We start from the raw sequence: 285,768 nt of genomic DNA, 5'->3' as shown, positions 1-285,768 counted from the left end.
AACTATATTATTATTATCCATAATATAATAACATGTTATATAATCATATATAATATAATATAATATAGGTTGTATTAACAAATATAATCTAATAATATCATCCTGGTAAATAATGTAAAGTGGGATTTTTGAGACTAATTAGAATTTTTATATTTTTAATTCCTAGACTGATTTGCTTAATTATGTTGGCCTTATTCATCATTTGATATGTAATCGAGTCACCCAAAACTTCAGGAATGGGCAAAGCAAGACAAAAATTAAGCCCAGTATTTCCATAGAAATCACTATGGATATGAAAACATTTGTGAAGAATTAGAGAATTCTACCTCCTTTTTTATGCTTTATCATTATTTTCTTTAAGGGCTCAGAATTTAAGGATCTATTATTCCTTTATACAAATAAATGCAAATAGCAATAAGTGATGATGCCCTAAAAGGATGTTGTTATTGTTTAAAGCTGCTTTGTTCCACAGTCTACATTCTCTCTTTCTTCTCTCCACCAGGTGGAAGTAAAGCACTTTGTACCAAGTCTTGTTACACAGCTCCTCCTAGTCATTGTGGTATTCACGTGGGTTAGGAGGGAAAAGATAAACACCTTACTCAAGAATATGAAATGTTCCTTCAGCTGGATTTTACAGCATCATATTTTAATCATTTAGCTGAGGATAATAAAAACAATAGATTGGATAAGGTTCCTTTCCACAAATCTTTTAATTCAACTGAGGTAAACACAGACCCATTATCAGAAATAATATATGAAATCTTTGTAATAGCTGGAAGAACTGCACAGGGCAAAAGTCAACTACCAAAATAACATCCAGATATTTTAAAGTGTATTTAAAATTAATCAATGGAAATAAACCTTTGGCATCCTGGGCACATTGGTTTTATGTAAACTGTGAGAATTGTCCTTTATAACTTGATTAAGGTGAGTCAATCTTATTTTCCAGGTGCAACATTATACTGCAAGTCAGTCAATACAATAATTTGTCATTTTAACTATAATGGAAAAGTATGAAAAATTAGCTAAGATTGGAGAAGGGTCTTATGGAGTTGTATTCAAATGCAGAAACAAAACCTCTGGACAAATAGTAGCTATTAAAAAATTTGTGGAATCTGAAGATGATCCTGTTGTCAAGAGAATAGCACTAAGAGAAATACGTATGTTGAAGGTACGTTAACTGTATATATGTATATCTAAAATATCATGGTATTGGGTGAAATATGCATGCTAAAGTTACAAAAAAAGAAAATGTAATTTCCCCCCATTGGACTTAGATTCCTTTGTATCAGCAGCTTTGGGAAATAAGCTGATCATCACTTTGGACTTTGGCTGCTCTGATGTTTATCTGGTATGTGTGAATACAGCTTACAGCTGTAGATTGTCATATTGAAGCACTTCCATTCTGGTTGGTAAATATCCACACGCCCAGTGTTTACATGCCCTCTCCCTCCCTGGACAGCCCTCCCCAATTTTCCCCCTACCAACCAGCAACTAGAAGAGCACCTTTTGGCACACAGGGTCCCATAGGACTGTACCAGTGCCATGGTAAGTGTCAACATTGATTGGTCCCTGCCTGCACTGCACTGGTGCTCAGACATATTGAGTTGCCCCAGCGATGTATACATTTTTTTCATAAAGGTTTTTGTTATCATTATTTTTACTCTGATAGGATTTGACACTTGAGATTCTTAAGTTCTCACTGTAAATTTTTTCTTATCCTAAAGATACACTTTCAGAACTATAAGGGATCTTAGAGATGCTTCTCATGTAGCATCCTTATTTTCTTGCAGAAGAAACTGAGGCCTAGGGCAGTACTTCTCAAAATTAACGTGCATAGGGATCCTCTGGGGATCTTGTTAAAATGCAGATTCTGAGTTGAGAAGTCTGTGGTGGGCTTGAGATTCTGCATCTCTAACAAGCTTCCAGATAGCACCAAAGCTGCTGGTTCGTGGGGCACACATTAAGTAACAAGACCCTGTGATTTCCTCAGGAACACACAGCCAACTTTCACTTTTGATGTGTCAGTCATCGGTTTTTAGAAAAAAACCAGAATTTCATTTTCTAAAGCGGGATAATAATTATCATATTATCTCTCCTTTTCAAATATTATGTGCTGCAGGTTTTCTCAACTAATTCATTCTAGTGTTTTGTTTAAAATATAATTTGATATACACAGAGTTTTCAAGAAAACATCATGATAAAAAACGGTTCACTGTTACCTCTTTGCCAGCAGAGGGTGCTGGTCAGCCAGCCAGCTCTGGAGTCATTGCTACAAAGCGGGTCTGAACCAGGCAGTGTTGTTTTCCAATAAAAATGCTTTTATCCCTCAGCCTCTGCCTCTCAAGACTTCAAATAAAGTTAATGCCCAGGCAGTACCTTCTGGGTTACAAGTGCCCCAGTTTGAGAATGAGCTTTAAGGTAAAAAGTAGGCAGATTTCAACTCCACTTGGTCTCTGGTGATAGCTCTGAGAAAGTACCTCTTTGATGCTTTGGCTATGTTGCACCCATGCATGCTCTGGACCCAGTCCTTCCATAGTAAATCCACCTTATTTCCTCACATACTTTAGTACTAATATTTGATTTGCCTTCCTGCCTTAACTACCTGTTTTAGTTTAGGCAAATTGCTGTTTTTTGGGCTAATTTAATTTCATCTAGGAGATATAAATTGCTGACCTACCCCAAAACAGGAGATTTAGTCAGGGTAAACGTAGCCTTTGCATCGAGCTACAGCATTTGTGAATCACTTCCTCCACTGGTGGGGATGCTGCCTCACTTCCATACTGTGGTTTTGCTGCAGTACAAGCATCTGGCTTACCTGTGTGACCTGTCTCTGTCACTCTGCCATTCTTTTAGGCAGTGGAGCACATAGAAAGCAAATTGGTTTGGTGTCTGGGCATATTTTTTAATGTATAATGAATTCTCATTTCCCAGACTGTTGAGCAGCAGGAGCACAGTTGTAGGGTGATTTTTTTTTTTTTTTTTTTTTTTTTTGGTCAAGCCAGACTTACAGATACTGAGGTGGAGACATGCAGTATAAGTTCCTGTACCTAAGACTCTCTACTGGGCCTGCAAAGTACTTATTGAGCTTCTACTATATACAAAACTCTGTGTTCTCTCTTTACTTATCTTTATGAATAAATGATACAGGGTTTGGAAAGTTGATTTGCCTACTATATTGGGGAAACAACAAGGAAGATGAGTTATAACTAGGAGTGATCATATATCCTGGTTTGCCCAAGAGTCCTGGTTTATAGCTTTTGTCCCAGTGTCCTGTCTGATCCGTGTCTCCTTTCAAAAGTGTGCTAGTGTATATGCTAAATTACATGGTCACCCTCACTATAGGCAGGGTGACCATATGTGCTGGTTTGCCTGGGATAGTCCTGGCTTATACTGTAACACTGGTTCAGATGATAAATTATATAGTCACTCTAGTGATGGATTATCTTACTTCATCAGCATTTTTCCTTTGGTTTACAAATAGTAAACAGAGGCTGCCTTGTGAAATGCTTCAGTTTGGGAATAAAATTTAACACATAAAACATCTAGCAACAACAGAATCAAAAAGAGCTGAAAATGTAATAAATAAATTTAAAACACAGATTAACTATGGGGACTCCTAGAATAGGCAGTTTAACCAGATTTGAGAGTTGGGATATAGTATTTCTGAGAACCATTATTAGAATCCAGACTGAGTTTAAATCCAGCAGACATTTACATTAAATCCATGGCAGTGTGTTAGCTAAATGGGTATTGATGAGTTTTGTAGTCTTTTGCTCAATAATTCCACTTCCTCAATTTTTTATTCAGGTTATTTTATGACTTGGATATTTAGATTTTCCATAAAATACATAAAGTACATTTGTTTTAGCGCTTGTATTCTAAGTTGTATACTTTATTCAAGCAGTTTAGTTACCATCTATTATAGGTGCATTAGATGAATTCTTAAATTTTTTCCACCTTTAAGTTTCTATGATTCTTGCTAAGAGCAGTTTCTCTTGTAACTGTAATAAAATTCTCCACAAGAGATACACACAGAATGAAAAGCAAGGCCTTCTGTTCTTAAAGTTGTAAAGGGTCTGGGGAGAAACTATTACTAGAAACAGATCACTAAACTTTGTGTTTCAATTCCTTTGCAGCAATTAAAACACCCAAACCTTGTGAACCTCATTGAGGTGTTCAAGAGGAAAAGGAAAATGCATTTAGTTTTTGAATACTGTGATCATACACTTTTAAATGAACTGGAAAGAAACCCAAATGGGTAAGTAATCTAGAAACTGACGGATTGTATGGCCAGTTCTCAGTTTCATTATATGAGGAATTAACTATGGCAAATTGCAAATCCCAGCCAGTTTCTCTTTCTACCCAAGTACATCTGGCTACCCCTCTCCAGTCTCTTAGGATGTGCTCAAAGGGTTAATGCATATTAACCTAGAGGAAATATAATTAGGAAGACAAATCTACTGTAGATATAAATCACAATGCATTTTGAGGCTAAATTATTATTTGAGGCTAAATTATTATTATCTGAATTCAAGGAGTGAACCATGGTTAAATATTAGGAAATCTATTCATATAATTCACTAATAAGTGAAAGGATCAAAAATACATATGATCGATAAAACTTGATATGTTGATAAATTCAACATCCTTTCCTGATTATTAAAAAAGAAAAAAAACCTTAGCAACTAGGAGTCAAAGAATACTTTCTTAACAAACACGTACAACCCACTTCAGATCAACAGCCAATTTTATACTCAATATAAAACACTAAAGGAGCTTCCATTAAAGTGAGAAATAAGACAAGGATGTCAGTTGTCACCACTATAATGTCACATTGTTCTGAGAGCACTAACCAATGTAATGTAATAACAAAAACAGAAAATATATAGCTTTTGGAAATGAGATAAGATTGTCATTATTTGCATGATATTATTATTCTATAAAATCTAAGAAAATCACCTAAAGATTTATTTAAACTGATGAAATTCATATAGGGACCTCTAGAGCACTACAAATTCCACGTACAAAATTTAATTCAATAATGGAAATATTCAATATTGTAAAGATATTGCCTTCCTAGTTTATTTATTTATTGCACAAAAATGTAATCAGAATACCAATAGAGTTTTTTTTGAAACTTGAAAAATTACTAAAACAAGAAATTTTTAAAAACAAGGAAAAAGGGACCTTGAACTGCCAATTATTATATCACGGTAGTTTTAGAGATACCATTTGACAAAGAAGAACCGTGAACAAAACTAGAAAAGAAATGGCAATTATTTGCCAAAATGAATAAATTTTATATCTACATATGCAGATTTTGCAAATAAAGTGTTTAAAAAGATTAAAGAAAATATATTCGCTCAAAAAACATTTAGTGAGTGCCTGCCATGCACCCGGCTCGGTGCTAAGAACACAGCAGTGACAAGAACACAGAGTGAACAAAACGGACAAAGACAGTAGCCTCACCTTGTAGAGCTCACATTGCAGTGGACATGAAAAAGCAAAGCATTGCAAAAGAGGGGAACAGGGACCCATACGATTATAAAAACATGGTTATCCTCCCTATTAATCACAGAAATTAAAAAATTTTAAATTAGGTCCCACGTTTCACCTATTTGGTGAAGAGTTTTCAAGAATCAGTGTATTGTCAAACAGGGAATCGGTCCTTACTTATAGCTCGACAGAGTGAAATTAAGGAGAGCAGTTTTGAAAATATGAATGAAAAATTTTTAGACTGTGTTCATCCTTTGGCCAAAAAATTCCATTTAGTGAAATCTGTCATAAGAAAACAATCAGATGGGGGAAAATCTATACATATAAATGTTCAACACCTCATTATTTATAGCAAAAAAAAATGGGATGATCTAATTTTCTAATAGTGAATAATTGGTTATGTGTGTTTTGATATATCCCTACAATGGTACAATATGCCTGCAGCCCATTAGAAAGCATGCCGTAGAAGAGTAGTTAATGTCCTGAGGAAATGTTCACTAGATGGCACGTGAAAAAATGAGGTAACATAGTAGGATGTTAAGTGTAATTAAAATTTATTTTGAATTTTCCCAATATCCTGAGTGCACATATATTACTTTTAAAATAAAAATTAATATAAAAAGCTGTTAAAATGATGTGTTAATTCATAGTTCAACTTTATTGTGAGCTAAATAGGATTTTGTACATTGACTTAGAAGACAGATATGTTCAGCCTTCATATAAATTAATTTGTAAATTAACATACATTTTAATAAAGTTAGAAATTTATGCTTACTTCATGTATTGTTCAAGGCCCTGAAAATAAAACATACAATACATACACCAGTTTAATTGACCTGAACATCCTTCTCTTCCCTATATACACCCTAAGCCTTTCCTGCCTGTAGGACTTAGCTCGTGCTCCTTCTTTAACTTAGAATGTTCTAACCTTTTCCACTTTCCCTATTTGTCTTAATCTTTAAAATGTGAAATCCCGAGTATTCTTAACATCTCTCAGTTTCCTTCATCTGGGTGGAATCGCTTCCTTCCTTTGAATCCCCTTAGGATTTTATCTTTTTCCTGTTACGGTACTTGGTATTTACTACCTTATATGTTTTTATATGCATACTCTCTCTCACCAGATGATAAGTTTTTTAAGTGCATAATTCATATCTAATTCATCTTAATAGCTCCATCAGGACCTAGCATTCTTTCAGTCACCACTTAAAAATATTTAACTGAGCATTTACAATGGTGCAGAGGATACAAAGATATAATGGCACAATCCTGCCCTCAAGAAGATTAAAATCCGAAGCTTAAAATCTGCCAGTTAGTTCAGTTGGTGAGAGCATTGTGCTGATAACACCAAGCAAGGTCCAAGGTTTGGTCCCTGTACTGGCCAGCCAACAACAAAAGAAGCTTAAAGTCTAATGAAGCAACAGATACTCAAAGTAACAGTTTCAAATGGTCATGTTGATTGGGTTAATGTTGATGCAAAGAGTACACAAGAGAAGTACCTCCAACATCTATTGGCCCTGGGGAATCGGGAAGATTCTGCAGAGAAGGTGGCATTTGGGCTGAGACTTTGAAAAAGGGATAGAGTTTGCTAGATGAACAACCTTGGAGAAATAAATGCACAGACACTAGAAAGAGAGAGGCATGTTCAGGCACATCCTGTGTTAAATACGTATTTAGCAGCCCCAGGGGTCTCTAACCTACCCTACTTTTTACTCGTTGTTATACAAGAGAAATGAGTCCTACTGGTGCAAGAAGCAAGGGGTTCTTTAGGTAACCATTGAAATCCCTGATTTCCTAACTGTGCCTTGAACAAAGATATTAAAACTCTGAACCTGTTCTTTTTTTCTTCAATTTCTCCAGTTACGTTAGGAGCAGCTAGTCCACCCCATATTCTTTTATTACTTATGTTCCCCATATTGTTCCATCCCATTTAGTTCACCAAAGCTTTGCCTTGGATAGGCATTTTATTCCAGATGACCATAGGTGATAATTTAAATAATTGTTTTATCACTGAGTGCCCATCCACCAGTATCCCAGCCAATGGTAGGTAGATCCTCCTGCCTTTAGACCCAATTAAATTAGATAGCCAATCCCAGATTCCCAAGGCCTTGAATTTGTTCCCCACATCCACTTCTGGTACTTTATTCTGTATTGGTCAGGATTCAACCACAGAATTTCTCCAGCTAGTTTAAGCAGAAAGGAACTTATTATGGGGTGTTAGTGTATAAAATTTCTGAGAGTACCAGAGAAATAAGCTTAGTTGAGCACCTGTTAGATACCCTCTACTGTTCTACATGCTGGGGCTACAATAATGGACAAGATAAAGTCCTCGCCCTTGTGGAAATTACATTCTGGTGTAGTCTAACAATAAAAGTGAAAGGAATAAAATTCAGCACCAGTTAAAGGATGAGACACAAACGCAAGGCAGCTCGCCGGAAGGTTTTTTTATTCAGCGGGCACATCTGCTTTTATAGGGTTAGAAGAGAGCTGATAGGTTTGCTGAGGACATGAGGCGTTCGGGGATTGGATGGATTGCGTTGCTAAGGGGCCAGGAGCAGGGAGCCTGTGCTGATTGGCGTGCGATTCGCGCCAGCAGGAAGGTATTGTGGCACCGGCGGGAAGGAGAAAGCGGAAGAGAAGGGTAGCCAGCGCCATGATGGGGTGCGGCCAAAAGGGTTCTCATACAACCTAATATTCCTCCCTTTTTGTTTTGTTAGGAAAAGGGCGACGTTTCTCTTTCTGGCTACTTCCTGCTGGTAGGGAGCGTCGTTTGGGAAGGGGTTGGAGTGCAAGGGGGGAATATGGTCAGGAGACCCCATAATATGGTGGAATATAAAAGAACCTCCTGGGGGGGGGTGAAATGGATGAAAGTTCCCTGCAGCCATAAGTCGATAATCTGTTGAGTCCACTCCTGATGTGTAAAACCCGGGTGTAGTAGCCAGGCGTCGGAGGAAAGGGCATCTAGGAAGGCGATCCATCGCGTCCTGTATGTTTCATCAGCATGTGGTGAGGCATTTCCGAGAAGAGGCGGAGGGTTCATCAGTAGCTAGGAGCTGGTAGTTTCTAAGTAAAAGCTGGTTAAAAGTCTGGTTAGAAATTTTGCCCACTTGAGTTTGTAAAAACTCGAGTATACAAGGTAAAAAAAAGGCATACCAGAAGGATTACAGAGAGGGGGCCAAGGATGGGCCAAACCCAGGTTAGGAGAGGGTTGGACATTAGAGAGGAGAATGGGCTGGAGTCGGGTGGGGCACGCAGGCTGGTAGCTAGTTCAGTGAGTTTAATGATGTTATTTTCTACCACACCCGATTCGTTAATATAATAACAACATTCTTCTCTTAGGAAGAGGCAGGTGCCACCTTTTTCCGCTGTGAGCAGATCAAGGGCTCTCCTGTTCTGGAGGGTTACTTGGGCCAAAGAAGTTATTTGTTTTTGTAGGGAGGTTAGAGATTCTGCCATGGATGCGAGGGCCCTTTCTAACCTGGATTTAATATCTTCGACAGCCCACAGAGAGTGGCCCAGGGCTCCTCCCGAGAGGCCGGCACTGGCGATGGAAATGGTTAAAGACACACCAACCAAGATAGGGAGGAAAGCCGCTCTTTTCTGTCGGTCTGGGGGATTAAGAAGATGAAACATTTCTGAGCTGGTGTATAGGGTGAGCTGGGGAACAACAGCTACGAGAAGGCAAGGAGAAGTTATGTTGGGGAGGAAAGTGGTGATAAGGGTTCCATTGCACCAAAAAAAAGGTTCCAGGCGATGCATGAGTGGTATTTGTGAGGTTAAGACTGTATTGGCAAAAGGGGTCGTTGAAAGATTTGGAAATAGTGGGGCCACAAAGGCATGTTCTAGGGAGGAGGGTGTGGTTGCCATCCTCAGGCTCCCACAAAGGAACATTGGGTAGGGGTGAAGAGGGCAGTGGGGCCTGGGAAGGGTTTGGACAAAGGAGTGAGTCGGTGTTGTTGACTGGGACAGCGGCAAGCAGGGGGCGAGCCAAGGAGGCGCACAAAAAACAATTTCTGGGGGAAATGGATGGAACAGTCTGGTTTAAAAAGCACAGGGTATCGGAGATGATCTGTAACCAAGTACATATAGGGGAGCCCGGGACATGAAGGGAAGGGGCATCTTCTAAAGAGGATATGATGTTCTGTTCATGATGTTTTATGTCTGAAGAGGAACATACTCACGGGATATTTCAAAAGTTCCGCAGGGGTGTGAAGCATAGCCATTACAGTAAACAGAAGCAAGGACCCTGGTAGCCCATCGGCTCTCCCATGGGTCCTGGATGGTTAAATAACACTGTCATTTGCCGTCACACTGAAAAAGTCTCCTACCAGTAGGCTGTCCCATATACCCTAACCCCCAGTGGATCTTACATGACCCATACGGACAGCCGCCATAGGTGTCAGGCCACCAGCGGCAGTAATCGCAGGTTTGATCAAAGAGGAAGCAAAGGTAAGGGCGATTGGCTTGTTTAACTAACTTGGAATTGGAAGGAGTGATAGTGACTGCCTTGGAGCAACCTTTGATGGAGCAGTCCGCAGTAGCGGCCAAATGGGTGACTTTGGTGTTTGTTGTGTGTGTGTATGATTCTCCCACCTTAAATCTCCATACGTAAGACAGAGAAGAAGAGGAACTTTGAGGAAGTATAAAGAGAAAGAGGAGGAGGATGTTAAAAGTGTTAAGAATACTACGAGGGAACATCCTTGTGATCGAGGGGAGGAAGAGCAGGAATGCGGGAAAATCGCAATTTCAGGGGATTAGATGGGTCCGGAGTACAAGAATAAGAGGGAGAAGGAGTAGATGGAGGGGAGTCTTCTGAGATATCCTGGACGCCAGTGGGGACGAGGTTCCGGGTGTCTGGTTTTAATCTAGAAATGTGAATCCAGGGAGTAAAACGGTTACCAGGTAAAGAGAGTTTGGTGGCTGTAGGGGTGCAAAGAATAACTGGGTAGGGGCCCTCCCACTTGGGCGTGAGAGGTCCTTTTTCTTCCGGGGAGTTGTAATATACTAGTTGTCCAGGGTGGAGAGGTAAGAAGTTTTGAGAGGAAGCAGGGTCAGGAAGAAGCCAATCTTGAAATTTCCAAAGTTCAGAGCAGAGATAGAAAAGGAGAGGTAAATTGAGGTCTGGCGGTATTGGACCCTGTGAAGGAGTGAGTCCTGGAGGTAAGAGGGGACGCCCATACATTATTTCAAAAGGAGACAACAGAGAGGGTTTTTTTGGAAGAGCCCTTATCCTGAGTAAGGCCAATGGGAGTAGCTGAGCCCAGTCCAGGTGTAGTTCTAAGGATAATGTTGTTAAAATATTTTTAAGAGTTCTGTTGGATCTCTCTACCTTTCCAGAAGCCTGGGGACCATAGGGACAGTGTAAGTGCCACTGAAAAGAGAGAGCTTGGGAAACTTTCTGGGTAATCTGAGAAATAAACTCAGGACCATTGTCTGACTGTAATGAAGTGGGCATTCCAAACCTAGGGATAATCTGAGAGAGAAGGATGGATGCCACTGTAATAGCCCTTTTATTAGATGTGGGGAAGGCCTCTACCCATCCAGAGAAGGTATCTACGAACACTAGGAGATATCTGGTGCGTCGTACAGGCGGCACGTCAGTGACATACACCTGCCAATCAGCTGCAGGTGTGTGACCTCTGGCCTGGTGGGAGGGGAAAGGTTGAGGTTTTAAAGGAGTGTTGGGGTTAGAGCGCTGGCAGACTTCACAAGTAAGGGAAATTTCCTGTAGGAGGGCTTTATCTAAAGGGGTGAGTGTAAAGAAAGTTTGTAAAAAGCTTGTTTAAGTTTGGGGCTAGTGTGGAAGAGAGCATGTAGAAGCTGGAACAGGGCCGTATTGTCTGCGGGGCGTATGTCAGTGAGGAAGGCTAAAAGGCGAGCAGGTTTATGTTCGGGATTCATGGCCGCTGTTCGTGCAGCCACGTTGGCCCTGGAATTGCCCTGTGTGATAGGGAAGTTGTCTTTCTGATGAGACTTGCAGTGAACTACCCCTAGCCGGCCGGGCAGACGAGAGGCCTCTATAAGCTTGGTGATAAGGGATGAATTAGTGATTGAGTTTCCTTTTGTGGTGAGTAGGCCCCGTTCCCTCCACACAGCAGCATGGGACAACAGGATGTGGAAAACATATTTGGAGTCAGTGTAAAGCATGAGGGATTTACCTTGGGCTACAATACAGGCTCTTGTAACTGCTATAAGCTCAGCCTGGTGGTTGGTGGTGCCTGGGGGTAGGGGTTTGGCTTCTATGATTTCAGTGAGAGAGGTTACGGCATATCCTGCATAATGGGCGAGTCCTGTCTGAAAGAACTACCATCCATAAACCAAATGTAATCGGGATGAGAGAGAGGTCCTTCTGAAATAGAGGAGTGACAGGGCAGGAAGTTTTCTAGGGCCTCCAGGCAATCATGGGAACGGGTGCCTATACCTGAAGGACAAGGTATGGGAAGTCAAGTGGCAGGATTTAAGGGGGGGCACGGAAGAAAGGTGATGTCAGGGTTTTCGAGGAAGGAGGTGAGAAGGGACAAAGCCCTGGACGGAGGGAAGGATTGAAGTCCCTTGTATGTCAGGAGATCCTTTAAGTGGTGGGGGAAAGGATAGTTAATGGTGCCCCGGAAGTTAATTTGTATGCCTCATTTGTAAGAGCTGTCGGCGGCTAGGGCCCTTATGCAGGGTGCCCATCCACGGACAGCGGGATCTAACTGCTTAGAAAGGTATGTTACGGGAGCAAAGGTGGGTCCATAATTTTGTCCCAACACCCCAAGTGCCTGTCTGCCCTTCTCATGGATGTACAGGAAGAAAGGTTTAGAGAGATCAGGGAGATAAAGTGCCGGCGCCTGTACAAGGGTCTGTCGCAATTTTAAAAAGGGATGGCGGGGGGAGGAGAGTAGGGGTTCATCAGGGGGACCCTTAGTTAGGTTATACAGAGGCCTGGCCAGGAGGGAATAATTTGGGACCCAGGCTCTGAAGTATCCAGCTAATCCCCAAAGTGACAATATTTCAGCCTTTGTTTGGGGAATGGGAAGGTCCATGAGAAGTTGTTTTCTGTTAAGCATAATTGACTTTTTCCCTGGGGAAAGGAGAAAGCCAAGGTAGGTTACCATTGACTGAGAAATTTGGGCTTTATGTCGGGAGACCCCATATCCTTTATTAGCTAAGTGACTTAATAGGTGAGCGGTATCTGTTTGAGATTGCTCCCATGAGACGCTGCGCAAGAGGTCATTTACATACTGAAGAAGCATGGAATCGGGGTGGTTGGCATAAAAATCAGTGAGATCCTGGGCTAAAACCTGGCCAAAGATGTGAGGACTGTCCCGAAATCCCTGTGGGAGAACAGTCCAGGTAAATTGTTGGGAGTGTCGGGTGAGAGGATCAGTCCAAGTGAAAGCAAAAATATCTTGAGAGCTTGGCGCTAGAGGTATAAAGAAAGCATCCTTTAAATCCAAAACCGAAAAATGGGTTGTGGTGGCTGGTATGTTAGAAAGGAGGGTATAGACATTGGGCACTAAGGAATGGATAGGGATGACTGAGGAGTTAATGAGGCGCAAATCCTGCACCAAGTGATAGGTCCCATTAGGTTTTTTTACAGCTAGTATAGGGGTGTTGAAAGGAGAGTGAGTGGGCCGGAGATGGCCCTTTTTTTGTACATCCTGAATGATGGGGCAAAGGCCAAGAAAGGCTGTGGTGGTCAGGAGATACTGGGCCTGGCATATAAACTTAGTGGGGTCCTTAAGCCTAATGTGTATTGAAGAACACTTTGCAGTGGAGGGGCTTGACGTGTCCCAGACAACTGTGTTGACAGGCTCAGTTAATGTTGGAAAAGGAGGCTGTGAGGCCATGAGTCCGAGTCGTCGGCCAGGAGTGCTATAAAAAACTGTGTGGTAGGCGAGGCACGGGAGTGATGCTGATCGTAACCCTGAGAAGGGAGAGAAGGAGTGTGAGAAGGGTGTGGAAACATCTTGCATGGTGTGTGTTAATAGGGGGCTTTTATGAGGGAAAATCTGTTTACCTCCTACCCCAACAATAGGAGAGGTGGAAGGTGTAGTTGGGCCCCAGAACTCCCTCAAGACCGAAAAAGTGGCTCTAGTGTCTAAGAGGAAGGAAATGGGGCGCCCATCCACCACAAGCCACACCCTGGGTTCCTGTGTCGTGATGGTCATGGTTGGGAACAGAGACCCAAGGCCCCATCAATCTTCTCCTGCTAGTCCCAACAGGTCGGGCTTAGATTGTGGGGTAATTGGCCCCTCTCCCCTTCAGGTGGCAGGGCAATCAGATCCCCAATGGCCCCTTTTGTGGCATTTGGGACAGGGAGTGGTTGGAGGCCGAGGAGAGGGGCAGGCTTTTGCCCAATGTCCCTCTTTTCTGCATTTAAAGCAGGTTCCAGGGGGCGGCTTATGGGTTTGTGGGTGCCTGGGTTGCGGCTGTCCTTGGATTATTTGTGCAAGCATCTGAAAATTTGCCTGATCAGCTCTCTGCTTGCGGCATTCCTTTTCCTCCTCTCTGTTATGAAAAACCTTAAAAGCCACCGTAAGAATTTCAGTCTGAGGAGTAGCGGGCCCCTGCTCTAGCTTCTTTAATTTAGCCCTAATGTCAGGGTAGCTCTGGGCTAGGAAATAGGTCATTAAAACATGACAACCATCTGGGGTTTCTGGGTCTAGATTGGTATATTGTTGAAAGGCCTTGGTTAACCTGTCTAAAAATTCGGAAGGGGTTTCTTCCTTTTTCTGTATTACTTCCTGCACCTTTTGGAAATTTACAACTTTTCGAGCAGCCCGTTTGAGGCCGGCTACAAGGCAGGAAGCAAAAACATCACGGGAATTTATGCCAATAGGGGTGTTATAATCCCATTGGGGATCCTGTTCTGGATCCGCATTCGGACCTGTAGGATGGTTAGGATTAGTCCTGTGTGTTTCGTCTGCATGGGCTCGGGCCAATTCCCATACATGCCTTTGCTCCTCAGGAAGGAGAGTGTTAGCTATCAACATGTATATGTCATGGTGTGTGAGACTGTAAACCTGCAGGATCCACTGAAACTCCCTAACATAGGTGGTGGGGTCAGTGGTAAAGGAGCCCAGTTTCTTCTCTAATTGTGTGAGATCAGAGATGGAAAAAGGTACATGAACTCTGATTACCCCTTCTGGGCCAGCCACCTCTTGAAGAGGTGCAATAGTGGGAGGGACCGGAGGGAGCCCCTGTGATCTAGTCTGTGGAGGGGTTTTGTGGGAGGAGGGGAAACGGGGGGCATGAAGAACAAAGATGGGGATTTTGTCTGAGGAGGCAAAAGGTCTCAATATAGGGGATCTCTTTCCACTTTTTGACGCGCTGGCAGTAGTTAAAAAGGTTGTGAAGGAGGTCTGGTTCTAGGGATCCCTCAAAAGGCCAATGGTTTTGGTTGTCCAGGGGGTACTGGGGCCAATCTTGAGTGCAAAATCTGATCAATAGCTTTGGCTTAATATCTGGTATAAGGGAGAGTACAGTAAGGTTTCTGAGTAAGCATTTGAGGGCAAGGCTTCCGGAAGGGATGAGGAGGCTCCCATTGTGAAGTGGACAGAGATAAGGAAATCAGAGAAAAAGAGAAAATGAGGAAATGAATCCCCGGGCCAGAAGTGGTCAGCAAAATCCAGGAGGCGTCCCCCGAGGAGTCTGTGAGCCACAGAGGTTCTATAGGAACTGGATTAGGAGGAGAGTGAGGGTCATCATCCACACTTCAAGCTCCCAGGAGGCACAGTGCCGGAGGCCACGAGGAACCTAGTACTAGGATTTTTGGAACTCATTTTAACGTCCAGAGAGAGAGAGAGAGAGAGAGAGAAGCAGAAAGGAGCCTCCACCCTGAACCCTCACACTCAAAGGGTCCTGGAGAGAAGGGAGTGGATAGCTGGAGGGTCCGTCATGACCGTAAAGGCCCATCAGGGTCTAGTTGGTTGATAACTGCTCCGCTGTAGCCCAGAGGAGGGTGGCAGCCTTATAAGGGAGACTTACCTAAGGGTGGAAGCGGTGGTGAGTGCGAAGAGCCAGTGCCCGAAAAGGTGGACGAGGGCAAGCCACCTTGGTTGAGATGGAGATGGGGTCCACAGTGGACAATCCCGTCCTGGGTTTTGGCACCAATGAAAGGAATAAAATTCAGCACCAGTTAAAGGATGAGACACAAACGCAAGGCAGCTCGCCAGAGAAGGTTTTTTTATTCAGCAGGCACATCTGCTTTTATAGGGTTAGAAGAGAGCTGATAGGTTTGCTGAGGACACGGGGCATTCGGGGATTGGATGGATTGCATTGCTAAGGGGTCAGGAGCAGGTAGCCTGTGCTGATTGGCGTGCGATTCACGCTGGCAGGAAGGTATTGTGGCGCCGGCGGGAAGGAGAAAGCGGAAGAGAAGGGTAGCCAGTGCATGATGGGGCATGGCCGAAAGGGTTCTCATATGACCTAATAAAAAGAGTTATAAGTCTTTGAAGAAAAGCACAATGAGGAGTTAGAGAATGCCTAAGGAGGTATATTAGTTAGGATTCTCCAGAGAAATGGAATCAATAGGATATACAGAGATGTTTATCAGAGGAGATTGATTGTGGGAATTGGTTCGTGTGATTTTGGAGGCAGAGAAGTCCCACAATCTGCCATCTGCAAGCTGGAGAATCAGGAAAGCCCATGGTCTAATTCAGTCCAAGTCTGAAGGAAGTCTGTAGGCCCAAAAACTAGGGGATAGGGGCCAGGCACTGCTGGTGAAAGTCCCAAAATCTGAAGGTTTGAAAAGCAGGAGCTCCAATGTCCAAGGGAGGGATGGATGTCCCACCTCAAGGAGGGCAAGAGAGGATTCAGCCTTCCTCTGCCTTTTTGTTCTATCCAGCCCTCAACAGATTGGACAATGCCTGCCCTCACCAATGTGGGCAGATCTCCCTTATTCAGTCTACTGCTTTAAATACTAAGTCTCTCCAGAAACACCCTTACAGACACACCCAGAAAGGTTATCAGCTATCTGGGCATCACTTAACCCAGTCAAATTGACACATAAAATTACCTGTTATGAAAGGGGAATAGAAGAAACAGTAATCACAAGGACTTGGAGGTGTCAGCAAGTCTGGTGTGTTCAGGGAATAGCAGAAACTAATGGGCTGGTGTGGGGTGTCTGTGGGGATGAGCTAAGAGATAAGGTTGGGGGGCTTAATAGAGTGAAATCATTAAAAGCCAGGTAGGCCATGGTAACAAGGTTGGATTTTAATCTAGGATAACAAGGGTTTACCGAGAAGGACTCAGTTCTCAAGTTTCTCATATTAAGTTTTATAACAAACTAAAACAAAGCTCATAAGAGTTGTAAGTCTCTGAAGAAAAGCACAATGAGGAGTTAGAGAATGTTAGAAGTCAGAGTGGCTAAGAGCAGTCCCTGAGCAGTCCCGTCTCTATTCCCTGATCGTGTTACTCTTATTCTGTCCATTCTGTCTTGAGATGGGATGTCACATTTTTGCTTTAAGGGCTTCATTTATTACTTTTAATATTTGTTTTTACACTCACCCAAAGTATAATATCTGAACATTGAGTATCAATTGATTTCTACTGAAGGTTTTATTTCACTCCAAAAGGCTTTGAAAAATGCTGCCTGGGGCTGAATACTTTCATAATGCTCTAGCTTTCTGGACTGAGCCCTGCGTGAATCTGTATTCTCTTTGATAACTGTCTTCTCTTTATAAGATCAGTGGTATTTGTTTGTAGTTGTTATTTTGTATTGAAGTTGTTTTGCCTGTGATAGAACCTGCCTTCTTGGAATCTGAGCTAACTGAACAGAGCCATGACTCTTGCTGTGAGACGCCTTTATATATATCCCTCTTTCACAGTAACAGCTCAAAACTTTCCTATGAAGTTGCTTCATGCCTGATTGCATAGTATTCACACTAATAATCAGGGTTCTACCCATTTCTGAACCCTAGTCCTGCCTCGTTTCCCAGCTGCTGCACTTATTCTCCTGCACCTGTGGTCTCGTAGCTACCTTCACCCCCCACCACCAGCACCTAAATCTAAGTCACCAAATCTCACCTGGATCATTAAATTAGCCTCCTAATAATCTCCCTGTATCTACTTTGCTGCAGAAATCCATTCTCCGTATTATGTCGTTTCTTTGCTTGATCCTTTTCAATGGCTTTGAATTTAGAGTAAAATGCAAATTCTTTACCAGGATCTAAAAGGCCCTTCATGGTTTGGCCCCTGCCAGCTTCCCAGTGGCTTCACTCCCGCGTCAGCCACGCTGGCCTCCTGATGGTCTTCTCCATGCGCCCAGTTCCTTCTTACCTCGGGGCCTCTTCTGTCTTTGTATAGTGGTCTCAGCCCTAGCTACTGGCCTCATGTGATCTCAAACCCTCATCTCCTAACCCAGGTGGGTGTTTATGGGATAGATTTCTCAATAAATGTATGGGATATTATTCCATTTTTACGCATAAGGAGAACTGAAGGCACAGACATCTTAAACAGCTGGTATTTGAACCCTCGCAGTCTGTCTCATAGTGCTCAAAATGTCTATACTATTTTTTCTGACTCAAAAAAATTTAAACAATGTTGTCTCGAGTTTGGCTCTCAATAAAGGGAAGAAGATAAAGTTATATCAGAATTCAGTGCAAGAAATAGAAATAGACATTTCAAGTGGAAAGGGATTTAATACTGAGAATTAGGTGGTTTCACAATATTAAGAATTAGAGCTGGAGTCAAAGTGTTGCGACTGGACCACTGGTATCGGGGGCACGCCACCATAGTTGTGATCCGAGTTCAGGAAACTGCTCTGAGAAAAATACCTCCCTGCATTGGTTGCTGTTTCTCTGCATATACTTCAGTGTCATGTGGTCGGTCATATCTTGTAGCTAGTGCCATAACTGAGTCACACTAAGTCATCCCACTGTCCTGTTAAACCAGCCACATCTGCATAAGTCAGTTTTCAAAAAGTGACCTAAATATATGATTAAATATTCAAATATGACAAAATATTAAATCTGAGTGATGGATATGTTTGAAGTATTACATAATTGTATATTTTTAAATTTAAAAATGCTTACAGTAGACATTTAGTAAAAGAAACCCTTGTATATCAGATTTTTTTAAATATGAAACAACCACCTCATCTCCATCAACAGGGTTGAAAGACAAACAGCACACTGAGAAAAATATTTGCAGCATATGTAACAGACTCTGATATACACTGAGTCTGTATAAATCGATAAGAAAAGAGGAAACAGACAATCAAAAGAATCATTAAAGGCCTTGAAATGGAAATACACAAAAGAAGAAATATAGTATTCAATAATCATGTGAAAACTGATAATCACTAAAAGTTAATTAAATGCAAATAACCAAAATGAGATATCTTATTATTTTAACCACAGATTGGCAAACATAACATTGGCAAAACCAAATGCTGGCAAGACAATGAAAAGATAGGGACTTTTATGCACAGATGTTTGGTGGGAGTATAAATGGGTATAACCTTTCTCAAAGAGGGTGGTTTGGCAGTGTGTAAATGCGAACGCATCATCATGGGACAGTGATGTGAGTGATGGAAGGACGCCAATGGAAAAGTTAAAGGGAATGTAATTGCTATAATTTGTAGAGATGGTTACATAAAGTAGAATACTCCCAGACAGAATACAAGTTTCCCAGACCCCCTGTTCCCCAGCAGAAAATGCATCTGTCCAGTATTGATACTTTCCAGTATTTCCTATGCAGAGTGATGATTTTGCCAGGAACAAAAAGCTCACAGCCTCCCATTGCTGTACGACCTTTATTGTCCCCGGCCTCCTCTTTGGCTGTAAACCTGCCTGCTAACCAGGTGCAAAGAATTATTACAAAATGACTCCAGCACATGCTTGAGTGTTTACCACCAACATGAACCAGATGAATTGAAGGTCCATCTTCCAAATATACCTTTTTTTCCTGCAAAACCAGGTCTTAGGTCTACGTGAAGTTCATCCCTGCAAGATCAAAATTTAACGTGTGCCTACTATTGGCCCTAGAAATCCCACTTCTAGAACTTAACTTAAGAAGATAACTGCAATAAGATGGATGATTATGGATGCTTATTGAAGTGTTTTTAGAAATAAAAATTGGCTGAATTTAACTGCTTATCCATGGGGACTAAGTAAATTATGATACATCCATATAATGAGATCCTCTAAGCCACTAAAATATGTTAGTATTTGTGCCTCTATGCATTAAATGTTTCCGAAAAAGACGGGGGGGTGGACGGTTGGGTTGCAGAGGATAAATGGGGGGCTAGGCAGGTGTCAGAAAGAAGACTTCATCGATATACTTTTATACTTTTTAAACTTTGAACCATATGAATGTATTTATTTAAGATTAAAGTTAAAAATTAAATGCAGAGAGAAATGGAGATGCCTGAAGAAACAGCCACCAGAAGTCACAGCAATTACTTGGGGTAGCAAGATTTGAGTCAACACTTTTTACTCCTTTACTTTTCTATATTGCTTTAATTTTCATGATAAGCATGTATCATTTTACATATGTAAAAATTTCAAACTACAAAAGAAAATTACATAACTATAATGAAAAGAGAGTAAAGCAATTTTCATTCAAGTATTTTTTAAAAAACGTTTCCAGGACCCCTCTGCACCGTGTTCTCTGGCCATGAGCCCTGCCCATTCCACCTCTGCCCCCAGCCCTTGCTTCTGAAACTCCATCCTAAGAGTTCTCATTTATTTTTTCATGTTTTTCCTCAGCATTACTGATGGAGTGATCAAAAGTGTATTATGGCAAACACTACAAGCGCTTAATTTCTGTCATAAACATAACGTAAGTAATATATTTTAATGTATTTATTAATTTCTTCCTAATGGCTCTTTTCTTCTAAATAGGCCAGGGGTCTATTTAAAATAAAGCTAAAGATGGAGGAAAGTAAGAACCAGAGGAGCAAAACAAAAGAAAGTTTCAGAATATGGAAAAAGCGATGCATTATTCATGGCCCTTTTCCAATTCCTGTAAGCATCATATTACTAATTCCTCATGAACTAAAAGTATCTTAAACAATGTTTCCATTTACAGTTCTAGTGATTTCTATGATTATTTTTAAATTGGGTTAAAATAATTTTTCAGGATATCAGTAGTGTGATTCACAGCAGCACATGGTTTTGTTTTGCTCTTAAGTCTCTTAAGTCTTTTATTCTGTGACTGTGCCCCCTTCCCCCACCTTTTTTTTTTTTTTTTTAATTTCCCATGCCATTGACTTTTTAGAGTCCTAGTTCTCAAACTTGAGCATGCATCACACTAGGCCCCAGCCTCAGAATTTCTGATTTAATAGGTCTGGGGTAGGGCCTGAGAATTTGCATTTCTGACATTTTCCCAGATGATACTGAAGCTGCTGGTCCAAGAACCACACTTTGAATACTACCGTGTCATAGAAATAATTTTGGCTGATTGCTTCCTGCATGTAATTTAACTTATTCTTTCACCTGCATTTCCTGTAACTTGGTTTTTATGTCTAGAGGCTTGCTGGTATTCTGGTTCAGTTTTTTAAGGCAGTATTTCCTGTATGGTGCTGTACACTTCTGACTGCATCACCATCGTGAGGCAAGTGGTTTCTGGTAACCCCACTTCTGATCATGCTAAAAATTGATTAGTGGGCTCAGAAGGAATAAATTTGATCTCCTCTATCATCAATTTCCCCATCAACCTTCTTAGCCAAGAGTTTTAGCATCCAGTGAGAATTTTTGCCTGCATCAAGTACCCCAATAAGGTAAAAGATGGTAATTTTCTAATTCCATTATTTCCTCTGCATTTATTAATTGGATTTGTGTGGAAAAGAACTTACCCTCATGCACTCTGGCTACTGTAAAATAAGTAAGATAAATATGCGATGATTTCCTTTATTTGTCAATACTCAGAGTGATAAGTTGGTATCTTAGCAACCTCCAAAAGTAAACCATGATAGAGGCATTTTGGGGGGTGGGGCAATATTATAAACATGGATTTTATGTATTTGATGTTTTCAGTCCTTTGCAGTCATTATTCTCTCTGATGCTCAAATTATCCCATCTTAGGCCAATGGGAGTTTCTTCAAGTTAGGTCTTGGGTACTTTTGCTAATGATAGCTTTTTTAAAATACCTGTAGACATTTTGAGTTGGTGACTAGACAGAGAGAAGGCTGAGATGATGCTAGAGACTACCATCTGGTCAGTTTTGATGCTAGCAGAACGTCTACCAACTTCATCTAGGATGAAAAGAAAGTACAAGGTGATGGAACTAATAGTTAGGGGAAGCTTTCTTTAGTCTTAAGAAAGCCAGTGAAGTTTTTATTAGAATAAGTCAAAAGCTTTTATTTTCCACTAATATAGAGTGATATTGCTCACAAAATACAGAAACCTGTTTTTCACAACTTCCGAAAGCAAAATGTGCTTTCAGATACTTAATAAAATGATGCTAACTTGAATCCATGTCTCTGTTGCTTTCCACCATGCTATAGGAGGTATCAAAGTTCCCGTGGGTATTTAGAATGGTTTTTAAATATTATTGTATACCATAAGTGTTTCTACTTTATCCCTATATAACCAGATACTTTCCTGTGTACTAGATTATAAGCTTGGATGCAATGTCTATGGCTGATTTGTCTTTGTATCTCTTCAATGCCTAGCATAGATCTTTTTATATGAGTTGCTCAGTAAATGTTTCCTGAATACCTGGACGGATGGATGGATGAATGGATGAATGAGTAAATGAATCAGTCAACCTACCTGCCTACCTGATTGTGACTCACTCTTTCCAGTGGACGCTGACATCATTGTAGCTCAGTGCAACTGCCATCATTTCTCTGCTTGGAACAATGTGTTCTATATCTTAAGCTTTAAAATACTGAAAACTTAACCACTGGTAATCTATGACCTCTATTATAATGGATAATTTTTCAGACAAACTTCTGTCCTCCAAGATGGAAATGACTTTTGAACTCTGGTTATCTCATTTTCTTATGCTATGGTAAGCCTTTGTGCATCTACTTTTTATTTCAGTTATTAGCTAAAATGCATGCAAAGGAAAAAAATCTAAGTTATATAAAAACTGGTACAAACATACATCTAAAACCTTTGTACTCTCCTTATTTTCAAAGGAACACTCATGATACTCTCAAAGACTAGAAAAGCCAATCGGACCCAATGGTGTTGCTGAAGACACAGCTTCCAACCTGTGGGGACCGTGTGCACCTTATTATCTCCAGAATCATGATCCTAAGCAAGACAATGAAGGTTACAGTAGTAAGGGGTTAATTAAGGCCTTGCTACTCAAAATGTGGTTCATAGAGATCATGCAGGAACTTGTTAGAAATGCAGAAACTCAGGCTCACTCCAGGTCTGATGAATGAGAATCTGCATTTTTAACAAGATCTCCAGGTGACTGATGTGCACATTAAATTTTGAGAAGCACTGGACATAAGAAAATATCTACACATTTTGTTCTATTTTACTATATAATATCGCTAGAGTTAGGTAACTAAAGTGATCCATTTGATGTATTGATTAGAGAAAAAGAACTTCCTCTCAAAATGGCAAACCTATGGTGATTTCTGAGCTATGAGTGTGTCAGGCTGCGGCATCCTTCAGCATCTTGATGATATTAATGTTCTGGTTGTCAAGGGTGGGTCTCTTTTCTCTCATGGTTGTACGAGTACGCATTCCTAATTCTCAAAGAGAACAAACTTCTGAGATAATAGAGAATGATTTATTGTTTAATTGGGCCATATAAAAACCAATTTCTGGTGGACGTTTCCAGAGATGATTCTTAAAAGGCAGGTTTGAAATAACAGGGATACCTTTCTCGCTGGCTTGTGAGCCAATAAAAATGAGATTGTACATCAGCCACAATAATCCCACCTGAGCAATGTTTGCTAAGAGTGGTGTATGAAACCCCAGTTTATTAAAATTCTTCTGTTACAGAGACTTGCATGTGTCTTGTTCTTTGATGGAAAATAAGGTGATTGTGAGAGGCTTGCAGAGACTTTGCACTGAGTGTGGCTTTGCAGCGGAGAAAATAAACGCTTGTTTGTCGAAGTGTTTCCGTCCTCCAGGCTGTTTTAAGGTTCCAGTTATTCTTACTCCCTTTTTTGTTTCTTCAAAAATCCTTTTCCTCTTTATCAGTAGCTTCTCTTACATGAAGCTATGCCAATAAATTTTTCTGTTTCTTTGAGACATATCAATATTTCAATTGCCTTCCTATTTTCTGGTTGAAAAGTAAGTGCTGTAAATTTCACGTGGGTTTGCATTAGATCCAAAAAAATATTTAAATAGGCCAATAGACAATGTAAGTCCATTTACTTTTTAATACCACACATAGTCTGGAAATTTTAGAATTTGATGCAAACTCATTTGAGGGACATAATCTGTTCTAATTAAATCACCAACGATTATAAGTGAGTACTACTAATTCAGAGTGCAAGTTTCATAAATGTATTGCTTAAAAGGTAAGAAATCAAACTATGTTGGTTTATATTCCAACACCATATTTTTAAATTGATATCAAAGGCCTGAGGACTTTTGAGAGGCCTAAAAAATTTCTTCTAAATGCTGGTCATAGAAATTATGAAACCATGACTGTAATTGAGATCAAATATGAACAAGCTTCTGTTACCCATGCCATTTTTGTGGTCTAAAATGAATTTAGGGTTCAACTTTTTCTCTTCCTAGACGGCTATTATAGAGGCAAAGAAATTTATTTGAGGAATCAATTGACAGGAATACTTAAGGGGACCAACAGCACGGCAGAGAGTCAGGCAAAAGGAGTTGATTATTGTGACACTCAATCACTGACACTCTGTCACTGGCCACCTGCAATCACAGGATTGTTGCGAGGACGAAAGAATTTATGTGAAAGTGCTTTGAAAAGTACAGAGCTCTATGTGAGGGCCGAGTTGTAGCTCAGTATTGTTTTTATCCATTTTCTTTTTGGGGGAGGGGTAGATAAGCTGGAAGGATGAAGTTCGGAGGAGCAGGGCCTGAGTGGTTTTCTCATGGCTCCTCAATTACCTGGAAAACCATTTCTGGAATTGCGTGAACTTGCCCAGCCTGCCTTCCCCCGTGCCCCCAGCATAGCCCTCTCCTGTCTGGCAAGGAGCAGCTGCTTCCTTCGGGTCATTAGAATGATGCAGCACATCATAAGGTCGCTACATATAAAATAATAATGGGGCTTCTTCAAGGTGACAGTGCATCATGTGGGGTCCTGCTCTCCCAGGTGGGACTCCGAGAGCATCGTGTGGACGTCAGAGGGTTGTTAATCACTCCAGGTTAGCTCAGTGTTGAGGAAATCCAAGTGATACTCATCCCTTATGCTGAATGCTTTGGAATCTCTGATAGGTAGGTGACTCCACATCCCTGCTTGCCCAGGACAGTTCTGGTTGGCACCTGCTGTCCTGGCATCATTGTGTATAGGGCGCCCTTGCACACTTGAAAGTATCCTCTTTTGGACAGTAAATAATATGGTCACTCTAATTATAAGTGTTTGTTTTTTATCATTTAAATGTTTTTCCATTTCTCAAATCTGCAATAGTTATTCAATCTGAATTGCGATTCTCGAATGGCAGCAATTTTATAATTTCTTCAATAACTAGCAACATTTTGTTTTTTTTTCTTTTGGTATCACAAGATTTACAAGTGAAAAAATGTCAATTTAAATTCTTTTAGAAAAGTGAAGAAAACCCTTATTTGGTTTTTTAAATTTTACTTATTTGTTTATTTTAATTGATACATTGTAATTGTACAATGGTGTTTTGATAAATTTATGTTGTATAATGATTGAATTAGGGTGGTTGGTGTATCCATCACCTCAGGCTTTTATCATTTCTTTCTGGTGAAAACATTGAAAAGCCTCTGCTCTGGCTACTATGTACTGTAGAAAACCTAACTGTGAACCATAGTCACCCAACTATAAACTTGTTTGTTTTTATCTCCCAGGCTATGTTTATCCATCATTTAAACTAGTAGTTAATGTTTATTCTTTGTCATTTTGATGGCTCAGAAAAATAATCAAATATTATCTTACAGTGTATTCACAGAGATGTAAAACCTGAAAATATTCTAATAACTAAACAAGGAATAATCAAGATCTGTGACTTTGGGTTTGCACGAATTCTGAGTAAGTAGCAGTTTTTTACTAACTTTATCCAATTCAGATTATGATAAACTGAGATAGGTTAAATTCTTACTTTAGATATTGAATGTATACTAAATGTCATATTGTTATTATTCGTAAAGCCTTTAGCCTTTTAGTCAGTACATTAGTTTGCACTTCAACTCCACTCCATTCAGCTAGGATTTACTGAACATCACCTTTGTGTGCTTTGCCCCATAGGAGAGGAAAAGAATTATAAGATGCATTTCTGCTCTTCATGCACTTAGAATCCAAAGTAAAAGAAACAAAGGAATAATGCAAGATGATTGGCAATAAAGTACTAAAGTGAAGGTGCAGTTGTTTCCCTGGAGGGAGATATTAATGTGGGTGAGAATAGCTGAAAAAAAACTTCGTGGAGCTAGAGAGACTAAGAGAGTAAATTGAAAATTAGAGAGAGCGGATTCAGAGACAGTGCTAAGAAAAAGGAAATCATTCCAGGCAGTGAGGAACTGAAGGAAAAGAGAGACCAGTAATTGTTTCTCCCCGAATCTAGAACTTTGCAGCAGGCAAAAACATGTATTAACAACATACACCTTGCATTGTGGGTGTGTACATAATCAGTCTCCTGCTCGCACCCAAACACAGGTGACCTCACAATGCACTTGGAAGGGTCGGGCAAAACCAAAAAACAGGTAACAAGGTTTTCTGAGGTTGCTGTGCTTTGTGGTGTAAGATAATCAGACCCTAATGATAATTGGTCCCTGTGCCATATGGCTGAAAAGAGAAATAGACAAACACCAGAAGACTATTGAGCTATGAACTCTGTACATAGTACTATGGTGCATCCATATTAGGCAGCCATTAGAAGTGATGTTTACAGAGTTTTCAGTGGTATTGGAAAATGTTTAAGATGTGGTAAGTGGAAAAGGAAAGCTAAAACTTGTGTATACAGTAGAATCACAACTATACATAGGAAATACATAGAAAAACTAACTGAAATACGTAGAAAAACTAACTGAAATACCTATGACTCTGAACTTAGGAAATTAAGTGGAATATAGTCACCCAATATTTCCTATAGATGCAATGTCATAGCTTTGGTTTCTTTTCCTAGAAATCCACTTTGTACTAAAAAAATACCTAATTTAGTCACAAAAACAAATGAAAGAACCTACGTATATATGCCATTACAAACATTAAGAACATAAAAGAAACATTTCATATAAAAGTTACTTCATAGGGCCGAGCCCGTGGCGCACTTGGTAGAGTGCTGCGCTGGGAGCGCGGCAACGCTCCCGGCCGCGGGTTCGGATCCCATATAGGAATGGCCAGTGCGCTCACTGGCTGAGTGCTGGTCACGAAAAAGACCAAAAAATAAATAAATAAATAAAAGTTACTTCATAAATGTTCCTTTTGGGGATTTTTCTTCATGGGCAGGGAAGGTTTCTTAAACTTGCATTTCTCCTAAAATATGAATATTTTTTATTTTTTTCATAAATACGCATTCTTACTTTTCTACAGAGTCTTCCTGTAGCAAACGTAATCTTAGAACTGAGTTCAATATTAGGGTCATCTGTCTCAGAAATTTTGACTGCATGAATATGTTCAAAAACCTCTGAATGGTAAACTACTGTGGCAATTCCAATAATGATATCTTCCTCCATGTTATAAATGAAGTGGTAGTACAAGACGCTGCCAACTAGTGAGAACTGGCAAAAACCTCTGCAAGTTGTGAGCTCAGGCACTGTTTACAGCCAAGCTGTTTTAAGTACTGGTTTGGGTCCTTGCAGGGGGAGGGGAAGAGTCATTCTTGGTTATTTATAATGAGAAAGGCAAAGGAGGGGGCTCAGTGGACTTAACCACATAAAAACTTAAGCTCCTACTGGATAATCCACATGCAAAAGAGTGAAGTTGGACTTTTACCTTACACCATATAAAAAAATTCACTCAAAATGAACCAGTGACCTAAATGTAAGAGATAAAGCTATAAACGTAGGGGAAGGGCTTCATGACTTTGGATTTGACAGTGATTTCTTGGATGTGACATCAAAAGCACAAGAAATAAAATAAAAGATAGATAAATTGGACTTCAAAATAAAAAACTTTTGTGCATTAAAGAACACTATAAATAGAGTGAAAAGGCAACCAACCCATGGAAAGGAAGAAAATATTTGCATTTATATCTGGTAAGGAACTAATGTCCAGAATGTATAAAGAACTCCTATAATTCAACAACAAAAAAAAATGGGCAGAAGACTTGATAGACATTTCTTTAAAGAAGATACACAAATGGCCAATAAGCACATGAAAAGATGCTCGCCATCACTAATTGTTCAGGAAATGCAAATCAAAACCACAGTGAGATACCACTTCACACCCATTTATAAACACACACACATCGCTTCTCGGCCTTTTGGCTAAGATCAAGTTTAGTATCTGTTCTTATCAGTTTAATATCTGATACGTCCTCTATAAACACACACACACACACACACAGCAACAAGATAGCAAGTGTTAGAGAAGGTGTGGAGAAAGTGGAACCCTCTTGCATTGCTAGTAGGAATGTAAGATGGTGCAGCTGCTTGGAAAACAGTATGGCGATTCCTCAAAAAATTAAACATAGAATTACTGTATGATCCAGCAATTCCCCTTCTAGGTGTATACCCAAAGAATTGAAAGCAGGGACTTGAAGATATTTGCACACCAATGTTCATGACAGCACTGTTCACAATAGCCAAAAGGTGGAAACAACCTACATGTCCTTCAGGGCTGAGCGGATGAACAAAATGTGGTATATACGTATAATGGAGTATTATTCAACCTTTAAAAAAGAGTAAAATTCTTCTGAGACATGCTACAACATGGATGAACGTTGAAAACATTATGCTAAGTGCAATAAGCCAGACACAAAAGACAAATGCTGTATGGTTTCACTTATATGAGGTACCTAGAACAGTCCAGTTCATGGAGACACAGAAAAGAGTAGTGGTTCTCAGGGCCTGGAGAGGGAGAGAAGGGCAGTTATTGTTTAATGGGTGCAGAGTGTCTGTTTGAGCTGATGAAAAAGTTCTGTAGATGGAAAGTGGTGATGGTTGCACAACACTGTGAATGCACGTAATACCACTGAACTGTGTACTTAAAAATGATTAAAATGGTAAATTTCATGCCATGTATACTTTACCACAAAAAACTTGAGCTCCTCCTATATATAATGTAGATGTATATACATACAGAGATAATAAAAATTTACTTTTAAATAATACATTAGATAATGTAAATAGATAATAAAAATTTTATTTAAGGCAAATAATCAAGGGAGAGAATACTTCAAAATTGATAATAGGTTGATGTAAAAGAGCTTATGTAAATTGACAAGAAAACACACTAAAGCTCTGAGTAGAAAAATTAGCAAGATTCTAACAGTTCACAGAAAAAGAAAAGGCTAATAAACATGAAATAATCTTTCTCCTCACTGATACCAAGATATATGCACACTGAAATACCACTCTTCACCAGAGAAGCTGGCAGAGATGTTTCAAACAATAACTACTCCAAGCTCACAAGATTATTTTTAGTGGGAACACAGTTTGGAACAAATTCCTTGAGAAAGCTGTTTGTTAATATGTATCAAAAACTATTTAAAGTGCCTTTTGAACCTTTAATTCTACTCTCAGGAATCTCTCCTAACCCAAGGTACTACCCCCAAAATAATACAACATAATGTCATTGGAGAACAAATTATTACTGAGAAAAAATTCAAGGGAACCTGACTATTCAGAAATAAGTAAATAGCTAAAGAATTTAGCTGATTTCATAGCATACATTAAAATTTACATTTTTAAAGAATTTTCATGACATGAGAAAATGCTCCAGTTCACAATGTGGAGGCAAGGGAAAAAGAATAGAAAACTACACAGGCTGGCCCCAGTTATACTCCCATGTGTGTGTCTGGGTGTGTGATGTTAAGAAAAGACTGGAAGGAAGGGAAATGCACCAAAACGTTAACATGGTTTCTCTCTGGATGGTGGGTGATTTTTATTTTCTTTATGCTTTTTTCTATTTTCCAAGTTTTCAACAAAGAACATAAATTGCTTCTTAACTTTTTTAGCCAATGGTCATACCTCTCAATCTAATAATTCTACTTATAGAAATGTATCCCAAAGAAATATTCCTAAATATAGAAAAAGCTTTGTGCAGAGATTTTCAATCTGGTGTCGTTTATAGTGGCAAAATATTGGAAAATTTGGGAAAGGTAAAGTAAATCATGGCATATGCGCTTGGTAAACTGTTATGCAGCCATCAAACTCAAGTTTAGGAAAAGTTTGTCATAACATGGTAAATGTATAGAATTAAATGAAACACATCAGAACACAAAATTATATATACAATATGATCAAAAGTACTCAAAAATTTTGCTTAAAAAAGGAAAAAGACTTGAATGAAATACACCAAAAGTTAACACAAGGTATCTTTGGGTGGTAAAGCTTGGATTTATTTTTATTCTTTCTGATATTGTGTTTTTCATATTCTCTGTACTGAGCACATATGACTTTTACAATAGAAAAATGTTCCAAAATAGTAAATAGCGACTTAACCTGTGAGTATTAAGAATTGTCAGTGGTGGTTGTTTTCTTTCTTATTCTCCATTTTCCAAATTTCCTTAGTGGCATTTATTAATTTTTACTATTTTAAAGTTGGCCTAACTTTATAAAAGAGCAGCAGGGAGGTAAAGGTCCGTTTCCTTTTCCTGCTCTTATGAGGACTGTTCTTTGGTGAGAGCTGCAGCCCCTGTCCTCCGAGCAGCTTTTGTGGCAGGGTCGTGCAGGCCACCTGAGTCTTTCCGGGGGAGAATTGCCCACTCATTGCCTCAGCCTGCAGCCGGGCTGGTTACCTGTTGTTCTTCCTCTGTCATGCATTTGCACAGTTCCTACAGGAACACATATGACTCTTGGCAGTTACAGGCCATGAAATCATCTTACCAAGCTGCCTTCAGCCTCAAGGGAGGAAACTGGGGTTCCTGGTCGTTGAGGTTCATGTGGCAATTGTGAGATTGGCTTCCACTCACTTGGGAGGCAGGTGCCTTGGCACCCAGCAGTCCACACCCATGGCAGGAGGGCAGGGCTGGTCAGTGAGGTTACACCCAGCTCTCCATCCTCTGCCTGTCACACACCACATATGACTCGTACTACAGGGGTCAAATTTGTGGTCTTTGCCACAGTGAGTCCTAAGTAACAAATTTGGATAAAAAAATGAATGCATTGGTTTTCTAGGGGTGCCATTACAAATTACCATAAGCTATGGGGCTGAAAGCAACAGGAGTTTATTCTCTCACAGTTCTGGAGGCCAGATGTTCAAAATCAAAGTGTCAGCAGGGCCATGCTTTCTCTGAAGGCTCTAAGGGAGGATCTATGCCTCTCTCCTAGCTTATGATGCTTGCAGGAAAACTGGCATTCCGTGGCTGGCAGCTGTGTCACTCCAGTGTCTGCCTCCAACATCATATGATGTTTTCCCTCTGTGCCTCTGTGCCCTATATGGTCTTCTTGTAAGGACACCAATCATAGGATTTAGGATCTACCCTAATCTAGTATGAACTCATCTTTACTCGATTACATCTGCAAAGACCCTATTTCCAAATAAGGTCACATGCACAGGTACCAGGGTTTAGGACTTCAGTCTATCTTGATGGAGGACACAATTCAACCCATAACAAGCAGCATGCTGATAATAATGTGGAAACAAACAGTAGTTGGTTGAGACTTGAGTTACGCTACAGAAACTCTGATCTCCCTACCCCACTTCTGTGTGGGATGGTGTAGATCTTAACTAGCTCAGGTGCCTTTGAAAGGTGAATTTATTATCTGAGTGGACAGCTTGTTTACTCAATTAGCACCTCACTGCCCTAACTGCTAGGAGTGTCTTGGCCTCCAAGAGTTATTAAAGTTTGCCTGAATGTCTGTCCTGTCCTTGGAGGTAGTTCACTTTTTGGGAGAATATGACTCACCTGATCCAATTGGTGTATTTGCAGTTCCAGGAGATGCCTACACTGATTACGTTGCTACAAGATGGTACCGAGCCCCTGAACTTCTTGTGGGAGATACCCAGTATGGTTCTTCAGTCGACATCTGGGCTATTGGTTGTGTTTTTGCAGAGCTCCTGACAGGCCAGCCACTCTGGCCTGGAAAATCAGATGTGGACCAACTTTATCTGATAATCAGAACACTGGGTATGAATTGCATTGTATGTATTAGAGAGTTGCTAAATTGTTACAGTATTCATATGTTATTATAATGAAAAACAAGAGATTTATTGCTTCTCCAAAGTTCTACTCAGGTTGGTGGTTCTGGGTTAGAGCCAAAGCCTGGTCCTATTCTCCATATGTAGAGCCATAACTCCACTCAGTGAGTTTTCAGATGCCTTTCCAAGAAAAGCCAATTAGCCATGGAATAAACTATATACATTTACTATCCATATCAGGCTGAGATAGGGATAAGGATATGACTCAGCTGCCTAGAGCTTAATCTAACAGATGTCTGATTAAATGAAATTTTGTCCACTGTAAAAGAGGTCTCTCCCCTTTGCTCTGGAGGAGGGAACAGCAAATTTTTTCTGCAGAAGGCCAGATGAGAAATATTTTCAGTTTTGCAGGCTACACAGTCTCTGTTGCAACTCCTCAACTCTGCTGTTGTACAAAACCAGCCATACGCAATATGAGGGTACTCCAAAAAGTTCATGGAAAGATTCAAATTTTCTTTTAATTCTATTTTTCCACAAACTTTTTCTTTTTCTTTTCTTTTTTTTTTTTTTTTTTCTTTTTTGGCAGCTGGCCAGTACAGCGATCCAATCCACAAACTTTTAAAAGTACCCTCATGTGTAAATGAATGAATGTAGCTGTGTTCCAATAAAACTTTCTTTATGGGCACTGAAATATTAATTCTTGTGGTTTTCACATGTCACAAAATATTATTCTTTTGATTTTTTTAAAATCTACTTAAAAATGTAACAATCATTCTTAGATCAAAGGCTGTACGAAAACAAGCACTAGGCCACTTGTGGCCTGCAAGCTATAGTTTGCAGACCCCTGCCCTAAAGCTTTAGGATCTAATTCTACTTCCTGATCAGGAGTGGCTGCCAACATTTAAAATAATATTAGCATGTCTCCTTTGTATAGTACTTAAGACTATAGGAATTACTTTCATACACATCATCTTTTCAGTCTTAAGAAAAACCTGTTAAGAAAGTTATACTGTTTTTAATTGTGCCTGTTTTATAAAGAGGAAACTGAGGCTCAGGGAGCTGTCATGATTGGCCTAAAGTCATACAGCCAGTTAAGTGCAGACTAGGAATGGCACTAGAGGGGTTTCTTTCCTGACCATTCACCATGGGTCAGCATCCTTGCAGTTGTTGTCTACCTCCACCTGGTTGGAAGAAAATATAACCCAAAAGGTTAGCCTCAGCTACACGCCAGCAGCATAGATGCTAAGAGAGTGATATCTCTACACACAAGGTGGGTATTTATTAATTCGGTCCCATAGAATCTCCTGGCAGCATGGCTGCTGGACAATTCCCTGTTTGGTTCTGATACTTGTTTTGGAGAATCCTGAACATTGTATCATTACAACGTTTTTGTATCATTACAGGTCACACTTTAAGTGTTATATTGCTTGCTTGATTGATTTCCTAACAGGATTCTGGAAATTTACATTGGACAGACCTGAGTTTGAGTCTTGGTTCTGCCACTTAATGTGTTATCTTGGACAAGTTATTAAACCTCTTTGAGCCTCATTTTTCTCATTGGTACAGAGGAGATTAACATTAGCAACTATCGTTGTGCGATTGTTCTGAGATTAGGTGAGACAGTTTGAGTAAGGCCCTTAGCACCGTTTTCTCACCTTGGCTTCTGATGGAGACTGAATGGCTGAGATTTGTGTGGGAGACGGCCTTACCCGAGAAGGCCGGCTTTTGCAGGGACCCATTCCTCCCATATGTGGAGGGAACAGTCAGGCACAGTGTTTCTTTCATACCTGAGCATCAGGAGTTAACCTTCCAAATACCGTATTATTTTTTACCAAATTTATCATGAGTTATGTGGTTTTTATTTTACAGGAAAACTAATCCCAAGACATCAATCTATCTTTAAAAGTAACCAGTTTTTCCACGGTATCAGTATACCTGAACCAGAAGACATGGTAAACTGCTCTATTTGGGATATTTTATTATTTGTGTTGCACTTTCTTTAAAGAGCTAGTTGTTTCTTTTTTAATATTTGTGCTTTTGGCTTCCATTTTCTTTATGACGTACTGACACAGATTGAAGAAGTTATATAGAAACTACATAAATCTGAGCCAGGAGAATGCTTTAAAAGTTTACCTGCCCTATCTATTCAAAGACTAATGTAATGTTAAATTTAAAGTGAAAGTATATGTAGATTCTTAAGTAAATACCTTGATACTATTGGCCAAAGGACTAGGATAACTTTCCCGGAAATAATATTTTCATGAACAGTATGTTCAGTAGTCTTCTTTATTTTGAAAAAATGCATTCTCTTAATTTTTTTCCAGCTTGTAAAACAAAGCACCAATCAATAAAAACCTTTTTTTCTAAAACTTATATTTTTCACATGGAAGATCGTTCTACAAAATGATCCTCATTGTACTCACTAAACTCTAAATCACAGTGATTGTCTCTGTACTCTTGCTATGGCCTTTGCCTTTATTGGGAAGTGTATCAATGACTACTTGACCCTCTTACTCTCTGTAGACATTGATTTCCTGTCCGTGTTACCTACGTTCAGGCTACGGTCTTTAAAATTCCATGTGGTCTAGAGCCTGTCTATAGAAAGAAAGGACTGTTAGGAGAGACATGTGTCCACACTCAAGCTGTATTGGAGCCAGAGTGATGCAGGGATGGGGATCAGTTTCAGAAACCAGATAATGGACAATCTGAGTTTCAAGTGGGCCCAACTATCTCCAGAACCCTCTTTATTTTGCATCAATTATTTCATATAATACCTTGATTTATATACTGGTTTTCTTTTTTCAGTTTTTTGTTTAAAACCTTTAACAAATACAATACAAGGTCAAAGGATGAATTATAAGGTTAAGGTCAATGGTTACAAGAGAATATTTATATAGATGTATTTAATTTAGAGAATAAAATACCACAAACTCACATGTCGCTGTCCAGCTAAGGAAGTAGAACATTGCCATTATCTTTGAAGATTCCCCATTCCCTTCCCTCCCCACTATTCTGAATTTTGTGTTTTTCATTCTGTTGATTGGTGTAGTGCTCTTAAATGTGTAGTTCAGCTTATTTTCATGAATGCTCAAAGCACCATTATAAGAAGATCAAGCACAGATGTTATAGCTCTGTTGTAGGATTTCAAATAGGGACATTTGTGACCCACATTTACCCAGGATCAATTGCAAGATATCATGAAATTTAGAAAATAACTCCAGTTTTATGTCTTCCAGATCTTTGCATTATCTTTACAGTATAAAATTATGTAAAAACATGACTTAAAAAAATATTTTTAAAAGAATTATCTAACCAGCGAGGGGGTCTTTCTCCAAAGTGTTCTTATTACTAATATATTAAAAAACATACATTGCACTGTGGTTATGAAACATTGAAATTCCTTTCTTTGTTTTTCAGGAAACTCTAGAGGAAAAATTCTTAGCTGTTCATTCTGTGGCTTTGAATTTCATGAAGGTATTTAAGAATCAACTATAATTGTTATTGACTGGCAATTATAATAATTGAAGCTGGTAATTCTGGGAGGAGTAGACAGTGGGGCAAATAACGCCAAAGTAGGATGTAGTCATTGAAAATGATAAGGAACTGTAAAATAATTATAATTAAAGGGATATCTGTAGTTTAAGCAGTAATAGTTCTAATGTATTCATTAAAATTAGTAGAAGATGAGGCAAAGTCAGAGCCATGCAGACATGAGACCTAGCCTGCACATCAAGAAAGGTGGTCAAACACAGGACAAATTTGAATAAAAAGCAGAAGAAATGAATGACTAGTCTGTCACTCACGCTTGACCAACTGAGGCCACATGAGAAGATGTGATCCTGATACTGAAAAAGTCCTTTGGGGGATGGGTATACGGATACAGGAGAGGATATCTACCTTTAACAATCAATTAAGTTCTATCTGTAGTGGTGGTTTTCAAATGTGGCTACTTATCAGAATGACCTGGGAGATTTTTGAAAATACAGATTCCAGTATCTAGCCTTAGATTCACAGAAGCAGAATTTTCATGTGTGGGACCTTAGAATTTGTATCTTTAAACATCTTCTTAGATGATTATGGTAAACAGCTCAGTTTGGGACTCATCTGATCGAGACAGTGGGGCCATTTGGATGACCTGCAGTCAACTTTATAGACCTGCCTTTGTGCTAGTCACTGCTGTGGTGCTATCCTGGATTGCTTTAGTCTGAGTCCTTCTGAGACTCAGAGCCTGATACCTCTGAGCTCTCAGACTCCCCTTACCGCTGCTCCACCTGACCTTAGCTGCCATCTACCCTGTCTCACTGCTGTGACCTGCCTTCATCCTACACTCTGCAGGTTCTGTCCTAGAAGCCCAATTTCCTGACCTTGTTCTTGACAGGTTGTTCTGACACACCTGTAGTTTAGTAAAACCCTCATGGCAGAGGAGAGGTATCAAGCACTGCAAGCCCAGCCCCTTCTCAGGTGGAAGCCAGAACCTTCCTGTGATTACTCCTCCATCTGACCTAGGAGGACACTCCTTGGAAGGCAACTCCAGGGCACAAAAACCCCAAGGTATAGGACAAGCTCCCTGTCCTCATCTCCAAAGATGAAGCACCCTGTTAGCTTGCCCAAGATTCTTGATGAAGCTAGATTTGTTACTTAGATATTTGATTTAGACCCATAAGTATTGACCTGAGACCCAAGAATTCTCTAAGTGCACCAAGGACTCTGCTTTTCCACACCCTATATCCTAGACTCCTGCCCCATGTTAGAAGAAAGAAGACTTTCCTTAATTAATTACAATTGAGACATCTCAGACAACAAATAAGTACTGATTACCACAACAGGTAGTTATCCCATGGGACCGGGTCCTAACCTGTGCAGGGAACTGCTCACTTTGGTGAAGTGTTGGCTGACGACGGTGCCAGGGATAGGGGTGGCATGCAGAGGCCAATCTGTGGCAAGTCTTTTGTATTCTCTTCATTAGGTCTGAATGAGACCATGAGCACAACACTTATTATTTATTAGTCACTTGTCTCCATAGTCAAGACCATCTTATCACTACATCAGTTTACTCTGGTCATCAAGAAAAAGATTATAGACTATTAGGGATATTATTAGGGGGCTTTCTCTGAAATTTGAAGCTTAAGGAAAGGATCCTGACTTGGGCTTTGCAGTTCCAATTTCTCATCTCCCATCTTCAAGACTTTTTCCAGGTTAGAAGCACTTCTATCAGGAAGCACCTCTGAGAATTCATCAGCTTCTTGATGTACAAAGAGTTGTTAATCCAAGCAGGCAAGGATTCAGACTCAACTCCACCCGATTCATCTCCATGCTCCTAAAATTAATCAAATATGACATCATTCCAGCCCAAACCCCATGGAGTAGCCCGTCTTAGCAGACTCTCCTTAGAATCAAAAATGCTCTTTAAAGTAAAAACACACATCCCCATACCAGCCCGCCACCAAGATAAAAATAAAAACTTGTAGGTATTTAATGATGGACTAGATTTCAACAGATTGAAAGCCCCTATAAAAATATGTATGAATTCAAGATATATTTGAAAGTAAAACTGATAGGACTTAATTATGATTCATACCTGGGGAGTGAAGTCAGGAGGGTGGCGGGATGAAGTGACTGTCAGTTTCCCAGGTGTTGGCAGGTCCGTGCTTTCTCTGAAGACCTTGCCTCTTCCAGCGCTGGCAGCCACAGACATTCCTTGGCTGTGGCAGCACAACTGCAGTCCTTGCCTTCATCCCATGGTGTTCTCTCTGTGTGTCCGTCTTTATTGTCTTCCCTCTTCTTATAAGGACACCAATCGTAACTGGATTAGGGGTCCATCCTACTCCATCATGACCTCATTTTAACTTAACTAATCACTCAGCAAAGACTTATTTCCAAATGAAGTCACGTTCTGAGGTATGGGAAATTAGGACTTCAACATTGTTGGGGGTGGGGGATATAATTCAGCACATAACAGTGCCCTTGAGACTCCACAGAGTTAAGTAGGGAATTGCATTTGTGGGTCTGGAGTTCAGAGGAGAGGTCTGGGATCAAATTGCAGATGTGGAAATCTCTGGCAAACCTCGATGACTGAAGCCATGGGCATCAGTGAGATCAGCTCGAAACTGAGAACAGATACGAAAAAGGGAAGGCTGGGGTTGAGCCTTGAGGAACGCCATCCAACCGTTGTGGAGAAAGAGGAAAACTAGCAAAGGCTGGTTTGAAAAGGAGTGGCCAGACGGTAGGAGGAAGAAAATTGAGGTATCAGAGAAGCCAATGAGAGTTTCAAGAGGGTGGACGTGGTCAATAGTGTCTACTGCTATTGAGACAAGAACTCACAATACCTTCTGGGTTTAAAAACATGGAAGTAGAGGTCATAGACGTTAAGGGGAATGATGGAAGCAGAAGGCAGATGAAGTGACGAAGAGATAGAGACTGTCACAGTTTGTATTCAAAATAGTCTTTCTCTCCTGTTATAAGGTTTGAGGAGACTGCTTCCTGGTAGCAGCTGGAGTTACTATATGGCATGGATTATTAGGGGGTGATCTGCTTGGAGCAGGCAGTGGATGTGGAGGGCCGCGTGAGTCTGGTTATGCTGAGCAAGGCTGTTTCTTGAAGAACAGGCCTAATCAGATACTGCTCCGAGGGGCAGGTGATTCTTAAGGGCAGGCAGCATTCTCAAGGATTTCAGAGGTCTGAGGTCAGCTGGGGGTAACAGATAAAACCTGGCAGCCCATGGCTGCACAGCCTCTGCCAATGCTATTGTCTGGACACTTGAACGCTTCAAAACAACATCTGTCTTCGTCCGTTTTCTGCTGCTATAACAGAATACCTGAGACTGAGTAATTTATAAAGAGAAGAGATTTATTTTGCTTACAGTTCTGCTGGCTGGAAAGTCCAAGATTGGGCAGTTGCATCTGTCAAGGGCCTTTAGGCTGCTTCCACTCATGGTGGAAAATGGAAAGGAAGTGGGCACGTGCATAGGTTTCACATGGTCAGAGAGGAAGCAAGAGAGAAGAACAAGGAAGCCAGATTCTTTTTAACAGCTGCTCTTCTGGGAACTAATCCATTCCTCCAAGAGCAAGAACTCGCCCACCCCCACAGGAGGGCATTAATCTGTTCATGAAAGATCCACCCCCATAACCTAAACACCTCCCAACACTGCCACATGGGGGATCAAATTTCAGCATGGGTGTTGGTGGGGACAAACTACATCCAAACCATAGCAGTGATGTTGATAAGCCTTATTTCTCTGTTATGGACACAAGGCAAGAATGTTCACATCATCTGTAAGCTGCTCCAATTCTTTATGGATCATAATCTGTGTTTGTAGATGGGAAAATCGCCATGCTCTGGCCAGAGAGTATCAGGGCTTCTCAGGGAAAACTTCTTTGTGTCAGGACTACCACTGGCCCCTCTGCTGTCATAGTCCTCCCCACTCTCAGAAGCAGGACTAGAGGCTTCTAACGACCTTGAATATAGACGGTCATAATGCCACCTTTTCTGTTTCACCCCATCTTAGGTTTTTTCTCGTTACGGAGGTTCACACTTCCTCAGCCATCTCCTTAAACCAGTGGTTCTCAAACTTGAGCCTGTGGGCATCAGAATCACCCAGAGGGCTTGTTGAACACAGATTGGTGGGCCCCATCCCCCATGCTTTTGATTAGACAGGTGTGGGGTAGTGCCCAAGCATTTGCATTTCTCGCCAGTTCCCGCGTAAAGCTGACGTTGCTCGTCCAGGGACTACAGTCTGAAGATGCCTACAAGTGATTTGCTTTCACTAGTGATGAGAAGATGTCATTAGTGAAAACATCTGATCTATGTATAACCCCTTCCATAGACATTGAATGGTCATCCATTCTACCCTCAAAAGACTTCGAAGTGGCAAAAGAGCAATTCTAGCTATTAACACATTCTAAGTACTCGATAACATACAAATTTGAAGATTTTCTAAATTCATACTTGTCAAGTTATTATTTGGAGTTTTTAGGCATAGTAACAAAATAAGCCTCTCTCTTAATATCATCTTTGCTTTTCTCTTCCAAAGGGGTGTCTGAAGATGAATCCAGATGACAGATTAACCTGTGCCCAACTCCTGGAGAGCTCCTACTTTGATTCTTTTCAAGAGGACCAAATTAAAAGAAAAGCACGTACTGAGGGAAGAAACAGAAGACGTCAGCAGGTACTTATGTTGGAAAGTTAAAGTGAAAATAAAAAATTTAAAAATAAATAAAAATAAAAAATAAATGTCATTAGCTTAAAAAAAGTTAAAGTGCTTTAAAAATTATTCTTTTTTCTTCTTTCATTTTTCTACTTTTCTTTGTACTGGTTTAGTTGTACTTGTTTATCTTAATAAATACTGGTGACTGATGTAATAAAACCATAGACTATGAAAATACCCTGCTTGTTGCAAAATCTTATTCCAATAACACTTGAATCAAATTATTGCACAACTCTTGCTACACTGATTAGATATACCCACCCACCAGATCATGTACCCAAAATAGAACAACTTGATAGAATAAAACCCTGACTACAATAGGACTGAGTTTTGCCAGCATTACAGAGAAATCTTGGTACCGTTCTATAACCTCCAGATGTACAATAAAGGAAACTGGATTATTCCATCTTTTCACCCATGGCAGGCACCTAAATCTGCCTTTCCTAGGCTTTTCTTCGAAACCAAGGACAAGCTCTGCCAGATGCAAAAGGATGAAATCCAGACATCTGGGAACCAAATCCTATCCTAAAATAGGCCATTATTGCAGACCAATATGGTAACTATTATGACAAGTATAGGTGACTATCCTTCACTTGGTTCCAGAAAACCTTGAAGTTAAAACATAAACTCCATGGAAGTAGGTTTGTTCGGGTTTGGGTGTTTTTTCCCACCTTGTAAACCTAGCTCCTAAGAACAATATCTGACGTATAGAAGTTACTTAATAAATATCATTCAAATAAATAGATAGATGAAACGTTACTTATTAATAAACAAAGATGGTAATTTTCACTTTATTCAAGGCTGACAATAGTCACATTTTGCATTTGCTTAATCTTCTGCCATAATCTACTTTTTAGTCATTTATCTCCTCATTAGCATGTCTTCCAGAAAGAAAGAAAGCGATCTTTTTTTGTCTGACCTTTTGATAGTTCAAATAGAAATGAACTATTGGGAGAGAAAGATCAGACTAATCAATAAGATAAAATGTTAAATTATTTGTGTATCCAAAATCTCTGGGTATCCAAAATTTTATTACATGGGCCACTTTTCCTTTTACTGTTTAGTGTTTGCAAGCCAAGCACAATGCAACTTACACTTAAATAACAAAAAGCTTTGGGTTTGTTCAAATAAGTCTGAGGCTGCATTCTGAAATGCAGTGTGAATTGTGTATAAAAGAGTACTGGTTCCTAAAAAACATCTCACCAGATTTCACGCTATTGGCCTGGGAGGGTGAACAGTGTCACTGCCGCACCTTGCCTCTTGGTCCCCCTGATTCACTTTCTACTTGGGGATCTATCACTGCCCTTGCCTGGAAGGGGGTTGGGGATGCTGCTCACCCTTTATGTCTCCAGTTCACAGCTGTGCTAGCCTTTTCTTCAAAGCCTGTAGCCCAGCAGGTACAGATGAGGGAATTTGCAGGCCTTCCAAAAGACCCAGGGACACGAAAAGGAGAAGAAACACAAAGAGCAGCATGCACCTAGATAATCTCATTTACAGAGATGATGTCATCTTCTCGGTCCTTAGTAACCTGCATCCCATCCACCTGTGTGTGGTCGGCCCTTACAGCAGCCACCATGAGACCATGCCCACACAGCTGCCGCCTCCAGGTGAGGTCCCCAGAGAGCAAGGCCCAGAGTAGCACAGAGATGCCTTTCAAATTCTGGTTTTGTTTTTGAGGACACACCTCTTTCCTAGATATTTTCTCAGTTCAGAAAATAAACTAAAAATTACAGACACTTCTTTTCATTTGGTGGGGTTTCACTTTGTGAGTTCAAATTTCTCCCTGGATCCCAGCCCCTAGGTCTGTGAGTGGATGATGAACAATTTCCTTAAGACTAAATAGTGTTTGACATTGACAGTAAATAGGTTTTAAGCCTTTGCTATTCTGCCAATATCCTAGCTGTTAGAAATTTGAGGTAGGTAGAATGTATACTCCTGGAATTGTTTCATAGCTGGTGAGCGTGTATCTTTTAAACACTGAATAGATACTCAGAAATAAGTGTATTAAAGTAAATAATACCATGAGACTCCTAGAACAGATAATGAACCTAATTTTCAAATAGCAATGGATTACAATTTTTGGAAAAGTAACCCTGCTTAATTTTAAAATTGATGTCTTTTGACATCTTTGTACCATGTGTACCCTTTTTGTTTTACCACCTTTAAATCAAACTGTACAAGAGAATTGTTTTCAATTTACTTTCTTATTTTTGTCTTGTTCTGCTATTAGAATCAACTGTTGCCTCTCATACCAGGAAGCCACATCTCCCCCACACCTGATGGAAGAAAACAAGTCCTCCAGTTAAAATTTGATCATCTTCCAAACATTTAGGAAAATGTTCTTTGAAGTGCAAAGTAATTTAATATATACACATTTTTGTACAGGCGAGATAGGAATTCTCAGTGTTTCAAATGCAAATGAGCCATATGAAAATTAAGATGCCTTCTAGAATTGTTTTGCTCTGATCATTGCTGATTCCTTTTCCCGTGCTTTTTACATGCCAACTTTATCTTTTAGAACATTTTCTTTAAATGTTATAAAGCCTGAAACTGCACATATGGAGGAGACATTTTCAATTTCATCAGAGCAGCCCCTCCTGAGGCAAATTATATTGAGAATTTGTGGGCTTATACGTTGACTTATGAAAAAGATTTACGTACATCATCTTGCTATAGCTGACCACGTAATATCTAAAAGCAATATCAGATAGCCTGCCTTGTTTTGTTTGTGTAAGGAAATGCCATTATATGCTTGCATTTTAATTCACTCTTATTGTAACCGGGTCTGCTGAGTAATGCTGGTATTTTATTCTGTGTTTTCACATAGGTGTAGGAAGGGAACCTTGAAAAGTTGTCTGGGGTTATCCCTTCATTCCAGGGCAGACTCTACTTTCTCTGTCTCGTAGGACATTGACTATGCTATTTTTAAAGCTATCTAGAGAAAATGCCATACAAATTTCATACATAGCAAATAGTGGACAAACAGCAAGGAATCACCATCCTCATGACAATGCCCTCAGATAATTGGCTACTGACTCTAATGCTGTCCTTTGCAATGGTTCCTTATCCTTTTCTTCTCCTGGCTAAATCATCTCAGTTCCTAAGCCAGTCCTCCTGGGTGAACTATTTAGACAACATCTAAATAGTTAATTGCCAATACTCTTCTCCAGCGATTTGCTTCCACAGCCTCTATAAACTTGTGAAGCCCTAAACTAGCAAGTGCATCATAATCAGCTTGGGTTTGTCTTTGAGTTAATTTCATGCTGTGTGTCTTACAAAAAAACGAAGCAAACAAAATACATCTCAATAAGTGAGCCGAATTTACATTGGGATATTTTCCCAAGTGAACTTGACATACATACATACATACTATACACACACATATGTATAAACATACTTATAAATTTTGAAGCATCGTAGTAGATGCCTTTTATCCTGGACATCTAAACATGAAGCAGAGTGTCTGAAAGTACTGTTAGTTTGCTAACAAGGAACTCATGTAAGATAATAGCACGGGGCTGTCACTGTCTGGCAAAAAGACACAAAACAGTGATGTTCCTATCCATAAAAACTAAGGGTTCTTCATTAACTCTTTTATGCTTCTGGATCTGTCATGCTTACCTGAACGTTGTCAAATTTTACAAATCCACGTTATTCCAGAAATTCTTTGTGTCTGGCACCAAGAGTTAAGCATATATTGTTATTAAGGAAGCACAGTAACACCTAATGTTCATCTCTAAAAGTATGTTGCACTTAGAAACAGAGCTATGTAAACTTCCAGAGAATCTCATTCAGTTATTTGGGAGCATCTATTTACTAAAGAATTATGGCATCTAAACAATAGTTCCTTGCTCTCTGGAAGGACTTTTTAAGTGTGCTTATTTGACCATTTAATATTCTTAGTGTGAATATAAGCTGTTAGGATCTTCTTATTTTCATCTTGTTATCTAGAGTGTGACTTCAGATTTGTATGTTTCTTGCATTTTTAATACGATGTACCACAGGTGCAAGGAAAATGAGAAAAGATAAAAGGCAACTTCGCAGAAAGATTTCTTTTTAGCTTTCATAGTTTTTTTTCATTTAAGCCTTCTTATTACCACTCATGCTGTTCCAGCTCTTCTAAATGTGTGTGTTTGTGCTCGTATTATATTATGTATATATAATATGCACACACACATATGCACAGGTGCAGAAAATAAGACAGCACTTGACTCCATTACCCATTTTGCTTGCAATCACACTTCAGACAACAATAGAGTTTTTTGGCAGGAGTTGGTGGGGTAACTGTTCCCTCATTTAATTCAAATTAGCATTTCTCTTCCTCGTTTTTTCCTCAGACAAATCTATCACTTAGGTACCACTAGGGAAGGGAGAGGAGAAAGCATCTAATACTTGGAAAAATGTTGTGATGCAGTCATATTACCACGAGGAAAAATGATCTTGTGATGGCATTTGCCTGTTAATTGTCCTTGGGCGACGAGGCCCCATAGCATTGCTGCTGCCTGTATTGCTCGGGACACCATCTCAAGCTTTCTGTTTCAAGGGGATCTCTTACCTCTGTGCTACACAAGTTCCTTCACACTTAGCCTCCTGGAAGACAGTTGCACTTCAGCATCTAGTCCCCAAATTAAGTAGTTGTGCCACGGCTCTTCACAGAAGCCCACTTGATTCTGTAACCATGCGTCTCCTTTAGCCTCTTGTACAGTTTCTGGTTCAACTGGCTCTTGTCTCACCCATGCCATCTTTTGGGGCTTTTAATTCATTCATATAGCTCTTTCCTGATGCTGTCCAAATGCTCCACCATTGTGGTGAATGATGCCACCCGAATACTTCTGTGCTCTTCATGACCTATTCCCACCATGGTTTCCTCAGACTTTCCATACACGAGTAGCTGAGTCTCCAAACAGTTGTTTTTGTTTGTTTTTGTTGTCGTTTGCTTTGCAGAGAATTTTACAGACTGTTAAAAATGCAGATTTACTCATTCTTAGAGCTCCCTAGAAAAGGACATTTAATTAGAATTCTCTCAGCCCTGGAAGCCTGTGTGCTTTGACCCTGTCTTTGGTCTCTACTTTGGTCCTGGTGATATTTGAATGGCATTGTTCCAAATTGCCCCAACCATGAAACTCTTTTTGGAAGTCATTTTTTGAAGATTATTTTAACTAGACTGAATCATTAAAAAGATGTGTTCAAGAGGCTTTTGAATCCTTGGGATTAGAGAGATGTTTGAGTAAAAGGTAAAAACAAAGCTCTCAGGGAAGGAAGAATTGAAGCACAAAGTATATTTCTTTTCTTCTAAGTTAGGTATATTACTGCTCATCATTTCTCTTCCAGATTTCCAAAACTATTAAGACATAAAAAAATTAAGTTATTTTGGAAAAAAATTAATTCCAAAGATGTTTTATGCTCCTTTAGCTTACTTGTCACAGGAATACAATTTTTCAAAAAGGTGGCACTTTCTTAGTCATTTGTCATCACCAGTGATTTCCAGTCCTGGTTTTGGAACAATTTGAGTGGCACAGAATTTCTCCAAAAAAAAATTTTTTTTTTTAATTTACAGCATACCATCAGAAAGGAAATGATACTAAAATTCCACAAAACAGTAATATCTTGAAAAAACTGGGGAGTCAGTGTAAAATATTAGCTTAATCACAAATATACAGATTTTTAATGCATATACTTAGAACATAAGGAAAAATGCCACTAACAAGTTAATGTTCTGGGATGTATGTTTGTTTTTTATTAATATCATTAACTTAACGACTTCATTTTTGTTTTAGTAGAAGACTAAAGTCTTTAAGAGTGGTAGTTAGAGAATAATAGATTCTTTGATCTGGGATTTAGGACAACTGGGTTCTAGGCCAGCTTGTAACTCTCTGTGTAGCCTTAGCACAGCATGTAACTTTTCTGTGCATTTGTTTTCTCATTTGTAAAATAAGAAGATAGATTAGCTAGATGATTTCTAAGGCTCCCCTCCAGCTCTAAACTTCCGTGATTCTCTGTAGTACATAGTGTTTGTGTCCTAGACATATCTCCCACCAGAGGAGGCTTTCATTAACAATATCAAGATAAAATTTTGGTGTTTATGATTTAGCCAGGAGCCAGGAGATATCTTTTTGTCTCTCATCCCTCTCTTGCTTTCTTTCTTTCACACTCACACACATACACACACGACTATACCCTACTAGTTCTATCAAGTCAGTAGTTTACAGGCAACCGTCTAACAGAGGTTACATTTTACAAACAAAAGTGGATTTTGAAGCTAATTATCCCGAGATTTTTAATTAATGTAAGTAAAACAGGTGTGTTTTTAAAATGCAAAGTAATATGTAATCATTCTTTGATGGTTTAATCTAACTCTAATTAGCTTGGAAATGACACATATGCTGGGAAATATTAAGATATCCATCAAGGCAAAGAACACTTAATTTTTAGTAGTTTCAGTAAAGGATAACTTAATGGAATTCTATAAATATATCTGAATTATACATATTTTATATTTCAGCAGCAGAGACTCAGGCTCAGTCACCTTTTTTATTTACGCCCATAATTTACTCAAGCTGAGAATTGGGAATCCTATTCCACAGGCATGTAAATGATTTGTATTTTTAAAATTAACGTTTTCCTTTTCTGTTGTGAACACTACTCGTGGACTATCTCAATTATTGTCACATTGAAGATGCTGTGTGTCTACTTATGATTTTAGAACATATTTGTATAGAAACTGGCCTATTTCAAGTCACTTGAAATTGTAGCTATATGTTAATTAGCATTTGATAATCAGCATAATGGTATTTAAACTACTAGAAACAATTCACTACAAAGCAGTTTTAGTTGTATTATGTTAAATATACATAATATTAAGGTATTTTGAAAAAATTTAGCTTAAGATATGTAGAAAACCCACATATGAGATTAAATACTGTGGGTACTTTATATTTATATATATAACTAACCTGAATATGTTCTTTAGCTTATTTTAAGAAAAGTTAGAAATATTTCTGTCTCCTAATTTCTGTTCAACTCAGCAATTAGTCCATTGTCTAATAATTTGTATTTAAGTGAGGAAACTGTCATCTTCATATGTAAATGCCACAATTTGTTATTTAATTTCCTATTGGTTGGAATATCTGAACAGCTGATATTGAAGACTATTCTTTTTTGTGCCTTGGGTTGGGAAATTTTGCAAATGGAAAAACTAGCAAAATATTCCAGTCCCACTAGCTAGATGCTTATCCATGAGAATATCTTCACAATTTTACTTTGAGGCTGTAAGATCCTTTGTCTTTCAATTTATCAGAATATTTCTCTGACCCTTTACAACACTTAAGCTAAAGCATATGGAATTGTCTTGCATCTTCCATTCCAGGCTATCACAGTAGTTTCTGCTCTGGGTTTAAAAAGGTGAAAAGAGCTCAAGAGACCAAACTCAGACTCATGATCAAAAGAGAGAAAAACAATTAGTAAAATAATGAATGAGGGGCCGACCCCGTGGCGCACTCGGGAGAGTGGGGCGCTGGGAGCGCAGCAGTGCTCCCCCAGTGGGTTTGGATCCTATATAAGGATGGCCGGTGCGCTCAGGCTGAGCGCGGTGCGGCCGGTCGCAAAAATGACAAAAAAATAATAATAACAATAATGAATGAGGTCACTATTTAAATATACTTCAATTCTTTTTTTTTTTTTTTTTTTTTTGAACTAATATTTCTGATTTTGTTATTTTTAATGGTGCCTGTGTTTGGAAGAGTATAGTAGATTGTTTCCAACGATGACTGCAACAGTTTCTCCTATCCCTTGTGCTTTTTGCAATGAGATTTTGCCACTCCCTTTATCAAGAGGTGAAGTCTCCTCCCTCCCTCCCCACCTTAAATTCAGGCTGGTCTTGTGACTTCCTGAGGCACTTCGGATGCAGCCAAGTGCCATTTCTGGGCCTAGCCCTAGAAAGCCCTGGTACCTTCTGCTTCCTCTCTCTGGGAAAGTCACCCACCATGTTGCAAAGGAGCTAAGGCTGGACTACTAAGACACCATGTGGAGAGAAAGAGACCACCAGAGGAGCACCAAGGGCCAAAAACGTGAAGTGAAGCTGTCCTGGACCTTCCAACTCAGCGCAGCCACCACCCGGATGTGCATTCCCAACCAGCACCAAGTAGAACTGGATAACTGCCCAGCTGAGCCCAGTCAACCCCCAGGATTGGGAGAAATAATAAATCATTGTTGTTTTAAGCCACTAAGTTTTGGGATGATTTGTAATGCAGCAATAGATAACTGAAACAGTATGTTTTTAAATTGCATACCATGGCAGTTGAGAGCATGTTCTCAAAAAATACGCACATTTAAAGTAATGCATAACGTCTGATGTTATTTAACCTAGAACTCTGAAGCACATTCTTGGAAATCTGAAATTCATGCCTGCTACCCATTGACCTCTACCTTTGGTGGCTGGCCGATATGAGGATCCAAACCCTTGACCTTGTTGTTATGAGGCTGCACTCTAACCAACTGAACTAACCAGCCAGCCTTGGCCTCTATCTTTGGATCTTATTTATCTTAGCCAAGGTTGCTGTTCTTCTGAGGGGGACATCATCTTCTCATAAAATATGTGTAACCACCGTGTGGGGGAATCTAAAGCACTGTAATGACGAAATGGTCCAGATACTGTATTTTGCCAAATATATGAGCATATTCATGCTAGAAATTTGCTCAATTTCTTCACAGAGGCCTAAAAGGAAACTTCCTTCGTTTTGTAAAAATATCCATGTCTTAGTTAGCTGGATAAATGCCAGACTGTTAGTTTTCTACCTTTTGCCCAAAAAACAGCAGTCAATTTGGGTCCTGAGGGGTGTTTTTTAACCAGTGCTGCCCACTCTTCCTCCCTTTCACCAGACATAGTGAGCGTCTTCTGTGCTCTGAGGAAAAGTTTAGTCTCATTGCTCGAGAAGGGCTTCGCCTCCTAACGAAAAGGTCTCTGGCAGATCTGAGTATCCAGGATGACTGGTGCCACCGTCTTCCCACACTTTCCCCCTTCCTCTTCCAACTGGATATGCATCCAACTAGAGCTCCGGTGTTGGCTTTGCCGCTTACAGGTCATGACCTTTGGTCATCGGTGTCTTCAACTCTAAAACGAGAGTAATGATACCTACCCTCTAGAGGTTTTTAAAAATATTAAATGAAACAATTATATTAATATGCTTTGCAATATAAAAGGCCATTTGGTTATTATTCTTATCACCTTCTAGAATTTTTTGATTATATTAACTTCTGCAGTTAACATTAGGTCCCTTGAAAGAAATCTATAGAACTTTCTTTAATGCAATAGCCGTCATGTCCTCTCCCAAAGAAGTGTGAGACCTCATCCTATCCAACTGCTCAGGTCTTCCATTTGGTGGCTTTTGCATTCCTAACATGAAAAGGTTCTCATCTTCCAGCAAACAAAAATGTCAAGCTATTCTTTTTACACCTGTTTAGTTTACTGTTTGAAAACCTTTGGTTATTGATTGGCAAACACTATCACTTGAACAAAATCAGCCCTCAATGGAATACACAGCCACCAGGAGGAAATGGCCTAATGGGGTTAACCAGAAAGAAACAAATTAAGACCTCACCAGAAAAAGAAGACACCAGCATGAACATTATGAGATAAATAAGACCACGATTCCAAGAGACTTCCTGAGGGATTGGAGTGATCATAGATAGAAGGGTTGGCTGAAGAGATATCACTAAATTTTGAAGAAAAGGCAAAGTACAGGAGTTCACAAAACAAATTTAATATTATGTCCATTAGACCATCCAGAGCCATTAGCTATAATAAACAGCTCAACTAGAGAATGAGTAAGAAATCTGGGCAGAGACATGCGTTTTAACTTAAGCTGTTTACTCTGGTGACTGAATCATGTGTAATTTATATTCCTGGGGCAGTGAAGAAGTTCTGTGAGTGAGAAGAAAAATTCAGTCCTAATCTTTGAGAAATATTTGCAGTGAGAGAAAAATGGAAAGAAGAGGAGCCATCAGAAGTACCAGCTAGAAAGAATACGTGCTTGTTACTTGTCCTGAAGAAGTCCCCATCAAGATGTCCTTTCTGTCATTCATTCCCTCCTCTTTCCTAATTACCCTCCCCTCTAGCAAACAGCTTTTCTTTGACTCCATATCCTGTGTCATCCTTCACCAAGCACTCCACTCTCTGCTCTGACAGACACCTGCTCCATTTTCCAGTTTCCTTCCTCCTGGATTTGCTAATCTCTTACTACCTGCAATTTTCAAATCAGAGAAGATCACCCTGTGTTTAATCTTGTCTAATGTAAGAACTCCCAGTAAACACCAGCACTATCTTATGTAAGCTAAATTTGAAAACAATCTTAGATTGAATTCAAATAAATCCCTTCAATATATTTTAAATATTGGCATCTCTATGGATGCAGTACATCCTCTTATTCCTTTAATGTAATTCCATTTAGGGGAAAAAAAAATTCCTAACCAAAATTGAGTCCATCAAATCTTCCCTCTAAATTATGGGTTCTTAGCCAAATTGGCTTCAAGGGATTTATTGCAAATCCCCTCTTACATTTCCAAATCCAGTTTCCATGTGTAACCCAGGGCCACTGCTTCCCCCAAACTCCAGAGAGCTCTGCTAGGTTAATGCCATGACAGCTCACAATACTTCCAACCTAGAAAAAAAGGATCTCTTCCCCTTACCCTGCTTCTTACCAGCTTGCTTTTCCCTTCATGGTTGAGCCCTTAATCACTGAAATTGAGCAAGACCATAACTAATTCTGACCTACTGGCTGACTGGCCTAGAAGAGATAAGAATCCCTTCCTCATTCTGCCTTAAGTTTCTAACATTTAAAAATTCATCTGGGTTCTGAAGTAATCCCACTGAAAAGGTTAGGGAGATTAAGTACTAATTTGAATTTTTATGTGAATTTGTTTTAAAGGAATAGCTTTCCCAGGAGCTGTTTGTTATCAATATGCTGAGAAAGTGGAGGTGTGTGCTGGGGCGGGTAGGACTGTGGGTAGCCAGAGGGCAACATGGAGGCATTGGGTCTTTCTTTAGGGATTGGGAATGTAGAGCACCATAAGGTATGAAAACTGGAGATGGAAACTGCGTATAGATAACTTTGTCTGTTTTGAAAACTTACTAATGCCAGCCTTAGCCACCTTTTCTTCCAAAGAAATCCATCAGAGCAGTGTGGGAAGTGGAAAACCCCTTGGCTGGGTTCTAGAGCCAACTCTGCTACTAACTGCACAAATTGGGCATGTTCCCTTCGCTCGCTGGCCCCTCGGTCTGCAATAAGGAATAGTGAAGCTAGATGATTTTAAGGATCCTTCCAGCTAAGACATTTTATGAAATGCCATAAACAGCTATCATCTACCTACTGTCCTGTTTCTGTGTCCTCTTCCACCCTCCTTCTCAGGTCTGTTGCAGACTGAATGGAGAGGCGGGGACAGAGAGAGAGCCTAGCTAGGGATCATGCTCTATCTGCTTCTCAGGGAAACAAGTCCTGCATCTCTGCACCTTCCTGATCTACTCTGAGATCTCCATTCTCTAACCTGTCTGCTGTGGAGAGCTAGCTGCACAGTAGCACATGCAAAATCCTAGGGGTGTGGTTGCTTTGCAAGAAAAAGCCCAGCTTCACATTTTTTAAGCAAATCAAAGATATGTAAGAGGTATAAGATGTTTTATGTTATTCAACACTGGGCTTGGTTTTTTTGTTGTTGCTGTTCTTTTATTTTGCCTTAGTAAGCACTTTAAACTCCTTGTTGCCATAGATGATGGCACACCATAAATAGATGAGCTGGCTGCCACTCTGAAGAGAAAGAATACCACTCCTGTCCAGTAAGTGCACAACAAGCCCTTTGATCAATAAAATTGACAAAGAAGTATATGCATGGGGGAGAAAATAGCTATTAAATACAAGTGAAATTGAAACTTCAATTTTCAAATTGCACAATTCATAAGGATTAAAGTAAATCTTTGGCCAGGATCCCAAAAAGTTTCCATCTAGCAACATTACCAGGAGATTTTGCAGTGTGTAAAAATCCCAGACTATTATTTACAGTATTTTGGATTTTATCTCAACATGCTGACCACCATACTGTATCCAGAGAGATGCCAATCTTTAAAATATATTGTAGGGATTTATTTGAATTCAATCTAAGATTATTTTCAAATTTATTTTATTTAAGATAGTGATGATGTTTTTCAGAGAGTTCTTATTTATCTTGTACAAACTTGCACAGCTTTTTTTTTTTTAAACTTTTTTTTTTAACCTTAAGGAAATAATGACCAATGCAGTTTAATACTTTGGGGAATTTGATAGGATAAAAGCTAGGAAGAAACATTAAATAGTTGTAGAAATCTCAAGCTTTATATAGTAAAAAGAAGTGAAATATTTTAAGTCAATACTCAACTATAAAGCAGCTATCATATCAAAATATGTCATTAATGCATTATGGAGGCAAATTATGGCTTTTTCAATTCACTTTAATTTCACCAACTTATGCAAGTATTATATATTTACATATATGTACTATTTTTATTTTTAATTGACAAATAAAAATTGTATATATTTATCATGTATAACATGTTGCTTTGAAATATGTATACATTGTAGCATGGCTAAATTGAGCCAGCTAACATAGTCATTACCTCACATACTTATCATTTTTTTGTGGTGATAACACTTACAATCTCTCAGCAGTTTTCAAGAATACACTAAATTGTTATAAACTATAGTCGTCATGTTATATAATAGATTTCTTGAACTTACTCCTCCTACCTAATTGAAATCTTGTATCCTTTGACCAGCATCTCTCCAACATATATGTATTACCACCACTTTTCTGATGGCCTTTAAATTCTTGGTAGATTAACTGGTCCAAGGGAACTAAATTGCTTTAAGCCCTTATCAGATGCCGAGCATTGTACTGGATATTTTATATATACTCTCTCCTGTACTCTCCCAGACAACATAGAAAGTAGGTATTGTTATCCATATTTTATAAATGAGGAATCTCAGGTTCAGAGTGGTAGCCAGAAAGTAGCAGAGCCAGCTTTAAAAATTTCAGAAAACTTCCACCAAATTTTTCACTTATTTTTGTATTTAAAGTTGGTTGGCATTAACTGTCTAAAGCCAAGTCCCTTGCTTCGGGGCATTTTCAATTTGCATTCAACTCTTACATCCTAATATTTGTGATTTCTCTAATACCGACCTTAATTAAAATAACTATGTAAAAACACTGTGTCCCTTGATAAATGGTTAGCCCCAAACTATAAAAAAGTGTTTGATCTCTTTTCATGATTATCTCATATCTTCATATTTGTGTATGAAGTCATCTGCATATTCCTTGTCTGTATGTGCAAGGCCTGACTCTAACCAAAGCTGATGGTGTTAAAACTGTCATGAAATGTAAACAATCATATGAATGCTGCATAAAAAGATAGAATTTAAATCAGGGAGTCCTTCATGAGATGGCACCAAAGTTCTGATTTTACAGATAAGGAAACCAAGGCCTTGAAAAAGTTAATGGGCCCCAAAAACGTTGAACATAGATGAAGTAAGTGGTCAAAACCATACTTGTTTATTTAACTGTTTATATCTCTTCATCACCTTATTTGATCATGGGTTTTGAGGCAGCTTTTATGTACAATAAGTATAAAATAAAATGGAAAAATAATTTTGAAAAGCAAGGATAATGAAAATGTTCAAAAATAGTGGTAATGGTTGCTCAATCTATATATACTTTTCAAAAACCCACTGAATTGTATACTTTACAGGGTGAATTTTATGGTATCTGAATTAAGTCTTAATAAAACTTATTTTTTAAAAGCATGGCTATATTTATTTTATTTTTAATACAATAGATGATAAAACCAGAGAATGATGACTTCTCTCCTCTCAAGTCTATATTAGAATATTACCAGCGAATTGACCCCCATCACATTAGCTTCAGGAATTAAGAGCATTGACCTGTTACCTCCATTTCTCTATTGTAGAGTATTGGGCCATATTTCAAAACCCCTACTGGGGTTGAGAAATTATTCTCAAATAAGACTGGCATGTATTTCCAAACAGAATATATGTTTTCCCATTAGAAATTCTCAGTAAACTAGAAACCATAAACTGAAGTTTTTGTTGATTTTTATTAAATATGAAGTTAAATCTGTTGTCATTTATGTATAGAAGCATATATTTCAAGCAAAATGCTTCAAGATTAGTACACAGAACTTGATCTAGGAATTCCCTTTCTTCAAATTTATCAGAGAATATCATAGAATATGATACTCAGAAAAAGGTTTGAGAAGAGATATTCATTACAGCATTATCATTATTCATAATAACAAAAAAGGTAGAAATAAACCTAACTGCCCCAAAACAGGAGAATTTTAGGGTATGGTAAAATATTGTGCAAACCTTTAAAAGTTGTGGTTTTAATTTATTTTAAAATCTATATTTTTTTGGATTACAGAAATAATAGCAATATATGCATTGTAAAAAAATTAAAACCTCCAAATATTTTTCCACAGTGCCCCCTCTTAAGAGACAACCAAAATCAAATGATTGGTGAACATTTTATATGATCGTTTTCATAATACTGTTTTGCAGCTTGCTTTTGTATTTTGAAAATTCTCTATGAAGGTCATGGTAAAAATAGTATTGGGCTTTTTTAATTCCAAAAATAATATAGGTTTTTTTGTAGGCAATCTGGAAAATACAGATAAACTCAAATAAGAAAATAGGAAGTCACTCATGATCTCACTATCCTGAGACAATAACTGCTGCTGTTTAGATTATATATAAATATATTTTTTTAAACGATCTTTTTCTGTGTGTTCATGTATGTATGCACTATACTGGCCATAATTTTTGTAACTGCCCTTTGTTGTTTAAATGTATTGTGAACATTTTAAACATTTCATTAAATGCTCAACTACAAAATTGTTTTTTGGCTATCCAAAACCATAATTCATATATTGGCATTCAGTTGTACCAGATTTTGCTTTTAAAATGGATGCCCTGAACATCTGCATGGATAATTCCTTGTATGTGTATACTGTACAATATTTTCATCTGGATAAACAGCTAGAAATGGAATTACTGAGTCAGATTGTTTGAAACATTTTTATGCTTATGATACTTATTGCCAAGACACTCTTCAGAAAGGGTTTTGCAAGTTCTCTTCCCAGCAGCAGTAATTGATAGTGGTCATTTTCCATACTTTCAGCACTGCCAGATGTTATTAATCTGGGGACTAATTTTTATTTTTTCTCTTATTGAAAAAAATGATAAAGGTTTATTATAGAAAACTTACAATGTACAAATAAGCAAAGAGAAGAAAATAAAAATCACTACTGATACCATCAATCACTGATTTTCTCTCTGTATATACTCATATACATATGTATTTAATTTGCACAAATTAAATCATGTGAGTAATAAATAACAGCTAATTATATACATTATTATTACTATGTGCAGGGCTGGCTGGTTATTTCAGTTGGTTAGAGTGTGGTCCTGATAACACCAAAGCCCAGGGTTCGATCCCTGTACTGGCCAGCTACAAAAATAATAATAATAATAATTACTATGTGCTTTTGGTTTGAATTGAATTATCTCATTGAATCTTTACACCCCTATATAGTAGGAGTATTACTGGTATTTTATATCTCCATTTTTTTAAAGGAAAGCTAAGTATAGAAATTAAGAAACTTACCCTAGGTAGATAGCTGATATGTGGCAGAGCTGAGATTAAACTGTTTATTTTTAGAGTCCCTGTTCTTATATTCAGTAGGAACCCCTAGAGGGGGCTCTATTTCCTGTCACTGGGGACGGTCAGCCTTGCTAAAATCATAGGTAATCTCCTGACTCCTTTTACTTAAACAAGAGGATGTATTACTTTTAATTAAAAGGATATTCTTATATACAAATGATAGAATAAGTAAATAAATGGGGAAAGGGAGGAGAGAAGGGACAAATCCTCCTTATAGAAGAATTCCAAATAATATATGTAGATACTATTCCCTCCAAGAGATGGAGCTCCGTTCTCCTTCCCCTTGGGTATGGGTTGGCCTTAACGACTCTCTCCCAAAGAATAGATTACAGAAAGGGAAAAAAATAGGGAATTTATAGTGGAGAAACCTGGCAGATCTCACCTTAATCATGTGATCCAGGTTAACATCACCAGTGATAAATCATACTGATGTCACGTACCTCAACCTGGTGTGATGAAGAGGAAACGTCACCTCTGGTATTCTTCCCACAACTCATAACCCTGCATAATCATGAGAAAAGAACGTCAGACAAACCCTTGCTGAGGAACAGTCTACAAAATATCTGACCAGTACTCCTCGCAACTGTCAAGGTCATGAAAAACAAAGAAAGACCAAGCAACTCTCATAGATAAGAGGAGGCTGAGAAGACACGGTGAAGAAATGCAATGTGGGATCCCGGACTGGAATCTAAAACAGGAAAAGGACATTTGCGGAAAAACACGGCAAAATCCAAATAAAATCTGGAGTTTAGTTAATAATGATGGACTAGTGTTGGTCTCTGTACCATGATAACGTATTACCATTAGGTGAAACTAATAAGGGATTATCAGCATTATCTTTGTAACTTTTCTGTAAATCTAGAATTATTTTAAAATAAAAAGCTTGTTTAGAAAAAGGATACTTGTTTCAATATGAACATCAGTTGTGGATAGCAGAGATAAGGTTCAAGCTACAGCAGAATTTCACACCATCGGGGTCTGAACAGTCTCGTCTCTTCTTGTCATTGCTTCCTGGTGAGGGTCCAGCATCCAGCCAGAATGATTCCAATGGAGAACTCGGATGGGGCAGGGGGACTGACCTCCACCTCCTGATCCCAAGACTCTAACTAGTTTTTCTACTAGGGTGGGTTTTATAATTTCTGCAGGACTGAAAGCCCTCTAGTATTGGTTAGTCCATGCCTCTGATATGTTTCTAATTCTAATTATTAGCAAGCGAATAAGGAGGTGATTCAGTCCATTCCCTGTTTGTCCTCAAGCATGGAAAGGAAAAGTGCATTAAGATCACCAAGTACCCAGAGAACAATATAACCCTGTGTGTTATCTTTTGCTGAACTATCTCCCCAATATTTCCTTAGACCCTGAACCAGCGCTGTTTCTCTGGTTACAAAGGACAACTCACTAGGACAAACGGCACAGTGAATGTGTCATTCCAGGAATTTGAAATGGCAAACGCCAAGATTTTGTGTGAATGTGTGTATGTGTGTCCTAAGCATTCTAAAGAGACTGCTTACAGACTTGTAGAATAGTGTAGCTCTTAACCACTTTGTAATCTGCTGCTTTATTTTTTTCACTTAATAAATTATGAACACCTATCCATGTTACTAAATATTCTTCTAAAATCTTCCACAAATGTGATCGTTTCAAAATGGCTAGATAAATTAAGGGACACACATCAAAGGAATGCTCTGGGATCGTTTAGAAGGATGAGGTAGATCTCCATGTGCTCATACTGAACAATCCCCAAGAAGTAAAGCCAAGGGCAGAGGAATATGTATAATATACTACCATATACACAAAAGAGAATATAGATCTAGATATACAGATGGAGAGAATGTCTCTGGAAGGATTGAAAAGGTAACTGGTATGAACTTCAAGGAGGGAACTTTGTGGCTGGAGGATATGGGTAGAGAAAGCTTCATCTTTTACTGAATAGCCTTTTGTATCCTTTTAAATTTTGTAAGACATTCATTCATATTTATTTTAAAGGGTTAATTTTTAAAAATAACATCATAGTTAATGCCTGTCTGGTATATACATTAGGCCGTTTCCAATGATCTCTATTATATATGACTACATGCCACGTCTTTGTAGCTAAATCTTTGCTTACACTAATTTCCTTCAAATAAATTACTGCAAATAAAATTGCTAGGTCAAAAGGTGGGAACATTTTTAGGATTTTTGATATGTTTTGCTAAATTCTCCAGAAGCTAATGAACTTACACCCCCACCACCATGTTTCCCTATACCCTCACTGACAGTAAAGAGGGCTTTTTTCTTTTCAATTTGGTAGGATAGAAATACAATGGAACATCTTTTTTGGGAAGGGGGAGTTTCATGAGGAGCACATGGATGGTAAGCTTTCCGAGTCCTTGCATATATGAGTATATCTTTATAGTTTTGTCTGTTACAGATTTTAAAGTCCAGAATAAATTTCTTTCACAACATTGAAGACAAGGCTCCATTACCTTCTAAGACCTGGGATTGCTGAGCTTGCGTCTGACATTGTAAGACTTGGATCCTTTTATAAATGACCAGATTTCTTTCTTTCCCTCTGGAAGCTTCTAGAGTTTGGACTTTGTGTTAGTTGGGTTTCACTAGGTTATACTGCATAACTACCTCAAAAATCTTAGTAATTTTCAACCACAAATATTTATTTCCTGCTCATGTTACAGCTGTGGCTTTGCTGCTGCTGCTCTGCTCCGAGCTGCGGTTAGAGAACAGGTTCATGTATCTTGACAATTCAGAGACCCAAGCTAAAGGAGCAGCTCCTATAGGGGATATGCCTTCTCATGGCAGAGGGCACAAGAATAAAAGACCCAGTGGAAATTTGCAGTGGCTCTAGAATGTTCTGTTCAGGAGTGGTGTATGTCATGTCTGCTCACTGGTTTCCAAAGCAAATTAACGGGCCAAACCCAAGAGAAGTCCACCTCCAGAGAAGGAGGGAGTGAATGTCTCTTGTTGGAGTTCTAAATTTTTCGATAGGAAGTATTTAGCCATGAATTCAGTGCCTTAATTTTCACAAAAATTTTACTCATATAAAGCAATTTGCGGGTAGTAGTCTCTACTAAAGATTGAAAGAAAATAAGTAGAGGCAGGGTACTTATAGCAATGGCACAAAAAACTTCAAATATGAATTTTGACATTGATGGGTACAGAAGTCCTTTGATTCCCCGACCACAGGGTCTTTCTGCTCCCTCTTCACCCCATGTAACAACCATACATCTTGCTGTCCTCTGTCTCCTCTCTGTCCTCCTATCTCACCTCCTCACCCCTCACTCTCTTCAGTTCTTGGAATTTTGGGAATGATATTCTGGAACTTGCACAGGAAGTGGTTGACCTGACAGAAGAAGATTAAACATGCCTGTTTCAGTTATCTTTGGCTGCCTCACAAACCACCCCAGAACTTAGTGGCTGAAAACAACAGCCATTTTATTATCTCTCCGAATTCTGTGGTTAGCGGGAGCCCAGCAGGACGATTGTTTCTGCTGGTCTCATCTGGGGTATCTCATGCTGCTGCCGTCAGATAATGGTGGGGCCGAGACATCCAAGACGGCTTCACTCACGTGTGTGGCAAGGTGGAGGGGTACCGAGGCAGCTGGGCCTCTCTCTCCACCCCTGTTATCTCAGGGCCTCTCTCTCTCCATGTGGTCTCTCCACGTAGTCCCTCCTGCGGGGTAACAGGACTTCTTGCATGTTTGCTCAGGGCTCCCCAATGTGCCAAGGCAGAGGCTGCCAAGCCTTCTTTAAGCCTAGGCCCAGATTGTGCAAGGCGTCACTTCTGCCATTTTCTGTGGGTAATGTGAGGCCCTGCAGCAGGGACTACACAGAAGCATAAATAACAGGAGAAAGGCTGCCTTGGGCCATCGTTGGAGAAAGATGCCACTGTGCTCTAAGGACAGCTAATGGTATTCATGCTTTTGATAACCGTACTTATAAAGTAGTGATAATAGTTAATATTCACCACTGGCATTATTAAATTTCAAGTATTGATATTAAACTAAATCCTTTTTATCACTTTGTTTATTAATTGAGGATTTTGATTTTTGATATCTCTCATTCCCACCTTCCTTCATTTCCAAATAGATACAGCATTATTTAGTTTCTCTGTTGGATACTCTATACCTTTAAATAATAGATCGACTTTTTTTTTTAGCCAATCAACTATATTTAGTTCATAAGGTGGGAGATATTATCACACCTAGCTGTCTCATGATCTCTTCTATCCCCCTTTTTACTTGCTAACTTCTGTCTGCTGTGATCTACGTCATTGAGGTTTATAATATTTATAGCGTTCTGTAATTACACTTGTTTTTTATGCTTCTCTATAGATTGATTCTAAAAGTTCAAAAACAATGAGCCTACTTTTCATTATTATTTTTCCTCTAACAAATCTTTCTGAGACTTGCTACGAGACAAGTATAGTCTAGGTACTGTGGATACAGGATTAACAGGACACACAGCTCCTCCATCATTGGGAAGCTTACAGTCTCACTAGAAAAAGAGACAATCAACTAGAAAGCAAATAAATGCAAAATAAGACTGCGAGTAAGTGCAGTAAAGACAAATCAAGCAAGGAATAGAGATAAAGATGGCAGAGGTGGGGGTGAGTTTAGACAGGGCATCAGGCAATGCCTTTTGACAAAGTGACATTTGATTTTGAGAGAGGTGGTGGTCGCACAACATTGTGAATACTCTAAATGTCACTGAATTATACACTTTAAACTGATTAGTTGTATGTAATATGAATTTCAGGTGTATGTAGTGTGAATTTCAAGAAGCAAAGGAAAAATGGTCACACTTGAACAGAACTCTGAATGAAGGAGAAGCTTTGTGGCTGTCTGAGTGAGGAATGTTCCAGGTCGAGGAAGAGCAAGTGGAAAAGCTTAGAGGCAGGAACAAGCCTGGTGTGCCTAAAGGATGGCAACGAGGCCAGGGTGCCTGCAGCAGAAAGCCCAGGGGGGAGGACGGCCACCGACGTTAGGAAGGCAGCTGCGGGCCAGTCACCTATGGCCTTTGTGGACCACCGTGGGGACTTGGACGTGGAACAAGATGATGAGCCCTTCAAAACCCCTGCAGCTGCTTCCTTGGCCCTGACTCTGCTGGCCACTTCCTCAGTCCCAAATCTGTTGGCCACTGCCTTGGTCACCTCCAATAAATGGGTTTTCTCAATGAAGAAAGGAAGGGGAGGGAAAAGAAGAGAAGGTGAAGGGAAAGTTTGTGGCAATTTTAATCCACCACACCTGCTGCAGAGAGGGTGGAAGGTATAAAGGTGTACCTTCACCTTCCCAGGAGTACCGTGGATCACTATAGTATTATTCACTGTGTATCTGAGCAGAATTGTATAATCACAGCTCCTTTTCTCTAAGTCTGCATGTCAAAAAGAGTCTTTTCCTCTCATTTGATTCATGGTTTAGGTATGTACAGAATTTGGAACTGAAAATACTTTTCTCTCATAATTTTGAAGGAATTGCTCCATGATATTCTAGCATCCAGTCATGCTGAGAAGACATTTGAGGTCAATGTGATTCTCATTTCTTTATAGATGATGGGGTTTTGCTTCAGTTGTAGTTCGTTTTCCCCATTCACCCAAAGCTTCTAGATGCTTCTCTTTATCCTTAGTCTTCAGAACTTTTACAATGCTGAATCTCGTAGACTTGTTTCCTTCCTTCCCTCCTCCCTTCCTTCCTTTCTCTCTTCTTTTATTTCTTCCTTTCTTCCTTCATGTACTTCAGTGCTAGAAAATGTTTATATTATTTCTTTTATAACGGTCTTTCCTCTGTTTTCTCTCATGACATTTATGAGTCAGGTGTTGGGTCACTTGGATTGATCCTCTGAGTATCTAAACCTTTCTGTCATATCTTTCATCTCTTTTGCTTTCCTCTAAGGATTTGTTTCTATAATGGTATCTTCATCTCTGTTTTGAGTTTTCCTCATAAATCTGCCTATGTGAACAAAGCTTGTATACTGACTGCTTCCCCGGGGTAAGCAGAGGAGGGACTGTCTAGAGTTCCTAAATGTCCAAATGCGGGGCTTTGTTCCATTACTATAAAATCATTTCATTTCTTTCCAGCAAACTCTCTGTTTTGTGCCGGGGGTTGAGTTGGGGGAATAAACACCGGCTGCCGGGTGTTGTGCACACACAGTGTGGGGAGGAAGGTGGCTGTGGCTGGTTCTTGCACGTGCAGATCTGAATTCATACCCCTGCTTTCAGCTCCCTGCCCTCCTTCCCCTTTGTACCTCACTTTTGCACATCATATGTCCTAGGTTCTTCAGCACATATCAGCTTTCTCCCGAGCTTTATTCCTTCTTCCAAGCTGCAGGTCTCTCCACATTTCATCATTGGTTAACCTCTCCTCAGCCACTCGCCATCTTTCACAGACCTGTTGAGGTCTCTCAACTGCAGTGGCTCCCCCTCCAGTTCTCTTTGTCATTACGGGTTTCTTTGAAGCTACTTAAGCTACTGGAATCGATCACTATCTCTGTTTAGAAAGCGCAACCTCATATAAAAGAGAAAAGGGGGACATATCCAGTATTCAAGAAACCATTTTCTTCCTCTCCGAGTTCCTTTCTTGACCCATAAATAGCATCTACGATCTTTTGAGAATGTTGGGAATGAGCTTCCAGCCTTTCTTCCACCGGGCTCAGCCACTCTTTTCCTGAAGAAGAGCAAGTTATCTGAAAAGGTGATGATGAAAAGGTCAGGGAAAAGGTCTGACGTGTGGCTGGACCCCTTCTTCTCTTTCTCGGATTAGTTTATCCTCAGCAGGCCTGATCTTCTCTCCTTCTGGGGGATGCTCAGCTGCTGCAGGAGGCAGGCTTGCTATTGTTCAGGGTGGGGAAGTTCACCTCAGGGTGAAAAATAGTAGGAAAACTAATTCTGGCCAGTTAGCTCAGTTGGTTAGAGGACAGCCTTATAACACCAAGGTCACGGGTTTGGATCCCCATGATGGCCGGCCACCAAAAAAAAAAAAAATTAAAAAATGAAACCTAATTCTGATCACAGGTCAAGCTACATTCCCTGAACTAGGTTTATAGTGGTATAAATAAAACATTTTCGTGAGAATAAGGCTACAATAAATTCTATCTGCACTGTTTAAATACTATATACAACCTTAAGTAGCCACAGTGTGGTTCAAGAGATGAATTCTTAAAACAAGTACCTGCTACTCATCTGATAAATTCCAGATACATCAATTAAAGTGGTGACTAAAATACCACAATTCTGGTTTAAAAATATGATTACCTAAAATTCTGTTTTGAAGAGTAGATAAAAGTTATTGCACCTACTTTAGAATTTTCTCAGCATAGACTCTAGATAAAGAATTCTAGATGCAAAGGTCCAAAAACTCTAGACTATTTCTAATAAGCCCACACAGAACTAGGCATATACTACTCTTGGCAGATTGTTTCTTCCTGATTTTTGTTGTTTATTTTGAAAGATTGCTGGAAAAATACACTACACTTGATTATTTTCACCAACCTAGTCCAGAATGGAACAACCAAAGTTAGGATGACTTTGAAAATACAGAAGTTAAATTATAATTAAAGTTAGACTTTTTAGAACTGTGTTGTCTAATATAGTAGCCACTGACCTCATGTGAACCCTTGAAATATAGCTGGTCCAAATAAAGTGTGCCTTTCAGATCCTGTTACCAGCCAGCTGCCAAAATAATAATAATAATAATAATAAAATGTGCTTAAGAGTAAAATATACACTGGATTTCAAAGACTTATGAAAAAAGAGAATGCAAAATATCTCAATAATTTTTTGTCAATTAGATTCTGATAAAATAATATTTTGGATATACTAGATTTAAAAAAGTTTTAAGCATGAGCTCCTAATATACCTATATTAACTTATGAATTACACACATATACCACTAAGGTGAAACATGATGTACATTAGAAAATATTAATTTTAGTTACTATTGGTACAAAAATTTTGCTGCTACTAAAAATAGTAATATAATTAGTAAGACAAAAATAATTGAATATGTCATAATTGAAATTTTTGATTTAGCACTTTGCAATGAAATGATCTGGTTCCATGTTCAGTTTTTTTCAACATACTTTTTTTTTCCATTGCTGTGTACATATTTGTGAGGTACAGTCTGTAGTTTCAATACATGCATATACTGTACCTTGATTCACTTAGAATAGATAGCATAGCTTTGTACCCATTAATCCACCACTTCTCCTCGTCCCCACGTCCCCCCTCCTCTCCAGGTCTCTGGTACTATTATTCTACTGTCTACTTCTATAAGAACCACTTTTTTTTTTAGATCCCACATATGAGTGAGATCATGCAATGTTTGTCTTTTTGTACCTGGCTTACTTCATAATGGTCTCCAGTAACATAATGGTCTCCAGTTCCATCAATGTTGCTGCAAATGACAGGATTTCATTTTTTTTTATAGCTGAATAGTATTCCATTTTGTATGTATACCACTATTTTTAAATCCATTCATCCATTGATGGACATTTAGTCTGATTTCATCTCTTGGCTATTGTGAATAGTGTTGCATTGAACATGAATGTGAAGGTGTCTCCAGCATATTATTTATACTTAAATTTATATTTATATTTATGTTTCATTTACATTTATTCAGTATATAAGTGAAAAAGATTTCATTTTCATTGCTAGGTCATAAGGTAGTTCAATTTTTAGTTCTCTGAGGAACCTCCATACTGTTATCCACAATGGCTGTACCAATTTATATTCGCCACCAAAAATGTAGGAAGAGTTCCCTTTTCTTGGCATTCTCACCAGCATTTGTTATCTTCACTTTTTGGTAATATCCATTCTAACTGGAGCAAGATGCTATATCTCATTGTGGTTTTTATTTGCATTTCCCTGATGATTGGTGATGTTGAACATTTTTTCATGTGCCTTTTGGCCATTTGTATGTCTTCTTTTGAGAAATGTCTGTTCAGGTACTATGCCTATTTTTTAATTGGGATATTTGGGGTTTTTTTACTGTTGAGTTCTTTAAGTTCCTTATATATTCTAGATATTAGGCCCTTGCCTAATGTGTAGTTTGCAAACACTTTCCCTCACTCTGTGGGTTATTCATTGATCATGTCTTTTGCTGTGCAGAAGCTTTTCAGTTTGATGTAGTCCCATTTGTCTATTTTTGTTTTAGTTGCCTGTGCCTTTGTAGCCTTGTTTACAAAGGCACTGCGCACTCCCATTTCATGTAGCATTTCCCCAGGTCTTAAATTTAGATCTTTAATCCATTTTGAGTTTATTTTTGTATATGGTGAGAGATAGGAGTCTACTTTCTATCTTCTGCATGCAGATATTCAGTTTTCCCAGCACCGTTTATTAAAGAAGCTGTCCTCTCCCCAGTGTATATTTTTGACAGCTTTACCAAAAACCGCTTGTTTAAAAATGTATGGGTTTATTTCTGTGCTCTCTATTTTGTTCCATTGGTCAGTTTTTCTGTTTTTATGCCAGTACCATGCTGTTTTTGTTGCTATAGCTTTTCAGTATATCTTGAAGTCAGGTAGTGTGATGCCTGTAACTTCGTTCTTTTTGTTTAAGATTGCTTTGGCCATATGTGATTTCATACAAATTTTAAGATCATTTATTCTATGTCTGTAAAGAATGTCACTGGTATTTCAATTGGAATTACATTAAACTGTGATTGCTTTGGGTAATATGGATATTTTGATGATATTAATTATTCCAGTCCATGAACAAGGACTTAACATTTCTTTACATCTTCAATTTCTTTCACCAATATTTTATAGTTTTTCTTTCACTTCCTTGGTTAAATTTACTCCTAAATATTTCATTTTTTGGTATCTATTGTGAATGGGGTCGCTATTTCTCAATATTTGTGTCTTTATGTTGCTGTCTGGGCATCTGCTGAGAGGCTACCTCTTCCAGATTTTATAAATGTTCTTTGGTGGAGTTAGACCTTCCATGCTCAGTGTAAGAACTTTGCCTCTGGTCTGTGGTTTTTTCATTCTGTGATGTATTAATAGCTACAACTAACATTTAAATGCTGCACTAGAACTTATTTGCTGTGCTGTGGTTAATTCCCAGATTGGGGAAACTTCCTATAGGGATTGGAACTTGAATTCTGTGCTTAAGCTAAACTACTGCCTTATTGTTGTTTCTTAGACTGGGAAAAACTTTTTGTGTGGACTGAATTTTACTTGTCAGCCCATTGGTCACTTCTGAGTCATGCAGAGTCACCACAGATGCAACTGGCTGTGTGGAAATTCCAGCCAGGAACTGAGTCTTTCCTACAAACTGTCCCTACCCACCCCCTGCAGTTCTGTTGCACTGACCAGTCTTCATTGTGTGGCACCTGTGCCGATTGGGAGGCAGGTCAGCTGCCTATGCTGCTCCCTGATACACCTCTGGTAAATCAGCCCCTCCCCTTGGCAGTACAAACATTTTCTATGGGGCAGACTGCATGAGTTCTGATGAAGACTCTCCGGCCTCTGGGTGAATCCTTCCTCCTGCTGTCCCTCTCTCCTATGTGGGTGCAGGGGAAGCTTGCAAGCAGCTTTGCTGGCCTGGGAAATGGGATGGTGCACCTAGGAATGTTTGGTTTTGGGGGAGTTTTTTTTTTGTTTTTTGTCAGAAGTCATAGCACCCTTCTCCCCTGCAGACTCCACATAGCTTCATGCAAGGGGTGCTGTTGCAGCTTTGCCATTTCCAGGTAGCTGCTCTTTGTGCTGTGCTATACTAGCCTGGGAAACTGCTAGAGGTGGGTCTGATCAATGTGGTCCCTCCTCCAGTTTGCCTCAGCTTTGCATGCCTTCACAGACTCAGCAGATCTCTCTGTCTCTTCCTACAAGTTCCAGTAATTACAGGATGGCAGTTTTTGTGTTTTAATAATTGTAAGTTGATCTCTTGAAGGGTGGAGCAAGGAGCAATCATCTATTCCACCATCTTGGTGACATCACTCCAACATATTCTTTTAAAGGCTGTCAAAGCTAAAAAAAAAAAAAAAAAAAAAAAGCTTCAAAAAGATATATAGAAATGTATCACTGGCTAAGCTTACTAAATTATAACATTCATTTTTTAATCCTATCTAACAATTATGTGTTTTGTTGAAATTTGGTTAGTAAAGTTTTCTATTTTTCCTAAGGTCAATCAGTTGTTCTCACAAATTAATTGGAAGTTGTCCAATTCTTATATCTTTAACAAGTGCATTTAAAATGAAACTCTTCATTTGGAAGATTTGTAAACATGTTAGAAAAATGTTTCCAAGTTTTTTGTGTGTGCAGATATACAGAGGTTTTGTTGTTTGGTTTTTTAAAAAGATATGATTATATCAAAATGAGGAGATGGTTTTCTAAAGATTTTGGAAAGGATACGCCCCACATTCCCTACTATATTGCAAATTATTTTAAATATTCCACTAAATCCACTTTGTAGGCTCACCTGGACTACAGTATTTCACAAATACTCCAATATGCTGAAAGCCAAATAATAAATGGGAGACCCACTCTCAAACCATCCATGTTATAGAACCCCCTCTCTCAGATGGGGCTCAGTGAGTGTGCCAGTATTGGTCTGTATATTAAACATTCAAATGCTTCATTTCTTTCTTAGTTTCCAGATTTAAAAAATGCATAGAAGTTGTGTATCCACACTGGGAGCATGCTTCTCTCTTTGGAGATGCCTGTTCCAGACCAGTGAGTCTCAAAAACTAGTTGGACTTTCTGGATCACAGCAAATGGGAAAAATATGGACAATAAAATAAGTTTCCTAATGCTAAATTAATTCAAAAGGTTCTCTTTTATTTAAGAATTATTCTTTTTTTTTTTTAGTTGAAGTGTCTTTTTATTATAAAATGATAGTGTTAGGACATGGTAGTTTTAATTAAGTCCTTTCTTGGCAACAACAACAACAAAATAATAATAAGTTGATCACTCTAAAATATTTTAAAATTGAACTCCTCCATGAAAATAAAAAAAAATTGAAATTTACTGTTCTTGATTATCCAATATTTTAAATCTCTCTTGCAGGGTTATCAGAGAAGTGGGGGGGGGGCAGGAATTAAGAAAATAAAAGTGTGGGAAGATGCCCAACATCATTAGTCATTAGGGAAATGCAAATCAAAAGCACAAGGAGATGCTGCTTCACACACATTAGAATAGCTATATTAAAAAAATAGAAAATAATAAGTGTTGGATAGGATGTGGAAAATTGGAATTCTCATGCATTGCTGGTGGGAATGTAAAATGGTGCAGCTGCTGTGGAAAAGTTTGTTGATTCCTCAAAAGTTAAACATAGAATTACCATATGATCCAGCAATTGCACTTCCAGGTTTATACCCAAAAGAATTGAAAGCAGAGATTCAAACAGATACTTGTATACCAGTGTGTGCTTGTATACAAGAGACAAAAGGTAGAAAGAACACAAATGTTCATCAACAGATGGATGGATAACAAAATGTGGTAAATGTATACAGAGGGATATTATTCAACCTTACAAAGGAAGGAAATTCTGATGCATGCAATGACCTGGATGAACTTCTGAAAACATGCTAAATGAAAGAAGCCAGATACAAAAGTACAAATATTGTGTGATTCCATTTATATGAGATACTACATAGAATAGTCAAATTTACAGAGAAAGTAGAATAGTGGTTACCAGGAGCTGGGAAGAAGGGGGATGGGAAGTTATTGTTTAATGGACACAGAGTTTTAGTTTGGGGTGATGAAAATTTTCTGGAAATGGAAAATAATGATGATTGCACAACATTGTGAATGAATTTAATGCCACTGAATTGTACGCTTGAAAATGGTTAAATGATATATTTTATGTATATTTTGCTACAATTTTAAAAAAGCAGAAAGGGAACAAACTTGTTACATGCAACAACACACATGAGAGATTTGCCATCTCATAGAAATTACATTGAGTGAAATAATCCAAAAACAAAGAGTGCATGATTCCATATAAGTTCAAAATAGGTATATCTATTAAATAAAATTTATAGGAGGCCATTGATTTGGACTGAGCTCCTGCACTAGACCCAACAGACCAAATCAAAATGGAGTCATTCATGCTAAAATTTATGTCACCAAACCGAAACTAAGTTGTTTATCTCACTTTCCAAGAAATCAGGAGAGAGAGAGAAAATAGCCAAACAGCATGATAAGGAAGTTCCATCTATTTTAATCCTAAAAGGAAAGTAACTTTGAAACGACTAATACACTTTTTGTTCCCTGTTTCTGCTTTCTTCAGCTCTTTTCTGCCTATAAACTCCTCTGCTCAACTCTTTGGAACACCTCTTCTAAATTTGTAGAGGAGATACTCTCCCAATTCATAAACCACAAATAAAAGCTAATTAGATCGTTTAACTAAATTTGTTGTAATTTTGTCTTTTGACAATGTCTAACTCACAGTGATAGTGGGTGCCTGCTGAGGCTGCTTAGGCTGGAATGAGTAAGAATAATTGGAAAGGGGAACAAGGGAACTATCTCAAGTGATGAAAATATTCTGTATCTTGATTAAGATGGTGGTTACAATCGGTGGTGTACACAATGGCCAAACTCATGGAATTGTAAACCCAGTATCTGTGCATTGTATTCTATGTAAAGTATATGTCAATTTAAAACAAAACAGACCAAACAATATGATGAAAAATGTAAAACCAAAGAAAAATTGTTAATTAACAATAAATGAAGATTGAAAAATAGAGGTCCAGAACATTACAAAACAAAGTGGCACAATAAAATACTGCTTCAAGAATTTAGGTTTTTCTGAGTAGCCAGAGCTCATCTCTTCACAGCTCATTGGATATCAGCATGAAAAATCCACAACTCTCAGGAAGAGCTTAAAATACTTTTTCACTGTTTCTTGTTTTTTGTTTGTCTTAGCTATTAATATAAGTTAACATTCATCAGGAAAGAAACTGAACGGGAAAAGACCTTTAATTTCCTCAAATCCAAAGTATTGCTTTCTCAAGCACAAGTGGTCTTTGAAAAGTTCATGGAAAGATTCATATTATCTTTTAATTCCTTTTTTCCACTAACTTTTTGAAGTACCTTCATTTTTTTTTTTTTTTGGTATAACTATTTTTCTTTTCCTTTTTTTTTTATTATTATTTTTTTTAACTTTTATTTTGTCAATATACATTGTGGTTGATTATTGTTGCCCCTTACCAAAACCTCCCTCCCTCCTCCCTCTCCTCCCTTCCCCCCAACAATGTCCTTTCTGTTTGCTTGTCGTATCAACTTCAAGTAATTGTGGTTGTTATATCTTCTCCCCCCCCCGTGTGTGTGTGTGTGTGTGTGTGTGTGTGTGTGTGTGTGAATTTATATATTAATTTTTAGCTCCCACCAATAAGTGAGAACATGTGGTATTTCTCTTTCTGTGCCTGACTCGTTTCACTTAATATAATTCTCTCGAGGTCCATCCATGTTGTTGCAAATGGCAGTATTTCATTCGTTTTTATAGCTGAGTAGTATTCCATTGTGTAGATTTACCACATTTTCCGTATCCACTCATCTGATGATGGACATTTGGGGTACCCTCATACATACCTTATGTTCTATGTATTCTTGAGAATTTCCTGATTTTAGAAAAATATTCCCCTACATACTACTTTTACTCTGCAGCGTTCTATTCAGTGAGGTTTTAATTTTGAGAAAAACAAATTAGGTCAAAAAAATATTCTGCTTTGTTTTCTGCTGAAAAAGGCCCAAACAATAGATTAAATCCTCAATGCAAATTAAATGTAAATCCCAACCAAACCTTCTCGGAACCACAATGAACAGAGCCTGAGGAAGTAGGGCAGCCAGGGCTGCAGGGAGGTCAAAAAATCCCTTCCCCATCTTTAGCTACCAAGTACAAAATCATATTTTAGCAGAAGCTGACAATGACAGTTTCCAGGAAGGGCTGATTGGAGGTGGCTGCCAAGAACAGTCACCTCCTAGGAATTCTAGCACCTTCTCCCCTATCCCCCTCCCCAACAGGTGGCTGGGCTTTTGTAATACTTAGCTAAACAGCCAGAGAAAAATCGTGTGTTTAATTTTGGAGAAAGGGCCTGCTGTTTTATATGATTATTTTCAATTAGCTATTTTCTGAGGTTTGATTACATTTGGAAATAATTGCATCTTGGGAACTATTTCAGAATTTCAGATTGTAAACCTAGGGCTGCCTCAGGAATTCGGGGATGGCTTGTCACCCTGTGACCAATTGCCAGTCCTAAAACAAGCATCCTTTGTCTACAGAAGAGGTTGTAGCCATGCAAATTTTTCTAGTTCTTCTCTGCCTGGAAAGAGAATCCCATCTGGCCAGCTTCCCTTATTTCTCTCTTTTCTTGTATGAGATATGTAAAACGCAAATGCATGAGGCAGCAGAGCAGCAGATATGTCACCCAAATACTGCAGATAAAATTGAAACATGACAGGAAGTTAAAATTTGCCCTTGAGAAAAAGCATGTAAAAGACACTTTATTTGCATAATGATATTATTCATTTTTAATAAATCCAGGATGGGAAGTGAAATAATTATGGGTGAAAAAAGAAAGTTGCCAGTTTGAAAAATTCAGTCATAAATAAACTGTAAGAGAACTAGGACCTAGAATACTTAAAACTGGATTGTGAACTCATTGTTTTGTAAATACAAAACCTAAGACTTTTTATATTTTAAGATGCTATGGCTAATTCATTTCTGTTTATCACTTTGCAATTTACAAAGCACTTTCACACCCTTCATACTATCTAATACTCATGGCAATCTGTGAGGTAGATAGGGCAGCTATTAATAGACCTGTTTTATAAATGAAGACATTGAAGCTCAAGACAGTTTTGCCCAAAGTCATACATGAGCTTTAGTTGAAAACCACATGCAGGTCTTGACATTTAAAACTCCTGGGCTCTTTCCACACTGTCCCACTGTTTCTGTTCTCTTCCTGAAAATATTATTAAACTAAATAAGTTAATTATAGAGCAAACTCCTTAGTTAATTATATTTACTAGTACAAATTTAGAAAGGCATTATAGTGTGGTGGTGAAGACCACAGAATGTGAAACCACTGCTTAGATGTATGATCTGGACTAAGCTATTAAACATTTCTATGCCTCAGTTTACTAATCTATAACAGAGGAATAATAAAAGCCCTTACTTCATAGGGGGTTTGAAAGCAATAAATGAGTTAATGATATATGTTAAGCTCTTGGTACAGTGCATGTCTCAAAGTATTCATTTAATAGGTGCAAGGTATTATTGTCTTTGCAAATGAATTTTTATGTTTAGGCTACTTTGATAAACATTAAGTTATCTTAAGTAGCTATATATGTATTGTATTTCATCAATCCTAAAACTATACAAATTAAAAGATTGAAACCAAATATTTAATTTCACTAACTATAGTTAGCTCTTGCCAATTATGAATAAGTATCTCTGTTATGTGATTAGAGATTAGAGTTCAGAGTCAAATTATTTAACCTGAGGTCATAACAAAATACTGCAATTTACACCAATCTTGAATCATCCTAATCTTAAGAGTCACATGGACTTCAGTATAATTGTGAATAGCCTTTTACCTACATTTATTATGTAGAATATTATTTAGATAGCAAGTCCCCTCAGAGAAATATTAAGCAGCAGACTATGTTCTTGCCCTCAAGATACAAGGCAAATACACAGCCAAAAAGCACCAAGTCTTCTTGCATCACACGGCAAGGATGCTTTCAATGACTCCTGGCACTGGGTAGAAAGAACTCAGAAAAAGCTTGAAGGGGAATCCATCAGGTAAGTGAGGGACTAGTTAAGAATCGGAAAGAATGGTGGACAAGAATTAGCACACTGAATTTCCAAAGTCTATGAATCCATAGTAACAAAGAGGAGGGGGAGAAGAAGAAAGGTAGGGCAAAACAAAGGAAAGCTTTTCTGTATAGAAGAATGCCAGCTAATAAATGTTCAACAGATGCTGGAAATTCACCATTTTGCAACTCTAGTGTTATACTTAGTTCAAGCAAGAATTATCTAAATCAGTGGTTCTCAAATGTCCCTGTGCATCAGAATCACCTGGAGGCTTGTTAAAACACAGATTGCTGGATGCCACCCCCAGAGTTTCCAATTCAGCAGGTCTGGGGTGGGGCCCAAGAATCTGCTCTTCTTTCTTCTTCTTCTTTTTTTTTTTTTTTTGGCAGCTGGCTGGTACAGAGATCAAACCCTGGACCTTGGTGTTATCAGCACCACTGTCTAACCAAGTAAGCTAACTGGCCAGCCCAAGAATCTGCCTTTCTAGTAAGCTCCCAGATGATGCCAGTTCTAGGACCACTGATTTAAACAATCAGGTTATGGATGGGTGTTGAGGAACAGGACAGTCACATGAACAAGGGTTTTTCAAAATAAACATTTAGAAGAAAAAAAAAAAAGAATCAAAGTGAATCAGAGTGGTAGAAATTACCAACACCTCTTTCTGACAAAGTTCATATACTGCTCATTTCATTACTGGGTTCTAGAATCTGAAGAGGACAGATCTCCTTTGAAATGCCAGGCAAGATCACATCTAAACATTAAGAACACTTTAGGACTTAAGGTTCTAATTTTGTTTCTACTATTAGCACTTGCTTAACCTCAGGTAGGTACTTGACTTTTCTTTAGGCTCTATCTCTTATAAAAAATAAGGGTCTCGAACTAACTGTTTTCCATGGGCCTAATGGCAGAGAGTTACAAAGCCTGAAGAAATCAGGCTGGAAAAAATTACTACATCCTGCAGCTTTGAAATCAGAAAATAGCAATACAGAGACACCGTCTCCAGTGAAGACTATTTTTATAACATTGCATCCGAGATTTCATTTTCTAAGAAAGATGCTTGTCTGAGCAATATAGATTTTAAAAGAACATGAAAGATAAATGTTCTAAGACAAATTGAAAAAATCAATGTTCCTGCAGCCACTCTGCTTTATATGGGGACTAGGAATCACTTTAATCTGCTGAAATAAATTAATTCAGTTCTTTTGAACTGAGTATTACATTCTTGCTAGATGTAAAACCACAAACTGCTTTTGTAAAGTCCTTTGTGTGATAAAGAGGTAGATTAAGGGAGATCTTATCAGAAAATACATGTTTCTTTGCTATGTACTGTCAGTAAAAAGCAGCTAGTTTACACTCAATGCAATTTACACACGTCCCAGGCCTCTCTCCTTTACAGACTCCCTGTGCCAATCTTGAGGTGGTTTTGAGGAATAAATGCAGTTGGAGATACAATGGGCATAATTTGAAGGGTGCCTCAAAGATCTCCTGCTCCCAGCCCCTGCCTTTTTTACATAAATCACATCACTAAGGATCCTCTTGGCCAGGAGAGGGCAGGTCATCTTCATGGGCACGCATGAGGGAAGGGCGGCTCCATAAAGGAAAGTTCTCATTGGAAGAAGGGGAAAGGACACCGGATAAGCAAAAATACGGGTTACAGGTCTGCATTTGGTTCAGTGAAATGAGAGTCTCTGAGGAAATAGAAGTTCTGACTTAGGCAAGTGAGGGGCTTGGGAAGCAGGACTTGGGTAAGAAATAGGGAGATACATACAATAAAAATTTTTTTAATTAAAAAACAAACAGAGAGATAAATCATAGAGGCAGCCAGGTGGGCGGTATGGAGGGGGTAAAGCTCTGTGCAGTCTGAAGGCCCAGCCTGTCTGTCGGCTGGGGGAGGAGAGGATGACCCAAAGAAACAGAGTCTACTTTCATTTTGCCTTATGTTGCATGTGGATTATAAGTATCAATTTCAGCAAAACTGATAAGGCTGGTATTATGCACTTGTGGGCTAACCATTGTCATATATTTTTATCCCATGCCACCCCCTCCCCCTACTTTCCACTCTTCTACCCCCGTGGGATACCCTTCTGTCACTCTCTGCCATAGCAGCGGGTTGCAGAGCCTGGAAAGGAGGGCAGAGAGATGAAGCCCAGAAGGGCTGTGATTTCATCTTCTTGCTCCACACTATCCAGCTCCTCAGCTCTAATCTCCAAGAGCCCTTGGAATTCTCTGGTAGTCTCCAGCTCTAGATGGGATGCTGCTTTGAGACCTAAAACCAAAGTCAGATGTGCCAGATTGAGAACCCAGAGGGGAAAGTGCATCCAGCCTTTGGCCCATTTGCATTCCATGATAATTACATGCAACAGAAACACATAATTAAGGACACTCCAAAGTGCACGCAAATATACAGACTTATTTGGCTTTAAGAAAATGTCCTGAAATTTTATAATTTAAAAGATTTGTAAAATTGTAGAAAATGCCTTTTTTCTGTTGTTGTTCTGATGGTGTTAACTTAGCATGGGTTTCATTTTTGTGCGATTCAGTGCTGTTCTTATTTTTTAGAGTGCCCAAATATAGAGTGGTACATGCTTATATCACAAACTCAGAAATATGTTTTTGGTTTCATAAACTTATGTCAAGGATCCATTTTTCTAGTACCAGGTGTTAAAGGTAAGAGTTGAAGAGTGACTAATGATCCTACTTCCCTCCTAAAAACAAAATGCTGAAGAACAAGAATGGGATCGAGCAAGGGGACCTTTTCAAGTCACTGCCTGCCATCAGCCCCAGCTGGACCTGACAATAGCCTTACATACCGGGGTCCTTCAGGAGATTAAAAAACAAAGCTGTGGCAACTTTCCTCTCTTGCACAGTCTCGTTTTTCAAAAAGATAAATCTGAAACAGCCGTGTACATACAGTTCTTGATGTGAAAAGCCCCTGGGACGGAGTGAAGCAAGCGCTGAACTTGGAGTCAGCTGGCAGCTTTGCACTGGGTGATATAGGGCAGTGTGCTTAAACTAACAGAGCTTCAGTTTTCACCTCCAAAAAATGGGATATTAACACCTGCCTCATAAACTGAAATGTAAGTAAGGTACCTGAGATGTGGGAGATGCCCCCAAACTGTTTTCTTTCCCCACAGCCAAACCATTCTTTGAGAGAGGCAGCATGGGGTGATAGAGCATGGTCTTTGGGATAAGAATGAAAGAGAAGGTGATGGCAGGATGAGGGAGCTCCGGGTTGATAGTTTTGATTTTCTCAATGAAGTAAAAGTCAAGGTCAGGAGCAAAAGGCAGATAGAAATGGGTCGGGAAAACAAGGTGTAAGGAAAGAGAAAAAGGTGTAAATCAGATGTTCTGAAGATTGATATGTAAGTTTACCAGAGATTCAGTAGATTGCTGGGTGATATTGATTGCCCTTTTGAGGCTTGTGGTCAGGAAATTAAGGTGACACCAAGCTGTGCAAATTTGTGGTTCTCTGTCGGTGCAGATGCAGAACTAGTGGATGGTTGGGGTTATCTGAGGCTGGACTTTTCTCAAGGCAAGTGTGGTAAAAGGAGACAGGCAAGGAAATGAAAAGTATTTTCAAGGGAAAGTGGTAATCGTGGAATTTAAGCTAAATAAGGAGAGAAAAAAAGACAGCAAGGAGATTTCCCTGAAAATAAAGGGAGTAGTATGGATATTCCTTCCACCTCTGGCATAAAGTATGTTATCTTCCCTGTTAGAAGACAGAAGCAATTAAGACCAATTTTGTTTTACAATAATAATGATTTATCTCCATCACATTAGCAAACTAAACCCAGAAGTTTATTAACAGAATAATACCAAGTGAGCATGGACAGTTTATTATAGGAATACATGAGCACGTAAATATTACATCAAAAGATGAAAGAATAACCAAATGATCATATCGTTAGATACTGTTATCAGTTATCTACTGCTGTGTAAGGACCCATCTCAAAACTTTGTAGCATAAAGAAGCCAATCCATTATGCTCGTGGATTTTGTGGGTTAGTACCCAGAACAGCAGGGACAATTTATCTCTTCTCTACGATGTCCAGAGCCTCAGTGGGAAAGACTAAAAGTCTGGAGTGACTTGATGGCTGAGGGATAGAATCATCTGGTGGTATCCTCAATCACTTGTTTGGCACTTGATGCTGGCTCTTGGTTGGGACCTCAGCTGGGAACTGACACATGTCCTCTCCAGGTGCTTTCTCCATGGATTAATCTAAACTTTCTCATAGCATGGCTGATAGGTTCCAAGAGTGAGCGTCCCAAGAGAAGAAGATGGAAGTGCATGGCATTTTTATGACTCAACCTCAGAAGTAACATAGTATCACTTCTATTATACTCTATTTGTTCAGGCAGTCACAAAGATCTCAGGTTCAAGGAGAGAGGATATAGACCCCATCGATCTGTATTGATCAGAGTTCAACAAACAGAACCAATAGTATATATAAGTAGGTGTGTGTGTATGTGTAAGTGTGTGTGTGTGTGTGTATGCACAGAGAGAGAGAGAGAGAAGGGGATTTATTATGGAAATTGGCTCATGAAATTATGGAGGTCAAGAAGTCCCACAATACACCACCTGCAAGCTGTAGAACCAGGGAAGCCAGTGGTATAATTCAGCCTGAGTCCAGAAGTCAGAGAACTAGGGGAGCTAATGATGCAACTCTCAGTCTGAGCCCAAAGACCTGAGAACCTAGGCTGTCCCTGGTTTAAGTCCTATATTCTAAAGGCTCCAGAACCTGGAGTTCTGATGTCCAAGGGCAGGAAAAGAAGGGTGTCACAGTTCCAGGAGAGCAAATTTGCCTTGCTTCTGCCTTTTTGTTCTACAATTTGGGCCCTCAATGGATTGGATGGTGTCCACCCACATTAGGTGAGGGTGGATTCTCCTTAGCACACTAGTTCAAATATCAGTCTCTACCAGGAACACTCTCACAGGCATACCAAGACATGTTTTACCAGCTATCTGGGTTTCCCTAACCCAGTCAGGTTGGTACCTAAAATTAACCATCACTAGTCCACCACTTGTCAACTTGACACCCATATGCATCTCCTTAAACCATACTTAATCTCCAGATAAAGACAATAGCAAGGTCATAGTTCCACCTAACATGATACAACTAACCAGCATACAACCAAAAATGCACTCATTCCTTCCCCAGAAAAAGAGGTAAAGTCCTTAAGTGGTATTTACCGATATCCCATAACTTAAATAGGATGATGTAAAATTAAGAATACTTAAATACTAATATAAAGTCAATAAATCTTATGTTACATGATAAAGGAATAAGAGAGGAAAGAAAACAAAGATATTTGCTTAATATATGTACATAAACACACAAATGTATTAAAAAAATAGGGAAGAAATACTTATGACAATCACAGTCCTCATTTCTATAACTGGTCACATAATTGCAGCTGGTATTCATTTTATTTTATTTTATTTCTGCAGTTTTTTGGGTTTTTTAAAAATTTTATTTTATTGTATCAATATACCATGTGGTTGATTATTGTGGCCAATTACCTAAACCTCCCTCCCCCCTTTCTCTCTCCCCCCACAACAACCTCGTATCTGTTCGCTTGTTGTAACAACTACAAAGAACTGTGATTGTTGTGTCTTCTCCCCCTCCAGTTTATTTGTGTATTTATTTATTTATTTTTAGCTCCCACAAATAAGTGAGAACATGTGATATTTCTTTCTGTGCCTGACTCATTTCACTTAATATAATTCTCTCTAGGTCCATCCATGTTGTTGCAAATGGCAGTATTTCATTCTTTTTTATAGCAGAGTAGTATTCCATTGTAGATATACTACAGTTTCCTTATCCACTCATCTGATGGTGGACATTGGGCTGGTTCCAACTCTTAGCTATTGTAAAGAGTGCTGCAATGAACATTGGAGAACAGGTATACCTTTGACTTGATGATTTCCATTCCTCTGGGTATATTCCCAGCAGTGGGATACCTGGGTCATATGGTAGATCTATCTGCAATTGTTTGAGGAACCTCCATACCATTTTCCATAGAGGCTGCACTGTTTTTCAGTCCCACCAACAATGTAAGAGTGTTTCTTTTTCTCTGCAACCTCACCAGCATTTATCATTCACAGTCTTTTGGATATTAGCTATCCTAAATGGGGTGAGATGGTATCTCAGTGTGGTTTTGATTTGCATTTCCTGAATGCTGAGTGATGTTGAGCATTTTTTCATGTGTCTGTTGGCCATTCATATATCTTCCTTCGAGAAATGCCTATTTAGCTCCTTTGCCCATTTTTTAATTAGGTTACTTGTTTTTTTGTTGTAAAGTTGTTTCAGTTCCTGCAGCTGGTACTTATAATTACCTTCTTCCTTTACCCATTCTGTATTCTCCTTCCCTTCAGTAAGCACCTCTGCTGGTTGAGGTTCTTTACCTGGTGTGGTGACCCAAATCTTCATTCCTGAAGGGTCTGGGCCATTTGTAATCCTGCCTGGCTTGGGTTGTTGTAGTTTCCTACTGACCTGAATCTCAGGGCCTGGTAATACTAAAAGACACCCCAAGGGAGCTCCTGTATTACAGACATACTCTTCCTTAACAACACTGTGGAATAGTAGTTCATTTTGGTAGTCCAGATCAATCACCCCAGCTGACACCATAACTCCCTTCTTGGTCTGTTAACTCAGAGTCATGAGGCACTCCAAGTGGCCAAGTGACGGTCTTAACTTCCAGTTCTATGAAATTATTGTTGCGTCTCTAGATGGAAGCATTCTTCCCCATGGAACTAATACCTCTAGGCCAGCAGAGCATAAATTGCAGGAAGAGGAGGGAAAATTTTTGCTAGTAGGTCACTAGGGGTAATGATGAGTGGTGCCACCCCCATTCTCACCCCTTGATTCCCTGACTCATGAATTTTTGCTATGAGAGAAACAGTTCCATATATTGGATGCTGATTTAGAGCATATACAGCCTTCTGGAGAACCTTGCCTCAGCCCTGCAAGGTATTATTATTAACTGGTGAAGTAACTGAGTCTTCAAAAGGCCATTCTACCATTCTATCAAGCAAGCTGCTTCAGGATGGCAGGGAACATTGCAAGATGAGTGAATCCATGAGCATGAGCCCATTGCTGCACTTCTTTGGCTGTGAAATGAGTTCCTCGGTCAGAAGTAATGCTGTGTGGAATATCGTGACAGTGGATAAGACATTCTGTAAGTCCACAGATGGTAGTTTTGAATACCATGTCAAGCATATGGGACAGGAGATATTGTTGTGGCCATATTAAAAAATATAATCTGCTACTGAAAAATTGTTTAATAAAATTTAGCAGCCCTTTCTTCTTTAAAGCTCTTAGGTCAAAAGAAATAGAATGGATATATGAGTATACACAAAATACAGTCACATGCCACATAATGACATTCCAGTCAACAACAGACTGCATATACAACAGTGGTCCCATGAGATTATAATGGCTGTAACATAGAGCCTAGCTGTATAGTAGACTATACCATCTAGGTTTGTGTAAGTACACTGTACAATGTTTGCACAATGAAGAAATCTAATGACACATTTCTCAAAATGTATTTTAGTCATTAGGTGACACATGACTGTAATTGAAAGCAGTCTCCAAGAGATATTTGTTCATAGCACCACCATTCACAATAGCCAAAAGGTGGAAGCAACCCAAGTGTCCATCAACATTGAACAGCTAAACAAAATGTGGTATATACATACAATGGAATTATTATTCAGCCTTAAAAAGTAAGGAAATTCTGACACATGCTACAACATAGATGAACTTTGAGGACATTACACTAAGTGAAATAAACCAGACATTAAAAGACAAATACTGTGTGATTCTAATTCTATGAGCTAATTGGAGTAGTCAAATTCATAAAGACAGAAAGTAGAATGATGCTTACCAGGGGCTCGTGGGGAAGAGAAGGGGAAATGAACTGGTGGTGTTTAATGGGTACAGAGCTTCAGTTTTGTAAGATGGAAAAAAAGAGTTCTGGAAATTGAACTTGATATGGATATACTTACCACTACTGAATTGTACACTTAAAAATGTTAAGATGATAAATTTTATGTTAAGTGCATTTTATCACAATTTTTTGAAAAATAAAGAGAAGAAAACTTTCTAGATATGCTAAAAAATGCTGTGGCAGATATCGTACATTGGCATGCTCTAGAATGAATGCACGACAGAAGCTAAAAAAATATATTTTCCAGATTATCTTGTGGCTAGGGCTCAAGATGTGATTTGGATCCTACCAAACAGAAGCACTCATGTGAGACTTTGATTTGGAACTGAGTCATGTAGAGAGACAGGTGGTGTGAAGAGCATCTGCTTTGTTGGTGTAGACTGTGGCAGAGGTGGAATGGTCTGGAGCCAGCCATTGTAGCAGTAGCTTATTAATTTGGCAGATGACTTTTTGACTCAGCAGCTTTCAACATCATTGATGGCTGCATTCCTAATTTTGGTCAAGGCATAGTGGTTATAGGGTCCAAGACTTGCTCCTGAATCCTCAGCCTAGGTCCTACTCCTCCCACCTTTACAAAAATGTTGCAGGCAAAATCATCATGATTTGCATAAAAAATGATTGTATTCATAGAAAATCAGAGACTATATTTTAGAAAGAAAACTGCTGGAACTAATGAAAGAGTTAGATAAGGTAGCCAGATTTAAGCCAAATATAAAAAAACCCAAACAAACAAAAACAATGCTTTTTCTCTAACCCAGCAATAATCAGGAAGAAATGTAATTAAAAAATGTCATTCCAAAAAATAACAAAAGTTGACACCAACAAGAAATAAACATAAGAAATGTGCTAGACCTGTTAGGCACACAGGTTCCATTTCAGCCCTTTTTCCTGTATCACCTTCAGCATATGTTCCACATTCTTCTAACTAAATCAATAAACTAAAAGGAATATCATAACAAGTTTCTTCATGAGAACTGTCCCTGCTGAAGACTCAGTAATAAGAAAATCTATTTTTGTCTCATCAGCCGAGCAAATTAAAATTCAACTCTTCTTTGGCCGTTACTGTTTTCCATCCCAAGGTCTTGTTGTTTTTGCTTTAACTTTTACATTAGAGTTAAGAAAACAGAAACTATATATCCCATAAATTAAGGCAAACTTTTTCATTTTTAGACAAAGGGGGTTAAGAGAAAAACAATTCTGGAGCAGCAATGTTTCTGCCTCAGGGAGAGAAACCTTTAATATAATCCTTATGAAACTGTGTTCCTGGCATTCTCTTCATAAATCATGCATGTATAAGTAATTTTCAAAAATTTAGGGAAATAAGCTGTTGTAGAAAGGATGATGGGATATGTTATTTTCTTTTTGTATTTGTCTTCTTTCTCTTTCTTTTTTTTAGAGCTGCTGGTAGTTGGCCAAAAAATGAAGAGGGTATCTCAGTCAGAAGCAGCCAAAGAAGAATAGGTCTAATGAAAAATGGATGATTGATCTATATTTATCATAAATAAACTCTGTTCAAGAAACATAGTCAATTTTAGGGTAAACTGCAAGCTCTTTACTTATAGATTCAGAGCCAAATCAATTTCTGCTCATATTCTGAAAAAGGCATCAGTTTGGAAAGTTATGGATATATTTCCATAATCAATGAACTGGAGGTATTTATATGGATGTATCATGATTACAAATATCAGTTGATATCCTATAAAACAATACACACATACAAATGTATCAATGGGTCCTCTGGGAAGCAGAGGCTGAGATGGGGTCAAGAATGCAAAAGGCTTATTGAGGAGTAACATCTGTGAAAGGAACAAGGAGGAAGCAGAACTGGGCAGCGGAGCCCTCAGACCACAATGCAGGCCTGCCAAATACTCAACTAGACCAATGGGGAGCTTTGGAGCAATGACTGCCCATTAAAGGAGTACTGCATTATGTGGAAATGGCCAACCTCTTGTTCCACCATCTTGCTGAGTCATTGATTGGGGGCACCCCAAGAAAAGTATGACCTTGGCTCAAAAGCTGACAGAGACTTGAAGGAGTTAGCAGCTGGAGGCTGGCAGCTAATTGCACAACCCTTGCAGCTGGGGAAGGAGTCTTTCCATGAAGGGAAATCTGAGCTACACAGCATCTCCATGTCTGCCACAAGTTAGCATCAGGGTTACAAAACAAATGCGTTGCTTCCTTGCAATTTCTTATTTTTAAACCAATAATCAACATCAGTTTTTAAGAAATGTCAACTGACCAGTTGAGCTGTCTGGTTCTACGATTTGCTTTATATACATGGAAGAAAAAACGGCATTTTTTAGGTCATGTCTGTTTATCTAATAAAAGCCAGAGTAACTATTAATCTGTCAGATCACCTGAACTCTCAGTGGGCTAACAGTTCTGATATGCAAAGGATTGACAACAGATTTATTGTGGCGTTAATTCATCTGTTGTAATAAAGCTAAAATGCTTCACAGAATAAACATGGAATAAGACAATAATATAAAAAATGATCACTTGTTCCATATAGTTCAGAAGGTATTACCACTCCAAGGCATGAGGTATGACTTCAGAGAAACTCAAGACAATATTTTTAGAGTCTTTATAGATACAAATACACTAGGAATAGTCTCTATTAGGTAACTAAAATTTCCTGCCTTGGCTTATTGCTACAATACCACTGCTAATAAGCATTGGAAAATACATTATGAATATTAAACAATTATATTTACAAACAAGCTCTCCAGTTTGTCAATATCTGTGAAAATTGCAAATGTACTTTCTCATTAACCCAGCAATCCCTCTTCAGAGAATTCATCCTCAGATACACTTGAATACAAGCAAACTAATTTTACTTATTACAGCAATGTTTGTAATCAAAGATTAGGAAAACACCAAATGTCTTTCAAAAGGGGATTGATAAAACTAATTATTGTATATCCTTACAGTAGAATTCTATGTAATTACAAAAATATGAGAGTGCTCTCTATGTATAACTTTGGAGAGATTTTGAAGATATATTGTTAAGTATAGAAAAAGGTGCAGGACAGTGTTTGTTATAATTTATTAATAAAAATGGGAATGTAAAAATATATATTTTTAGACCTGATACATGATAAATATAAAAAAATCAATTTTTATTTCTATACTCTACCAATGAACAATCATAAAAAGATAGCAAGGGCCGAGCCCATGGCGCACTCGGGAGAGTGCGGCGCGCTGGGAGCGCAGCGGCGCTCCCGCCGCGGGTTTGGATCCTATATAGGAATGGCAGGTGCGCTCACTGGCTGAGTACCGGTCACGAAAAAGACATAAATAAATAAATAAATAAATAAATAAAATGATAGCAAGAAAACAACCATTTATAATAGTATCAAAAAGAATAAAATAGGAATACATTTAAAAAAAGAAGTACAAAACTTTTACTGTATTTAGATCCCCATACCAGGCTAGCCACCAAAAAATAAAAATAAAAAAAGAGAGATAAAAATTTTACTGTAAAAATTATAAAACGTTGAACGAAATCAAAGACTATATAAACAGAAAGACAGCCCATGTTTATGGACCAGAAGACTTAATATTGTTAAAAAAGCAATACTCAGGCTGGCAGGATAACTCAGTCAGTTAGGGCACAGTGTTTTAATGCCAAGGTCAAGGGGTCAGATCCCTGTACCAGCCGGCTGCCCACCCACACCCAAAAAGGCAATACTCACCAAATTGTTATACAGATTCAGTGTAATCTCTATCAAAAGCTCAGCTGCTTTTTTTGCAGAAGTTGATAAACTGATCGTAAAATTCATACAGAATTTTAAGGGACTCAGAATAGACAAAACAATCTTGAAAAAGAATGAAGTTCGAAACTTACTACAAGCTATAGCAATCAAGACAATGCAGTGCTGTCATAAGGATAGATATATAGATCAATGGAATAAAATTGGGAGTCCAGTAATGAATCCTGACATTTATGGCCAGTTAATTTTCAATAATGATGCCAAGATGTTTCAATGGAAAAAGAATAGTCTTTTCAACAAATGATGCTGGGACAACTGTATATCTATGTGCAAAGGATATAGTTGGACCTCTTCCTCACACTATACACAGAAGTTAACTCAGAATGGATCATAGACCTAAACATAGGAGCTGAAACTACAAAAGTCTTGGAAGACAATAAGGGGGCAAATCTTCATGACCTTGGGTTAGGCAAAGCCTTCTTAGATGTGACACCTAAAGCACAAGCAACAACAAAAAATAGATAAATTAGATTTTATCAAAATTAAAGACTTGTTCTTTGAAGAACACCATCAAGAAAGTACAAAGATTTTGATTTCTTCTATTAGGCCAATTAAAAAAGAAAAGAAAAGAAAGAAAATAAAAAACCCACAGAATGGGAAAATATTTGCAAATTATGTATCTAATAAGGGAACTGTATCCAGAATATATAGAAAACACTTAAATTTAATGATAGAAAGATAAATAAACCAACTAAAGGATGGGCAAAGGGTCTGAACAGACATTTCTCCAAAGAAGATATACAAATGACCAACAAGCACATGAAAAAATATTCAACATCATTAGCCATCAGTAAAATGAAAATCAAAACCACAATGACATATCATTTTATACTTATTAGGATGACTATAATAAAAAAAAAAACTGTCACCTCTCCCTCAGGGTGACTGAGGTGGAGACGCAAAGGATTACTCAAAGCCCATTTTTCCTGAGCAATGAGAGGCCAGAAGGGGTTAAATCCCAGGAGATGACTTTTTCAAGAGAGAAGGAATTCCTGGGAAATGACCAGGAATCAGGGATTTTCTCTGTTTTTTATTGTCCAGGCAAAAAGTTACAGAAAAGAACACAGGTGGTTAATCAGCCATAGTGAAAACATAAACAAACTGGCTACATAACAATTTTCATTAAAGCAGGTGCAACTTAAAAACAGTTTAAGCAATTTACCATCAAAGGTGTCATAAAACTAAGCTATGTGACATATAAAAGAACCACTGAGATAATTGTTATGGCAACACTTAGTTCCTTAGGAAACTTAGAGAAGCAGTTGAAGGTGAAATATGAAACCAGCTGCTAATTGGCAGAGTAGCCATGAAGCTTTCAGTACACATATTTTCCCATAATTAGGTTTAGCTGCACCAAGGGCATCTGCCCTTAGAGCACACACTTATGCTGTGTTACAATTCTCATATCCCAAGCAGAGACTTTTTAGTCCTGTGAAAGTTTTCTGGTTTTTCCCAAGCTTAGCATTTCTATGTGCAATACTAAAAGGTTAGGTTATTCCTCAAACTACAAGGCTTTGGCCTTGCTAAAACTACGGGGCTGTGGCCCCACTATGCTACAGCCTAAACTAAAGGGCTTTGGCCCTTCTAACAGCTAAGGACTGTTGTCATACTAAGATAAAGATCCTACTAAGCTACAGACTGATCTAAGGATTGTGGTCCTTCTAATCTAAGGGCTGTGGCCCTACTAAGCTAAAGGTTAAGGCCCTGTGAAATACATGCACTTTATTAATGCTAGTACCCTTTACAAAAACAGATAATAACAAGTGTTAGTAAGGATATGGAGAAATTGTAACCCTCATACATTGCTAGTTGAAATGTAAAATTATGCTGTCACTTTAGAAAACAGTCTGGCAGTTTTCAAAAGGTTAAACATGGGGTTACCATTAAAGCCCCAGCAATTCCACTCCTAGATACATACCCTGGAGAAATGAAACATATGTCTACACACAAAAACGTGTACATAAAAAACTTGTACTTGAATCATATCATGTCCACCTGATGTGATACACTCAGAAGGATATAACATCACTTATGTACTGCTCCTGCTAAAAATGCAAAACCTGAATCTAATCATGGGAAAACTTCAGACAAACCCAAATTGAAGGACATTATTTTAAAAAGTGGCCTTTTATCTTAAGAAATAATACAATAAAAGACAGAGAAAGACTGAAGAACTGTTCCATATTAAAGGAGACTAAAGAGACATGAAAACTAAATGTAATATATACTCCTGCATTGGATCCTAGACCAGGAAAAACAACCTATATAAAGAAATTGTTGGGACAATTGGTGAAATTTGAACAAGGAATGTCTGTAGATTAGAGGGTGGTATTGTATCAATTAGCTTTCTGATTTAATGATTTTACTATAGCTATGTAAGTGAAAGTCCTTGTTCTTAGGAAGTGCATACAGACTCACAGAAGTGTTTGGGGTAAAGAGAGATGATGTGTGCAAGTTACTGTTATGTGATTCAGGAAAAAAGTTACGTACACATTTATGTATATATAGATATATATATAAAAAACATATTTAATATATTTATTTATTTATTTATTTATAAAAGACAAAGAGAGGAAATGATAAGGCAAAAGTGGCAAAATGTTAAAAATGGTGAATCTGAGAGAAAGGTACACGGGAGTTTTTGTACTGTTTTTGAAACTTTGTTAAAAAATTATATTTGTGTTTGCTTGTGTTTGCACTGAGAAACTGCAGGAATGTATACAAAACTAATAAAAATCATTACCTGTTCAGGAATAGAGTAGAACCACTATAGCTGGTGTACAAGGTGAAAGAGACTCTTTACAAATCACATGAATATATTACTTATTTGAAATTTTAAACGCCAATTAAAAAAAATTAACCTTTATGTATCTTTGAATTACATATCATGTTTCTTAATATTCAGCTATTGAACTCCTTATGTAGTGGGTACTTAATAAATATCGCTGACTGACTGATGAGGTTACTTCTTCTGGACATAAATTACACAACTTGATATGATAGATATTAAATCATTTACTTGAGGCAACAAAGAGCAGTAAAGGACTTGATTTGGCTGACCTGTGTTCAAATCAAAATGTAGTTCTTATTTTCAGTTTGCAGTTGCCTGTCTAACCCTCCGTATCTGAGATTGAGAAGCCTTTGAAACGTCAGCCTTTGTTGCTGGGTGGGGGGAAGGAGAAAAGGGAAACTGGCAGTTGATATGAATACTTCATATGGTTTGTCTTTAAACTGTTGTCTACTTGTATTTACTTCCAGCCTCTTCCAACTCTGATCTATAATTAAGAGCAGGAAGATTTTTTTTTTTTATTTCTTAAGCGTGTTTTAGAGATTGTCTCGTAGTCATGTTCAGAATTATCAGTGAATCCACTTTGCCCCATACATTGGCTCATTGTAGCCATTACCACTCCTTTGTATGTGGTGTTTGTAATTTATTATACATTCAAAAAGAATATCTACTACTCAGGTTAGAAATAGAACATTAGCAGAATCTCAGCAGACCCTTATGTAAAACCTCCCCAATCGCAAATACTGTTCTACACTATTTTTATATGATTAACAATATATCTTAAAGATCTCTTCATATCTGTACATCCTTCTATAACTACCATTATGATTTGGCATTAACTTAATATTTTTGTTATAATTTTACCACTTATGTATATATTCAATAAAAATATTAGTTTTCTAATGCTGTGTAACACATAAGAACACATATTTACTATCTCACAATTTCTGTAAATCAAGAATTTAGAAATAGTTTATGTAGGTGGTTCTGGCTCAGGATCTCTGAAGAGATTGCAGTCAAGATATTAACTGGGTTTCTGTCATCTGAGGGCTTGACTGGGGCTGGAAGATCTATTTCCAGGATGGTTAATTCACAAGGCCAATGGCAGGGGGCCTCAGTTTTCTTCCACCTGGGCTTCTCTATAGGGTTGCGTAAGTGACCTGACAACATGGTAGTGGGCCTCCCCAAGAATGAGGGATCCAATAGAGAGGCTAAAGTCACAATGTCTTTGAAGACTTAACCTTAGAACTCACACACATAACTTCTGCAAAATTGTATTTTGCAGATTGCCTATTAATAGAATTATTGATTCAATATGGGAGTGGTGCAAGGCTCATTGGGCCATGTTGGATTCCATAATATATAACACACAATTTAGTTCTGCTTTGTTTTTTGAACTTTAAAAAACTAACCATGTAGTGGGTAGTTTCTGTGTCTTACTCAGTGTTATATTTTTAAGATTCACATATGTTGACATATATAGCTGTAGTTTACTCCTTTTTGCTGCTCTATAGTATTCCACAATTTATTTTTTCATTCTACTGTTTATGCTATTACAAACAATGCAGTGAGGAATTTTCTGGTCCAAATGTGAAAGGGCTTCTTTGGGATATATATGCTATGGGAATATATCGTATGCTGCTTTATATAAGGACTTGCCCATGTTTACCTTTTAAGAAAAGACAAATAGTTGTCTAAAGTGGTTGTACTCATTTATTTTTCCATTACCAGTAGATAAGAATTTCAGTTGCTTTATATTCTTGCAAAAGCTTAGTATTGTTCCATTTTTAAATTTTTGCCAATTCAATGGCCACAAATAATATTCCATTGTGATTTTAACTTGCATTTCCCTAATTACTAATGAGATGAACATATAATCATCATTTCCTCCAAGTAAACTACCTGTTCTAGATACGAATTATTTTTTGGTTATAAGAGTTGCAACTATTTGCTCCTAGTAATGTTTTCTCCTTTCACTTTCTTTATGGTTTATTTTGATTTACAGAAGTTCTTAATTTCAATGAAGTAAACTTTACCAAAATTTTCCTTGATGGTTTTTTTTTTTTTCTTTTTTTGGTCTTATTAAGAAGCTACTTTGAGCTCATAAAGATATTCTTTATTTTCTTCTCATAGTTTCTATAATTTTGCTTTTTGCATTTAAGTCATTAATCCAATGGAATTGTTTGTGTAGGGTGAGTTAGGGATATAATTTCATTTTTTCTATACATATTTATCAATTGTCCATATTTCATTTATTGAGCAGTATATCCTTTCCCCACTCATCTGTAATGTCTGCTGTATCATAAATCGGGTTTCTATACATTTGGTCCTCTATTGATCCATTGGTTTGTGCATCTGTTCCTATGTTGATACCACATTGTTTTAATTAATTACTCTAGCTATGTAATCAGTCTTCATACCTGGTAAGTCAAGTTCCCTTACCTTCTTCTTTTATAGGAGAATTAGCTTTTTGCTCTTCCATATACATTTTAGAATCTGTTTATCAAGTCCCACGACAACTTGAAATCAACTGAAAAGAGACTTTTGCAAAAAACTCGATCCTGTAGGGATCCTGAAAAAGAAGTGTGAGGAATGGTTCCATTATCTTGGAGAACCTTTCATCATCTCTTATAACTGCATTTACCCTGCTCCCCACCATCTTTACAAAGGGGGGATGGGAGTGTGAGAGAGAGGGAAGGATAGAAGGAGGGACTCAAAATATTAACTAAAGGTGAGTAAAAGATCCAGCGGTCTTCTCAGTTACTGTTTTCTCTGGTGTATTTTCTGGGGACATACTATCTGGAGAAGTGGATTACTATTTTTTAAGCTAGAGATTGTGAAGAAAGACAGGGTGAGGAAAAGAATGAAAGGTGGACATGCTCTGGAAGGTCCTTTTGGGGATGGTTGAAATTGCTGTTGCTGATGCCTGTTCAGCCCTGAAGTTCAAGGGAAGGAATCCTTTATGGGGGCTGAGAAAGACTTTAGAGAGAAGGTGGCATTTGATCTGGGTGCGCACAGCGTGGGTGAGAGCTCCACTGTGAGCGTGTACCTGGGAGCAGGGTGGGCTGTGGCAGGCGGGATTGGAGACAAAAGGTTGCGGGTATTCCAGGCACACGGAACAGTACACACAGGAAACAGGCATAAGTGATAGGTTTGTAAAAGGCAAGAGTAGTTCCTTTTGAGCGGGAGATAAAGCTGGAAAGATAAGTAGTGGCCCGATTGTGCAAGGCCATGAATACCAGGTTAAGGACTTTGGACTTTATCCTGGGACGCCAGTGGAAGCTCTTGAACAGAAGAGTAAGCAGCTGCATCCGAAGTTTAACTCAGGAAGATAGTTGTGGCTGCAGCGAGGCAGAAAACCGGGGGGCCAGGTCCTGCCCAGCGGCGCGAGGAATAGCGTCGACCGCCGCACTTCCACCTGCAGGGGGCACACCTACGGCCGAACGCCCTCCCCGCCCCCTTCCTGGCCATCCCAGTTCTGACGCACCGCGCTCGGAACTCAGCTAGCCCGCCTGGATGCAACTCCTCGAGCTTCGGCTAGTCCTCCTGGGTGCGCCCCCGTGCGTCACGTCCGCTGTGGCGCGAGGCTCGTTAGAGCTGAGGAGGGGCACGAAAGGAAGCTTCTGCGCCTGCGCCACGGAGCAACAGTCGGCGATTAAAGGGGAAGGGCGCCGGGTACTTTTGTGTCTGCATTTGCACGCTTTTTAGTTCGGCCTGACTGTCTCCTGTTGCTAGATGCCCATAGGTGTTTTGTTTTGTTCCAAGAGATATATGCAAACAGTACAGAGGGGCTCCAGTGTTCCTTGACCTTAGTGATTCCGACCCCGGCACTCTCTCTAGGTCGCTCAGCTGATAATCTGCCAGTGTCTTCACTGCAGTTCCCCTCTAGCTGCTTGCTTCCAGTCTGCAGCCAAAACTTCCATGCTAATGAAAACCTGCCCTGGCCGCTAAGCATGCCCAGCCCAGGCTTTGTAATCCATCTTTCTAGGGCTTCATTCCCTGTGCAGTCAAATCAGATTCAAAATTAAAAGGGTCCTTGAAGTTCAACAAGCCCAACATCTTAACCCTCCCCAACATCCCCAGTGAGTGAATGCACGATTTTTACTTGCACAGCTCCGAAGATCGCCTCTTTCCTGGTGACAACTTTTATTATGTAGTCTTCCTGAAAGTTTCCTCCATGCAACTTTAATTCCTTCAAAAATATTTATTGCCACCTACTGTGTGCAGGCACCATAGGTCCTGGAGATACGATGATGAATTAGACACACAAGATTGTTGATCTCTTGAAGTTTATTACATTCTAGTGGGGGGAGACCAACAACCAAAAATATAGGACTGATTCAATGCTATCAAGGAAATAAAAAGGACTTATGATAGAAGCATACAGGTGGGAACTACTTCGAGTGATCAGAGGTCTCTTGGAGGTGGTGATGTTTATAACCAGCCAGGAGAACAGCCAGGAGTTCCAGGCTGAGAGAAGAATAAAGTCTCTGCGGCAGGGAAGAGGTTGGTGTTTTCTAGGAATAGACAGAAGATCAGTGTGACTGGAGTGTGATAAGCCACAGTTGAGAATGGTGAGAAAACGTTGAGAGTGTGAACAAGAGCCAGATGTTCGGCTTTGTGGGCTATAGTAAGAAGTTTGAAATGTATTCTAAGAGTAATGGGAGACCAAGGAATAGTTTGTGGCAGAAGCTTGATCTTGGTTTAATTATTTAGAACCACACAAACCGATCCTTTTTCTTTTTCATAGCTCTTTAAATATTTGAAGATGTCTGACATGTTCTCTAAGACCTGTTCTCATGCTTCCAACCCTCTCCAAACTATGTTTCCTCTTCTCCTTCTTACCCAGAAGAGCTACAGATGGATTTCAAAATGTCATTCTGAACATTTTGAAAATGTGGGGAATTTAAAAAATGTAAATGATGTGTGTATATTTTTAAAGGAAATAATCCAATACTTTTTATCAGATTCTCAAAGAGGTTCTATAAAGATTAAGAACCACTGCTTAAATATTTCTCATCTGTGTGATCCTGGTATTGTTCTTCAGAACAGCAGGACACAATGTCAACTTCAACCCCCGGATAGTTCTCTAAGCTGTTTTCTCATCTATGAAATGAAAACAATAGGGTTGCTATGAGGATTAAATGAGATGATATTCAAAAATGTTTAATGATAAACCATGAGGTGTCTGCCACAAAGTGGTACTAATTATAAACAAACATCTTGCATCCTGGGATGGAGGGACAATTTATAGATACTGCTGTTTTAGCATTCCAACGAACATTTACTAAGCGCCTATTTTTGCAGAGCTCCTAGTGAAAAAGATCTGCCTTCCAGGAATTTATTACCTAGTCGAAAGAACAGAAAGATACAAAAAGATACAAAACACGATAGACTAAATGCCCTTAGAGGGGCATAAGTAAAGAGCTCTGGGATCTGGGAGCTGCAGAAGAGGTCTCAATTTAAGTGCTTATTGGAGTTCATATTTGAAGTGGGTTTGAAAGATGAACAGATTGACTCTAAAAACACATGCACACAAAATCAATACTACACGTACATATCTTATTCTTGATGATGTGAAAAGACTGATTGGAAACACTGTAATCAATTCTACTACCCGACAAATATCGAGCAGTAGGTTTCGTGAAAGAGAACCTATCTTTTGTCCAGTCTGTTTACTATACATTGCATGCTCTGGGCAGTCCTTATCTTCATGTTCGGGAACAAAGTACACACGTACACACACACACACACACATACCCCTTCCCGAAACCAAAGGCCCTGGAGAGGGGTGGGGTCCCTCACGGCCCGACCACACAATGGGGGCCTCTTTACCGTAGCTCGCACCTCCCCGAGACCCCTCCCAGCCCCCACTCTGCAGGGTTCGACTTCTGTGTGCCCTTCCGTTCCTCCCTTGCAGCCCCCAGGAGCGCAGCCCCAGCCCCAGCCCGCCCGGGTGCCCTCCCTCTTCTCGTGCTTCCCTCCTCCTTCTCGGGGAGCCGGAAAACCCGGAGCGAACCGGCCCAGCCCGGCGGCGCATGCTCAGTGGCTAGCAGGTTCAGTTCGCTACTAGGAAGCTCCAGCGCTGCACCGGCGGCGGCGGCCGCGGCGGCACCTCGGGGCAGCCAGATTCCCCAGCAACGACCTCGGGTCCTTCCCCTCCCCAGCTAGACCCCGGCCCCAGCTCCGCCCCAGCCGGGGGCTCTCGCGGTTCGGAGTCCCAGCTGCGCGGAGCGGGCGCCGCGGCCGGAGCGTCCCCCCGCACGTCCTCTCCCAGCCGCCAGCTCCGCCGCGGGGCCAGGCCCGGCCCCAGAGTGCAGCCTCGGCAGTCGGGCGGCGGCCGCGGCGGAGGGCAGCCCCGGGCGGCGCCGGAGGGCCGGGGAGGGGCGGGGGCCTGGCCCCGGGGCGGCGGTGCGGGATGCCGCCGCCGCCGCCTCCGGGCTGCGTTCGCTATCCGCCGCTGGTGCCGGTGTCGTGCGGGTGGCCGGGCGCGGGCCTCGCCCCTCAGCCCCCTCTCCAGGGCTAGCCCGGCTGCGCGGCGCCGGAGGGGGCCGGGTCGTCCGGAGGGGCCGCGGCCCTGTTCCGCGCTGCGAGCTCACCCTCTCGCGGCTCCCCGGCCGGGCCGCCGCCACCGCCCCTCTCCCTGCCCCGAGGCGCCCCGGGGACACCATGCAGGCGCAGCAGCTGCCGTACGAGTTCTTCAGCGAGGAGAACGCGCCCAAGTGGCGGGGGCTGCTGGTGCCTGCGCTGAAGAAGGTGAGGAGCGCGCGGGACCCCGCTTCCCGACTGCAGCCCCCAGCCGGGCCGGGGAAGGGTTGGGGAGGCGGGGCGCGCGCAGGGCCGGCTTTCTTCTCGGTCTCACCATCTCCCAGACAGGACGGCGCACACTGAGAGGTCCCCACACTCGGCTGGTTTTGGTGTTGACATTCGCCCGGTGTGTGGGAAGGCCGCAGGAAGCCAAGGAGAATTTGTCCTTAGTTTTCAGCGGGGGCAAAGCAGGCCACTTTTCCGCCTTCTCGGTCTTACCCCGGAGCTGCTGTCAGCCGCTCGTTTTAGGTGTGCAGTATGCTCGTTTTAGTGGCTCGAGAATGCTCTGGCCATAATGCTTGCTCTAAAGTAATTGCGAGCTCGCCTGCCAGCAGGAACATGGCTTGCTGTGCTCACCCTAAGTAATCACTCCATTCTCTTGAATTCCCCCGTTCTTCCGATTTACAGGGACTGGTGAACATGCCACTATTTTCAGATCGGTTTGTTTAGAATTTTTAACCTTTGTGTGTTTCTTTAACTTTGCTACATTGTTACCTAAGGTTACATACCCGTGATCTGGGCTTTTAAATGGTTTAGTATAATTAGGAAAGCTCCATTCGAAAAGCTTCTAAAGCAACATTGCGACTACCGCCCTGTTTTTGTTTGCTCTTCATTTACTTTTCTGTAGAGATTGCTTTACTCTCTTAACAGTGTTTCTAAATCTCAATTTCTTGTTGCTCAAAGAATGTTTCATATTATCTAGTAAAATAGTTTTGCACCTAGTGGGAATTGAGATTGTGGCGTACCTTTTGTGTTAAGAAACATTTTTAAAATGTCTTAAAGGTGTCTTTCTCAGAGTTCAGCAACTTTTACTTTCCCTTTTGTCATGTTCTTCCCCTCTTGATATCTTACAGTTGAAACTATTTCGTTTGTGAGCAGAATTTGCTCATATATTTCAGATATAAGTTACTGACATTTTTTTTCATCAAGTGACTAGTCACAAACATCTCTGATTTTTTACAAGAAAACAAGAGCCATGTACATTATATACTTTATTCATTAGAAATCCCATCAGGCTCTCGCTCTACTGTTTACTTTTGCTTTACCTGCAAGCTTGACATCTTAGCTTGTAATAAATAGAAGGGTAATGGGAGAGCTCAGTGATGCTAGAAGCTGGTATCCTGACGGGGTAGGGAAGGTGGAAAAATTGTTTAAAAACATACAGAAGAACTCCTGAAACACTACTAGTTTGGGCCATTTTGCTTAGAAGCAATCAGCTCCTGTCCCAGGGGAACGGACAAGATATCAGCTGAGGATCTTTTGAAGTAGTGGAAAGAGCATTGTATGAGTTGGCAGACCCGATCTAACTCTGCCACACTGCTGGCCCTTGCTGACATCTGTCCACAGAAGCATTTCGTTTGGCTGGCTCAGTGTTGTTTTATTTTTAAATGTAATTAATTGCTAATGTTTAAAACTGGGAGACATTATATAAAATCTGAATTTTCAGCTTTTTTTTTTTTTGAAGAATCGGAAGATCTCTTCACTTAGGGCCTGCATTCAAGCAAGGCAGTAAACTGCTGGAGGTGAGTAAATGGCTGCCCTCTTTAGACAGGCATCTATCTCCAATTTATCAGTCCCCTCTAGCTGACTTTGCTTATTTACATAAACCAGCTTTTGACTTTAAGCAGAGATACCCTTGCAGTAGAAGTGATGGAAGGAGATAGAAGTGTACTTAAATATACACTAACTGATTCTAAGCCACATAAGAAGAGGCTGAAAATATATTTCTTATCTTGCTAGCTCAAAACCTGCATTTTTGCCTGCCTACTGGGCATTTCATGTGAATATCAACATATCTTGAACTCTTCCTTCAGATTTATTATTGTTGGACTATTTTTAGTGTGCCCAACTTGCGTTCTTTTACTTGAAGCTCGTTGGATATGTTCTCTTTACCTGGAGTGCCCTTCTTTGCCTAATATTACTTAGCCTTCTGGACTCACTCAACCTCAGAACTTTTCTCAAATCCTCGGGGCTCAGTTTTGGATATCACTCCTTTTTCTTTTAGCACCCTCTCCTAGCTCTTAATAGTTAATTTTATGTTTCTTTTTACTTGTCTGTCCTCTTCCCTCCAACTAGATTGGATGCTCCTTGAGAACAGGAATGATATCTTTAAAGCCTCACTTTATTCCTCATACATACAGTGCCTGACACCTAGTAGGCACTCAAGTTGGGTAGATGGGTGAGGGAATACCAAAACTATCACTTCTCTCCCTTCCACCTACCATTTTTAAAAATTTCTTTTTGATTAATGACTTTATTATTTTATTTAACTAGTTTAAAATTTTGGAGTCATCTCTGACTTCTTTATTTATTTATTTATTTTTTTGAAATCAGAAGTAAACAGTTTTATTTTTTTATTTTTATTTTTTTAAATTATATTTTGTTCATATACATTGTGGCTGATTATTGCTCCCCATCACCAAAACCTCCCTCCCTTCTCCCTTCCCCCCTCCCCCCCAACAATGTCCTTTCTGTTTGCTTGTCGTATCAACTTCAAATAATTGTGGATGTTATATCTTCTTCCCCCCCCCCCGGTTTGTGTGTGTGTGTGTGTGTGTGTGTGTGAGTGTGTGAGTGTGTGAGTGTGTGAATTTATATATTAATTTTTAGCTCCCACCAATAAGTGAGAACATGTGGTATTTCTCTTTCTGTGCCTGACTTGTTTCACTTAATATAATTCTCTCAAGGTCCATCCATGTTGTTGCAAATGGCAGTATTTCATTCGTTTTTATAGCTGAGTAGTATTCCATTGTGTAGATGTACCACATTTTCCGTATCCACTCATCTGATGATGGGCATTTGGGCTGGTTCCAACTCTTGGCTATTGTAAAGAGTGCTGCGATCTGACTTCTTTCTTTACATTACTGTCCACACCCAGGCAGAGCCTGTATGTTCATTCCCCTCTGACATGTTCTTCTAATCTGTTCTCTCCAACTGCTCTAATTGAGTCTCCTTTTCCAGATACTGTGACAGCCTCTTAACTGAGTTCACTGCCCTCCCCTTGCCTTTATATATTTTCCAAGTTTCAGAAGTTACCGTACACTTCTGTACATGTTATGCTTTTGTTCTGAACCACTAATGTCTTTTGAGCTCAACGTAGGATAAAGTGCACAGTTTTTTAGCATGGCATTGACTGTGATCGATGATCTGGCTTCATCCTGCTTTTCTGACTGGATTGCCTATCATAATCTTTCATGTTCTTTATGCTTTAGCTAGACTGGACTACTACTTTTTCTGAATATGCCCAGAATGTCCCACTGTATCTATCAGTCTAAGTCCTATTTTCTGTTACACAAATCTATCGTGCCCACTACAGACCAGGTATTTCCCTTAGCACTAAGGATAAAACCAGACTAAGTTAAAACATGATGGGAAGTGTCAGGGGATGAGTCTGGGCAGACAGCTTGTTTATAGACAATTTTTTATATGTTAACCTAAGGAGTTTAATTTTATCTTGAGATTGAAGCCATTGAGGAATTTTAAATAGGTGAGTAACATCAGATTGGAGTTTTAGAACATTTACTTTGGCTATAGAATGGAAAATGGATTGGGGAAGAAATGAGACCTTAAGTAAGGAGAAAAGTTAGAAGGCTAGTAGTTCAGCCAGGAGATGATATGCATTTGAATTAAGGGTGCATTTGAAGTAGGATGGAAATGTGGGGAAGGATTTTTTTTTAGAAATGTTTCAAAGGCAGAATTGACAGAACCTAGTAGCTTACTGAGTGACTGGGGGAATGACAAGGGAACTGGAAGAGTCTTGTTTCTGGTTTGAGTACCTTTAGTCAGGATAGAGAATACAGGAGGAGAAGCCTTTGGAGTAGAGAGAGGAGTGGCATAAGATGATTTGTGAACATGTTGATTTAAAAGTTCTTCTGGGTTATCCACATGAACTTTACTGATGGTTGTTAGCATCTGATGAAGCATATTTGGAACTTCTAGGTGTGTTAGTAAAGCCATAAGTATAGATGAAGCCTATATCTATACAAAAATTTATAGAGTATATGAATGTTCATGGCAGCACGGTTCAGCCAAAAACTGGCAACAACCTAAATGTCCGTCAACAGGTGAATGAATAAACAAATTATGATATAGCTATACAATGTAATACTCAGTAATAAAAAGGTATGAACTACTGATACACATGACAGTATGGCTAAATCTCATAATAATCATGCTGAATGGAAGAAGTCAGACCAAAAAAGCGTATATACTCTATAATTCTATTTATATAAGATTCTAGGAAACGCAAGCTAATGCAAATCAGTGATCAGTGGTTGTTTTAGGGAGAGGCCTTTATATTTGCTTATCTTGATTGTGCCGATGGTTTCAAGGGTGTACACATATGCTAAAATGTATCAGATTGAACAGCTTAGATATGTGCAGTTTATTGTATGTCAGTTGTATCTCAATGAAGGTGTTAAAAAAAAGGTAAGACTGCTCACTGAAAATGAGTGGAATAAGACTGAAGAAGGGCTGGCATCAGAACTGGGGGAGGGGAGTGAAAAATAGTGTAGAGGGAGAGAGTAGAAGAAAAGGAGTGATCAAGAGAGACAGAAGGAAAGAGTCAGGCAGTGAGAATGAGACACTAGTATCCGAGAAGCTGAGAGAGGAACGAGTTTCAAGAAAAGAGTTGTTAGCCAGGTCAGGCTACGGAAAAGTATCAGGTTTGACATCTAAGGGGTCATTGGTCACTTATGTCAGAGCAGTTTTAGTGTGAGGGTAGAAGATGGAAGCATGGAAAAAGTAAGAATAGCACGAGCAGATGGCCCCCCTTTTTTTTCCAGATTATTTTTTCTAGAAGCTTGGAAATGAAGGGAAAAGAGATACTGCTGAGGCAAGAAGAAGATTCAAGTTTGGGAAGGACATTTTTATTTCTTATTTAAAGGTGACGGTAGGAGCTGGTAGAGAATGCTGGTGAAGATACTGAAGGAGAAGATTAAGTTAGGAGCACACACAATGGGATTTGCCTTGAACAATTTATCAAATACTATTTTAAGTGCTTCTCATGTGTTCTCATTTAATTCTAATGGGATACTATTATTGCTTCCATTTTACAGTGGAGAAAACTGAGGTATGGAAAGGTTAATTTGCCCAAGTAATTTGGTTATGGTCTGCATTTTTAGGTTAGGGTTGCTGACATCCTTTCTTCTGAAATGGGAGGGAAGAAGAGAAAGAAGGATTTGTAGATTGGGAAGCAGAACATTCACACTAGGTAGCCTCTGTTTTCAAGATGAAATGAAAGGCAACATTCTTTACATAGAGTGAGGGAGGGAAAATGAGTAAGAAGTTAAAAGAAAGGTGAAGTTTTGGAATTGCTGCTGTGGAGTGTGGAGAAGGAGCCAACCAGTGTCTTAGAAAGGAATTGCTGAGCAGTGCTAAGTGTGGAGACCATAAATTTGGAGTAGCATTGGTCTGGCGGTTGTGAGATTTCCCTCCAGCATCACTCCTCAGCTCAGGAGAATAGGTAGAGAAGATAGGTGGTTGCAGGTGGCTTCAGTAGAAGCTAAAAAGATACGGGTATTTCAGATGATAGAGCGGAAGTAAGGCTATAAGAGCAGTAATGTGCTGAAAGAAAAATAAGGGCTTGTTGGATTAGAAATCTTGATGAGTTAGAACAGGAGGGTAATGGGAGCAGATAAGGAGATTATGAATAGAGATGATGATAATTGTTATATTTTGGAGTTTTAAGAGATGAAGGTGATGAGATGATTAGTTGGTATATTGAATGATGGGTTGCATGGATAGTGAAATTCACAGGATTATGGTATGTATTGTGGTGGAGAGGAAAACTGTAATCCAGAAGTCGCAGGGAAGTCCAGAAATAACAGCAGTGAGGATGCCTCAACCAAATAATAGTAAAAGTGGCAAATACTCTCCACCCCCTCTAATGTATTGTTTATTACAGCTGTAGATAGAATAGGAAAAAACTTTTCATTTTAGATTTTTTTATGTGTTGTGGTCAAACTTTTATCCTAATATTTTATCATGACAGTTTTCAAATACTCAGAAAAGCTGAAAGAATTGTACAGTAAGCACAATATATCCATCACCTAGCATCTATAATTAACTTTTTGGGGGGTGGGAGGGCAGCTGGCCCGTACAGGTATCAAACCCTGGACCTTGGTATATAATTAACATTTTGTTTGCTTTATCATCCCTCTCTCCATCATCAATCCACCTTATGTTTTGATGAATTTCAAAGTAAGTTGCAGACATCAGTATACTTCACACCTAAGCACTTCAGCATGCATATCATTAACTAGAGTTCAATATTTATTTACAGTTCTTTTTGTTTTTTAGGTAAAATTTATATACAATAGAATACTCAAATGTTAATTGTACCACTTAATGACTTTTGATAAATGCATACAGTCCAATCTCTACCAAGATGTAGGACAATGACTGTCATACCTGAAATTTCCCTCCTGTGCCTTCTCAGTCCACCTCTGCTCCCACCTCCCAGAAGCAATCACTGTTCTGATCTTTTATTGTTCCACCATAGATTAATTTTATCTGTTCTAGAACATTATATAAATAGAATCATACAATATATATTTTTGGTAAGGCATTTGAGGTTGTGGAGGTTGTATTTATCAAGAATTCAGTCCTTTTTTCTTTCATAAGAATATGTCACAGTTTATTTTTCCAGTGGATGGATATGTGGGATGTTTTAAACTTGGGGCTATTATGAATAAAGCTGCTCTGAATGTTGTTATACAAGTCTTTTTGTAGACATATGTTTTCATTTCTCTTGGGTAAATATCAGGAGAAGTGGCTCACAGGGTAGTTATCTGTTCAGTTTTATAAGAACTTGCCAGACCTTCCCAACGTGGTTCTACCATTTTACATTCTCCCCAACAGTGTATGAGAGTTCCCGTTGCTCCACATCCTTGTCAATATTAGGTGTTACCAGTCTTTAATTTTAGTCATTGTAGTGGGTATATTGTGGTATCTCCTTATGGTTTTAATTTGCATTACCCTAATGACTAATGATACTGAAAAAATTTTCATGTTCTTATTGGCCACTTGTATATCTATCTCCCTTTGGGCAGTGTCTGCTCAAATCTTTTGCCCATCTAAAAAATTGAGTTGTTTTTCTGTTTAGTATTGAATTATAGGAGGTTTTTATATATCCCAGAAACTGTCCTTTGTCAGATATATCTTTCACAAATATTTTCTTCTAGTTCATGGCTTACCTATTTATTTTCCTAATGGTGTTTTTTTAATGAGCAGAAGTTTTTAATATTGAAGAAGTCAAATTTATCAGTTTTTTCTTTTAAGGTTATTGCTCTCTGTGTCTGAGAACCTTTTGCCTGTCACCAAGTCATGAAAATACTTCTCCTAATGCTATCTTATAAAAGCTTTATAGTTTTAGCTTTTATATAATCCATGGTCCATTTCAAGTTAATTATTGTATATGATAGAAGGCAGAAATTGAGATTCATTTTTCATGCTGATATCTAGTTGTTTCAGACCTATTTGTTGAAGAGAAACCTTCCTTCCTGAATGGATTGCATTAGTGTTTTTATGAAAGTTAAATTATTTCATATATGTGTACATATCTGTTTCTGTATCTATATACCTATTGGTTTATTCCTAGGCTCTCCATTGTGTTCCATTGATCTATTGGTTGATTGCTGTAAATTTATGTTGTCTTGATGTTAGTTCGTGTGAGTACTCCAATTTTGTTCTTTTAAAATATTGTTTTAGTGTTTCTAGATCTTTTTGAATATTAAAACAATCTTACATTCCTGGGATAATAAGCCATGGCAGATAGTATTTTATTGAGTTCCTACTATGTGACAGTATTCTAGGCACTATAGATTACATACTGTCTCTCTTCTGCTCATGGGCTTTTTAAGGTGGTAACATCCTCATTTTACAGTTGAGGAAATGAATCTTCAGAGGATTGCTCAAGATCTTATAATTAATAAGGAGTAGGATCAAGATTTGAACCAAAGTCTGTCTAGTTTTAAAGATAACTCTTTCTACTATAGTTGTGTTGCCTCCTGTGCGTAGGCAGTGTAATACAGTATAATGGTGTTCTAATTGTCCTGAATGTTAGATTTTAGGGAAGAATTGCCTTAGGAGAGAGGGAGGCCAAAGGAAGAGGTCTTTGAAACTACCTACTTCAAGCTGAGGAGCTCAACCCTTTTATGTATTGAACTCTGCATAGGATTTCATTTAATAAAAAGGGTCCTACAAAAAAAAGTAAGAATTTTAAAGACATTAGTTAATGGAAAGATAGCATGGACCGTAAAGGAACAGGCAGGGAGGGATAATGGTCTTGGGGTGGCATTGGAAAGTTAGGAGACTATCTTTGTATATGTATGCTTGGGAGTGATGAAAGTGACATTTTAAATGGAAGCGGGAGTTAGCCAGCTAAGGATTAGGAGGAAATGAGTGCCAAGGATTTGTGGTAGCTTGGAGACCAAGAGGAACTCAGCATTTTAGGAGTTCTGAGTAGCTGCAGTCTGGAGTGTAGGGCCAGATCTTGTGAACCAAATTATTGCACTTTATTTTGTGAGCAGTGAAGAGCCACTGAAGGGTTTTAAGCAGGGTACTGACAGTTAGATATGAATTTTGAAGGACCACTGTCTTTGTGGGGCAGGGATTAAATGGGAGCTGAACTGTAGGCAGGAAAGCCAGTTTAGAGAGATTTAGAGGTATATTGGTGATTGAATGATCAGGGCAGTGAGAGAGGAGCCAAAGAGGATTCCTAGGTTTCTGACTTAGGGGTCTAAGTGGTGATGATGATGAAAGAGAGAATACTAGGAGAGGAGCACGTTTGGAGGGGAGCTAAGAAACCAACAGTACTTGGAGGTGAGGGGGTGTGAGAGAATTGTGATATGAGAGATTTACACTTTGGGGGTAGCCAAGTAAGGCAAGCTGGAAGGCTGGGTAATTATAGGCATGTATAGCCTGAAGGCTCTGATCATGTCTTTCAAAGTACATTTCAAATGCCACCTCCTCCACAAAGCCTTTCTACTACAACTCCGTAAGTATCTTTAGTACCTTAAGTCTCAATTTTAGCACTTATGACAGGCTGCCTTTTAAAGCTTGTTTGAATCTGTGGCTCCTCTCCTCTTTTAGATTGAGAGTTCCTTGAAGGCAAGATTATGGTTCTGCTCACCTTTGCACTCCCTGTAATGCTTAGCGTAGTTCTCATGTATAGCAGGTGTTCAGTGATTGTTGAATTGCATGTGGTTCTGAGTCTGTCCCCTCAATAATTCACTACTAATGAATTAGGTAGATCTTATTTGAGATCTTAACCTGTCAAGACATTGGAATTGTCATGTTCAGTGTATTCTATTTTAGGAAATAGGAAAACAAATACCATATATTAGAAATAGTTTAATTAAAATAGCTAGATTAAAAAAAAATTGATGCTTCAAGGGAAGCCTTTGTCATTGTATTAATCCAGGTTTTCTTAGAAGCAGATGCCAAGATGGGATTAAGCGTGTAAGAAATTTATCAGGTAAAATGCTTGTGAGAAAAAGGGAAGGAGGCAGGGAGATTCATCAGACTGTGATACAAGTGTGACTCCAACTGAAGCAGAGAGGTAAGGAAGGAAGGAACTCCACGTGAAAGTGTATTAGACTGCAGTTCTATACTAAGGAAAGTTTGCCAAGGTCTCAGGAAGACTTTGAGTGAGGGTTGCCTATCACAGAAATTCCACATCTCCCACAAACAGGCCAGCCTTAGTATGCCTGCCATGGTGTCATTGACTGGGAGGAGCCAGTAAGAAGCGTGGCCTCCGCACAAACACAGTGATGGATTTCAGAGTGCAGCAGCTGGGGCCCTTAGTCAGTTACATTCCCTGTAGTCTGAGATCTGAGAGGCTCATTTTCATGGCCAGCCAGGGTCATTTCTGTGGCTGTGAATTGCCTGATTTGGGATAATTGAATTACAGTGTTTCCCCCACTTAAAGTGAGTAGTTTTATCCCCTGCAAAAAACCTCTTATACAAAAAAAAAAAAAAAAAAAGATGTCTTAGGATGAATTATTAAAAGTCAAAGACTTAATTTTCATTGAAATTAAAGGTACACAATTTGCTTCAGTAGCTAATCAAATAAGCTTTGCATCTCATGTTCAATGTTTATGTAATTAAATCTTTAATGCACAAAACCACAAAGAACAGTAAGACAAAATAAAACAATTTAAATGATACCCAGTTTATTACTACATAAACTAGTGAACCAGGAATACTTCAGGCAAACCAGCAGTAAGTACCCTGAGTAGACCAGCCATATAGCCACAAAGGTGACTCCTTGTCTTTCCTTTCTAGTCAGGGCTACCTCAGAGGCAGACAAACAGATCAGTAAATGAAATTCCTCATAATGTCAAATTCTAGTAACTTCCCGTTGGAGTTGCAAATTGGGATATACATGGGAGAAAAGTTATTTAAAATTTTAGTTTTATGGCCCCTCAATTACTCAGATGTTATTTTAAAAATAGATATTTTGAAACTAACAGGAAAATGATTTTTCAAGAGTCTCTTTAATGCTGCTTTCGTGCTGATTTTTACTGGTTTGGTTTTATTCACTAAATTAGTTGAGCACTTCTTGTATGGCAAGCATTGTGGATATAAAATTAAAATTAAAACTTAATTGTTGCTGTTACGAAATTTATATCTGGTGATTTAAAAAATCTATAGTTGCCTGTAAGCATTAGAGCAGCCCAATGGCAAATGGGATCAATCCCAGCATATAGAAAGCCATTTGATTCAGTGTTAAAAAGAAATCAAATAATAAAACAAATATGTCTTGAGATTAAAAAACAAGTTGAGTTTTTAATTAATATAGACTTTTTGTAATAAGTTAACTTAAATTCCAGCTACTCGTTTATAATTCCCAAAACAATTATTTTTCTACATATGGCTCAATAATTTGTAATGGAATGCACTTACTGATAATTACATAATAGCTGTTTTGTTTAAGGACTTTGGTAGGATTCTTATTTCTAAACATATAACTTAATAACTTTTCCTTTAAATTTTTTATTGTAGTGAAATATATATATAACACTAAATTTGCCATTTTAACCATTTTTAAGTGTACAATTCAGTGCCATTAATTACATTCACAGTGTCGTGCAACTTTTACTACTATTTCCAAAACTTTTTTGTCACCCCAAATAAAAACTCTGTACACATTAAGCAATAACTCCTCACTTCCCCTTTTCCCTGCCCCTGGTAACCTCTAGTCTATCTTTCCCTATCAATTTGATTATTCTAGATATTTCATACAATTGGAATCATAAACTATTTGTCCTTTTGTGTCTGACTTCTTTTACTTATAGCATAATGTCTTCAAGATTCATCCATGTTGTAGCATGTACTAGAATTTCATTCCTTTTTAAGGCTGAATTATACTCTATTGTGTGTATAAACTACTACGTTTTGTTTATCCATTCATCTTTTGATGAACATTTGGGTACTTTCTACCTTTCGGCTAACATGAATGATGCTACAGTGAACACTGGCATACAAGTATTGGTTTGAATTCCTGTTTTCAGTTCTTTTGGGTATGTACCTCAGAGTGGAATTGCTGGGTGGTTTGGTAATTGCTATGCTTAGCTTTTTGAGGAAGTGCCACTGTTTTCCACAAAGGTTGCACCATTTTACATTCCTACCAGCAATGTACAAATGTCAGTTAGCCCACACATGTTTTCTTTTTCTTTTTTTATTCCACCCTAGTTGGTGTGAAATGGTATCTCATTGTGCATTTTAATAATGACTAATGATGTTGGACATCTTTTCATGTGCTTATTGGCCATTTGTTTATGTTCGTCAGTGAAATGTCGATTCAAGTCTGTTGCCTGTTTTTCAATTTGGTGGTTTGTATTTTTGTTGAATTTTAGTAGATCCTTATATATTCTTGATATTAGATGCTTATCGAAATATGATTTACAAATGCTCTCTCATTCAAACCCCCCTAAAAGGTTGTCTTTTCAGTTTCTTGAGAATGTCTTCTAATGAACAAAAGTTTTTAATTTTGATGAAGTCCAATTTGTCTATTTTTTTCTTTCATTGCTTGTGTTTTTGGTGTTATATCTAAGAATCTATTGCCAAATCCAAAGTCATGAAGATTTACCCCTGTGTTTTCTTCCATGAAGTTTATAGTTTTAGCTCTTATATTTAGGTTATTGATACATTTTGAGTTAATTTTTGTGTTTGATATGAGTTATGAGTCCAACTTTATTCTTTTGCATGTGGAAATCCAGTTATTCCCAGTACCATTTGTTGAAGAGACTCTTCTTTTCCCATTGAATGGACTTGGCACCCTTGTCAAAAATCAGTTGGCCATAAAGGTATGGGTTTATTTCTGGACTCGCAATTCTATTCCGCAAGTACCAGTACTTTTGATCACTGTAGCATTGTAGTAAGTTTTAAGTCAGAAAGTATGAGTCGTCCACCTTTGTTATTTTCTTGTTAATTTTGGCTCTTCAGGGCCCCTTGCAATTCCATGTGAATTTGAGGATTGGCATTTTCATTTCTGAGAAAAAGTCATTTGGGGTTTTGATAGGGATTGCACTGAGTCTATAGATTGCTTTGGGCAGTATTGATATCTTAACAGTATTAAGTCTTCCTACCCATGAATGGATGGCTTTCCATTTACTTAGGCCATCTTTAATTTTCTTCAGCAGTGTTTTATAGTTTTCAAGGTAAAACTCACCTCCTAGATCAAATCTCTTCCTAGGTATGGTCAGCCGTCTATATCCATGGTTCTGTATCCACAGATTTAACCAACCACAGATGAAAATAATTTGAAAACAAAAAACAATACAGCAATAAAAAACGATATAAACATTTAAAATGCAGTATAACAATTCTTTACATAGCATTTACATTGTATTAGTTACAAGTAATCTAGAGATGATTTAAAGTATATGGGAGGATATGTGTAGGTGATATGCAAATACTACACCATTTTATTATAAGGGACTTCAGCATCTACGGGGTGCTGGAACCAATCCCCTGTGGATACTGAAAGATAATTGTATTTTATTCTTTTAGATGTCAAACGGAATTGCATTCCTAATTTTCTCTTCAGATTGTTTATTACAGGTGTATAGAAACACAACTGATTTTTGTGTGTTGATGATGTACTCTGCAACTTTGCTGAATAAATGTATTAGCTCTAGTAACTGTCTTGTGGATTTTTCTATATATAGGTTCGTGTTAATGGCAAATAGAAATAGTGTTATTTCTTCCTTTACAATTTGGATGCCTTTTGTTTTTCTTGTCTAATTGCCGTGGCTAAAACTTCTAGTACTAGTTTTAATAGAAGTGATGAAAGTAGGTGTCTTTGTCTTGTTCCTGATCTTAGGGGTCAAGTTTTCAGTCTTTCACCATTGAGTTTGATGTTAAATGTGGGGTTTTTTGTAGATGCCCTTTATCATGTTGAGGAAATTCTCTTCTGTTATTAGTTTTCTTAGTGTTTTTGTCATAAAAGGGTGTTGGATTTTGTCACATGCCTTTTTTGAGTTAATTGAGAGATCATGTGTTAGTTTTTCCCCTTCATCCTCTTAATGTGGTATGTTACATTAATTTTTTTTTCTTTTTAACAGTGAACCACCTTTGCATTCCTGGGAAAAATCCTACTTGGTCAAGGTGTATAATTCTTTTAATGTGCTGTTGGATTCACTTTGCTAGTATTTTGTTGAGGATTTTCCAAGTATACCCATAAAGGATAATAGTCTGTAATTTTATTTTCTTGTGATGCCTTTATTTGGCTTTGGTATTAGGGTAATGCTGGCCTCATAGAATGAGTTTAAAAGTGGTTCTTCCTCTCCTGTTTGTTGGGAGAGTTTGAGAGGATTGCTTTTAATTCTTTGTATGGTAGAGTGCATCAGTGAAGCCATTTTTGACTACTGACTCAACCTTGTTACTTGCTTGTTATAGTTCTGTTGAGATTTTTAAATTTCTTCTTGAGTCTGTTTTTAGGTAGTTTGTGTGTTTCTAGTAATCTGTCTGTTTATTCTAGGTTATCTGTTTTGTTGGCATACAGTTGTGTTCATAGTGTTTGTGTATAATCTGTTTTATTTCTGTAAGGTTGGTAATAATGTCCCCACTGATTTGAGTTATTTGTATCTTCTCTTTTTCTTATGCATTCTCTCTAAAGTTTGGTCAATTTTGTTGATTTTTTTTTTTTTCCTTCGAAGAATCAACTTTTGGTCTCTTGACTCTATTTTTGAATATTAAAATTTTATTTATCTCTGCTTAATATTTATTATTTCATTCCTTCTGCTAGCTTTGGATTTAGTTTACTCTTTTTGTAGATCCTCACATTGTAAGGTTAGCTATTGATTTGAGGTCTTTTTTCTTTTTTTAATGGAAACATTTATAGCTATAAATTTTCATTTGAGCACTACCTTTGCTTCATCACATAAATTTTGATATGTTGTCTTTTCTCTAAGTATAGCCTTCTAAATCTTTTCTAATTTTCCTTGTGATTTCTTCTGTGACCCACTGGATGGTTAAGAGTGTGTTGTCTAATTTCTACATATTCATGCATTTTCTAGTTTTCCTTCTGTTATTGCTTTCTAACTTTATTTTATCATGGTCAGAAAAGGTACTTTGTGTGATTTCAATTTTTAAAGATTTATTGATATTTTTGTTTTGCGTTATGCTTTACCGTGGAAAATGTTCTATGTGCACTTGAAAAGAATATGTTTTCTGTTATTGGGTGGAGTGTTATATGTATGTCTGTCTTGTTGGTTTTTAGTGTCCAATATTTCCTTATTTATCTTATATCTAGATGTTCTATTCATTATTGAAATTGGCGTGTTGAAATCTCCAGCTATTATTGTAGAACTGTTTCTCCCTTTTTTTCAGTCAGTATTTGCTTTATATATTTTAGGCTTTGTTTGTGTATATGTTTTTTTTGTTTTGTTTTGTTTTTTGTCTTTTTCATGACCGGCACTCAGCCAGTGAGTGCACCAGCCATTCCCATATAGGATCCGAACCTGCGGCGGGAGCATCGCTGCGCTCCCAGCGCCACACTCTCCCGAGTGCGCCACGGGCTCGGCCTTGTTTGTGTATATGTTTATAATTGTTTTATCTCCTTGATAAATTGTTCCTTATATCAACATATAATGTTCTTCTTTGTCTCTTGTAACAGTTTTGACTGAAAGCCTATTTTGTCTGACATTAATAGAGCCACTCCAGCTCTCCTTTGGTTACTATTTGTATGAAATATCTTTTTCTATCCATTCAGTATGAATCTATTTGAATCTTTAGGTAAAAAATGAGTCTGTTATAGATAGTGCATAGTTTGGTCTTGTATTTTAATCCATTCTGCCAATCTCTGCCTATTATTGGAGAATTTGACCCAATTAAACTTAAAGTAATGATTGATAAGAAAGGACTTCTGCTATTTTGCTATTTTTCCTATATATATATATATTTTTTTAACCTTTTTTGCTCCTCATTTCCTCCATTATATACTGCCTTTTTAAATTTTAGTTGGTTTATGTAGTGAACTGCTTTGATTCTCTGCTTATTGCCTTTGTTCACATTTTTTAGATATTTTCTTTATGGCTACTATGGAGATTACATTTAACATCCTAAACTTGCAACAATCTAATTTGAATGAATACCAACTTAACTTCAATAGCATACAAAAACTTTGGTCCTGTACAGCTAAGTCCTCTTCTCCTTTATGTAATTGTCATCAAAAATTACAACTTTAGGGCCGGCCCCGTGGTGCACTCGGGAGAGTGCGGCGCTTGGGAGCGCGGCAGCGCTCCCGCCACGGGTTCGGATCCTATATAGGAATGGCAGGTGCGCTCACTGGCCAAGCGCGGTGCGGACGACACCAAGCCAAGGGTTGCGATCCCCTTACCGGTCACAAAAAGACAAAAAAAAAAAAATTACATCTTTATACGTTGTGCGTTCAGTAATATGGATTCATAATCTTTTTTATGTGTTTGGCTTTGCCTCTGTAGGAAAATAAAAAGCAGAGTTACAAACCAAGTATACAATAATACTATTATATTTGCCAATGTATTTATCTTTACTGGAGACCTTTATTTCCTCATATGGCTTTGATTTATTGTTTAGTGTCATTTTATTTTAACCTGAAGTGTTTTCTTATTGAGCAGGTGTAATGGTAACAAACTCCCTCAGCTATTATTTATCTGAGAATGTCTTTGTACCTCATTTTGAAGAATTGTTTTATAAAGGACTGCCTTGGTTAAGTTTTTTTCTTTCAGCACCATAAATATATGATCCTACTGTGTTCTGGCATTCATGGTTTCTGGTGAGAAATCAGCTGTTAATCTTATTGAGTATTCCTTGTATGTGAAAAGAGTTGCTCTGTCTTTTTGCTTTCCAGATTCTCTCTTCCTTTTTAATGTTCAACAGTTTGATTATGGTGTGTCTTGTTGTGGGTCTCTTGGAATTTATCCTTTTTGGATTTCATTGAATTTCTTGGATTTTAGATTCATATCTTTCATCAAGTTCGGGATGTTTTCAGGAATAATTTCTTCAAATATTCTTTCTGTTCCTTTTTGTCTTTTCATTCTGGCATGTTTTGGTCCACTTAATACTATCTCACAGGTCGCTTAGGCTCTGCTCTGTTCACTTTTCTTCATTCTTTCTTCTGTCTCTTTCTCAGACTCAGCAATTTCAATGGTACCATCTTTAAGTTCAGTAGTTCTTTTTTCTGTCTGCTAAATCTGCTGTTGAACCCCTCTAGTAATTTTTTTTTTTTAAGTTTCAGTTATTGTACTTTTCAGTTCCAGAATTCTGTTTGGTTTCTTTTTCTAATTCCTATTTCTTTATTGATATTCTCATTTTGTTCATATGTAATTTTCCTGATTTCTTTTGTTCATGTTTTCTTGTTTTTGTTTTTAGCTCTTTGAGTATGTTCAAGACAATTGTTTTGAAGTCTTTATCTAGTTGGTCCAATGACTAGACTTCCTCAGAGACAGTTTGTAAGTTAATTTTGCCCCTTTAAATGGGAACATTCATGCTTCTTTGTATGCCTTGTGATTTTCTGTTGTTCTTGAAAACTGGGTATTTGAATACTCATAATTCTTCCCTTTCCCCAGTTTGCCTTTTTTTTTTTTTAATTGCTGAAGGCTGTAGTAGCCTATTTGTTTAGTGACTTTCCCAAGCTATTTTTTTTCAAAGATTGTATTTTTTTGCTGTGTGTAGTCTCTGAAATCTCTGTTCCTTAGCTTGTGTTGTGCTAGAAATTTGACAGAGATTTCCTCAAGTACCAGGAGGTAAAAAACAAAAACAAAACCCAAACAAGAATAAAGTCCACTCTCATTCTTTACAGATCGGTTCTGTGATGGAGCACTCCTGCAACACTTTAGGAAAACTGTGCCAGTGGGACATAATGCTAATATTTAGGGTAAAATCCAGATCTGTGTCCTGAGATTGGTCCATTGTACTTTTTAAGATAAAGTTCTGTTGCTTTTCAGAAGAAAATAATTTGTATTTTGGTTTAAGTGTTTGTATCTTAGTGTTTGATTCAAAAATTCTTAGATAACAAATAGTTCTTGGCTTAACAAGCAGAAGGTGCTTTTAGAACCCCTGTTACCCTGATCCCACTGGCGAACCCTATTAAATTCAAGAGATATTGATTAAGGAGCTGCTATATGCAAAATATAGTTCTTGGCTTTAGATAGAGGAGTACAAGGATGACTAAGACAGATTTTGCATTCATGGAGTTTATAAACTAGTAGAGGATAAGACAGTTCCAAAAACAGTTATCATTCACATAAGTAATGTAGCAAATGTTTTGAAAAACATAATGTAAATTAAATGTGTAAATCTTTTTAATCATTGGGCAAATGGTTGAATTAACTAGGTGCTAGACATACACACACACATAAACACACACAGAAGTGCCTTGGGGAGTTATGGCTAGGGTAAGAGAAACTTCTGAACAGAAATAGACTGCTTTTGCCTTCTGTGTTCTTAAACACTCATTTTATTTGGTTGTACTCTCTGAAATTCTGCCAATTATATATCCATCTTTATTAACAGATATAATCATAAAATCACATTTATCTCTAGAAAGATTTAATCTACATATTATATACATTAGTTTATTTTGAGTGCCTTTCTCTTAATATCTATAAATGAAATCATACCTGTTTGTGAGAAATTCAGTCTTAATGGGTGGCAAAAAGGAAAATGAATAATTTAAGCACATATGGTGTATTTTGGATGGGGAGGGCTTTGTTGGGATGTTGCAGTGGGGTATTTAGGGCAGCACTACAAGAGAGACAGTAAAGTGAGACATTGGTATCAGAATGAAATTTATGTAGTTGTAAATTTTGGCTGAAGTCACATTATATATGAAAGGCCTTCAAAAATTTTGTGGAAAATAGAATTAAAGGATAACACAAATCTTTCTGTGAACTTTTTGAAGTACCCTTGTATTGGCAAGGGGGATAAAATGCTTTTTCTATTTTCTTTTCTTATGGACCACAGACCTTCCTGCTCTCAATTCCTTGAATTTAGAATACTGTCTTAGAAATGTGATTATATTACTTAATTTAATTAAATAGACTTTTCTGAGATTCTGAGGATTGAGTCTTTGTTATAACATTATTTCTGTGGGAAAATGTTCTTAGTGTCAACAAATAATCTCTTTGAGTAGCAATCAGTTTATAAGTTTGAAATTATTTGGCAAAGATAACTTCCATTAGAAAATCTTTTCTACGTTAAAAGAAACATTTTAATAATGTACTTAATTGTCAAATTTGCATAACATCTTTGTTTCATATTATGTACTAAAGTGTTTTAAAATGTATTGGTACTTTATATTATTACACTTACATGTTTGCTATTAAACTCATTAACTTTTAATAGTCCATAGTAGCAAATTCTTGAAAATACAGTTTTATTTACAAACTTATTTTAATCTTATTTTGGTAAGTTTTTCAAATGCCCTTTAAATTTAATTTTTTTTGTTCAGTTAATATACTTTTCAGTATTGAATGGTGAAAAATATAAAAAAGTATCCTATTTCTTTTTTTAAATTAAAAACATTAATATTTTTTTATAAGTTATTTTTTAAATTTAGGTAGTGTGTTCGTAAAATTCAAAGCTGAAAAGATACAAAAGACTATACAATGAAAACCCTACCCCTCTTCTCCACTCTTCTTGCATTTTACCCAGGGGCAACCAATCTACAAGTTTCTTGTGTATTTTTCTAGATATTTTTCTATGGTAGACAATTATGTGTGTGTGTATTTTTTTCTTATTTCTTTTGTGCACCCTCTTTTGCACTTTTTTTTTACCCCTTTTCAATATATTTTGAAGAGCTTAACAGTTATGACCACCTTCATTCTTTTCTGTGGCTTTTATGTATTGTTTGGTTGTACTACAATATATTTGCCTAGGCTTTTAATGAGAAACATTGATAACATTTTCTGTCATTTTCTACTGTAAACCCTGTTGTAATGAAAACTTGTATATATGTCATATCACACATATGTGAAATGTCTCTTACCATTTTTTAATTGGATTGTTTGCTTTTTTTACAGCTGACTTTTGAGAGTTCTTTATGTATTCTAGATACTAGTATTTTGTTGCGTATGTGCTTTGGAAATATTTTCTCCCATCTGTAGCTGTCTTCATTCTTATAGTGGGTTTTTCTCAGGGCACAAGTTTTTAATTTTGATGAAGTCCAGCTTATCAGTCTTTTCCTTTTATGGATGGGGATTTTTGTGTCAAATCTAAGAAACTCTGCTTATCCATGGCTCCTGAAAATTTTCTTCTGTATTTTTTTTAGAAGCACTATAATTTTACATTTAAGTCCATGATACATTTTGTTTTGTTTTGGTGGCTGACCAGCTATTATGGGGATCCAAACTGTTGACTTTGGTATTATTAGTACCACACTCTAACCAACTGAGCTAACCGGCCAGCCCAATGATATATTTTGAGTTAATTTTTGTATAAAATGTGAGACTTAAGTTGAGGTCCTTTTTTTTTTTTTTTTTGCCTGTGGATGTCCAATTACTCCAGCACCATTTGTTGAAAGGGCAATCCCTACTCCATTGAATTGCTTTTGTATTTTTGTCAAAAATTAATTGGGCATTTTTTGGAGTCTATTGCTGTGTTCCCTTTTCTGGTTTAACCATCTGTGTCTATCCCTCTGCTAGTACTACACAATTTTTATTATTACATATATAATAAGTCTTGCAATTGGATAGAATGGTTTCTCCCACTTTATTCTTCTTTTCCAAAATTATTTTAGCTACTCTGTTTTCTTTGCCTTTTCATATAAACTTCAGAATTAATTGTGTCAATATCCACAAAAAAAGTGTTGCTGGGTTATTGTGGGAGTTGTGTTAAAATTGTGTATTAAGTTGGGGAGAATTGACATCTTTATTATGTTGAGACTTGCTGTCCATGAGCATGGTGTATACATTTTTTAAAAGATTTTCTTTGATTCCTTTTATCAGCATGGTTCAGTTTTCAGTTTACAAGTCCTGTACATGTTTTGTTAGATTTGCACCTAAGTGTCAATAAGAAATGTAAAAGTGGAATGTTAATAAATTTGTTTAGTTCTGTAATGTCAAGAATTTAAGAATTTTAAAAAATGGATTGGCTAAAAAAAAAAAATTGCAACTAAGTATTTTGTGTGTGGGTTTTATTTTGTTTGTTTTGGTATTTTTATTTTCAGTGTCCATGTGTTCATTTGCTAAACTAACTTATTAGTTCTAGGAGTTGTCTGAGTGTCAGTTCTTTGGGATTTTCTGCCCAGTCATATTATCTGCAAAGCGAGACAGTTTTATTTCTTTTTTTCAAATCTGTATGTCTTTTATTTCCTTTTCCTGCCTTATTCCACTGGCAAGAATTTCTAGCACTGTGTTGAATAAATATGGTGAAAATGGACATTCTTGTTCCTTTCCGATTTTAAGGGGAAAGCATTCATTCTTTCACTGTTAAGTCTGAGGGTTCTTAAAAAAGTTCATGGAAAATGTGTGTTATGAAAACTATGCATGGATTTCAAAAAATTTTTACACTGAAATAATCTTATGCTAACTTGTTATAACATGTCTAAACAGGATCTAGTTTGAGGCACGAAGAAGGATAAGGCATTAATTTGAAAAGAGCCCCTATCAGCAACATGAATTCTGCTAAAATTGAGGCAAGAATTCTGGGTATAGAATTCTGGATTGACAGCTCTTTTGTTTTAGCACCTAAAAAATACTGTGCTACTTCCTTCTGATCTCTGTGGTTTTTGATGACAACTAATTGTTTTCTTTCTATGGGTATGGTATTGTTTTTCTCTGGTTGCATTCAGGCGAGTCTACTTAGAAATTCTACCATGCATTTGCATGAGTTTTTGTGAAAAAAATTTCTCCCTGCTGAAGTTGCATTAGTTATGTTGGTCTGGAAATAGAAAGTTTTAGAAAAAATATTTCACAGTAAAACTACAATTTGTAGATGTCAGTGATAGTTCTAATTAATTCTTCATAGCAGCTACACAGTCTCCAGTGAAGGAAAAAAATTTTACTTACATTTCCCTCCTCTACACCTCCCCTCTATTCTAAGCCAGGGCACTTTATACTTTAAAATTTTATTAGCAAAGGTAATTTTTCATTCCACTGACTATGCCTGAAATTTGTAGTCATATATCTCAGTCTGTAGTATATGTTCTGTAAAACTACCGAGACTTTAGTGCAGTGGAATCTGCTTTTGACTACATGAGTATTATAGGTTATCTATGTTATATTAGCATTTTACCTGAGGTAGTTTTAAACATTGCAGGGCAGAAAAAGTAGAAGTAATTAGAAGTATTTTCAGGTCTATATAATAAGCCAATTCCAGTTGGCTTTTGCTATTTTGGGAATTTTGTCTGCTAATGAGAGCCCTCCTGTAGTATTTAGATCGAACATTTTTCAAGTTGGCAATATGAATAACTTAAGACTTTTATTGATACCTTATTAATCGTTTTAGTGTATGGAAAGAATTATAGTTTTGAGAATGATTAGAGTATTAAGGCATCCAACTATTTTTACAGACTTTATTTTATTGTTCTACTGTTAAGTAACTTCTAGTTTTTTCATGCAGTCTCCATTGTGGGGGCGGGGGGGAAATCATGCATGAGCCAAAACAATCCATCTGTGGTTTCCTAGAACTTCAATATGTAGTGCTCTTTAGCAATTCATAGTACTGAGCTATTTTAGTCTTAATCTTTTGTTATAGCAAACATACAAGTTTATTTCTACATTTAAAAATACATGTTTCAAATGGTTAATGTTTAATAGTCAGTATGTTGGTAGCTATGGGCATGTTGGTAACAGTTTTGTAGCTTTCTTAAGAGAAAAAGGAATTTAAAAAATTGAGACCTTCTTTATGACTTACTGTGGGGAACTTGTTTCCCTTTAAGTAGTAATAAGTATGCAATATTCAAATAATACAGATGCGTGTAAATTAAAAGTGAAAATTTCTTTTTTTCATTTTTGCATTCCACCATATCTCACCCCCAGAATCTGTACAGTCTAATTTTTTGGACTTCAAAATTCTTATTCTTTCCTCTTAATAATGAGATTCTGCCCCCCCCCCACCTTTTTAAAAATAGAAGTGGTACTTTTTAAATAAAAAGAACCAAGATCTTAAATGAAAACCCAGTATATAGGCAGATCACAAAAATGCTCTTTTTTTTTTTTGCACAGGTAGTGAAGCTGCCTTTTCACCTTTACCTTGTACCTGGAGTACCTCTCAGTTCTGTACTCATAATTTGAAAACCCTTGCTCCTTATGTTTTGCTGGTAATTGAAAACAAGAAATTACTCTGAAATTTATTGAGCATTTTATGGAGACATATTGCCAGTTTCTTTTTTTTTTTTCCAAGTGTATTTTAAAAGTATCCTTATATTCCTAATATAAATGTTGCTTTGTCAGAAGTTTCAGCATTTGGAACAAATTTTAGTAGTTAGTTTTTAAGTAAATATGAGTGTAATTCACACCAGGCTTAGTTGGGATGGGTGCCCAGAATGCTGTCAGGATGTATGTAATGCTGTGTATAAAGTTTATTTTCTATATTACCTAATTGTTCAATAGTTGATTTAGGCATACTAATGAGACTATTTTTGCAGCTAATATGTATTTTTTCCTTATGTCTCCTTGCTCTATTCTTTCTTTTTCTTCCTTTCTTCATTCCTTCTTTCCTTTCATTTGTTTTTCATGGGAGCTTTATTGAAATATATATATATCACACAGCCTACCTATTTATTATATTTAAGTTGTACCACATGACATTTACATTCCCACACATACAGTGAAATGACTATTTTACAGTCAAGCAAATTAACATATCCATCATTTCACTTTTTTGTGCGTGGTAAGAGCACCTAAAGTCTACTCTCTTAGCCGAATTTCAGTATACAATACACTACTATTAACTGTAGCCCTCATGCTGTACCATAGGTCTTTAGAGTTATTCATCCTACGTAATTGCAAGTTTATACCTTATGACCTACATGTCCCCATTTCCTCCCCCTCTCTGTCCCTGTACTCTCTGATTTTGTGTATGTGACTTTTTTTAGATTTCGCTTATAAGTGAGATCATGCTGTATTTTTCTTTCTGTGTCTGGCTTATTTCACTTAGTATAACACTGCAGGTTCATTTATGTTGTTGCAAATGGAGTATCTCCTTTTTAAGGCTGAGTAATATTTCATCACATATATATGAATACACACACACTAGAATTTCTTTATTCATGTATCAGTGGACACTTACATTATTTTCATATCTTGGCTTATGTGAATAATGGATGCTGTGAACACAGGAGCACACATATCTGTATAGGGTGTTGATTTCATTTCCTTCGAGTGTATATACCCAGCAGAGGGATTGCTGGGTAATGTAGTTCTATTTTTAATTTTTGAGCAACCTTTATACTGTTTTCCATAATGGTAGTACTAATTTACATTCTCATTGGCAAAGTACAAGGATTCCCTTTTCTCTAGACCCTCAGTAATACTTATCTCTTGTCTTTTTGATGTGATACCTCAGTGTCGTTTTGATTTGCATTTTGCTGATGATTAGTGATTTTGAACACCTTTTCATATACCTGTTGGCCATTTGTACATATTCTTTGGAAAAATGTCTTCAGGTCCTTTACCAATTTTTAAATTGAGTTATTTGTTTTTTTGCTGTTGAGTTGTGTGCGCTCCTTGTATATTTTGAATATTAACCCCTTGTTAGATATATAGCTTAAAAATATTTTCTTCCAATACGTAGGCTATCTTTTCATTTTGTTGATTGTTTCCTTGCTGTGAAGAAGCTTTTTAGTTTGATGTAGTACAACCTGTTTATTTTTGCTTTTGTTGCCTGAGCTTTTGGTGTTGTATCCAAAAAAACCATTGCAAAAGTCAATATCAAGGAGCTAGTATTAAACTATACAATTCAGTAATTTTTAGTATATTTATAGTTGTGCATACATCACCACATCAATTATAGATAATTTTCATCACCTCAAAAAGAACTCCATACCTTTTAGTTATCACTTAACTATTCAAACTCCCAGCCCCAGGCAACCATTAATCTATTTTATGTCTTGATAGATTTGTCAACTCAGGACATTTCATATGAATGGAGAATCATATGAGGGTATTTCAAAAAATTTGTGGAAAAAATGGAATTAAAGGATAACATGAATCTATCTTCCTGTGAAATTTTTGAAGACCCATCATATAATATGTAGTCTTTTGTGACTGGCTTCTTTTACGTAGCAAAATGTTTTTCAAGGTTTGTCTATATATCAGTAGGTCATTCCTTTTACAGCCAAATAATTTTCCATTGTATCAATATACTGCATTTTGTTTGTCCACTCACCAATAGAGGGACATTTCGGTTGTTTCCATCTTTTGGCGATTAAGAATAATGCTGCTATAGCATTCATGCACAAATTTTAAGAGTTAACTTCAAGGTCTTGTTCCTTAGGTCAGTTGTCACCAAAGTTCATCAAGCATCAGAATCACCTGGAGGGCTCATTAAAACATATTTTGCTAGGCTCCATTCCTTGAATTTCTGAATCAGAAGGTCTTGGGTGGGGCCCAAGAACTTACATTTCTTACAGATGATGTTGATGCTGTTGGTTCATGGACCACTGCCTTAACGCTCCCTATGAACTATCATAAAAAATTAGAAAAATGCTGATAAGGATATCTACCGATAAAAATGATAAAATTTTGATTTACAGCCCATATTTATATATATCAATTTGAATATATTTGTATATATATAACATCCTTAGATTTACCCATGGTTAGGGTCTAAATTGGTTTCTTTCAGAATTTCTGCATGTATGAAGTATACTTTTCTTTATAGGCTTGTCTGGAATCAGATCATCGTGAATTTCCTTGAGTTTAAGAAAATATCTAATAATCGAAGAATGTTAGCGTTTTTATCTCAGAAGCAAGTATTCCTATTAAGGCATCAGGCTTGGTACGTTTTCATAATTTAAATTTTGCCTTGAGTAGTGATGAACTCAGTAGAGTAGGAAATGCACTTCTGCCCCAGATTCAGGAATGGGAAGTTATTTCAATGTCTCAAACACAAACTTTTGAATGTAGCCTGTAGAACTCTGGTTCTTGAGAGCCACATATTTCCTGGCTGTTGGTTCTCCTTGTAACCTAGAAATATGCCTCATCTTAGCCCTTCTTAACACTGAACCTGTCTCTCTGAGCTAAGACTTTTCTCCTAGCTTAATCATAGTGTCTCTTCCTCCAAGGAGCTTTTTCAGATTGATTCTACCCATCCACTTGTCCTCAAGTAGTTTCTCAAACTAGAATCTCTAAACATTCTCAGAGTCTGAGAGTTCTCTATCAGACTTAAACAGTTTGTGGCTTACTGTTTAGATGCAGATAACACACGCCTAGTGTCTACTGGAGGGTGAAGTTGAATATGATCATTTTGGAACAATGGCAGAATCTTCCTGAAACTTTTGTGAGCAGCAAATTTGAGCAGCTGGTTTAAAATAGAGCTTTTAAAACTGCTTTCTCTGTAACTGTATGAAGTGCCTTGGGGCTTTCATGATAGCTAAGAGGAAGGATGAACCGGAGGCTGGAGATACCACCCTCATTTTAACCAGGTTAGCTCTACTTCTTTTTGTATTATATATTGTGGTTCAGTGAAGATTTCTTTTGGGAGCTCTCCTTCCCACCTAAACATTTTGAAAACCACTGGACTAATAGGCTTGGGGTTTGGGGTTTTGGTATGAGAATAGGGACAGTGTATGTGCTGACTAACTTATTTGTAAATAGATTTTCTGTAGTAACTCAAAAACGAGTCCTCAAAAGTTTTTATTGGTGATTGGGAATGCTACTCCAGAGTATCATAGATTGGTAGAGCAGTAGTTCTCCAGTTTTTTGATATCAGGACCTCTTCATACCCCTAAAAAAATTACTGAGACTTTCATACAGTGCTGTTATACTCATCAGTTTTTATATGAAAGAAAATTTCAATATTTATTGATTTATTTGAAATAATGAGGCCATTACATGTTAACAGCAATAACATTTTTACTAAAATGACTGTTATCCAAAACAAATTTAGCAAGGAGTGGCATTGTTTTACATTTTTGCAAAATTCTTCTATGTCTGGCTTAATATAACAAACCTGGATTCTCATATGTCCTTCTGCATTCAGTCAGTTTTAATATGCTGTTTAGTTGAAATGTATGAAGAAAATGCAGCTTTACGCATATACGTATTTGAAAAGGGAAGAAGTATTTAACAGCCTTTTCGGATATTATGAATATTTCTTTTTGACTTGAAATCCTACGAGTGGTAATTCCTTAAAGGTTAGTTGCAATGTGGAATCTGAAACCACAGCAATGAACTGTTTGTTCCCTGCAGTAAGAGTAGCAATGTATCCTTGTAAAGGCCTTCCAGTTGGCTTCATATAACTGCCACTCCATCAGACTTAAGAGTCAAAGTCCTTAAGTGATCTGGCCTTCTATTATCTCTTTGATCTCATCTCCAGCTCTCAGCTGACTCTGCTCTAGTCACACTGGCCTCCTTGCTGGTTGTTCCTCTAGGCATTCTCCTGTCTCTGGTCTTTTGTGCTTGTTCCCTCTAACTACTTTTTTTTTTTTTGGTGGCTGGCCGGTATAGGGATCCAAACCCTTGACCTTGGTGTTGTAACACCACTCTGTAACCAGCTGAGCTAACTGTCCTGCCCCCGCTCTGACTTCTTAACAAATAAATTAGATATTGTGTTAAATGATCTTAATGTAATAAAATCCTACTAGCAGAACATATCTCTGTTTTTGAACGTGAAAATAGGATTTTTTTATTTTTATTTTTTGGTGACAGCTGGCCTATATGGTAATCTGACCCCTTGACCTTGGTGTTATAGCACTGCGCTCTAACTGAGCTAACCAGCCAGTTCCAGAAAATAGGAATTCTTGAATAGAACTACTTATACTTGGCAATGGCATTGCAATCAGAAACGTGTACTTCATGACCTTAATGTCAGACCGTGACCCTGTCCTGTCCTAGTGAAAGTAGCACCAAGTCATTTGGATTGCCAATACTTTGCTATAATGTGCCTTCCCTTTGCAATAACACTGCAAATTGTTTACTGCTGTAGCTTACTAAGAACTAACTGCATAGAGGATCATGTATTTCAGGAAAATATAATAGAAATAGAAAATAATTATTTTATACATTAGGGCAGATTTGATTTAAACCTAGGTGATTAAGCTACTAGTCAGGAACATTCAACATTTTTCTTCCAAAGTACATTTCTTATTGCTTGATGTATGTATTTAATAATCTTCATTTAAAGGGTATAAATTATGGCATTTTCAGGAAGTTACATTTTCAGATGATTTGTGATGTTTCTCTGAAGTTACCAGTTTATTGAATCCTAGGCCAAGGGTTCAGAGTTTAAAAAGATGCATCTTCTGCTCCCAAGGAGGTTATAGAATTGTTACAATATTATATTGCATAATTAGGGACTCCATCTAAACAAGGGCAAACCCTTTCTAAGTATTTGGGGGAAAGGCCCGTCTCCAGTTTAACAGGTTAAGGATGGACATTTTGGGATTTTTTTTTCTGTTATGTGTTATCAGACATAGAAATATTTAATTATATAACTTTATCTTGAATATCTATAATCTAATACTTTAAAAATTCCATTTTAAGGAAATAGTTATTGGTATACTTTAATCATTAGAAATTTTAGTTAATATTGTACTTAATTTTTTTTTTTTTTGAGGTGGCCAAATAAGATTTTATTTTATTTATTTATTTATTTGTTTGTTTGTTTACATTTTTATTTTTATTTTTTATTTATTTATTTTATTTTATTTTTTTCTTAATTTTATTTTGTCGATATACAATGTGGTTGATTATTGTGGCCCATTACCGAAACTTCCCTCCCTCCTCCCTCTCCCACCTCCCTCCCAACAGTGTCCCTTTCTGTTTGCTTGTCGTATCAACTTCAAGGAATTATAGTTGTTCTGTCTCCCCCCACCCCCCCGGTTTGTGTGTGTGTGTGTGTGTGTGTGTGTGTGTGTGTGTGTGTGTGAATTTATTTATTTAATTTTAGCTCCCACCAATAAGTGAGAACATGTGGTATTTCTCTTTCTGTGCCTGACTTGTTTCACTTAATATAATTCTCTCAAGGTACATCCATGTTGTTGCAAATGGCAGTATTTCATTCGTGTTTATAGCTGAGTAGTATTCCATTGTGTAGATATACCACATTTTCCGTATCCACTCATCCCATGATGGACATATGGGCTGGTTCCAAACCTTGGCTATTGTAAAGAGTGCTGCGATGAACATTGGGGAACAGGTATACCTTCAACTTGATGATTTCCATTCCTCTGGGTATATTCACAGCAGTGGAATAGCTGGGTCATATGGCAGATCTATCTGCAATTGTTTGAGGAACCTCCATACCCTTTTCCATAGAGGCTGCACCATTTTGCAGTCCCACCAACAATGTATGAGAGTTCCTTTTTCTCTGCAACCTCGCCAGCATTTATTGTTCAGAGTCTTTTGGATTTTAGCCATCCTAACTGGGGTGAGATGGTATCTCAGTGTAGTTTTGATTTGCATTTCCCGGATGCTGAGTGATGTTGAGCATTTTTTCATATGTCTGTTGGCCATCTGTATAGCTTCCTTAGAGAAATGCGTACTTAGCTCTTTTGCCCATTTTTTAATTGGGTTGCTTGTTTTTTTCTTGTAAAGTTGTTTGAGTTCCTTGTCTATTCTGGATATGAATCCTTTGTCAGATGTATATTTTGCAAATATTTTCTCCCACTGTTGGTTGTCTTCTGACTCTGTTAATTGTTTCTTTTGCTGTGCAGAAACTTTTTAGTTTGATATAATCCCATTTGTTTATTTTTCCTTTCGTTGCCCGTGCTTTTGGGGTCGTATTCATGAAGTCTCTGTCCAGTCCTATTTCCTGAAGAGTCTCTCCTATGTTTTCTTTAAGAAGTTTTATTGTTTCAGGGTTTATATTTAATTCTTTAATCCATTTTGAGTTGACTTTAGTGTATGGTGAAAGGTGTGGGTCTAGTTTCATTCTCCTGCATATTGATATCCAGTTATCCCAGCGCCATTTGCTAAAGAGGCAGTCTCTTCCCCAGTGGATAGGTTTGGTGCCTTTGTCAAAGATCAGATGGCAGTAAGTGTGTGGGTTGATTTCTGGGTTCTCTATTCTATTCCATTGATCAGTGTGTCTGTTTTTATGCCAGTACCATACTGTTTTGGTTATTATAGCTTTGTAGTATAGCTTAAAGTCAGGTAGTGTTATGCCTCCAGCTTTATTTTTTTTGCTCAGCATTGCTTTGGCTACACATGGTCTTTTATTATTCCATATAAATGTCTGGATAGTTCTTTCCATTTCTGAGAAAAATGTCTGGAATTTTGATGGGGATTGCATTGAATCTGTAGGTCACTTTGGGTAGTATGGACATTTTCACTATGTTGATTCTTCCAATCCAAGAGCATGGGATATCTTTCCATCTTCTTGTATGCTCTCTAATTTCTCTCAGCAGTGGTTTGTAGTTCTCATTATAGAGATTTTTCACCTCCTTGGTTAACTCAATTCCTAAGTATTTTATTTTTTTGGTGGCTATTGTAAATGGGCAGGCTTTCTTGATTTCTCGTTCTGCATGTTCACTATTGGAGAAAAGAAATGCTACTGATTTTTGTGTGTTGATTTTGTATCCTGCTAGTGTGCTGAAGTCATTTATCAATTCCAAGAGTTTTTTTGTAGAGGCTTTAGGCTGTTCGATATATAGGATCATGTCATCTGCAAACAGGGACAGTTTGACTTCATCTTTTCCAATCTGGATGCCCTTCTTTTCCTTCTCTTCTCTGATTGCTCTGGCTAGTACATCCAACACTATGTTGAATAGGAGTGGTGAGAGTGGGCATCCTTGTCTAGTTCCTGTTCTTAAAGGAAAAGCTTTCAGCTTTTCCCCATTCAGGATGATATTGGCAGTGGGTTTGTCATATATGGCTTTAATTATATTGAGATACTTTCCCTCTATACCTAACTTATAGAGGGTCTTTGTCATGAATGAGTGCTGAATTTTATCAAATGCTTTTTCAGCATCTATAGAGATGATCATATGGTCCTTGTGTTTGACTTTATTAATATGGTGTATCACATTTATTGATTTGCGTATGTTGAACCAACCTTGCATCCCTGGGATGAATCCCACTTGATCGTGATGAATAATTTTACGTATGTGTTGCTGTATTCTGTTTGCTAGTATTTTAGTGAGGATTTTTGCATCTATATTCATCAAGGATATCGGCCTGTAGTTTTCTTTTATGGTTATATCTTTACCTGGTTTTGGTATCAGGATGATGTTTGCTTCATAGAATGAGTTTGGGAGATTTGCGTCCGTTTCAATCTTTTGGAATAGTTTGTAAAGAATCGGTGTCAATTCCTGTTTGAATGTTTGGTAAAATTCTGCTGTGAATCCATCTGGTCCTGGGCTTTTCTTTGTTGGGAGCTTTCTGATAACAGCTTCAATCTCCTTTATTGTTATTGATCTGTTCAAATTTTCTACATCTTCACGGTTCAGTTTTGGGAGCTTGTGTGTGTCCAGAAATTTATCCATTTCCTCCAGATTTTCCAACTTGTTGGCGTATAGTTGTTTATAGTAGTCTCGAATGATTCTTTGTATTTCAGATGAATCAGTTGTAATATCACCTTTTTCATTTCTAATTTTTGTTATTTGAGTCTTCTCTCTTCTTTGTTAGCCATGCTAATGGTTTGTCAATTTTATTTATCTTTTCAAAAAACCAACTTTTTGATTCACTGATCTTTTGTATTGTTTTTTGGTTTTCAATTTCATTCAGTTCTGCTCTGATCTTAATGATTTCTTTCCGTCTGCTAACTTTAGGTTTGGATTGTTCTTGTTTTTCTAGTTCTTTAAGGTGAAGTGTTAGGTTGTTCACTTGCCATCTTTCCATTCTTCTGAGGTGAGAATTTAATGCAGTAAATTTCCCCCTTAATACTGCTTTTGCAGTATCCCACAGGTTTTGGTATGATGTATCATTATTTTCATTAGTTCCAATAAATTTTTTGATTTCCTGTTTGATTTCTTCTTGGACCCATATGTATTAAGTAGAATGCTGTTTAATTTCCATGTGTTTGTATAGTTTCCAGAATTTTGTTTGTTATTGATTTCTAGTTTTAATCCATTATGGTCTGAGAAAATACATGGGATAATTCCAATTTTTTTGAATTTATTGAGACTTGATTTATGACCTGATATGTGATCTGTCCTGGAGAATGATCCATGTGCTGATGAGAAGAATGAATATTCTGAGGTTGTTGGGTGGAATGTTCTGTAGATATCTGCCAAGTCCAATTGGTCTAGAGTATTGTTTAGATCTTGTGTTTCTCTGCTGATTCTTTGCCTAGATGATCTGTCCAATGTTGACAGTGGGGTGTTCAGGTCCCCTGCTATTATGGTATTAGTGTCTATTTCCTTCTTTAGGTCTAATAGAGTTTGTTTTATAAATCTGGCTGCTCCAACATTGGGTGCATACATATTTATGATTGTTATGTCTTCTTGATGGATCAGTCCTTTTATCATTATGTAGTGTCCCTCATTGTCTCTTTTTATGGTTTTTAGTTTAAAGTCTACTTTGTCAGATATAAGAATAGCTACTCCAGCTCATTTTTCTTTTCTGTTTGCATGGTAAATCTTTTTCCATCCTTTCACTCTTAGTCTATGTGAGTCTTTATGGGTGAGGTGGGTCTCTTGAAGGCAGCATATAGTTGGGTTCTCCTTTTTAATCCAGTCAGCCAGTCTGTGTCTTTTGATTGGGGAATTTAAGCCTTTTACATTAAGAGTTGTTATTGAATAGTGTTGATTTATTCCTAGCATTTTGTTGATTGTTGTTTGGTTGTCTTAGGTGTCTTTTGTTTATTGCTTTCTGATTTACTGTTTGTTTTCTGTGTTTGTTGGTTCCTTAGGTTGTAGATACCTTTTTGTTTGTTTGTTTTCTCTTCATGAATGCCATTTTCATTATACTAGTGGGTTTAGATTTTTCTTGGGTGTTTATGGCAGTGGTAGTTATTTTTCAGGAGCCAAACCCAGTACTCCCTTGAGGATTTCTTGTAAGGGTTGTCATGTGGTGGTGAACTCCCACAGGTTTTGTTTGTCTGAGAAATATACTATTTGCCCCTCATTTCGGAAGGATAGCCTTGCAGGGTAGAGTTTTCTTGGTTGACAATCTGTGTCTTTTAGTATTTTGAATATATCATCCCATTCCTTTCTGGCTTTTAGGGTTTGTGATGAAAAGTCTGATGTTAGCCTGATTGGGGCTCCCTTATAGGTGATTTGACGCTTCTCTCTTGCAGCTTTTAAGATTCTCTCTTTGTCTTTGAGTTTTGCCAATTTGACTATAACATGTCTTGGAGAAGACCTTTTTGGGTTGAATACATTTGGAGATTGTTGAGCTTCCTGGATCTGAAGATGTGTGATTTTTCCTTTACCTCGGAAGTTTTCTGCCACTATTTTGTTGAATATGTTTTCAATGCAATCTCCTTTTTCCTCCCCTTCTGGAATACCCATGACTCGGATATTTGAGCGCTTAAGGTTGTCTGATATCTCTCTCAGAGTTTCTTCAATGCCTTTGATTCTTTTTTCTTTTTTTGTCTGCTTATGTTATTTCAAACAGCCCATCTTCACGTTCAGAAGTTCTCTCTTCAACTTCCACAAGCCTGTTCATTAAGCTCTCTGTTGTGTTTTTTATTTTATTTCGCTGAATAACTTCTTCAGTTCAGGAAGTTCTGCTACATTTTTTTTCAGGGCATTGATTTCCTTGTACCTTTCCTCTTTCAGGTCCTGTATACTTTTCCTCTTTTCATCAAGATGTCTAGCTGAGTTTTCTTGTATCTCATTCAGTTTCCTTAGAATTATCACTCGAAATTCCTTGTCAGTCATTTCAAGGGCTTCTTGTTCTGTAGGATCTAGACCTTTATATTTATTATCTTTTAGTGGTGTACTTTCTTGATTTTTCGTATTTCTGGTATCTTTTCTTTGATGTTTATTCATTGTGGCAGGGGATTTCACAGTCTAGAGGTTTGACACTATTGACTGACTAAGATGTTGCTGTGGTTGCCAATTTGGTATCGCTACCTCAGTGACTGCCTGTTCTGTGCGCTCTGGTCCGGGCTGCTGGGATTCGCCAAGGCACCGCAGAGCGTGTGGTGTCTGCAGAGCTTCCCCTTCCCCTGCAGGATGTCTCCCTGCTCTGTCCATGCTAGGCCAAGCTTGGGATGGAGCTGGGTGGTGGTGGTGAAGCCTACCTGCTGCTGGATTGCGCGGCAGCAGCGTGGACCCTGTGGAGTTCCCGCCTCCCCTGCCGGACGTCTCCCCTCTCTGTGTGCACTGGGCTGGGCTGGGAATGAAGCTGGGTGGCGGCAGTGAAGCCTACATGTTGGATCACGCAGTGGCGGCCCCACAGGGCGTGTGGTCTCCATGGAGCTTCTGCCTCTCCCGCTGGATGGCTTCCCTGTCTCTGCCGCCGGTTGATTCGCTTCCAGCTCCAGGGACACGCGGGTGGGGGCGGGGGGTCTGAAGCCGTGTTCACTGCTGCATCCCAGGGTGACACACGCCCCCAGGTTCAGGCCTCCATGTTTCCACGTCTGTGGCTGCGGCTGCAACGCGGGCTGCGGCGCACCAGCGGGTCGCGGCGCGCGGGTTGGGGGAAGATTCCCGGTTCTAGGCAGGGTAAAGATACCCTTTCGAAGCCGTTCATTTGTGCCGATTCTGCTCGTAGCCTGAACTTTCTAAGACCCAATTTCCATCTGATTTTCTTTTTTTTTTTTGCGATCAAGAAAAAGTGCTTCAATGAAAAGTTTCAACACCAAGTCCTGGAGTTGAAGCACATCAGCTCCAGCTTATCGACTTCCGCCTCCATGTTGAATAGTTGACATTCCTCAGTAATATTGTACTTAAAACCCTACAAAAGTCAGATGTCAGCATGAGCAAGAAACTTATCCACCTTCCTTAATCCAGTTTATTTCCAGATTTAAAAGAGACAAACCTTTCTGTTTCTCCATTAACATGTCGGTCACATTTCTTGGTTGCAATGAAAAGGATCTGGTTATAAAAGGGATTTGCTGGAATGTACTGTTGAGAGGGGAAGGGCAGCCCTGGCAGACAAACTGGCAAGAGGGGAAGGGGCTCTGTCTAGGGCCTCAGGGTTCATAACAGCAGGCTTCTAAGTGGGAAAGGCCTGTTGGAGTCCTTTTTCTTCTATGACTGACCTCCGATCAGTCCTCCCTTCCTTGGATTACCTGCTTATGTTTTGGAGGAAAGTGTCTGTGCCCACCCCCTGGCTATTCTGGAATTGGAAAAGGTAGGATCTAGCCTATTGTCTTTTACAGTGGGAGATGGTCACAAGATATTCCTTTTTTTACCAAGATTGCATAGAGGGGAGCGGTAATTCCTCAAAAGGAAGTCAGGGTCTTTTTAGGAAGGAACTCAGGAATGGCAAATATTTACCACAATTAGTTAAAGGGCAGAGAACTATCTTTATGAACATGGAACAAGAGTTAATTAAAACAGGATCGCTGCCCCAATTAAAAAAAAAAAAAAAAGGACCGTAGTTAAAAAAATGGCACTTTTCTACAGTAGTACAGGAAAACCTGCAGTAGAAATTTCTGAAATAAATATACATACAATTTATAGTGAAGGGATTTCAATTACCACTTCATTGATAGTAGTGTTCCTTAGAACTTTGTAGGCACATTCATGCACATATAATAATAATCACTTAAAGTTATGTAGTATACTTGTAAATTCATTATTTAATCTTTGTTACATTATAACATAGGTATTATTCCCAATTTATAGAGTAGGGAAACTGCGAAGTTAAATCTCTCATCCAGAGTTATGTAGCTGCTAAGTTAATGAAGCAAGATTTTAATACAGGTCTTAATTATTTACATATGTAAGAATGGCCTAAATATCCTTTCACTATCTGTACAATTGGGAAAATAGTGCCTATCTTGCAAGATTGTTTGAAGATTAGAGATAAACTTTTAATATTTCCTATCGTTGTAAGAATTAACAAACCTTTAGTTTAATCATGTTAGTTTTAAAAATACATTTAAAAATTTAAAGTATTTCTATAGTAATTTATATTTCAGTATCTTTGTATATGCTTAGAGCCACTTTTTTTTGGAGTCACATTTTACGAAAGAAGTAATACTGTCCCATAAAAGTTCTGAAGTTAATGTTGTAGCACTTTGATATTTAGAAGTTAATTGTCATTTTTATTTTAAACTTTAATTTGGGAATTTGAGTGGTATGAAGTTTTTCTTGAATGCCTAGTTTGAAGAGACTATTTTTACAACTAAGTAAGAGCTTCCAAGTGGATTTAAATTTGTCTCGCTTTTATAGAGATTTTATTTGAAATTTTCTTTAAGTCTTTTCTGTTGAGGCATATTTTGATTGATTTTTAAAATTTTATTTCAGGTTTTAAATATATCACCTACTTTTGCTTCAAAAAGGTCTGATTATGTGTCAATAGATATATAAGGTATAAATATGTGGGCTTAGCTATTTTTAAAAGGGGATATAAATAAAATATGAATTTATGTTGTGAAAACACAAGGAAGGGAATATTGTAAGAAAATATACATCAAGCAGTAGAGAGGAGCCAGGGCCACTAGGCTTGGTTGGAGAGTTTTGAAGTGTTGGAGATTTTATTTTTATCCAAGAAAATTTATAATAGGTCAGGGAATCCAGTTGCACGTGGTGGACTGTAAAGAGGTAGGGAAAGGTATGCTAATTTAGGTCAGTGGTTCTCAGCCAGTGGCGATTTTGCCCCTTAAAGGGGCATTTGGCAATGTCTGGAGACATTTTTTGTTGTCACAACTGAGGGGTTGGGGGTTGCTAATGGCATTTAGTAGTTAGAGGCCAGGTATGCTGCTAAACATCCTATAGTGCACTGCACAACCCCCACAAAAGAGAATTATTTTGTTCCAGATGTCAGTAGTGCTGAGGTTAAAAACCCCTGCTTTAGATTAGGGTTGGCTGGTCCACAGTGAAGGAGTAAGAATGATAAAGTCATCTTAAACTAGAAAACTAGAAAAAAGGCAGACAAAGGATACTTAGTTTTTGATTTACAGAAATTTTTTAAAGTTGGCTGTTTAAATTTCATTTCATGTGCCCCCACTCCCTCTAATTTTTCACAAATGCAAGCTTTTATATGGTCATAAGGGGACCATATTTAAAATATCTAATGACTTAGCTATTGGCAGTCTGACTGGTCTGAACAGGTACACTGCTCTGTCAAGTGTTAACCCTTTAGTTAGCAGAGAAAGAAGAGATTCTAGGATTTCAGGTTAAGGGCCTAGATAGCAGGGAGGTAGTGTGTTGGGGGTGGGGTTGGGTGCTTGCAGTCTTTGGGAACAGCCCAACATCAGACCTGGTGGTTAGGTCTCAGACTAGCTCTGATAAAGCACATGTAACCCTCATAACAGAAGAAAAGCAATTATCTACAGTATAGGAAAATGGTTGAAAATAATACTAGTAATTAAGACGGAAATTTAATAAAGGAGTTTTGTCAAACTTATTGGTAGTACTTGAGAAAAAATACATTTAATTGTAGAATGATGTAGAGGTAGATGTTTTGTATTCAGAGTCTGAAGAGAAGTTTTGGATGCTTGAGAGGAGTTTTGAGATTAATGGCAGTGGTTTTGTATTAAGTCTAATTTCATATTAATATTCTAATTTCATATTTTGGATTTTTGAAAATTTCTTAAAATTTTGAGTTGACATTTCTTTAATTATAACTTTATTTAGTGTGTTTTGGTTCTTAATCATTCATTTATTTCACTAGCCAATAGAAATGCCAAAAGGTTTTGTAGATACCAGGAGATAGCAGGTGATAAGACAATGTCTCTATTTTCATGGAGCTTAAATTCTAGTAGGAGAAAGCAGACAGATAGATAAATACTGTTTCAGATAAGAGAAAGTAAATAAAGAAAATAAAACAGGTTGGGATAAAGAGGGTCTGAGAGACAAGGAAAAGGTGTTCTTTTTGGTCAGGGGCAGCTTCTCTGATGAGGCATCATTTGAGAAGAGGCAAGATGTTCAGAAGTAGCCAGCCAAGCAAAAAATCTGGTGGAGAAGTGTCTTAGAAGAGATTAGTTAGTATAAAGACCTCGAAGCAGGACAAGCTTGGGGTGTGCAAGAAACATCAAGACAACCAGTATGACTAGAGCGTAGTATATGTGAAGAATAATAAAAGATAAGTTTGTAGAGATAGAGTGGGTTCACTTCACGTAGGATTTTAGTAGACCTAGTGATAGTCAACCATTAGAGAATTTTAAGCAACGGAGTGACATATCAAATTTAAGTTGAAAATTTTAATTCTGGTGACCTCTTGAAGAAAAGAGGACGTTTGTGGGGTAAAAATGAAGCAAAGTGACTGTTTTAAAGACAAGAGATGATGGTGGACTAGTTGTGGACTAGTTGTGTAGGTGGTGAGAAGTGGTCAGAACTGGGATATGTTTTGGAGTAAAACAAGTAGATTGATTGAACTGTATTGGAATGAATGCAAAGGGCAATCAAGGTTGACTGCTATATTTTTGGCCTGTGCTGACTGAATGGAGGTGCCATTTACTGCAATGGTAAAAACTTGAGAAGAGGCAGTTTGTTGGTGGGGTGGGACACAAAAGTTCAGTTTTGTTGTGGTGTTGAAGGGTGTTATTAGACATTCAAGTAGTGATGCTGTATAAGAGATTGGATACAGAGGAGAGGTTAAGGTTTGGGATAAAAATTGGGGAACTATCAGTGGATAGTTGGTAAAGCCATGGACTGGATTGCTTAGGGAAAGTTTGCTGGGTAAAGAAAAGAATGCCAAGGACTGAGCTTTGGTGGACTCCAACACTTCAGAGACTGAGGGAGAAGTAAGGATGTTCACTGAAGTAGACTATAAAGAGAAAGTGGTGACTTGGAAGTCAAATGAAAAAGAGGTTTCAGGAAAGTCGGAGTGGTCAATTGTGTCATGCTGCCAAGAGGTCAGATGAGATGAAGGCAGGGATTTAGCCTTTGCTGTGTTATAGAATGGTAGCCCCTGGTTGACCATGATAGACCTGGGTTGAGAAGCTGGGGGTGGGGGGGTGGAATAGAGAAAATGACTATGGAGAGCTCTTCTTTGAAGAGTCTAACTCTAAAAGGTGAAGAAAATGAGTGGGAGATTGGAGGACATGACGACAGGGAAAGTTTTTGTTGTTACTTTGAGTGCTTTTGTATATCAATGGGAGTGATCCAGTTGTGATTAAGTTCAGTTTTTGATCATGAATGAAATGAGGATTTCCTGAGGTAAAACAGTAGAAAAGAGGAGTTGAAAAGGATTAAGAGGGTTAGAGAGAATTATTTATACAAATGGGAAAGGTGAATTTTTCATTTGGATTCAAAGGTGAAACATCAAAAGAAATTGAACATGTTGCATATGCAATTTTATTCATTCATTCAAAGTGTAGTACTTGAGCGCCTACTCAAGTACTTGGAACTAGAGTAACAAAGGTAAATTGTGGTTCCTACCACCCTGCAGGAACTAAAAATCTAGCAAAATAGACAAATATGCACACCCTTCATTCTTCAGACCAGCAGCATCAGCCTCGCCTGAGAACTTGATGAAAATACCAAATGCCCTACCTAAGAATTACTGAATCAAAATCTGTATTTTTATCAAAATCTCTAGGTGATTTATATGCATGTTAAAGTTTGAGAAGCAATGGTGTACAAAAACTAAACATAATAAGATGTGATAAGCACTATAGATTCTTATAAACAAAATACTGTAAGAACTCAGTTATTGCCCCATACCCCCAAAAGAAAAAAAACAATCATATAGAAAAAAAAAGTTGGATCAGACATTTCCCTGGATTGGTATATTAAAAGGTGCTTGATATAAGAGTTTGAACTAATCTTGCCTTAGGCTCTGCCCTGTTAAGATGTGTTATTTGCTATTTAGCAGTCTACTTTTAGTGTTTATGCACAGAGTATTTGTGAATAGATTATTTCAATTAAAAGAATGAGATTCAGATCACAGAAAAGAGGAAAAATGAAAGCAAGGATTGACACCAGTTGATGCAATTTGAGTATTTGCTAAAGACATGCACACGAGAAGTGCTAGGATATAAAGATGAGTGAGACAGTCACTAGTGAGACTGGAGTCTCCCTCTAGTAGGAGACTAAAAACAAACAAACTAATCATTAGGGAAATGCAAATGGAAGCCACAGTGAGATACCACTTCACACCCATTAGGGGTGGCTGTTATAAAAAAAAAAACAGAACAAATGTTGGCATGGATGTAGACAAATTAGAACCCTCATGTATTGCTGGTGGGAATGTAAAATGATGCAGTCTCTGGAAAACAGTATGGCCGTTTCTCAGAAAACTAAACGTAGAATTACCATATGATCCTATAAAAAACAAAATTAAAAAAAAAAATTAAAACCACCACCAACAACAACAACAACAAAAAGAATTACCACATGATCCAGGAATTTCACTTCTAGCTATGTACCCAAAAACATTGAAATCAGGGACTTGAACAAATGTTTGTATACCAACATTCATGGCAGCACTATTCACAACAGCCAGAAGGTGGAAACAACCCACATGTCCATTGCTAGATGAATGGATAAACAAAATGTGGTATATATACACAATGGAATATTATTCAGCCTTAAAAAGGAATGAAATTCTGATATAAGTGGCGACAAGGATGAACCTTGAAAACAGTTTGCTAAGTGAAATGCCAGCCACAAAATGCTAGCCACCTTATATGAGGTACCTAGAATAGTAAAATTCATAGAGACAGAAAGTAGAATGGTGATTCCCAGGGCCTGGGGGGAGGAGGGATTGGTGAGTTATCGTTTAATGGGTACAGATGTTCAGGATGGGATGATGAAAAGTTCTGGAGGTGGATAGTTGTGAAGGCTGTACAACAGTGTGAATGTACTTAATGCCACTGAATTATATACTTAAAAATGGTTAAATGATAAATTTTGTTATGTACATTTTACCAAAATTCTTTTTAAAAAAGAGTCACATTATTTGGCTCTGTCTCAGGCATAGTAAATCAGAATTTCTAGTGCTGGGCCCAGAATGCTGCATTAAAAAACAAAAAGGCAAGCTTTTCAGGTGATTGTTATGCATGGGTTTAGGTTAAGAACTACTGATATGTGGGATTATATAATGTAACGTGGGGTAAACTGGATTTTATTTGTGTATCTTTAAAGAGAAATTTATCAGATTGATGAGTTAAAGTACAATCTTCATCTAGGTTTTTATGTTTAGTTCAGCTGATACCACAATGGTAATGTGAATAATAACTACTAATAATTATTTAGCATCTACCATTTAAAACACTTTCAGATATATGATCTCATTCGATCATCGTGGTATCCTCTGGAGGTGGGTAGTGATATTGCCATTCTCAGGAGTGAAATTTGAGAATTAGGAAATTTAATGACTTGCCTCAGATTATACAGGTAAAGTCAGACTTCCAAGATAGGTCTTGTGACTACAACTCTTGTATTTCCCTTTTAGCAGTCTCCAAAAAAATAGCAAGTGTTATTCAGTCTATTATAAATATTCCACAGGTTTAATTGGTTTGTTAACTAAAAAATGTAAAGTTATTAAGTAAATCATGAATCATAAAACTTAATACCACATTATTTTGCAAACATGACATTTATCATTTGACAGTTCCACTGTTCTTGCCATGTTGGCAATGCTTAATATTTACAAAACTAAGATTTACTCACTTTGTATAAGGAAGTATTTTTATGAAGTATAACTTTGAATAGTTAATAAATACTAAATAATGCCAGTTAGGAAATCTAAAACAAATCTATCATTCTGTGGCATTGTTCTCTTCTTTTGCATTGAAATGACCTCTATTCCCAGCCATTTGTGTCTGGTACAATTTTCATAAATGTGATTATTCTTTTAGGGCTTCCCTTTTGAAGAATGTGTTTGTCACAGTTGAACCCAGGAGTCAGCAGACTCACTTCTTTGCCAGGGAAGTAGAAAGATATGGGGGAAAGCAATTTCACACTAATTCCCATTTAGCCTTACTGTCTTACCATCATGGAATTGGTGGGAGAAAGGCATTTTTATTTTACAGTGATTTAATGTCTAACCATTTCTTATTTTGATAGGACAAAGGTATTACATGATAAAATTATTAAAAATACAATCCAGGCTTGCTTAAACTGCCTGTTTGCTAATTCTGTGTCTCAAAGATATTTCAAGCATAATGAATCCAGAATTGAACTGTTGATCTCTCTGTTCCCTCTCCCATTTATTCAAAAATCTGCTTATCTTACAGTATTTCTCTTAGTAAATGCACCTGCATCTGGCCAGTGATCTGGGTCCTACCTAACCCTCTCTAATTTTATCTGTTTTACTCTCCCCCTCCTGTATGTGCACGCTGTTCCCTTTGCCTAGAATGTTATCCCTCTCACTTCATCAATATACTTTTTACCTAAATTCTGCTTACCCTTCAAGTTTCAGCTTTAATCTTCCTTTCCAGAACCACCAAGTTAACTGAGGCCCCCATTTTATAGCCTCATGGCATCCTGTACCTTAACAAGAACATTAGTAACAGCTACAGTTAACATTTATTAAACATTGACTATGTACTGGTACATAATATTATCAGAAGGATTAAGTAATTTGTTCAGGGTTACAACCTGATAATTGAAAGAACCAAGATTTGAATTTAGACAATTTAGCCCACACTTAAACTCTTCACTACTGTCTCATATTATTATGTAGCTGTTTTTGTGATTGTTTAATGTCTAGTTCCCTTACGATACTTCTAAGCTCTGTGAGAACAAGGACTGTGTCTCTCATACTATCTGTTGAATGCACACACGTGTGCATATATCACATTTGGGGTATAGCTTCTCCGTTACTCAGCTTCTGAAAATGGATAAAAGTCATAGGTGGAATTCACAGGTGATATTGAACATTTTACTTTCTAGAAATGATAGTTTCTAAAAATGTGGAGAAATCTGTTTAGTTCATCTAGAAAATCAATTTACTGCTAAGTGATAACCAAGGAACCTGATCTATTGGAGAAATTGAATTTGAAAAAGTTTTCTTCCTTGCTTTTATGGCTTTGATTCTCTAGAAACTAGAATCTGCTCAGAGTTTATGAGCAATCATTTGGTGAATCTCAGTGGAAAGATATTCAAATCACAAACTGCCATCTGTTGTCATTTTAAAGAAGATTGCCAAAGATAGAAATAGATACACATGTATTGTGAATTGCTAATTCAGCTTTAAATATGCATCTTGGAATGCGATTGGAACTTAAAATAGGGTAGGATGGATGGGAACACTAGAGCGGGAAAACTGGGAATTTGATAAAGAGTCCCTCCTGTGTCAGGACATCATTGATAAGAGGTCTCTGTCACTTTTGGAGGATTCTTGAGTATAAAGATTAAGAGAATGCTTGAAGAAGAACTAAAAAACCATCAAAGATTCTTTTCTTGTCCGTTCATTAATTTATTGGTGGGATCTCTGTTATACTAATATTAAAAATTCTTGTTTGTTTAGGAAGGTTTTACTTACTGTTTCTAAAGCAAAACAAACAAATATAGAAACTTAGCACATGACACATTTGGAATGTGATGTGTGTAGTTATTTTCTGTGGGTAAGGGCTTTGAATATTGTCCTTCCCATTGCTAGTATACACACAGGAGGAAATCAATCATGTAGCAATGAAAAATTTTAATTCAATTTATATTTTATGTACACACATATACATACAATGTTATAAAAGTGCATAAATTGACCACGGTAATTGTAGCACATTTTGGGAGAGTTGGTTCATTCTTTCCTCCTTTTTTCTTCCCTTCTATCTACATCCCTGCCCTACCAGGACCCTCTAACCCATTGTAACAACCCAGGTTATCTTATTACATGTTTTTCTCCATGCTATCATGTTTATGTACAAATACATATTTATAATATGTTATACATACACATCTGTGTGTGTGGTTTTTGAGCATTCCCTCTATTTAAAATTTTTCAGTGTCTTTCTTTTCTCACTTAAAAATACCTGTGGAAATCTATCAAGTGGCATAGCTCTAATTTGTTCTTTTTTGGCTCTATACATAGTTGTATGAGTTTGCTAGGGTGCCGTAACAAAGTACCACAGAGTGGCTTAAACGACACAAATTAATTTTCTCACAATTCTGGAAGCTAGAAGCTTAAGATCAAGATGTTGATGGGTTGATTTCTTCTGAGGCCTTTTTCCTTGGTTCTGTGTTCTCCCTATATCATCACATAGTTCTTCCTCTATGCATATCTGTGTTCAAATGTCCTCTTATAAGGATACCAGTCAGATTGGATTGGGGTCTACCTGAATGACCTCATTTTAACTGAATTACCTCTTTAAAGACTAGCTAAAAATATATTCACATTTAAGATATTGGGGACTAGAACTTCAACAGATGGATGGCAGGAGGACACAGTTCAGCATAACAATAGTATTTCATAATTTATTCAACCGTCCTTTACTAAAGGACGTTTATTTCTAGTTTTTTGCCACTGTGAACAGAGGGGCAATAAAATCTTTGTATGTATATCCTTTTACTTTTATAGGATAAATTCCCAAAAGTGGGTTTGCTGGGCTATAGGGTATATTTATTTTAAATTTTGATTGTGGTTGCTGGATTACTTTTCAAAAAGTCTGTGTCATTTAGCATTTCTTTTAGCAAGGTATGAGAATACATTTTCCTAGCATTGTTATGAACCGTAGGTCCTACTGATCATGTTAATTTTTACTAGTTTAATAGGAGTAAAATTATATCAATAGATCCTTTAATTTGCATTGCTGTTAATACTGTTGAATTTGAGAATTATTTCATATGTATTGGGAATTTTTAAAATGTAAAGCTTTAGGGCTGAGCCCGTGGCGCACTCGGTAGAGTGCTGCGCTGGGAGCGCGGCGACGCTCCCGCCGCGGGTTCGGATCCCATATAGGAATGACCGGTGCACTCACTGGCTGAGTGCCGGTCACAAAAAAACGACAAAAAAAAAAAAAAAAAAAAATGTAAAGCTTTAATGAATTGTAAAAAATTATTTTAGTAAGGAAAACGTAAATTATAATTTAGGTATGTTGGCAATCCCCACTTAATGAAGTGAGTTTCAAAAGTTGGTTTGTGAATTGTTTAAGATTTAAAGCACACTCTCCTAGAGAGACAGCATTATAACTAGTGATTAGGTTCTCAACTCACCCTACAAAGGTATTTTTATTTTTATTTATTTTTATTTTTTATTTTTTCTGTCTTTTTCGTGACCGGCACTCAGCCAGTGAGTGCACCGGCCATTCCCATATAGGATCCGAACCCGTGGCGGGAGCGTCGCGCGCTCCCAGCGCCGCACTCTCCCGAGTGCGCCACGGGCTCGGGCCCTACAAAGGTATTTTTAAACTCATAATGACATAACTACTAATAAAGAGAATGTAACATTGTGTTATTCATTCATTCATTCACTTCACAAGCATTCTATGAACAGAACTCTTCTTCCTCTGATTTATCCTGTGGGTATGGACTGTGGCTTCTTGAAAAGGGTGCAAGAAGATTGGTAGTGGGCAAGGAGTGGAGTGAACTTACAGCTATAATGAAGTGTAGATAGGATACAGACCTGACTATAGTGGAGGAGAGATAGTATTTCTGGATTAACCACCAGTTGTATACTTACACAGAACATTTGTAAGTTGTGTGTAAATAGAGTATTTCTTGTACTTTGAATAATTAGATATACTCAATTCATAGACAGGCTTAGATAGCACACCTGAGGGGCCTAGGCAGGAGCTGAGGGTAGCCACCCTCTGCCCAGAAGCAGGCAAGCAGCACAGCAGGCCCAGGGGGCCTAGGCAGGAGCCAAGGGCAGCACCCCCCACCTGGAAGCAGGCAAGGAGCACGAAGAAAACACCACTTCTGCACGAGTGGCCCACAGTTGCCACTGCCAGACCCACAGCTGCTGAAAAAGCACCATGATGCCACAGCAGTAGCCACAGCTGCTGTGCAGGTGGCCTGTGAGACACTCAGCTGCATTGACACAAGGAGTGTCACCAGCAGAGACCAGAAAAAGAAGAGGACATCTCTCTCCTCAAATCCCTCTCCAGAGTAAAAGAAGAACCAACTGCTCTACCAGATGACCAGACATCAATGTAGAGATACTAGAAATACAAAAATCCAAGAAAATATGACACCATCAAAAGAATAAAGAAATTCTTAAATACCAAACCCTATAGAGCAGGAATCCCTTGAAATGACTGAAGAGGAATTCTGAGCAACAATCCTGAGGAAACTCACTGAGATACAAAAAGACTCAATTAGACAACATAATGAAATGTGAGAAAAAAATCCAGGATACTAAGGAGGAAATTTACAGCTAGATCAGTACCTTAAAAAAGAATTTAGCAGAGAACTCATGGAACTGAAAGATTCACTCAACAAAATAAAAAACACAACTGAGAGCTTAAGCAGCAGGCTAGACCAAGCAGAAGAAAGAATTTCTGAAATAACCCCAGGCAGACCAAAAAAAAAAAAAAAAAAAAAAAAAAGGAAAACATTTTAAAAAATGAAGAAAATCTAAGAGAGCTAGGAGAGAACCTTAAGTGCACAAACATTTGAATCATGGGTTTTCCAGAAAGGGAGGAGAAAGGAAAAGGCATGGAAAACCTATTCAATGAAATAATAACTGAAAACTTCCCAGGTATAGGGAGAGACATGACATTCAGATCCAGGAGGCTCAAAGATTCCCAAACAGACTTAACCCCAAAAGATCATCTCCAAGCCATATTATAGTCAAACTGGCAAAGCTCAGAGACAAAGAATCTTAAAAGAAGTAAGAGAAAAGTGTCAAGTCATCTATAAGGGAGCCCCTATCAGACTCACAGCAGATTTCTCAACAGAAACTCTACAGGCAAGAAGAAAATAGGATGATATATTCAAAATACTAAAAGAAGGAAACTGCCAGCCAAGAATACCCAACAAGGCTATCATTCAGAAATGAGGGAAAAATAGTGCCAGATAAACAAAAACTTCTGGAGTTCACTATCACATAACCAGCCCTGCAATAAATCCTTGAGGGAGTCCTGTATCAGGAAACAGAAAAACAATAATCACACATCTTACCAGCTATTGTTCTGTTCAAACTTTCTGTTTTTCTCATAGTTCAGTCTTGGTAGATGGCATGTTTCTAGGAATTTATTCATTTCATCTAGATGGTCTAATTTGTTCACCAACAATTATTCATAGTATTCTCTTATAATCTTTTTGATTTCTATAAATTTGGTTGTAATGACCCCTCTTTTATTTCTCTTTTTAGTTATTTGTGTCTTCTCTCTTCTTCTTAGTTCATCTAGGTAAGGGTTTGTCAATTATGTGGATCTTGTCAAAGTACCAACTTTTGGTTTTATTGATTTTCTCTATTTTTTTCCTATTTTCTATTCCTTGAAAAATTTTTATTATTTACTCCCTTTGCTAGGTCTGGGCTTAGTTTGCTATTCATTTTCTAGTTCCATAAGATGCAAAGGTGATTGTTGATCTGAGATCTTTTTTATTAATGTATGCATTTACGTTAAATAAGTTTCCCTTTTAGCAAAAAAATATATATATGTATATATTTTTAAAAAGCTTAGATAACACTAAAAAAGACTGGCATGTTCTTCAGTTATATCCATATTTTCCCTTTTACATATATATACTTGATGTCTCATTTCGGTAGATTGAGATTCAAAATAAGATGATATTTTTTGGAAATAAAATCAAATGGATGGAGGGCCCCACCTCCATCCTTTTTTTTTTTTTTTTTTTTTTGGTGGCTGGCCTATTTGGGGATCCAAACCTTTGACACCATGCTCTAACCATTTGAGCTAACCGGCCAGCCCCCTGGAGTCCTATTTTCATTAAAATATAAGCTCAATGAGAGCAAGGACTTTGTCTTGCTCATTTTGGGGTCTCTAGCACCTAGAATAGTGTCTTAACACATAGTAGAACTTCAATATGTATTAATTGAATAAGCCCCAGTTGAGAGGAAAAAAAAAAAACCTTTTTTCTTTCTTCTTTTAATGTTCTCCTTCCCACTGATAAACATAAGAAAAGGGGCTTATCAGACTAAACATCAGTTAAGGTTTTAATCACATCACAGAGAAAAAACTAGAAAAATGAAGGGTCCAAGCAAACCATACTTGTAGATCTTTTAAAACATAGACAACCAGCTACTTTGGTTCGGTCCTTGCCAAAGTTGGTGGGGCTGGAGCTCAGATACAGTCCCCAAAAGTGGGCTTGTTCCTTCTTAAATTTTTTGTTTTCTATCCCGTTTCCCCCCCTCTGGAATTCTAATAACATGTATGTAAGACTGCTTAATATTGTCCCACAGATCACTGACGCCCTTTTCAATTTTTTCAGTATTTTTCCTATCTGTGCTTCATTTGGGGTAGTTTCTGTTGCTGTGTCTCCAAGTGTCTTAATTATCTTTTATTTTACAATATCTAATCTGTTAATCCTATCTAGTATCTTTCACTTTAGATATTATATTTTTATCTCTCGAGGGTTTTTTTTTAATATATATATTTTTCATCATGTTCATGTTTTTCCTTTATCTTCTTGAATGTATAGAGCATATTTATGCTAGTTGTTTTAATGTCTGTCTGATAATTCCTTCATTCTGTTGTTTCTAGGTCTATTTCAGCTTATTAAATTTTCTTCTTTTGGTTGATCTTTTCCTGCTTCTTTGCATGTGTGATAATTTTGGGTTGGTTGTCAGAAATTGTGAATTTTACATTGTTGGGTCCTGGATTTTGTTATATTTCTGTAAACAGAGTTGCATTTTATTCGGGCAAGTAGTAAAATTGCTTGGGATAAGCTTGATCCTTTTGAGGCTTGCTTTAATCTTTGTTAAAAGCTGGCCCAAACCACCTTTAGTCTTAATATTAAGGCAGTATTTTCCTGAGGATTTAGCTAATGCCCATGTATTAAGAGATTTCCCCCCTGGCTGGTATGAACATGAACTAATCCTAGCCCTGTGTGAGCTCCAGGGATTGTTCTGACTACTGTTTTCTGGTGGTTCTGGTCTTAGGAAGTTTCTTCTCACACATGTGCATATCAGTACTCAGCCAAAGATTTGAGAGGAGACTTCAAATCTCTGGAGCTCTCTCTGTCTTGTGCACCCCCCTCAATTCTAGTACCTTGCCCCATATGTTCTAGTACCTTGACCTTCATGACCTCCTATTTGTTGTCTCCTCAGTTTAAGGAAATTGCTGGGATCTATTTGGGTTCTCTCTCCCCTCTTTCCCTGCTCTCTAGCCTGCAAACTGCTTCTAGGCAGAAGGTAAGGCTCCTCTCCATTGCTTCTCTTCTCTTTGGGCACCATAGTCCTAAGATGCTTGTTTCCCAATAACTGAAAACCCTTGTTTCATGTATTTGTCTGGTTTTCTAATAGTTTTAAGTGGGAAGGTAATTATTCTCCCGGTTGCTCCACTATGCCTGGGGCCTCTTTCTTTTGTTGCAACTGCTGAAAGTAGGTAAAAAACTGGAAATTGGATGGGGTTGGGGGAATCTAAATGAGGTTATGCTGTTCATAAAACTAGTTTCTTCATGCTGTTATAATAATTTGCTGTTTAATATTGTTCTCATTCACTGAGTTATTGTCAAGCTCTTTTACCTGCCCGGAATCCTGCTGATGACTCCAATTGTTGAGCTAGGGCTGGGTCTTGAGCTCATAGACCCTTCAAGCCCGTTGTCCAGACTGGGTCACAAACCCTTCACACGCCAGGCTGGGTCCCCAAACCCCTCACACGCCAGGCTGGGTCACCAGACCCTTCACACATAGGTCTATGAGCTCAGTCACCGACAAACAGGTCCTTGGAAGCAAACAGGTCCTTGGAAGCCATAGCTTGGAGAGCATGGCTGTGCATGGCGGCTGCCCGAGGCAGATGCCAGCCAGGGTCCCAGAGCCATGCGTGTGCACTAACCCCCCCCCACACACACAATTTGCTTACAAAGAATGCACCATACCACCCCCAACCAGCCCTCAGGCGAAGGGGCCTGATTAAACTATTCTATTTTCCCAACAGTTATAAACCACACGAATACAGGCAGGGCTGTCTCTTTCCATTATACCCCAGTGCTTGGCATCATTTCTGGAACATGGCAGGCTCTTAATGTTTTTTGAATGAATTAGTATGCTGGGCAGTATGCTAGGCTATGGCATATAGGTGTTGAGTATGAAATGTGGCACGTAAATGTGTCAGTAACCTTCTTTTAAACCTTTATGTCAACATAGTTGAAATGTCTTCTTGCAAAATGCATGAAATAGCAATGACAGTAAATTGCTGACTCAGAATTGGGCTAGTATTTTCTTTTCCCTCTGTTCCGAATCCCTTCTCAAGCTACACTTGCATCTCTTCTTCCCTTCTTTGTTAAAGTTCTTCTAAGAACAGTCTGCATTCAGGGTCCCTCTTCCCCTCTCTCTCTTCCTGTTACTCCTCAACTGCCTACAATTTGGGTCCTGCTCTAACTATTCTATTCATATTCTTCTTTCAAAGGCCTCCAGTTATGTGGTAATTGCCTCATTGATTTTTTTTTTTAATACTCTTGTTTGAGTTTTGCAGCATTTAAAGCTCCTGAGTTTTTTTTGTTTTTACTTCTCCTTTGCTTTCCTTAAGAATATATCCTAACCACCCTTTCCTAATTCTCTTTTGCCCCATCTTCATCTGCTTGCTGCTTGGATGTAGGTGCTTCCCAAGATTCACCTTCATTGCTTCTCTGTGTACCCTGGATTGGGAGATTTTATTCACCTCTACTGTTTCTACTATTACCCATGAGTTCTTGGATGAACCCCAGATCCATGTCATTGGCCTTAACCTCTTTTTTGAACTTCAGACCTAGCTAGATTTCAAACTATTCTCTTGTATTCTCTAGTAAAATTTGTTACCTTAAGATATGTTTTTCTTTTCTTTTCCTATTCCTCTTTATTATTTTATTAATGTAGATCCAGTTGTCCTTTGCCAGAAATGTAGAGGAAAAGGAGAGGAAAGACAGTAACACAAAGCTAACAGAGCAAAGAATATAAGTTCTGTGAGGCCTGGAACATCGTCTTATTCCGCTTTTCCCAAATGCCTACATATATGCTTAGCATATGTGCTGCTCAACAAATACTTGTTGGATGAATGAAAGAAATGTAAGGTGGCATGGGGAGCATAATAACTACCAAACATTACCTCAAGCTAATGTGACCTGTGGTCTTAACTTTAATGTTTATATAGTGGTGTTTACTTGATTTCTTCTCCTTCTGCAGCTTGAAGTGTTATTCTCCCACATGAACTCAGATTTTTAACAAGTTTTGTGAAATGCCTAGCTACCATTTCCCTTGACAACATAATAGCTGGGGCTTAAGTCATTATTTAAAGTCTTATTTATATTACATTTTAGATATAAGTAATAAAATGGAATAAATAGAACAGTTCATGATAATAATCAAATCAAGTTAACTTTTCTTCTCAGAGCAAACATTAACATTAGAAATAGGATGCTTCTGGGTGAAATTTCCAAACTCAGTTTTAAGGATATATCTCTCCAACATGTTTATTTATGCCAGATGAGACTTTAACTGCAGTACTCATTGGCCCTAGCTTGTATTGAAAATATGATAACAGGCTAATAATATGTAATAAGCTATTGACAGGCAAAGAAACCGGGCAGCTGTGCTTAATTAGGCAACACTGTGCTTACTCTTAGTACTCTTCATTTTCTCAGCCTTTTCAACTTTTTGATGTAATGCATTGTATTTTTGAGTTATTTTTTGTAAGACTTCCTCCTTAAGTGGGAATTTGGACTACTACTCCTGGCTCTTTCTTTCAGACACTCATATAATTGCATGAGGGTACTTCAAAAAGTTCGTGGAAAGATTCGTATTATCTTTTAATTCTGTTTTTTCCACAAACTTCTTGAAGTGCGCTTATGTGTGTTTGTGTTTCATTTCCTCAGCTTTACCGTTAACTCTAAATAGATAACATTTTCTCTATCCTTTATATGTGACATAGGAAAGTGCTCTTCATGGAGAGGGTTCAATAAATATTTTTAATCAATCCAGAAACTTTTGAATATTCAGATGTTATTTATGAATTAAAAGTCAGGGGAATTCTCAAAAAATTTTTTTTATTTAAGATGTCTTTATTCATGTATATGGTAAATATTGTCCCTTACTAAAAAACAGTGACATTTGTCTTTAAATCTATCAAACTTAGCTAAAAATTCATGTGTCTCTTTCAAAAATTCTGAATAGCTTGGATTAAATATTTACAAATATTTCAAAAATCAAGAATTTCCTGTGATGAATAGAAAGCACCTATATATAAAATTACAGAACTTTGCATTTTTAAACTTCACTATATATATATATATAACACAAAAGAGGTCTTCAGAAAGTTCATGGAAAGATTTGTATCATCTTTTAATTCCATTTTTCCATAAACTTTTTGAAGTACCCTCGTGTGAGAGAGAGAGTGTGTGTGTGTATATGTATATGTATATATACAGTCGTCCGTCAGCATATGCAGGGAATTCGTTCCAGAACCATCTGCATATACCAAAATCCACAGATACTCAAGTCCTGCGGTCAGCCCTTTAGAACCCATGTATGTGAAAAGTCTGCCTGCGCAGTTCAAACTTGTGTTGTTCAAAGTGTCAACTCTATACTTATATACAGCATCCAAAAAATTTTCCTCATAATTTGCAATTAATAACTTGTAAAATCTCATATCCCTAAATACCAGGACCAGGTTTAGTTATATCAATTCATTTGCTCAATATTCAGCATCTAAATTAAAAATAAGAATATTTATGTTTCTTAAAAGTGATATACTATTTATATTTTATAACATTCATTGAAGAAAATACTTAAAACTTTCAAAACTAGAAAAATAATATTTAAAAAAACTATTGGTGATATTCTGTCAATTTCTTAACGTTTTAATGTATATAATACATTGAAGAGTGCACATTCAATTTAAAGAATAGTAGATTGAACATTTGTGTACCTGAGTTTTTAACTAGTCAACTGTTTACATTTCTTTATAGATTTATCACATATGTTTAAATCCCTAAACAAAGCATGATTTGGTTTTGCCTTTTTCTGAACTTGATATAAAAGGAATAGTATTGTTTGTATCGTTCTATGACTTATATTTTTGCCCAAAACATAAGATTTTATTTATGTTATTGTATGTAGCTTGTAGGTCATTAATTTTCACTGGTGTATAATATTCCATCTTCTGAAATTACTACAATGTATTCATCCATTCTACTGTTGATGGACAAAGGGTTGTTTCCAAGTTTTGCTTTTCAAACATTACTGTTAGCATTTTGGTGCTTGTTCATCTGCTGTACACATGAGTTGTTCAATAATAGAACGGGAATCCCTTTGTCATATTCCATATTGTCACAATGGAAATATATGAAGGCCAAATCTTCTGATACCCATTCCCAGAGGTTTCTTTCAGCTGGATTAAGCCTTCAATTCCAGAGCAAGCCCAGCTGTATGGCTTCCAGTGTTAATGCTCTTCCTGTATACCAGAGCAGACAGTGGTAAGCTTCACACCAGGCCTCAGAGTCTGAGTGTAGCCCATTCCAATTAAACTAGAGTTGTTGACTTTTGCATTTACTGGTTTATTAGAAAGGATATTACAAAGGATCCAGAGGAAGAGATGCATAGGTCAAGGCAAGTGGGAAGGGGTATGGAGCTTCCATGCCCTTTCCAGGCATGCCATCCTCCAGGAACCTCCCATATGTTCAGCTATCCAGAAGCACCTGAAATCTTTTATTTAGGAAATATATATATCTTTTGGAAAGGATACCCTTTGCATGTATGTATTAGTATGTATTATACTTTGGGCTATGAACCAGTTCTATATTACTTATTTTGTAACTCAAATTTTTCCAGTTTTGACCATTGGGATATCTTTCATATTTGCTCCTATGCCTTATTTTTTCATCTTCTTTCATTTCTTCTTTTTTCTCCTTATGTCTTTTGACATACTCTCATCCTTTTGGTTTCTGAGTACCACTTTACTCTCTGGCACTTTAAGATGCTCTAGTCTCACTGTGTATATTCTCTTCCTCAGACCTAAGCCATTGTCTGTTGAACCCTGGTTGCTCTTATTGGAGAATGTTGTTAGAAACCATGATCTGGACACTGGGTATGCTCACTGTTACTAAGGTGTCAGTGCTTTTAGGCCCTCTCAGTGGACAAAACTAGGAAACTTATGTACATATTATCCAGTGGTATCATGTGGGCATATTGTTCAATTTTTGTCTATTCTACTTAAGTACATTTGATTTTTGTACATATTTTTGAGGCCTAAAATTAGTGGACAGTAAGTATAGGGAGTGTAGTTGAAAGGTGAACTTAAGATATTGTTGCATTGTCTTTTTATGAATTAAAAACTAACAAGACTCCTTTTAAGAAAAAAGGTTGTCCTCCAAGTATGGATGATTTCTGTTTCCAAAGTTCCATAACTGAAATGTTTAGAATGTAAAATAAAAGTTCCCTTAGCACCAATATTTTTAGTATAGTTTAATTTTCTTAGCATGGCATACAGAAATCTTTTATGTTCTACCTCTTGCCCACCTCATGTCCTGCCATTTGTTCCATGTGATACTAACTTGTCCTTATATATGTCATAGTTTCTGTAAATGAAAGTTAGCTTTAGAGGATTTATTAGATTATTTTCACCTTTTTTTCCCCCCTAGAATACTTCATGGGAGGTTGTGTGGTTTCACACAGCATCAAATCTGGTCCCAGTTTTATTAATACTAACTAAAATTGATCAGGGGATTCAAGAGGTAGCAGATAGCATGAACCCTCCTTTATAAAGATCAGCTCTTTGTTTAATGGTTTCATTTATTTATGATTGATGTTTGAATTTATGTCATTCAGGTTACAAATGGGTAGTTTTCTAACTCTGCATTCTGTCTACATCTATTATCTGGAATCCTTCTGTAAGGAAGATTCATTAGCTATTTGATTATCCCGAAGTATAGATCAGACAGGAAAAGAGGATGTATATTTAATTTTTTTCAGGGTAAAAAATCAGTGCCCCAGTTATTTCCAATGCTGTTATATGAGTTTTGGGGTTTTTTAAACATCATTTGACCTCGTGGGTTTTTATAAATTTATTATATTTCAATCAGGTACAGTTGATTTGGTTTTAAATTAACTCATCTTTGGCCAATGAGAAGCTCCTCCATGATGTTCCTGTGTTCTTTTATTATGACCTACTCATCTTTGAGAGCTTCCATGCTTTCTGGTAAAATAAGATGTTCCAGGATTATAGTGTCATTTATTATTTAGTTTTGAGTAAAGAAATGTGTGTGAATATTTTTAAAATATTCACTGTATGTGTGTTTATTTTGTAAATATTCACTCTGCTTGAATCTCCTACTATAATTAAAAATTTCTTAAGATATTATGAGATAGAATTTTTTAATAACTATATTTCCTGTAATTTAAAGCTTCATGCTATATGTTAACTATATCATTCTTTTAAAATTGCTTTTATTTCAAAAATTTTATGAAGTTATCTTTATTATTTTGTACATACACACTTTTTTTGCCATATGTAGTCTAAAGCTTCTTGTAAAGTGTGCATTGATTATCAGATTTTTAATTTATATTTTGCTCACAACCAAATTATATAAGTACTCAAAATATTTTTTACCTATTTCAATCAATTTATTGTAGCCATTGAGCTTTTAAAGTTAAAAAAAATTTCTTTAATTGGGGCTAAGTTATTTGTAAAAAAATGTCTATTAAATAAGCCCTCTTTACCTCCTCTAGTTACACCTAGTAGGTTAATAAGTAAATTTATTTCTACCATAAACACCTAACAGTTATGTTGTTTTTGCTACTTGAATATTTGAAACACTACTAGGCCAAATAATTCTCCACAACATACATACATATATACATACATACATAGAAAATTAGGTGCCACCTGATAAAAAGCAATTTCAGCTTTGTTTCCCTAGCTGTAGTATACCTTACACTCAAATGTCAGACTTGAATTTCTTATATTTTCTGCAAAATAGTGTCTTTTCATAGCTTCCATCTTGATTAAGTTGGTGGTTCTCTTTCATTGCTTCCCTCTACCCCCAAGACAGTTACCCGCACCTATCTCCTTCCACCTTATCAGTCCCTTCTTTCCCACTTCCCGCTGTTTCTGCCTTGGTCTATGCCTTCATTCTTTCTTTATGTCCCAGTTCAAGTATGTCTTTCTTGTGAAGGATTCTGACACTGCTCACACTCCCCAGCAAGGGCCACTTTTTTTTTTTTTTTGTCATCATTGTACCTTAAATGTAACTACATTTTAGCCCTCATCACTTAGTGTTATAGTTAATTGTTTCATGTCTAGCTCCTCTGTGAGCTGAACTTTTTGAGGGCAGATGCCATGTCCTGGTTCATCTTTATGTCGCCAGCAAGTAACAGGAGCTCAGGAAAACAACTTTGTTATATATATGGGTCTAAAGACTAATTAATGGACATCAAGAAATGAGAAAATATTTTTAGTTAGTTTTATTTATGGGAAATATGGGAAAGATGTAGGCTCTCTGATTTGATTTTTGCCTTTTTTAGTTTAATTTTTTATGAAGGAGTTTTACCTTGACTTTCAAACTAACCTCAGAGTGAGGAGAAATAAGCATGTGAAACATCAAACATTGACTAAACTATTGTCACAGTGAGAAAGAGATTTGACCATTCAAATCCTTATTTTTTGCTAAGGTAAAGGTTTTGAGAATATCAGTTCCATTTCACATTCTCCCATTATAGTTATAAAGAAAAGTAGCAGATCTGGGCTCAAGACATGACAGAATACAATCCAGAAGGCTTTCCAATTCTTCAGAGAGCCATTAGCTAGAAAAGGATATTAAAGATTCATCAGAATTCAATATAGTGTTTTCTGGCAGTTTACCCAAGGGGTTCCTGAATACATTTAGAGGACTCATGTATCAAACAACTAGGAATTGATATAGACCTAATCTCTTTGCTTTTTTAGATTCCACAAAATCTGGCAATAATAGCCAACAAAGTTGCCTCAGAATCTGCTAGAAATTACTAGGGACAAAATAGACTGTCAAGATAGAAGCAAGTAGTCCTTAAGGAAGGCTTACAATTCAAAAGATGGCATCTTTAATTGGATATGGTAAAAGAGTTACTGTCATGGTCATATAAAATTCTTATTTGTGGCTCTTATTCTTTAGTGAAGTATTTGCATTTATTGTACTTACATTACTTTAAGTAATTGCATTTAAAGAAATATATGAAGTCTTCTATATTAATAAACATAAGTATAAAATAATGTTTTTGAAAACTACATATAAGGGAAAACCCACATCTAGTTTAAACCCAATTCAAAGTGCTTATTATAATTGCTCATAAACACCCCCCCACACACACACACACCGCTTAGTAAATATCCACTGTAGATGGCTTCTGAAGGCTGTCATAAGATTTGGCAGGGTAACCAATTCTGTGGTCTTGAATGATTTGGATCATTTGGCCTATTAAGTGTCTTTGAGTACCATTTGTAATGGAATAGAACACTTTAGCTGTAACACTAGCTCATTGGAAGAGATGTGTTTTTATTCTATCTGTATATGAAATATAATGTTACTTCTGTCTGCTCTTTAAAGAAATATCTACCAGCATCTTCCTTGAAAGAATAAAGAGCAGTCTGTGTATTTTTAGGAATTGGTTCTGTGATTGCCTTTTAAGCGTGGACCATTGCTTGTGTTTTTCAGTCAGAGGTTTTGAGGGGTTTTTTTGTTTTTAAGGAAGTAACACAATTTATTGATCTCTTATAGGAATGAATTTTGTGATTCCAATTTGACAGATTTAAGATGTGGTAAAGGTTAATGTCCAGAAGCTTAGAATAGTTGGCATCTTGGAAGATGCATTATTTTCTTTTTAAGTAAATGGATTCTTTGATTTATTTATGATTTTGATTTATTTATGAATTCTTTGATTTTTTTGATTTTATTTATTTACTAGGCTATTTATAGCAATCAATAAAACTTTAAATTTGAATTTCTAAATGTTAATCACACAGAGTGCCAAACTTAATCAACATTTGAATTATATGTGCTAAAATGATAAGGAGTATCAAGTTTTTGTTTTTAACCATTACATTTCACTACCATGGTTGTATACAATTTATTTGATTCCACATATAAGTGTCTATTTTAGTTCTGCCTTCATATGTTGAATGGCTTCTGCTTTAAGGGCTTATGCTCTTGAAAATCAACCAAACAGACTCTGTAGCCTTATTGCCACCCTTTTCAATCTTATTTCCAAGAAAGAAATATGTTATGCCTCTCACCTCTACAACACAGAGGCTTTGAGTATTTATTGGACATCAGGGGTTTAGAGTGAAAAGCAAGGAGAGAATAATTCTGTAAATAGATAAACAAGGTCCTGCCCAACTGGAGCATCACAGTCCAATAGAAGAAGTAACAAGGGAACATGTAATTACAATGCACTGATGAACCCAATAACAAAAATGTATTACCTAGTACAGGGATTGGCACAGAGCAGAGTATAAGGCTGGTATGAGCAGGGACTATGTTTGATTCATCTTTGTATATCCAGCACCTACCTAACAGAGGGTCTGATATTTAATAGATTTGATATACCAGTTAAATGAATGAGATTAATTCTGCCTGAGAAAGAGGTAAGAAACAAGGAAGTCTTCCCAAATCATGAAATCTGAGTTTTGAAAGTCGACTAGGTAGATAAAAGGGTAAAAGAGTAAATGATAGGAATGGAGAACAGTGTGAATAAAACTACATGCTGTGTTTCAGCAAATTGCAAATAGTTTGGATTACAACCTGAAGTGTAAATTGAAGAGCAGCCAGAGATGGGGCGACATTAGTGAATTATATTGTTTACATGGGTTTCTTTGAAAAACAATTAACTTTTTTTTTTTTAAATAACTTGATCACTTTACACTTTCTTGAGCACTTTCTAAAACATGTTTCGGGATATCTAAATCCAAAGGGCTTTGATATTTTTAAAAGTAGGAGTTATTATTATTATTAGAATTATTATTATTATTAGTTAGAATTAATCATTAGGATTATTGTTGATTAATTATTTTCATCTTAATATTTATTATTTTCTTTTGCATTTCAGTTTTATGTCAGGTTTTTAGTGTTTTTATAATTTTATATAATTTATAATCATTGGGATCCTTTGTGTGATCAATGATCATTTTACCTTTTCAAATTATAAGGATTTATAGAACTATATTTGTATTTATGACATGCCAATGTTTATTAAAGTATGATAACATACTTTAAGCCAAGTTTTATATAGAAGCCCACTATATAAATTGATATGGTCCATAGGCACCGTTGGGAAAATAGAATAATTTAATCAGGCCCCCTTGCCTGCCCGTTCACTTGGGGGTGGTGTGGTGCATTCTTTGTAAGCAAATTGTTTGTAGTGGGGTGGAGTTAGTGCAACTGCATGGCACCACGACCTTGGCTGTCGTCTGCTTTGGGTGTCTGCCATGCGTGGCCATGCTCTCCAACCTACGGCTTCCAAGGACCTTTTTTGCTGGTTACTTAGCTCATAGACCTAAGTGTGAGGGGCCTGGTGACACAGCCTGGTGTGTGAGGAGTCTGGGGACCCAGCCTGGTATGTGAAGGGTTTGTGACCCAGTCTGGAACCGGCTTGAGGGGTCTGTGAGCTCCAGACCCAGCCTTAGCCTGACAGTTGGCATAGTCAGCAGGATTATGGGCAGGTAAAAGAGCTCTACAGGCACCCACTCCCTGCACTTATGGGTCCACTAGGATATTCCCCAGATTCCTCCAGGTTTGGCAGTTTAGGGTTTAGTGGAAAGAGCTCTGGCCTAAAAGCCCAAAGGCCCAGGTTTAGTACTTATAGTATTACTAGTTAGTGTCAGGATTGTGGATGTCTCTTTTTCTCATCTGCTAAAATAGAGGGACTGCGCTAAATGACCTCAAAAGTCTTTTTTAATTCTAAAAGTTTGCAGTTTCGTAAATCTATGGCTGTAGTTTATGTGATGCAGGGTTCTTGGAATGTAACCCTCAACTATAGCTACATTTTCTAGGACTACATCTTAGTGAAACCAGGAGATGTCTATACTGCGTTTTTCTTATACGTGCGCACGCACACACACACACATACACACACACACATTCATTTGGAAAATATTAAGTACCTTCTACGTGTGATAGTTTTTCTTATTCAACTTTTATAACTTTTTTTTTTCTCATGTTAAACTTGAGATATTGGTAAAATAGGTGGAAATACTTAACAAGTAATTTGAAGTATGAGTCTAAAACTCAGGAGAGAAATCAGGACTAGGGAGAGATTTGGGGTCATCCACACAGCTGTTAGTTCAAAATGTGGAAGTAAATGAGATTTGGGGGAAAGAACAGTAGGAGCAGACAGACAGTGGTGGAATCCACATTTGAGGGATGGAGGAAGATATGGAACTCTACAAGGAAATGGAAAAGCAGCAAGGTAATCAGAAGAAGTAGAATAGATTGTGTCACTAATATTAAAAAAAGAGAGTTTCAAAAATGAGAGGAGCTTTTGACTGAGAGCCAAATAGAAATAGCCCACCATGTGGTGTTAGGATTCACTGCTAAATGAAGATAAGTCAGCTATGAAGATAAAGTGTATCTGAGAAGACAGTTTAAGCCATTGGGGACCTGCAATTCAGTGTACAAAAATAAAACTTTTGTTAAGTTCCTTTTTTATTTTTTGGGTTTTTTTTTAAAGGGTTGTTCAATCATGCTAAGTGTTGAAGAGGAATTAAATTTACAAGGTTTGATACCTACACACAGTCACAGTGTGATGGCATGGTGAATGGAAAGCATTGAACTCAGAATCACAAATTCTGGGTTCTAGTCCAAACTCTCCATTATTTTAACTGTATATCATCTAATATATCCATTCATCTAATAGAGTGGAAAGATTTGTAAACAGATAAATTCTAATCATATTGGTAACTGCTATACTAAACATGATCAAAAGTCCTTGGGCAAATGATTTAAGTCTTCTGGGGCCAGTTTCTTCACCTGTAAAATTAAGTTGTTAAATTGTTTCAAACCTCATACTGTATGAGGCATGCTGTTCTGAATTGTTATAATGCTATTAGTCTCTAAATATTTGCCTTTAAAAAGTATGTGAATGGATATGTGTATATATATATATGCATAAACATGTACTTTTAACATACATTTAAAAATTCGTTACATAGTACACTGTTTATAAAAATCGCCCCATACACTGAGGCTGTCATACCTTCTCAGCAAATGAGGTTTAGCAGGACAGACTGTACTGAATGCTTTTGGCCAGTGAGTATTGTGCACTTTTATCCAATAAGTGCTCTCCCACCCTTTGGAGAGTTGATTATGTTTTGAATCATATCATGTATGAAGGTACTTCAAAAAGTTTGAGAGAAAATAGAAATGAAAGATAATATAAATCTTCCCTAATAAAGATTATTAGACCACCAATCTTCCTATAAAGTATAAACAAAGTCTCAAATTATCAAAGTGCCCATTTTGTGTCATTTGATATAGAGTGACTGTATGTTCATAAATATTTATCAAGCTTGTACTGTGTGTGCCCTGCACAGGGCTAGATGCTAGAAGTATATCAGTGAACATCATGATACATGTTCCTCTTGGATTTTATCCTTTAGTAGGAAAGGTAGAGTTAAATAAGGGACAGAGACCAATAGGAGGCCAGTTTTGCCAAAGCAGAACGTTGAATAAATGTTCTAACTGGTTCTTGGCAAAAACTACACAGACTGCATCTTTTATTACCTCCTCAGCCACTCTCTCCCTCTCCCTGTTCCTGTATCTCACTGTAACCATGGTGCAGGGGAAAACAACATTGAAATTATACAAGTAGGTAACTGAACTCCAGGAGCATGTTAAAAGCTTGTATGGTACATCTGCCTAGGAAAAATGGTCGAAAACTCTTGATTTCTGGGTCAATAACATTCAAATCTTTGCTTGCAGGCCAGACTATGTTCTTAAGTATATACCCACATTTTAAAATTTTTATTTATTTTTTAAAGTATACAACACTTTTAAACTATAAATTCCATATGGCCAATTGGTTCTAAAAGAATGCTTTCATTGAGTTTTGCCAAACTCTTACATCTATAGCCAGCCTAAGGTTATAATGCAACCATGATCTGACAAAATCAGGTTATGAATAAATGCTTGATTACAATCTGATATAGCAAAGAAGTTGCTCATGTTATTGATGAACAAGTGTAGTTCTGACATGAATGTTCATTGTTATTTTCTTTCACATTTAAGACCAAAGTGACATATGTTGGAACAAAGACATATGTTGGAACTTCACTGTTCATTAAATGACATGAAAGAATTCTTTGCTCAATCTGATGATAGTTCTCAAATCCTGGAAGAATATTCTTTCCCCCAATTTTTTTGCTATTCACAATGTACAGCAATAGATATACACATTTTAGAAATGTATTTATGATTATTTTTTAAATTCAAAGATGTAGAGCAGTGGGAGGGACAGGTGGGAGAGGATAGAGAAATGAAGTGGAGGTGGCCCCCAGCCAGGTTCTTCATGGGCCTGCTTTGGGGGTGGAGGATATGGTATATCCACAGTGTCTTAAAAAATTATTTTTCTATTTAATTAGATGAAACAAACCCACACTTTAATTACTTTGCTTTTTGTTTATAGGTTCAGGGGCAAGTTCATCCTACTCTTGAGTCTAATGATGATGCTCTTCAGTATGTTGAAGAATTAATTTTGCAGTTATTAAATATGTTATGCCAAGCTCAGCCCCGAAGTGCTTCAGATGTAGAGGTATGATAAATTTTGCCTTGTATTTACTTTGTGTATGTATAATCTGTGTGTTTGTTGTAATGTCAGTGAAGGGGAAGAGTTTGTTCTTCAATTCACAAAATATATATGGTATATAAGAAAATGAAGACTGGATTTATTTTAACTTTGTATTGGGTATATGATAGCTTGTATATATTTTAGCTGCTAAACTATTCTGTATTTTGCTTTTAAGCTAAAATGAATAATTTCTTGATGTTAGAATGATATGCTCACACCTTTAAGAGTGGAGTATGTCCAAGTGTTTCATTTGTTAAAGCCAATCTTTTGATCTTCAGTTGTTACATGTATTTTAGGTGGGAAATGAATTCCTTCTCCCCAACTGAAAGAGAGAGAAACATCTAAAATACCTAGGAAGGATTGTTGTTATCTCTTACAAAGATGAAATTGGCCCCTGTCTTTTTAGGGCTTATTGTTTAATGGAGATACAGATAGGTATATGGGTAATAACATAATGTGTTATGAGTAAAGGGAATGTGGGAAACCATAAAAGGTGCAACTAACATAGGCTTTGGGGTTTAGGGATAGCTTCCTAGAAGAGATGGCTAAATTGAGTTCTGAAAGAGTCAAAAGTTTGAGAGAAAAAAGAAGGTTTTGAAGTACTAACTGTAGAAAATGAGAGGTAGACCTGGAAATAGAAAAGATTTTTGGTAATGATGAAGAATCATTTGGCTTTAATGACTTCAAGTGTGTAGTGGTTCAAATCTTTGGGTTTCTGTGACTTTTCTTTTGCAGCAGTCAAGTGTGAGCACAAAAAAAGATAGTTGGGTTGAATGGTGTTTCATCTTGAATGTACCATGGCAGAACATTAGAGCAAGGGGATTGTGAAACTTGATAATGGCAGTGCTTTGCAACCTTTTCAGGACACGACGCATGTAGAATGTAATAATGTTTTCATGGCACACAGTGACTGGATGGGAGGTAATCTCTAGCTACCTCAGGCCCTGCCCTATTCCCTTGAGGGCTGACAGATTGATATATAGACGTATCTAGTGGGAAACTCTGCTGAAAAGAGCATGAGAGAATCTAAATAGGATAAGGGAAAAAATGAAATGTAATAATTGCTGATGTTTGAGTGATTGCTATATAATATTATGCACTAGTTTAAACACTTACATGCTTATATCTTTTTTTAAACTTCATGATAACCCTGTGAAGATGGTGTTATTTTTTTTCCCCCTTATAGAATATAAGCTTCGGGGATTTTTTTGTTCTCTTCTGAATTCGCAGCACCTAGAACAGTGTCTGGCACAGAGAAGGCACTCAGAAAATATATGTTGAATCAATGAATGTGAAAAACTTAAGCACAGACAGGTTGAATAACTCGCTCAAGGTCACAGCTAATAAGTAGCTCTAACCCCAAAAGTTTAGCTTTTTGAGCATGCATTCCACTAAACTATCCCACCAGGTAGAAGAGGGCAGTTAAATTGGAAAAACATGGAGGGAATAGGGTATTGGAGTTCTCAATAAGGTCAGAGAACTGATAACACTAGAATATCTGAGTGAGAGAAATAGAATAGATTGGGATGAGAGAAAGAGTTGTTTGAATTTAAGCTTTCATTGGTAACATAGTTACAAAGCAGGATGTGGCCATGTGGTGGTGGCTGGACTGGAGGTAATGGTCCCAAGGATGAAGTGTGTAAGGAATTCAGAGGTCAGAGTATTTTACATGTCCTTAACATAGACAATAAAGTCACACAGGATAATGGCAGATCTTTACATGAAAGCAGAAGTGTGATGTTCCAGAAGCAGCTTCAGGAGTGGTAAGGATGCTAAATCCATCTTCATGTGGGTTGTGGTACAAGGACAGTTTCTGCTCTAGAAGTCTTTGGGATTTCAGTTGAGGCAAAGAGGTATTAAGGAATATTGAATTAAAGAGGTTGTGAATGTAGAAAAGGTTGCATACTATGGATTAGTAATTCACTTTGAATTCCTAAGTAATACAAAGTAGGTTTTTTACATTTTTATCCCATTTTTCCATTGAATGATAAGATAGAGGTCAAATGTCTTTTATTCATAATTTCCTTCAGGTACCTATTTATATTGGGCTTCACAGAGTAGATAGATCTTAAATAGAACGGGTTGAGTGACTCTTCCTTCTCATAAACAATTCCAGTTGCTCTTTTGGATCCTAGATATGTGTTTCTCCACAGTATTAATAAAATGCAGCATCCAACCTTATGTCTGCTGTGTTAGAAAGGGGTTACAGGTCTCATCTTGCTTATTATTCTGATGTTGGTACATTACAGAAATTTGCTAGTCTAGTGACATTGCAAATTCAAATTCATCTCTTTACAGATATGTTCCACAGTACCTATACTTATCTAATTTCCTCCTTTTAATTTATATAGAAACTAATATATCATTTTCCAATATTCAAGGAGATCTCCATGAATTCTCAGAAATAACTATGTTCTCTGAGTCTTATACTTGCATAGATTTAATCAATATCTAGGTATGCAAGACTCTAAAGAATATTTCATAGCTTTTTAATACTCACTTAGAACTTCTGGGATATCCAAGATATTTACCCAATACCCTATCTTGTTATTCTTAAGCATGTTACCTGAGCCCTTAAAACAGGGGTAACCATATGAGATTCCAATGAGGTGGCTGTGGGGCTGGGGACAGATTTTTTGAAAGAGATATAACAGTATGACAGTAATAGAAATATCAATCAGTTGTATAGTAGACTTTGCAATTTCGAAGTACTATTATATAAATTTTATGTCCTTACAACAACCCTGTTGGGGTAGTTACTATTCTCCATATTTTATATATTAGAAAATCGACCCTAAGAATAGTAGAATAGATAGAAATAATGGAAACCTGTGTTTTTTCCAATCTGTAGTCAAATACACTTCTTCCCATACCATTCCTGAAAGGGTATTTAGATAAGAATATGGAGATGTGGAAATACTTAGATGGGTACAATGGTGTCTTAGTCCAGTCTGGCTGCTATAACAAAATACCTTAGACTGGGTAATTTATAAACAGCACAGATTTATTGCTCACAGTCTTGTAGGCTGGGAAGTCCAAGATCAAGTCACCAGCAGTTCAGTGTCTGGTGAGGGCTTTCTCTCTGCTTCTATGTGTTGTCACGTGGCTGAAGGGGGAAACAGCCTACCTCAAATCACTTTTATAAGGACACTAATCCTAATCACCTCCTAAAAGCCCCACCTCTTATTAACACCACAGTGGGGATTAGTTTTCAACGTGAATTTGGGAGAGACACAAACATTCAGACCATAGCAAATGGTGTCTTAGGTTCTTGTATCAGGAAATAATTTTCCATTTTCCTTATTTATTAGTATTCAGTATTTCTTTAATACTCTTACGTAGCTCTCTTTTAAAATAATATAGGCCCTGAATTTAAGCAAGCCCTTCAAGTACATTTTGGGGTGACGGAATTTATCAAAATTTTAAAAAATTTTTTTGAGGGCCATATAAGAAAGATGTATTTAAAAAAATAGATCAATCTGAATTAGCAGGATATATGTATTTTAAATTTTTTCTAAAGAACACACTTGGTAGTGATTACCAGAGGCTGGGGTGGTTAGAGAGGAAGGGGGCTGGGGAGATGTTGGTCAAAGAATACATCTACAGTTAGGAGGAATAACTTCAAGAGATCTATTGTACAGCAGGGTGACTATAGTTAATGATGATATATTGTACTCACATTCTTGAAAAATGCTGAGTGGATATTAATTGTCTCACCACAAAAATGGTAACCATGTGAGGTAATACACTTATTAAATAGCTAGTTTTAAGTACTCCATAATGTATATATACTTCAAAACATCGTGTTGTACATGATAAATACAGTTTTATATGCCAATTAAAAAATTAATTTTTGAAAAAGATTAAAGAAGAATACACTTCGCTTTAAAGTATAAGCATAACTCCAAATAGGGTGGCAGTTATTGCTTAATTTGCAGCCCCTAAGTGATATGTTTTAATGAAAAAATAAGAGTGACTTTTATTTGCCATATGGTTTTAGGAAAATAGATGATTAAAAGTGCTGGAAAATAGACGGATTGCGGGGGGCGGGGGGCTAGCCAGTTAGCTCAGCTGATTAGAATGCGGTGTTGATAACACCACAGTCAAGGGTTTCTTCCTTGTACTGGCCAGCTGCCAAAAAAAAAAAAAAAAAAAGATGGATTGCGTACTTATCTTGCTTTCCTTATTAAAAAGTTTTGATAAATTTTCTTATAGATTATCACAAATTGTCAGCTATCACAGTCCAAATGAATGGGATTTTATTTTATTGACGTAGCCAGCCAATATTCACTAATCCATGTCACCAATATATGATTATCTACTATCTGTCAGGCAGAGTTCCAGATGAATAAGGAAGTATATATAAATGCTCTGGGAATGCAAACGAAGAGTATATGTTATTTGGCTCTGTTGATTCAAATTAATTCAAGTGTTAAAAGATAGGACAGTCATGTGCCGCATAATGATGTTTTGGTCAATGACAGACCACATATACGACGGTGGTCCCATAGGTTATAATGGCTATACCAACTAGGTTTGTGTAAGTACACTATATGATGTTCTCACAATGATGAAATTGCCTAATGACGCATGTTACCCAAATGTATCCCCAACGCTAAGCAACATATGCCTGTACATAAAAAGTGCTCTAATTCGTTTTATTTTTCCCTCTCCTTTAGTATCGTTTTCTATATTTAGTCTTTAAAATAAAGCTAGTAGTAGTTTTTTTCTGTGATATGTCCCTAGTAAACTGTATTCTTTAATTTCTTAGATCTTGTCCTTTTATAATTGTACTTGTTCTTCATTTCTCTCTGGTTGACTAGACTGATTTCCATTTGTTATGTCTTTCCTGTTTCCCTTTCTGGCATGTATGTCCAGGTTTGGTTTCTCAGGCTACTGATATATTTTTCTTCTCATTCCTGGTCTTGGACTCCTTTATCTTAGATTTTTTTTTTTTTTTGTCATGAGCCTTCTCATCCTAAAATGTAAAAAGTCTGCTTTATTTTTCCATTCACATATTTCTTTAGCTTTTTTTTCACTTCCTTGGCATCCTAAAGAGTCCTTATAATTTCAAATAAGTTTTCCATTAACATTTAGATTTCCCAAGTAATTTCTTCATATTTTATACCTTTCTCAAGGAAAAAAAATTATCCCACACATTCTAAGCCTTTATTACTACTAATAGGACTACAGAAGTACATGGTGATCTGAATTTTTGCACTGAAGTGCATGTATAGGAATTTTCATAGATCCTAGGATATTTGTATTAGAATTGATCTTCAGGATTATCTATTTAAACACCCTTTATTGTGTGAAAGAAAAGACAAAGTTCTGCTAATAACAGGCAGAGCTGAATCTCAAACTCAGCTCTATATCTCATTTTTTTCCAAAGGTACTAGATATGATTCAAGATGGAATTTCTCATTTAGAACAAATGAAGTTATTAATTTTGAAATTAAGAGTATTAGTATTCTAATTCATAAATCTTTCATTGATCATCCCTCCTTGGGCTTCTTTACTTTAAAAATATATAAAATATATATATAAAATATTTGTGAAAGAAATTTTATTTTGGTGTACAATTATGATTGAATTTGCCACTACAGGACATAATTTTTAAAATTTGGCCTTTCCATATTCAATGTAGCTTTTTTGACCCTGTGAATCTTTTCCTATACATTCTGGCCATTGGTATTATCTCCTAAGTATATATTTGATCATTTGGATCCATTAATACACTAATAAATAAGTTTAAAATATGGTGTTCAACATTATCATTTTTCCTTTATTGCTTTTCTCATCATTCCAGATTTTCTTTCCTTTCTCAAAACAATAGATAAACTTGGAATGAGGTGGATAAAATTGATATGGAAAGGGTTCATTGTTATATTTTCTTTCTCTTCTACCTAAACCCCCTGACTACAGTCTGCCTCTGTGACCACACCACTGGTGATTTTTTTTTTTTTTTGAAGACATGTTAAATCTATTTAGAATTGTCAGATTGAGTTCAACTTCTCTTCTCTTCTACTGCTTTTCTATCTCCACTATGCACTAGTGTTTTTTAGACTCCAAATTATGACCCATTAGTAAGTCATAAAATCCTGTTAGTGCATTGCCTAACCAACATTTAAAAAAATAAGATAGAACAGAAAATAGTGTGCTGCATATAATAAGGGCAAGATTTGTTTTTGAAACTTTCAGTTGAGTGTGTGTATCGTGTGTAAGGGTGTAATGTAAAATGTACTGAGAATTTATTATTTCTTACTATGAGTCGAGGTTAAAAAAAAAAGTTAGAAAGCTACAGAGTCATACCATTATTAGGTTTGCCCCATGATTACACCTGTTCAGTTAACCATGGATTAAACCCGTCAGTGTAAACATTTTAATTGAAAACCTTGGTAAAGTTGGTCCTAAATCACTTGTCATTTTTTGATTAACAAGTCTATAGTATTGACTGGAACAAAAGAAAATAATTTTTATTTTGGATGTTCCTTTCCACCCCTTTCCCACCCTCTTCTCTCCTTTTCACTTGCCACACTTCCCCTATGTTTTGGACCTTTGTATTGCCTTTACTACATGAGGGTAAGTATCCTGGCAAATAGCTTTCAACTAGGTGGTTGAAAAGGTTTGTAAACTATATTTTAAACTACAATAATTTCTTTCATTCTATTAAATAGAATGAAAATAGTCACTTTTTTTATTTGGCAGCTGATTTAGCCTTGAACATAGATGAAGAGAAAATTTATTAAAATTGAATGGGTTAAATTTACCAATTTATAAATTTGCTCATAGGATGTCCTAGAATCATTGTGTTCCTTTCCCCTCCAGAGTATCACATGGCAGTCTATTTTTTTATTTTCCATTTTAGTAGCAACTGAGAAAACTTTTTATTCAGATTTAAAATCAGGGGTAATGTGCTGCTAGTTGAATACTGATCAGTTCAAAATTAGAGTTATGTAATAGCGACCTCTACTGGTTTTAATTATGGTATCCTGCAAGTGGATTTTAAAAATTTGAAAAGATGAAAGCATCTTTTGTTCAAAGTGAATTATATTATTTCGTTAAAATAAAGACATTCGGCTCTTTAGAGTAACTTGAGTTCTTTCACTTTCAACGGAAATTTTAACTGAATAACTGCTAGAAATTAAATTGGAGTATTTTGTTAAAAATAACTTATGAAAAGACTTTACAGATAAGCTTCAGTGTATTATAATTGTAGTTACCAACGTAAACCATTGATTTCAATGATTTGTAAATTGTTTTGAAGTTAAATACCTTTGCTTGATAGATAAAGAAAAAAATTCTGAGGTTTCAATTGCAAGATGCTACTTTAGCTTGTAATTGGTATTGAAAGTAAGGAGAAGAATGAAAATTGGATTTAAGTACTTACTTCTTGAGCTTAGGTCTTGTTCTGTGAAATTTTATAAAAGCAATGTTTAACGTGGCTTCTACTCATTCTTTTAGCTTTATCACAGCGACACTGAAATTCAGGATGTGAGTTCCCCTCTAGATAATAGAAGGAATGTTTAGTCTCTTAATTGTCTAATTAAGAAACTAGTACATTGACAATTATAGTGTTCTCTTAGCTTACCTATGTTTGTAGTGTAAATTATACCACATGTGAAAAGCTCTACTTTTGGTATTCTTTGATTTTAAAAGTAAATTTTAAGTGAAGAGAACTATTTAATGTATTTGTTGCTTAGTTGTTATTTTCCTGTTTTCCAAGGAACGTGTCCAAAAAAGTTTCCCTCATCCAATTGATAAGTGGGCAATAGCTGATGCCCAATCGGCTATTGAAAAGAGGAAGCGAAGAAACCCTTTATCTCTCCCAGTAGAAAAAATTCATCCTTTATTAAAGGTAAAACTGAAATACTGCCTTCTTGCCTTTTAAAAGAAAAAAATGACCCACCATTTTCAAACACTAAGAATATATCTTATGGATGATAGTGTCAACTGAAGAGTAATTCTCTCATCTTAAGTTTTCCAGGGATTCATGTGGTGGGGGGATGCTATGATAATAAGAAAGCATAAATCGGGCAACATGATTTAAAGTAATTTCACGTCAACAGTAATCATTGAGCAAATTGAAAGGACTAAGAAAACTTATTATTGTGGATTTTGTTTATCTTGGGTGTTATTAGAACCACAAGGAGAATTTATAAAACTCCTCCTTGTTTGATAGACCTTAGTGTCTCTATAAATCGTAGACATTAATATTTTGTGTAGTGAACTCTGTAAGACTGCCATAATTATGTAAGAAATACATGGCATTACGAAATTACAAAACATGGTATTAAAGTAGCAATGTGTGCTGATAAGGTAAGAAACTGAACTTCTGTATGTTTTGTTCTTAAATTTTAATTCATGACTTAATGGATACTGACATACTATGCAGTTAGAATAAAATGTTATATTATGTCTTGGGGGATAGTTCCAGTCATCTAATAGCAACTATTCAAGATACCACTTTATAGAAATAGGATATTAGATAACGAGGAGTCTGCAAAAAAGTTCATCTTAGAATAAAAATTCCCTAAAGGTCGGTTAAACTATCCAGTCCTCCTTATTTAAATCAGTCAATCAGTTGAATCTCTTCAGAGCTAATAGAAAGAATAACTTCTGGAAACCCTAATAATACTATTTCTATTTTATTTAGTACAAAAAAATAAACTATTGATTATCTCTCACAACAAAAATATAGGTATTATAATAATTAAAACATAATTTAGTTATCAGTAATTTCGTACATACTATAATACAGGCAAAATACGGATGCTTGCACACATTGTCTCTGAGTTTTTTTTCTCAACGAAGTTATTATTATTATTCCCAGTTTGTAAACAAAATAACAGAGGCACTAGTAACTTGTAGTGCAAGTTCATAAAATTCTGAATGATAGTGTTAGGAAATCCAGGTCTGCTTGATCTTGTCCAAAATTTGAAGCTAAACACTTGGATGATGTTTAATACTGTCAAAAGGTGTTTTGAATTAGGTTGTTTGAATAGATATACCTGCCTTTATCTTACTGACTGGTTGAAGAAATATGCAAATTATGGAAAAATTACTAATTTATTAGTAATCGCATACTTCTTTATAATTCTCTTTTCATGATTTTCATTGGACATACACTGTATTATATTCTAAGAAAATAAACAGTATGTGCATGCTGTGTTAATGATCCTACATTTTGAGTTTTATGATCTAATTGTGGGTATGATTTTAATTTGTTAATACATCTTTATCATGATACATTTAATAGTTTTTACATACCCTAAAAAGTAAATGCAACCTCTACCCAACTTATAGGAAATTTATTTCAGTGTTCCCCCCTGCCCTTAATTGGATTGTTTAGAAAATAGAATTTGTTCTTCTTTAGGAACGGTTCAGTGCCACAAAAGCCATATTCTCTTTAAAGTCTGATAATAGAACTATTTAACATGCTCTCAATAATTAACATTGTTCAATAGGATATAACATGAATTTTTTTTCATAGAAACAGCCAGGAATACCAGGAATGTGCCACAAAGGTTTTGGGGAGCTTAGGTTCCTTTGAAAAGGATAGAGGTATAAGGCTAGTAGATATCCCTAGATTACCGATAGTATGTATCTCATTCTGTATAAAAGAAAAAAATCAATTATTGTAGTTACTTCCAGATATTCTGAATTAGGTAACAAAGAGCTTTTGCTCCCCTCCCCCAAATTTGGGCTTCCCTTTCTAGGTTAGTGATTATCTATGTAGTAATCTATACTTCTCAAGTATTTTATATGATCAAAGGTAATTTTGCCTTGCTTTTTGTTAGCTTACATTTTCAATAGTAATACATATTTTACTTATAGTTGAACCATTTAAATTAAATGTTATCACAGGCCTTAGTAAAAGTTAAGTTGCATATATGTTTTTATTTTTAATCATTGTGTTAAATTTATGGTATGATATTTAAACATGCTTTTCTTTTAATTTTGCAGGAGGTCCTAGGTTATAAAATTGACCACCAGGTTTCTGTTTACATAGTAGCAGTATTAGAATACATTTCTGCAGACATTTTAAAGCTGGTGGGGAATTATGTAAGAAATATACGGCATTATGAAATTACAAAACAAGATATTAAAGTGGCAATGTGTGCTGATAAGGTAAGAAACTGACCTTCTGTATGTTTTGTTCTTAAATTTTTACTCATGGGACTTACTGGATGCAAACATACTGTTCAGATAGAATAAAATGGTATATTATGTCTTGGGATATTTCCAGTAATCTTATAGCAACTATTCAAGATACCACTTTATAGAAATAGGATATTAGATATATGAGGAGTCTGCAGAAAGTCCATGGAAAGATTTGTATTATCTTAATTTCATTTTCCCACAGACTTTTTGAAGTACTCTCATATAATATTGTGTTTAAACATGTCATGTAGGTTTTTTTACGTGTTGATACATCTAGAGTTAATTACAGTAAGAATTGCTTAATAATAAATTTCTTAAAATTTTATTTGGATTGGGAGATGTAGAAGGTTATGGATTTACTTGAAAACAGTTCTTGAAAATCTAAAAATAATAAATGATAGTTTTATTTCAATACCTACGTTTCTTCACATACTACTTGTAAAAATACTAAACAATAGTTTTATTTCATTACCTAGCTTTGTTTAGATATTACTTGTATGATTTTACAATAATATTATTAAGAGCAAACATTTATTGAAGATTAAGCACGTATTCATATGTGACCTATCTTATTTGGTCCTTATGATACTCCTCTAAGGTAGGCGATCTTATCTATCTGCATTTTATATATGAAAAACCAAAGATCAGAGGGATTAAGACATTGATCCAGAATTTTCTGAGAAGTTTCAAAACCTAGACTTGAACTCCAGATCTGAGTCTAAAGCTTTTAGTTATTACCTCAGGATTTTCGATATATAAAAATGACTGAAGAAAAGAAAATATTTTCTGATGAGTATTTTCATTCTACTTTTCTCACTATACTCTTATTGATTTAGAATATTCTTTTTGATTACTGAATCCACTTAATTATGTTTTAGTGCTTATTTGTTCTTTCAGAATGTGGCCATACAGAGTAAAAAATAACCTGATCTGAAGAAGAATTTCTAATATTTTAATATCTTTAAATGAATAAGTATTTCATCTTTTAAAATTACTATTTAAAAATGAATATAAAATATTAGATACTTTTTAATGAATCAAATATATATGAGTACCTACTATGTGCTCACACAGGGAGGAGTTGCAAGAGATGTATAAAACAAAGCTGTGGAGTTGATGAAGGAATACTTATATTCTCGAAACAAGTAGGAAGTAGTAGAAGATAAAATACTATTTCTTTATTGTGTTATAGGGATAATGATGCTGTAAGGTTCATAAGATAGAGAAAGATAAGTTTCAGCAAGACTAATAATCGTAAAATACTGGGAGAAAACAGGGCTTGTTTTGATCTATCCCTGACAAATGTAGGAAAAGAGGCCAACTAGAAGCCATAAGAATTATTCAAAGATGAGGTAGTGAAACCATGGAATAAGGTGATGATGGCAAAGTAAGGAACAGAGGAAACCAAGTCAGAGAGAAGACAGGATTTGGGAACAAATGAGAAGTAATAGGTTAACGAGAAACAGACAGTAATATCGATAGAGAACTGGAGGCAGTATGTGATATCATATGGAGAATTCTGTTTTATGAAGGTACTTTAAAAATATGAAAATATTCATATTACCTTTTAATTCTATTTTTCCATGAACTTTTTGAAGTGTCCTTGTAGAGAAGCTGTGGAGGGATGATGGCATATCCCAGAAAAGATGATCTTTTTTTTATCATTTAAGAACTGTATTCAAAGAACTTCTTAGGGCATTTAACTTTGAATTAGGCTATATTTTATACTTTCTTATATCTCTGACTATATAGGTATTGATGGATATGTTTCATCAAGATGTAGAAGATATAAATATATTATCTTTAACTGATGAGGAGCCTTCCACCTCAGGAGAACAAACTTATTATGATTTGGTAAAAGCATTTATGGCAGAAATTCGACAATATATAAGGGAACTAAATCTAATTATAAAAGTTTTTAGAGAGCCCTTTGTCTCCAATTCAAAATTGTTTTCAGCTAATGTAAGTATTATATATATGTCTGTCACTGCATGTGTTAAGTTTGCATGACCACTTCAAATTTCAATTTGTATAATTCATGATTACTAGTTAGTTTTTTCAAGTGTGGGATCAAAAATAAAGTGCTTAAACAGTTTCAAGTGATTAAACATCAAAAATTAAAAGACACAATCTAAAGTAAACTGATTATGTAAGTGAAGGTGAACTCACAGAATCTGTCATGTACTCCAAAGAACAAAGAATAAAGTTTAGGTAGAAGATGTTTTTGTTTAATTTCACTCATTGGAGTCATTCAACCAACACTTTATGGTGCCAACAGTATTATCGTCAGGCACCATGCTTGGCAATAGAAATTCAAAGATGAATAAGAAACAATTCCTTCCCTCGAGTTTGTTTGTTTGTTTGTTTTGGGGGGATGAGGGGTGGCTGGCCAGTATGGGGATCCAAACCCTCGATCTTGGTATTATAACACTGTACTCTAACCAGCTGAGCTAATGGGCCAGCCCTCTTCCCTCAAGTTTAGTCTAGTTCAGACAGAGATATAAGGTAAAATTAAATTGCAGTACAATGTGGTAATTACCATAACAGAGGTATTATAGTACTGTTGGGAGCACAAAGAAGGAGACAGTAACATTGAAACTTAGACAAGGGGTTACTGATCTTGTAATTGTAATCAAACTAACCTGACTAGGTCCTAGGGAAATACTGACTGAGAGCAGGTGAGGTTGTCTAAGGGGGTTACTAGTAACTCGGGGAACTGTAGGAAAACAGTCATAGGTGAATGATGGAGAAATTGCTTACTACAGAGTCTGGGACTGGGGCTCAAGTTGTGGCAGTGAATGAACATTAAAAAATAAAGGAGTAGGTTATGGTGATGGTTGTAAAAAATCTATAAATATACTAAAAACCATTGAATTATTCACTTCAAGTGGATGAATTGCATAGTTCGTAAATTTTACTTCAATAAAGTTGTTTAAAAAAAATAAAACAGTAAAGGAGAGGCAAAGATTTCCTAGGATGCAAAAACCAAGACCTGAAAATGGCCAAAAAGCACATCAAAAGATGCTCAACATCAGTAATCATAAGAGAAATGTAAATTAAAACTACAATGAGATACTACTACACACATTAGAAAGACAAATTATGCCAGTACCATGCTGTTTTTGTTACTATAGCTTTATAGTATAATCTGAAGTCACATGGACCAATGGGACAGAAGAGAGAACCTAGAAATCAGCTCATATACATACAGCCAATTGATCTTTGATGGGGAAAAGACTCCCACCTCAATAAATGGTGCTGGAGAAAATTGGACATCCAGATGTAGAAGAATGAAACTAGACCAGTACCTCTCATGATATATCAAAATCAACTCAAAATGGATTAAAGAATTAAATATACATCCTGAAACTATAAAACTCCTAAAAGAAAACATAGGGGAAACACTTCAGGAAGTAGGACTGGGCATAGACTTTATGAATATGACTCCAAAAGCACAGGCAACAAAAGGAAAAATAAGTGGGATTATATCAAACAAAAAAGTTTCTGCACAGCAAAAGAAACAATTAACAGAGCAAAAAGACAAACAACAGAGTGGGAGAAAATATTTGCAAAATGTGAATCTGACAAAGGATTAATATCCAGAATATACAAGTAATTCAAACAACTTAACTGAAAAAACAAGTAACCCAATTGAAAAATGGGCAGAGGGAGCTGAATAGGCATTTCTCAAAAGAAGATATAAGAATGGCCAACAGACACATGAGAAAAATGCTTAGCATCACTCAGCATCTGGGAAATACAAATCAAAATGACATTGAGATATCATCTCACTCCAGTTAGTTTGGCTATTATCAAAAAGACTGAGAACAACAAATGACAGTGAGAATATGGAGAAAGGGGAACCTTTCTGTACTGTTGGTGGGACTGTAAAATGGTGCAGCCCTCATGGAAAACGGTATGGAGGTTCCTCAAACAACTGCAGGAAGAATTACCATGTGATCCAACTATCGCACGACTGGGTACATGTGAAAAGGAATGGAAATCATCATGTTGAAGGGACACCTGTACTCCCATGTTTACTGCAGCTCTACTTACGATAACCAAGAGTTGGAACCAGCTGAACTGCCCATCATCAGATGAGTGGATAAGGAAAATGTGGTATATTTACACAACGGAATACTACTCTAGTTTAAAAAAAGAATGAAATACTGCCATGTACAGCAACATGGATGAACTTAGAGAAAATTATGTTAAGTGATATAAGCCAGGCACAGAAAGAGAAATATTACATGTTCTCATTTATATGTGGGAGCTAATAAAAATAAATAAATAAACAAATACACACAAAAAGGTACAACAATCACAATAATTCATTGAACTTTTAAGAGAACAGAACTGAAGTTGCCAGGGATCTAAAGGGGAGAGAGAGAGGTGGGAAAGAGCCACGAAAATTGATTACATTGTATAATGATTGATAGATAGATAGATAGATAATAAATAAATAATTAAATGAATGAATGAATGAATGAATGGAGTTAGTGTTAAAAAAACAAAAAAGACTAAAACTAAAAGGACTGACAATACCAAATGTCGAAAAGGATGTGGAGCAACTGCTTGTGGGAATGTAAAGTTCCCATATTACTGTGAGAATGTAAACTAGTATAAACATATACAAGGGTGAATAACTACATAAAATCTTATCAAAAAATACATTTAAAATGGGTGTATCTTATTGTATATGAACCATGCCTCAAAGTTGATTTGACAAAAATCGTCACTGATAAAAAATCAAATAATAGTAACCATTGAATTTTAATATAACAGGACAAAATTGATAAGGTTCCAGATTCCACATTGCAACTAACCTTTAAGAAATTACCATTTGTTAAATTTTGGTGTACTGCCATGAAAGGATATTCACTCTGTTTATATAAAATATCCACGATAGGTAAATCCATAGAAACAGAAAGTAGATCAGATGTTGCTAGGCACTGGGGAGAAGAGAGGAATGGAGAGTGACTGCTAATGGGTACAGGGTTTCTTTTGGGGGTAATGAAATGTTACAGAATTTGATACTGATGATAATTGTGCAACTCTGAATATGTTGACAACCATTGAATAGTAAGTATATTTTAAAAGTGAATTTTATGGTACGTGGATTATATCTCAATAGAAAAATTACACAGAAAAAGAAAAGGATATTCACAATAATTTAATAGACTATTAAAATACTCTTCCCTTTTCCAACTACATATTTGTGTAAAGCTAGATTTTCATCATGTACTTCAACCAAAACAATGTATCACAACAGGTTGAATGCAGAAATAAAGAAAATCCTCTGTCTTCCATTAAACTACATGTTAGAGATTTGCAAAAATGTAAAACAATGCCATTCTTCTACAAAATGTTTTTTTGTGGTGTTTTAGAAAAATAGTTATTTTTCATAAAAATGCTGTTTATGTTAACAGGTGGTAGGCTTATTATTGTTATTTTTAAAGGGATGAAATATTTTAAAAATTTTTCAGTTTTCTAATATGGTAGGTAAATAGTGATAGATTTAAATAAAAGCTTTAAGAGTATAAAGGAATCCTGAGACCAAAAAGTTTGAAAACCACTAACCTAGAGAAATGTATTTGCAAATTGTACGTCATTGCAAAAGGAATTCTTAAATTGTCTTTTATTTATATTTGTATGCAATTAAAATTTCTCACTGTATCTGTCATGTTAAATTTTGTGATTATAAAATGACTTATTAGCTCAAAATTGTTTTTTGTTATACAACCTAACTGAATTAATGTGTCGTTCCCCCCCTCCTAACAGGATGTAGAAAATATATTTAGTCGTATAGTAGATATACATGAACTTAGTGTAAAGTTACTGGGCCATATAGAAGATACTGTAGAAATGACAGATGAAGGCAGTCCCCATCCATTAGTAGGAAGCTGCTTTGAAGACTTAGCAGAGGTAAGTACTTAAATTATATACCAAAAAAGTCTGCATAAAAGCCTGCATTTGTGTTAAAATTGACAATCTTAATTCTTGTTTTCAGCTAATGTCATAGATATAAACCGCTGACTGCTTATCTGTTATTGCTCCTTCCTCATAGGGTCATCGTTAACATTTGTTGCTAATATCTTATCAAACATAAAAATGGTCTCTCATTGATTACAGAAAAGCAGATCCCACAGAGGGCCCACTGTAAAATCTTACATAGCATGGTTAAGAAAAGTCAGTGAGTGACCTAACAATGAAGAGGCCACAGAAATAAGCTCTATTACTTGTTAGTTGTGTGGCTGTGGGCAAGTTATTTCATTTTTTAAAACTTCCATATCTTTATTTGTAAAATAAGGATGATAATGGGACTCAAGATTTTTGTGCAAATTAAAGAAACCTATCTGAAGTATTTAGCTGACCACCTTTGCACAGTAAGCTACTCAATAGGTGATAACTGTGTTGTTATTTAGAATAGGAGGAATGAAGTGAATAGGAAAGTCGGGTCCAGGGTCTACATGATTCAGATATCACGGTGTAGAAAAACTGGTAACCTTCTCCTTGTATATTTCAAATGCTAAAATATATGAGTTAATCCTCATAAGTTAGCACAGATAGTCATTCTGAGGTTTCTAGCTCTTGCACTGTTGTTACTCTAAAACCCACTATATCTTTCATTATAACATGGTGGTGAGCCTGTAAAAAGAAAAAAAAATTAAAAATAAGACTTTTAGGCAAAATAGAATGGTAAGTTCAAGCTTTACCACAGCCCCTCCAGTCTTGCTCTAAACACATAGAAGTAATAAAGTATAAAAAGAAAAAAGTGGAATATACATAACAACTTGCAAACAACATCAGCAATGAAATAGTCATTCAAGGTAGTGAACTCTGGTATCTGGGTGGTTAGCTGTTGAGGATAATGAGGACTAAATGTGCTCCATGAAAGCTATGGCAAGGCTTCTTGCTCCAAATCCCTGCTTATTATAGGATCTGCCAACCTGCTGCCAGTAGTAAGGTTTTATATGAAAGTTATAGATTTGAGGTGGGGAGACAGAAACACTGCCTTCAACAATAACATAACAATGATTTGCATAACATTGAACCAATATGATCATAAAGTCTGTGCCCCAAAAGTCATTTTAAGAGCAGATTCTGATCTGAAAGAGTAATCATAAAGGGATGGGAGAAGAAAGGAAACCAAAAATTAAAAACCTCCCATAAGAAGCCTATAATATAAAATTCTAAAATACAGGACAAATTCTAATGTTCAGAATGGTATCCAACAAAATGAACAATTAGAACATGAATTTATTCTAGATGAAATTAATTTTGTACAATAGATATACAAAGAATTTAAAAGAAGTTTAAGATATTCAAAGATAAGTGAAGGACTATGATCCATTTATGAAGACACTGTAAAACAAAAACAGATGGAAAGGAAATGAGAACAGATAGGTATCACAATGGACAATTAGAGATATTGGGAATATACAGCCATTGAAGAGAAGAAAACCTCATTATATAATATAACATTTGCTGGATGCAGTCCAAGGATAAAATTAGTGAATTAAAAGGTGGAATTGAAGAATTCACTGAGAATATGACACAGAGACCAAAATAAGAAATGTGAAAGACCAGTTAAAAGTAATAGAGGCTGCACTGAGAAACATAATATACATCTACTAGGAATTCCAGAAAAAAGATAAAGATAGAGAGGTATTATTTGAAGAGATAAAAATGGAGAACTTTCCAGAAATTGAAGACATTAGTTCCTAGATCAAAAATGAATTCCAAATATTGTACAAAATAAATAACAAATCCACAGCCAAAAACAAGGTAGTGAAACTATAGAACTGTAGAACATCAAGGATAAAGAGAAAATTTTATTAAAAACTATGAGACAGAAAAGAGAATACTATCTGCAAAGGAACTACAAACAGAAAGGCAGCAGGTTTCTCTTTAATAGTAGAGGCCAGCAGTCTGTTGTTATATGAGGATACTTCAAAAAGTTCACAGAAAGATTTGTATTATCTTTTAATTCTATATTCCACAAAGTTTTCGAAGTATCCTTGTATCTTCAAAGTAGTAAGGGAAAATAGAGTTTTCTACCCAACTACACTATTACTCGAGTGAGTATAAAATTTAAAATAATAAAGCTTGCAGTAATAAACATAAGAGATCTTTATGACCTTGGAATAGACAAAGATATCTTAAACAGGCCACAAAAGCACCAACTATGAGAGAGAAAATTAAATGCAAGAACATTTGTTCATCAAAAGACAAAATTAAGAGAGTAAAAAGGCAAGCTATAAACTGAGAGACAATATTTATAATATACACAGCCAGTGAAGGACTCATATCCAGAGTGTGAAAAGAACTCTTACAAATTAATAACCAAAAGACAGCTCAGTTTAAAAAAAAAAATAGGCAAAAGACTTGAGGAGGTACTTCACAAAAGAAGAAAAGTTAACTCAGCATCATTATACATCAAGAAAATGCATCATTGTTCATCATGAAAATGCAGTTTAAAATCCTGGAGCACTTGCAACTCTACATTGCTGATTGGGGTCGGGTGGTATAACTTGGTACAGCCACTTTAGAAAACTGTTTGGCATTTCTGTTAAAGCTAAGGATACAGTGTACTCCATGACCCAGCATATTAACTCTCGGGCTTATACCAAACAAAATGAGTGCCTATGTTTACTGAAAGACGCAGTATTTAAGAATGTTCATAGCAGGTTTATTCATACTGATTACTACCCATAGCCAATTATAAAAGAAGTACTAAAGGGTGTTCTTCGGCAAGAAGGAAAGTTGTACGCAGAGGGAAGTCCAGAAATTCAAGAACTAATGGTGAGAAAGAAATTGACGTATATTCCTTTACTTGAGAATTAGATTTATTCTTTTAAAATAATAATTGTTAGCCAAATAATTTTTGTTTAGAGGCTTTAAAATAAGTATATAATTGTGCTGGCAGAGATGTGTCCATAATTTAATCTTTCTGTGTTAATGGTGGTAGGTTATTTTTGTGTTACCTTGGAGAAAGATTATTTGTTTTATGTTTTTTTTAAATTTTCTAAGGAACTGGCATTTGATCCATACGAATCATACGCTCGAGATATTTTGCGACCGGGTTTTCATGATCGTTTCCTTAGTCAATTATCAAAGCCTGGGGCAGCACTTTATTTGCAGGTATAGTAATTTTTAAGTCAATATGTACAATGTCTGAGAAGTAAACTTTTAAAAAAATTAAATTACTTTCTTTTCTAGTCAATAGGCGAAGGTTTCAAAGAAGCTGTTCAATATGTTTTACCCAGGCTACTTCTAGCCCCTGTTTACCACTGTCTACATTACTTTGAACTGTTGAAGGTAAGAAAACTATTGCTGTTGCTCTTATTGCTATTTATAAGATATTCAAGTGAGATGAAATTTTTTTTTTTACCACTTCATTTGTAAATTATTATGTGAGCACTCATGCACATTAGTGTGTATCCACTATTTTCTTTTTCCAGTTAAGAAGCAAATGTAAATAAGTCTGCAAAAGAGTGGCATATTTTCTCTAATTTTAATAGTGAATTTTAAAGTAGTTGTGAGATATTTTTGTCTTGTGCCCTTTTTGTTTACATGACCGGGTTCTTCAAAAACATATTGGATTTATGTATCTGAGTCTCCAGCTGGGGACTTCAGCAGATTCAGGGATTCAGATAAGGGACTCAATGTGAAGGTAAGGCAGAAATAATGTGGAAGGTTAATTCATCTCATTTTCATAGCTCACGTTGGCAGCTATCTCAGTTAAACTGCTTATCATTACTTTAGAAACAGTGAATTTGTGTAATCCCATAAAAATTCCCCATTTGATCACAGTTCATACTATTAATAAGCACTGATCAAAAGGAAAGAAAAGCCTTTTTTCCTCCCATTTCCTATCATACAGAGAAATTAACTAAGGAAAAGGGGAACCTTAGTCTGTGTCTAAGTTGTAATTCAGTAGCATAGCCTAAAGTGATACTGTTTACCTTTAATGAACTCACCCCATAAAAACAAGACATGCATTAATGCTATTTCTTTAGCTCTTATTTTTATTTTTTATTAAAATTTTATTTTTTGTTGTTGGCTGGCTGGTATGAGAATCTGAAATTAGGAAAATTATCCAGGATGACTTTGAACTAATTAATTCCCTGAATTACCTATTCTCTTACTTGTGTGCTGGGTCTGTATAACCTAGGGAGAAGTAAGTTTCCCTCTATTTTAAAAACCAGGTTGAAATCTATATTGTAATGTGTATATTAATGTATTAGTTTCCTAAGGCTGCCATAGCAAAATACCACAAAATGAATGGCTTAAAGACAACAGAAATTTATTCTTTCACAGTTCTGGAGGCTAGTAGTTTGAAATCAGGGTGTGGGCAGGGCACATGGGAAGAATCCTTGCTGCCTCTTCCTAGCTTCTGGAGGATCCCAGTGGTCCTTGATGTTCCTTGGTTTGTAGATGCCTTTACTCCATCCTTGCCTCCACATTCACATCAACTTCTTCATAGCTTCACATTCTTCTCTGTGTGTCTGCATCCAAATCTCCCTTTCCTTTTTCTTATAAAGACACCAGGTCAGTGGATTTAGGGTTTACCCTAATTCATTATGACCTTATCTCGACTTGATTACATCTGCAAAGATCCTATTTCCAATAATAAGATCACATTCATAGGTACCAGGGTTAGGACTCGAACATATATTTAGGAGGGGGACACAGTTCATCCCATAACAATTAGTTTTTGGAACATTATAAAAATCGTTTTGTTTTTCTTAATCTCTAGTGTTTATTGGCTTTCTTAAACCTTTTTTTTTTTTTTTTTTTTGTATTAGGCTAATTAAATGATCATTTCATCCTGATCTTAGCTTTTAAAATTTAATCTTAGTTCCATAAAAATCTAGTGAAAAGCCAACAACTGCAGTATTTTTCAAGTAGATGAATTATAGGCAGGTGAAACTTACAGGAACACAAAATTACTAACAAACATCTGAATAAGACAAGGCATATATAATAGGGATTGGTTATTATGTTTGCTTTCTCTTAAAAAATAATTAAAAATTTAAAACTTAAAATCTCTATACCCTTCTTAGGTTTCATTGGTAATAAAAAGTACAAGATTAGCAAAATAAATGAGAGAAAACATGCTCAGGTTTAATTTTAACACATCATAACAAACGTATTTTTAGGCAAGATTAAATTAAGAACCAATGAAATAAGTTTGGCAGCTGGTGTTAATTTATTATAACATTGCCATGTTTACCTAGATCATAAGCTTTATTTTGAAAAATAAGATGCTACATAAAACAAATTGGAAAAGGCAAATACGAATTGCACTACATCATGTACTCTAAACACACAATAGTGGCCTTCATGTAGTGTGCCAAAAACTCTGAAAGAAATAATGTCTGCAGACACCTACTAAAATATTTTGTTGGCAATTGTGAATGGCTTTGGTTTGCTGCATTTCCACAGTTTGGAAGCTGGACAGTATAAAATATCTACTCTATATAATTTTTAAATTTACTTTTCTTTCATGCTCTACATCTGGTTTATCTTAATTGCTATATGCTTCAAACCGTTTTTTATACTACTAATAAACTGATGTCTTAACATCAGCAATAACAGGATATTTAGAAAACATAGCTTCTCTCTGAGTATCATAAAAATAAGCCCAACAGAGGTTCTGTCTAGCTCTTGAGCCACCTTTCTGAATTTAGAAATTCTTATCCAGAAACCATGGGCTCAAAGCATTGAGCTAAATGGTATCAGATCTGACCACAGATGTTAAATGTCTAAAGTTAAACAATGGGATAGTGTACTGCAGGAGCCATTGTAAATAAATAGACTACTTACTGTATTACTCTAGTTTGTAATTTTGTTTTTTATTTTTATTTTTTCCCATTTCTCAGTATTTACCCTAGAGTAATTATTTTTTCTTCCTAAATAACAGACTTTACTTTTATAGCAGTTTTATGTTTACAGAAAAATTGAGCAGAAAGTCCAGAGAGTTCCCATACTCCCCCTCCAATTTTTAATTTAAAATCAAGTAAACTGCTGTGAGGAGCATGTATCAAGTTGGTAATTTTTTCTCTGATAAGAACAGAGAGATGGTTTTTTTAAAAGGTGTTTTATTTTCATAAATGAGATTTATGAAAATCAAACATTTAAAAAAAAACCCTAACATTTTCAAGGGTTAATTTCCTGTTTAAAGTTTCAGACTTCAAATCTCATTTCAGTTAAGAATTTTATCTTCTTTGCTCATACCTTTTAAGTATACTATTATCAAAGAATAAATAATTAATTTGAATGTCATTGCCTTTCTTCCCTTCAGCCTTTAGTGGAATGTTTGAGGGACGACATGGCAAAGAGGAATGGAAGGCTTGTTTACTCAGCAGTTGGTTGTTTAGTTCTGGAATAATTTGGATGATATTTCATACATTTGCTAAGAGGGCTAGTAAATCAAGTTGACTGTGTATTTTCCATGTTGTAATCTGTTCTAGTGTCTCATCAAACAGTGTACAAGTGACCATTCCAAAATCAAGATATGAACCTCATATGTGTGTGTTCTCACATTTTACAATGAGCTCTTTTACGTGTATACAGTATTTAAGATACAGATCTTTATTTCCCAAATCTTAGATAAATGTACATTTCTTGTCTGTTTACGAGTATTTTGTCATCCTTGTGCATTGCAATTTACTGTTTGAATGGAATAGGTTTTATTTAATGAATATTTTCTAATTAGGTTTTTCAAAGTCATATCAGTTATTTGGATGTTGTAGTGAAAAGGTCAATTGACTGAAGGTCAGGAATCTTGGGTTCTGGTCTTGCCTGTCTGTGCCATTAAGTAAATGGTAGTTCCTTTGTTTTAGATAATGTCATGTTGGAGAAAATTAATTTCTAGAAATAAAAACATGAATTCAAGCATTCCCCTTTTTAAACAAAGGGAAGACATTATATATTTGTGAATGAACTGAACTTATACAAGATGCATCAGGTACAACAATTTATTTTTTATGTACAAAACAAATCTTGAGTTTTATTCTTCTCCTGAATACCATTATGAATATCTTTTACCTTTGACAGCTCCTTAAATTTAATCCCGTATATCTCCCAGGATTTCCTTTGTACATGCAATATACTGTATTGACTGCTGCCCCTCTACTTATTTCTGAGAGAACAAAAAAAGTAGTCACTGGTAAAAGCGGCTCTATTCTCTTGAAAAGATAAGTTTTACCATCTCTATAGAGCATATGAGTATCCATTGAGCTTTCGAATATGATGCCGTACATGAGTTTAAATACAATCTCACATATGATATAATAAAATCTCAGAATGTGGTAATTTTTAAAACTATTTAAATAAATTGCATTTGTAAAATTAAATTGTTGCTGTTGCACAATGTTATTAAATAGGCACCCATGAAAAGCATGGTATTGAATATCACTTTGGTAACAGGATACTGCTTTGTTGAGTTTCATTTACATACTAATTGCTACTGCTTTGTTTCTGTAGTAACAATAAGCCATCCCTCTGATGGTAGTTAGCTTGAATTATTCTGTACCAGTGCCCAGTTTAAGTCAGCTATGTTAAGTAAAAGCAGCAAAGAATGCTTATAAGAAAGATCATTTATTACACTGAAATTTATTTTAGATGCTTGCCTAATGCTATGAAGGTAAAAGTGACATTTTAAAAATTATTTCATCGGGAAAATTTTATGAGTTTGATATAAACTTTGGATTTGTGGTTTTTAAAATATTAACAATATTTTTGAGATACCAGTATAATATATATGCAAAATGCTATAAATAGTAGATAAATGACTTAGAAACTTGAATCATTTTTGAAATAGAAAATCAAATGCATGTCTAAATGGATATTTTCTTTTATAATTCTTTTTATGTATCAGAATTGTGTATTTTGTGTGACATTAGATATATTTGTTAGAATTAATAATATAAAAAATATCTAGAAAAAATATCAAGAGCTTAATATTTGCTACCTATTAATGTCAGTTCTTTAAGACTAAAAAGTTGTATCTTGTTGACTTGACTATATCTGGACTTTACTTTTGAGTGATGAAATTTTGTTTATTTTTTTTATTGAAACATAATTGACTGTACATATCTGTGAGGTACAGAATTGAATATCAATTCCTGTGTGCAATATGTGATGCTCAAATCAGGATAATAAGTATATTCAGCATTACACAATCTAATCATTTTTTGTGTCCTGTTACCAATTTCTCACTCAGTGAAACAACTCAATGAAATAGTTAACCCTTCAGTGGTACTTTCATTAAATTTGCCTTTTCTTAACGTATGTAGTGTTCAGTTTTAGATTATCTGCTGGCTTTGAAACCTAAACTTGATAACGTTAATGGTAAAATTGTCTCTAAAAATTGTGCCATGTGAGAGGCAAATAGTTTTGAATGATAGGGATGGAAGGTACTTTGAGAGATTACCTAGAGTCCAGCCTTCAGTGTACCAGTAATGTCTGTTAAGTAAAAACCTAGAATAGTTTCTTTCTTTATGAACACCTGGCCAATGGCTTTTAAAAATCTAGCTGGCCACAGTGAACAGCAATACTAAGAATAAAAGGTATTTGAGTATTTTTTTTAATGTGTGTATTTTAAAAGCCTATTATCCTTTGGAAAACACCTTCATTACCCTTTTTATGTTGGAAATTATCATGAATAGATTTTTATTTTGCTAAACACAATTGAAACTGAATATTTTTCTAAAAATGTAGATTTTTGCCTCTAGTGGAAAGTATGGTGAGTTTTTAATAATGAATATAATAAATTTGGATAATAAAAGCTGGGCATTAAATAGACGTTACAGTATAGTATTTATTACTTGTAGAATATTTGAACATCAAAATATTTTAAGTAAATTATTCCTATAAAATGGTTTGGGACATTGAATAAAAAAATGTTTACTTTTCACAGGTCATCAGTATGTGTGTGTGCGTGTGGTGCGTGTAACTAATTTTTACCAGTGGAAGCAGAAAGGAATGTACTGTTTATTTTTAAGGAATACCTCTCAAGAACATAAAATCCTTAAAGTACTAATGTACTAATGAATAATGAAACTCATTAAAAAGTAAACTTATTTATTAATTACTTTGAATATTTTATAGTTTTATTTCTCAAGTCTTTTCCTTCATGGTAGAGAATAGGTTTCTTAAATACTTGCATGAAAGCAAAGTATTGGTCAAGTGTTATTTCTTAAGTTTTCCTTTTTGGTAACCAGAAACAGTTCAGAAGTTTAGACGGTTACTGAATTATTGTCACTTATTGTCACTCATACCTCTGTTAATTGCTTGCTTGAGTTACAGCCTTATTGCAATGATAATTAGTTATCGATGACTTAGTTCTTGTTAAGTACAGACTTTCTGTCTGACATACATAGATATTTACCATTAATAAAAAAAGTACTTGAGTTTCATAAATATGTATATTCCTAGCTTTACTCTTAATTTTAACATGTGATCCCCTTACCAGCCAGCTGCAAAAAAACCAAAAAAACCAAACAAAATTTGTGGATACTTACAAAGTTCTTTATGACATTAATGTTGTTTATTTTGTAGTAGAACTACAAAGAGAACAACTTACCCTTATATTGTGTATTATCATTTACAAAGTGCTTTGACTCTTCATAACAATCCCATAAAGTGGGCAGGGCAGGTTTTTTATAAGCCTCATTTCACTTTTAACACTGCTAATATTTTTTAATGTGAAAAACTTGGTTGCATGTTAAATATAGATAGTTATACACAAAGAAGAAAAATGCTTTGAAAAAGAATAATATATTTTATGACACATTTAAATTTTTTTTAATTAAAAGAGTTGAGTGAATGTTATTTTTATCCTTAAATAAAATAGGCTTATTATTATTTTGTCCAAAACTGTTCTACTGGTTCATCTTTGTCATTTTGGCTTTACAGCAGTTAGAAGAAAAGAGTGAAGATCAAGAAGACAAGGAATGTTTAAAACAAGCAATAACAGCTTTGCTTAATGTTCAGAGTGGTATGGAAAAAATATGCTCTAAAAGTCTTGCAAAACGAAGACTGAGGTGAATATTTTCACTTTTTAAAATATCCTCCTTTTCACCCTGGATATGTGGTATAAATTCAGAAATCCCAGTTCCCTCCTCAAGTAAACAATGAAGAAAATAGTTTTAGTGACAAGCTTGGTCTTTCAGAGGAAGTGACATCAAAGCCAAGAGAATTGTTATTGTTTGAAAACCTTTCATATTTGTGCATTTTCCTTGCATACTCCCAGACAAGACCTCCTGAGAGTCAACTGGTAAGCTAAAAGGAGAGATAGAGCAAAATGTATTGGGTAGATTTATGTCAGCATCATTGTTCTGTCAAAGTAAAAGTAGTGTCCTTTATTTTAGGGATTATATAACTCGAGGCATTAATTCAGATAACATTGCTTCCACTTTCCTAATTATAATATGTGCTACATGTTTTTAGCTTTGGGTCTTGTCCATTTAAACACTTCTAAATAATTTATTTTAATCTATTAAATTACTTTTTTTCACTATATTGGGCTACTTTTTAATATTTGTCATTCTAAATATTTAGTAGCCAAGATAGAAATAATCGTTCTGTAGCTGAATTTATATAGTAGAATTTTGTCAGTAGTCACCATTCTTTTTAGAGCATTGAAAAAAATTTCTGTTGCTTTAATTTCCAAAATTGTGTAATTCTGTAACACTAATATATTTGGAGAATTAGTCACCACCTTTGTGTAACTTTTCAAAATGTACTTTTACACTATCCCTTATTTACCTTAACTCTACATTCTCTGTCATCATTGTACTAATGATATCTTTTCTTTATCTCAGTGAATCTGCGTGTCGGTTCTATAGTCAGCAAATGAAGGGGAAACAACTTGCAATCAAGAAAATGAACGAGATTCAGAAGAATATTGATGGTTGGGAGGGGAAAGACATTGGACAGTGTTGCAATGAGTTTATAATGGAAGGGACTCTTACACGTGTAGGAGCCAAACATGAGAGACACATATTTCTCTTTGATGGTTTAATGATTTGCTGTAAGTCAAATCACGGGCAGCCAAGACTTCCGGGTGCTAGCAATGCAGAATATCGTCTTAAAGAAAAGTTTTTTATGCGAAAGGTACAAATTAATGATAAAGATGACACCAATGAATACAAGCACGCTTTTGAAATAATTTTAAAAGATGAAAATAGTGTTATATTTTCTGCCAAGTCAGCTGAAGAGAAAAACAATTGGATGGCAGCATTGATATCTCTACAGTACCGAAGTACACTGGAAAGGATGCTTGATGTAACAATGCTACAGGAGGAGAAGGAGGAGCAGATGAGGTTGCCTAGTGCTGATGTTTATAGATTTGCAGAACCTGACTCTGAAGAGAATATTATATTTGAAGAGAACATGCAACCCAAGGCTGGAATTCCAATTATCAAAGCAGGAACTGTTATCAAACTTATAGAAAGGCTGACATATCATATGTATGCAGGTAAGAAATATGAAGTTGCCTGTTACTTTTGTTTTCCTGCTTCAAGTTTATTTTCTTTGCTTCATGGATTATTGTGCCTAAAATAGAAAAATTAACAACCACTAAAGACCTCTGTGTTATCAGAGTTCATTTTCTTTGACTAAAAATTCCACTTTATATTTCTTCAAAATTGTTTACTTTTTCTACCACACTTACATACATATTTTTAACCTTACAGTAGAGTTATAGATAAGAAAAGGAGCTCACTTGACTAAATCTACCCAGTAAGAAAGCAACAGAAACAGGACTAAAATTAGTAATAAATCATCATTATGAAAGTCTAAAAAGTTTTTACTCTTTTATCTTTTATCTTTCTTCTCTTTCCATTACTGACATTATAAAATAAGTAAAAATTGTCCTATGCATCTATAACCTGAAGTCCATTTAGCAATCCTGGAAGCCATTTAAGTTTTCTCTTTTTTTTGCTTTTTATAACTGATGCCACTTCAGAAAAGAGTTTCACCTCAGCAGGGCAGTTTTTTGAGACAAACCTAGGAAGCCTAGGAACCTCCAAAACATGTAGGAAGATTGCTATGGGAAGGATCAAATATAATTGTTAGAGGAAAAATATAACGATTCATTTTTTTAAGTAATTTTATTTCTTCTAACAAAGTAAATGATAATCTGTTCTTCAACCTTCAGCTTCTCTGCATAGTAGGAAGTTTGATAATTGTAAAATACTGTAGAATTATGGTATAGTAAAAACAGCACTGAATCTTCATGTGGTTATAGTCCCTTAATGTCTCAGAACCCTTGTTTTTCATCTCAAAAAATCATCATCAAATAGGTACCTTAGGATGTTGTTGGAAAGAATAAATGAAATACTGTATATGAAAATGCTTTGTAAATATAAACTTATTTTCAAAAAATTTTTTATACAAAGGCATACTTGTGTAAGTGATTTAAAATCAAATGTAACTCATAACATAAATGCTATTCTTAAGTAGTTGAATGTGAAAGTTAACCTGCATTCCCATAGTTTTTGATAAAATACATTCCTATTTTATGTGGAAATTTTTCTTCCATTTTTAAAGTACAATTTCTCTCTGGAAACTTCTGGCACCAGTTAAACTATTAAAGACATTCATTAACTTACCCACTTTAGTAAAGATGAATAGCATTCAACAATGTTAATCTGTTCAATTTATTAGATATACAATCAAAACTATACTGCCTGGGAACTATCAGGGCCACCTTGTGAAAAGTGAAGTTAAGTTACAATAACGTTTTTATCAGTGATCTCAAAGCACTTTGTAAATATGTTTCATTATCTCCACATATCTCTGTGATAAATAAGCCAGTGTTTTGTTTTGGTTTGGTTTCAGTTTTTATTTGGCTTCTAATTGGTACTTCTTTTGTTAGCCTTTTCCGTAGTAGAATAATAGTATTTTCCATAGGCTAATTTAAAAAGCAGTTTGGGTTCTCTAAGCACAAACCATTTGGGAACAGCAGGCAGTAGCTGAAACATACGTCGAATATAGTGAAAGACTAGCCTGCGATTCCAATTTTACTATTATTTTACATCTAGAAACTTCTATAGTCAGAATATTCATTTTACTAACCCCCAAATAAATTAAAGAACGGGAAGTTTAAGCTGTGTATTATTTTACATGGAAAATAAATAAATAAAAATAAGTTTGTCATCTTTTGTACATATAAAATTGTTTTTTAGAGGTCCAATTTTAGTAATTACTATGACCTACCTATTTAGTTATCTTCATCAACCTTCTGTACACCACGGTCTAGAATACAACTATAAAAATGTCTTATTTAAATTACTCAGAATTTATGGTTGCAAAATACTTATGTCTTTGCTACTTTTTAACATACTTTTAAGTTTATAAAAGTTCAAATTGCTCTTTTTGACACATTATCCTGATTTTTTAAGTCCTTAGAGTATTCACAGAATTTTTATAACATAAGCATTCTAAACTGTTCATCATTTTATCCTAAGTAACTTTGTTTCGGGTTCTTAGACTGTTTAGAGTAAAATTAATCCTTAGAGTTTTATCTATGTTTGTAAGACAGAAGTTTTAACTTTTTTTTTAACTTTTTTCCTGCAGAGCAACCACTGAGAAAGACTTACCTAGTACTTACTATCACAAGTCAATTGTATTTGGGTTGGAAAACATTTTCAAATTTCAAAAATTTTAATTGGTTCTATAAAACTTAACTGTTAATGATAAAATTTTTCTTTAAACTGCTCTATTTTACAGAATTAATTTATGATTATTAATAAGCAGTTGCAGAACTGCAATTAAATACTTCTTTTTTTGGAGATCTGTACCTCTTATTATATTTATTTTTTGAATGAAGACACTTTAAAGCAAGCTAACTTGAACAAGATGATAGTTTTTCTGTGGTTTTGGCCTTCTTCTTAACTTAATAGCATGGTTTTATTGTTTCTAATAGTTGCTCTCTTTTACATCAATTGTTAGCTTTTGAATAGGATGTTTTGAATGTTTTTACTTATTAATATAAAACACTTAAGTTTCAAGATTTATAGAATTTTGTCAGAGTATAGTAAAATTGAAATTGATGAATTATTTTACTTTTTTAAAAAGTTAAAGTTTATAAAAAATTCTTTCCAGTAATTTCCTGAGAAATAAAATGCCAGTGTTGGTTTTAGAAGTGTTGTGGCTACATTTTTTTGATGTTTTTCTGTCTTCTTTTGAAATTTAATTGAATATTTTAATTATGTCATATATATCTAATGAGTAGTGGTTTATAGTACACATAAATTAGTGTTAAATGTTAGCTTATTTGGACTATTCTGTAAGGTCTGTTACTGAACTTATTACTGGAAATATAGAATGTTTATAATAGACCATCTGTGAACTTGTAAAACCTAAAAACGGTTCTTTTTAAGATCCCTTGCAGCTAAAATGGACTTTGAGTCCTCACTAAAATGATAACAAATCAAGTTACTGTTTGTTTTAAGAACTATTAGTGCTCTGCTCTTCTCTTCTCCCCTTTCTTCAGCCTTCTCAGATAAAAAGGGATTTTTGGTTTGGTTAGTTGGTGAGTAGGTATTTTTATTGTAGAACATACAGTGCGGGTTGTGGCTTACACTGAAACACAAGCTAAAGTTTAACTTGCATATTTTTATTATATAGAATTATAATGAAAGGCACTGAATATAATACATGAGAAAATTTAATAACTAATAAGAAACCACTTATAGACATCTTTCAGATTATTATAGGCTGGTTAGATATTGTCATAGGAAAACAGAAGAGAAACTGTTGTTCAGTTTCTCTTGGTTTTCAGGCTTCACTACGGCTTCACACAACTTCATCCCTCAAGTATCTTAGCAATAATTTACAAAATGAAGCTAAACATCTCTAGTGCTAGAAGAGATGTCCAAGCCCTCACTTTATGGACAAAAACCCAAGATGCCTGAAGGTCATATGATTTGCCACAAGTCATATCATCAGTTAATTGCAGAATGAGGACTAGAAATTGGGTTTCTTGACTCCTTATGGTATATTTTCTACCATGTTACACTGACTCTTACAAGGTGAATTTTTTTCATTATTAGAATATGATATAATTTTTTAGTTAAATGTGTTGAATAATAAAAAAGGGAATTACTTGCTTGGTTTGACTTGCCAATAATATAAATGGTTTGTTCATTTCTGGGCAAACACAAGTCTATTATGAAGATATAATCAGAGTAATTTTTTTGTCTTACCAAGATAGTTAATAGGTAAGTTCTGACTATAGAGAAACTTCCCATGTAATGCATAACTTTTACTGTATAGTTAAACACCGGTCATCATTTTATTTTTTGACAAAACCCAGTTATTAGTCTATTGGCGTAGTTTGCTCTGTAAGAGGAAAGCTTTCTGGGAAAAAAATTTTAATTTAGGTGATTTAGAAAGTGGCTAACTGTTCCTTAAAAGATTGTAACAGAGTCTTATGTAGAACCTAATTTATAGCTTGTCTCACAGATCCAGTGTTTCACTAACTATCAAAACTTTGGGATTCATACCCAGTGGTGGGGGAAGAATTATCCAGTTGTATGAATCATTCTAAATCTGGTACTGATATTGAGACTATTTCCTTATGTAGCGTACAAAAGCACAAAGCAATGTGCACAAAGAAAAGGAGTTGAGAGCAGGAATTTTACTTTTGTTACAGAGTTGTTGTAGGCAATAAAGTGTAAATTAATTATTGAGACCTAAAACAGCATGAGTATAGAGAGATGGTGGTGGTATGTCCACTTTGATAGTCTATTTTAGATAAATTAGATGACCTTGGGATAAGGATAGTAATTCAGAACTAACATTATATGGAAAATAAAAGCTTTTCAGATTGAAGTATGAGTAAAAAGTGTTTCCCATGCACAGTGAACTCTTTTAGAGATGGTATTGAAAAAACTTAAGCCAGATGATATTTTTCTTTAAAGTATTTGCTGCTGTTTTATGCCTTCACATAGAAAATGGTCAAAAACCTGCATCAGTTTGGGTGTTCTAACTTTTTAAAATCTTTTGAACAATTTTTGATCTATAGGGGCAGTGCTGTTCTATTTTTAAACTCTCTGATATGTCTTTTTTTAAGTGTTTGTGCGTCAGCATAGCGTCTGTTTCCTTTTTTAAGGAATTCAGGAGTGATTGTTTATAAATCCTTGTGGAGGAGCTTATTGTTTCTTGTACTTTTTAAATGGCTGTATTAAAGGGAGAATTATCACATGAACAGACATCCTGATTAACAGTATTTCATGATGGTGGTTGGGGGAAGGGTGTTCTTTACATAACTTTTTTATGTAATAAATATTTCATAAATCTCATTGACCTTGCCAAATAAAATGTTGTGTCGATCAAAATAGGGACACAAGAAAAAAGAATTGGATTTATCACCTCAAATCTAGTATGCTACATTCTGAACATTAAGTATATTCTGAATTCCTAAGATTTTTAAGATTTGTGCAGTAAAATATCAAAGAATGTTTTATAGTGAGGGAGACGGAGGCAGCTAGAAGGCCACCAGAAAATAATAACTACAGTTCATGTTTGAAATAACCTGGACCTAGAACAGGGACATGATGGTAGAGTTGGCAGGTATTTGTATAGAGAGGTGGTAGGTATCAAGAGGGTGAAGCAATGCAGTTAGTGAACCTGGTAGAAATCTTAGTGTAGGAATTTGAGAGTCAAATAGAAGAGTAATGTTACCCATAATGATGAGGCGGGACAAACTAAAGGGAAAGTTTTTATTGTTGCTCATATGGAAATTCATTAGGGAGTCATGTTTGAGAAAGAACATTATGAAATTACCTCTACAAGCAAGTGATAAACATGAGAGAAAGAGAATATCAAAATAGGCTATTTTTCATTTTCTCTCTAATATCTGTTCAAGCTTACATATTAAAGCCAAACACAGCCTAGCTTTTGTGTATCAATGTGTTTGCCTTCCATCTGTCTCTGAAACATTGTTTTAGAATAAAGGTAGGTAACTGCTGCTCCACAACCAACAGAGACAGTATAAAACTTAGCTTTTATCACTGCCTGATAAACAGAAGTAGGTACTTGGTTTTTTTACAAAATTATATAGCCTGTACTTATTGATGGATATTTTTTATATCAAGTTATCTTAGCCTTTTACATCATCAGTAAGATAAAGGTCTCCAGTGGTTAGTGTGACTTGGTATTTATTACAATCATTGAAATGGAGAATTCAGTGCAATAGAAATAAAAATAGCTTTTGGAATATGTACGCTTTTCTGTGTAAAATTTCAATACAGATATTATGTCCTTTCTTTAATGGCAATTTTTCATTGCTTTAGACTGAACATAGAGTCTATATAAATTAATGCAAGCCTGGGAATATATGCAGCCTTTAAGAAAGTTTTTGAAAGTACTTATTTAAACTCTTGCCAAATTTTCTTGGTTTATTTTTAGTTTCTGCTTTTTTTTTTTTCTTTTTTGGCAAGGCTGCTTTTACTTCCAGTTTAGCTAAAAACAGCTTAAACTTGTCATTTTAGAATCTATTATAACAGTGATGATTGTGGGTGTTTTTATTTTACTGCCAGCTCCAGGAACGCCTGTTCTGCATACAGTGTACAGGAGGTTACAGCTGCTACTTCCTCAAATGTGGAAGGCAGCTTATCAAGAGTTACAGACTCACAATTAGATCGCTAATTTTTCAGTGATTTTCTGGTGCCTTTAACCAACATTAGCAGTTATAGCTACATTCTGAATTAATCATTTATGTATATTTCTACAGTGATAATATAACTCATGGATTGATTCTTTATATTTAGATCTCACAGGTATGGAAACCAAGTTATCCTTTCTTTTAGGGAGATTGCATGATATGGTAGAAAAGAGTATCAAACCAGGAATTACATGATCTAGGCTCTTGTTCCATCTCTGCCACTCTACTGTGTGACCTTAGATAAGTTTTAGTTACTTCTCTCACTTGCCCTACTCACCTCAGAGAAATCATATGGAATAAGTTATGTGAAAGCTCTTTGAGAACATTATGTAACATATCAGGAATTGATGTTATCCTGTTTGACCGATGTGGCACTGAGGCACACCTGACTTTCCCAGCATTATCATCAGTTGCTAAAGTACTGAAATGGCCAGAAGTTTTGGCTTAAGAAAATGAAAAGTCCATTTTAAAATAGTTTGCCTTAAAAAATAGCTACAGTTTTCTTAAAACATATTTTAATTCACTTAGAACTTGCTTTTATTCTCTTTTTCAACTTAAAAGTACCTTTGATATCCCACAACTTTTTACCCTGATTTAAGAAATGGATATGGATATTGATTTTAGATTTTTAGACTGAAATAAACTTTTTGGGTGGGAATGTGTGACTTGTCTGCTCATGTCCTTCACCAAATTTTTGTTAAGATTTCTCTAATTCATTTTTAAGAGTTCTTTATGCATTAAGGATGTCAGTCTTTGTTAAATTTGTTCCTTATAAATTGACTTTAAATTCAATTTGTGATGTTTTCCTTTGTTTGTATATTGAGAAAATAATTTTCTATCTAAACATTAAATTAAAAAGGCGGTGTGGGGAGCATTCTAAATTTGGAGCAGCTCAGGGATGCTTAGAGCAGTCTGTACTGAGGTTATGGGCTCTTTCTCCAACAGTGACAACTTAGCATTTCTAGAGTGGCCACTGCTTTTGCTTCCTAAACACATGCTTTTTTGAGTAGCCTCACCTTACAAATAGATTTGCAGAACAGGAAGAAGATTCTTGAAAGGGAGGATTGTGATGAAACCGATAAAAATCTCTGTTTTAAAATCTTGTACAGCCTTCTGTTTTAAAATCTTTTCTTCTGGATGAGACATTAGTCTTTAACTTTTGAGGATCTCTGTAACTGAAGACAAACAATAAAATACCAACAGACAGGAAATTATTAAAGGATTATATGTTTTTAAGTTTATTTTATCAATATCCCACTCTAGCCTCAGAGGTATAAAGCTAAAGGAGAAGGGGACATTTAAAACCAATTTACTTTTATTCTTTAAATTTTTCTGTGACTTAAAAATTATAACTTTAATTCGAGGTTGTCTGATATTTAAATCAGTTCATTATCTTGACCACATATACTAAAGATTGGAAATAAATTTTTGTTTTATAAAAAATTAATAAAAATAAATTATAAATCCATCAATTTGTTTTTGGAAAAAAAGTCACTACATTATAAATATTTTAAGGCCAAATTTAGGGTGTTTCTTAATCAGAACCAACCTACACAGAAATTTTCCAAATATATTGTTTTTGCCAAATCCTATGCTGATAAAAGACATCGTCCTTCTTATGAAGCTTTGATCCACAGTGTGTAGCCTAACAAAAACAAAGGCATTTGCCTACCCTCAATGAATTTACCATTAAATTAGAGTTTACCAATCCATAATATAAATAGGAAAAGAATTCTTCCAGTAAAAGACTCAAATTAACAAACTTTTCACTCCTTCTTAAAGACTTCTTACAACTAAATGTGGACCTTGATAAAATTTGAATTATAGAAGTGAGTAATTTTTTTTTTTTCCATTATGGGAAGATGTCTTTCCCCCTCTTTATGCAGAAGATGACAGCCCAGGTCTCTTGTGCTGATGACAACAGCCTTTATCCACAACTTGGGAGAATACAAGTTGGGGAAGTGATCACATTCAGTCAGCCTCCTGTTTTACTTCATGGAGATATGAAGGAAAAGTAGGTCCTTTCATGGAAGGGGTTGGAGTCTCCTGCTCTTATGATTGAACTCTCATTGTGACTATTTGAAATAAAAGGAATTAAAAGTTAGGAATAGGAACAAACCAACATATTCTAGCACTTTTAGTAGTTTTAAAAGTGTATAGGTATTTGTAAACATCTTGTAGCAATTATAAGTAAGATTTCTAGCAAATAAAATAATTTAGAAACTGAATTTAACTTAATCTACTACTTTATAAGATTCAATTTCTAGTTATATGCTCTGTTAACATGACTTAAAGAAATTTAGGTAACTGATCTTAGATAAACTAAACTGGATGTCATGAAAAGTAATGGGTTATTGCTGCGGCCTTTCTCTTTACCAGAGAGAAACCAACTGGTGATGCTCTGAGATCCTGGTGGTAGGTGGGAGCCTGGTTCCATGCTCTGCCTTTGCCTTTCTTCCTTGCGCATTCCTGTGGCCGATGATGAGTTTGAGGTCAGCTGGTCAGAGTGTGCAGAGGGCAAGAAATAAGTTGATGTAAAATTTTAATATCAATGTTTTTGCCTCTAATTTAGGAAGCACTAAAGCTAGCACTGCATTACAGAGTCCAAAGCGGTTTACACGTTAAAACATTTTGGGACTTTGAAATATAAATGATAATGTAAATAATACTTTTAATCATTCTGAATCCAAGACTTTAATAAGCTATTTTTCCTTTTTCTTCTTAGATCCCAATTTTGTTCGGACATTTCTTACAACATACAGATCTTTTTGCAAACCTCAAGAACTACTGAGTCTTATAATAGAAAGGTCTGTCAATTTAAAAATGTTTAAATTTTTTTTTAAGAGATTGAGTTACGGTCTTATATGTTTTTCAGAAATATGTTGGATGAGTTTTTAAATTGTAGTTCACGAGCACTTTTTAAATAAATAACATTTCTTACATGACCACTTACAATAATATGTTAGCTTTATTTAAATATAAAAATAGGTCATCTTTTTTTAACATGGAAACTCAGTATTTGAAATTTCAGATTTATAGAATTAGTCGAGTTAAAGATCAGAACAGAAATGTATAATTTAGAGTCTGGAAATTCAAATTTTGATGATTTAGATGTTCTAAACAGAAGTTTGCAAATATACTACATGTTGAGTAAAATGGAGCTTGTCAGTAAACAAACACTGTAATCAGGGAAAGTGTTTCATCCACCCAAATGAAGAGCTGTCAACTCTTCAAGCATTACCCTGAAAAATTATTATGTCAGCTGATTTAGACTAATTCTACAAACCAAAAATGGACATCAGTCCCATAACTTTATAATCACATTTGTTTTCAGATTTTACATGTATTCTTTGTGTTTCTAGTGTTATTTATATTGGCAAGTACTAACTTCTTTAAAAATTTTTAGAAAAAATATCTTTAACGTTTACATTAGAGAAGCCTCACTTGTTTTCACTGATGTATTTATCCTTAGTCATTTTTTACAGTATTCTCTCGATTGTGCTGACTATTGAAAAGGTTTGTGGTTTTCTACTTGAATAATTTGATATAATCAGTATTTTCATTAATTTGCTCTGTTTTATGTTAGGTTTGAAATTCCAGAGCCTGAGCCAACAGAAGCCGATCGCATAGCTATAGAGAACGGAGATCAACCTTTGAGTGCAGAACTAAAAAGATTTAGAAAAGAATATATACAGCCTGTACAACTGCGGTAAGCATTAAGCAAATAAGTAAAGTAGTCAAAGTATATAAGGATCTTTCCCAAACAAAGAGAAGGTAACAAGTAACATGAGTGAATTAGGTAAGAGCCATTAGGAATTATTGTGTCAGTCTTAATTAACAGATTTTTGAAAGTGTTAAGCCACTGATAAGGTTATTCAATTTGGTAAGAGTTACTCTGTTTTCATTTATATCATTTATTGTGATAAACATTTATATTTGCGTTCCCATGAAATTCAATTCTGTTAATGCCATAGGGTACTAAATGTATGTCGGCACTGGGTAGAGCACCACTTCTATGATTTTGAAAGAGATGCAGATCTTTTGCAACGCATGGAGGAATTTATTGGAACAGTAAGAGGTATGTTTTTTAATGTGGCTAGTTTTATATGTAATAAAAGTACTAATATGGTGACTATCAGTTGATGCCATTATTGCTCAGTGTTGTTAAGAGATGTTCATAGTAGTGCCAGCACGACCATTTGAAAATGTTGAAAATTTTTATCAAACAACATTTAGACCTACACATTGCTCAATTATAACCCTGTTGACCCAATGTATTTTCAATTAATGAATCAACTTACTGATTATTTTAGAATTGGTTAGGAAAAGTCTCAGTTTAAGCTAAGTTTTTACACTTATCTGAAAGTATGTGTACCTGAGGGCATTTAGGAACTGTTGTGCCATTATAACACCACTGATGGAGGTTGAGTGGGCCACAAGTAGGTGAATAGAGAGAATCAGAGAGGAAACAGAGCATATTAAATGGAGTTTGTTCCTGAAACTTCCACTAACCAGATGCATGACTTTGGGCAAAATCACTTTGATTCTTAAAACTTCATTTTCCTTATTAGTAACATGAGAAGCTAGATTTGATGATCTCCAAGGTTTCCCTTCTAGTTTCAAGGATTCTATGACTGTATGGCTCTAAATATGTCCTAGACAAACTTGTTTTTATTTCCACTGTACATTCTAAATAAGAATCAGAAAATAAAGTGTAAATAATAGTACTTTCACATACAGTACAAAACAGAGCCACATCAAAACTCACTAACCTGAAGGAATCAGTCCTCTGGCACTGTTTGGTTTATAAAATGCAATGTTAATTAGATTAAGAGTGAATATGTATAAGCTGTATTTATAAATCTTTTGATTTTTGTAAGATACACCTTTTTTTGGAGGATTATAAAATGATATTTTGAATTGAAGTCCAGAGCAATACAGGTGAAAAATCTCTACAAATAAATTACTTTCTAATTTTATTTAGGAAGGATCTGGAAGAACACATGCCAGAATATTAACAGTGTTACCCATGTGGAGAATAATGAGATTGGGATAGGGGACTGGGTAATTGTAAGGGGGAACTTGGACTTTTAATTTTGATCAATTGAACATTTTATAGCAAAGATATACTACTCAGGTATCACTTGGGTAATTTTAAATCATTTAAAAAAATAAAATACTAAGGAGTATTTAAATGTTATTTAAAATATAATGTATTTCAGGCAAAGCAATGAAAAAATGGGTTGAATCCATCACTAAAATAATCCAAAGGAAAAAAATTGCAAGAGACAATGGACCAGGTCATAACATTACATTTCAGAGTTCACCTCCCACAGTTGAGTGGCATATAAGCCGACCTGGGCACATAGAGACTTTTGACCTGCTCACCTTACACCCAATAGAAATTGCTCGACAACTTACTTTACTTGAATCAGATCTATACCGGTATGTAATTTGACATTCAAGCTGAAAAATCATTTCAAAAGAATTGTTTTTTAAATGAAATACTGGTTTCTGCCTTACAGGGTTGTCATAAGACATAAATGAGATAGTATTTGAAATGTCAAGTAATAAGGCCTGGCAAGCATTTCTTATTCTTTCACTCCCTTGGTGCCCCTTGCTCTGTCTGAATTTATACCTCCTCTCTTTCTGCGATCAGCCCTAGTTGGCGAAGCTAGGTTCAAATCCTGGCTTTACCAATTGCTGGCTTGGTATCCTTGGGCAACTTTAACCTCTTTGGGTAACTTTTATTCTTCTGCCTCTTAGTTTCCTCAAGAGTAAAATGGGGCTAATGATAGTATGTACTCCTGGGGCTGTTGTGAGATTTAAAATAATAAGTGTACAGTGCTTAGCACATTGCCTAGCACAAAGTGAGGTCTCAATAATTATTAGCTGCTGCAGCTGTTGTAAACTTAAATCATTGCATGTTAGAGGCTTTTTAAGTTTATCATCCTGCATTAATGTATAACTACCATCTCAAAAAATGTCTTTCTGGTTTTTAATGGGGACTATTTACAATCTCAAACTATTTTTTAAAATAAATGAGAAAAGGAGCTAAATTTATAGATCTCTTCCCACCAAAAATTGTCATATTCCCAAAAGTTACAGTGTTAGAATCTATTTTATTTATTTCCGAGGAGCCTTTTGTGGTTCAATTCAATTTTTTATGAATTGCTATGATTACTGTACCCTCTTTGAACTGATTATTATAACAGATATCATTATTTAAATGACTACTTTGTCACCCTAATTTACTAAATGATATTTGTAAGTGAGGGGAAAGATATTATAGAGAAATCTCAACCTTACCCAAAGCAAAATGCTACTATAAAGCAATAATAAAAGTACACAGGTACATCCATAAAAATATTTTTAAAAATCTGTAGAGAAAGATGATTAATTTTACTTTTTTTGTTATACCATGTTTTTAGTAAACCTTTCCACTGATGTAAGAGGAAAGTTTATATGGGAGTTCAGTTTTTATTTATCTCATCTAATTAATAAACCAGTGTCTATATTAGAGAGAAAAGTATCACGTAGCATTGTGTATTACTGATTTTAGAGCTGTACAGCCATCAGAATTAGTTGGAAGTGTGTGGACAAAAGAAGACAAAGAAATTAATTCTCCTAATCTTCTGAAAATGATCCGACACACCACTAATCTCACCCTGTGGTTTGAAAAGTAAGTATTCCTGACATTTTTATATTTTATAGCAGTCAGCTACATTATGAATTTCAATGCAGTTTTACTTCTATATGTCTCATGCCTTTTTGTTCCTCTATTCCTTTCTTTTTGCATTAAGTGAATATTTTCTACTACAGCATTTTAATTTCACTAATGTTTTTTTTTTTCTTTTGAGATTTTTAAAGTGGTTGCTTTAGGGTTTACTGTTTACATCTTAACTGTTAAGAATCAGCTTTTTATTTATAGTAGCCTAATTCCAGTGATACATAGAAGTGTTACTACTTTATAGCTCTGTTCCCTTTCTCTCCTTTTCGTGGTGGTATTGTAGTGCATATTACATCTAATTAATGATTCAAATCCAACAATACATTGTTATAATTATTACTTTACCATTTGTTCATTCTCCTAGCCCATTATAGCTTTGCTCCATACACATCCTGTGTGCTGTTATTGGCAATATATTACACATATATTAGATTTCTATGTTTTAGGCCCAACAGTGCATTCATACACATTACTTTATACAGTTGCTTTTTAAATCAGTTAAGAGAAGACATGAGAAAAATGATGCTGTACACTGTTTTTTGTAATTACATAATTACCTTTATTGGTGCTCTTTGTGTGGATTTGAATTACCATCTGGGATCACTTGCTTTTAGCATGAAGAACTTCCTTTAGTATTTCTTGTATGGCGGGTTGGCTAGCAACACTCTGTTTTTGTTTATCTGGGAAAATCTTTTTTTCACCTTCATTTTTGAACAATAGCTCTATCTTCAAGTTAGTTAATTTTTTCTTCTCTCGGTTCAAATCTACTATTGAGCCCCTTCAGTAAGTTTTTTATTTCAGTGAATTGTATTTTTCAATTCCAGAATTTTCATTTGGTCCTTTGTTATAACTTTTCTCTCTTTAATGATACTCTCTGTTTAATGCACGTTGTCATCAGTACCTTCCCTTACTTCTTTATCATGCTTTCCCTTAATTCTGTGAACATACTCATAATGGCTACTTTGAAATCTTTTTCTGTTAAATCTGATATCTGGTCATTCTCATACTTTCTTATTTCTTTGCATGCCTCATAATTTTTTGTTGGAAACCTGACATTTTAGGCAATATATTGTAGCAACTCTGAGTACTTGAGTAATGGTACCCCTCCCCCCTTTCCAGGGTTTGTTATTGCTACTTGCTTATTTGTTCAGTGAACACACACACACACACACACACACACACACACACACACACTCACACTCACACACACATACTCACTCACTCACTCACTCACTCACACATACACTTAAGCTCGATTGTTACTCAGGGAGGTGTACATTTGGGTTTGCCCACAGTCACCGTGGGAGGACTGTCATCCACTTCTTCCCTAACCACACACCCACCCAGCTATTAAACGCCACTAATTGTCCAGCTGATTGCTCTGTTGTTTTCAGCAATTCCCTGGTTGCATAAATTGCTTCATAAACTAATCCAATCAAATTGTGATTCCTTTAAAGGAATGGTTTCTGAGGTCCCTGTTTGATATCTGTTCTGACACCAGGAGGGCTCCTCTCAGCTGTCTTATTTCCTGCAAACTAGCTGGCCTACAGTCTAGACTGTATATAGATCCATGAATCTCCTCCCCGATTGCCTTTCACCACATCCTCCACTGTTCTTAAGAGCATGCTTAAATTTAAACTTCCCCATACTTTGTTGCAAATGACAAGAGATTAGGAGCTGTCTGTTTGAAACAGGGCTCTGGGGCTGGGGACAATGGTAAGCTTCTCTCTGAGTGACTTCCTACTCTAAGAATTGAGTACTCAGTGGAAGGGGGCAGTGGAAAGGCAAGCGATGGTGCTGTAGACTGAGCTCTTTTTACTTGCCTTTTCTGGCATGGAACCACTGCTCCAAGAACAGAAAAAGGGCTATTTTCTCAGTATCTAAGCACATCACACCCAATGGTAGAGTCTCCATTGTGTAAGTGAGAGCTGGGCAAAAGAAGGGAGTCCCTGCTTCTCAAGAGCACTCAACAGGGACTTAGCCTCAGCAACAAGCAGCTGAGGGCAGGATGAGAAATGCTGAAGTCCTGCTCCTCCACAGAGGAAAGCCCCCCAGCTGGGAGCTAAGTATTCTTGGCTGCAGCGATTTGGAGAGGATGCTCTGTTCACCCATGCCAACCTGCTTTATCTTCCAGTCTCCTTCTATCTATCACTCTGAATGTGTCTTCTCTGTAGTTTCACTATCGCCACCCTCTCTACACATACTCTACATTATTTTATTTACTAAATTCTTTAAACCATAGCTTTATTGGAAAAACTCTAAAATTTTTCATTTTTTTGTTTTTGATTCCCAGATGTATTGTAGAAACTGAAAATTTAGAAGAAAGGGTAGCTGTGGTGAGTCGAATAATTGAGATTCTGCAAGTCTTTCAAGAGCTGAACAACTTCAATGGTGTCCTTGAGGTTGTAAGTGCCATGAACTCATCACCTGTTTACAGACTAGACCACACATTTGAGGTAAGTTTGTACATGTGTTTTCTAAATAAGCTCCCATTGCCTATTAATACAATCCAGGATTTTAACAATTATGATCTTTAATTTTTAAATGTCTCCTCTGTCTTTTCAGTAGCAGGTTAAAATATTGAATTATTTAAATTTTATAATGAATTGGTTGCTCTTTTAAAATTAGGCATTCTCATAAAAATGTATTCATAGGTCCCAGCATATATAATGTACAACTAAATGCTTACATAATTGTGTGAGGTCAAGATAGACTAGATCACGTGCACGCACACACTCTCTCTTCTTTAAGTTTGTAGGAGGGTCTGTGAAGATAGTTTCTTTGAAGTAGTATCACATTCTTAGAATCAAATTGATAAATTTGTTTGGGCCTCATTGTTAGCCTCATACTTTTTGGCAAGATCTGTGATTCCTTTTATAAACTTACACCTCCTAAATATTTTTTTTCTTATAGCAAATACCAAGTCGCCAAAAGAAAATTTTAGAAGAAGCTCATGAATTAAGTGAAGATCACTATAAGAAATATTTGGCAAAACTCAGGTCTATTAATCCACCATGTGTGCCTTTCTTTGGTAAATATTCTTCCTGAATTTTTATTGTTTCTGGATAAAACAAGACACTTACTTCATTAAATGACTAAGTACAGACATGTGTAATAACCTGCAGAAAATAGTTATTTAACAAATGTTTAGCACCTAAATCCTCTTGGAATTTTTCTCTATTAGGACTTCTTAAGATCAAGCCAAATATGTACATTTTACTTTCTATTTTCATCTTGGGTAGCCATTAGATATTATATAATACTTATGTTTTTATATTCATAGAAACCTGTTTAATTGACTTTTAATAAGTACTCTACAGAAGAGACGTGGCCAAACTCATCTGTATTTATAATCTTTCTTTGTAAACAGTTCCACATGGCTAAAAAATCATAGTGCCTTTGGCTTATCTTCAGCACATCAAACTTTTATTGTCTTTACCCACCCTATTTCCCCCCTTCTACATCAGAGGAAGTACCTTTTTCTTCCTTTTAAGACTGAATCTTAATTCATCAAAGTGGGTCAATTATAGGCCCTTGCAGCTTCAAAAAATCTGTTATTCAAAATATGTTCATACATGACTGTAAGTAATATTTATGTACTACTGTAAGTAATATTAATGTTTGTGAATTTTTCAAGTTTTTATTATTAAATTAACCAAAAATTTTAAAAAGACTAAATCTACCATCTGAATCTTCTCTCTCTTTAGGTCCCTCTAGTTTCATCCACCATTTCTTTCCTGTATTTCATATCTTCAGTATCTCTTTTACACTGACTTCTTTTCTCTGCCTGTGTATATGGTCTGATGAGCCTTCCTCTGAATGCTTATAGGCATTATGATCTCTATCACACCTCTTGTGTGTAGTCTTTTTAGTACATGGTATATTTTCTTCTAGTCTTTTTCTCATCTATATCTATTTTTTTTTTTCTGCTTAGTTTTAAGTTATACTGCACATAACAATGTTATGGCCTGATATTTTTTTCAATAAAAGTATCATGTTTTCCCGCATTTTATTGTGTAGGCTTTATAACCAACTACTTATGTATTTATTTTTTAATCTTTTTGCTGTGCACACTGAGTATAATTGTAATTGTATAACATGTACAAATTTTAGTTTTTTTTTCACTTACCATATCCTAAGTGTATTTTCATAATGGCTGCATAATAGTCCATAATGTTTGGCTATTTATTTAACTACTACCCTATGATTGGACACATTGTTTCCAGCTTTTTTGCTCTCTTAAATAGTATTGTAATATCCTCGTTCATACCTTTTTTCTGTATTTGAGAATATCTTTTTGAGGTAGATAACTAGAAGCAGAATTATTGTATGTAGGTTAAAAGTTTTTTTTAACTCTTGATATGTATTGCCAAGTTGCTTTCTGAAAGACTTATGCTTGTTTATGCTGTCATCAGAAGTGTATGACAAAGCAAATTTCAACCTATTATTTTCAACTTTAGGTACTTTTTTTTTTCTCATTTCTGTTATTTTCACAGATTAAAAACTACTACCTATTTGTTGTAATAATTTCCATTGTTTGATTAGTGTGGACATTTTTTCATACATTTGCTAAATATTTGCATTCCCTGTTGTCCATGTCCTTTTTCATACCTGCTGCTAATATTTTTACCAATCTGCCTTTTAGTTTTTATTCATTGACATATATTAGTTTTAAATTCTATAGTATGTCTTTCTCATTATGATTTCTATTGTTTCTAACCTTAGGAAGTTCATCTAATCTGGTAGTTCCCTCTCTCTAGAATAGCTGTCTCCAGAGGTAGGATATGTAAAATAATCTATTTAAGTACAGGAATAACTAGACCTTCTATTTATATTTAAAAAAAAAAAAAATTAAGCTTTACTAGTATATAAAATTCAGGTCGATGTTACATGTGTATGTATGAGGGGTCTTCAAAAAGTTCATAGAAAGAAGCATGTTCTAATTCTATTTTTCCATGAACCCTCATATATAAATTTTTTACTCAAAAATTACATGTATACACATATTAAGAACATGTGCTTAAACATTTTTTACTGATGTAGCATATGAACAACAAAGTTTGGACTGCTGTGATCATTTGTTTTTTTAACTAGCCATCAATTAGGCATAAAAGAATTTCCAAATTTTATCCTGAACTATCCCAAACTGCTACTTGTAAGCATTTTCACTTCATTCAAATGTACTTTTAACACCTACAAAATCCCATGAAGTTATTATTCTCCCTTCCCCCCAAAAATTATTCTTCCTGTGCTCCCAGAGTCAGTCATACCACCCAATCTCAAAGTAAGTCTTCCTTCCCATTGCCACCCCACCTGCCCAAACCAGTTAATCAGTTCTTGGAGAGTCTACCTCTTAAATAGTTATCCCCTCCACTCAGTGTTCATAGACTTGAAAGCAGCCCTCATCATCTGGCTGGGACTATTGTTAGCCTGCTAACGGCTCTTCCCTTTTCCGGTCTTAACTCCTTCTAACCCATCTGGCTTCATTATACAGCTAGAGTAGTTCTTCTAGAATGCAAAGATGCTTATAGCTTTCTAATTATCTCCTGGATAAAAGGTAAGTTCTTTAAGAAAATGAATGTCATGATCCAGTCCAAAATTCTAGTATTTAAAAGTATGCCCATAGCACAGAAGCATTTAGAACCATTAATCTAGCCCTTGCCTATGTCTACCCTCATATCCTGCCACTCTTCAATGCTACACACCAAACCAATGGTCTAGCCATACCAAATGACATGCTATCTCTAAGTATGCCTCTCAAGCTTCCTGACAAATTAGTGCCTTCATACACACTGCTGCTTTGCTTAGAATGCCCTTCTATCTTATTCTACTCATTAAACTTCTATTCAATTTTTAAGACTTATTCTAAGCATCACTCATCTGTGATGTTTTTTATTACTAATCCCAGCAGCTTAAGGCAGAGTTAGGCACACCACCTTTGTATTCTCATGCATCTTATGTATTACCACTAAAATAGCACCTCCTAATATTTCACTTCAAATTGTACTATAGTAGCCCACATTCAAAGCTCTGAACTCCCTGAGGTTGGGAACTGTGTGTCTTTTTCATTTGTGTGCCCACAGTACTTAATGCAGTACTTGGCATACAGCAGACTCAGTACCATGTGTACTGAGGGAATGAACTCAGACATTCACACCCCCCTTTTTTTCCTTCCAAAGTATTATAGTCAGTACTTTGGGGAAAAAGGGAGAAGCATGAGAATAGGGCAAGGTGCAACAACAGCATCAACAATCACAAGCATAGCTAATTAATACTTTTGTCAGGTCCTATTCTAAGCTTATGCATAAATTCACTCATTTATTTCTCACAGCAATCCTCCTACCCTCATTTTACAAATGAGAAAACTGAGGCACAGAGAGATTAAGGCAGTTTGCACAAGATCACACAAGTAGAAGGCAGTAGAGCTGTCTCCAGAACCTTTATGCTAGAACAGGAAGGAATTAAGTGCTTCTGCACCAGAGGGCTGTATAGAGAATTAAAGTGCCTGCTATTTAGTTCATTCTCCTCCTCATCCAGTGCACAGCCTGCAGTGATGGGGAAACAGGAGCTCAATAACCAGGTTGCCACTAAGTCTAGATAGTACTGAAGACCGGAATATACGTAAATTATATGCTGTCCTATGTTTGATAGGCTTGCAAATAGATCCTTACAGATTTCCACAAGTAAGCCTATTCAAACACTACTACCTCTGAATTGCAAATTGTAACAACCTCTTGCAGGGCCTCATGAGCTGAGTAAGCAGAAAATGTGATCCTTTGAATTTAGCATTTTCCCCTTTTGCCAAAAATATGTATCATTAGTAACAGGGTTATTCTTAAAGTTCCTTTAACAAAACTATGACTTATGTCAAATAACATGATGGTTTGGGGAGTATGGAAAATTGGCTATTCATCCTGAAAAACCTATTAATTAAAACTTGGTATCCCTTTTTCTTAGATATTTATATTAAAATTTGCCTTTCACAGAAGAATTTTATACTTATAAAAATCTTTCTCTTGACAGTTACTTAGCTTGTTTTTCACAGCATGGAAATCTAAGCCTTGGTTATGGTGATTGAGATGATATAGTATAATATGCCCATAGTTAATGAGAAAGAAAAAGCTTGCTTTTTCGTTCTTTATCCTTGAGTTAATTTCATATCTTCTAGGAATTTATCTCACTAATATATTGAAAACAGAAGAAGGCAACCCTGAGGTCCTAAAAAGACACGGAAAAGAGCTTATAAACTTTAGCAAAAGGAGGAAAGTAGCAGAAATAACAGGAGAGATCCAGCAGTACCAAAATCAGCCTTATTGTTTACGAGTAGAATCAGATATCAAAGTAAGTTGAATTATTTGAGGATATCTATTTCTGATTAAGTTTATAAATTGCCTGATAAAAGCCAAATTTATTTTGTAAAGGAGAAAAATAAAAATAAAACTTAAATAATTCAAATTTTCTTATGTTAAATGCTTTAATTTTTTATAAATTTCAAACTGAATTTAAAATATTTAATATTAATAATTATTTCTTTGCATTTATTTTAGAGGTTCTTTGAAAACTTGAATCCAATGGGAAATAGCATGGAAAAAGAATTTACAGATTATCTTTTCAACAAATCCCTAGAAATAGAACCACGAAACCCTAAGCCTCTCCCAAGATTTGTAAGCATTCATATATTTATATTTATTTTACATTTACATATTTTTTGCAGCTGTCATGTACATCTGGTGATGTCATTACTTCCACATATGTTATATAGTTTTCTATAAAGACATTCAAGGATGAAGTGCTCATGTGATGGTTAAAAGTAATGAAAAAATGCTTAGTAAATGCCCAGGAATATCCCTCTTGGTGCCAAATAATTGAACATTAATAATAATTTGAATAAATCCTGATATGACAGATGATTAAGTTGAGCAAATATATGGGGTTTTTTTATTGTTTTTGGTTTTACCAAAAAAATATGTATATATATTCAAGATTTAAGTACAGGAAGTGTAATAATTTATGTTTTAAAGTAATGACTTCTTATAACTTTTAACCATGAGCCATTAGCCACAAAAATATCAAGTTTGGCTAAAGATACTTTCTTTGGGAAAATAGTTTTCATTGTTTTTTATTACTTGTCAGTATCTAGCCAAATTTATGTACAGTATCATCATCTCACTAATCTGAATATGCTCTCTCTTATTCATAAGAAAGTCAAGAATCAGTAAGTAAACATAAATGGCTTCTAAGTGATTAAGATAAATCTCAAATGTCTATGAACTAAAGTATATGCAGTTGCCTCAAGGAATTTAAAGTATATCAATTTCCTCAAGGAAAATTTCTCAAGCTGTAAAACAGCTTTTAATAAGGTGGATTAAAGATAGCAAACTGGAAATAGGCATATAGTCTATTCCAATGAGGCATACTGATATCACAGAGAAATGATCACTCTGCAAGGAAAATGCTGTAAAACTAACATACACACAGATGAAAACTCAGGCAATTTAATGCATTTGTAAATAGCTCAAATGGTTCTAATGGTATCACTGTATTTCAGCATTGTGAAATATTGTAATTCATAATGATGACCCTGGCTTTTTCCAGCAATGTTAGGTTTTTTTGTTTAAGAAGCCAGGAAAGGCTGGCTGGTTAGCTCAGTTGGTTACAGCGTGGTGTTGATAACACCTGGGTCCAGGGTTTGATCCCTGTACTGGCCAGCTGCAAAAAAAAAAACCAGGGAAATAAACAATCTAACTTAGAAAGATTTCCACCCAATAATATTAAAATAACAAATACTTCGATATTTATAGGACTAAAACTCAGTTATTTGAAGAAATTCATTCCTTAACAATTTAGATAGCCAAGGCTTTAATGAAATGGAGTATTAATGCTTTGACTTGGAAACTTTGATTTGAAGCATTATGTAACTTCCTTATTAGTGATTTATGGTTTTCCTAGATATTAGTTGAATTTTACTAGGCACATATAGAAAAACCTTCCTTTTTACTACAGTGTTGTTAAGTATTGTGTTTCTTTTGATATGTCTACAGCCAAAAAAATATAGCTATCCACTGAAATCTCCTGGTGTTCGTCCATCAAACCCAAGACCAGGTACCATGAGACATCCCACACCTCTGCAGCAGGAGCCAAGGAAAATTAGTTATAGTAGGATCCCTGAAAGTGAAACAGAAAGTACAGCATCTGCACCAAATTCTCCAAGAACACCGTTAACACCTCCTCCTGCTTCTGGTGCTTCCAGTACCACAGATGTTTGCAGTGTATTTGATTCTGATCATTCAAGTCCTTTTCACTCAAGTAGGTGCTACAATTTAAGTGCTTTAAAGTAATTGTTAGTATTGTATATGCTAGCAGTAGAAAATAATCTGTGTGATTTCTCTGTTTGTGTGAAATTGTAGACAAGTCAGATACCATTTCAAAAGATATAAAAATATAAAACAAATTCTAAAACTCCAGCAACTTATAATTTTTAAAAAATCTGCTGGAAAAGTCCTCTTTAAATTCATTATACTTTACTGAAAGGCCTGGTGGTAAAATTGGTAATATAAACTTTATATGAGCATTTCAAATGCATCCCTCATATCCAGAGTAAACAAAAAATCACTCTTAAAATCTGCAAGGAACGTCAGTCCCATGTTTTAAAATGCTGCCTCCAAAGTTATAATATTTGACTACTACTCAGGGTATACCATCCCCTCCACACCAAACTCCGTGTAGCTTCTACTTTTGCAATGTATCAAACTCAGACTCCTACTTAACCTTTTCTTGGTCTACCCTATGGTACTCTGATGGTATACAGTGCCTACTAGCACACTGCCTATGCTTTTTGGCACAGCCATACAAATCTCACTACATACTATTATTGCTCATCCTTCTCTTATTTCTAGACTGGTACTGTCCAATAGCAATATAATGTGAGCCACATGTATAACTTTAAATGTCTAAAAGCCATATTAGAAAAAGCAAAAAAAAATTAGTGAAATAAATTTTAATAATATATTTTAGCTAACCCAATATAACAAAAATATTGTCATATCATCATGAAATCAACAAAAATTTATTAGGTACTTTGTAGTACTTTATTTTGAGATACTTTACATTTCTTTTTTGTTCTAAATCTTTAAAATCTAGTGTGCATTTTACACTTAGAGCATATCTTAATTAAGACGAGCTACTTTCAGATACTTAATAATCACATGTGGCTAGTGGCTACCAAACTGTACAGCTCAACTCTAGCCCTTTGATGAGGCTACCTTTAAAAAAATCTAGATTGCTGTTAATATTCTAATCAATTTCATGTGCAGCTTTAAAGCTCTTCTGAGTACACACAACCTTTTTAAAAACTTGAGTACAGTCACCTTTAACCCTCTTATGACCACTTCCACATGCTCTTCCCATTGGCTCAACGTGCTAATCCAATTCCAAGTATATATTATTTCATATAGTAGTACCCAGTACTAGAGAATGACATTATTATGGGGGAGGAGTTTGAGAAGCACTGAACTAGGAGTCAAGTATCCTGGTTTGTCATCCCAGTCTGTTAGTGAGTTTTCTGATTTTAGATACAATACTTGTTCTATGCCTTTTGGGGATCAAACTAGATTTTTAAGGTTTCTTCTAACTCATAGAATCTAACTAAAAACCTACTTAAAATAATTCTTCAGAGGTATATTGAGATTTGGTCCAAAATCCTATTTGTTTGTTCCTGTAGAGTACACACGTTTGTAGTTATCCAGTAGTGTCTTCTCTTTATACTACCTAACATGTATTTGTCTTGAGAATACTACGACTTGACTTTATTTGGCAACTGAGGATCATGGAGTCATTTTATAAACACAGTCAGGTACTTTTGGTAAGTTCAAATAGACATCAGGTAAAGAATTCCATTTATTCTCCCTAACTCACCAACCCCTAAATTAAGTAATAAAGTGAAACCGGCACTTTTTCAGTATACCTGACTTAAACCATTATTTATTCTGACCCATTTAACTGTTTGCAGGAGGTTTTTTCCCTAGACCAGACAGCTATAGGTCTATATTGTAAGGATTCCTAAATAAGTGATTTATTGAAACCACATGAAAGCCATCAATTCTTCGTCTCTTAGTTTAACTAGCTAAAAATGGAACTAGTAGAGAACACTAAGTTCTTTGCTAGTGCTAAATCTTTAAATGATTAGTCAAACTGGGAAAAAGGAATCATTCTGGATTGCAGTGCTCAGAGTTAGTGCTTTGTTATATGTGGCAGTGGAACAGTATTAACTTAAATAGCTGGACAAGTGGAGAAAACATTGTTCTAGGAGTTAAGCTTTGTAATCTCAGACTTGAGGATTTTCTCAGTTTCTCTTTCTTTATGATAAAGAAAACTCCTATTACTATTCCCTTTGCTTTAGTGAAAATTGAAAATAACTGATTTTGAAGTCAGATAAAACAACATAATATGAAACTATCCATGTGCTCAGTTAATCCCTTACTTAAAACTTATCAATGGCCTATGTGTATTAAAGGTCCTCACCTGCTTTTATCCCTACTTCTGCGTAACAGATCTGCTAGTGCTGTGGGGGAGCACCAGAGCCTCCAACTTGCTACCCACTTTGTTGTCACCAGAACAAATAAATACCTGCTTCCTTGTTTTCCTCAGGGCGTGGCAGGAAAGAGCTGCCTTGACTGCAGTCTTATGTCATCTGAACATACTCTACTCGATACTAAGCAGCAGAAAGTTCCATTGCTTAAGTTTTTCAAAAGGCGAAGTTTGACTACAATTTTTTTTATCCATTGTAATGTGACTCTTTTTTGCTTCTTATAGTAGTTTAATCCAAAATAATCCACTTTTAAAGCTATAATTAATTCTTTCAGCCAGTATGTATTGTTTATCTTACTCCTTGCTATTTACACATCTTCTCTGGGAAAGCTTGCAGTCTTGAAAACAATCCTAATACAAAGAGAATCATAGCTAAATGCCAAGTGAGTGGTGAAGAAGTTTACTGAAAGATGACCTCAAAATGGGTATGAATGGTCATGGAAAGCTTTGTGGTACTGACAGACAGGGAAGGGAAATGGTGACCTGTTTAGTGCCGCCATGTGATCCGTTACATTCAAAGCGCTGCTCCACACCTTGCCCTGGCCAAGTCCATCTTTGAAGTGATAATGACAGTGGCTGGGAAAAGAAAAGACCACCCAGCTCACTGCTTTTCTCTGCTGCTATATCAAAGAGGGGGGAAATGGTGACATACTCTAGTTATCTTCCTGTTTGAAGACTGCCTGGTCATAAAAGGGAACCAAAGGTCTGACCTGGTCTCTGTGCTGCAGATGAGCTTTATCTCCATCCATTAGTAAGGAAGCTATGACAAGAAAAAGATGAAGCATTTCAAGCTGGAATGCAAAGCTTTTCTTCATGAAAGATTGTTATAGGTGATGAGTTTCTAATCTCAAATACATTTGCATTTACCAGGCTTTTGGAAATTTAAGAAGTTATCCATCATTTATATTATTTTTTTCCTGTAGGAAAATGATTGTTTCTATTTCAAAAACTATTCTTTTATAAATTGGGGAGTATCTTCAACCACGGTTTCAACCCTGACTGTATAGCATAGTATAATCCCCTGGAGAGCTTTAAAAAAAATACTTAGGCCCCCCTCACACTAGACTGGCATTGGCCACCTGGGCATTAGTATTTTTTTAAAACCCCCCAGAGGATTTTAAAGTGCAGCCAAGATTGAGAACTGTTGGTCTGTCAACTGGGATTTGTACTTAACAGATTAATACTACTGTTTTAATGGGATTTGAGTCCTAAGTGATATTATCAACGAATTTGTCCAGTATCTAACTGATAAGAATTTCTAGCACGTATTTCTTGATTACAGCATGTAAAATTCTAAAAAGAATTTTTATAGCATTTTTCCAGGCAATGAGACTAAGAACTAGTTTAAACTAAGAAATCAGAGAAGTGCCCCAGATTTACCAAATGCATGAACCCAAGCCTGTGCTGTTTATAAATATGATCAAAGCCAAATTTACATCTGTGTACAGTGTGTATACATATGTATAACTATTTTTCAAAAAGACTGCAGTTTGAAGCAGTTTTGAACTTTGTGTTTTGATTTTATTCCCATACTGTACTTCATGTAATATCATGTTCTTGAGCTTATTGTCAGGAATGTATTTATTTCCTTTTCAAGGAAAGTGGGGAATATATAAACACTGTAGTTCCCTTAAACCCTATGGTTATAGGTGCCTACTAGTGAAGAAAATCGACAAAGCAACAGCTTCATGTAATTTCAGAGTATATAAATGAATTTTAATCTCTGAGAGATAACTTTTTAGAATTAATTACACTTAGCAGTCAAATAAATATCAGTACCTATGGAAAGGAGATAATGGGACAGATTATTTGAAATTGAGGATGCTTGGGAAGTAAGACCACTGTATTTATATAGGCTGAGTATCCCTTATCTGCTTGGGACCAGAAGTGTTTGGGGTTTTTTTGGATTTTGGAGTATGTGCATATTTTTGGAATATGTGTCTCCCCATCTTGGGGGTGGGACTTGAATCTAAACACAAAATTCATTTGTTTCATATACACCTTATACACAAAGCCTGAAAGTAATGTTATACAATACTTTTTAATAATTTTGTGCATGAAACACATGACTCATCATATGAGGTCCAGTGTGGAATTTTCCACTTGTGGCATCATGTCACCACTTAAAAATTTCTGGATTTTGGAGTATTTCAGATTTCAGATTAGGGATATTCCCCATGTATAAGCAATCGAGTTATCAGGAGTCATGCCAACTGGACCTGGAATATAAAATTATCCTCCTCCTGACCAAATAAGCTTGAATAAACAATGTTCCGAATTATTTCAGTGATTGTGTGTTGTGCAAAAAAAGTGAGAGAAAGAGAAATCTGAATTTTTAAAAATCACCTCAGTCTAGTATTATAGGAATTGTTTTAGTCTCTTGGATATTACCTGTTCATATGTTGGTAATATGAGGCAGTGTAACATAAACAACTATATTGATTTAGAACAATGTAGCTCATCCAGCCTTTTATCTCAGTTTTCCTACTGAACGCTCTTGGGGCTTTGGCTTTTGACTTTCAATTTTTTTCTTAAAATAATATTGTTGAAATTAGTCTAAATTTATCAATGAGTTTCCTATATAAAATGTTTCTAAGCACCAAATGTTTATTGACTTTAAAACAGTGTTTATGAATATAGAAAGAAAAAAATGTCCACAGCTCTCTAGTTATTTTGTGATGAGATTATAGGTCCCAAGAACATTTTTCAAAGTATATAATACTAGTAAGAAACACCCTTTTAAATTTTTTCAATTTGTATAAAATAAATTTATCACTTGTTTCACAAGTTTGAGTTTTCAAAATAATCCTTAGTGATAACATATTTCTATATGTCTGGCTAAATTCTTTGCTTGAATTGGGTATTTTAAAAAGTCTTCCAATAATATAGGATATTTTCATTTTCTCATGAATGCTTTTCATTTAATTATTATGATCTCAAGTAGTAAATCTAAAAGGAATCTTCACAATTCCCAACGTGATATTACCTCAATTATTTTTTCTTCTCAAAAGTAGTAATAAGCTTTTACTAAAAACTATTACAGCATTCTTTAAAACTAGAATGACAAGAATAACATTTTTATCATAAATTTTTACAGATGAATGGAGTTTATCAATGAAAGAAAAAAATCTACTTTTTCTTGTTTCCTTTCACAGGCAGCGATACCGTCTTTATCCAAGTTACACTGCCCCATGGCCCAAGTTAGTATATTTAGTTTAAGACTCATAATTCTTGCTTTGGCTTTAAAAATTAAATTAAGTGTAACCTTCCCTGCTAAAACTCTTCCTGGGTCTGGCAGCATTGGTACCTTGCTTGCAACAGCTTAGAAGTGAGGCCTTCACTTGTGCTATCTTTTGATCATAAATGATTTGCTTAAATTTATATACTTTTCATGCATTTTATAAAATCCTTTTTTATTTTAAAACAACATATTAAATGAGTTGCTTCCACATTTAACCATTTCTCTTTTCCAACTATAGAGTTCTAAATGTATTTTAATGTTCAACTTTGAAAAAAGAAGCAAGAGCATGCATGCGCATATGGGAATGCTGGCAGCTACATGCAGTATTTAAATCACAAAATATACCTAGCCTGGTGATGGCATAGATTGTAGGCAAATAACTGCTTCTGACTTTAGAAGAACTGTCTTATAATTGTAACTATTTAAGTTATAAGACCTAAATATTCATCACTGATAAAATTGTTTCATTGTAGCTATTTGCTTTTAATTTTGAAGTAAACTAACAATGCACTAAATTTCATTATTTTAATTAAGTTAACAGATTAATATTTTTGCTGTCCATTCATACAAGTGACTTCAAAATGTGTACAATGGAAAATATTTAGTTATAAGCTAAATTAACTGAATATAGTCTCTTAAGAAAAAAGGTAGGTGATCTAATGTTGGTCATTTGAATAATATCAGTATACACAGAACTCTTTTAAAGTTCTGTATTGTTAAAATATTTAACAAAATAAAGCTTAATGCTTAAAGGAAAAAAAGAACCCGCTAAGTATAATTTTAAATGACTGTTTCTTTACATATTTTTTCATATCTTTCTCTAGTGTTTATGAACTAGCTAACAACTTCCATAAGGAGGTCTTCTTTCAAAATGTAATTATTTTATATGACACAGAATGCCTTTGACACTGTAAGAAGGGTTCCTATTAGAAGCTTTACTTACCTTACCTTTTTTGTGCCAGTTCATCAACTTATTCTTAAATCAGGTTCACTAGATTTTAGTGTAATTTCTGTTTTCATTATGAGAGCTGCCTCAGTTGTCTTGAATAGCTTTGTCACAATTAAAGTTTTTGTATTAGAGTATGATGAACCTGATTTTGCGTACATGCTGTGGAGAGCCTATCCCTAAGCAAAATGAGGAGAAAGCCCTCCCCCAGATAATGGATTCTTTCCCTTACATCTTTTGAGAGAATTGCTGGGGAGAAACATTGGGGAGAGTGGTTAAGATCGGAAACTATTCCCAGGGACTGCCCAGAAAGGGCGGGGAAATTCTATAATAAAGTCAGAGAAAAAAATGGGCCCATCACAACGATTAACAAAAATTGCCATTCTCTCAAAAAGCTGAGAATCAGACCCAATCAAAAATTCCAATAATGAATTAACAGTGGGAATGTTATTTTGTTCTACAAGCAAAATAACATAATAGGCATTTTTTTTCCTAAAAATTCTGATAAGAAATTTCTGCATGCTTTTATAGCAGTTTGCTTTAATAAATGAAATACTGTTGGGTATTGGTTTGTTGTACTGCTTTTGATACTTCTACACATTTCTTTTAATAAATATGTTTCCAGCTAAGCCTTTTCAAGACTAATAAACGAAATAAAATTTCCATGAAATTTTTTAAAAATTTAACATCCTACAGGATCTGCTTCAGTATCATCTATAAATTTAACAAAGGGCACTGATGAAGTGCCCATCCCCCCTCCTGTTCCTCCACGAAGACGACCAGAATCTGCCCCAGCGGAATCTTCACCATCTAAGGTAAACTAGAAAATCTTGTTATCTGGATATTGGAATCATTACAGTTACATTATAATCAATTACTTATGTCTAGTTTAGTTCTCACTGGGATAGGTTAACATTTCAGAGTGTTTGGGCTTAATAGTTTAAACAAGGACTAAATATGGATTTAACATGCAGCAAGGTCTATTTACTTCTGTAAGTAATTTTTTGGTATGTTTTCAAAACCATTGTAAATCTAAAGCTATGGGTATTGTCAAAGGAAAAAAATAAGTTTTAATCCATAAAGTAAGAGTAAATTTAGTCTCAAGCCATTCTTTAAAAACAAAGAGAAGGAAAGAGGTCTGAAGCTTTGTATGAAGGCCCATTATAAGTGAAACTGTATCTTGGCATATGCTAAAAGGTACTTATCTGAGCCCTCCAATAGTGAATCTGACATAATTTTTAAATGGGCTTTTTGTGAGAATTCTGGGTTGGAAGAGACTCTAAGGGTTCATAATAGCTATTTTTTCTACCTGTTTAATTTCTTCTTCCCTCCTTCCCCCCTCCTCCTCTCCTTCCTTCCCCCTCCTCTCTTCCCCCTCCCCCTCCTCTCCTTCCCCTCCCCTCCCCCCTCCTTCCCCTCCCCTCCCCCTCCCCCTCCTTCCCCTTCCCCCTCCCTCCCCCCTCCTTCCCCTTCCCCCTCCCTCCCCCCTCCTTCCCCTCCCCCCCTCCTTCCCCTCCCTCCCCTCTCCTTCCCCTCCCCTCCCCCTCCTCTCTTCCCCCCTCCCCCTTTCCTCCTTGTACCTTCCCCCCTTCCCTTTTTGCTAGCTGTTAATTCCTTGGTTCTTAAGCTATCCAGAGAGAGAGTCTTTGTAGAACTTCATGAAATGTTAAATAGTAAATTTTAAATTGTAAAAATTTAAATTGTAAAATTGTAATAGGTAATTTATGCTAAATCAGAAATGGTCTTATATAGATTGATAGGCAAGCAGTAGTAAACAGCAAAATTTTGAGAAAAAAAATTAAGGTAAAAAATTAACATTGGCAAAATTAATTTTTTCTATGAATTGGCAGAACTCCCTGTTCCATACCTAGCATTCTGCCAATAGCATGTTTGAAAACTCCAATTTAATTCTTAATATATTCATGATACTACATATATTAAATAATAAATGTGTTTTATTCTGTTTTTCATTTGTTAGATTATGTCTAAGCATTTGGACAGCCCCCCAGCCATTCCTCCTAGGCAACCCACATCAAAAGCCTATTCACCACGATATTCAGTATCAGAACGGACCTCTATATCAGACCCTCCTGAAAGCCCTCCCTTATTACCACCACGAGAGCCTGTGAGGACACCTGATGTTTTCTCAAGTTCACCACTACACCTCCAACCTCCCCCTTTGGGCAAAAAAAGTGACCATGGCAATGCCTTCTTCCCAAACAGCCCATCCCCCTTTACACCACCTCCTCCTCAGACACCTTCTCCTCATGGCACAAGAAGGCATCTGCCATCACCACCACTGACACAGGAAGTGGACCTTCATTCCATTGCTGGGCCGCCTGTTCCTCCACGACAAAGCACTTCGCAACATATCCCTAAACTCCCTCCAAAAACTTACAAAAGGGAGCACACACACCCATCCATGCACAGAGATGGACCACCACTGTTGGAAAATGCCCATTCTTCCTGAGTTCCTCTTTACTGGGATGTATATTTTCCTAGCCCCAAATCCATTGCTGGCAATGGATGCACTGAACGTGCCAGCACTGAGGAGTTAAAATGAGAACTCCAAACACTAACGACTCTACTTCAAGATGCAGTATAAGACAATGAATTTTAACCTAGCTGTAATTATAAAATGGAAATGTTATTCCAGTTTAGAATATGGAAAGACTGATCTAGAGGAATTGGACAACTGATTGCACCTGAAAATCAAGTAAAGGAACTTTTTCTGGCCAATAGCCACGAGTTCTCTTTTTTTGAAGTGATCTTTATCATTAAAGGGATGGAAAACATAGTCTAGTGTCTAGCAGGCCCAAATGATAACAGTTTTTGTAATTCAAGATATTATGCACTTTTAAAAAAAAATCTTAAACAGGGATCTTAATATCCTCCTTTGTTTTCCTTTGCTTTACTCTTCTACTTTAGAATATTTTCTTAAAAATCATTCAATGGACTGTGAGGAAAGGCTGTGGTACCTGACCTTGTTGAAATCAAGGCCCAGCACTGTACTACAGTCCTGTTTACAGATTATTACAGTGAATTGAATGGGTACCGAGGCTTCACCAAAGAGGTACTTTTTTGTTGTTTTTAAGAATAATTATACCAATTTTAAGAGCGTTTCCTCACGTGCCCCCCACCCCACAACACACACACACACACACACGTACACACTCACACACATACACACAAAATGTGGTGGTGTTGCCTTCAAACAAGGAAAGTTTTGTGTCATTAATATGACAGAAGAACTTTTTTAAAAATGTAACTGTCAAGTATACTATTTACATTTAGGAGACTGTTAATCTATGCTAGATTGTCATTTTTCCCCCTTCTCCCACCAAGGTTTACTGGTAATCCATGTCATGGCTCATAGCTGTCCCTCTAACTGTACTATGGAAATGCAGGCACCCAATGTGAAAAGGAGCACTTGCTGGGCATCACTGACACCAGTCATGTTTTACTAATAGCTGAGTAATCGGCATATCTAGAATTACCTTGCATTGCCTAAATCATGTGTATATAGTGAATGTTATATAATATACCTGGCAGGTCTGTTTTAATTTAATTGAATAAAGATACAAATACTTTGTTTGGCTGGCATATATTAAATTATTATATGGACAAAATGGTCGATTCTTATTTCTTTCAGTTGAAAAACACACACTAAGCATAAAAGCACGTATTGTGGTACGCCTTGGTTTCTAGTTCTGGATATATATACTAATCTTAAAGAATGATCTAAAGTTGCAGTTTGGCATGTAGGAAAATATTTGGTAGAATAGGATGGGTATCTTTTAAGCAAAACTTTGTAAGTTTTTAAATTTCCTAAGCAACATGGATACAGTTTGTTAAGGTTTATATTGAACATTCTACCTTGCTTGAGGTCTTCTCTCTCAGAACTACTCATAATAGAACATCTACCTGCATCATTAATATCATAATATGGATTATTCATTAAGCCTGTGTACTGTTCTTCTGAGTCTAACAAATACTGTGACTGAAATGCATGCAATGTGTTGAAGAGAAAAAGTTTTATTAATCTCCACTCTGAAATGTGCAGTATTCCATCCTTAGAGTCATCAGTTCATCAGTATCTGCATGTGTCCTCTGAATAATAAAGCAACATTTCAGCAATTCTGTTAACCATGCCATTAGAGACATTGTGAGAAAGTGGTTTCCATCATGGGGGAAACCTCGTACTTTAATAATTTCCTGTGATATTTATTAGAGCATTAAATGTACATTATGATAGTACAGTATATAGTCCTTTAAGACCAGAAAGTATGTTTATTGCATTATCATTAAGCAATCCATCCTATCATAACTTTTCTTATTTATTTGTTAGAGTTTAATCTATTTTGTTTAGTATTTGTACCATTCCTATTATGGTAGGCATTTTTTTCTTTGTAAAATGTCTTCTCTTTTAAAAGTGTCCTAAAAATTTAATTTCAAATCCCCTGTTGGATGCAAAGTGTCCATAAGACCATTCATTCAACAAATATTACTAGTGCTGCTACAGTTGATACACATTCCAGAACCTCTCATGACTTTTTATTGGGCCAGCTGTCCTTAGGATTTCCCTTTTTATGACTTATTGATCACTTCTCTTTTTAATTACCCCACTCCTACTCCAAATGAGAACCTAAGAAAAGTCACACTGGAGCCCATTCAATATCTCCCTGGCTAGTGAGTTAGCCTTCAATAAGGTGATGACCACTTTTCAACCTGCCTGATTAGATAAACAGGAAAAACTCAGATTCGGAGTTCTAATCATTTCTCCCAAAGGGAACCATTCTTCTACCCCATGGTTCTAGGAGACCAATTCACTGTGCAACAGTTTTATATGCACTGTGGATAGAAGATATTTTTATTCTGAAGTGTGACATTTGGGTAAAAATATTTTCTGCAGTGGTAACTGATGAGAAAAATTCCAATTGGATGCCCTTAGATGGAGGTGAGAAAATTGTATCCTTGTCTTTTTCTCATGTGAAACATGAACTAGCTGACAAATATATCCTTTGCAGTAAGGAAAATATTCTTAATCAGGGACAAGAAGTGGCAGAGAAGATAAATGCATCATTACAAAATTCTACTTTTGAATCCAGGACATTACAAGGCAGTCAATGCAGCATGACTTTTTGTTAACCACACTCCAAAATGTGCAACATTTCTTTTATAAATGGAAATGTTCTTAAATGTTTCATTATTTTTGGATCACAAAATGAATATTTCAAGGCTGAATTTTACTTAGTGGGCTGATAACCAATATAATGGAAACGGAAGCTTTTCACATCTAAGCACTTTAAAACAGGAACAGATGAAAAGTATATCTAAGTTGACTGAGAGACTGAGGTTATTTACTCTTCCAGTCCTCCAAACGTATTTTAAGACTACAAATTATCAGGAAATATATACACATTCAAAATTTGCTTAATTAAAGGTTGTTGGGCATTGAATTATGTGTTTAGTAGGTCACTATTTTCTAACAACTCGAGGGTGTTCTAATGGATCTGAATTTAGCAAAGAGCATGCCACACTAACACTATGATCAAGTAGAGAGCAATTTCAGTTGGAGACCATATTGTTCTAAATTCTTCCTTAATGGTTTTTTTTTCATAAATCAAAAATTACCTTACACTTACCAAAAACTAGTTGGTATTTATGATCATGATCTTGTCTTAATTCTCCAGTTTACCTTACATTAATCTTGTATTTCATTATCTTTTCATATGACAGCTTAAATTCAGATTTTTAAGTGGCTCAGCAAAACAAATGGGGTAAGGGTATCCCAATTTATTAGTGTTTTACATATGGATGAAAATCTTTCTTCCTCCAGATTTAGAAACAATTTAACCATTTATTTCTTGGTATTCTGCTGCTGTGGATAGGTTTACTTATTCTTTTAACCTATATTGTGTAACCATTGTACAAGTGTAGGTCCTATTGTATTGCACATTAATCTTTACCAGTAAATAAACATCACAGGGTTAATATCGGTATGGCTGAAAGAGAGAATTATGCAGTAAAATTATTTATAAGGGAAAGTAATGATTTTATTCAATTTTTTGAAACGTCTCATTTAAACTTTTAAAATCATTTCATAATCCCTATACATGAGCCAATGAAATATTCGGAGCTCTAGTTAAGAAAAGCATGAAGTCTATGATAAATCTAAACAACAAAAGCACTTGTAACTTTTTTTGTAAATTTCATGCCTTATTTTCCATTTTTGACACCGTAAAGTGCATTTTCTGTCGACTGTGAGCAAATTTCCCTTTTGCCTTTAATGAAAATAGTGCATTAGGTAGCCAATTGCTGCAAAATTATAAAGCAAGTATTAGCTAAAGGTGGGTCACATTGGACTACCACTCAAAGAAACAAGATGCATAACAATTTACATGAGGTGTAGCTTAGGAAGGGTGCACCTGTGCCAGATGCATGCCACTTTCAGTAGCTGCCAAATGTGCCTTTAATTAAGAACATCTCTAATTTTTTTCTTCAGATCAAGTCAGCATTTGGGGGCGGGATTAGGGCAGGGGACTTTGGGGTGCAAATATCTGGTGAAATTACCAGAGAATTTGTTTGTCAAAGTGACATGTATAAATTTAGATGAGACATGTTTGTGTATATATGTGTAATTGCCTTTGTTTTTTAGTAGCACGGTTATTTGCTAAAATAATTGTCAAAAATTGCTCTGTTAGTCTTACTTTGATGTAAGAACAAAGTGTGGTCTACTCATCTAATATGGCCTTTGTACCTAACCATGTTCATAGGTAGTCTTTGTACTCTGTATGCAGCAGTATTTGGTTTGCATTTAAAGTGAAAATTATGGCTGATATTTTTCTGGCATTACTAAGATAAACTGAAAAATAAAGAAAAATGCCTTACATAGCCCACAAGTGTATTATTTTTGCACGTATTCATTTTAGAGGGCAGTATTTTTAAAGTCATTAGTGATTCTCATTTAGCTGATACTTCCCATATAGAAATATTTTGCATTTTGTCATGGTCTTACACTTCGGAGGCACTTTTTCCTGTATCAAGTTATAAAAAAGATAAAAGAAGTTTCATATTTCTTTCTATGTCAAATCCTATGATTGTAGTGAGTGGGAGGCTCTTAGGGTCAAAACTAGTAATTTAAAGTGACCTTGGGTGCCACCTGGATGAACATCCTGAGAGCTGAAGCATTCATATTCCATAAAACAAGGTTTAAACTATCACAGTTCCCTAACAGGCAGCTTTTGCTGAGACCTGCTGGAATGAGGCAGCTTGACCTTTAGCAATTTTTTCTAGGCTTGGCATGAAATGATTGATAAGAGTTTAAGGTTGTGACTAAATTATGCAAATGTGAGGTCATTCAAGGGGAACTATATAGAATGTAAAAACTGCTGAATCCTTAGAGATCCAATCCCTTTATTTAAAAATTGAGGCAAGGGAGGCGTGGAGAAGTAAGACTGACTTAGCCAACATTATGTGGCAGTTAGTGATTGGGACCATTGATTCAACTTTGATCCCTGGTATTTGGAAAACTGCTTTCAGGAATACCTGAAAGTCACTAGTGATTTTTTTCCTTCGGTTTAAGGAAACAAAATCATTGGTTTATACAAATTAATTTGGTAGACTACTGTGAAATCCAAATGTATTATTGAGTATATTCTAGGTAATCAATTTAATAGCTATAGGAAAATGATGTTAACATTGATATTAGTCAAACTTGACTTTGAATTTGCTTTTGAAACGTCACTTCTTTTGAGCTTTAAACAAGTGATTTGCTTTTTTACTTATTTTAATCATGTCAGGTCATCAAAGACTCGGGGCTTAAGTCTCTATGGTACAGCCAACAGCTGATCCTGCCTTTTTGCAGATAGTTGCACATGGCTTCCAGAAAGAAGTAGGACTACGATATAGAATACAATTCTAAAAAAAGAGTTTATGGCCTTTCTAACATTTTAGGACTCTTGAGTCTTATTAGAGGTAAGAAAAACTACTGCCCATTTAGAAGTTAGTTTTTCTATTTTAATAACTCATCAAGGAAAGGAAGACTCAAGGTGACAGTAAAATAAGTAGGTGCTTTGTAATCATATCTTTGTTCACATTCTGGTTCCATTACTTATTACGTGAGTGACTTTAGGGAGTTAGTTTCTCGTTAGTACAAGGAGGTTAACACATCTACTATTTGGGACTATTATGAGGTTTAAAGGTAATAGGTGTAAAACACAATGCCTTTCACAGAATAGGTACTTAATAAATGGTAACTAAAGTTATGAGGGATACGTTTTCAAAGTTTACCTGCTTTTAGATATCTTTTAAAAGTACACTGAAAGTCCCCATAATTTTATGGTTGTTTATCCTGAAGTCCCCATAATTTGATTCTTTACTAGATGGCTTCCTTTGCTGTTTATCATCATTTAAATTAGTTTTGAGTGACCTTAGGTTATAAGCATTTGATAAAGGCCCACCTGACTATTCAACATTTAACAAATATTTACTGTTCCAAGTGCAATTCTGATGTTAGGAGTATAGCAATGAGCAAAACAGATAAGAATCCATATCATCATGGGGTTTCTAATCTAGTGAGGAAATGGAGACAATAAGTAATAAGCATAATAAATAGGTATTCGACAGAATGCTGTAACTGCTATGAACAAAAAATCCTAAGGTCACAGGGAATGTGGGAGACAGAGGAGTTGAAATTTAAATGGGATGGTCAGTCTGCCTCAGAGGTGACTTACGAATAAAGACTTGAAGGAGGTTAAGAAATGAGACATTCAAGTATCTGGGAGAATATGTCAAATCAGGGAATAGCCAGTTCCCTGCCCTGAGGCAGGAGTGTACTTGGTATATCTGAGGAACAGGGAAGCTGCTCCAGGGAAGTCTGGAGAGGAATGAATGTGGGTAGAACAGAAGGACTTGACATCAGAGGCTTAATGAGGTCCAGTTAACTAAAAGCTTTAAAAGCTCTTCTAATGACTTTGACTTCTGTTTGAGAGAAATAGAGCCCTTAGAAGATTTGAGCAGAAGAATGACATGATCTGATTTACATTTTAACACACTGAGACTGATTAGAGGTTAAGAGTGAGAACAAGGAGGCTAGCCCAGTAGAAAGTGGCTTGGACCAGGGTGATAGCAGTGGTGGTGGTGAGAAGAGGTCGCAGTCTGGATATGTTTTGAAGACAGCCAATTTGCTAATAGACTGGATGTGGGGTAAGAGAAACAATTGTTGGGGATGATGTCAAGGTTTTTGACCAGAGCAACTGGAAGGAAAAAGTTACCATTCACTGAGGTGGGGAAGATATGGTTGAAGCAGGCCTGGACACATTAAGTACAATAAATATATTAGAGATCTTAAGAGATGTTATGGCAGCAGCTGGAGATTTAGCCTGGAGTATGGGAGAGAAGTCTAGGCTAAAGATATAAAATTGGGAGTCACTTTCAAAGAGATCATATCTTAAATCCAGCAGACTGGATAAGACCACAAAGGAAGTGAGTATAGACTCGAAAAAGAAGAGATCTGAGCAAAGGAGAGCCCTGGGGCACTCTAACATTAAAAGTGGGGAGAGAAGGGGAAACAGCAAATAGACCAAGAAGGAACTGCCAGTGAAGAAAGATGAAAACCAGGAGTATGCGTGTCCTTGAAGCCTAGTAAAGAAATTATTTCAGAAGGAGGAAGTGATTAGCATGTCAAATGCTGCTTGACAGGGAGAGGAAGATGACTGAGAATGAACTATTCATATAGCAACATGGAAGTCACTGGTGATCTTGTCACATGCAGTTCAGGAGAGTGGCGTGTGCAAAAGCTTGGGCCTACCTAGTAAGTTAATAAAGAATGGCAGGAGAGGAACTGGAGCAGTTTTCAGATTTTACCATGAAGGAAATCAGAGAACTGGGGCATAGCTAGAATGATCAAGAGAAGATTTCTTTTGCTTTAAAGATGGGAGAAATAAGGGCATGTTTATACGCTGGAAACATATGCCCCAGCTGGAAAGGAAAATGTGATAATGAGGAAAGGGGAATGAGATCTAGTGCTGAGTGGAGACAACACACTCAGACAGAAGCAAAGATGCTATCTACCAACAGTCCTCTACAGCAGATCCCACTGTCTCCAGATGAATAGGATATATATACACAAAAAAGAAACAACACATTCAGTTTTCATTTAATGCTACTATCTCCAAAGGGAATGAGGCAAATAGGAATAAAAATCTATTTTATAAATGACTCACTAAAGATTAGGTACTTACGGGGCTGGCCAGTTTGTTCAGTTAGTTATCACTTGGTGTTATAACACCAAGGTCAAGGGTTCAGATCCCCAAACTGGCCAGCTACCATGAAAAAAAAAAAAAAAAGAAGATTATGTACTTAGCTCTTGGAAAACAACAGAATTTGGAAAACAAAAGTTAATTTGGTTTGGGGATAAAAATTGACTATTTTGAACATCTAACAACTTCCCAAAAAGGTATTCTTAGCATTGCCCAAATTCATATCTTTATGCTCTTACATGTTTAAACCTCAAGTCTAGTATCACACATCAATTTCTATTTTTTTCACTTAAAATATAGGTCTCCATCAGTTTTCTCAACCTTCTTTTAACCCATATCCCCTTTTGAAAAACTATCTTACCGTTCCTAGTCTCCCCATCACGTGAGACTCACTGGCCTATGTAATATAAACATAAGGGTGCTTGGATGCTGAGAGTGCTACAACATCCTTAAATCACTTTTCAGGATATGAGAATCCCAACTGTCCCGAAAGCATTATTGTTTTAGAAAAGTTAATGGTGATGATTCAAGAAAAAGTTCATACTGAAAACTCGATTTAATTTTATTAGACAACTTCATGTACAACATTCATTTTGTTATTTTTCTAAGTGCATACAATTAATTATCAGAATATAGATCAACTCACCAGCTTATAAAGAGCACTGGTGATGTGTATATGTATATATTTTTCGTTTGTTTGGCGGCTGGCTGGTACATGGATCCAAACCCTTGACTTTGTTGTTATAACACTGCACTTCTAACCAACTGAGCTAACCATCTAGGCTAATTTTTAATCAAAATTTTACTGTATATGATAGTAAAGGTCACAGATGATAAATTTAAAAATACAAAAATATTCACTTGGGTTTTGCTGAACTATTAGTTTTCTTTATTCTGACCTAAAATTCAATCTGTGAATAGGATCTGAGTGCTGAAGTTTACATACTAGATTATCCAGTTTATTGGTCTAAGAGGTAGTAGCTCTAAAATTCCAGTGGGCCAAAGAATCACCTGACTGTATTTAAAATGCAGATTTCTGGATCCTACCCCAAATATTCCAACACAGTAAGACTGAAATAGTGCCCAGGAATCTGCATTTTTATAAGGACCTTCATGGAGAAGGTGACATATGAATAAAAACTTGAAGGAGATGAGGGAATAAGACATGAGGCGAAACAGAAAACACTGTTCAAAGGTTTTCCTAACATTCTACTTTCAAGTCCCAGACTAGTTTAAACTATTTGTTATATGATGTAATAGCCCACTGGGAAGAACCCTAGAGTGTTGGTCTACAAATCCCTGGTTCTCAAAAGTTCCAATTCTATAGTCAGAAAAGGACAGTCCTTGCTTGGGCTTGTATACAGATCCCATAAGGCTGCAGAGGGAACCTGCTGCAACCCCAAGCCTGTGCAAAAATATCCACTTCATGTTTTGGTATAGTGCTTCTTTCTTCTGATCAACCCAAACACTTTCCAAAGACATCTGTGGTCTCTTACGTAAACTGCACTTCTCTAGAGAGCTGGAGATCACAGATGCAGCAACTGTCAAGCTCTTTCCCACCCTGACTTCATCTGAAATGCAACATTACATTAAATATCATTAATAGATACATTAAAAATCAGAGCTCCCTTGCCAATTTACAGTATTACCTAGAAAAATTATGAAACGAGCCAGGACAAGAAAAAAATTTTTTTTCCTAAAATGGAGAGGTGTTTTCTAATACTAGATGCTGTGAAAGTGTCAGTGGTGCCTTTAACTGCTTCTGAATACAACTGAATTTTATTTCCTTTGTGACTGGTATTTTTTCTTTAATAAAACGAAAAGCAGGGAGGTAAAGTGACAACCCTGAAGCTCTTTGTCAAATTAAGAGTAGAAATTCTTTTCTGTAGCCCTCTACCTATAACAGCACCACCATTAACCTGGCATCAGCCATTTATTGAGCACCTACTATGTACTCATATAGAGGTGGAAGGGAATAAAAAAAGATATGGCATGGTCCCTGCCCTTGAGGGGACTTCCATTCTTACAAACACATCAAAAGACAAACACACCAAAAGATAAACAAGTTACACCACAAGAAGTCACAAAAAGATAAAAAGGCTCACACCAGGTCTTAAAGTTAGCAGAGAGAGGAGCTAGAGAGAAGGCATGAAGCAAGAATGAGCCTAAGTAAGGTGCATGGCTCACTGGGAAACAGTAAAAGTCCAGTTTAGTCAAGGTAAATTAGATCACCCAAAACTGCAAAGTAGGAGATGGTAGCCAGAAAGAAAACTTAGAGCCTTGCTGGAGAGAGAGAGCGAGCCTTCAGCTAGGTCTAGTCAAGGAGTTTGGAATTTGACTGAAGACAAGTAAGAACAGTTGAAGAGTTTCACACAGAGCAGTATTCAGGAATAGTAATATGTTAGTGACATGCAGAATAGATGGAGCGGAATGCTTAGAGGCAGTTAGAAAGCTACCAGAAAAATACAGATATCAGGTGATGGGGACCCAGACAGTAGCAGCATTAATTATTACTGCTTTCATAGAATACAACTAAATGAGTTGGGCTACAGATCTAACATCAAGATTTTTCAGAGGATGCTATCAAAATGAAATTTGGAAGTGATATTTTTCAGATTTTCCCAGTAATTGATCATTTTTATGATAAAATATAAAGGGGGAAAGAATTTTATTATTGCTTATATTTTATTTAAGAGGTTGTGACTTCTATTTTACTTTCCTTGTCCAGTCAATTTGGCATTGTGTTTTTAAGCACTGCCCTAAAACTTCTTTAACATGATAAGAGAGAAAAGTCTAATTTCAAATGAATTCATTAATTTCATGCAAATGAAAATCTTGGCTTCAACTTAAATATTGGAAACTCCAAAAACTTGGCAGTAGTCCTTTACGTGTTCCAGAGACCTATCATTCACAATGCTAATGAATAAGTTCCTAATTAGTCATCAGACAAGGGGAAGAAAACTTAGTATCACTTAGAAGTGAAACTTCACCTGTTTTATCAACAGTGCATTAATAGAGGAACAGCCTCTGAAGAAGTCAGTTTGAGTACCAAGATTCTGAATGAACAGAAGCCAAATACCCTAATTTGTTCCAAGGTAACTGACTGGGAATAGAGACAAATTGTTTAAAACTAATTTTTTTTCTATTGTGAGCCTGATGTTTGGGGCATTATCAAGGATGCTGACCATGTTGGACATATCCATGTGGAAACAGCACATTTTACTACCCCAGAGCCAGGCACGCCTTTCTGCAAGATGGTTCCTCTATCTGAGCTGTAAGAGCTTTATTTCTTTACAACTTAATTCTGGAAAACAGAGTCAGGTACTTCAACCCTGAGTTTTCATTCTGAGCTGGTGGTGTAGCAACTACTGTGTGTGAGCCATTAAAGTACTAGTGCTTCTACCACCTTCTTTCCAGAGTAAAGAGGATATGGCTAAATCAGTATTTTTATCCCAGTCCATCAGTCAGTGTGTGTGGCACTCAGGATCACTAGGAGATCTTGAAGACTGAGTACTCAATAAAACGCAGACTGTGGATGGTTTCCCATCCTCAGCACACACACCCCACACACCCCCGCCACCTGGAGTTTCTACAGAAATCATTGTACCCTTTACTGATTTCCATAACCATAGAACAAGTTTGGAGATCAATGTGTCTTTAAGCTTTGAGCCTTCTGTATGATGATTTAAGCATAAATTCTCCATAACTCAGATTTGCAATAATAATTTGTAAAATAGAGTTCTGTTAATTAATCCTTTGCCTTAAGGGATGTTAGATATTGCCTTGGGGTTTCTGGAAGACATATAGCAAGACAGAACTGGCCCCTAACAATAATATATATTAGTCTAAGAACACTGGGATGAATTAATAAGCTAAGTGCCTAGGAAGCATAAAATTCACATCTATCTTAAATATGAACATGCTCAATACTATACTTGGCCAATGACTTCAAGTGGAAGTTTTTGTTCTTACAAACGTTTATTTCCCTCCAAATTTACTGTGTTTTTCTGTAATGATGTGAAAAGTCTTCGTTTCCCTTTCACAAGTGTTGAGGTTCAAAAGCCAGATCTTAACCATAGACTAATCTTCATCTCTTCAATGTCTTACATGTTGATTTAGTTTCATATGTAAGTATTTATATGAGTTTTCCTCAGGTATTTATACATCAATATATAGATATATATTCCTACACAGATATATACAAGCTTTTTATCCTCATCTTACCACTTGACAATACAACTTTAAATATGTTTTACACAGCTGTTCCTTGGTCAAGGTCATTTGCAAGAGCAAGTCGGTTTCTGAAGAAATCTTGTTTGGTGGGTGAAGGATCCATTGAGGGATTCTCATTAGTTTTTTCCCTGTATTCTGATCCACTGGACCTAAAATCTCAGCACACAGATAAAGTACAGGTTGATTTGGTTTTAATTGTTTTCAAATATTTTATCTATCCAAATTGTTTTGCATTTGTAAAATAGTTGCGGCTAGGTCTGGAATAATTTTACTCCCCTGAATTTCACGACTCAGGACACGTGTATCTAATATTTGTAGCAAACATAAAGAGAATATCTTTCCAATGCTTCATAGGGATATCTGTTACAATTGTACATGTCAGTGTAAGATACTACGTGATAACACCGTAATAGGGGAATAAAAGCTCAGAAAACTCAAGAAATCCTATTTTTCATTCAATTAGGTAACTACTCCACAAATTACCAAGGCCCTGAAATTAAAGTGGATGAAATTCATTGTTCTCAACCAAAGTTATCAAAGGCCTTTACTGAGTTTGGGCATTACATTACAAACTCTTGCTTTTGCTTGTTTTCATTTTTAAATGAAAAATTTATTGAAGCCAACCACACATATATACTACATTTGGTAGAATGCAGAAATTAGTACAGTAAGCAGATTGAGGAGATACTATAATCTCAACCACCACAAAGGAGACCAAGGCCAACCAGTAGTCAACAGCTCTCATCAGTCCATTTGAGTCCCCAGTCGAAGGTGCATTCTTCCTTTATCTTGGGTAAGCCGGTTGGGTAATCCATTCCAGCTCTGCACCTTCTCCAGTTTGTTCATGTCAGAAGTCCCTGGAGGGAGGAGGCTTTCTGGAAATAAGCTAGACTGGGGCCCTGTAGCTAGCTTAAACTCTGAGCTAGAATCGGTAAAACTAGCCCAGTAACTAAGAACCAATATCAAAAGACCATACAGGATGTATGAAAGTGATGTTAGACATCAAGTTCTTTGTCCAAAGCTCCTACACAACTGAACAAGTTCTCCATAGGCTGAGGCTGAGTCAGGTAACGCTTCCACTATCCACAACAGAAGGATAAATGGCCTCCAAGTTCTTTCTCTATCATTGGTATGATATTGTTGAGTCCTCATTGGTTGTAATTAGATCAGTTAATTATGACTCTATCATTTACTGAATTAATTGGGCAGAATTCAAACATCCCTTTACATTATACAAGGAAAGAAGTTGGATCCACACAAAGACTAAAATCTTGATGTCTGAAAATTGATGACTGACTAGGTATTTTCACTTTTCACCCTGATATTTGATATCACAGAAGAAGCCATAGCTGCCCACCATGCTTTCTACTTCTAGTTGCTAAGCAGCACTTTTCTACTACATCCCAGTAAAGAGAGGAAAAACTATTCTACCTCTTAACTCCTGTACATCTGGGTAATCACAAAATAAGATTATATTTGGTGGGGAGAAGTCTTCCTTTACAGGAACCTCTCTAACCTCTCCCTTGAAACAGCCTCCACATGCCCCACCCTAAAACTCCAGGCTTTCTCTCATCTCTCTGAACTCCCACCTACCTCCAATTCAAATCATCCCTGATTAATACAGCTATGCCCAAAATGTTATAGGAAGATATATGTTTGACATTTCATTCTTTCCCTATATCTTCTGTTATCCAGAAGACTAGGAATGCCTATAGTTTTAGGAGTAGGATTTGAATCAGGCTTCTGTTTCTTCTGAATTGTTCCCCCACATGACAGTTTCTCATCGGAAAGTCAGCAGTCCAAACTTAAAATCTTCACCTCACATTTCCCCTCTTAGCTTCATCTGATCTCTCCAAAACCCAACATGTCACACTTTGATGGTTCCAACATGCAACTGTGTAGTGTTTACCTGGAAATGGGAAAGCTTTGATGTCACCACCAGCCCCAAGGACCACAGAAATCTTCACCAGTTGCGTTCCCATTTCTGAAACAAATGCCAAAATCGCCCTGTCTAGTTTTCAAAGTCCACAAACTCAGCTTAGTTTTTTTCTTTTTTAAGGCTCTTCTGACAAATTGTACCTTCCCTGTCTCCATTGTCTGAGTTTCTCTGCATTTCTTGATATAAGCTATTAATCAACTAATAGCTAACTTGCTAATCCTTTTCAAAATCCATCATTCTATTGTAGCCATGACTAAAAGCTCATTTTTATCCTTTTAAAGATAATTTTAACTGATCTCCTTATAATGCTATAACGGTACATGGCCACCTGGCCACCTGGCCTCTTCCAAAAGCGTGGCTGTTAGTCTCTGAAGTAACACATACCTAAATTATGAGGAAATAACCTGCAGAATCTAGGAGAAAGGGTCAGCGTATTTGCTTTTATTCCTTTTCTCTGTAATAGAAATGGTTTTTGTGCTCCCAGAGCCATTTTGGCTCACTGCAATGCAGATCTGAGCAAACACTAAAGGGACAGGTAGGCAAACATTCGTGGGGAAGGGTACAATGGCTGCCAGTACATTCTGACACACAGCCATCCAAGCATTTGAGAAACAGGAAAAGAGAACAGGCCTGTTGCTAACTTTCCTTCCACTCAAATGACAGAGACAAAGAAAATAGCAAGTTGAGTAGGTCATACAAGCATAGATTTGCTACAAATAAACCTTGAAAGCTTGTTAGGAGCTGGGGAAGGGGAGGGGTGGAATCCAGTGCCACAGAAACCTCTGACTTAAGAGTTGCTTCTCTCATTAGAAAGACTATCTTTCTTGAAAGCTTTAGAAGACTTGCATATGGAAAAGTAAGGAGTAGGGGAACACCCATCCTGTTGGCCAAATCAGCTCAGCCCTGGTAATCAACAGGCTGACACATGAGCATTCATTTAATGAATACTTGTTGAGAGCTTACTATGTGCTAGGTACTATACCTTGCAGCTAGGTTATCATTACGTTGAACTGTAAGCCCCTAATGGGCAGGAACTATTTCTTTTATTTCTTTTGTGCTGGATGGAACCTCATACACTGAAAACACTTAACTTAATGATTGATTTCAAATGACCTACGGAGAAACATTTGCTATCAGGATTAAGTAATCTTAAATGTTTATCCCTTCAATTTTACAGTGATATAGGAAATGAAATCATAAATGAGCAAGAACCTCAAAGTGGGTAAGAATGGGGGAGGGACTTGAGAAGGAGGAAGAGAAGGAGGTTAGGATAAAATGATCAATTGATTCTTTAGCAGTCCTGCTTTCTATTACTTGTTCTGTTCCACAGCCAAGACTGAGCATGTAAAAAAAAACAGTTGAGAAGACAACAAAAGAAGAGGATTCACTGACATTCAATTACATGGGGCCCTGTAGAAGTACTCTCTGTGTGTGATTAAGAAAACAGAGATTCTGATGTGACTGGTGGGGTGGGGTAATGACCAGCATGGAGACACTCTGAGGCATGTAAGTTATAAAGTGCTAAAGAGGAAGAGAATGGATGAGGAAGTAGAATTAATCATTTGGAAGCCATATGAAGCCATATTCTTTATCTTTTACTCCCTCAAATTTGAGATAAAAAATTTTTGATAAAAAGAGAGAGCACCATTTACATTCCCTGCCCCTAAACTGTCTTATGTAATCCTCTTCCCCACTGCCACACCCCCAACCAAGAATACCCGTTAACCTAAGTGCAAGATTTACATACTCGTATAAAGATGAAGTAGCATTTGCCTCAGAGTTCCCAACGATCTAGGTTTGATAGCCTCCACAAACATCCTTCTACAGTGGGATAGTTTGCCTTCCATACTGCTCACAGGCATGGGGATAAGTATTCAGTCCAGCATCAGGTCTGTTCCTGGCTTTCCAAGAATCCTCATTAAAAATGTTTCAAATCACTTAACATTTTCAAATTTTAAGATATATAGTTTTTATTCTGATCAATTCTGGGCAGATTTCAGGGACATGTGACCTGGTATCTACCCAGGACAAATGTGCCTGAGATGGAAACAATCAGAGGGTCATCCTTTTCCCCAAATATCATGGGCATTTTTCAGGATTTTTTTTTATGATGTCAACTTGACTCTCCCTTTTGAATCCTTGTGGATATGAGCATTCGGCCCTCCCAGCCTCAGAGGGAAGAGAACCCTTTCTCAGGTTTTCTGTTGCATCTGGCTCCATGCCTAGCTTCATCCCGAAGCAGCATTCTGGGTGTGTGGGGCCACCAGCCAAACAAGCCCCTATGGAACAAAAAGTGTGTCAGCGTAGACAGGAATGAGCCTCCAGGGGCTGTGGGGGAGGAAGGCAGCAAGCCCCAGACATGACACAGGCGGCTTTTCTGGCACTGGCCATTCAGACCTGTGAGGCCAGACTCTGGAGTAGTGTCAATACCCAGGACTAGTCACTTCTTCAAGTCACAGGGCTTGATGCCAGCCTGATCTCCTGACACACAGGAGAAGAATAGGCTGAATGTCTCCTGGTTCCTTCCTGTACCTGTCCACATGCCTGTCTTCAGAGTACAAGTTCCTATGTAATGGTTGGGACCATGTCATTCATGATTCCTACAAGTGTGTGCATGTAAGAAAGAATGTTCAATTAATGAGAAGAATGGTGTGTTCTCATCAGAGTTAAAAGCCACTGACCTTCCTGTGCTATGCTGGGGCCTCCCTATCCTCCCTCTCTACCTTATCATGATGGAGCAAACTTTCTATGGTCCTTGGATAAAAACACCCAGGAGATGCTACTTAAGCTGCTTCTTTATCCCATACCAAGTCCCCAAAGTGCCCACTATGGCTCCTGAATCACAGGCCATAAGCAGGCATCCAGGCATCACCTAATGGTGCTGACTGTACTCAGCCAGATATAAGAAGCCAGGAAAGCCTGCCAGAGAGAGTCATCTATGGCTCCACGTTTACTTTCATTTGGATAATGCTTCAGATTTTAAATACAAAGTATAATGCCAGTATTGGTGGCAGCAATATGATCGATGCAGGAGGAACTTATCTACGAGAAAGAACAAGAAGACTAAGGGAATCCAGTAGCCCTTTACTTAAGGAGAATCCCAAAAAGCTGCAAGAGGACTAAAAGCAATTCACCAACACAAACAAGTCCTCAGCATTATACCAAAGTCTGTGGGGAGTACAGAAAGACAAAACCTAAGTCTGCTATGTGGTAGGTCTTTAAAATTATAGGTCCCAAAGCCACATTAATTTCTTCTTTCAGGTGATAAACAGACGTGTAATTACTCAGACTGAGCTACAACAAAGTCAAACTATAGATAATGCAAGTCTCCACATTAGAAAGGACTCGAGTGATTTCTTCCCACCCAATGTGGGGATACCTTTCACAGCATCCCTTGCCAGAATCATCTAGCTTCTACTTTAAGAGAACCCACTCCCTCAGGAGGCAGCCGGCTCCAGTTTCAGGCAACCACATTTTTAGGGAGTTCTTCCTCTAACCCATTACTCCTACTTCCACCCTGTGGACACAGAAAAGACAAATCCATTCCCTCTGCCTCATAGTAATTGGCAGAGTATTTGCTTACATTTCTCTGATAAACAGGAATCTGTAAAGGAACCAGTGGTGGATCTATTGCTCGTTGCTTTCCAACAGACAGTAGCCAGTCATTACAAATGGTAGTGGGCAAAATGTGGCTGTTTGTTTTGAGAATACTGTGATTAAAAAAAAAAAAAAAAAAAAAAAGATAGACTCAAGCAGTGCCTTTAGGAATTTGGAATCCTTAGAAAGATTTAGGAGCCTAAACCCCAAGGTCAGGCCAGAGAGTTGTCTGCTTCCAGGTTCTCCCACCCTTATCACACTTGACAGAGGTAGGCACTGGGCCAAGAAAGATCTAGGTCTATGATCATAAAGAGAAGCATACAGTACTTAACTCTTCAACCCCTGAATAAGGTAGTCTCAGGACGCAGCAACAGTCACATGCATACATCGGTTGCCTTAGCAAAACTGAAAGGGGACAGTAGGGCTGTAGCTAATTGCAGAACTGTTGTTCTCCCCTCCTCTTCCACCTCCTTCCAGGAACAGGTAGGGACCAACAATCAGAGACCCACTAATCTCAGCACCACCCTCCCCATGGGAGGAGAATTAGACAAACCATTAAAAAAAAAACAAAGTCCTTTATAAAGTACCCTAATACAGTAAAAGAAAAAAAAAATCCTCACTCCCAGCCTGCGCCCCATTCTTCCATCAAGACCATAATCTAAATCAGCCAGTAACTTCTACCTTCAAGATGAAAGTGATCTCTCTGTGCTTCCTCACACGCCAGCAGTTCTCCAAAGGCAGCAACAATGCATTTGCTTAACTTTTCCATCCATTAAAATATGAAGACTTACTGTTTAAAAGTGACTGCAAGAACCTCCTCTACCATGAAAAAGTAAGTAGCAGGGACAATCTCTCTAAGGGAGAGGGAAGTAGGCTGGGGACCAGTGAATATAGAAATAGCAGGCTCTCAAGCAGGCAGTGGCAGGACTGGCAAGTCCCGCTATGGTCAAATGTTAATGGTCACCTCTTTCTTCCTTACTTTTTATGCTGGGATTTGGCCACTGCCTCCCAGACTGTATGACAGTGATGGCCAAAATGCCTGGTGAGTGATATTCCATACGACAACAAGGACTTAGAATCTCAGAAGGACCACAGAAATGCCTTGGTTTTGACTCCGATGAAGTATGGAAACTTCATTGACATGATTTTTAACTAGGGCCTAAGCCAAATCCATTCATTCAGGAAAAACACTAGCAGAAGTCCCAGTAAATATGTACTAGCACCCAGGATAACTATAGGCCCCTAAAGACAGAGGTACTGAAATGCCCTTACAAAACTTTCCACATGTGGGGAGATTCTTTTTTTTAAAAAAAAAAAAAGATGACCGGTAAGGGGATCTCAACCCTTGGCTTGGTGTTGTCAGCACCACGCTCAGCCAGTGAGCAAACCGGCCATCCCTATATAGGATCCGAACCCGTGGCCTTGGTGTTATCAGCACCACACTCTACCGAGTGAGCCACGGGCCGACCTCACATGTGGGGAGCCACGGGCCGGCCTCACATGTGGGGAGATTCTGATGGTGCACCCATTATGCCCAATTCCAATAGCAGATCCCATGCCTTCCAGTCTAAAAGGAATTTGACTGTCACCAGCTCATTTCCCAGGGGACCTCCTTTGCTCACTCGTCTCAGGACACATGACTTTGGTAACAAGGAAGGAGAGATAAATGACAGAAGAGGCAGGGGATTACTTCTACTCTGAGATTACAATGAGAAACATCTTCACCCCGCAGGAACCGTGGCTACTGGGTGCAGGCACTGAACTTGAAACAGATGTGTGAGACCAGGCTACTTGATACTTATTACTGTTAAAACCTCAGGACTTAGCCCAAAGGGAAATGAATTACAATGCTGTCTTGTCTAAGGGCTACTCACTTCTTTTTAAAGAGCTTGCGGAAGGAGCTGCGAAAGCCCCCTTTCTGGTCTTGCCTGGGATTCTGATCGCTGAAAGATGTTTGTTCACTTTCTCTTTCTTCCTTTGGACAGAATCTGGTGGTGTCTTCTAAATGCATCTCCTGAAAACACAAAAGAGATTTTTTTTTACTCTTTCCCAAAGCTCACATCTATCCTGACTGTGGGACAATGTTTTAGCCTTGTCACTTTCCTCACCCACCTCAAAAAACTACTGGTAGGCACTCAATCCCAACTAAAGCAAACTTAAGCAATGAAGAAATCAGTAGGTGGAAAGAGGATAATTTTCTGCTGAGTGTGGTATGTTCTATGTAACAAGGCACATAGTCTGGAGTAGGATATAATAATGACAAAAGATAAGGAAATAAAGGAATTTAGCTAATGTTTAAAAAGTATAGAAATTAAATTCCTATTCTGGCACCAACACTGTTTTGCTGGAAAAACAATAGTAATCCCCTCAAATCTGTAGGTATGTTTCTCTTTCTACAAAATAAGAAAGTTCCTTAATTGTAATACTAGTTTTAAATTCATGTTCCTAACTCTCCATTTTAGTCATAAATGAAAGAAATACTTTTTGAGAGGTCAGCCTTGTTTAGAAGTAAATGTCAGCTAGTATTCCCAACTTTCATATATGCTTTGAATACAGTTTTTACAATTCTTAATCCAAGGTATTTGGAGTACAAAGTAAAATAAATTAAAAATAAGGCTGTATCTTTTGTGAATTCTCTAGTTTCTTTTTAAATATGAGGTATGCTAAACAACAAATGTGCATATATATATTTATATGCATACAAGCTAGATATGCGTATATATATATATATATATATATATGTTTATATTCTGTATGAACAAAACATTTACCTTGAGATGACCGTAATCTAAAAGCAGTCTAAAAACAGTTGATTAATTTTGAGTAAACTTAAGAGAACCCAGGAAGTCAAAGCAAAAAAGCACACCTATCATGCCCTGAAAGTATCATGAGTGGGACTGGTGACTGCTTGTTAATAGAGAAGGAAAGCGTCAGAATGAATTTTTTTCAGGAAACATTCAGGCTTAACTTTGAAAACTTAACTTGGGGTTGCAGTAGCAGCTCTAGAATTTCTCTGAGATTCTACTAAGATTCATAATTAAAACATGGAGATCAAAATCTTGATGGCATAACATAGTGTTTCTCAAAGTGTGGTCCTCTGACTACAGGATCAGCTGGGGCCTCTATTTAAAATGTAGATTCCTAAGCCCCACCCCAGAATTTCTCAGTCAGAATCTCTGGAATTAGGCCTAGGTAATCATTATGCACACTTAGATTTGAAATCAGTGGTTTAAGGCACACATCTGCCCACCTGCACTTAATGTTTATATGAATCTCCTATAAATCTTCCTAAAATGCAAATTCTGATTTAGCAGGTCTGAGGTGCAAATTCTGCATTTATAACAATTTCCCTTGTTATGTATTCACCACTAGTCCAAGGGTCACATTTTGAGAAGTGGGCTTTTAGGGACTAAATATATTAATAGTTTAAGGAAAATCTTTCTATGGAACCATAATCTTAATAGCATCTTGCATTTATATAGCATTCTGTACTTTACAAAACATATTCACAAACTTTATCTTATTTGATCTGTTCCTCACAACAACCTTGTTAAGTAGGTAAAGTATATATTGTCTTATTTTTATAGGTGAGAAAACTGGAGGCACAGAGAAACCAAGTGAATTGTCCAAAAGCACACAGCTATTTGGCAGCAGAGCCAGGACTAGAACCTAGATCTCCTGACACCTAGTCAGGTACTCTTTGTACTAAAGCATACTATCTTCTTTCTTGGCTCTTAAGAGACAGAACACTAAGGACTAAGCTTTAGCTGGCTCTGCTGGGTAGGGGTGGAAGATACACATAACATATTTGAAGAGATGCAACAGTAGTTTTGCACATCTCAACAGCAAATAGCTGACACCTTTAAGGGTATGGCTTTTTTAGTTTGTATTTTGCAACTAAAATGCCCATCCCATTCCCACCTCAAAAACATACAAACATGCACAAACATGCACATACATGCCATGCATATATACACACACATAAACATGCACACATGCACATACATGCATATACACATGCACTCTGCATGCCACCTCTCTAGGACTCCCAACAACCCAGGCCTTCTGAGTTTTTAGAAAGAAAAATTTTGTCCAAGCAATGGGAACTTTGCATGCTTGAAAATACTGCTAGACAAAAAGCCTTTTTAAACGGGCTTCCAGGATGGCTGGCTAGCTTAGTTGGTTAGAGTGCTGCCTTATAATACCAAGGTCAAGGGTTCAGTTCCCCACACCAGCCAGCCATGGGGGGACTGGAGGGACTGACTTCCATTCCTCCTTGGTGTCTCTTCCTGAACTTACTTGGCTCACATCTTACACTGTTGATGCTGAAGCTTGCTGTTCAACAGTGTGATTAACAGTCCCTAATATATTGTTTATTGTTATTTAGTATGTCTAGTAAACAGCCACAAATATATCATTCATTGTTTGCTTCTCAGATATATTACTTGTTGTTTCTGATTAATGGTTTTTCCTTGACAATTGTTGACCCTCCAATTTTTCACATATCAACTAAGAAAGGAAAAAAAGATTTTTTTTTTTTTTTTGCAGCTGGCTGGTAAGGGGATCCAAACACTTGACGTTAGTGTTACAACACCACGCTCTAACGAATGGAGCAACTGGCTAGCCCCCAAAAAGACATTTTTATGAACATTATGAATATTACAGCATAGACTATGCTAGTTAGAAGGCCCATGTCCCTTTGAATTGGCACTGTTATTTCCTTTCTACTTCCCTTGTTAATGAACTGTAAACTTGGACACAAACCTAAGATTGATTTGCCCAAGAAATTTTGCCTAACAGAATTTTATCAAGTTTGGAGTTGAAAATCTTAGGTAGAAGAAAATCTGAGAACCCTGGGAAACCTCAGCAACTTTAGCTGGGCACACGAGTAGGTGCTTTTGCCCTCTGCAAGAACCACAGACTTTGACTCCTGGAGTCCTGGTGGGCAGCAACCTGCAAGGCTCTTCCTGATTCTGCCCCTCCCTGTCCCTCTGGCCTAATTTACACCACTCCCACCTGGCCCAGTATGCCAAAGGAAAAACATCACTCTGCTGTTTCACGCCAAGGAGCCTTTTTCATGCTTCCCTACCTCATTCTTCCCCCAGCCAACTTCTAGGCAGCTTTTAAAATCAAATTCGGACATTAAATGTATCTAGGAGGACTTCTCTGACCAACATCACCCCAAGAGATTTTAAATACTCCTCCCATGTGCTCCTGCAGTTTATTATAACTGTGTTTCTGTGTCTCCTTCCTGTACTAAGCCAGTGGTCCTGGAGGACAGACTGGGTGCCATTTACTTCTGAATTCTCAGCAATTAGCACAGAGCCTGGTGCAAGGCAGGCCCTCAATGTTTGCTGAAAATTTTACGAATGTAAGGAGTCACTAGTCATCAATGTCTTCTCACTCACCTGAAAATGAGAATAGGTGGAATAGAAAGGTGGTGACACAGGCCAGAGCTATCATGTCAGAAACTGCCTTCGTTCCAATCACATACAGAGAAATTAAGTATTTGCTTGGGATCTACTAGTCTTTTCATGGATACATTCTTTAAATTCCCAGAGGCTTGCAGACACCGAGGTTAGACATCAAAATACCTCAACAGTCATTGAGGCCAAAGAGAGTGTTTTTGAGTCAATGCTTCTTTGGCTATTTTAGGATGTCCCTGACCCAACGGAGTTTGCAAGTTAATGTGATACCCTTTTGGAGTCAAAACGAAAGCAAGCTGAAATGAACTTAGCTTTGCAGCAAACCTCGCCGGAGTCTACATTGAGACAGGGCAACCTGCCACCCCCCAAGCTACAAACAAGGATGGTGAGGGTGGGGAGTAGAAGAGGCTGGCATGTGGCGTTCAATATTTTGGACATTTAAACAAGCAGGTGCAACTAACAGGCAGAGGAAGAAACAGACGGGCCTGGGACTCCCGTGCGGTGCTTAGAAAAAAGTGCAACTTTGAGGTGCCACAAGCTTAAGAGACACCCCTAACTGTGTGTGTGTGTGTGTGTGTGTGTGTGTGTGTGTGTGTGTGTGTGTGTGTGTGTTGTGTGTGTGTGTGTGTGTGTGTAAGAGGGTCTTCTTCGCTCTTTGCCGTCACATCTGTACAAGTATGATATGCTCTTTGTGTCGTCCTACACAAAAGGAAAACGAGCGCTGCCACTTGCCTTCAACGGCCACTGCGGCACGCGCCTCCCCCAAGGCGGGCGCGGGGCTTCCCGGCCTTTGGCCCCGCCTCTGCCACCGGCCGCCGGCCCGGCCCGCCGCCAGCGCGCTCCCCAGCCCCTAGCCTGGCCTTGCTCCCACTCCCCGCCAGCTTGTGAACTCGGACTGCTTCCCGCAGATGGAGGCCTGGGGCTGCCGACGCTGTGGGATTCGCTTCGGTTTTACTTTACCCTCCTTACTTCCAAATAGGTCTGCTTTTCGCTTTGGGACCTCTGTTGGGGGAAGAAGGCCCGGGGCGCGCCGCGGGCGGCTGCGGCGGCCGGGCCATGCGGCTGCGCGGCGCGCTCGGCCTTGAGCGGCGCGCGGCCGCCGCTGCTGCTGCGCGTGCTGTAGAGGCGCGGGGCCACGCCCTCGGCGGGCGGCGCGCGCGGGAACTCCTTCAGCGAGCGGCTCAGCGGCTTGGCCTTGCCGTGCGCCTGCGCCTGTGCCTGCGCCGCCGCCTCTAGCTTGTAGGCACCGCTGCTGCTCGCCGGCGACGTGGCGCTCTTGGGCAGCGGCGGCAGCGGATGCTCCGGCCGCTCGGCCTCCATGGCGAAGCTGACGGGTCGCAGGAAGCAGATATCCAAGCTGGACTCGGAAGAGGCGGGCGAACAGTTCTCGAAGAGGGCCGGGGCCTGGAAGGGCTCCTCGTCGTAGGGCGCGGGCAGCGCGAAGATCTCGCCGCCGTACTCGAACTCCTCGTAGCCCGCCGGCACGTAGCCGCGGGCGTCGGGCATGAGCTCGGCCGGGGCGCGCAGGGAGCGCTCCACGTTGCCCAGCGGCTCGGCCGGAGTGGGCTCGAAGTCCATCTCCGGAATGGCCTGCAGCGGCCCGGCCAGCGCCTTCACGTCCTGCTCGGCCGCACAGAACTGCGCCGGCGCCAGGAGGCTCTCGGGCCTCTCGTGCTTTCTGCCCTCCATCTCCCAGTCACTGGGCTTCCCGGGCTGCATGGTCTCCATCAAGCTTTGCTGCTGTTGGCTCTTCTTCACCGGGGGCATCAGATGTCTTTAAAGGGCAAACAATACAAAAGAGGTGTACCAACGGCGCAAGACTGGGACCAACACATCCTGCCAGCTGCTCTCCTCTCCGCCCTTCCCAGGCTCCTACGTGTTACCTACCAAGCTCCGCGAACTTCACCAGCTAAGGAGTTCCCACGAACCCCTATTCCCAAGCGACAGAGTGGAAATGGCAGGCCGTAAAGCAGATGCCCGAAAGTATTCGCCTGCGCTTCTCGTAGGCAAGGCCAGACTGCGTAGACGTGGCCGGCTGGCCAGGGCCTGGCCGCACTCCCCTTGTGGAAGCTCTGACCCCACCTCCACCTCAGTGTCTCAAGGCACCGCTCTTCCTCCGTTACTTGCTCTAACAGTCATACAAAATAATGAAAACTCAACTTTTGCTCTACTCGTGGATCTTCACTCTTAAAAGCAAATTCCTGTATGAAGTAAATGTGGCATGAACTCTAAAACTGTTGAGCCTGTATAAGAGTATGTTGGACTCACTGTACTCTTTTGTGTAAATGTGAAATTTTCATAATGTTTTAAAAAAATTCCTTGTGACTATAAAGCTTCTACCCACAAAGCATTACCAAAAGGTAAAAGCTGTCACTTTGAATATGCCCACTTTCATGGAGGCTTTTTGTTTTTGTTTTTTAGAACCATGGATAACGAATACAAAGCAGGATAGCATATCTCTCCTACTCTGGGATGTGATTTTCCAGTTGTGTTGGACTTTAACTGCCAGACATATGTAAATGGACTACTGCACATTGACCAAAAGTGGTTATTCTAGTATCTGTTTATATTTTAATTCTACCACCAAAAAAAAAGCAGGAAGAATGCAAATGTAAACTCTGAGTTTCTCACACTGGTAATCTTAAAATGAAATTAAAGTCCCACATTTATAAATGTGGAAAGAAATAGTGAAGCAAAACATTGACCTGACTCAAATTCTCTTTTAACTTGGACAACTGCTATTGGGTTTGATTTTCCCTACGTGGAGTGCAATGACAGCCATATGGTTTCAGTACAGGTATAATCTCTACGTGTAGATTTCACTTTTGGCTCTATTTGTTGCACATCAAAGAAGATGAGTTGTCATTTTCAACAGTTAAAGTGATTTGCAAAGTAAATATCCACTTTCTGCCTCTTCTCACTCTAGGACTGCCCCTAAACGTTAGCATCTGGTCAGCTGCTTGGCTGTCACATATAGGCCAAATGGGGCAGTGGGGAAGAAGGAGTCCTGTTGATCATACTCCTGATCCAAACTGGCCTATTAACCCACACAGACCACCTGCGAACCGACGGCATTGTCGTTAACCTTTCCACAGCAACAGGTGCTTACGTGACAGCGGGGCCAGAACTGGGAGCAGAAGGGTAGGGTTGCAGCATCTCTTCTGAGTGGATCCCACTATCACGGACAGCCTCAGGGCCTACAGTGGGGGAAGCATCTTGCCCGGCGTTTGCACACTGGGAAGCCAGCCCTTTGTACAGCTTTGCCAGGGATGACCTAATAGGATGGAAGTAATAATTCTCAGGTTGTGCAGTAGGAAACTAGCTCCCTGAGCACACAGATTATGCCAAAAAAGATATAGTTATCTCTCAGATGAAGCTTGCTGTGAAGGTCTCTCTCTCCAGGGATGTCTACAAACCAGGTAGCTTACATTAATAGGTTACATTATAGGGTGCAGGTTGGCTGCTGGGTGGGAGTAGGGATACTGATTAACTGGCTGAAAAGAGCTTGGGGAAAGGGAGGTTCTGGAGAGACATCTTCTGTTAGAGAAGATCTGGCTTGGGAAATAGCATCTTTTTCTGGTCTGAAGCACCCACAGAAATGATTCTGTTTTCCTTCACGTGAGTTGGGATGAGGTTGAAGGAAATCCAGGTCATTAGGAAGCTCTTCTATGGGCTGCTTCTGTTCCCTCTGAAACTCTGAGTCTCCCTAATCAGCCCTTCCTGTTTCTTCCTAATGTGAAATCTCTTGAAACCTTTCTCCCTTATTTGCTTTATTTTTATTCATAGCGCTTATTTATTTGCCCCCTGTTCAGCTCTAAAAAGTAATCTCCACTTGGCAGGGATTTGGGGCTGTTTTGTTCATTGCAGTATAACGTGAGTAGAACAGTGCCTGATAACGCAACAGGTGTTCATATATTGTCCTTTAAACTGCAATTTTGAACCTGTCAAGTTTAGGGAAACAATTATTTCTGAGGTGGTTAGCAACATAAGAGGGGATCTACATAGGCATTCGGGTGAAAGTGCTTTTCTTCTAAAGTAATTTCCACCAGGTAGTAGGTGCCTCTCTACTGTAGCCAGTTGGCCACCTCTCTTCCCTCCCTTTCTCTCTTTGTTCTACCTCCCATCACTGCATTTCAGCCACTTAACACACAGTGTGGTTGCTTGTGACAGATACCCGTATTGACTGATCTGTATCCCTGCTCTTAGAAGTCTTTGATTGACCCTCTAGACTGCACCATCAGAATCTTACTTCTTAAGCTTTTTCCGTTTCTGAATAAGCAAATCTTCATTGCATTGAAACAGCAGGGTGTAGTGTGAGATAAATACTCGGAGGCGCTGAACACACACCAGTAGTAGATAATAGTCAGGGTGTTCCTGCTCTGTGAACTTCAGAACATTCTGGATGAAGGAAAAAAGAAGCAGCGTTGCATAATTAGAATGAAAAGTTCTTTTATCTCTTCTGTACCTTACCTTGATCTTGATCTATTGTGAGAGTTTAGTAGCCATTTAATTAAAACAACTAATAATATTTATGACCCATCTAATTATAAGCTGAAAGGTCAGACTTGCTGCTCTCTGTTACACAAGAGGAAAGAAAATAAGTCATTATTGTTCCTGTTTAAGTTGGATGTGAACATAAAATAATTCCATCTGAAGTTAGAAATATCTACTAATTAGATCTCTGAAGTAACAGAGGCATTCTAACAATTGCTAACTATAAGTGATTCCTTAAACAGGTCAGACTGATGGTGAGAACATCAGTCCTCAAGGGCAGGCTGGGGTGGGGGGTGAGGACATTTATGATCAAGCCTGGCCTCCCGGCCCCTCCTATTGCCTACTGTGCTATAGTGGAGCACACATATGATTTGAATTTGGGAAAGCTAACATTATTGAGTACTTCCTATTGTCAGGCACTAAGCTCGTTACGTATATTATCTCATTTAATTTTTACCACAGACTGGTTAGATAGGTACAATTATTACCTCCATTTAACAAATAAGGAAATCAAGGCACAGAGAAGTGATCCTCTTTAGATCACACATCTAATGAATAATGGAAGAAGGATTTGAACTCAAACAGTAGAATCAGAGCTTATTTACCATACCCTACTGCTTGCAAGAGCTGGGTTTCAGTCTTAGTTTTTTCACCTCCTAGGTGTGTTAACTTGGGCAAATTACTTCTTTGGTCCTCCATTTCCTCATCTCAAAAGTGGTAACAATCATACCTATTTCATGAGATTGTTGAAAGGATTAAATGAGATAATTATTGTTAGAAAATGCTTTTAGTATCTAAAGCCATATGCAATTGAAAGACTTTTTAATATTGATATTGGGCTACTTTTACCTGAGATTAATCCCAAGCATTTCTAAGATGCTTTCACTGAATTATTTTAAATCAGCCAGCAATTAGAACAGGTTGGTGGTGGGAAGAAGAGGAGCTGGTAGGGGGTGGTGAGCCTCTCAACTCTACTTCCTCCCAGATGCCCTATGGGAAAATGGTGTGGAGAAGTCAGATCATCAGCTCCCTAATGCCTCTTCTGTGACATAAAGCGTAAGCGTGGTGTGGTAGAACCTTGGACCCAAGCCAAAAGTAAGTAGTTGGGATAGCAGTTAAGTGGGCATGTTAGATCGATATTTAGATGCCAGGGGATGGCATTTAGACGGCTATAGAACCAAAGCAAGAGGGACTGCATAAGGTGCTCGGAATCTAGCAGGAAAGAATGGTTATAGAAACATCCTGGATCAGCAGAGGTAGAGATCACCGGTAAAGAAAGATAGAACTTCAAAGGCAGACATCATGAGCTGAAAACTTCCGGAGATAGAAATTTCAGCTTCTAACAGAGTATGATGGGTTTTGGGGTAATCATAACAATCTAAGCTATGTCAATAAACACTTCTTAGAAATATTAATGATTCCTTGAGCCTTTACAGTATTTCTCAATTGGAAGCCAAAAACAAAGTTTAGCATGAAAATCAGTTTGGTGGTTTGCCCAGCCATGCCTACCTGCAGATGTATCAGATATTCAGGGATCCGCTGGACTATGTGAAAAAACAGTGTGTAGATGTCAGATTTAATTTCTTCATCACCCTGAATGAAAGAAAGGTGGAGTCACTCTTCGGTGTCCCTTCAGCTCTGGCAGCAGAACCCCAGAGTTGGTCCCGCCAGAGTAGGAAGGGTTTACTCCCCGAGCATCTTCTTCTCAGAGATTGTCATCAAACTTTGACCTCTTATTGGAGAGACCATATATGTCTTCTCTAGTATGGAGCTTATCATATATGAGGGTATTTCAAAAAGTTAGTGGAAAAAGTGAATTAAAAGATAATAATGAATCTTTGCATTAACTTTTTGAAGACCCCTCATACTCTTTTTTAATCCACCCAAATTTCCAAACTACCCTCTCCTTCCCCTCATCTTAGCACAGTGCTAGACAGAAGTGGACACTTAATAATATTTGAGTTGAATTCATTCATTAAGATTCTCCAGCAAGAAATCATTAAAATGGTTTACTAATAGGCTCTAAGGGTGAGTTGGAGCCTTGTGAGAATTGGGAAGGGAGTAATTAGAAACTGATCGGGTGGCCTGGCAGCAGAAAACATGTTGGACTTTTTCCGTGTCCCCTCCGTTTCCTTCTCTTCCTTTGCCTTTCCCAGATATTTGCTGCATGCTAACATGGTAGGCTTGCGAGTAGGTTAGGAGTAGTGGGGGGTTGAAGTAGAAAGTTAATTAGACGAAGCCTCTCATCTCTTGTAAAACTTGATTAATTCTCAGCGTTGGGACTCTGTTACTGTCTTTTTTTTTTTTTACTGACCTAAAATAACTAGAATTGTTACATATTTGTTTTTTTTTTACTGACCTAAAATAACTAGAATTGTTACATATTTGTATGTGTTTATTGAGCACCTAGTGTATCACTGCAGTAGCAATATTTAAAGGAACACAGCTAGAGCCACTTTATAATCTTATAAATTAACAAAGGATGACTTGAGTTTAATATTCAGATTCATATCTTCTGAGCCTGAGAAAGAAAAAAAGAAGACACCACATACACCGTGCAAGCTGCAGCCTGAAGATCTCTGTGTAGAACATCTGTTCACTTTGTAGTTCTGATGGAATGGAATGGAGGGTCAGTAGGCAGGGCAAAGACAAAGCAATGGCACTGACCCTTGACTGGGCTCCTTTAACCCCAGGCATGAATGTCAGTGGCTCTTTCCAGACCATTTTCCAGCCTGGAAAACAAGCTCAGAGTGCATGTGCGGTACCAACTGGGTGGATGAGTAACATCATATAGATAACCTGTGTAAACAAAGGACAGCACATACATAGAGTTAACTCACCTCCTTCAGAACGACAACATGAACCAACGCAATGCATTCAGGCAGGTCCCTTAGGTAGGCAACATAATAATCCAAGAAATTATTCTTTAAAACAAACATAAAAATGCATGGTTAGAACCTCGAAACAGGAATGATAATATTTTTACAGAGCCATGTATTTTGAAAAGAAGTACTTTGCAGAAATTATCTGAATCATTCATTTAACATGTACTTTAATATCTTTTTGGGTTTTATTCATCTTTTTTATAAAACCTATTTGGTTTTAAGGTAAACATCCCTACAGCTTGGGAACCAAAACTCAGTAGCCATGGCTTAATGAGAGAAAGTGAAATAATAAACCAAGGGAAGAGGGAGGCTCATGTAAGTTAAAGAAGTATTTTTAAATTGTTAAATAATAAAAATGCATATTTCATTTTTGTAATTTCTTTTCATTTCAATCATTACTTCCAAATGAGAAACTTTACCGAACCCATCTCATCTTATCTAGACCAGTGGTTCTCAAGGTTTTCTATTAGTTGCATATTGACCTATGCAGCATCCCTTCAGGAAAATGATTCTTAGCTTCCAAAGTTATATTCCCATAGGTATAATAATTCTCAGCTCCAGGAAGCATACAGTATACAAATGTGTAAAAGTGATATTGGAGGGATAGCATTTGATGGAGTTTGGATGTATTGTCCTCCCAGAACTTGTGGAAATCTGATCCCTAGTGTGACAGTTTGAGTCCCTCATGAATGGATTAGTGCTCTCCCTTGGTGGGGGGAGTAATGTGTGAGTTCTCACTCCATTAGTTCCTGCAAGAGCTGGTTGTTTAAAAGACCCTGGCACCTCCTCTCTCTCTCTTGCTTCCTCTTGCCATGTGATCTGCTTGTATCTGCTGTTGGCTGCCATTTTCCACCATGAGTAGACGCAACCTGAGGCCCATTCCAGATGCAGCTGTCCCAGAATCATAAGCCAAATAAACCTCTGTTCTTTATAAATTGCCCAGTCTCAGGTATTTCTGTTATAGCAACACAAAGTGGACTAATACAGCATTTCATCCATTTTAATCTATACAAGTAAATAATTAGTAAGCTTTGTATTATTACCCACAGTTGAGAACCATTGATATACAGAAGTCAATTGTAGGCAAAATCTGGTTACAATCAGACTGATTTTAATTAGCCCACACAATATTTTAAAAATAAAATTTCACACAATACTCTGGATTCCCAGGTTTTCTTAAAATATCAGAAAATCTGACAACTCTAGTCCTTTTTTCCTGCATAATAACTGGATAAAGCTGTTCCTTGTAGAAAAACATATATGCTTCACTTGAGCGCACTTCCCACCAGTCCATGTTGTGTTACATTCTGCTCAGCCCACTCATTTACATCACTATCTGACCCTATATGCATTTGACTTTGCAACTTCTGGCCTGGACAATATTTACTTTGTACAACATTATAGAGATTTCAAAACTTAGCACCCTTTCTCCAAGGAAGCAAAAACAAAAAACATTCAAGACAAATAGCCACCCATCACATTTTTAAAAATCTCTAATGAATGAAAATTATGTGTGAAAATACCCTTATATTTATTTTATATGTATGGATGGATATACAGTATATGTGTGTGTATACAGTATATGTGTGTGTCATGCACCACATAATGACATTTCAGTCAATGACAGACTGCATATATGATGGTGGTTATACCATAAGCCTAGATGTGTAGTAGGCTATCCCATCTAGGTTTGTGTAAGTACATTCTGTGATATTTGCACACAACAAAATCACCCGACTCATTTCTTAGAACGTATGTCCATCGTTAAGCAATGCTTGACTCACATAAACACATACACACATACACATGCATACTCAGTGGAGGCAGTTGTAGTACAGTGTAGAGTTATGAACTGTTAGTTAGAAGATATAACAGGGCTTAGTCACAGATCTCCACCTACCTAGCTAGCTGGGTAATTCTAGCAGTCTTTTAATCTCTTTGAGCCTTACTCCATTATCTGTAGAATGGAGAGGCGGTTCCTCTAGCTCCGAAATTCACTGATTCTAGATTCTCCACTAAAAAATTCTCCACTAAGAGAAGCAAATGAGTGAGACACAGATTCATATAATTAAAGTTTATAGAGGGGGAAATAAAAAACCTTACCTCATCATTTGTTAACTTAAGGAATAAATCTCCAAGGACTCCTTGACGTGGCCACTTCAGGACCCTTTCCTGCAGTGCATGAAGCAAATCCAGGTGCTGCTGGACAATGTACCGTAAAGAGCCAGGAAAGAGGCTTGAAACAGAACATGGATAGAATCACACAAACCAGGTGTAGAAAAGAAAAGACCCTACAAGAATATATGAAGGAGATCCTGTTTCCCCAGTCATCCAAAATACTCCGAGTAACAGGTCTGTATTTAGGATTTTTTTTAAAAGTTTGTCATTGTAGACCTCACAGCAGATATCCCCAGACTATGAGAAAACCCTTTTACTGATGCGCCTGTACAAACGTCTGTTGAACTAATAAAGAGCACATCACTTGAATGACCTTTTTAAAGCTAACGGGTTCACTCTCATTTATATGAAACTTAGTGGAAATTCTAAGGGAAATCTTTTTCAATGTTTTAAAGTTATGCCCATGTGATGTGCAAAATAATCTGTTCTAATTAGTGCTGTAGATTAAGGTGACGTTTGGTCATTCTTAATGACCTGCGCAGGAGACTGCTACTTAGATAAGTAAGAAAATTTGCTTAAAGCGGCAACTAAAAGCCCAGGGGGTTGGAGGTATGAAAGGGTTCCTTTTTGCCTTTCCTTCAGTTTCTAAGAGGAATATTGGGCAAGGACAGAGTCTTGCCTGGGTAGGCCACAGACCAGGCCTGGCCTGCTTCTCCCTGGAGCTTCATAGAGCCCCTCTTCTACCCTCACATTCCTCTGCTCCGTCTCTCCATGTGCCTCATTTTTTTCCAGAGGAAATGAAGGGAGGAAGAGAGAAGTCAGAGAAGGGTGGGGTGGAGAGGAGAGATAGAAAGAAAATCATAGGAGGAGAAAGGGTCTGGATGGAGAAGGGTGAGATGGTCAGGAGCCTATAGAAATGAAGAAGGAAGGAAGAGAAGCAATGGAGTTGTGCTGCACTACAGCAAGGATTTGAGCTCTAACGTGGTGACTTAGGGGAACTGAAGGCAGGTTTCCTTGTGTTTTCAACAGAACAGGTTTAACAGAGATGAAAGTGATGGCCAGCTTGTCACTTAGAGCTGAACTTGTTTAAACATTTCCCCAGGATCTAATGAGAGTAAATAGTGAACAACTGGGACTTTTGTTAGGACAATAAGGAGATCAGATTGAGAGGAGGTTTTTTTCAACCCATTTCCATGCAAAGCAAAGGATCCCCTGTAGCTATATGTCAGAGAAGACACACAAACACCAGAAGAGGGTACCTAGCCCCCTATGAAAATGTACAAGGAAACCTTCCATTCCCACTTTCAGTTTTGTCCCCCCCCACCTGCTATGCCATGAATCTTCACCTATGCAAAGCCATCTGATCCATAATACAAGATGAGGGGTCTCAGTCTGAGTTCTAATGGACAGAGCAGTGGGCTTGGAAGATCAAAGTAATCCCTGTCCAGGGGTGGCTAGTAAATGCATTGATTGGGGGAAGACGTAAACATGACAGAGGCAACCACACCAAATCGTACTGAAAGAGAAAAATACTATATCAGCAAAAGATCCACATGTGAAAGATTTCTCCCACCCAGAGGCTATAAATGACTTTGGGTAATATTCCTGATGTGACACGGAATGATATTAGGCCACCGTGGTGAGATCTGACTTTGTGATGAGTTGTCTATACAGGCTATGTAACATGTCTTGGATTATCTCCTTTCCTCTCTTTCTCTCTCTCTTTCTAGAAAGCTGCCTTCTGCTACACTGTACTTGCAGGGTTGTAGAGCTGGTATCAACTTCTCCTGCACTATTCACTGGGATAATTGTTTGAGATTACAGAGTGGAGTCAAAGGAGGCTAATGCTCCCATGCACTATTGTAGAAACACGTAGGTTACATGGAGGCAATGACCTACAGTGGATTCCATACCAGATATTGAAAACAGGCTTTAAATTTTTTTTATTTAATAAGACTATTATTTGAAATGAGGGAGGAGTGTGGAGGGTTGAGGTAGGAGATGGAGAGCAGAGGGAGAAAGAAGGAAAAAGTGCAGACACAACCTATGTCACTGTTTTGCCTAGTGCCAGACCTGACTCCTGGATCAGGTTTTTCATGAAGACAAAAGTATTAAGCGCTCAGCTTTTTTTCTATTCCTTATAGGAGGTGATATTATAGCAACATAAGCAGTTTATTCTTTCTAAAGCCTTCAAAGTTATTTCAACTCCCAACAATATAGTACTTAGCCAGTGAGGAAAATAAACTAAAAGCCATCAAGGAAAATCCAGTTATAGTTTCAGATTAATAATTTAGCTCTTGCCAGTCCAGTATTAGGCCAAAATAACTCCTGAGCTTCAGCAGCAGCAGATTACAATCATGTGTGCTGGGCATTGATAACAAAACATACGTCACTTAGTGGTGATCTATAGTACAAAGCCTGCTGAGCTCTTGGCGCATGTGGCGCAGGAGTTTAGCTTATAACTTAGCTAAGTGTCAACCCTGCCAAGCTGCTCATGGCTCCTCCCCACAATGTGCAGACAGGACTGTTTGATCCTGACGTTGTGGCTCTAACTGGGTGAATCAGACCCAAAAAAGCTCAGAACTCCAGCTTCTGTCATCTTCTAGCAAATGAGCAATGGCCCCCAAGTTCTGCCCAGGCTTCAGCAGGCAGCAGGTGCCAGGCAGCTTCCAGCCCTCTCAGCCAGGAGCAGGGCTAGTTTGAAACAGGCTGAGGAGGCTCTTGAGCACTTCATTTTTTTCTAGAGAAAACCCAGCATTTTATAGGTTTGAGAAGATGTGGCTGCCTCAGATTTGAGTGTCAAGCTGTAGTTGCAGTGGGTGTTGTTTTCATCTCAGGATACTTTTCAACAGGGTAGAAAGTGCTGAAGGCTATGGTTTGTGATGGGAAGCGAAGTAAATGTTAAAATAAATCTATTTTCATCTTTGCATGGAGAAAAATGCAAATAGGGAAAAGGAACCATCTCATTCTGCTCTGCATTTTATTCAGCTGGTCTATTTAAAGCACACGAAGAGGTTTCAGATACGCTTAGAGAAAAAGAGGAAATATAGTGAGTGAAGGAGGATAATGAAAATCTAACCATAAGGTGGAAAAATGGCAACACCCACAAGCCCAGAAGCAGACTTCACATTTAGTACAATCTAAGAGTATTGGAGTGAAGCTTTAGGGTTGAAGTCTATCTATGAAAAGAATAAAGAGGGTTAGCTTAGCAAATAACTAACATGAATAGCACTATCATGGATATGATGAAATATGAAATAACTATTACCTTAACTTTCATGGAGAATTGTATTCTAATTTTCAATGTTTTACTCTTGTAGGATTTGGGAGAGAGATCCACTCCTTCCTCAGTGATGGGTCATGAAAAAACATCTTAGAAAAGTAGGAAGTGACAGCAGGACAAAAAGGGCTTGGTTATTTAGCAAGCTGAGACTGTATGTAGCACCCTATGTGGCAAGCTGACTGAGATTTGAAGCAAGCACTCACAGGATGTTCAAGAGGGAAGCCTGAGTTTTCACATAGCAAGAGTCAGAAATTCATGCTTCTGGCTATCTGAGAAACTTTACATATTGCTTATTGTTAGTCAAGGTGGTGTCCTTGAAACCACAGGGTCCTTAGAGAAGCTGTGATGTGAAGCATGCAAGGCACAGGGCCAGACAGGCCTGGATTTGAAGTCTGGCCTAACTGGCTGTATGGCTTTAAACTTCTCTGGACCGTAGTTTCTTCATTTGTGGGGTAGGATTCACAGGGTTGTGATGAAGATTTTATGAAGTTATAAATCAAGTTTACTATGTTCCAGAGTAAACAGTTCTCTATTTCTCTTTCTCCTCCCTTGTCTCCCTCCCCAAATTTTCAGAGACTAGGAGGAGATGCAGCTGTCTTACTTAGAATCTAAGATGCAGAAGCGAAGCCACACCAGAAGGTAGACTCGCCTTTAGACGTGGTTTATGTAAACTGAGCAGGTCTTTGGCAACAGCAAGATAGCTGGTGGCTGCAGAGACTTTCCCAGAGGCCTGAAGGGGCAGATAGGAGGGTGAGACAAGCTGGATTGGGGTCTTGGAGGGGGAGAAAGTGGTTGGATGGGGAAGGAAGGAGCAGCGAGAATCTGGGGGGCCACTGAGAGAAGGCAAAGCCCCCTGCCCAGCGCCTCTGCTGGTCCCAGCTTCAGCTGTGTCACACTGCCCTTGCTGTCCTTGCTGCTTTGTATTGTGTTGACCTCAGATTGTCAGTAAAATAATTCTTGAAGATAGTCAAGCCACTTGTGGGTTTGTTGGGAAATATTTCCTCACCTCAGTCATTTAGGTAGGGGAGTGTTCTCTTTTAGTGACTGGGTATATTGCTGGCAGCTGCAAAGTCAAGTAAAATTGGGGGTGGTAAAGAACAGGAGAGTATATAATTAGAGGCTTCCCAAGGTAGATTTATAATTTATAAACCACCAGCGTGTGTTATCTGATGGACTATTTAAAGTAATAATGCTACTTTTGTCCATAATAGTCCATAATCCAGACCTTCCATTCATTTGGATTGACCTTTTTACTCAGTTATTCTGGTTCATTACATCTTCCTTTTTCATCAAGTCTTACATTCTCCTGCTTTCTCCTGACAGAGAGGGAAGCAGAGAAAATCTATGATGGAAATTGAGGAGTGTTGTAACATTGGGGCTAGCATGCTGTTACAATACAATGCTGACCCTCTGCAAGCTTAGCCCCAAATATATGTGCATACACACACACACTCTCACACATTACTTGGTACTATGGGATCACCTGAACAAATCATAAGAAAAGTCCCAGTCCAGAGCTCTATCAGCCCTGTAGCATTTATCTAATGGCCACTTAGTGCTTCAGACCTCCACCACATCCATCTTCTTGTACCTCTGTTAGACCCATGACCCATGGGGACATGCAGATGGCAGCAGAGAGCAATGCCTCTCTCATTGTAGAATTTATTCTCCCTTTAAGTTCTTAACACATACGTCCGGGACACTGCAGGCCCAGGACACTATACTGTGCTCATTTTCTTACCTGCTGTAAATCTAAGTTTGAGACTTGCCAGGGGTTACCTGCCATCACTGCCAATTCTCTTTTCAAAGACTATTTCTGGAACTCTTTATAGGTGCCAGAATTACCAAAGTGGAAACATAAACAACTTACCTTAGATCCTAATCAATCTGAAAAGCAAAGGCAATGAATACATGGATACCTTCTCTCTTTGGAATTCCTCTTTCCATCTGACCCCTGGAATGTTGCCTTTATCTTCAGGATCAGAGAGATGTTAATGACATATTTTCTTTCGGATTCAAGCAGTTCTAGAGCCACAGTCTGTCTTTTAGCTTTAAAAACAAACCAAAGAAGGAGTTTTTGTTAACCACTGCTTCCCAAAATCCTACGAAGTGACAGAAAGCAATAAAAAGCAATAAAAGGATATTGAAAGTAATAAAAAGAGACATCAGCAAGTTTTTGGAAGATCAGAAAGCAGAATGGAGATATGGTAATTCATTCAGTAGAGTGAAGGGCACAAAATCTTGGTGTTTCCACCTGCAAAAGGGTAATCTGCTAAGAAGCAGCAGAAAGGCTCAAGGATTGGAGACACCAGGCACCAAAGAAAGTTCAAATAATGGGAAATGCTGAAAATAGGAGAAATAGTTGAAAGTCTACATAAGGTGCAATTTAATCTCCAGATCCTCATCTCCATGCCAGATGGCTTCCTCACTTCCACCCCATGGAAAATGGGAAAAATGAAACTAGAGAAGCTCTGGTGTCTAGGATATGTGCTCAAGACTGCAGATATAGCAGTGAGAAGAGTTGAGATACCACCAAAATGAAAACAAGGGGACTCCCAGAAGGCTAGCATTCTGAACAGTGAGACTCCCTTAAGCCTCCTTTCCTTATGGGTTCCAGAATGCCAGCAGCTAGGCTTAACTCTCCAGGCAGGAGATTGGAGGGTCTTCCACATGAGAAATTGAAGAACTGCTGAAGGGAAAAAGACCTATAGACACTGACATAAAGAGGTTACCTATCAAAAAGTTAATCACCACTTGATTAGCCTATCTATAATGAGGCCCACTTATTGACAAGCTTGGCCAAGAGAATTTCCAGGGTTTTTTAAGGGTCTCTCTCTTACCTGTAAATTACTCACTAAGGATACTCAGATATTTGAGTAAAACTTACACCATAAAAGAAAGAGAAGGAAAAAATATATACATATACATTTTTTTGAAAAAGGTGGGGAGGAACAGAAAGGAACAGAGACAATGCAGGACACAAAAGAAAAAAATTATAAATCTTATAATTAATATAACCAAAGAGATAAAAATATTTCAGCTGTTTAACAATTATAGGATGCTATTTTTAAAAAGAGAGAACAATTCAAGGAGAAGGAGGGGGAGGGAGAAGAGTGGGAGAAAGAGGAGGGGAGGGGAGGGAGGAGGAAGAGAACGAAGAAGGAATTTTTTGACATTTTTTAAAAGATGGCAAAAATTACAAGATGTGGAACCAGCATAAATGTCCCTCAACCAACAACCAAATAAGAAAAGTATGATACATATACACAATGGAATACTACTCAGCTGTAAAAAAGAATGAAATTCTGCCATTCATAGCAACATGGATGAGCATGGAGAAAACTATGTTAAGTGAAATATGCCAGTCACAGAAAGAGAAATACTGAATGTCCTCATTCATAAGTTGGAGCAAAGAAAGAAAGAAAGAAAGAGAGAGAGAGACAGAGAGAGAGACAGAGAGAGAGAGAGAGATCACAATAATATGAATTTTCAGAAGGAGAAAACAGAACTGTGGTTACAAGAGGTAAGAAAGAGGGAGACGGAAGGGGTTAGTGAGAAACTGGTTAATGGACACAAAGAATGATTATGTTTTGTAATGACAAATATGCTAATTATCCTGGTTGGATCATCACATATTGTACACAAGTACTGATAGCTAACTCTGTACCCACAAATATGTATAACTGATTATGTGTCAATAAAAAAAATAACATGGCAAAAGTTAAAAGAGTAGAAAGTAAAGTCAAGGCAATCTCCTCCCCCCATTTGCCAAAATAAAAAAACTAAGAAGAAAGATATAGAGAAGAAAAATAGAAGAGAAAGAGATGACAGTTGAGAATATCATCCAGGAGATCCAACATCAAATTAGTAGAAGTTTTAGAGAAAAGAAAGAAAGTGGTTGAGAAGATATTAACCAATTAAGAATAGAAAAAAATCCCAGGATATGTATTTTAGAGGAAAGAGCCCATTGTGCTCAGCATAATTAATGGAAAAGACTTTCACATCAATGTAAGACACACCACATTAATGTGAGACTTTCGCACACCAAGGATAAAAAGAATATTCTAAAAGTTACCAGAAAGAAAAATCAAGTAACATACAAAGGACTGGGGATCAGAATGGTATCGGACTTTTCAATAGCAACATTAGATGCTAGAAGACAATGGAACAATTGCTTCAAAATGATGAGGGAAAATGATTTTATATTAAGCCAAATTATCAACCAAGTACGTAAAAGTTACTCGTTGATGTGTTCCAGCAAAACAAGGAGTAAACCAAGATACTAAGAAGGACACTCAAGATTTAAAAATATTATCATCATCATCAAGATGATGATGACCATCGACAACGAACAGGACTCTAACATAGGAGAAATATGAGGGGAATTCCTAGAAAGACTGAGAAGTCCCAGGATGACAGCAGTGCAATGTGCCAGAGTGGAGCAGGATGACAGAGATGTCTAGGGCAAATGCTTTTAAAACTGTAAATGATAGATTTTCTGTTACACTGCTAAAAAAAAAATTAAAGATCTATGTAGAGAGATATACTATGTTCTTTAATTGGAAGACTCAGTACTGTCAACATGTCAATTCTCTGATATTTGGAAAAAAAGAATAAAGAGTCTAGAATCAGGCACACCCTATAAGATCATTTGGCTTTCCCTATGCAATTCGGTGGGGTATTTTCCAATTCAATGGAGGTATTTTCAATAAATGGTGCTGAAGCAACTGAATAGCATCTGGGGGAAAAATGAACCTGGACCCCTTCCTCACACCATACATCAAAATGTATTCAAATGTCATATACCTAAATGCGAAAACTAAAACTATAAAGGTTTTAGAAGAAAATATATGAGAATATCTTCACAGCCTTGGGATAGGCAAAGATTTCTTGGAAGGACACAAAAGTTACAACAAGCCATTTAAATTATTTTTAATTGATAAATTGGACTTCATCAGAATTTAAGACTTCTGTTCATCAAAAGAGTATTATGACAGTGAAAAGGCAAGGCACAGACTGGAATAAATTATTCTCAACACATATAGTGACAAAGAACTCATATCCAGGATATATTTAAAAATCCTAGACATAGATAATAAAAAGACAAACAACTCAATTTAAAAGTGGGGCAGAGGACTTAAGCAGGCACTTCATAAAAGAAGAATATGAAAAGATGCTCAATATCAATAGTCATTAGGAAAGTGCATATTAAAACTACAATATGATACCAGTACATACCCATGAGAATGGCTAAAATCAAAAAGATTAACCATACCAAGCATTGGGAAGAATGTGGAGCAACTGGATTTCTCATATATTGCTGGTGGTAGTACAAAATTATGCAACCACTTTGGACAACTTCTTGACATTTTCTCTCAAAGTTAAATATAACGCTAACCAATAACCTAGAGATTCCACTCCTAGGTGTACACCCAAGAAAAACAAGGGCACAGACCCCCATAAAAGACTTGTACAAGAATAGTAATAGCAGTTTTATTGATAATAGCCCCACATAGAAATAATACAAATGTCCATCAACAGGGCAATGGGTTAAAAAAAAATTGTGGTAAATTCATTCAATGTGATTAATAAAGAGGAATGAACTACCAAATAAATTACATGCAATAATATAGACGCATCTTCAAAAGACATTATCTTGAGAGAAAGCGGCCAGGCACAAAAGAGTATTAATCCTTTTCTATGAAGTTCAAGAACAGACAAAACTAATTTACGGTTATAGAAGTCAGAATAATGGTTCTTTGGATATTGACTGGAAAGATGCATGGGAGAACTTTCTGGGATATTAGAAATATTGTATATCTTGACCTGGGTAGTGATCACAAGGGGGTATACATATATTAAAAAGTCAATGAGCTTAAATTTAAGCTCTGTGAGTTTTACTTTATGTAAATTAACCTTCAATAAAGTACTGTTAAAAAATAGGAGCACAAAAGTTTTTAAAAACTTTCAAGCAAGTACCAGAAGAAACTGTAAAAACAGTTTAAAGTGGTTGTTGCTCTTCATAATAAACTTTTAGCATCATTTATTTTTTTAAATATTTGATAATAAAAATTTAAATTAATTTTTAAAAATTACCACCCCAAAAGAGTTGGAGGAAATGCCATTTTTCTGACACATAGTAAGTGTTAACTAATGATTTATGATATGAAGCAAACAAAAAGGGAAAAGGAGGGAGGGAGGACAGACCCTTTTGTAGTGCTTGATATTTTAGTGGTAGACCTGGTAAAAGATTCATATATCAAAGATTCCACATTACAGGCTAAATAGTTCATAAAATCCTTCCCTCTTCTCTGTTAACCTTATGCCTTTTTTTTTTTTTTAAGCACTGCATTACTAAATGTCATGAATACCCAGAATCAAGGTGGTAGTCACAACTGGCCATGTGACTTCTGGTGAGTCCCTTCACCATTATAGGCTTTATTTGCTTCATCTGAAAAAGCGATTGGAGACTAGGTGGTCTCATATGTCCACTGAATCTAAATTGCCAAGATTCTAGCCCTTAGGTTCAAAGCTCTGTTACATCCTGTTCTTTAAAATTCCAGCCTGCACTTCCCCTTGGGACTTACCAGCTAAAGAGGTTTCACATAAAACATTTTCCAAGGAGCTGTGTCTACTTTGACCAGCTTCCTTGAGTTTATCTGGGTGATCTTTCGTGACATATTCCTCGCCCCATTCTTTACCATCCTTAGGCTGCCTCCACATGCCAGATGAGAGATGGCCCTTGGTTTGGATATCGGCTGAGAGGCAAGACTTGAGGTTTTCTTCTGCTTCTGGAGTTGTTGGGTTCACTCCTGAAAAATGACACCTGCTATCAAGATCCGACTTTTCTAAAAACTGTGTTACCAATTCTTAACTAATATGCTCCTGTTTGGATACAGCTATCCCTTGAAGATTAGACGTATCGATTAAGGAGTAGAAGTTTCCACAGCTGCAAGAGATCATCCCTCTGTTTCTGGTCTATACATCCTTTACTCTTTGTACATAGTCTCTACTAAATAAGGATTTTTACCAAATAAACTTATAAAATAATATAACTAACACAGCAACTTGTATTGACTCATATCTGCTTCATTTCAGGTGAGCACACCAGGTGCCTTGAGCACTACTGGGAAGAAAGTACAAAAAGGAGAGGAGGAAGGGTACCAGCGACACTGTCTTCTTTCACAATTTATCCCCTTAACCTTGACAATGGTAAGCTGCAGAAAGAAGTGAGGAAGGGAAGGAGGAAAGATGAAATAATTTATACAATTCTCATGGAGCATCTTTTAAGTAAATAACTTTTGAATTAAACTATAAAGTGTGTGGTCCATGGAAAACTTAAGTCATGGTACATTCACCTGTGGGTTTTCAGCAAATGCTAATTCACTAGTAATAGAAATAAGCCATAAAGAACCAAGAATGCTGGTTTTACCTTAAACTTCCCCAGCCCTTCTCTCTCCTTGGGTTTAAATGACTCACTGACTACTCAGGCACACATCTTGGAATCTTAGTAACCGTAATGCTTTATCTTGCCTGAGTTCTTCCAGGCCTGCTTTGGGACTGAGGGAGCAGAAACAGGGAAAATAGGAAAGAGAAAGAGTGGAATTGCTGAAAGAAAAGAGAACAAATAGAAGCACCACTTACCAGGGCCCATCATTCCCTTTACATTACTATCTCCTACATGAATGGATCTGGACTCTTGGGCTGCAGAGAAAAGAAAACTTTCATTCAGCGTCCATTCCACTAACATGGACTAAGCACCTTCAAGGAGCCAGGCACTGGAGAAAGACACAGAAATTATAGTTTTGTGGAAGAGACAGAGTAGTAAAAAAAAAAAAGAAAAGAAAAAGAAGAAGAAAGAAAAGAAAATTACAGTATAGTGTGGTAAGTGCTATTTTCTCATCTGTAAATAGATATAACAGTGGTACTTACCTCATGGGATTCCTGTAAGAATTAAATCAGTTAATATATATAAACTGCTTAGAGCAGTATCTGGCATGTTGTAAGAGCTAAATTATTGCTTACCTCTGATGGTGGTGGCACCAGTGATGATAATAATAATGAGAAGAGACAGAATGATGCTGTTTAGATGTAAGTCAGACCCTATCAGTCCTCTGCTTAGCCCTCTGATAGCTTTGCATTTCAGTGTAAAAGCCAAAGTCCTCATAATGATCATCTAGCCCTAGAATATCTGCCCCCACCCATGCCTGCTGTTTCCTTGATTGATTGATTGATTGTAACTGCCTTGCCTGTTGTCTCCATGTTCATGTGCTTTAGCCCCAAAGGTCTTCTTGCTGCTCCTTGAACACGTCAACCCTTCACACTGGCTGCTCCCTGTCTTCCCCCTGTATCTGTAAGCTAACTTTCTCACTTCCTTCAGGTCTTTACCCGGCACTCTATCTAAAATTACAATCCCCCTTTACTTATTTTTCTCCTTAAGTTATCACTATCTGGCATAGCACATATTTCACTGACCTTGTTTGTTGTCTTCTTTCCTCAGAACAAAGGCTCCATGAAGGCAGGAATTTTTGTTGTTTTGTTCATAACCATATCCTGACAACTAACACAGTACCTGGGAGAGATGGATGGACAGATGGATGGACAGAGGGATGGATGGGTAGAGGGACTATTAGGTGCTGTAAGAGTCTACTAGAAGAGCACCTGACCTGGATCTGGTGGGGGGAAGATTGGATACCAGGAGGGATGGAGTCAGGAATATTTTCCAGTATCTTGTGATTATTTTTTTATCTGAGAGGATCACAATGAATAATATCTTGTGATTTAAAGTGTGGCCTATGGATCAGCAGCATTGACATCACATGGGAGATTGTTAGAAATGCAGAATCTCAGTCCCCACCCCAACCTGCTGAATCAGAATCTCATTTTAACAATATTTTATCAATCTCACATTAAAGTGTGTACATTAAAGCCCTGGTCTAGAGAACTTGGAGGGTGAGTAGGAGCCATGAAAGCAAAGGGGAGGTCGAGGGAATAACATATGTGAAGGGCCAGAGGCCACAGAATACATAGTACATTGTAGGGCCTAAAACAACATCAGAATGGCTTCAATGTTAAGATAGAAGTGGAGGGTAACAAAAGGTAAATCTGGAGATAAAAGAGGCTAGTTAATATATGGCTTTGTAATCTGTGTCAAGGAGTTTGGGCTTTATTCTGAGGACTATTAGGAACCAAACAGAGAATGTAAGAAGGAAGAGCCAGAAGGTAGGGGGAAAGTCAAAGAAGAAAAGTGTCAGCCAAAAGAAGAGAACATTTCAAGAAGGGAGGTATCAAGGTATCAAAAACAATCAGGAAAGGTAAGGAAACAGTTTTAGAGGAGAGGAAGGGATGGATGCCAATATTTCAAAGGCTGAGTAAATAAGAGGTAAGAAAGAAGAGATTAATAGTGGAGCCATATCTTTCAAAAGGGTTAGCTTTCAATTGTCTTGAGCAAGAATGAGTCAGGAGTGGGGAAGCCAATTGCAAAAAAAAATCTTTTTGAAAATTTCTTGGGTAGGGGAGGGAACCCTCCCAAAATGTATACTTGGTCCTGTAAAATGCCATTTTCAAACTTGTCAGCTGTACAATTATAAGGCATATAAATGAAGCTTTTGCATCAGAGGCCTCACAAAAGAGAGTTGCTTTCTCAAATGTAGGGTTAGCCATTTGTGATAAACAGCCTCTAATATGGCCCCCAATTATCCCCATCCCTTGGCATTCATGTTCTTATGTAATTCCTTCCCTTGAGCGGAGGCTGCATTTAGTGATTAGCTCCTAATGAATAGAATATGGCAGAAAGGATGAAATACCACTTCCGAGATTAGGTTATAAAAAGACTGTGGCTTTTTTCTTGAGCATTCTCTTAGATCGCTTGCCTTGGGGGAAGCCCGCTGCCATATTGTAAAGCAGCAACTTGAAGAGACCCTTATTGCAAGAACTGGAGCCTGCCAACAACCATGAATGAGAGTTAGCTTGGAAGTAGATGCTCTCTGAGCAGAGCCTTCACATGAGATGACAGCCATAGGCAACACACCTTTCCTGCAACTTCATGAGAGACCTTGAGCCAGAGGTACCCAACTAAGCTGTACACAGATTCTTGACAAACTGTGAGATAATGCATGTTTGTTATTTTAGGCTACTGAATTTTGGGATAATAGATAACAGTTGAGCCATCTTATCATTAAGAGTGGGTAAGCCAAAACTTTCTGAAAGTTTGGTTCTTTAACCCTGACTTTTAACATAAGCTGCCACCAATTGTATCCAGAATGTCTTATTATGTCACATTATTCCCAAATTTCTTCTGCAATTCAGTGGAATAAGCTATGACCATGTCCATGCATCAAGGAATGAAGGAGGAGTTGCCACTAAACAGTTCATTGAAGTCCATGTGGGCACTGGAATCATCTGGATCAGCGAGCTCTTTTCAGTGGATTCAACAAACTCTGTGATTATTCTTTCCCTGAGGCCTGTTACATATTGCCTAAAGATGCAGAAATTTGCTTTGCAAATATAGTTTTTAATCTTTTATCTTGTGTACATGTTCTGCTTCCCCAGACCTGGCATTGATCATACTTTTACTTTCCAAGCCCATCCTATTCTCTTCATCAACAAGATCATCCTTTTATGTCTTGCTCTCCATGTCGTGGAGCAAAGAAAATAGAGCCAGCTGCAATGGACCCACTCCCTGGATGGATCAAGTGTGTTTTCCCAGGCTGTGCCTATCAGTCTCTAAAACAACTACTCAACTGGGTAAAGAAATAAAAATAAAAAAGCAAATCTATACTTTGAAGTATACCAATTAGAAGCCACTTGATTTAGATTTTTAGATTCAGTTACTCAGAACACATTTATTGTCTATGACTATATAAACCAAATTATTCCATAAGCCATAAGAATGGAAAACCACCAACCCTGCCTTTGAGGAACTTACACATGGTTGAGAAATCAGCAAACCTATCTTTTGAGGACTTTCTACATGAGAACATAAAAAAGGGGAAAAGTCATCTGAACTTTCATTTTAAAAATGAACCACATCCATTTTTCTGTGTATAGCTTTGTTAGACATAGTTGAGAATACAAAGGTGTAGAAAACAGTTTTTGTTGTTTTTATTTTTCCTGAGTTGAACACAGGTCAAAAACCAAAACTCAGACATCTCTTGGAAAGCCGATTTCTTCAGTACTGCCAGCATGCCATTTTATAACATCTGTTCTAACATCCCTAAGATCAGGGATGTGGCTGGTGACTGTTTCAGTCTACAGATAGCACCAGCTCTGGTTTTCTGAGACCACCAATAAAATGATTTATTAGAGCAAAAGATTTTTAAAAACATTTTCTCTTATGGTTGGTATAATATTGATTGTACAATAAGTTATTTTTAATCCAATCAAAACTTAGAAGCATTCATATTAGTATCTCCCCACCAAAAAAAAGAAAAAAAAAAATCTTTAAAACTGAGTAGAGTCTTGTGGTCTCTTAGGTCCTCTGGATTCTTCTAAATTCCAGTTACAAGAAGAAAAATTCTGGGCAATACACCATTTTGCTCTAATAATAAAGGAGGACTAAGTCCAGTCTTACTATTACCTAAACTCTAGGAATCAGGGCAAAAATACTTTGTTAATTCAGTATAATCTGATCACTGTACCTTTTTCATAGGCCTGGGAAGGCAAAATGTTGGTAAAGTCTTCACTTGGAAGAACAGGCTCAGGGATATTGATTGATCGGAAAGGACTCCCTTGTGATTGTGCAGGCCCAACCTGTGAACTGTGTTCTTCTTTCTGAGTTTTCCTAGGAAAGGGAAACAAAGATAAGGAGAGTTTGGTTCTTAATATCTGATAGGTTAGCAGGCTGTTCAGTTCAGAACAACTCAAGAAAATGTCTGAATTATTAGGTTGAACCATATAAGTTGAAATTTTAGTAAACTAAAACTGGTCAAATACTAGCAATTTATCTGGTTCAACTTAATCCATCACCTAAGCTGGAGAAAAAACTTCAAATACCTATAAATCACCTTTTCATTGTAATACCTACATTCTTATTTTTCTGTTACTGGTTTTCCTAACATAAGGATCTTTAGAATTTGCAGTGGTGACAATTTGCTTGGGATGATTTACATTAGCTTAACAAAGCAACACAAAGTTACCAGGAAGCAGCAGATCTTTAACTGAAAACAATAACCCATTCCCCAAGGTCACACAAATCTTATTACCATATTTCTATTTTTAATTTGATAATATTAAATATATATAACAATAAAGATTATGTATGTTTAGTGGTGAAACTTTATTTGTGTCAAACTGGTTGAGACATTGTTTAACATAAATTTACTTTCAATTGTAGAAGTAAAATAATGGTAGCATTAGAGAAATTTTAGAAAACTAATAAAAAAGGAAAATCATTGGTAGTCCCATTACTTTAACACAACATTTGTTATTTTAAAATTTATCTTTCCAAGAAATTAAAGAGGACACAAAAAATGGAAAGACAGCCCATCCATGTTCATGGAATGGAAGAATTAATATTGTCAAAATGATCATAGTACTTGCTATGGAACAAATGTGTCCCCTAAGAGTTCATGTGTTGGAAACTTGATCTCCATTGCAACAGTGTTAAAAGGTGGGAAATCCTGTTATGGCAATTGAAAGGTGGGACCTTTAAAAGGTGTTTAGACTGTGAGGACTATGCCCTTGTCAATGGATTAATCAATTCATGGAGTAGTGGGTGCGGTTCTGATGGCTTTAAAAGGAGAGCAAGTGATATTAGCTCTCTCTTGCTTAGCCTTATTCTGGACATGAGACATCAGTGTAGAAGAAAGCCCTCACTAGACACACCCTCTGGGCCATAGACTTCCCAACTTCCAAAACTGTGAAACATAAATTTCATTTCTTTGTAAATCACCTAGTTTCAGGTATTCTGTTATAAGCAACATAAACAGACTGATACACTACCCAAGTGATCTACAAGTTCGATGCAATCACTATTAAAATACCAGTGACATTCTTCAAAGAAATAGAAAAAAAAATCCTAAAATTCATACAGAACTACAAAAGACCCTGACTAGCCAAAGCAATCCTGAGCAAAAAGAACAAAGCTGTAGGCATGACCCTACCTGACTTCAAGATACCCTATAAAGCTATAGTAATCAAAACAGCATGGTACTGGCATAAAAACAGACACATGGGCCAACAGAACAGAATAGAGAACCCAGAAATAAATGCACATATTTACAGCCAATTGATTTTTGACAAAGGCACCAAGAATGTAAAATGGGGCTAGGACTGCTTCTTCAGTAAATGGTGCTGGGAAAACTGAATATCCATAAGCAGAAGAAAGAAACTAGACCCCTATTTCTTACCACATACCAAAATTGACTCAAAATGGATTAAAGACTTAAATGTAAGAACTGAAACTATAAAACTACAAGAAGAAAACATAGGGGAAACACTCTAAGATGTTAGAATCTGGGCAAAAATTTTATGGAGAAGACTTCTAAAAGCACAAGCAACAAAAGGAAAAATAGACAAATGGCATTACATCAAACTAAAAATCTTCCACTCATCAATGAGAATAATCAACAGAGCAAAAAGGCAACTAGCAGAGTGGGAGAAAATATTTGCAGACTATTCATTTGACAAGGGATTAATATCTAGAATATAAAAGGAATTTAAACAACTCAACAGCAAAAAAAAAAAAAAAAAAAAACCCAAATAACCCAATTTAAAAATGAGCTGAATAGACATTTCTCAAAAGAAGACATCAAATGGACAACAGGTATATGAAAAAATGCTCAACATCACTAATCATCAGGGAAATGCAAATCAAAACCACATATGAGGTATTACCTCACTCTGGTGAGACTGGCTATTATCAAAAAGACAAAAAACAACAAATGCTGGCAAGGATGTGAAGAAAAGGGAACTCTTATACACCGTTGATGGGAATGTAAATTAATACAGCCATTATGGAAGACAGTATGGAGATTCTTCAAAAAACTAAAAATATAACTACCGTATGATCTAGCAATCCCACTGCTAGATATTTATCTAAAGGAAAGAAAATTAGCCACTGAAGAGATATCTGCACCCGCACATTTATTGCAGTACTGTTCACAATAGCCAAGATATGGAATCAACCTAGATGTTCATTAACAGATGAATGATAAAACATGGTATAGATACACAATGAAATACTACTCAGCCATAACAAAGAATGAAATCCTGTCATTTGCAGCAACATGGATGAGCCTGGAAGGCATAAGTCAGGCACAGAAAGATAAACACTACATGTTCTCACTCATATGAGGGAGCTAAAGGAAAAAAAAAGCTGAGCTTATAGTAGTAGAGAGTAGAACTGTGGTTACTAGAAGCTAGGAAGGGAAGAGGAAATTATGCTAATTATCCTGATTTGATCACCACACATTGCCTAAGTGTATTAAAATATAACTGTACCCGATAAATATGTACACTCAATACATGACAAAAAAATAATGAAAAAAGAAAATTATCTTTCTGGTTGTTATTTTACATGTTTTTACAGTTGTAATCAAAGTATACAAGCCATTTTATATCATTTTCATTTTACATCATAGTGTATTAAATGCATTTTTCCATGTAATAGGTGCCATCCACTCTTTGTATTAACCAACTTGTATGTCTCTATAACCTCCATCACATGCTGGCCCAGGCCAGCTAGCTATTACTGGTAGTGGAGAGGGTGTTCTTGGTGCCTCTGCCCAAGCCATTGCTTATAGGTTTACCTTTGGTAAAATTTTTTAAGATACTCACTTGGCCTTAACCTTTCGAGATTCTCTTCGCTTCTCCTGCTGAAGCTGTTCAATTTTCTGTTGCATTTCTTCTTGTTTGGAAGTGATGGCCTGGATCATTGACATGGCATTGCTCAGCTCTTCCTAAAAAATAAGACTTGCTATGTGTTAAACTGGTACAAAGGGTAAAAAGTATATAACACAATATCTAGTACAACCTAGACTTATATTTAACATTTAATATATATTGATTTATATATTCATATGTATTAATATTTAATATTGTTTATTTGTTTATTCTTTGAATAAATGAATGAGAGATAAAAAATTTACTCCCATTGTGGCCTTTAATTTTAACACAGAGTGTCAAAAAAGAAAAAATGTGAAATACATATTTTTCTATGATAACTAGTGAATGGTTCAAAAGAAAAATTCTTATATTTGGCTGCTATGGAAAAAAGCAAGTTTTCTTCTCCTGTTGCTAATCCTAAGAATCTCTTTCCAGCAGAGAAGTAGAAAAGGAGCCTACCTTGAAATAGTTTAATGAATTTTTCATCTCAGTAACCTTTTCTTCCATGGAACACCTGCAGCTCTTAACCTTCTCTTCCAAAGCATATTCTCCATGTTGAATTCGGGACAGCTCTTGCATTGCTTCTGTGAAACCAGTTTTGAGTTCGGAGGCTAGCGCCTGCAACTGAATAATACATGAAAAGTGAATTGAATTTGCTAAAAGTTATTATAAATGGCACCATTGGCCCCTTGAATTTTTCTTGTGTTTAAGAAAGCAGGCTCCTAAGCACCTGCAGATCTCATTTACTAGTATACTTATGTTTGGACAACTTAAAAGAACCTTTGCCTCATTCATCTAGGGAAAAGAGTGTCTGCTTTATACAGTACATAGTGAAGCTTGATTAGTGACAAGAAAGCAAGCAATCAATTAAGTTTACAAGTATTCTCCTGCAAGCTATTGTTTATTTAGAAACACTTGATTAAAATGAGATTTACTTGAAAAGCAACACATGTATGTAAAAGATCATCTTGATCCAGTAACTCTTCGAAGTCTGTGAAAGAAGGGATGGGTTATATTCTTCCTGGTTGTTATGAGAGGATAAAGAAATTCAGTTCTTTTTTCCTTAAGAAATTTTTAAAAATTAAGAAGATAAAAAGAGTAATAACTAAGTATAACTGAGAATTTCTTTGAAAGGGAAGAAGTTTATATTTATATACATTCTTGGATGATATCACGGAAAAGGAAGTAATGGCATTTTCAGTGAAAGTGGGCTTTAATCCATAAGGAAGGCACAGAGATATGTACAACGGTAGGAGCTTAGCATGTTGCTGACGGTGATATGAATTGTCTTCAGCAGTCCAGCCTGGTCACGCAGGAGTGCACGCATTACACTTCTATTGCCAACTTCCACGGCATGAAAAGGATGTCAATTTTGGAGTCAGGTAGGACACAAATCCTAGCTTTCCCCTGCAAGTATTAACATCTTAGGCAAGTTGGCTAACTATTTTGTAGCAGTTTCCTCATCCATAAAATAGCTGTAATAATATCTATTTCACAGGGTTATCTTGACAATTAAATAAGTAAACGTAAGTAAGTTTCCTATCATAGCACATGCTTGGTACATAGGTGTTCAAGAAATTTTAATTCTTCTCCCCCTTTACATATCAAATCAAAAAGTTAGCCACAAACAGAAATGTGGAGAAAATGGAGCACTTCTAAAGTTTAGTTTTATTTATTGAACAAATAAAAAAAGCATTTCAACAGACAGAAAGTTAAAATAATAATAATGATAGGATAAACAATTACTTTCTTGACATTTATGATCTGACATTCTGCTAAGTAGAGGAACTCTTAGCTCAATGTCTCTCTTTAACACAGAACTGTCTAGAAGGTTTATTCTATAATTAAAAATACACTCCAAGTATTGTTACTTTAAAGGAATGAAAATTGAAGTCCAGGTACCTTAACACAGTTTCTTCAAATGTGTATTTCTAAACATTTCTAAACATTTTCAGAATCAGGTTATCCACCTTGCAGTGGTACCTCCCACTATAAAATGACTTAATCTCCTCCGTCATATTTTTAAAATAAAGGGTTTTGTGGTTAACTATGCTTCACAAAGAATTTCTTTCTAGGGTTGGAAGTAGGGAGAAATAAGAGGAGCCGAAGAGATCATTTTGAGGAAAAAAACCAGGACCTGTCAAGTGTTTGGGGCTGCAAGATGAGAAAACAATATGCTCCATCTGTTTTTCATTCCAACCATTTTTAGTTATAATTAATCATTGTGATGGATTTGGGCACATGTCCTAACTCAGACATCATGATGGATTAAATCACTAAATCAACTACTTTCTTATCTGGTCATTTTCATTATGTAAATTCATCTTCTGTGAACAAAATGAACAAGATGAATGGGTGTATAATGTCAAAGCAAAATCTATGCAAGTTTTAAAATTGAAGGGAGGAAACCTGACATTCATTCCAGTTCCCTGCAATTCACTTAGGTTTCCTCCTTGGAAAAAAAAAGGGAACCACTCTCCAACAGAAATAGGTTTCATTATCACTGCTCCCTTAGGTGGATGTGTGGAGTTTTCCCTAAAAGCCAAAAGGTAAGTAGCAGAATCCTAGGGAAAAAGACTTTTCCTCACCTGTAGAACACCCCAGTTATCAAAAAATTAAAAACTATTGGGTTTTTCCCCTAACAGCCAGCTTATATAGTAACTCTGGGAATTCTGAAACTATTCAGAGCTATGAGCCCATTTCCTCCCCCGATATTACTTTGAGCCTCTTGTGTACCTGCCACTGAAGTAATGCTACTGCTTTATAAACAGCTTCACCACCACTGACCAGCCAGGGCGGGGAAGCCATTGCGAGCACCATCACACACCTGAGACAACATGTCACTTTTAAGATGTTTAGGGTTCTAGCTGCTACAGACTGGTTTTCCAATACCAACTTGACCACTCCCTTGTGAATAAAAAAGACTGCTCTGCTCTCTCTTCAGCTTCCTTGTTTGACAGCCCACAGCCCACCCCCCAGGATTAGAAACGGGTGTCTACCTTGTTCTCCAGCGAGTTGAACACGTTCCTCATCTCGTTGATTTTTTCATGAAGCTGCTCTAGAGAGGTAATGATCCCTCCATCCTGCCGTTGGAGGCGGGCTCCCACTGGAGGTAGGTTCAGGGAAGACTTGTACTTCGAAGCCTAGGGTACCACAGAGGGCATCTTAGGCTCAAAGAAATAGGGGAGAGGAGTCCGAATTTTTCCTATTTCCTGCTTTTAATTTCTGTTTTTCAATTTTCTTTCCTTTCTTGGCTTCTTAACTCTTCTTAAGATGAATTTTAGCCAGTGTCTTCCACTTTTTTTTTTTCCACCAAAGATCCCTCAGGCCTCAAACTAAATTTTCATAAAATCTAAGTTGTTTTTTACACAGATTTTCCCTTCATTTCTTCCACATTACCAAGGTCTACTACTATGCAGCAAATTCAGGGGACTGGGCCTATCCCTTCAAAACTCTGCAAAGCCATAAATGCTAAGGTTGGGAAACTTCTACAAGGCATGCCAACTTCCTACAACACTTGACTCTGTAAGAGTGAAAGCCCAGGTATTACGAAGTAGCACCTGATAGCAAGGATGCCCAGGTAATTGCTTTGGTTTCCCCCTAAACCAGGGTCACTGCAGAAGAAACCTGGTTTTTCTGCCAACTTCCATCTTCCAGTTTTAGTCCTCTTTCTTGATCCCCAGAAATGCAATGATTTTAAAACACGAAATGTGCAGCAAGTAATTTGAATTTTAAGAGTAAATTTCCCAAATCCACTCCTCTACATTCTCTGTGGAAGTTGGCCCTTAAAGTCATTCTTACAAGGCCCTCTTGAAGCTCATGTGAAGCCTGGTGTGCTGGAAATTTATCTTACTGATCCCTGGATCCACCGTGGGCCTTAAAGAGTTCATTCCTCTGGTGTTAGAACATTCCTCAATGGAAAAAAGAGACCGAGGCTCAACCAGGACTTACAAATCTTAGAAAACTTTCGATGGCAGTTTTGATGATGAAACCTATTACTGTAGGACTGGTTCCCATAGTTTTTCAATTAGAAGTATTTTTGGCATGTAACTTATTTTCTTAAATTATTTTCATTACAGAGAAAAATAAAGAAGAAAAAGAGAATGATCCCAAATCTCATTCCTTTCACATAATCTTTAATTTTCATATTTCCATCTCTTTTGTTCTATGCATATAAATGCAGATATTTATATGGTTGAAATCACACTACAATATATACATCTTGTAGATATCATTTATTCATTCATTCAGCTAATATGTATTGTGTATGTATTATATGCCAGGTTCTGTACTTCACGCTGAGAATACAATAGAGAGTAAAATGACCTAAATTCCTGCCCTTAGAGCTTACATTCTAAATGAGGAGACAAACAATAAAAAAATTTTAAAAAGTTAGTACATATGATAATGTCAGGTAGGGATGGGATCTATCAAAAAAATAAAATAAGGAGATAGAGAATTGCTGAAATTTCATCTTTTGCTTCAGATACTCTCCCCTCTAGTATAGAATGTATTTTATTATAGTTAACTCCTCCTCACTTCCCTCCTTTCTTTTCCTCTTCTTCTTTCTTTACTTCTCCTTCTTCTTCTTCTTTTGGTTAAATGTTGCTTGGAGTAAACAGATTGGGGCTTAGGAAGTGTTCTTTGAAAGCAAGGATGGGGTTATAATAGCATCACAAAGGTCATGTAGACCAACTTTCCTTCCACTGCTTCGTGTGTTCCATTGTGAACAGATGTACTTGGGTTCATGATACAATAAGATAATGAGGCCACCCCACTGCAGCTATATTTAGTCAATATTCAGGGAGTGACCTACATAAAATCTATAATAGACTTTAAATCATACCTGAGTTTAAAGAGGTACTCACACTCATTCAAATGCCATATGCAGGTCAGAAGTGAACAGAGGGAAGGTGGACAGGAAAAACATTTGGAGGTCTTGGGCAGAACACCTGCTCCTGCTCCCAGGCCTTTGTTCACGTTGGTCCCTCTGCTTCAAATAACCTTCCCTATATCTACTTGTCAAATGATCAACTGTTCCTTAAGTGCCTGGCTGAAATCTTCCAGTCAGCACTAATTCACTCCTCCCCCATAGAATTGTATTAATGCCTCTGTTGTGATCCTTTCAACAGCCTACCTTGTATAAGCTATTTATTTTCCAGGTTGTGGACATTTAAGAATCAATGAAAATGTCTGTTTCTTCTGTTAATCTCCCATTAGGTCAAGCAGTAGACTTTGCACATAGTAACTGTTCAATAAATATGCATTAAATTGAAATGAAGCTGTTTCCTCCACCACCTCCCATAGCTGGTCTGAGTCTAGGAGAAATATAATTTTAAAACGTTTTCATAATCCTGTGTTGGCTTGCCCTAATTGGGCCCACAGCGATCTCTCCCACATGATATTTCTGGGAACTAGCTGTTATTTTCACTTTACTGTCACAGCAAATCTATATAACATTTTCCCTAAACTATCTGCTCATTTGGACTCCTATATTTTTGCTTGGGAGATCACTCTTTTTCCTAATCACCAGGGCTCAAAACCTTAGAGCCAACTTTGAAAGCACCCTTTATCCCAACCCCCACCAAGTCCTGTCAATTCTTCCTTTTCATGTATTCCAGAAAACACTGCCTGAAATCCAGAGAGAAGCATGGGTTTCCCTAGCCCAAGCTGCTTTTGTATTACAAATTATGTCAGAATAAACTTCTGTGATTTTTAACGACAGAAATTTACAGTTGGAAGATAGAAGACAAATAAATACTAGGGCCAAAGCAGCCTGATGTGACTCTTGTTGCAAAAATGTTTTGCAGAAATTCCATCTTCCTTGTAAGTTAAATTATTCTCATAGTTTAAAAGGAGCTTAAAACTTTTGTCTATGACCATATTTGAATATTTGTAATGTTAACCCCTTTTTTTTTTTTTTTTTTTTTGTCTTTTTGTGACCGGCCGCACCGTGCTCAGCCAGTGAATGCAACGGCCATCCTTATATAGGATCCGAACCCACGGCGGGAGCACTGCTGCGCTCCCAGCACCGCACTCTCCCGAGTGCACCGCGGGGTCAGCCCTAACCCCCTTTCAATGATCGATTTTCCCTGCTAAAATATCAAATTAAGCAAAACAGATCTTGCTCTCTCCTCTTCTCTGATGGAAATGTTCTTGTACAGTGTGATGGCCATACTGATGGTCAGGGGTGGGAGAGACAAGCAAATAGAGGTGGAAGCAGTAGTGCTGCATTTTATAAACTGGAACACTTGTTCAATAATCAGTTCTGTCAAAAGTACAACATGCCCCGAAGTCTCTGCCCTGCCTATCTCACTGTCTTGTTAAGAGAATAAACGCAATGATGCAGGCTGAAGCACTTGTGAGCACTCAAAATCTCTACACATAAAGGACAGTCAACACTATTACACATGGGAGCATTCAAAGCAATCTATTTGTCTTTACCTGGTAAATCTGTGTGGAAGGATTATTCATCGGCATGTGTTCATTCTCTCCTGTAGAGAGAAAGAGCTTTGTTCAATCAACACAACTTATTCTATCCCTATGCTCTTCAGATACATGCAGGGAATAAGGGAATTTATAGGATCCTATGTCTGTGCCTGAATGACAAGAAACCAATTGTTCAAGAGGAACAAAAAATAAGCTGGTATAGGTGATTGTAGTAGAAAACCATGTTCTACCATAGTGGGAAAGTTTCTCAGCCAACTGAATGATTAGTAGCCATTAAATGGCCAGAAGGGAATGCCCAGGAAATGTCTCCCTCATGTTCTTAAGTTTACCTGCAAAGACAGTTCTATAGTCAGGAAGGCACCTGTCCAGTTGTCACTTATTGATCTCAGAAGGCCTACCTAAACTGTCCCTTATTTCTCCTACCTCTGATCCTTGCCAAAGTTCTGAACTCTGCCCTACCATCACTGCCAAGATCACCTAAGGGACTCTGGCTGTCCTCCTGGGCAAGAGGGCTGATAGAAGAGAATTGTCAATGGAAAGGTTCTGGGAAGGATGCAGGCAAAAAATATAAAAAAGTATTGTCATCATTAGACACCAGGGAACATAGGGCAAACACAAAGAAAGTAGTAGGTTGTAAAAACCACTTACAACCTGGGGAGAAAAAAAGACTGGCCTAGAATGTTCCTTTCAGAACCACGTTGGTTGACCATGAAGATGAGGCATCCATGCAAAACATCCAGCTGGTTGCTCATCCATTTTGCTACTTCTCCATTGTATCACACTGTATGAATTAGGAAGTTTATAGATGAAAACCCTGGTAACAAATGTTTCATTGTGTGGATGTGTAAACCGTTCTCCTAAGACATGCTGGTACAGGAAACCCCTCCTTTGAGGAACCAGCCTCAGTATGTTGAGGTCATAAGCAATATATAACTTCAGCTCAGAACTTGTACATGCAGAAAACTGTCCCTATACAATCCAGATGGTTTGAGATTACCAAGACTCCCCACACAAGCTTGAGCAAAGATTATTTAGTTCATTTTACACTGTGTCCCAACAGCCTGGTATTATGGCAAGAATCAGGACTTGGGAACAGAGACCAGAATCCCAGACCTAATTTTGACACTTTGTAGTTATAGCTTGACTTCTCTGTGATTGTTTCCTCATCTGTAAATTGGAGATGATAACAGAACCTATTTCGATATGGTTGCTTCTACATGGTAAAGATAAGAAGAAAAAGCACTTATGCTTCTAGGTTAGCCTAGATGGTGTTGGATGTCTGTTAGTTGAATCTGTATCTTGGCCTTACTCAGCATGTTGTTCTGAAACAGTCCTAAAGTTATTGCTAAGAAAAATAAGATAATGACTTAGACCAAATTATATACAAGTACATAGCATTTCCTATTCTTTAGCACCAAGTCTGAATTATAATTGGTCATTATAAGATGATAGGGAAATAAGAATTGTTGAGTTAACAAATTGTCATGTTTTGAGACAGTGGTTAAGACAAGATTCAAACCTATCTTTGTTGATCCTGAGCCCTAAAGCAAGACTTAGGAAAAATCTAACCTTGCTTTGTTTTGGTTTTTTCCATGGTGCCTGTTGCTTCTCTCCTCCAGCTTATTCTTCAACATTGCATCATCATTGTCCTGGATCAGGCCACCTCCTCTTCCCTGCACCTGTCAATTGAAATGATGAGTAAGGGATAGCAGGTAGAACTGGTAAAGAAACTAGACTTACTTTATTGTTAACTTTAAAAAAATTGAAATGAACACAATTTGAGGTTTATGTAATTTCAGAAGAATAAAAATATTAAGTTGAGTAAATACTTAGCTTAAAACTTAAAGGTAAATATCATTTTGTGAATAGTGTGAAATTTATTACTTAAAATTATGGTAGTTTTTAATAAGCTACATTCTTTTTTGGATCAAATCGATTAATTCAGACCCATTGATCTTATTACCAGGTTATAGTTTAGGGAAATTATTTTAAGGAGAAAATACTTGAGGAACTATGAAGGACAATACACCTGTTTCTATTTTATTAAATAGTAAGTTTCTTGATGGCCTTGTCACCACTTTCAGCAGCTGGTAGACTTCTTTGTACACAGGAGATGCTTATCAAATGTGGCCTGTGATCATTAGACATGAAACTGTAGTTTAAAATGCAGTCTAAGAAATGACACACAGTCAGTGTTGTGGACATGGCCCTCTTTTCAGCCATCCAGCATTTTAACATCTTATGTTTGGGGAATTCCCCCACCTTATGCGACTTGATCAGATGCTTCCCACTATAAAGGCTGAAAGTGCCCAGTTCTCCTAGCCTCCCTTGCAGCTAAGGTATGATGGACACATGACCTAGAACATTCCACTCAGATGATCACCCCAGTAGTCACCAGCAGTTGCAGAAGATTTCCTAAAGCAGGTATACTTGATATACTTTCTAGTTTCTAAGAAATAGACTGAATTGCACAGATGACAGTGGCAGCAAGGATAGTGGTGGTGACTATTATCTGGTACAGACATTCTAGGAAACTCAAGCTGCTGCTTGTGGTGCTTTCCTCACCAGAACAGCTGTGCTATATAATTTGTGGCACTGAGCTGGCCACATAATCGGAAACTTGATTCTCCAGTCTCCCTGTGATTCTACCCCCTATCCTTTCAATAGATTCCTTTGCTGCTTAAATCAGCCAGAGTTGTTTTCTCTTGCTTGCAACTAAGTAACCCGATTGAAACAATCAAAATATATTAACACCATGCAAGACTGAGAAAACACAACTTTAAACTTTGTTCATCATTCTAGAAGACAAATCTAACATACAGTGACAAAATGCAGATCAGTAGTTGCCTAGGGCAGAAGGTGAGGGAATGACTGGGAAGAGGCACAGGGAACTTTTTAGGGTGACAGAAATGTTCTATTGCCTAATTGCGGTGGTGGTATACAGGTGCATAAATTTGTCAAAACTCATTAAATGTATACTTTAATTGGGTGCAGTTTATCCTATGTAAATTATACTTAAGAAAGTTGACTTTAAACTTTATATTTACATACTTAGATCTGTAAAGCAAAGTAAAAAGTTGGCAGAGGGGGAGGGCACACATGGGTGAAAAGGCATTGTGGGAACAGCTACAATGTTATAAATGAGACATAAGAAGAAGGGCCTAAAGTCAAAGCCCTATGCTACTTGTACTTGCACATTTTTCATGTGAGGATGATAGTTATGTCAAGGTAGGGCATCTTCCCTATGTATCCTGAATCTCTTTTCCTAGATGATACAGGCATTACCAAGATGAAAACCTTCTCCTTAGCAATTGTTAATTTATTTGATATCTAATGCATTCCAGGATGGAGAAAATTAAATCACAGAATGTTAGCACCAAAAAAGCCTTGAGAAAATTATTCCATCCAACTTCTTCATTTACAGTGAAGCAATGGAGGCCAGGAAAGGGGAAGACAAGTGACCTGCCCAAAGCCACGCAGCTTTGAAAATTATCGTCAGAAGTGATTTTTGTTACTGTTTGTGAAAAAAAGTCTTAAAATATGTAAAGCCATATTTTTATGGGATTTTTATGGATAATTTATTCCTAGGGATTTAGTTATCTAATCTGTAACTAACTGAACCAAAAAATCCATATATCTTAGGTAAAATGAAAATTTACTCATTTTCAGAGCTAGAATATCATCAAGCTCACATATATGGCAAATGATTTCAAGACACAACAAAAGGTGTGACTGATAGAAAAGTAGGTTAGAAATTTTATTGTATTTAATGCAAAAGCAACAAAACTACATTAGAGAAAATTTGAAAAGTATAGAAGGGAAAAAACAACTATGATACCTCAATTTAAACAACTACCATGATCATGTGTTTGTACTGCCTGCCAATCTTTGTTCTCTGGAATGTTTTACATAATTGTTTTATTGAGCCTATCTTTTCCACCTATGTTATAGGATAAGCATTTTATTCTCTTTTAAACAATAGATCATGCTGTTTTTATTGTGGCTGTTCGAACCGAGGCCCACCCCAACCAATGTTACAATCTCTGGTATTCTTCCATTCCTTTCTCTATCTTCACATAATCATATATAAGCATATATACAGAACACACAAATATGGGGTGGGGCTGTTATTGTAGGTTCATACTATACGTCTGCATCTTACCTCTCTCACTTAATACATCATTGCAATCTCTCCAAGTTAATAGGTATAGATCTAAGAAGTTACTTTTAATGGCTGCATAATATACCATGGTACAGATGAACTGTGTTAATCATTCCAGTATTGATGGGCATTCCATTTATTTCCATTATTTTGCCACTGCAAAAAAGGCCACAACAAACATCTTGGTACATAGAGCCTTACTTAATGCTTTTATTTATGTGGGGTTTTAATAGATGTAGCTAGGCTGCTTTCCAAAAAGGATACAGTTATTCTCATTTCCCCTAGGAGCACTGCATGAATACCTTTTCTCCTGCATCCTAGACAATAGTGGATGTAAACACTTTCTAGTTCTTGTCAGTCAGATGGGTGACAAGCGACATTTCAGTTATTTTTGCTGATTGCTAGTGCTATTGGGCATCTTACATATACTTACTGAACATTTAGATTTGCTCCTCTGTAAATTATCTATCTCTCTGATTTGCCTATTTTTCTATTGGATTATCCGCCTTTTCCTTATCAGTTAGTAAGAGCTTCTATACAATAGTTATTAACTTTTTGCTTGTCATATGCTTGTATGCACTATTTTTTCCTTCTATCTTTTTGTCTGTTGACTTCATGGTCAATTTTGTTAGTGAAACATTTTTAACTTTATGAAGTCAAATATATCTTTTTCCTAATTGCTTCTAGGCTTTTTTGAATTGGTTTGAAAGCTCTCTGCAAGGTGTTATATATATTTTTTTCCCTAAATTTTCTTCCAAGATTTTTCTAATTTTTTAAAAGTGTTTAATTCATCTGGAATTTGCTTTTATATGTGGGATAAGGGAATGTTCAACTTCCTTATCTTCCAGATGGATAGCCACTTACCTGCACCAGTTATTTTTCCTTCATGGAATTGAAATATCAATTTCTGTCACAAATTAAATTCCCATTCACACCATGAGATCTCTTATGGGCTCTATATTCCATTCTGATCTATCTATCTATTCCTATTCCAAAACCACAGATTGTAAATAAATGTTCTTCAGTGTTTTAAAAGTATTTGGTGAAGCAAGTCAAGTATTATTCTTTTTTACCATTTGCTTTTCCTGACATATATTTTTCCAAGTGAACAAATGAACTCCAAGATCATTTTATTCTTTACAAAAAAAGTGAGATTCTCATTGGCATTGCATTAGATTTATAAATTAATTTGGGAGAATTGATATTTTTCTTACATTAAAGCTTTTTATCCAAGAGCAATATTTGTCTGGATCTTATTTTAGATCTGTCAGACAGATTTTATAGTTTTCTTCTTAAAGGTCCTGTACTATTTTTTGTGAAATTTATTTTTAAGTATTTCAGAGCTTTTATCGCTATTGTAAATGGCATTTTTTTCACATTTCCATTTCTAGCTGGTTTTTGTAGTCTCTATTTTTGCATATTTATTTTGTTTTTAGCCACCATGCTAAATTCCCTTATTAAATATGAAAATGTTTTAAATACATATTTCTTGATTTTTCTATGTTATTTTTATCCTTATTTTCAAATATTTATACCAGTTATTTTATTATCCTATCTTATTGTATTTGCTAGAGCTTCTGAAATAATTTTTTACTAATAATGGTGGCAGTAGGCATCATTATCTATTTTCTGATTTTAATGTAAATGGCTTTAGAGCCATTTAGATTGATATTCCCTGTCTTTGGCAAATAATCTATATTATGTTTAAGTAGTTTCCTTTTAGTCCTATTTTACTAAAATTTCTTGTTAGGAATAGATACTGGATTTCATCAGACCTTTCAGCAGCTATTGATAGAATTGGGTTTTTTTCTCCTTTAATTTATTGTTGTAATAAACCATGCTAATTCCCTCATGTTGAATCATTCATACATGCTTGGAATGTATGCTCGGTTATAGGATATAGTTCTTTGATACACTGCTGGATTCTATTTGTTAACATTTAGATGTTTTCACATCTGTATTCGTAAGTGATTTTGATCTGTGAAGGATATACTCTTTTTTTTTTAACTGTATTTTATTCTGTCATTAAGGTTATGCTAGCCTTAATGAATTAGAGAATTTTCCATCTATTTCTATAATCTAGAAAAAATTTAATTCCATGGGAACTATCTGTTCTTTAAAAGATAATAGAGCATAGCTATGAAACCACTTGGCCCTAGTGCCTTTCTTAAAAAGTACACAAATCTTTAAAGCATTTTCAATTTCTCCAAAAGTAATTGGTCTACTGAAGTTTTCTACTTAATTTTGTCATTAATATTTTCCTAAGAAACCACGTATTTCCTTCAGTTTGTCAAATCTGGTGGAGAGGGAATTAATATTTATTGAACAAAAACTATGCTTCATGTTTTATTTATATTGTCACATTTAATTGAATCTTCACATTGATCCTGTTGAGTATGTATCATTATTCCCATTTAAAGAAAAATATGATGACCAGTAAGGGGATCTTAACCTTTGGCTTGGTGTTGTTAGCAACATGCTTTCCCAAGTGAGCTAACCAGCCATCTCAATATAAGAATCCGAACCCGTGGCCTTGGTGTTATCAGCACCACGCTCTCCCAAGTGAGCCATGGGCTGGCCCCTTATTCCCATTTTATAGATGAGAATATTGAGACTTGGGAAAATGAGGTAATAATATGCCCAGGATTGGCCAGTTAGCTCAGTTGATTAGTGCATGGTGCCAGGGTTCAATACCTGTACAGATCAGTCACCAAAATAATATACATATGGCCAAGAATGCAAACGACAAATGACAGAGGGAGCCAGAATTGTAATTCAGGTCTGTGTGAACTCAGAACTGGTGCTTTTATTATTCCTAGCTTTCTCCAAATAGTTTCACAATCATTGTATTTAACTGCTGCAAATGATTACTTGAGGAAACATGTCACTGTTTTCTTTCCCTCCCCAAATTATTATTAGGGTAGCTTTTTGTTTTCCACTGTAATATAACCCTCTTTTTTTCATATTTAGGACATTTTTTCTTAGGCTGTGTTTCCAGAAGGAAATTTCTAGGTTGAAGAGTAATCATATTAATGAGTAACACAATTGTATTTGTGTGTGTGTGTGTGTGTGTGTGTGTGTGTGTGTATTTCAGCAGCTGGCTGGTGTGGGGATCCAAACCCTTGACCTTGGTGTTATAACCATGCATTCTAACCAACCAAGCTAACACGCCAGCCTGAGTATATATTGAAAGGTACATTTTAAAAGGATTACAACAGGATTACATAGAAAAGTAATATGACTTTTTCTGGAAAAAGCCTTACTACAATTACAAAACTCCCTTTGAGACCTTACTTGTAGACTGCTCTTCATTTTGTGCTGGGAATTCCTCACGCTTTGCTCTGCCCTTGATAGCCCTTGAATCACTGCCTGCCTTTGAATAGGTAACCATCAGATGCTGCCACATTCCTCTCACCAAGTTAACATGGCTTCTAATCTTCCCTAATCTTCCTCCTTTCTTTCTATCTCTCTAGTTGCAGTGCTAACCTCTAAAACCATCCATCTAGGCCTTGGCACACCCTTGGGAAAATATTAGAAAAAGGCTGTTGGTATCTAATCATGCCTGATTATTATATAGAGCAAGGGTTTTCAATCTGTACTCTTTGAAGCCCTCAGGCTTTGAAGCCACCAAGCTGATGGGGTTCTGGGTCCCCTCCCTATCCCCTTCAACCAGAGTCTCTCTGTCCTTGTCTGATTCACATAACAGCTTTTGGGAAAAGATCCTTTTAAAATCAGTTTCTGCTGTCTAAAAACAAAGGTTCAAAAATTATCGATGTAGAGAAATAGGAATGTTGAAACATTTATCTAAGAAGTTATAGCCAGATTTTTATTAAATTAATTCAAAAACACTTTAAAATAGTAAAGTTAATAGAAACCTAAAGAATGCTGAAAAATCTCCTGGGCCTCCCCCAGACTGACCTAGAATATGTACCCTCCTCCCCACATACACACATAAGACCACAGAAACTTAGGATTGTCTATTACTTTCCAATTACTGCTGTGACAGAAAAGGAAAGTTTGGCACTTCAGGGAATTGAAATTAATTGAAAGTAGACTTGAGCTAATTTCCATTTCAGTGTCCTTTATTGAATGGGTCTTTAGTGCACATTTCTAATTTGGTAGAATGAGAACTTTTTGTGTTGGGGGGAGGGTGGTGAGGAAATATTTCCCCCTGAAACTAAAGTAATTCATCAGGACAAATCCTGCAAACATTTTCAAAGAGGAGAGTCTGTACGATCTTTACAATATAGAAAAATGCTTAAAAATTATAAAAGGGGCTATTTGCTTGGTTTTTTCCTTCTACACAGCCTAAAAGCAACATTATTTTGTGAAAGTAACATCTTGTTTGTACATGATTCAGTTTTCAAAGCACTCCCACATACATTATCTCACTTGATCATTGCAGAAGTGCTGTGCAGTGGGCAGAGCACACATTCCATTCATTTTATACAGAAGGAAACAGTACCGCAGAACAGTTAAGTATTTGCCTAAAGTTATACAGGAAGTAGCTCCAAGTAAGACCTTTAGTCTTTCTCTTATTTTTATCTTTAAATAGACTGCTTCATGCCACAGTATTCCAAAGCACTGTATTATAAGCAACAACTTTTGCTATCACTAAAAAAAAGTGTATCAATTCCTATATGGGCTTTCATAACTGTCTAAATAAACAGATTGAATGGACTGATAAAATGAAAAAAGTTCTGGCTAGTCTGATGAGGTAGACATTGAAAGAAAAAGAACACAAAGTAGGACTAAAAAGAGGGATGTAACCACCAATTCAAAGTATATGAATATTAATTATAAAATTTTATGTGCAATTTATTGCCAATAATTTTTAAAAGCTAGATGAGATGAAAAAAACATAAATAACTGAATTTGTTTTAAAAACTGTAGTGGAAAATTCAACTAGAACAACTGTAGAAGATATTGAAAGGGAGAGTCAAATATCTACTCCCCAAATAAGAAATGACCCAGGATAATACCACAGGAATGTTCTACAAATAACAATGATTGTGTTAATTAATCTATACCAGAGAATAGGATATATGTACATCATTAAATCCATTCTATGAGATTCTTATTCCAAAGCTACTGTATGATAGCCTGAATCAATAGATATGCATATATTCTAAAGAAAATATCAGAAAACAGAATTACAACACTATGACCAGTAGAGTCAATATAATATAATATAATATAATATAATATAATATAATATAATATAATATAATATAATATAATATAATATAATATAATATAATATAATTAATCAACATAATGCAAAAAACAGAGTACAATGTGACTCAAAAGAAAAATGATAAGAAAAGACAAATCTCATAATACATAGATACACAACTGTTTAAAATTAGGACACCTTAAAAATAATGTAAATTTTTATACCCACTTCCAAAAACATCACCCTTGAATACATAGCAATTTAAAGCAACAAAGGCAATAAATTAAAGAATTAAAATAGGGGCTCGCAGGCTAGTTCTGTTGGTTAGAGCACCACCCTGTAACACCAAGGTCAAGGGTTTGGATCCCCTTACCAGCCAGACACCAAAAAACAACCAGCCATCAATAAAGAATTAAAATAAGACCCTGTCACCAGACATCCCAAGCAATAAGTGGCCTTATGTTGAAAATAGTCCGTGTTCCTCAAGTCAGCTTCTTGACCTTTTCTCAAATACCGGTGTTGCTAGAAACAGGGTGGCCCCTGCCCCTGAACCAGTTCATGAGGCCATCATTACATACTTACTCAACTGCCTAAATGCTAGTTCTCTCACCAGACTGACCAACTAGGGAGTAAAGAGGGTATTTTTTCATCTTTCTACCCCAGCTCCTAGCACCATCCTGACTATGCTTTCAACAAATGTTTGTGGAAATGACCCAAATTCTTATCCAATAGACTACCAGAGAAACATGCTTCCTACCACAACTTGCTTCACATCAACAACAAAGAATTAGTAGTAAATATAGAAAGAGTTTGGCCTGGAGATGATCTTTATTAGGGGGAAAAAAACTAATTTTATTCTATGAAGCGAAGTTCTATTGGCAGAAATATATCCTATGTGCCCACCACTGGCTTTGAAGAACCAAGAGAGAGCAGGATTTTCTAATGAATGATTTCACCAAAACCAACTATAACTGATACTTCATCACTGCCAGCAAACTCAAAGTGCCAGAGCCAGTGAGAACAGTGACAAAGCACAGAGAATGAGCAACTCCCTAGCTTGGGAGCACCCAGAAGTTTCTCTATGTCTGAATACGGAATAACAGAGATCCTTCCACCCTCACTCCACTAGCACATTAATTTTTGTTGTTGTTGACCTAATATTGGTTAGGATTGAGGAATTTGGTTGAGTTGATATGTGTCGATATCAATCAGAGAAAAAGAATACCACACAAACGGGCTAGACATAATTATTGGAAGTTTAAGAATGCCTAATTTAAGATAACAAAACTTGTCAAAAGTTTCTGACCATATCAATTCCAGGGGTTCTTCTGTTTCATTGTATTGCTGTGTCAGAAGCAGATTTTATGAACCTGAATGTTTCGTGGGCTCTGGGTCTGGTCAGGAAGATGTGCTCCATCTCTTTTCTTATTCTGATTTGTCTGTCTTTAATTTCAATTTCAAATACATTCTCTCCCTGGATTCATCTCAGTGGAAGTTAAGAGCTTCTCAGAGACACTCTATGCAAAAAGCAGAGAGCCCCAGTGCAAGGTAAATATCTACTTAAAATGACAGTAAAGTGACTGTCACTATAGTTGCACTAGGTAAGTCCTGACTGGAAGAGAGGAGAGACTGTGAAGGGCAAGAGAGGCTCCTGGGAGACTTGTGGAGGGAAGGAGTTCTGGGCTCCAGAGAGAGTTTCCTCCAACCCTACAGATGGCCCTAATTTACAGAGGAGTGTATCAACATGGAAAAACTTTAACTAGTCTTCAGGAAATATTCCTTCTGCTGAAGCAGAGGCAGTTGCAGGACTCAAAATCTGAATCAGGTGGCTGAGTTAGCAGTACCTTGTAAAATAGACCATCAGTCACCAAAGCCTATTTTAGGTGAGAGGGGAAACCAGGTTACTGCTGCCTCTCCTGGGAGAATTTCTTTTTCATAGTTCAGATGAAATGACATCCAATTTGAATCTGCCTTTGGCACTTTCAGAACAGCTAGGAAGGAGAGTAGAGTAAAATCCAATCTTTAGAATGTCTGTCATTTTCCACTACTTCCTGATAAACAAAAACTGTAAGACATAAATTTTGTTTCTTTATAAATTAGCCAGTTTCAGGTATTCTGCTATAAGCAGCAGAATCAGACTAATCCACATGCTATAAAGAAATCACTTCCTGGGTAGATTACACTCGTTTCATCTTGTTCTGATGTCAGTGGAAAACAATTCTTTACCTGAAGGCAAGTTGATCTAACAGGGCACACACTTGCTGCCCCACATCCTTGCCTGCCTTCAGAGGCCTTCTACTCTGCTTTTTGATAATGCAATCTAGGAACATTTTCATCAGGCTTCCCGCTACAGAACTACATGAAAATGTTCCCCAAAGAGTCAGGCAGATCATGCACCTTCTGGCCTGCAGGGTCAGGGAATGGGGGAATACTCCATTGAGATCCAACCCCGACTTCTGACTCACTGTGGGGCCATGGGAAAGCCTGGCACCCTCTCTAGGCTTCCATTTCCTCATGAGTGTAGGAGGCTCTCAAAGTCCTAAAATGCTGCTCCAAAATGCAGCCGTCAATGCTGAGGCTTAAATTTAGCAAGATACCTCCAAATATCACTCAGCAACATGATAACTCAGGGTGATACAACCAGTGGCCTCCCTTCCCCAGGCCCCCAGCCCCCAGAGCCTTCCATAACTGTTCTTTTGTTCAATCTAAAAAAGCACTGGACCTCAAACTGAAATTATGCTAAATTCACAATTTCCTAATCCCTAGTCCTTTCACTATGCAGCTTTAGTTATTTTTTAGTATTTGGGTCTTTATTTTAAGGGAAGGAAACAAAACTGGCTTTTCTCCTGACGTTTTTTCCTGCTAAATGAATATCCCAGTTGTCCTTACATTTCTTTCCAATGAATATTTTCACTTGACTGTTCCATGGCCACCTCAAACTCAATGTGTTAAATCCCAGCAGTCATCTTCAGCCTCTCCAGGCTCCACCTTCAGACTTCCCTAGCTCTGTCACTAACACCACCACTGATCCAGGCTCAAGATTTCGGAATGTTCTTCCTCTCATCCTACAATCCACCAGTTGTGACATCCTTGTGAGTCTTCCTTTATAAGGTTTCTTTAATTTTCTCCTTCTCTTTTCATTGTCGCCTCTTGGTTCATCCCTGACTGCCTTATGCCTAAACATCTGTAGGCACATACTAATTACTTTATAAACCCGCTTTACTGCTACCTGACCTTTCCCTCCAAACTTGTTTCCTGTATGTAGGAGATATTCCAGCCTCCTCAGTCTTATTCACCACTTGCATTCCTACCCTGTCTCTCCCTTTCCCTGCTGGCTGATCGGCCCTTCTCTCCCTATTTCAATTGTCAAATCCTTACTCATTCTCCAAAGTCAAATGAAGATTCATTCCCTCTCTGGAACTTTCCCCCGCTTTAAGCCAACAGAAAATTATCTTGCTTTTCTTGGAATAATTGTAGGGCTCAATTGGAACCAAAATCATGCTTTGCTACTATTATTTATCTGATGTAAATAATCTCATTTTCTAAGTTGATTATAAACTTGAGAAAAGAGGCTTTTTCCACCTCTTAGTATCTCTCCATTCTTACGTAGAGTAGAAGCCAATAAAAGTTTGTTGGCAAAGACAATAAACCTGCCCAAACTCTGTCAATGGTAATTATCAAGCATATAACCCTCCCCAATTAATTATTAATAATTAATTAATTAGGTGTTATGTTATCTAAAAATTTGATAATCAATAGTCATGTATGTAGAAACTGAGGGAGAAAGAACTGGCCAAAGAAAAGCCAAGAGTAGAACAAAAGGATTTAATGTTCTATCTAGGCCCTAGGGGGCATTTTCAGGGTTACAGGGTCATAAAATAGGATGATCTCAATAGCTTAGACCTTGTTAAATATATTTGATTCTAATGTTTTGGATTTAGAGGCAGTCAATCCTTTTCTTCCTCACCAACTTTGAAATGCAACTGAGAAATCTCACTACTATGAATGACCCACTTCTTTCTTCTTAACACCTGGAGGATTTGCCTTTACCCCCTAGTGTCTGCCATTTACCTGCTTGGGGATCCAAGCTCCTGGCCTGTTCTTAGGCTCTAAAACAAATTAATTATGTGATAGGCAGTGAATGAGCCAGATAGCTCTATAAAAAAACAAAACAAAACGAAAACCCCAGCCATCCCTTTGAAAGCAGTATTTTAAGCCTAAATCTTTAACTCTTTCCCATACATTGTTTATCTTAGGTACTTCCTCTAGCCTGTAGTGAAAAGACAG

General features: G+C 37.0%; 3 protein-coding genes and 1 pseudogene across 8 annotated transcripts; 3 read left to right on the top strand and 1 right to left on the bottom strand.

Moving 5' to 3' along the window:
- Positions 1-1,003: 1,003 nt before the first annotated feature.
- Positions 1,004-42,329, top strand: CDKL4 (cyclin dependent kinase like 4). 2 transcript variants are annotated; one of them, XM_063078855.1, is made up of 9 exons: positions 1,004-1,171; positions 4,140-4,261; positions 20,193-20,265; positions 25,494-25,584; positions 31,586-31,783; positions 33,664-33,746; positions 35,212-35,268; positions 39,824-39,958; positions 42,228-42,329. In XM_063078855.1, the coding sequence occupies exons 1-9, from the start codon at positions 1,004-1,006 to the stop codon at positions 42,327-42,329; spliced, it is 1,029 nt and encodes a 342-aa protein (XP_062934925.1). The 2 variants fall into 2 exon arrangements, with proteins under 2 accessions (XP_062934925.1, XP_062934924.1); XM_063078854.1 differs by lacking the exon at positions 42,228-42,329 and adding an exon at positions 40,422-40,526.
- Positions 27,958-28,106, top strand: LOC134363489 (U2 spliceosomal RNA; annotated as a pseudogene).
- Positions 42,330-93,557: 51,228 nt separating the features above from the next.
- Positions 93,558-251,506, top strand: SOS1 (SOS Ras/Rac guanine nucleotide exchange factor 1). 4 transcript variants are annotated; one of them, XM_063078408.1, is made up of 23 exons: positions 93,558-93,770; positions 156,116-156,241; positions 164,004-164,135; positions 166,244-166,408; positions 168,194-168,403; positions 172,223-172,366; positions 175,475-175,585; positions 175,664-175,762; positions 182,369-182,496; positions 183,277-183,932; positions 192,853-192,934; positions 193,714-193,836; positions 194,102-194,205; positions 195,350-195,572; positions 196,690-196,809; positions 199,151-199,313; positions 199,771-199,888; positions 204,026-204,198; positions 204,405-204,521; positions 205,899-206,163; positions 211,599-211,643; positions 213,327-213,445; positions 251,441-251,506. In XM_063078408.1, the coding sequence occupies exons 1-23, from the start codon at positions 93,684-93,686 to the stop codon at positions 251,477-251,479; spliced, it is 3,549 nt and encodes a 1,182-aa protein (XP_062934478.1). In that variant the 5' UTR covers positions 93,558-93,683; the 3' UTR covers positions 251,480-251,506. The 4 variants fall into 4 exon arrangements, with proteins under 4 accessions (XP_062934478.1, XP_062934476.1, XP_062934475.1 ...); XM_063078406.1 differs by lacking the exon at positions 251,441-251,506 and adding an exon at positions 214,609-216,919 and having other exon boundaries at positions 182,372-182,496; XM_063078405.1 differs by lacking the exon at positions 251,441-251,506 and adding an exon at positions 214,609-216,919.
- On the bottom strand, positions 227,057-273,737 carry ARHGEF33 (Rho guanine nucleotide exchange factor 33). Of its 2 annotated transcripts, none has more exons than XM_063078409.1 (16): positions 273,713-273,737; positions 272,138-272,187; positions 266,153-266,317; positions 265,646-265,767; positions 262,507-262,649; positions 258,512-258,571; positions 257,455-257,679; positions 252,787-252,916; positions 247,570-247,702; positions 245,422-245,505; positions 244,091-244,174; positions 242,337-242,485; positions 241,197-241,361; positions 239,048-239,861; positions 234,536-234,675; positions 227,057-227,274 (listed from the first exon to the last, which is right to left on the bottom strand). In XM_063078409.1, the coding sequence occupies exons 1-16, from the start codon at positions 273,735-273,737 to the stop codon at positions 227,145-227,147; spliced, it is 2,619 nt and encodes an 872-aa protein (XP_062934479.1). In that variant the 3' UTR covers positions 227,057-227,144. The 2 variants fall into 2 exon arrangements, with proteins under 2 accessions (XP_062934479.1, XP_062934480.1); XM_063078410.1 differs by lacking the exon at positions 227,057-227,274 and adding an exon at positions 229,058-229,109.
- Between the last annotated feature and the right edge of the window lie 12,031 nt (positions 273,738-285,768).

Source organism: Cynocephalus volans, chromosome 14 (genome assembly GCF_027409185.1).
Source record: "Cynocephalus volans isolate mCynVol1 chromosome 14, mCynVol1.pri, whole genome shotgun sequence".
Classification (NCBI taxonomy): Eukaryota; Metazoa; Chordata; class Mammalia; order Dermoptera; family Cynocephalidae; genus Cynocephalus; species Cynocephalus volans.
This window is presented reverse-complemented; position numbering and strand designations above follow the sequence as displayed.

What these genes read in the sequence shown, in the direction of transcription:
- CDKL4 (XM_063078854.1), top strand. Translation starts at nt 1,004, where the DNA reads ATGGAAAAGTATGAAAAATTAGCTAAGATTGGAGAAGGGTCTTATGGA. An exon ending in GAGAAATACGTATGTTGAAG is followed by an intron (nt 1,172 to 4,139) that starts GTACGTTAACTG and finishes ATTCCTTTGCAG; the next exon opens with CAATTAAAACACCCAAACCT. An exon ending in TCTGATAATCAGAACACTGG is followed by an intron (nt 31,784 to 33,663) that starts GTATGAATTGCA and finishes TTTATTTTACAG; the next exon opens with GAAAACTAATCCCAAGACAT.
- SOS1 (XM_063078405.1), top strand. Translation starts at nt 93,684, where the DNA reads ATGCAGGCGCAGCAGCTGCCGTACGAGTTCTTCAGCGAGGAGAACGCG. An exon ending in CAAAATTGTTTTCAGCTAAT is followed by an intron (nt 168,404 to 172,222) that starts GTAAGTATTATA and finishes CCCTCCTAACAG; the next exon opens with GATGTAGAAAATATATTTAG. An exon ending in GAGTAGAATCAGATATCAAA is followed by an intron (nt 204,199 to 204,404) that starts GTAAGTTGAATT and finishes CATTTATTTTAG; the next exon opens with AGGTTCTTTGAAAACTTGAA.
- ARHGEF33 (XM_063078409.1), bottom strand. Translation starts at nt 273,737, where the DNA reads ATGGAAAAAACCAAAACAAAGCAAG. An exon ending in TCTCGAAAGGTTAAGGCCAA is followed by an intron (nt 262,650 to 265,645) that starts GTGAGTATCTTA and finishes TCCCTTTCCTAG; the next exon opens with GAAAACTCAGAAAGAAGAAC. An exon ending in AAACGGAAAAAGCTTAAGAA is followed by an intron (nt 241,362 to 242,336) that starts GTAAGATTCTGA and finishes CCATCCTATTAG; the next exon opens with GTCATCCCTGGCAAAGCTGT.